The sequence below is a fragment of the Nothobranchius furzeri genome, chromosome 16 (assembly GCF_043380555.1).
Source record: "Nothobranchius furzeri strain GRZ-AD chromosome 16, NfurGRZ-RIMD1, whole genome shotgun sequence".
NCBI classification, from domain to species: Eukaryota; Metazoa; Chordata; class Actinopteri; order Cyprinodontiformes; family Nothobranchiidae; genus Nothobranchius; species Nothobranchius furzeri.
Window position 1 is genome coordinate 34079566 of NC_091756.1, and position 209968 is coordinate 34289533.

Here is a 209968-nt window from a genome sequence, read left to right on the forward strand (position 1 = left end):
GATTCAAAGTGTCACACTCTAATCAGCTGATGAATGCAGAACACCTGCAAAGGGCTCTTGAGCCTTTAGATCAGGGGTATTTAATAACCGATCCTGCAGGTCCCGTATCCAGCATGTTTTAGTGGTTTCTCTGATTCAACGCTTGATTCACCTGTGCAGCAACTCATCAGGCTCTGCAGAAGCCTGTTAATCACCTGATTGAAATCAGGTGTGTTGAAGCAGAGTTAAAACTAAAATGTGCTGGGTCCCGGCCCTCCAAGCCCAGAATTGAATACCCCTGCTTTAGATGGTCTCTCAGTCTAAGCTGGATTACTAACATAAGCGTACTTTTGCACCATTTTCTTGTTTTTCCTGTTTCACCTGTGCTCCAGTTTTCAATCAAACAACAGTATGTGTTAACTGGAATGTTTCAGCCTCTCTGTACCAGATCCAAAATCTGTTTCCAGGTTGTTTTGAGGAGTGAAAACTTAAACCACAGCTGTATGGTGTAACACCAACGTTACAGGTGAGTCCATCGGTTTGAGCTCAGACGTTCAAGGTTAATTTCTACTTTGAACAAACTGTGTCAGTAGTCTATCTTGTTTTATGATGGTAAATGAAATGGTAAATGGCCTGTATTTTATATAGCGCCTTCTAGAGTCCTGGAATCCCCCAACACAACACAATCAGTCATTCACCCATTCACACACACATTCACACACTGGTGGGGATGAGCTACAATGTAGCCACAGCTGCCCTGGGGTGCACTGACAGAGGCGAGGCTGCCGAGCACTGGTGCCACCAGTCCCTCCGACCACCACCAGCCGGCAACGTGGGTTAAATGTCTTGCCCAAGGACACAACGACAGCGACAGACTGAGCGGGTCTCAAACCTGCGACCTTCCGATTGCGAGGCGAGCACTTAACTCCTGTGCCACCGTCGCCCCTGTGATCCCGGTGTTTTATGCTCTCCTTCATTAAATAAAACAACAAGCAGCTGACTTTGTTTTCTAGGACAGGCTGTGATGGACTGATATCCTGGAAGCTGGGTCACAGCAGGTCAACGGGGTCTGCATTACCGCCAAGCCAAGCTTCTTCCTGTGAACACATCACTGTGTGTCGTCCAATCACAGTTGGATCAGGTAATCCACGGTTAATCAGAGGAGAAAAATAATCAATGGAGTGCTCGTACTGTTTTACACACACACACACACACACACACACACACACACACACACACACACACACACACACACACACGCACACACACACACACACACACACACACACACACACACACACACACACACACACACACACACACACACTGACTGCCAGATATAAATGAGGATGATCTAAAAAAGAGAAGAATTAAATAGAGAACCATCCATTGATCAGAATCTCTAAAACTTCCTTTATCGTCTTCTGACCAGCTGTAAGATCAAGGGAGCTGTGTTTTTCCCAAACAAAAGTGTGAGGGGAGGTGGATGTGAGCGGAGGGCACTTGAAGAATAAACACGGTGACTCAAGGGGAAAACGGCACAGGAAAAAATGGGGCGAGAAAGAAAAGCCTGGAGGAGAATTGAGGTTATTCTGGGCTTAGCGAGCTTCCTGCAGGTGATGGAAATGAATGAATGATTTCTGGAACAATTGCTCAGCAGCAAGTGAGGCGAGGGAGGGGAGGGATGGGAGAGAGAGGGAGAGAATAGTGGTGGTGCTGGAGCAGAAGAAGTTGCGTAAACATCACAGAAGGTCACTTAAAGTATACGCTTTTTCCTACATTAGCTTCTGCAAACAGACAATAAAACCGCCATGGTAACGGATTAATGGTCAGTGTTGGTCCAATGAGCTCCCAATGCATTGGACAACATCAGAGACACACCCCCTCACCCTGCCCTCTTATTATAAAGGACCAGAGGTGGACAAGGGACAGATTTGGACATTAACAAAACCATCAAGACTCAGCGAATGGTTTCTTCAACAAGCCACTGCTGGATTTCACATTCATTTTACATTTTCTTGGTAAGGTTCATAGTTTTCTAATGGATGACTCAACAATTATTAATTTTTAACAAATAACCACAGTTGATTTTCTTTTAGGTGACTGAGGTATGGAGATAGCTCTTGTGGTGTTCCTGGTTGTGCCTCTGACTGCTGCTTCCCCACTGACACTAACCCAAAGGTCAGACATAGGAAGAAACCAAACCAATGAATGACCCTCATTTGACATGCCTTATCAATCATAAATGAGCTCAGTTATAGAGTATTATCGCCAGGTCTGGTTGCTTTTGCAGACCAGCAGCAGACGTAGTCCTCTCAGGTGGATCTGAGCGGGCCGTGAGTGACGGGAGATCAGAGTCTGAGCAGAAGCAACACGCTCCACTGGTGAAGATCGTCCCTTTTCTTTCAGAAGACAAACCGTTTGAGCTGCATGTTCTAAAACACAGGTAGAGCATTGCTGTCATACTTGTGTCAAGCAGGTTTCAGTTATGGTTGCAAAACGGGGAACTGGAAACACGGGAATGATTGAAAACATCAGACCCAATTTCACTTGGTAGAACTCAGTTTTTCACTTTAGGATTCTCTGCACAACCACAACTTCAACATTTCTACTTTTCTATTTCCAACTGATGCTCACGATCCCAGAATCTGACTTCTTTTTTTGTCTTTACCCCCCACCAGAATGACTCCATACTTGCGTCCACGCCGTGCCATTCAGCGCGGGTGTCAGCTCGGGACATGCCAGCTTCACAACCTAGCCAGCACTTTATACCACATCAGCAAAATGAGCGGGAAAGAGGAGTCAAAGAAGGCCAACGACCCTCAGGGATACGGCAGATAGAACAGAAAGAGACATCAAAGAATGAAGAAAACATGTCCTCATTTATCTATACTAAAGTATCTCTATATATGTTCTAACTGGTACCAGACCAATGCCCATTAAGCTCCTAGAATATAGATGATTAATGTTGTAAATGTTATAAATGTTATTCACAATAAATATTTAATGAGCAGCTCAGTGGAGTCATGTCAGTTCATGCACACCTGGATTAACCTGCTAAGGAGGGGATTAAAAAAGGCTGTTTGGATTGAATATATGATGGGCTATTACCAGAATCGTCACCAGGTCAGGTGTTTTTTATGTGTCATGGAGTTCAAAGGCAGGGAGACAGTTAATTAGGGATATAATATGAATGCATGACATTTAGCTAAAAAAACTAAACTTGCAGGGAGAATTAACTGTCTCCCTGAAGTGTGTAGATTTCATGTGTAATGCTTTACATGTAACACACATGCTTACACAGAGGGGATAACATGAATGCAGTTTTTAGTAATGAAGCAAACTCACGTGTTTGTTACAAACTCCAGTTTTTCAGGAGACTTTTAGTGCATTTGTTGTGCTAAAAGGCCACACCTGTTTTCTAGAGACACTCGTGTAATCTACCTTCCTGAAATGAAACCATACACTCACCTGTTTGGTGTGGGGGCTCTGCTGTTGGAGGGCTTACTGTTGGGTAAAAAACTGATTCTCACCTGACTTTTTAATAGTATTGTTTTTTCAAACAGAGTTCATTAGCCTTATTCACATTTAACGTGGTAAATACAGTATTGGATGCATGGAAGATGATTTAGTCTGGGAACCATCTGGTGTTATTAACCGGCCCCTGCCGCAGGGAAAGTTGACCTTGTAAGTCTGCAGTTCTGTTATCACAACAAACTCCCTAGTGAAGTCCAGACGGAGTGTTTCTCTGAACCTGGGAACGTTTGCTGTCTGTGAAGGGGTGGGTGTGGTCATCTTTAATGTGCTATGTCATGTCATCTGTGAATAAAACCTTTTGAGGAGCTCCAGCTCTTTGAGAGACTAAACCGACCTCCCTCAACTGGTGTGTTTCTTTTTTCTCTCCGGTTTTGCAAAATCTGATTATTGATTATTTGTGTTTATTGGTAAATGGTATTAATAACAATAATATATCTAACCCCCCTTGTGTGTTTTGGACTTTCTTCGAGGTACACCTGGATTGAATAAATAAAAATACCTAACACTTTCTGTGACATGTTCAGATGTCCGAAGAAGTCCATAGATGGAGAGAACGTTTCCTTGGGTCAAACTTTCTCCAGAACTCAAGTAGGAAGTTAGTGATGGCACTTACAATAGGCACTGATTAAGATCGGGTGAGTATGTTTAAATACTAATACTTATAACCATACTGATGCTGGCCATCGAGCATTATTATTTGAACTTCCTGTTTGATGTCCAAACTGTTGAAGCTAAATAAACAGGAAAAAACAACACAAGTCCACTAAATATGTGATTTTGTGATTAACAGAGCCTTTCTGAAGTTTGCATGTGCCAGCCAGTGTGACAGAGAGGGTATGGTGTAAGTTACCTTGTCCCTGATGCACTTTTCTGTGCAAATTTTAGCTAAGAGGATAGTTCATGCCAAACCAAACAGGTCACATGTCCTCTGCTATTGTCAATGGACAGTTCCCTTTCAGTCGATCCACTCAGTACAACATGCCTCTAAAGCTGGTTTTCCAAAGGCACTACTCAGAGTAACTCAGATCAGTGCAGCGCAGCCTGACCACCTTTTCCATTGGTATCCCCTACTACAGTGGTTTCCAGCATGTTTTACTTTTTACTCTGCTTCAACACACCTGATTTCAGTTAGCAGGTGATTAACAGGCTCCTGCAGAGCCTGATGAGCTGCTGCACAGGTGATTCACCACTGAACCAAGTGTTGTAGCAGAGAAACAACAAAAACTTACTGAATACCAGCTCTCCAGGTCCAGGAGTGAGTACCACTGCCAAAGTACATGTGCTGTACCTCGTTCCTGTCCTGCAGAAGACAGTAGTTATATGCTAAATTTAACATTTGTTTCACTGCAGTTTTATTTTTATTATAAATAAAATATTACTCTCTATTAAAGGACACTGCTCAAGCACTAAGATCAAGTGGAAACTGGCCTGTTGAACTTTGTGCCATAAGAACATGAGAGTAGGTTACATTTGAATTTGCATTGCTCAGCTTTTTAAATCCTTTCAGTTTCAGTCCTTACTGCTCATTTTTAGTTGTGATTTCAGCTCTTACATTCAGTTTTTTGGGGTCGTACATCTGATCCATGTGGAAGCTTTAGAATGATGGAGTGTAGATTGACAGAACTGTGTTGTATAATCAGTGAATCTGCACCCTTTGGAGCTGGAAGGAAGGAAAAGCACAACAATCAAATCAAATATACATAATTATACTATATTCTGAATGAATTTTTCATGATTTCACTGTAGACATTTGAAGAAAAGCTAAAGTCACTTTCCTAATTTATCTTTTCAGGAAACACTTAAAATAAACATGCCTTTTTCATCTTCAGGCTTCAGGATAAAGATAAAATATGCTTGGTAGAACTGTCAGCCAATAACACCATTCTTACGGGCAAAATATGTTTATTCATCAACCCTTTTAATATAAAATAGAATACAAAGACACACTTTCGTTTTTTGAAAAGAGATGTACTTTTTCCAAGAGAAAATAAATACATATATTTTTTATTTAAAAATGTATTGAGAAGCGTCCTGCGATGGACTGGCTCTCTGTCCAGGGTGTACCCCGCCTGATGGCCCATTGACCGCTGGAGATGGGCACCAGCCCCCCCCCCGCGACCCTACGTGGACAAAGCAGGTTCAGACAATGGATGGATGTATTGAGAAGCTGTTCATGGTTGTGTCTCAGGGTAATGATAAGGAGGTGAATAAAAAACAGAACTAACTAAAACAAAGGAACAGATGACAGAGTGATGCCTCAGCCATTTCCATCCTGCTGAACTGGATGGCTAAGAACACCTCCTTATACTTTTACGTCCCTTCGGTTTCTGCGTATCTAGGTCTGGTTCCCCTTGAAAAGGTGGTTTTATTTCATCTCAATGGGATCTTCCTGGTTGAATAAAATTAAGTAAAATCACCATCCATCCAGTCAGTCTGGTTGAGCAACATCTTTCACATTTTAAAGAAGTCTTTACAGACAATTATAAAGATTCATTTTCTCAGACATTTAGAAAACACCCAACCCCAAACACTGCCATTATAGACTTTGTCAACATTATGTCAAATAATTAACTGTTGACAATGATTCAGCTACAGTACCCTAGCAAGCATCCTATATATATAAATATAAATTCTGGCCATGACCCATAAAGAGAGCTTAGTCTTAGTCAAAAATGGAGACTGGCGATGGAGCAAACATCTTTCTTTAGAAGAAAGGCTTTTAGCTCTTCTACTTGTTATTGTTTTAAATACGTGTTTATTTAGAACAGAGGAAAGAGCCGCAGCGAACTCCGCTTCAGTCGCCATGTTTATGACAAACTTGGCATTATGGTGTGTGACGTACTCTACTCAGCGCTGATTGGCTCGATAAGAATTCTCAGGGGGTGGGGTTATTTGAATAGGAGAGTTCCCAGACCATTTCTCTGTGCAGAATTAAACAGAGGAGGAGTCTGGCAGGCCAGGCTAACAGTAAATATACAGTCAGAATAACTTGACATATTCATAGTGAGACAAAGCACTAAATAGGGCAGCCCACCATACATTCGTCAAGGCAGAAGAAGGAAATACATCTTTTTTCAAAATAAAGGACTTAAGTTCCTCTGTCTGCTCATATCTTAAAGAAAAGCTTGAGTCTAAATTGTCCAAAGTCGATGCCAAAGCTGTTTCAAATGAGCGCCGTTCCTGATTCTGCACCATCTTTGTACTTTTTCTCTGCCACAGCTCAGGTGCTAAGCCTGCTCGTTATCCTTCTACATACATAGAGCGCTGTGATTAGTCTGACCTGAAATAGCTTGGGCCAATGGTAAACCAGCCACAGCTTTCCTTTGAGACATGAGCAGATGGGAGTAATTAGGTTATTTTTTCAAAAAAATTATGTATTTGCTTCTTCTTCTTTGACAGTGTGGTGGACTGCCCTGATGACGACTGAGTCCTTTCCATGGATCATGGTCAGACTACATATAGACAGCATGGCTCAGTGCCAATGAGAACAAGAGATTTAAATAAAACAACAGAATAAAACAGGATAAAAGACAGAAAAAATATTGAAACCCAAAGCTAAAGAAATGTCTTAAGGTTTCACCAGAGAATCCAAAAGAGTCTATGTCAAACGAGAGATGCTTGTCTGAATTCAAACAGGCTATTCCACAATTAGAGGCCAAGATCAAGAAGGCCCTGCCTCTTCTAGGCTTGAATTTCACTTGGGGGACTACTTGTAAATCACTAGTAAAAGTAAACAAACTAGTAAAACAGAAAAATGCAGATTCCAGAATAATAGGGCGCGCATGTGCTAGACATGTGATAGACATGTGATTGACCTGTGATAGGCATGTGATACACCTGTGATAGACCTGTGATTGACCTGTGATAGACATACTCTATGTGCTACTGTTGTTTAGTAGAATGTCCTGGAACAGTGAGCAAAGTTCAACACCCTGCCACAGAAATCTTTTATAAATGTAAATCTCCTTATCCTGCTGTGATTTCATGAATCTGTTGGACATGCTTTTCGAGGTTATGCTGTCCTCACAACACGTAGCAATGTGGAGCTAGACAGCAAGTGAACGATAAAAAAGAACCTTTAACCAAGACTTTCGTTGCTCAACTGAAGGTTTTTATATTGTTTTATCATCGTAACTGTAACACACAGGAACAAATATGACCAGTACATATATCCCAGAGTCACACCTAACAACTAGCTTAGCAGCATGTGTACATTGCACACATTTTATCAAACAAGTAACTAACAATTTCTAAATATAAAGACAAATGTTCTCCAAGGCACAAAACACATGAAGCACTTTCAGCATATTTGTGAGCGGTTTACTCGATCCTATCCAACCAAACACTTGAAACAAGTTTGACAGAGAAATTCAAGTTAAAGATCAGTCCGAGTCAAGAGCACTCACTCCCTTGCTCTTCACATAAACAATACAACAAATATTTTACGCAAAAACAATATCTCACTTTGAACCGCTTTCAGAATTAAAACCACTTCATCCCCCTCAACACGTTTACCTTTAATTAACTCCTTAATGCAGCTTATTCTTATCATCATGGGTCATGATCCTCAAGATATTCAAGAAGAAGAAGAAAGAAGAAAATATCATTTCTATAGCGCCTCTCAAGATAAAAATCACGAGGCGCTTCACAAAAACAAAAAATAAAAAAAATAAAAATGGAAAAATATAAAAAAGCATTTAGAATTTTTTTTAAATATATGTAAAATGAGCAAAAACAAGCAATTGCGATTTTAAAGAAAAAATGTTAAGAAAGAGAGATAGTGAATAGGAAAGAGGGAAATCAGTGGATCCTGAGGAAGGTTGAATAGGTGGGGAGAGCAGAATAAAGAAAGTGGTGAAGAAGGTCATACAAAAGCAGCTTGAATAAGTGAGTCTTCAGCTGCTTTTTAAAGGAGACCACTGAGTCCACTGATCTCAGGCTCAGGGGGAGAGAGTTCCAGAGTCTGGGGGCCACAGCAGCAAATGATCTGTCACCTTTGGTCTTTAGCCTGGTGCTGCACAACCAGTAGACTTTGATCACTGGACCTCAGGGACCTGCTGGGGGTGTAGGGACTAAGAAGATCACCAATGTAAGATGGTGCTTGTCCATGTAAGGCCCTATAGACCAGAACCAGGATCTTGAAATGAACCCTGAAGTTGACTGGCAGCCAGTGAAGCTGGAGGAGAAGCGGGGTGATGTGGGTGTGTTTGGAGGACTTGGTCAGAAGCTGAGCACAAACATTCTGAACCACCTGTAGACGGTTCAGGGAGGTTCTGCTCAGACACGTGAAAAGAGAGTTACAGTAGTCTAAGCGTGAGGAGATGAAGGTGTGGAGAACTGTCAAGTTCAGAGCAAGACAGAATGGGACTCAGCTTAGCAACGTTCCTGAGATGGAAGAAGGAAGAGCGAACAAGAGAACTGACATGAGAATCCAGGGTGAGAGCTGGGTCAAAGGTCACGCCAAGATTCCTGACGGAAGGTTCGGTGTGAGAAGCAAGCTGACCAAGAGAGTCTCTGACTTTGGGAACCAGCTTGTCTGGGGCACAGATGAGGATCTCAGTCTTATCTCCATTCAGCTGTAAGCTCCCAGCCATCCAGGTTTTAATAGAGTCTAAGCAGGTGTGTAACAGCTGCAGCTTAGACATCTCATGCGGCTTAAAGGAGATGTACAGTTGGATGTCATCTGCATAAAGATGGTAGGAGATGCCTTTGAAGGAGCTCAGGATGTGCTGATGAGGAAGCAGATAGAGGAGGAAGAGCAGGGGCCCCAGCACAGAACCTTGTGGGACACCATGGGTAAGGGAGGTGGTGGATGACCTAAACTTGGAGATGACCACAGAAAAGGAGCGCTCAGAGAGATAAGAGGAGAACCACTCCAGAGCAGATCCTGATAGGCCTACCCAGTCTCTCAGCCTCTCCAAGGAGAACGTGTGCTTAAGCGCAGCGGCTTTGAGAGCAAAACCTCACCTGTTTGTTGCGTCTGGTCTGCGCCTTGCATCTCCACTGTTAGGAAATTAGATATTAATGGTAAAAATGGACCGATAGCAGCTTTAACTTTGAATGGTTTCATTTCAGATTCTCATTGGTATTGACATCAGAGCGGAAAGCGGGAGAATCGACCATGGACGTAGAAGGCGGAACAAGCCAAAGCTCTTATAAAGACCTGGTTGGTAGTTTTAACTAACATTAATGATGATATTAGTTTATTGTACTGGAAACATATAGCAGATGCAGAAGGATGATGGAAGTAAGAAGTGGAAGATGTCCAACAATGGAGAAATGCATTGTTATTTCTAATGTCACAAGAGTAGGCAGCAATGTTGTCGCTGATGTAACTTTACAGTTGGAGGGTTTTGGAAACTTGGGACTTTGGGTTGGCCTCTCAGATCTCTGGTGCTGAGGTCATTGAGGTGGTTAAAAAGCTCCTCTGTGGCAAGGCTCCAGGGGTGGATGAGATCCGCCCGGAGTTCCTTAAGGCTCTGGATGTTGTGGGGCTGTGTTGGCTGATGCGGCTCTGCAATATCGCTTGGACGTCGGGGGCAGTCCCACTGGACTGGCAGACTGGGGTGGTGGTCCCCTTATTTAAAAAGGGGGACTATGTCTCTCACCTGGCCAGGGAACGCCTTGGGATTTCCCCAGAGGAGCTGGCCCAAGTGGCTGGGGAGAGGGAAGTCTGGGCCTCTCGACTTAGGTTACTGCCCCCGCGACCCGACTCCGGATAAGTGGATGAAAATGGATGGATGGATGGATGGATGGATGGATGGATGGATGGATGGATGGACACGAGTAAACCATAGTTTTAAGGAGGAGCCAGTTGAGGTGGCTCAGGATGCCTCGTGGACACCTGGTGAGGTTTTCTGGGCACGTCCAACTGGGAGGAAACCTAAAGGTAGACCCAGGACACAATGGAGGGACTACATTTCTCATCTGTCTTGGGAACACCTTTGGATTTCTCCAAAGGTACTGTCCTAAGTGGCTGGGGAGAGGAAAGTCTGGGCCTTTCTGTTTAGGCTGCTGCCCCTGTGACATGACCATGGATTAGGGAAGGAAAATGGATGGATGTATATTATAATATACTTTACATACCGTATATACTTTTTGTAAACCACATAACGTACTCATATAGGCTGTAGCGGGGCGAGTTAAACTGCCCCCCCCCCCCCCCCCACACACACACACACACCCCATGTATGTATAACTCTCAGGGGTCTGACTCTAATTTGGTGCTACAATGGCCATTTCCTTTTGACACTTTTACCCAGAGCAGGTGCTGCACAGGGATACTGGTCTCATGTTTTCTGAGCTCACTGGATTTTCTCAAAAGAAATCACACACCAGGCTCAGTGTGAGACAAAGGTGCACACACACCCAGCATGGTCTGATTACAGACACTTCAACTGTAGACATGTAGTTAAAACCTTTAAAGTGAAATGTTAATTGTGGAGTCAGCTGCTTGGTAGGACTGTGACCTGATGTTCAAGATTTTATTAAAATACATATTTTTTTCTTTTCTTCATCAGATTGTAGAAACAACATTTTTCTTAACACTTTTGTCCATCTTACACTGACTTTATTACTACCAGCTTTAATAATAATAATAATAATAATAATAATAATAATAATAATAATAATACATCCATTTTCTTCCGCTTATCCTAAGTCAGTATAGATCTTCGTCCCCCCTCCCCCTGCCACACATGGTGTGGGGTGTGGTGCCTTGGTCTGCCTGAGTGTTGGTGGCTCCTGGGTCAGGGAGTTTAAGATTTTTGGCGTCTGTCTGATCAATCCCGGTGGCTGCCTGATGGGGTCTGGGTCCCTGGGCTCTGCTGGGTCCCCGGCGGGGGTGGTCGCCCCTGGGTCCCGGGTCGCTGAGTCCTGGGCTCAGTCGGCTAGGGGGTGGGAGGCTGCGGGCGGGCCTGTGGGCTTGCCGCTGATATCTCCCGGGACTCTGCCGGCTGCTGGTTGTAGCCCCCCGGGGCGATCCTCTGTGCCTTTCGAGGGGAGTGGGGGCCTTTCTTGTTGCAGTCTCCCTGGGGTTCCTGTGTTCTGGGGCAGCGCCTGGATCTCTGGGACTTGGAGCTCCCCCGTCTCCTACACATCTTTGGGGGTCAGATCTGTGGTCCCTCACACTCTCTATTGGACGCTCCTATAGAGAAACCTTACATAAACAAGCGCGTGTACACACACAAGTGCTCACATGGTGCTCTCAAAAGTATGGGCTTGGGCACGTTCAACACATGTCTTAAGGCTATGGTGGCCACTTAATGCACTGTGATTTATTATCGTGTGATTGTTCAGTTAAACAAAGTTGATTATATATTTCTTCATCAAGTTGACGCAGTGATAGCTTGTTCTTGTTGTATTGTTGTTGTGTCCCATTTTTTTGTTCTTTTGCTTTTTTCTTGTCTTTTTCTGCAGGTCTAGAAGCAGACTCTTGTTCATTATTGTTTATTTTTGTGGACCCCCCCACCCCCTTCCCCCCTCTCTCCTCACCTTTTCTTTTCCTTTCTCTTTCACCTCTGTCTCCGTGTCTGGTCGGAATTACAAAGCATTCAAAAACAATAACAATACATTTTTAAGTATCAGGCGTGACATTAAAAGCAGATGCTTTGATGCTCCACCTGAGAGTAAATCTGTGAGGCTTGTTACCAGCATTCAGACATCAATTCTGTTTGCTTCACAGCCAGACAGGACATGGTTAAAAAAAACAAAAACAAAACAAACAACAACAAAAAAAAAACCAGAAGCCGCGATCAGACAGAGATGCGCCAAGCTGTGGGGAGAAACAGTCGGTATTCCGCGCAGCAAACAGAAGCCGCGAAGCCAGGGGAGAAACGGGTGGAAAACATCGGTCTCCCGAGAGCTCCACAAGCCGATAGTCGTAACCCAGCTCCACCAACATATTTCAACCCATTTTTTAAAGTGCAGTGTCATGTAAAATGCACTGGGTTTTACCCTATTAAATTTAAATTTCATGGTTTAACAGTACATGTCAAAATCTAAGCTCAGCTCGGCAGTGACCTAAAATACATAAATATAATTTTACTTACCGAAAAAAATGAAGTGGAGTTTCCTTGGACGATCTATTAGTGCAATTAATGCCACAGCAAGTCATTTTGTCCAACAATTGCACAAAAAATATCCAAAAAAGAATACACAAACACAGAGACTCAAAATGCCAGAGCAGTTTCCAAGGCCTTTCCACTGAGCTAGCTCTATGGTCACGTGGGTCTGAGGCGGCGGTCACGTGTGTCGAATGCTCATTAATTATACAGAATTTTAGGCATTTAATACGCTTAAACAGAAGAGTGAGAAAAAAATTCACCCCCCTCAGAGTTGTCATGAGTGTAAACTAGATAATTTAAACAAAAAACAAGGTTTTGGTACCAGGCTGTAAACATGTTTATTTCTGCTGTGAAATTGCCATTTTTAACATGGGAGTCAATGAGGATTTGCTCGCTTCTGACACCAGCCCCAGCGGATGAGGGTGGAACTGCAATTTATTTCATTTCCGGGTTTGACTCAATTTCAGAGCTGCATTGTGGGGGCTTGTGTTTGACTGAGGACTGAGAGCCACCATCCTGCATAGGTGTTTTTCATCAGCAATCAGTTGCCTTTTGTTGGAGCATTTTGGGAGATGTAGTTCTCAGTGGTGGTGGACCAATTAGACCTTAATTTACTCAGCTTTAACCCAACACACGCAACGCCATTATTTGCCCTTTCGAGAGCTCTCCAGCAGGCTTGCAAGGACGGATGGAGTGGAGCTCTGTTTTCTAAACATCCGTCCAACTAGACAAAGAACGCAAGCTTGTGATTGATCAGGACAGCATCGCCAAACACATAAAGAGAGACAAGGATATCTATGTCACACTATGTCACAACCTCTCTGTTTAGTCCTGTGTCTTCCCTAATTGCTCTCATCTGCCTCTCGTCTCCCAATCTCTTGTATTTAAACCCTCCCAGTTCTGTGTTCCTCGTTCTTTCGTCTCAGGTGCCAGGTTAGAGACCTGTGTATTTGTCTGTACTGTTCATTGTCATGAAAGTCTCTAAGGATGACTCGGCATACTTGGTAAAGTTTAAGCACATCTTCACTGCAGAAATGGAGAAACAGGAATAAAACATCACTTGGCTCTGGGTTGCCACAGCACTTGATCCTATAGATTTAAGGACTCAAGTGTTTGAGGGCTAAGGTGTGGCATTTGATTGTTCGTTTGCTAAAGGAGGGGCAGAGGCATGCACAGCAGCTGCAACGTCTGAGCCAATGAAGAAAACACCAGCCCTCATACATGCCCGAGTCTTCATCTGATATAGAGGAGGACTGCATGGAGCGATAAAGGGCAGAGCCAACTACAGACAGGAGTGCTAACTGTCATACAAGGAGCGTGAGATACACACATTTGACTGTCTTCACACACTCACGCCACCTCTGATTTCTCACTCTGAGAAAAAGTAGCTTATCACTACACTGTATCTACACTGTACACTGTACACTCTCCCTTTGCTATACAGCTCTACAAACTCTTTAATTAACTTTATATGAACAAGGAAGAGAATTGGTGCCCTCCAGTGGTGACAAGCTGAAACTACACTCTGGATCAGGGAAAATATTTAGAAGTCTACATTTTAGCTCATTATCTTACAGTTTTTCTCAATTGTTTACACACATTTTCTGGTACTTGAGACTCAATGACCACAACATGTAACCAATTCACCAACCCCCTTAACCAGTTCTGCTAAACTACAAGCACAATTCCTACTTTGCACTCAAATTGCAAATCTAAAACACACTTTTTTCAAAACACTACACACAATTCTCTGCTGTTGGCACAATTTTCATGCAGAAAATACCTTGTTTTCACAAGGAACACACTGCTATTCAAATATGCACACTGACTCATCACAAGAGCAGACACCCATCACACAGTAAATCCCAACATTGGAAACAGAGGCAGAGTCAGAGGAGTGAGAGCAAGAGGAGCAAGACAGGGAGGACGAGGACGAGGACAAGGAAAACCAAGGACTGTAATCTTTGATGACATCCGAGCCATTTTGGTTGATATTGTGGTCAACCATGGTCTTACAGTGAGGGAGGCTGAGCAAAGAGTACAGCCAAATTAGAGCAGGTACACTGTAGCATCCATCATCCGGACTTTCCGAAATGAGAATAGGTGAGAAATCATCTCTCACTAGAAAATGGCAGTACTGCATATCAATTCAATCAATATTCAATGAGTATAGTAGTAGTATCGCCTGTGGGCTGTTTTGTTGGACAGACAAAATACTGTAAAGTATGTTTCCAATATTTAGGAAATGTATACCTACTTTGTATTCATAGTATTTTACTACAAGATTACCAACACGAGGTGGTCGGGAACGTCTTCAGTCTTCTGAACAGGAAACTGAAATCATGAACATGGTCCTAGAAAACAATGCCATAACATTACGGCAAATACAAAGAAAAATTAAAGAAAACAATGACGTGTTTCAAAATATTGATAGGGTCAGCTTATCAACAGTGGACTGTGTCTTGCGCAGAAATCATCTCAGGATGAAGCAGGACTACAGGGTGCCATTTGAACGAAACTCAGAAAGAGTCAAAGAATTGCGATACAACTATGTGAAAGTGAGTCCCACAATTGATGCTTACACTCAACACTGTGTACAGTAAATTATACATATTTCACTATTGTAATCATAATGACTGTGCTTCACAATAGTGACCATGCCATGTTTATTTCTGATATTGTCACATGTGTTTCAGAGAGTCCTTGAGCTGCAGTGGAGCACCAGTTCATCTTCATTGATGAGGTTGGGATCAACCTCACAAAAAAGACGAAAGAGGGGAAGGAATATCATTGGCCAGCGTGCCATTGTTGACGTCCCTGGCCAGCGTGGAGGGAAAATCACAATGTGTACAGCACTTACCCACCACAGCGTAATCCATCACCATGCTACCCTTGGCCCCTACAACTCCGCCCATCTGATCACATTCCTGGACACCTTACATAACACACTCATTCCACCAGATCAGGTAGATGGCCCAGAACAGCCCAGGTACTTTGCCATTTGGGACAACGTAAGTATCTACAATCAATCAATCAATCAAAGCTTTATTTATAAAGCGCCTTCTGCAACCCTGTCAGGAAGCCCAAAGCGCTGAACACGGTACAGTTGCAAGCAAATATACTGAAAAAATCAACAATAAAAGAAATTCAAATTACAAAATACGTCGTCGTCGTCGTCTTCCTCCGCTTATCCGGGTCCGGGTCGCGGGGGCAGCATCCCAACTAGGGAGCTCCAGGCCGTCCTCTCCCCGGCCTTGTCCACCAGCTCCTCCGGCAGGACCCCAAGGCGTTCCCGGACCAGATTGGAGATGTAACCTCTCCAACGTGTCCTGGGTCGACCCGGGGGCCTTCTGCCGGCAGGACATGCCCGAAACACCTCCCCGGGGAGGCGTCCAGGAGGCATCCTGACCATATGCCCAAACCACCTCAACTGGCTCCTTTCGATCCGGAGGAGCAGCGGTTCTACTCCGAGTCCCTCCCGAATGTCCGAGCTCCTCACCCTATCTCTAAGGCTGAGCCCGGCCACCCTACGGAGGAAACTCATTTCGGCCGCTTGTATCCGCGATCTCGTTCTTTCGGTCATTACCCAAAGCTCATGACCATAGGTGAGGATTGGGACGTAGATCGACCGGTAAATCGAGAGCCTGGCTTTCTGGCTCAGCTCCCTCTTCCCCACGACAGATCGGCTCAGCGTCCGCATCACTGCAGACGCCGAACCAATCCGCCTGTCGATCTCCCGATCCCTCCTACCCTCACTCGTGAACAAGACCCCGAGATACTTAAACTCCTCCACTTGAGGTAGGACCTCTCCCCCGACCCGGAGGTGGCAAACCACCCTTTTCCGGTCGAGAACCATGGTCTCAGATTTGGAGGTGCTGATCCTCATCCCAGCCGCTTCACATTCGGCCGCGAACCTACCCAGCAAGAGCTGAAGGTCAGAGCTGGATGAAGCTAGGAGGACCACATCATCCGCAAAAAGCAGAGACGAGATTCTCCTGCCACCAAACTCGACACACTCCACACCACGGCTGCGTCTAGAAATTCTGTCCATAAAAGTGATGAACAGAACCGGTGACAAAGGGCAGCCCTGGCGGAGTCCAACCCTCACTGGGAACAGGTCCGACTTACTACCGGCTATGCGGACCAAACTCACGCTCCTCTGGTAAAGGGACTGAATGGCCCTTAACAGAAAGCCACCCACCCCATACTCCTGGAGCGTCCCCCACAGGGTGCCCCTGGGGACACGGTCATAAGCCTTCTCCAAATCCACAAAGCACATGTGGATTGGTTGGGCAAACTCCCATGCCCCCTCCATCACCCTTGCAAGGGTATAGAGCTGGTCCACAGTTCCACGGCCAGGACGAAAACCACATTGCTCCTCCTCTATCTGAGATTCAACTATCGATCGGACCCTCCTCTCCAGTACCTTGGAGTAGACCTTTCCAGGGAGGCTGAGGAGTGTGGTCCCCCTATAGTTGGAACACACCCTCAGGTCACCCTTCTTAAAGATGGGGACCACCACCCCGGTCTGCCACTCCCTAGGAACTGCCCCCGATGACCACGCAATGTTGTAGAGACGTGTCAACCATGACAGCCCTACAACATCCATAGCCTTGAGATACCCAGGACGAAACTCATCCGCCCCCGGGGCTCCGCCGCTGTGTAGTTGTTTGACTACCTCAGCAACTTCTGCCCCCGAGATCGGACAGTCCATCCCCAGGCCTCCCAGCTCTGGTTCCTCCTCGGAATGCGCATTGGTGGGATTGAGGAGCTCCTCAAAGTATTCCTTCCACCGTCCGACTATAGCCTCAGTTGACGTCAGCAGCTCCCCATCCCCACTGTAAACAGTGTGAGCGAGTTGCTGCCTTCCTCTCCTGAGGCGCCGGACAGTTTGCCAGAACCTCTTTGGAGCCGATTGATAGTCTTTCTCCATGGCCTCACCAAACTCCTCCCACGCCCGAGATTTTGCCTCAGCAACTGCCACTGCTGCACCCCGCTTGGCTATCCGGTACCTGTCTGCTGCCTCCGGAGACCCACTGACCAGCCACGCCCTGTAGGCCTCCTTCTTCAGCTTGACGGCTCCCCGAACCTCTGGTGTCCACCAGCGGGTACGGGGGTTGCCACCACGACTGGCACCGGCCACCTTACGACCACAGCTAGCAAAAGCCGCCTCGACAATCGCAGAGTGGAACAAGGCCCACTCGGACTCAATGTCCCCCACTGCTCTCGGGACGTGGTCAAAGCTCTGCCGGAGGTGGGAGTTGAAGACCGTCTTGACAGGTTCTTCTGCCAGGCGTTCCCAGCAGACCCTCACTATGCGTTTGGGTCTGCCAGGTCTACGCGGCATGTTCCCTTGCCATCTGATCCAACTCACCACCAGGTGGTGATCAGTTGACAGCTCCGCCCCTCTCTTCACTCGGGTGTCCAAAACATACGGCCGCAGGTCAGATGATACGACTACAAAATCTATCATCGACCTGTGACCTAGGCTGCCCTGGTACCAAGTGTACCGGTGGGCATCCTTATGTTCGAACATGGTGTTCGTTATGGCCAAACTGCGGCTTGCACAGAAGTCCAATAACAAAACACCGCTCGAGTTCAGATTAGGTGGGCCGTTCCTCCCAATCACACCCCTCCAGGTCAAGCTGTCATTGCCCACGTGAGCATTGAAGTCCCCCAGCAGGACAATGGAGTCCCCTGATGGAGCACTATCTAGCACTCGTCCCAGGGACTCCAAAAAGGGTGGGTACTCTGAACTGATATTTGGCCCATAAGCACAAACAACAGTCAGGACCCGTTCCCCGACCCGAAGGCGCAAGGAAGCTACCCTCTTGTCCCCCGGGGTAAACCCCAACACACAGGCAGAGAGTCTCGGGGCTAACAAAAAGCCAACCCCAGCCCTCCGCCTCTCACCCGGAGCAACTCCAGCAAAGTAGAGTGTCCAACCCCTCTCCAGGTCTCGGGTTCCAGAGCCAATGCAATGTGTCGAGGTGAGTCCGACTATATCTAGCCGGTACCGCTCAACCTCTGCCACAAGCTCCGGCTCCTTCCCCGCCAGCGAGGTGACGTTCCATGTCCAAAAAACTAGTTTTCTTGTCTGGGGATTGGACCGCCAAGGCTCCCGCCTTGGTCTGCCACCCGATTCGCATTGCACCGGACCCTTCATGTTCCTCCTGCGGGTGGTGGGTCCACAGTTGGACGAGCCCATGTATCCGGTTCGGGCTGGGCCCGGCCGGGCCCCATGGGCGAAAGCCCGGCCACCAGGCGCTCGCTCACGGGCCCCAACCCCAGGCCCGGCTCCAGGGTGGGACCCCGGTAACCCTCCGGGCCGGGTACTCCGACTCTTCATTTTAACCGCCATGAAAGATCCTTCGAACCGTTCTTTGTCTCACCCTTCACCTAAGACCAATTTGTCATGGGAGACCCTACCAGGGGCACTAAGTGCCCCAGACAACATAGCTCCTAGGATCATTAGGGCACTCAAACTCCTCCACCACGATAAGGTGACGGTTCAAGGAGGAGATTACAAAATACAAATTACAAAATACAGAATGGAAATTATAAGATAGATGAAACATTCTGGTAAAGGACAAATGTGTGAAACACATTTGAATTGAGTGGATGGATTGAGTGTACCAATGAAAACTGTGGAATGGATTCAATATAAAAGAGTGCCAAAATCAAACATGTTCTGGAAACGCCAAGCGGAGGAGTTGTGTTTTTAGGTGATTCTTAAAGACTGGCAGAGAAGGGGACAGCCTAACTGAGGGTGGCAACTGGTTCCAGAGTAACGGTGCTAGGACTGAGAAAGCCCGGTCCCCACGGGTACGACACCTAGACCGAGGGACAGCGAGCAGGCCTTGGTCAGAGGAGCGCAGAGCGCGTGATGGGGAGTGTCTTTTCAGGAGTGTGGCTAGATAGGGGGGACCACCACCCTGGAAGAAATGATAAACAAAGATGAGTATTTTGAATTGTGAGCGATAGCAAATCGGAAGCCAGTGCAGGGAGGCCAGAACTGGACTGATGTGGTCCCGTTTCCTGGTCCCAGTCAGGAACCTGGCAGCGCTGTTCTGCACAACCTGTAGGCGACGCAGTGTTGACTGACACAACCCTGCATAGAGAGAGTTGCAGTAGTCAAGCCGAGAAATTACAAAGGCATGCAGTACCCGCTCCAGGTGGGCTCTCGACAGCATATGCTTGATTTTAGCAAGGCGTCTCAGGTGAAAGAAACTGGACCGGATCACAGAATTGATGTGAGCATCAAATTTAAGTCCAGCATCAAGTTTCACCCCCAAACTGGTAACAACTGGTTTTGAGTATGGAGAAAGAGGGCCAAGATCAGCATAACGATCCACATTCCTGCTGCTGGGGTGAAAAACAATGAGCTCTGTCTTTCCCTCATTCAGATGTAGATAGTTGGACATTAGCCAAGACTTCACCTCATTAACACAGGAGACAAAGGACTGAATAGAGTGACCTTTCTCCTGACACAACGGAGAGTAAATTTGGCAATCGTCAGCATACAGATGGAATGATAGGCCATGTTTACGAAAGATTGACCCCAGAGGTAGCAGATAAATGGCAAACAAAAGTGGACCAAGGATCGACCCCTGCGGTACCCCCCAGCAGAGCCCCTCCCAAGAAGAAAAAACATCACCCAGTTTAACGCAGGTCTGCTGTGGTTCGTAACTGGTTCACTGGCCACCCACGCATTTTAGTCTCCCTCCATATTCTCCATTCCTCAATCCCATTTAGAAATTTTTTCTGCCTGGCGATGGAAGGTGTATAACCGACAGCCACAAACCCGTGTACCTCTTCTCCAAGCTATGGAGGATGCATGTGGAGATTTTGCAGCTGATTCTTTTCTTGGCTGGAATCGCCATGCTAGAAGATATTTCCCCCGCTGCTTGGCCAGGGAAACCGTTGCTTGTGATGTGGATGAGGCGCTGTGGCCAGACCGCAACAGAAGAGAGGATGCAGCATAGTTATATTGTTTTACTGTAACTGTATACAGTAAATTCTTCTGTTGTATGTAGTTTATATGAGCAACTTTGTTAGTTGGGAATGGGATATACATTGTGTACAATGTTTTGTGGGAAAAATAAAATAATTGTTACCATGTATTTGTGTGTTTACAGAGTAAAATCAATATTCTGAAATAACAACACATGCATGTATATACTGTCTGTAGCAGGTGTAACACTGAACCAAAAAGGCTTTAGTCATTATGATGAATGGAGAATACGTGTTTTCCGTTCATCATAGTGTTTAACATTGAGCACATAAGTGTTCGGCTGGTTCTTATAAATGTCTATTCATATGATGGTTTGTGTGTGTCATTTGACAACATAATCACATTGTGAGGAGAAATAACATTGTTTTGAAAGTGAAGTTTCATTTTGCAGGTTAATTGAGGGGTTTTGCCCATTGTGTGTGTTTTTTTGGATTTGTGTGTAGAGTTCTGAGAATATGAGGCATGCTTTCAGAAAATGTGTATAAACAATTGAGAAAAACTGTAATAAAGCTGGGGGAAAAATATATATATGTTTCTTTTTAGTAAATATGATATGAAGGAGGAGAGGAAATTAAATCCATGAAGTTACAAATGTTACTTAGTAGGAATACTTGTTCTTTCAAAATAAAATTCTATGGCATTCTGAAGTAAAGGAGCCTAAAATCGGAGTCACACAGAATGCATTACAGAGTCAGTTCAGTTTTCACACGGCTTCTGTACGAGCTAACATTCAAACTGATGGTTTGAGTGATAAATGTCTTCAGATATCTGCTTCCATAAAAGCAGCAGGTGAATAAAAAATGTTGACATAATACATTGAGAAAAGTATCTGTAAAAATTACGTGAACTATCAAACACTGTGAACTGATATCGCTGTCATTAATAACGACACACAGGGCAATGTAGGTTTGGATTTTATTCTCTCCCTAAATAATAAAAAACATAATTTCAAAACTACATTTTGTGTTTACTTGTGTTATCTTTGACTAATGGTTAAATGTGTTTGATGATCAGAAACATTTTGTGTGACAAACATGCAAAAGAATCAGAAATCAGGAAGGGGGCAAAGAGTTTTTCACACCACTGTATGTGAATATATTGTCTGGCCACGACCCATAGAGAAAGCTCGGTCATGGGGCGGAATCTATGGTTGTCTTTCAAATTGTTTCTGCACGCTATTGGACAACGAACAATATGACATACGTACCGCTACAGTCAACGAGACAGTCCTCCATACACTGTTGAAGAAGCACATACCGTAAATCCTCTAATGTTAGCCTGTATTTAATTAACTGCCGGGTATAATATTTTGGCCGGTGTCGGAGTCGGCGGAGGTGAATAATGGCCGGTTTTTTATTGTGGCCAGGTGGAATGTGGTAACAAGCAAGTACGGGGGGCAGTTGTGTCATCCGTCTCACTTTTGATTTGCCAGTGATAGACCGCGAGGGTAACTTTAACCGTGCGGAGACGAAGAGGAGACGAAAATTTGATATCAAGTTCAAAGAGAACGTGCTGATTATGCTGCAGAACACTCTGGGGAGCAGTAGCAGGGGTTGTATGAACTAGTCACTAGTCGACTTCACCGCTCTATAGTGACTTTTTATGCCTGTCATCGACTAGTCGCTGTCACGTGATAATGACCGGCAAGATGCAGTCCACGGAAAAGACAGCAGCCTGCTGTCAGCAGGTGACAAGCTCCTGCGCGTCGGGAGGCAACGCGCTGTGCCAGAGCATCGGTACTGACACCCGCCGTAAAACGGACATTTAACCAAATTGTGACGTTTACCCTCTTGCAATTTAACATTCCTCTCACCCCCATCCTAACCTTAACCAGCGTGCACATGCAAAGCTCTGATTGTTGACGCGCTCCAGACATCTGCGTCCTGAGCACGGCCACAGTAACATGATCAAATCAGGTGTCGCCACCTCAAAAACTAATTTAGCATGCGATCGTTCATGTTGGCTCATTTCCTTTTATGTTTTCTGTCTTTTATTCTTTTATTTGTGCCTGATGCTTTTCGCTTCTGTGGATCGGGGCACATCACCTGTTTTGTCCTCGGTGACACACCTAACTGATGTGGCCGGCGAGCAGCGTGCACTCCGCTGTTTTTGCGGTCGGTAGATCTTTTAGAACTGCAGTTCAAAGGTACTGTAACTCATGAGGTGAATATATATGAACCCAGGTAGCAGTTTTTCTTTAGGATTGAGAGGAGATGCAGGAAGATAATAAACAGGCAAGACAGAAAAAGTCAAATAAAAACAAGTTACTTTTTGTACCTGGTGGTTGCAACAAACAGACACCATTGAAGGTAATCAGAAGTGAGGAACAGAAAATGAAATAATTATTTTAATGTTTAGAGCAGCAGGAACTCCGAGAGGCTGCAGGAGCATCAGTGAGTTTGCGGCCGCTGCGCAGGGGGAGGGGGGAGAGGGCTGAAGCAGAAACTACTGTTGTTAAAAGAAATGTGTTTAACTTTGAAAATGTGGGCACAATTTTAATTGTCAAAAACTCCAGCGAACCATTAGTTCATTTTGCTCAAATAGAAATTGAGGCCTGCCTCTAATTCTGGTCCTCCTTCCAATAAAGGCCTGGAGCTTGATGAGCTTGAGTCAAATACAGGCCCAGGCCTGTATTAGAGGATTTACGGTACATACTTTTTCTAAATAAAGGACTTACGTATCGCTAGCTGCTCTTGACTGGAAGCAAAGTCCAAGTCTAAATAATCAAAAGTTGATGCCACAGCCATTTAAGTAAGCCATCACCATCTTAGTTGTTTTGCTCCATCACTTCATCCTGCCCACCAAACTAAATCTAGTTTTTATCAATAAAGAAGAATCGCCAAAGTAAAGACCTTGCTGTCAAAAAGTATTTTGAAACAGTAATTCATGCTTTTATTACATCAAGGCTTGATTTCTGTAATTCTTTGTACCTTGGTGTTTCACAATCCTACCTTCTCGCATCTTCAGTTGGTGCAGAATGCTGCTGCACGGCTGCTCACTGGGACGAAAAAGATGGAGCATGTTGCTCCTGTCATTGCCTAACTGCACTGGCTGCCTGCTGTTTTAGAATCCAGTACAAGGTGCTTTGGCGGGCTTTTAAATCTTTGCATGGCCTTGCTCCAGATTACCTCTCTAAGCTACTGTTTTTTTACTCCCCTGAACTGTCTCTGAGGTCAGCTGATGCTCCTGGAAGTCCCAAAAACAAGACTTAAGCTCAGAGGAGATGGTTGACTGGCTGCATGGTAAAGTACATTTTACGGACAGTAATTCTGTCTATGAAAACAAAGACGAAGAGGAACCACTAACTCCATGACAATGTGGAGTTTTTTGTTTCAATTTGCGATCACTTCTATTTGGTTAACGAAGGAGCAGAACATCTGAGAAAAAAATACATTGTTTCTATGGTACCCACCTTTTCAACAAGTTTGTCCGTCACACGTTCTGCAGGAAAGTATTTCTTTACTTGTTCTTTTATTTTTTCTTTCAAATCCACATTGGTACCGGCCTCACCATCACCGTTGCTAGAGGCTGAAGACAGATTGTCCAAGAGATCACTCAGGAAGTCTGCAGTGTCTTGGACACTCAAGTGAAGAGAGGGGCGGAGCTGTCAACTGACCACTAACTGGTGGTGAGTTGGCTCAGATGGTGGGGGAGGATGCCGGTCAGACCAGGAAGGCCCAAATGTTTTGTGAAGGTCTGCTGGGAATGTTTGGCAGAGTCTCCTGTCAGAAGGAGTTTCAATTCCCATCTCGGACAGAACTTACAAAATGTTCCGTGGGAGGCGGGGGACATGGAGTCCAAGTGGGCCATGTTCCTCCATTGTTGAGGTGGCACACCGGAGTTGTGGCCGCAGGGTCGACGGTGCCTGTCGTGGCGGCAACCCCTGAAGAGTCATATCAGGTCTTTTTGGCCTGTGGGACTCCAGAGCCACCTTGAATTGCTTGTTCCTGTGCTTCAGGACTTGTTTTCAGGTTGTGACAGATTAAGAAAAGATACCTTAGGTAATGGGAGCAAGTCTCCCCTCCCCCTTGGTAGCGGGACACCCTAAGGATTATATATCACAATGGTTCGTTGGTTCAAACAGGCTCTGCTTTGCAGTAAAAAAGTCTTTGTTTAGCGTGGGAAGGAACCATTTCAAAGGGAGGATTAATTAGATTAATTGATAAATCCATGTTAGCCTGATCAACTAACAGGAATCATTTTCTAGTTACCACCACCCACATTGCTGACAGAGGCGCAAATTAATCCTGATAGGACTCAAATAATAGATGCCTGGATGGTCTCCAGTATTAAACTTCCGCCCTAGTATTTAAAACCACTAAATAACGAGAGAGTTAAAAGGGAAGTGTGTTATTACAGAAGAACAAGTACGACAATTTTCATTTCACCTTAAACTAGAAAACGAGTACTAAATTAGGGAGTCCAAACCAGGGTCAGTACAATAAAACTCACCTGCGGCCCCAACCTCCCTGAAAATGCAGCGTATTCTAAGGTTCTAACGGAACCAGGTTCTAACGGAACCTATAAAAGTACACGCTCGCGACATGGCGTCCAACGGAGGGGCACTGAGTGAAGGTGAATACTAGATACCGGACTCACCGAAATAGGACTGTTTTCTAGGCTGACAAAGGCTCGCGCACCATGGACCTGGTAAGCTTATAACCTTGGAGTAAGTGAAAAACGCACAATCTCTCGGAAAGGAAAGAGATTGGGAGAACGGAAGACTAACTGAAAGAAAAGGTAGAAATAAACTACGGCATTCCGACGCGAGACACGCCCAGGATAAATTAGAAAAGTAAATAAATAAATAAATGAATTAAAAAAAACTATTAAATAAATAAAAATTATAAAAACCTTTAACCAGCCATGGCAGATAGATCTTTAACAGTAAAGCCGGAAAATATTCTCCCTAATGTGTGATTTGTAGCCGGAGAAATATCCACATATCAAGGTGGACCACAGGGCATTTTAGCAGGATCTTGTGATTGGAACTTTCAGAATGAGGCAGGAACAGCTAGAGCTGCGGCTGAGCGCTGTCCGAATGCTGAAGCCCAAGTAAGAAATGCTCATGTTTTTCCGTTAGTGGGAGATTTGGTGCTTTTGGGAGAACAACGCAGTGACCCCTCTTTCAGTCAAGTGGCATGGTGCTGTTGGGAAAACCCAGCAAGCCTCACTAGAGAAGAGCAATATGAGATCCCTTTAGGTCTGCTGGAGCAACTCCCAGCCGGACCGGAACCTTTAGGCCTGACTCCGTTCGGGGTCGGGCAGTAGCGATGTGACCCAGGAGTGATGTACTCTGCCATGGCAGAGTTCATGGCTCAATAGGCTAGCAGTAGAATAATATACTTCTTATCTAGAGGCAAAAATGAGGCAGTTCAAATGAGACAGGCATTATGCAACCGATTGGGAGTCACGGAGCTCCAAGCGGAAATGTTCCGAAGAAGGGCTGCGGTTGAACTCTCATCCTTATGGGATGAGGATCCACCGGTGCCGAGCGCGCCTCCTTTATATACAGTGCTCCGTGGGGAATTCCCTGTGAGCCCCGGCTCCGAAAACGGATTCCCCGCACCCCCACCGAACCCGCCTGATGACTCGGTTGGGCCAGAGCAGTGGAATCCATTTCCCCCTGTACACCCCCCCCCCCCCCCAGGTGCCCATAAGGGGCTCGAGGAGACCGCCCAACGAACAACATGTTTCAGTGTGGGAGAAGGAAGACATCCAGAGACCATTAGAGGCTGAAAGAACACCGAACCCAATTCCTTTCCCCCCGTTAGAACCCCATAGCCCCGCAGTTCCCCAGAACCATGTCATGATAGGTCAAGAGCCGGTGATATTTCTGTCAGGCGAGATAATAGATGAAGAACTCCGAGAGGAGGATGTGTTGATCTTTCTGAAAGATCCACAAAGCTCTGCCGGAACCACATCCTCTCTGAGCTCCCTGAGGAGACTCCTGGGAGGAAGAAGTAGAAGTTCCATGATCCCACTAGTAGATCGTAATAATGAGGGAGGAGAAATAACCACTCTCTTAGACAGGCAGCTAGGAAATCTGCAAGGACGCATACGGGCTACTTCCATAATGAATGTGGACCCGAACAGCCCTGACATCACCTTCTACCATGCTTGGGAGCGGGTAGTGTCAGAGGCCCTGGATTTAGGAGCACGACGACTAGTGTTGAAGCTCGATTACAAACCCCAGGTGTGCCGGATAAATGAGGCATTTAGTGCAGGCTAGAGGTTTGTTGCTACCTACAGCGTTTTTACAGAACAGGACTCCCGCAGGCGATGAGGAGCTAGTCACCCATGCACCTGTGACATACAGACATGTAGGAGCGCAATGCTTGCGGGAGATTTTCAAAAAGGAAAAGATTCAGGTGCCTAAATTGAGAGAACTAACAGCACAAGTGAAAGCTAAATGTGAGCAGTGTAAATTAAAAGGAGGTGCTCAGCCAGTAAAATATGACCAATTGCCCATCACGTGTGAATAACCAGGGGTGCGCTTCAGCACAGATGTAGGAGAGTGTGCCACTAGAGGAGTGAAAGGGCATAAGTTCTTTTTAGTGATCAAAGATAATGGTCCAGGAGATCAGAGTGTGACAGTGTGAGCGTCCTGTCACAGTGTCCCGATTGATCATGTGCCCTGGCTACTTGGCCAAGGGGATGTCCCTTTGGCTGACTGGTTAGAGCGTATGACTCTCACCCGGGAGTCTGGGGATCGAATCCCGACCCAGGCCCTCGTTTCTTCACCTTGCCACATTAGCAAAGTGGTGCCACTAAAACGGGTAACAGGTAATACGGTAAGCATGTCCTTATCTCTACACCTGCCTCTGACCTGTGAAACACTTCGTTCAGATGGAGGGCCTGAATTCAAAAATGACAAAGTTGCTTGTCTGCTGGAGTCGAGGGGTATTCAACACGTTTTTTTCTATCCCATATGAATCCCACACTAACGGAATAGCAGAAAAAGCTGTTAGAACGGTAAAGAATCACATACTTACCAACCTGGATTCCCAATGGGACACTCCAGAGGGGATTTCAGAACTAAATGTAGTCCTTAATAGGAGCAAATTGAAACGAGCGAAGAATGAAACTAACCCAGAACCCGTTTCTGTGTTGCAGAAGGGGCAAACGTCGTCGTCGTCGTCGTCTTCCTCCGCTTATCCGGGTCCGGGTCGCGGGGGCAGCATCCCAATTAGGGAGCTCCAGGCCGTCCTCTCCCCGGCCTTGTCCACCAGCTCCTCCGGCAGGACCCCAAGGCGTTCCCGGACCAGATTGGAGATGTAACCTCTCCAACGTGTCCTGGGTCGACCCGGGGGCCTTCTGCCGGCAGGACATGCCCGAAACACCTCCCCAGGGAGGCGTCCAGGAGGCATCCTGACCAGATGCCCAAACCACCTCAACTGGCTCCTTTCGATCCGGAGGAGCAGCGGTTCTACTCCGAGTCCCTCCCGAATGTCCGAGCTCCTCACCCTATCTCTAAGGCTGAGCCCGGCCACCCTACGGAGGAAACTCATTTCGGCCGCTTGTATCCGCGATCTCGTTCTTTCGGTCATTACCCAAAGCTCATGACCATAGGTGAGGATTGGGACGTAGATCGACTGGTAAATCGAGAGCCTGGCTTTCTGGCTCAGCTCCCTCTTCCCCACGACAGATCGGCTCAGCGTCCGCATCACTGCAGACGCCGAACCAATCCGCCTGTCGATCTCCCGATCCCTCCTACCCTCACTCGTGAACAAGACCCCGAGATACTTAAACTCCTCCACTTGAGGTAGGACCTCTCCCCCGACCCGGAGGTGGCAAGCCACCCTTTTCCGGTCGAGAACCATGGTCTCAGATTTGGAGGTGCTGATCCTCATCCCAGCCGCTTCACATTCGGCCGCGAACCTACCCAGCAAGAGCTGAAGGTCAGAGCTGGATGAAGCTAGGAGGACCACATCATCCGCAAAAAGCAGAGACGAGATTCTCCTGCCACCAAACTCGACACACTCTACACCACGGCTGCGTCTAGAAATTCTGTCCATAAAGGTTATGAACAGAACCGGTGACAAAGGGCAGCCCTGGCGGAGTCCAACCCTCACTGGGAACAGGTCCGACTTACTACCGGCTATGCGGACCAAACTCACGCTCCTCTGGTAAAGGGACTGAATGGCCCTTAACAGAAAGCCACCCACCCCATACTCCTGGAGCGTCCCCCACAGGGTGCCCCTGGGGACACGGTCATAAGCCTTCTCCAAATCCACAAAGCACATGTGGATTGGTTGGGCAAACTCCCATGCCCCCTCCATCACCCTTGCAAGGGTATAGAGCTGGTCCACAGTTCCACGGCCAGGACGAAAACCACATTGCTCCTCCTCTATCTGAGATTCAACTATCGATCGGACCCTCCTCTCCAGTACCTTGGCGTAGACCTTTCCAGGGAGGCTGAGGAGTGTGATCCCCCTATAGTTGGAACACACCCTCAGGTCACCCTTCTTAAAGATGGGGACCACCACCCCGGTCTGCCACTCCCTAGGAACTGCCCCCGATGACCACCATGAACACCATGTTCGAACATAAGGATGCCCACCGGTACACTTGGTACCAGGGCAGCCTAGGTCACAGGTCGATGATAGATTTTGTAGTCGTATCATCTGACCTGCGGCCGTATGTTTTGGACACCCGAGTGAAGAGAGGGGCGGAGCTGTCAACTGATCACCACCTGGTGGTGAGTTGGATCAGATGGCAAGGGAACATGCCGCGTAGACCTGGCAGACCCAAACGCATAGTGAGGGTCTGCTGGGAACGCCTGGCAGAAGAACCTGTCAAGACGGTCTTCAACTCCCACCTCCGGCAGAGCTTTGACCACGTCCCGAGAGCAGTGGGGGACATTGAGTCCGAGTGGGCCTTGTTCCACTCTGCGATTGTCGAGGCGGCTGTTGCTAGCTGTGGTCGTAAGGTGGCCGGTGCCAGTCGTGGTGGCAACCCCCGTACCCGCTGGTGGACACCAGAGGTTCGGGGAGCCGTCAGGCTGAAGAAGGAGGCCTACAGGGCGTGGCTGGTCTGTGGGTCTCCGGAGGCAGCAGACAGGTACCGGATAGCCAAGCGGGGTGCAGCAGTGGCAATTGCCGAGGCAAAATCTCGGGCGTGGGAGGAGTTTGGTGAGGCCATGGAGAAAGACTATCGATCAGCTCCAAAGAGGTTCTGGCAAACTGTCCGCCGCCTCAGGAGAGGAAGGCAGCAACTCGCTCACACTGTTTACAGTGGGGATGGGGAGCTGCTGACGTCAACTGAGGCTATAGTCGGACGGTGGAAGGAATAATTTGAGGAGCTCCTCAATCCCACCAATGCGCATTCCGAGGAGGAACCAGAGCTGGGAGGCCTGGGGATGGACTGTCCGATCTCGGGGGCAGAAGTTGCTGAGGTAGTCAAACAACTACACAGCGGCGGAGCCCCGGGGGCGGCTGAGGTTCGTCCTGGGTATCTCAAGGCTATGGATGTTGTAGGGCTGTCATGGTTGACACGTCTCTACAACATTGCGTGGTCATCAGGGGCAAACGATTTGGGTCAAAAGAGGACCGAACCAGAAAGGAAATTGCATTAAGCATAACGTGAGTGGACCACATCAGATACAGAACATAACTAAAAACGTGGTTTTAACTGAATCCGGTATGCACGTTCACCCTCATCAAGTGATAAGATAACTTCACGGATGAAAATACTTAGTTAAAAGTCATGGCTGGATTAAATCCTGGTACTGAAAGGATTTGTCCGAATCTGTGCAACACCGGCCTCGTTATGATGTCGGGGGGGGGGGGGGGGGTGTGTGTCTGTCACAGCCTGCAAGGTGGCCATGTTTCCTGGTTTCACAGCTTCCCCAGCTGGGTATCGCTATGGTCAATGGCGGGGGTGGAAGCCGGGAACATGTATTATGTGTGGAACTCATTGTTCCTCACTTAAGTGGTCGGGGCTCCGGGAGGATAAGCCAACTCACCTGGAAAGGAGAGCGGACTTACACTTAGGAGCAGTGGAACTCTCTGCCCCAATTAAAATTTGTTTTTGCAGGACCTGCTTGAGACATGAACCCAGCATCCGCTCCTGGCAGGTGTGTGAGTGCACCCATGGAGGCGAAAGCAAAGATGGATGCTGCTTCATAAAAGATGGTGTTTTGACTACCTGCTTACCAACATGCCAACCCAGCCTCTTTTATGTGGGAGAGTTACTCAGGGACCCTAGCCAGGTGAAAACAGTTAGGGACTTATGGGTGGAGGCTTACCCGTTTGTTATCAAGCACAAGACTAGAGAAAAGGAACTAGAAGAGCTTCAAGCTCGATCCCGCTTCGAGTCTATTAAGAGTTTGATATCAGGACAGCAATTTGGGATGCTGGCTGATGCATGGGAAGCAGGTACACAAATAGGAGTGAGCCAAGAATATAAACATGAAAGGTGGGGCACCTATCTGTCTGGGAATCTTGATTGGCATACAGGTTTGTCTGTTCAGGAGCCCCCAGGAATGTGTAAACGGGTGACCTCATGTCTGGTTGAGCTAAAGAGCCTTAGACCAGGGGCGGAGTGTAAGTTCATGCCTTATCAGCTGACATTAATAGAAGCAGTAGACCTGTCAGGTCAAGTTTGCAGCTTAGCAGATTATTAGCCAAAGACTTATGGGACTGCTTATACTAAAATGTCTCGTAGCAGGCTGGTCCCTGGTCTGACACAAATTAATTAGAGCAGGACACTTTCACTTCCTGCTGATTTTTATGCTTCTGTTTTGCAGATGTTCTCTCCTCAGAAGCATAAAGGGGATAGCTGCAGGAAGCGGAAGGTTGTCAGGTATGCATCAGCTCCGGCTGGAGTTGATCCCGAAGACACACAGAGATATGTAAAAATTCCAAAAGGGAAGAATTGGATGAAAAATTGGACCAGATGGGCCTTCTTCATTCTTTTCGAACTAAGCCTCATAACATTGAGCATAACAATAGCGTTGCTGTTGTGTTCATGTCAAATTAAACTGATCACAAAACACAGATTTACTTTCTTTATTTCGTTTTCCTCATCCAACCCCCATAAATCCCTGTGTGTTCTCCTGCAACACTCCCGAAGGACAACAGGCAATACAAGACAAAAAAGTCTGACGTGTTGAGTAAAAACGGCTATTTTTGGCATATATTTTTAGGGCCGACGTGTTGCTACCAGACGTACAGTGTGAGCAGTCAGATCACATCCGAGAACTGGGTCGTGCAGTATGAGCGCATGACTCGTGAGATCTGCCCTGCGAGGAAGTCGTACAGTTTGAGCTGAAGCTGAGTGCTACGAGTGAAAAAGTCACACAGTGTACGCCCGGCTTCAGTCATCTGAGAAGAACCAAGTTTCAGGGTCAAAGGTCATCCCTTTGATGAAAGTCTTATACCACGCACTTGAATGCAACACTTCATATTTGCATACACAGGCAACAATACACTTCCATTCCATTAAGCGCTACATAAAAATCCTTTCTTGTCCTTTGTGTGCTTCTGTGAAGTCTTTGGATGGACAAGTTCAGTTGACCACATTCAAGACTGGAGAGAGACAAGTGGGCCAGCCTGAAAGACTGACAACCCCCAACACCCAAGCACAATCCATTGGCCGTCATCTGTGGCTGGCTGCATTTACAAATGAAAGGCAGCTAACAATCAGTGATTTAGTCATTGTTATCTAACCAAGCAGTCATTTGACAAAGCTCTGGTAGAGCTGGGGGAATCAGAAAATGCTGTGCGTTTGTTGCAAATCTACTACGCCTGCCTCCAGAGGGGCTAAAAAATGTGAGGACCACAAAAATGACCTCACTCTGTTGGTTAAAACCCTCAAGATGGCCCTCAGTACTGTAGGTACCAAGTACAACAAGCTACATACTGTAGCTTTTTTGGTTTCATTTGTGCCATTTCAAATGGTTTTAATCATTCGTCGCATTATTTATATTTTTGATAGTGCTGATAACTGTTCTCTTATTGTTTTTAGTAGAAATTTTAATCCTTGATTATTTATGCTATGTTTTTATGAATTTTACCTGCTTTCATTGTGTTTTGTTGATTTGTTTGAGCATTTGGCTCTTTTATGTACAGCACTTTGGTTAGCTGCTATGCTATTTTGAAATGGTGCTTTATAAATAAATTGGTATAGTATGGTGTGGTACAAGAACACACCTACACACACACACATGCTCCACTTGAATGGAGAAAAGGTGGCTTGATGAATTAACTTAATAACTCTAATGTCATATATTTTGGTCTGACTCAGTGTTCTGAGTCTCTAGCTGGTGCAAAGTGCTGCAGCTAGACCTTTAACTGGAATGAAGAAAAGAGAAAGCGTCAGTCCTACTTTAATGTCCCTGCACTGACTCCTGGTCAGGAATTGTGTGGTTTTTAAGATTTTATTTGTTTTGAAAGCTCGTAATGTGCCCCCCCCCCCCCCCATTTTTCTTAACTATTATCTCCATACAATAGTACTCTGTATCTAACATCTGCAAAACAATTACTTTTTACTGTTCTGTTGTCTAGTGATTGGGCCTTTGCAGTAGCAGCCCCAAAGCTTCAGAATAATCTTGGTTTTGGGGAACAGACGTGTCTCCCACTGTCATTTTTAAATCTAGTTTTAAAACACATTTAATTAATTTATTTATTAGCTTTTGAGTGTTCTTAACTGTTTTTACTGTTGTTGTTGTTCTGGAACATTTTCCAGGCTTTTCTTAAAGTGCAGACCTGTGCCAGATTATTGGCTCATGCATTCAAGGTGTGCCTGCTCACAGGAAGAAGGTCCCACCCACTGGAGAGCTGCTGCAAGGGAGAGAAAACATTCCACAGCAGAAAATAATCCAGGATCATGACAGTTGCAAAAAAGTGGTTCACATGAAGCTGAAAAACAGCTTACTGTCACAGAAAGTTTACTTTACTCTTAATTTCATGCATTCATGTTATTTGCTACACATGTAAGTTATACAAAATAAGTCTTAACCAAGTAATCATTCGGCTTTAAATGTAATACTCACACACAGAATTACAAATGGGATCAATGTGGTTTTGTTGTAAAGGAGTTCACTGATGTACATACATACCTTTCCTGTTGTGCTAAAAGGCCACGCCTATTTCCCCATGCTAAACTCTTTTTATCTACCTCCCCAAAGGGAAACCAGCACTGACCTGTTTGGTAAGGCAGCTCTGCTGTTTGTTCGCTGTGGCATGTTCAGACATTTGGATTTCATCACATTTCTTTCAGTCGCATTTTCTTCAAATTTTACTGAGCACAAGTAGGAAATGAATGACCTGGGTGGCACAGACAAAGGCAAATATAAAGATCAGGTGAGTAGGTTTTAAATAGGTAAACAAGTAAATAAATAATAATGCTACAAGATGGTAGTAAGGAATGCATTACTGTCAACAGGAAGTTGTTGCCATACATACTATCTGTAATCTTTGGGAAGTTTAAATTATCTCAGGTTTCCAATCCATTCCACCATTTGGTCAGTATTTAAATTGGTCATACTAAGTAAACTTAAAGTAAAAAAAAAAACACAAGTTAACATTCTTTTTTTATTATTATTTTTGGATTGAGAAATTAATCAAATAACTCAAGGATGAGTACAGTGATCAAAGCCTACTGGTTGTGCAGCACCAGGCTAAAGACCAATCATTTGCTGCTGTGGCCCCCAGACTCTGGAACTCTCTCCCCCTGATCCTGAGGTCAGTGGACTCAGTGGTCTCCTTTAAAAAGCTGCTGAAGACTCACCTGTTCAGGCTGTTTTTGGTGTGACCTTCGGTTGAGTCTTCATCACTACCTTCTCCTCATTCAGCACTTTCTACCAATTTCACCTTTCCAGAGGTGGAAAGTAACAAATTACATTTACTTGCATTACTGTAACTGAGTAGCTTTCTTGTGTGTTTATACTTTTTAAGTAATTTTTTAAATCTGTATTTTACTTTTACTTGAGTGTGTTGTTAAAAGAATTGTACTTCGCTACATTTTCAATCATATCCATTACTGAGTAAAAAAATTATAGGCTTAATAAATTAAAAATATTGCTCTTTGCAGCGTCGGGACAGAGACACCTGCATGAGCGCCACATCTCACCCATAGGGGTTGTGGGCGTACACTTTTATAATGAGGACGTTGAACAGCTACACTTTTATCCCCTCTCTTCCTCCTTCTCCTGTTGGTTGACACCCACCTCTTTGTGTACCGGTGTTACATCGGTATTCTGCTCGGTTCGATAGCTGGACTCGGTTCTGTCTTTGAAATGTGTTTAACCAACTGTTCTGCACGGTAGCTGCAAAAGAACACTTTGTGCTAATAACAAGCTGATTCCAAGTATGGCCTGCTCAGAAAACGGGAGACCTGCAGCCTCTGTGACTTTAAACATCTTGTTTGTGTAAATCAACACTTAATTACTGGAGCTAATTTAGTTGTAAATTTGCTCCATCCCTGTGTGTGTGTGTGTGTGTGTGTGTGTGTGTGTGTGTGTGTGTGTGTGTGTGTGTGTGTGTGTGTGTGTGAACTCAGAAGTTGTTTCTTGATGCCACAGATATGTGATGATCTAGCCCAGAGGTGTCAAACTCATTTTAGCTCAGGCGCCACATTGAGGGAAATCTAGTCCCAAGTGGGCCTGACCAGTAAATTAAAAACAACTTCAGATTGTTTTCTTTGTTTTCATACAATCAATATAAAACAAGGCTGGAGCCTGAGGACAGTGTATCCAAAATAGTACAAGTACAACATCCGAAGTGTACTTGAAAATTTGAAAAAAAAAAAAAAAAATCAATAAATAAAAAAAACATTCCTTAGTGATTCAAAGAGCTTACATATCATATGGCTAGATCAGTTTCATGCAGCACTTAAAGTATATTTGACTCATTTTACTTTACATCTTTTAGCTTTCACCATCACATCAATATCAGAAGTCACATCCTGAGTGGCGGCCAACTTCAGGATGTGATTCAAGTTCTTATGTGAGCCTTGAGCGCAACTTTGTTTTATTTATACTCATTACACAGAAAACTTGCTCACAAAGATAAGTTTGTTTTCACTCTACATAAAGAAAGAAAATAAAGTTTACACAACCATCCCGCGGGCCGGATTTAACCCGCTTGCAGGCCGCATGTTTGACACCCCTGATCTTGCCTGTTCCTTTATTTTACTCAAGAATAAGAGATTAAATTATTACAAAAGCAGATCAATGTAGTTGAATTAGTCATTTAAATGATTCTAAAATAATGCTCTGTGTGTGTGTTACCAATATAAGACTGCATGAGACAGTGTGGTTTCATCAAATTCATGCATCTTATTTCTTGCTTGAATTAATAGCTCATAAACAAAAACTATCTTTAATAAATAATGACTCAATAGCGTCTACGATAATATTTTGTATAATACCTATCTTTGGTCTGGGAGGTGTACAAGCCTTTTAAAACATTAAATGTGTGTTACACAAGGAGATAAATGCATGAATAAATGTTTATTGTTCATGTTTGGAGACCAGCCTTCACAGTTTGGAGACAGTTAGTTCTAGTAACACCTGGGCGCCCAAGGCGTATTCTGATGGAATGGACGTTACGGAACGCTTAAGGAGTCCAGTTGGATGATTGGTGGATTATTTAAGAAGACTGGAATGAACAAGCTGATTTTAGTGGTGAACGGTTAAACGAGTGAGTGGACCCACAACCAAGCATTAACATGGCTAACTTTAAAAATCAGCAGCTCTAAATAAGCATGAAGGTCAGAGAGTAAAAAAAGTCATCTGAGAAGGGTATCTGTTTCATGTAACCTAACTTCCAACATGATTGAGACTTCAGACTGTTTTTGATTATTTTACTGTAAAAATGTTACTTTTTGTACCTTAAGTGCAGTTTCTGGTTGGCAGAGGGCTGCAGAGTGCTTCCCTGTGTGAAACTGGCCAAGGTTGTGGCTGAAGAACCATTCAAATTCGGTTTTGTTGGATCATCTGGGTCCTGAAAGTTTTAGAATAATCAAGCACAAAGTGGAAAAACTACTTTGTACCTCAGTGAACCATCGGTGTTTTGGGCTGGAGTGGAATGAATGAATTTGTCATTCCTTATGTCAAATGATCCACAGCCAAACTATCATCATTCTGTGGTCAAGTCAGTCCACATTTGGAAATAATCAGACAAACCAGCCAGAGTTTGGGCTTTCTGAATTATTTTTGTCTACAGTAAAAGAACAGGGGTCTCATTTATCAAACATTGCGTAGAATCCTTACTAAAACCGTACTTAAGCTCAGCAAAAAAAATGTACTCACGCCAAGTAGATTTGTAATTTATCAAACATGGAGTACGACCAGCTGCACGCAATCTCCGCTTCATAAATCAGAAACTATCTACAAATGTTCTCAGCTGCATTTTAGTCACATCCCGCCCTCACCACGCCCACTTACTGCCATAAATGGTCGATGCAAAGTGCCTTGTGGATCTCATGCATATACATAAAGCCGGCTTGTTGAAGCATTTCGATCATGACTGCAGATCAAGGAAGCGCTATTTCCCAAGCAGAAATTCAGGTACCTGTGGGTGAGGTGGAGAAATGAAAGGAAGTGCTTTTGAAAAACAAATAAGAGAAAATCCACGGAGTGGCACAGCGTTGCTGAAGCCATCAATGTTGTAAATTCTTCAGAGAGATCTGTGGCGGATATAAAAAAAATGATCTGATCAGGATTTGATCCCCAGGGTGAACGTCACGCACAGTAACCAGTCAGCCAGACAGGAATCTCCCTTGTCCAAGAAGCCAGGGCGGATGATCAATCGGGTCACAGTGACAGGACACACACTGTCACAGACGCATGACATTCTGTCTCAATCTGTCCCCCTGCTGATTTTCTGCATTCCGTATTCTGCGCTTCAGGCTGTGTGTGTGTGTGTGTGTGCACACGCGCGTGTTTGTGTGTGTGCGCGTGTGTGTGTGTGCGTGTAGGGGGTCTTGTTCTGTGTGCGTATGAAGTGATACAGGTGATAATGCTGCAGAATTTCATAATTTTATCCTTCTCAGCAGCAGCACTGCAGGTGCTCTCCATGTCCAACATGTGCGAAGCCAGGTCCTTAGTCAACTTAAAGTTGCGCACATTTTTCCGCTAAGTTTTCTTTCATAAATCCCAAAGTTTGCGTGGAAAGTTGCTTACTCAGTTTTCCGACCCCGTTTTGTGCGTAAGCAAGCTTGATAAATGAGGCCCCAGAAGTTTTGCTGTTTCAGGCTATAAAAGAAAACTAAAGAGAAGAAATGGAAAAGTTTAATCAAAATTACCTGTTACGTTCACAAATGCAGGCGGCCACCTTTTGAACATTTCAGTGAGACGGGGTCATGGGGTTGGGAGCAGACAATTCGCCGACTGTTTAGAGTGGGGGAGGGTCATTAATATTGAGACTTTTTGTGCTCTACATTTTATTTATTTATTTCTACTCTGTACGGAAGAGGATTAGAGCCACTGACAAGAAAAGAAAGAGAATTCTTACTTTTTTCTGTCTTTTAATCTCAGAATTCTGATGGAATTCTGGGGAAAAAAAATCAGAATTCTCTTTCTTTTCTTTTTTTCTTTTCTTTTCAGTGACCCTAATCCTCTTCCGTACCTCTGATTTTACAGAGGGAACTGACCTTTGGTTAATACAAATTTTCTTTTTGTGAGGAAAATTTAACATTCAACTTTCCTGAACTTCTTCACATTACCTACCTACCTACCTACCTACCTACCTGCCTGCCTGCCTGCCTGCCTGATATCTATCTATCTATCTATCTATCCATCTATCTATCTATCTATCTATCTATCTATCTATCTATCTATCTATCTATCTATCTATCTATCTATCTATCTATCTATCTATCTATCTATCTATCTATCTATCTATCTATCTATCTATCTATCTATCTATCTATCTATCTATCTATCTATCATCATCATCATCATCATCATCATCAGCAGTAAAGAGTTACAGCTACATGTCACAAATGTCACAGAGGAACTTTTAATTATAATTCATGTAAATGTTTTAAATTCCATCTAGGGGTGGGCAATATCATGTCATTCATAATATTACCAGTTATTGTTTCCTGCCAAGAAAAAAATCTGTCATGTTAAGCTAACTTCATGATGTAATTGCATCCACTAAACAGAGGGTTATGTTCATGTGGGTCATCAGCATGAAGTTATTGACGTTATCAAAGCAAACATGGCTGTAATCTCAGTTTTACCTGTAATCTGTTTCTCTAAGTGTATGTGCTGCTGTGAGTTAATGTCCCCTCTGTGGGACTAATAAAATGTACTCTATTCTATTACAGTTTTTCTCGATTGGTTTGGCTCATTTCCTGAAACCGAGATGACATTCTCAAAACCATAAGGTCATTTGGCCAAACAGTCTGACAGTGCTGCCCAACATTATAGCTCACTAGCAAAATCAAATACCTTTCCCCAAACTCTTCGTCCATGCTTCAAAAGCAGATTCCTTTCCCATATAAAAGGTCAGTACAGTCAAAATAGCACAGATCCTTCTCAATTGCCTTGGCACATGTGCATTCATTTAGTGCTTTTGTCAAAATAACCTGGATGGTTTAGCACAACACCATGGATCCCCTGCAAAAGCTCATATCTCTCCCAAAAGAGTTTATCCATGTGTCAAAACTAAATATCCTTCCCATATAAATAGTCAATGCCCCCAAAATGCATTATAGCTTTGGCATTGTTTAAGCACTGCAAGTCAAAATGCTCAGACGTTGTGCCACTGAGGCACAGGTCTAGCAACAGAATACCACTATGAATAAAACCAATAGATTTCACAGTAAAATCGGCCTCCAATTAACCACTCGTACTCAAGGAAACTGTAAACATTTTCATTCGTACAAAGAAATGTTAACATTAGAGAACATACGGTGAAAAGAAAACATATACAGGATTCTGTAAATGTGAACAGTTATAAACACAAACGAAAAACAAAACAAAAAACAAAAACAACTCTAGCCTACCATACTGTAAATAAGGTTTCAGAACTATAGTACAGTAATATTTTCAGTGGTCGCCATTGTCACCCTCTCTTTCCTGGCCACCATCCTCATCCTCCTGGCCATCGACGCGCTGCTCTCTGTCAGGCCATAAATTCTCATCCACATCGCAACAGATATTTTCTCGTGCAATGCAGCGAGGGAAGAAACGGCGTGAATGTCTCAACCATCCCCTACATTGATCCCCTGTGATGTCCTCACATGCAGCATCCATTGCATGCAGCAGGGCCCTCTGGTCTTGAGCCTGATGCTCATACACCCTCCACCTCCAAGCTGAAAAAAAAACTCCTCAATTTGATTTAGGAAAGGAGAGTAAGGTGGAAGAAACTCTATTAGCATCCGGGGATGGGTGGTGAACCAGGTTCTGATGCGTGGGCCGTGGTGGAAGTTCACATTATCCCACACAATGACATAATGTGGTAGCTGAGGTCCTTCTACACCTCTCTCATTTTCTGGGATCAGATCAGTATAAAGGTGGTCCAAAAAATTGAGGAGCTTTTGTGTATTGTAGGGCCCTAAACTGGGAATGTGTGTGGCCACACCTCTTTCTGATATAGCGGCACACATTGTTAAATTTGACCCTCGCTGGCCTGGGACATCCACAGTGGCTCGGTGGCCAATGATGTTACGGCCACGCCTTCGACCTTTGGCCAGGTTGAAGCCAGCTTCATCAACGAACACTAGGATGTGAGGGGTGTCGTTGCCTTCTAATGCCATTATTCTCTACAATAGAATAGAAATAAATCTAATCAGTCAAGTAGAGACAGATACTGCAGGGAGGATCTAAATTACTGTACAAACAGGGAGTGGGACACTGACGACAATTTCTAGGCAAAATGCTCTAGTCACACAAAGCTGCATTCTGAAGGTGAAAAGGATACCGCAAAACAAGAAAACAGTGGTAACCATGTCTTACTGTAATAGTGTTACAATGATAGACAACCAGTAGTTGACTTACATGCACATACTGGTACCGCAGCCCTTTCACTCTGTCAGAGTTTCTCTCAAATGGTACCCTGTAAATCTGTTTCATGGTCATCTGATGTTTCTTCAATACCCGGTCTATGTGGAGATGCTGATAGAGTTCGTATTTTGGAACATTACATTGTCTAGCAGGATTGTATTACGAATCTGTCTCAGTGTGATGACATTATTTGCAATGACCATGTTGCATATTTCTCGTTCTTGTTGTTCATTTAGAAGTTTTCTTCTGCCACACACTTGAGGCTGTCGTCCAATCCTAGACATACAAGTCAAAGGTCAACACTGTAAATTTGTTACAAAACGAGTTACCACTGTAATTGTACTGCTGTCCTATGGTACTAGAAGTGTGATGCACTGCACAGTGACTGGAATACTATTCACAGTATTTTCTCCATTTTTCTGTCTTTGTCATTTTTATAGTATCATATAACATCACATGACAATATTACAGTACACTAGGCCTACACACACACCAACACTGAATAATTCAATAGCATAGTTCTGTACCTGTTTTCCCTGCGAAAGGTTTGGATGATGGAGGAGACTGTAGACCGAGCCACATTAGGCTGCACTCGGCGACCTGCCTCTGCCATTGTGAGGCTATGGTTTATAACGTGGTCAATAAGGGTGGCCCGGATTTCATCTGGGCTGGGACGTAATTTTGGGGGGGGACGGGTGGGACACGTCCCCCCCACTTTTTCAAAAGGCAGTTTTGGTCCCCTGCACTTTTTTCCGTCCAAAAACAATATTACGCTCCATTAAATGGATTTGGTTGAGCACTAGGACCGAAACGGAAACCGGTTTACTATTAGACCCGCCCAAAAGCTAATCTATTGGCTCTGCTGATACTTGCTAACGTATTATTGGCTGTTGCTGCTGTCACTCAAGTTGTAAACAGTCAGAACGTGCTCACGTTGTTTTGCTAGTTTGGAGCCGCTAGGGAACACCGGTACTGAGTCACATCGTCAACTAGACGCTGTGTAATATCAGAGCTCAGCTCAGCTTCCATTACATAACATTTGAATAAGTGTTCATTTGTGAGTCTTTGGTAGTTAGGCACAGCCAGGAGGCAGCATGTCAAGAAAACGAAAAGTGGATATAAGAGACTTCTTTCAAAGTCAAAACGTAAGTTGGAACATGTGACAGACCTGCATTAAGCTCAGACTCACCTCCTCCTTCACAAACATACTCAAAACTAACTTTTACAAACTCATCTCCTCCACATAACTGACTCCTCAGACACAATTTATTCGTATTATTATAATTATTTTTTTATTATTACTATTATCATCATAATTATTATTACTAGTAGTAGTAGTAGTAGAAGTGTAACTTCAAAACTTTTATCATTCAACTTTATTGTAAACTTATCTATTGCAATGTATTTATGTTCACATTAAAAAGCTCTGAAAAATGAACAGTATCATCATCGTCAACAGATTTCAACAGATTTTTTAAGCTTAATGTCAAAGATGTACACTTTTCATTAGATTTATCTTATTTTTTCCATTTATTTTTTGTGTGTTGAAATGCAACAACTGTTTAAACACTTTTAAGGGAAAAAAAACATTTAATATGTTTTTATACACTCAAATGTTAGGGTGATGATCATGTGTAAAACATTAGTTCAGCATGTCCTCTAACACAGCAAATGAACAAATGGCCAGATCTCAGGAGGGACCGTTTATGTATAAATAATTTTTATACTTTTGACTAGGCCTGGGAAAGTAACAAATTTTGCTGGACGATATTTTGTCCAACAAATTGTTGATGATAAACGATATTGTCAACATTATCTAGACCAAAATAACCACTAATATAATGTTAATATATCATAACAATGCAAGTACACCCTTTAAAATGCAACAAATAAACCTTCATTTAACATTGAAATGTCCAGAACCAGAACTTCTAAATGAATAAAAATAACAAACAAAAATTAAATAAAAAAGGAATCTCACTCCCTGTTAGAAAATGTTGCACCAAAAACAATAAAAAAGACCCAAAACAATAAATACAATAGCCTGTCCATTGTCAACAGCCAAAACTGCACTTCAATAATGATAATAAATAAAAATAATAATAGAGTTGTACATTTTTTAACTTTTATGTATATATATATATATATATATATATATATATATATATAGAGGATGGAAAAATTATTGAGATGGGCACATGATGTGTCAAGGGGTCTTTACATAACACCCCCCACCCCAAATCCGCACAAGCCTGCTGTGTCCCCCCCACTTCTGAAATCAAAATTTCGTCCCTGCATCTGGGACATCATGGTGCCTCCATGCTCCTCGGCCTCTTCCCCCTATTCCTCCTCGCATTCTCACTCCTCCTCTTCCTCTTCTTCCTCCTCTTCCTCGAGCAGGAAGTTGCTGTTGTACTTGGCAAGGTGCTTCCATGTTCACACTGCAAATGAAACTGGCCCCGGGCCAAGCTCTGTCTATATACTTTTGGCAGCAGTCATGATCACAGACAACACCTGTCAGGTATCTGAACAACCTGTTTCATTGGTCATCTGAGATGTGGGAGGCTGCTCCTTCGTTAGTTCTAATTTCACCTGATTGATTGTCAAGTACTGTCATAACTTTATCAAATGTTCCAAGATATTCTTTCATGGTATTATACCTTTGATTAATTTTGACAGTTGAACAGACAATTGTGCATATGATGACTTACACAATGAAACCATGCTGATATGTTGTGGAGTGAGTGACCATTTCACTGACAAATCAACTAATCAGTTTAGATCGGCAAGATCTATTTATTTGGGAAATGTGCTAAATGTGGGCTCATTGTGCTAACTGTAGCTACTTGTACATAATCATTTGAAAAGAAGCACAGAGTCACTTGAGACATGTACTAAAGCATTTGCAATTTGATTAAACCAATGAAAACTGACATTCTGTTGTGAACAATTGCAAGGTGGTTTGGAGATTTGTCCATGTTATTTTGTGAATGTCATCTCGGTTTCGGGAAATGAGCCAAACCAATCGAGAAAAACTGTAAATTAATTCACATCAGCTAGTAGGAAAAAAATAACGTTTGAGGAATTTTGGCCTTGTCAGGCTTCCGTACAAGTAACCTGGATATGGAGGAGGGGTTCGTCTCACAAACAGGAAAAACACACTGGTGAAGCGGTGAATTAAAACATTAGGATTCCCAATGTTTTAATTCACCACGTCACTAACTAATGTAGGAGAGGAAACATGTGAGTGAGTCACTACGGTAGAAAGTCCAGCTTGCTGTGAGCGAGCGATCTGTGGCTGATGAGCGAAAACAAAAGAAAAACATTCGGCACTGAAGCTCCGTCAACATCGGCTGGCAATGCGGCTGCATTTCTTAAGCCTGATTCATGCTTCTGCGTCTGCGTCAGTGCGGAGACACGCAACGCCATTATCCATCCTTGTGAGCCTGCTGGAGAGCCCCGCAAGGACGGACGGAGTCGAGCTCTCATTTCTAAACATCCATCCGACGAGACGGAGAACGCAAGCTTGTGACTGGTCAGGACACTGCTGTCATCTACACCGTCGCCATTGCGTCCTCAAAAACATGAAGAGAGCTGAGGATAGCTAGCGGCAGACACGGAGAAGCTTCAAGAATACTTCGCGAAAAAACTCTAAAAATATGAACGTTTAATTCCCCCGTGACTGGAGGAGTGAAAAGATGCGCAGCAAGCGTTTTATTTGTGGACGGAAATGACAGGAAACGTGGGTTTAGAGGTGGCAAGCACATGAAGAGGTGGAGAATGAGAAACAAATTTGTCTGTGTTACAGTTTTTCTCCATTGGTTTGGCTCATTTCTTGAAACAGAAATTACGTTCTCAAAATACGTAACATGGACAAACCTCCAAACCTCTTGGCAAATGTTCACAACATAATGGCATTTCTCATTCAAATCATTTTATCAAATGGCAAATGCCTTAGTTCATCTCACAATTGTCTCAGTGCATCTTTGCAAATGATTAAGTACATGTAGCCTACAGTTACACAGTTAGCCCACATTTAGTACATTTTCCAAATGAATAGATCTTGTAGATCTGAACTGATTAGTTGATTCTCAGTCTAATGATCATTCTCTCCAAAATATGTCTGCATGATTTCAATGTATAAGTACTCGCATGCACAATTGTTCAATTGTCAGAATTGGTCAAGAACATAATACCATCAATACCATATATGAATTTATTTGAATATTTGCTACATTGATGGCAGTCATTGACAGTCAGATGAAACTAGACTAACGAACCAGAAGTGTCACACACAGGTGTTTTCCATGATCATGTGCTGCCAAACACAGCTATATAGAGCTTGACCAGCGCCAGTCCGATCTCTGAACATGGATAGACAAGGCCAAGCAAACGGACAAGAGGAAGTTCTTCCTCAAGGAAGAGGAGGAAGAAGAAGAAGAAGAAGAAGAGGACTGAGAATGCGTGGTGGAGGAATGGGGAAGAGGTAGAGGAGCGGGAAGACGCTGTGCTGTCCCGAATGAAATTCGGACCACAATGATAGACCACTGAATACGTCCTTGTTTTTTGATTTTGTGTTCACACAATTTACTGTATTACTGTAATGTACATGCTCTTTTTACATATGTATGAAACTTTCTTTGCTTGTGAATAAAAAATTGTTATAATTTCCTTGGTAGTGTGAGTGCAATCTGTGATGTCAAACCTTGGAGGCTACTCATTTCGGTTGTATATTGTTGGTCCTCTGCCATAGCGACAAAACATCTAAACATTTGTATGGCAGTGCTTACACAATGCCAAAGGGACGATGCTTTTTGGGGGCACTGACTATTCAGATTAGAAAGAAATGTAGTTTTGACACATGAGTGAACTGTTTCAGGAGAGATATGAGCTTTTGCAGGTAAACCATGTTGTTGTGATCAACAATCCAGGTTTATTTTGACAAAAGCACCAAGAATGATGAGAATGTCCGATCTGTGTCGAGAAATGAGCCAAAGCTATTGAGAAGGATCTTTGCCATTTTGGAGACACTGACTGTTTAAATGAGAAAGGGATTTAGATTGAAGCCTGAGTGAACAGTTTTGGAAGTGATATGAGCTTTTGCAGGTGAGCTATAGTGTTGTGCTAAACTGTAAGAGTGTTTTGCCAAATGACCTTACAGGTTTGAGAATGTAATTTCTGTTTCAAGAAATGAGCCAAACCAATGGAGAAAAACTATAAAAAGTCTCTTATATACAAAAAACACAACATAAACACACTATCTTGGACCGGATTCATGACAGGATACCACAGAACAGCGCTACACCCTCTGTTGTCCTGGCGAGGAATTGCTTTGGAACAATCCCCAGCAGACAGAGAAGTATGAGGGCAACGTGTTCCTGTGGTGTCTGTGAGGGCACACGAGGTTGGTTAGGGTTCCTCCTATGTCCGGGACAGCGGTGGGTGGGGTTTGAGCGGGTGCGCTTTACCGACCTCCGAGGAGGTTTGTTACTGGAAAACAAGATGAACGGCTCTACAGGGACTTGGCTCTTATCGTTCACTTTGCAAACCCGTTCGAAAGATTAGATTCGTTTGTGAACGTCCCGTCACTAGTGAAGAGGGTCAAATGTGTGTGTGTCTCATGCTCAGTGCGTGAAAGTTGGCAGTCCTGAAAATGTATTCACAATCAATGTTTTATAATTTCATTGTAGATGTTTGAAGATAGATTCAGTTAAAGTTACTCATATTCTCTTTCCAGCAAATGTTTTTCTGTCAGAGTCAGAAATTGATTCCTGCCAAATCCTGAGCAGTGTTGCAAGACTCCCTTTGGATTTTTGCCAAAACTCTATACTTTTGCCAGAATGAATGTTTCATCATTTTACTGTAGATTTTTGTCACTCATAATTTCCTCCTGGATAGCTCAATATTAAAATGCCTTTTAATCCCCAAGTTTCAGCATATAAAAAGTGTAATATTTAAAGAAAAATACATTTATTAAAATTACCAACCAATAACACAATCTTTACATATGAAACATCTTTATATTCATTAAAATTGTTGTTATAAAATAGATAAAAAAAGACATATTTTAAAACATTTAAAAAGTAAAATAATATTTTACTTTTAAAATGAGTTAAAAGCTGTTTTGGTTGTTAGAAAAACCAAGTCAGTCAGGATTTGTAGGTGTTGGACTTTAGGTGCAGGTAAATGAGCAGACGGTGATAGTAAAAACCACGAACAGAAAGTGAGTTTTACTTCTTTTTTTTTTTTACCACGATGCCACACCCATTTCTATCCTGTTGAACTGGGTGGCCAAGATCACATCCTCTTTGTTTCACATCCATCCAGTCAGTCCAGCTGAGCCATGTCTTTCACAATTATAAAAACCATGAAAGAAATCTCTTAGGCAACACCCAACAGAGAAACTGCCATTGTAGACTTGGCCACACTTTAGCTATGTATTCAAATTTAGTAATTTTGCTTAAAAAATGTAGTAAACATTTGCCTCAGTGACAAAGGAAATTAAAGGTAGAATATGAAACAATCACACCAACGCGACATCTAGTGTGTGGAGGTTGTAGTTGCAACAGTAGGACTAGGTTTCCGGCCGTGGGGACACCAGGTTTGCTGCCGATACATGAACATTTTTATTTGGGTCCATCTGTTGTAGGCTTCACCTAAACTCACTCTGGCTTTAGATCTGTTGCTCTTCTTCTGAAGATAACCACATCCCCTGGGCTTAAATGCAGCTGCTTGACTCGCAGAGTCCGCCATTTTCCACTGTACCAGCCTCGCTGTGCTGAATGGACTGTTTGGCAACCCGCAATGGTGCCCTCTGTTGACTAGTAGATGTAAACATAAACCCAATGTCATGCCCGTCAGAATAAATATTTGAAATTTTTTTTAATAACATAAAACTTTTAAAGGAAATACTCTACCTTCATCTGCTCACCTCTAAACACCCCATGGAGATCAAATTTTTTAAAATATAGTTTTTTCATTGAATTGTTCCATATTCAACCTTTAATACAAACAATTAAAAATAAACATGCCAACTTCAGCCTGCTCCACAGCGTCCTTGTTCATTTGTGCATTGATAACTGAAACACATTTTTCATGCAATACAGTGCTTTTGCTGTTGCAAGGATATGATACGCTGCAACATTTTACGTATGTCACCATATTTTTATTTCTTAGCAGAGTCTTTGGGAAGGGTGGTTTGTTCCATCAAACATTGTGAGGTATCTAACAGGTAAACAAGCCCATCTGATTCATTTCTATATTTCAGCCACGAATAAACACTAATCAACAAAAACTACAAAGCTTTGTCTAAATAATACTAATGCAATCAAAAGGAGTTAGTACCCCAAACTGTCCAATGTACATGTGCAAACTGTCCTGGGATGAGAATATGAGCAACTTTAACGGAGTGTCTCCAATTTTCTACAGTGAAATAATGAAATGTTTATTCTGGAAATAGTATACCGTAAATGTAATTTAGGCTAAGTCCACAGAAGTAGCTAACAGAAAACATTTCCTGAAAATTAGACAAAAGCATTTCACATTGAGTTACTTTAACAGAAATGTCTCCAACAATCTGCAGTAAAAACTGAAACATTTAATCTGAATGTAGTGTAGTTTGTGAATTAGGTAGCTTTTGAATTAGCATCTATTTATCATTGTTCAACATTTCCACTTGTTTCTAATTCCTTTTTATTTAACCTGAAAAGGAAAAAAAAATGGTACCATACTTTCTATGTGCAACACCAATATTTCAGAAAGCACAAACGTTGGTGGTTTGAACACTTTTTCCAAGTTATGGCTGACTTGACTGCAGTCTGATGAGCTGATCACTACCCTCTATAATCATTATGATCTGATCTGTTATCATTGGTGTGCCATAAATCCCATCATTTTCAATTTCCAGCTGTTGCTAAGAGGAGGGGGCGGTCAGTAAAGTTAAACATCCTGCTACAAAATGTTTTGTTTAGTTTTGATTTATTGAATGAGGACAACCCAAAAGACAGTAGTAGCCACGTTTACATGCGCATATTTAATCGGATTGAATGCCCATTCAGATTGAAAATTCTGCATGTAAACATGTCAATCAGAATATTCTGATCCGATTCGGCCTGATCGGATTGAAATTTCAATCCGATTGAGAGAGGTGGTTTATTCCGTTCTTCATTCCGATTGACGTGCATGTGCACAGCCATTCGGATTGTTGGGGTAAAACAATGCCCACTGCGCATGTGTGCAACAGCCAGCGGGCCTCTCCGCTGTCATTTGGACTGCCTGACTTCAAAAATGACGGTGTAATTAACAAGCGGCGGCTTTTAAATCCGACAACAAGCCGTCCCGTTTCAGTAATATTTAATTCAGAACTTGCATTTTGTGGAAGTAAAATAAAAATCTGATTATTGCACAAATCATTCGACAAAGATGTTCAAATCTTTACTGGAAATACGCAGGTTTATCGTGGGGGTTGCAGCGCACGGATCCCCGTTTCTGTCAGCTTTGAACACAGCAGCTTCTGCAGCAGGTGATGGAGACACGCTTGTAAAGAACACAGGATAATCTGGGTTTTACAGACCTGATTGGAGGCTGATGTTGGGTAGGAAAACGTCCTCGGTTAAATACTCTGGACGACAGTAAAGTCCGTGTTCGTTAAAAGCACGTAAACGCAGATGACCTGAGATGCGGTTCGTTAATGATGAACACAGGCTTCTAAACTTTCTGAACATCTTCTGTTATTTTGTTTGAACAGATTTTTCTCAACAGTTTCAGCTGATCGTCACATGTTATTAATAATAAGCCACAACAGAGCTCAGTAATAAAACATGAGGCTAACCCCCCACCCCCCCACCCCCCACCCCCGCTCTGTGCCGCAGCGCAGCGCAACAGCTGTCAATTCAGACCTGCGGACCAGCTGATCAAGAGGCAGACATAACCCTCCCTTATTTTAATCAACAATAAAATGCAGCAAAGCATATATGTGCAGTTATTCACTGAAGAAAACGTAACTTCTATGAGCTAAATAAAAATATTAAATTGAATAAATGGATCAGGAAAGCAGGAAGAATAGTTATTTCTGTTTTTACATTTTTCTTTTCGTTTCATGGCGTTTGTTTACAATTTTTCTTTCGTGAAAGGCAACTCTGCGCATGCTCAACCTATTTAATCGGATTAAATGCTTGGTGCATATGTATGCACGGCATGATCGGATCATTTCAGTTCGTGTCCATGTGAACAGAGATTCGGAAATTCCGATCAACCAAGATTTCAATCGGATTGAGGAAATTAGGCACATGAAAACGCAGCACATGCAACCATTGTTGTGTACAGGTTTTCTATCCAGAGGCTAATATCCAGACCTAGGTTGGACTCCTAGAATAAAACAGCATTGCCACACACACACACACACACACACACACACACACACACACACACACACACACACACACACACACACACACACACACACACACACACACACACACACACATACACACACTAAGGTACATCAAAGTTCACACATTTGGTTTTATTTCAGACATTTTTTCACCAGAGAGTTAAAAATTCTAAAACAGTTTTATTGCTGATGGTAGATTGTTCCAGATTTGAGGTCCTCTAAATGAGAATGAGGATTGACCAAATGATGTCTTGTATTTTGGTGGTTTAGTCTCCATTAGCTACTCCTCTGGCTGTAGCTCATGTGCTGCTAACTTCTACGACCAGTCTGCTCACCAGCTCTGGGACAAGGCCATTTAGACATGTGAATGTCAGCTTAATAACGGAGAAGTTTTTCAATTGATCAAAACTCAGGAGATTGTACTTCTCCTGTGTTTTGCAGTGATGCCACTTCATTAGCTTTTGGACACATGACAGGTTTTAAAACAGATTAGGTTGCTTGGCTCCAAACAGTTACACTGTGGGAGACAGAATCATGACATGCAGGTACAGCTGGGCAGCTTTTACTGGTAAATCAGCTGAGTTTGGTACTAACCATTCTGAACAATTTTCTAATGTGGGACTCAACTTTAAAATGAGTTAAGTCCCTTGTCATCAATCCCGCTGTAACCTCATTTTATGGATCTGTTGGAAATGTTTTCAGGGCTGGATCCCCAAGACAATCAAGAAAAGAGTGTGCTCCACCTTTGTGGAGGATTCTTTCAGGTACTCGTCTTTATGAATCTGTGCAGATGTGGAAGGTAGTAAGATGATGATCAGACTCTCACACTCCTGTTTCTCTACTTCTATCAGTAATGGAAGACTGTGTCAGTGTGGAAATAGGAGAGTCGACCACAGCTCTGTGGCTCTTGGGGACTGTTTCAGCACAGCCATAGTGAACCACTGGGACAGCGCCCAGCACTCGTCTGAATACCCGACTGATGCTTTTGGAGAGGTGCAGTTTACTGGAACCAGCAAGAGACACAGCCATGTGAGTGCCTTTCTAGTGATCTCAATAATATATTTCGAAAAAGTGAATAACTGGCTTAAGTTTTATAATAACCCTAGAGCTTATTATCAGGAGAACCTTCTGCTGTTTTCTAATATTTGTGATCTTCAATCTACCGTTGAGTTAGAGCAAATACTAATATACAGTTACTGTTTTATTTTATGAATTATTTGCTGCCTGATCTCCAATAACAGTTTTAATTTACTGTTGACATTGTGGGGCTCAGTTTCTACGTCTGTCATGGGACACATCGCCATCTATGGTTTACAATGTGATGATTATCCATTGGCGTCTCCCTCCTCCGAATCTGGTGGTTTCTGTTGTGGGAGGAGACGGCAGGTCAAAGGTGAAGACCTGGGTGCGTGAGGTCATCAGGCAGGGGCTTGTAAAAGCTTCACAAAGAGCAGGTAAGCGCAGCATGAAAGCTGACTCACTCTCAGATTGTTGTCTTTCTTCTGACCTTTTTGTTTGGACAGATGTTGGTTGATGTTTGACTGATATTAAAGGAGCAATATGTAAGAATTCTACAGTGAAATAATCACAAAACATTCAAATTTCTCAATCATATTGAAAGGAAGGTTGCATTGAAACAGATTTTATTCTTGGCCAGCTGGGGGTTGTCAGATTTTCTCATTTCAAAAAATCAAAAGAAGGATGGAGATACAGTTTACAATCAGTAAGCCTGTGAGTTTGCCATGTCACTGGCGAGCTAACGCTGCAGTGCGGGCATTTGTCATTCAACACCAGCTGGCAAAAAAGTTTTTTAAAGAGCAGTAAACAGAAGAGACCAAGAAATTATTTCTTATACCCCTAAGAAGCCACGGCATCTTTTTGTTTTACTCTAATATCAAGTGAAGCAGACTAGAGGCGAATGTTGAGCTAACAATGCTAACAATTAATTATAAACAAATTTTCGTCTCTAAAAATATCCCAAGCTACTTTTTCAGTGACCAGCAACTCATAGCACAGTGAAATGTGTGTGTGTGAAGTGAATAATGAGTCAATTGTGACGTTTTACTTCCTTTCAGCTATAATAACTGTCATGGTCTGTGTCTGTGTCCTTCCCCATGTGTCTTCTGATGTTCTCCATCCCTCTCTAGATTCCCCTTTTGTGTCTCATAGCGCCCTCATGTGTCCTTTGTCTGCATCTCATTTATGTGTCTTTTGTTTGCAGCCCTTCAGATCATTCCCCTCAGGTCTGGTGTACATTCAGTCATCCCCAACCCCTCCAGTTGTAGCTCCAGCCTCTTTGTCCCCAGCTCGGTGTGTGTGTGTGTGTGTGTGTCATTCCCCAGCTCAGTGTATGTGTGTGTGTGAGTGTATGTGTGTGTTAGTGTGCGTGTGTGTGTGTGAGTGTCCTTTCCCCAGCTCAGTGTATGTGTGTGTGAGTGTAGGTGTGTGTGTGTGTGTGTGTGTGTGTGTGTGTGTGTGAGTCCTTCCCTCAGTCTTTAGGTTTAGTTTTGTGTTTTTTAGTTTTAGGTTTATCTGCCCTCCACTTGTTCTCTTCCCCATTCAGATAATTGTTGTAACCCGCCTTCCCTCAAGCCTCACTCCACACACCTGCTTCCTGTTCCCTAATTGCTCCTCCCAGTCTATATAAGCCCTGTCTTGTCTCTGTGTTGTGTCGGTCCATTATTGTTGTCAGCGTTGTTCGTGCTCTATGTGAGCTTTATGTCTCCAGCTTTTGGTGCTCTAAGTGAGCTTACGGTGTCCTGAGTTCCAGGACTTTTGGACTTTGTGCTCTAAGTGAGCTTTTGTTCTAGTTACCAGGGTTTTTGGATTTTTGGATTTTTGGCTCGCTGCCTTGTGGATTTATTTTTGTTTCATCCTGCCAACAAAAAGATTTTTTCTTTGTATCAACTCCTGCCTCTTGTCGTCTGGGTGATCTGCATTTTGGGTCCCCTCAACGTGTCAGAATGGACCGACCACCCAGGACCCAGCGGATTACCCGGATGTACAACTTTTATCGTGACCCGGACCCCTGTCGGACTTGGTGAGATTTTATGGCTCGGACGTTTTGGACATGGACTTGATTATTTATATGGTGCTCTGCCTAAGGGGAAGAGCCCTGCAATGGGCCAGCAGTTACTTCGAGCAATATCCGTTAGAGGAGTTGGTTTTTTGGGATTTCGCAGAGGATCTGCGGGATGCTTGCAGCAGCCCACAAGCTCCCTCCTTTTCGATGGACCACAATCTGTCAGCAAGCGCCGTTGTGAGAGCTGCCCTCTTGGCATCTTCGAAGCGCCACACCACCACATCTTCGCCTGGTCCTGACAGCGCCACCTCCCAGTCTCTGACAGTCAGAACTGACGTTATCTCATTCACCCCTGTCCATGTTGGTGCCGTCTCAGCATATCTGATGGGCCAAACCGCCACACCCTCACCTGATCCTGACAGCGCCACCGCTTCATCTCCGGTGGGCTGTAACTGGTCCTCTGTACCTGCCGACGTCACCCCCGTACCTCCGAGGAGTCGTGCTCATCGCAGACGTCACCGCCATCACCCACAATCATCCAAAGCCAGAGTTGTGCCACCTATTGAGGCCCCTGCCCTGCAACCCACATCTGAGCTCCATCTGCCATCACTGCATGCTGCCCCAGCAGTGGTCTCGGAGGACGCACAGCATCCGGTCCAGCCCGTCCACGAGGCTACGGTCCAGCCTGTCCAAGAGGCTCCGCCCCCGGTCCAGCCAGTCCAAGAGGCTCTGCTCCCGGTCCAGCCAGTCCAAGAGGCTCCGACCCCGGCCCAGCCAGTCCTAGAGGCTCCGCCCAGTCCGGCGCCCCCAGGCCAGAAGTTGATGCCCCCAGGCCAGAAGTCGACACCTCCAGTCTCAGAGTCTACGCCTCCAGTCCCAGAGTCAAAGGCCCCGTCTTCTGTCGCAGAGTCGACGTCTCCTGTCGCAGAGTCGACGTCTCCTGTCGCAGAGTCGACAGCCCCATCTCCTGTCGCAGAGTCGACGGCCCCGTCTCGAGTGTTCCAGTCTCCTGAGTCCCCGTCTCGAGTGTTCCAATCTCTCGAGTTCCCGTCTCGAGTGTTTCAGACTCAAGAGTTCCCGTCTCGAGTGTTCCAGACTCAAGAGTTCCCATCTCAAGAGTTCCAGTCTCCCGAGTCCCCAGTGTTCCAGTCGCCAGTGTCTCCAGAGTCCCTGTCTCCAGAGACCCTTCCTCCTCCTCCTCCTCCAAAGCCCCTGATCCCCAGAGTTTCCTGTTTCCGCCTCCTGGTTCTCCTGGTGAACTTTTGTTCTAGTTACCAGGGTTTTTGGATTTTTGGCTCGCTGCCTTGTGGATTTATTTTGTTTCATTCTGCCAATAAAAGGATTTTTACTTTGTATCAACTCCTGCCTCTTGTCGTCTGGGTGATCTGCATTTTGGGTCCTACCATCCCCTCAACATGTCAATAACGGCAAACTAACAGCATGACTCCAAAAAACTGCACTTCCTGCTAGACATATTACCATGATTAGTGTAGTAAGTGCTCCTTACCATAAAACACCTAAGAGTGCCAACACCAGATATAACAATATATTTATTTACTTTTACTGTGTATGACTCGTCTTTATTTATCAACTACCTGCTGGTGCTGATCCGTAACTGGCAACAACCATGAAAGTGATGTATTGCTTAGGAAAATGGACCGCAGTTACCTAGTTTGACCAGAGCATTTCATTCTTACAAATTGCACCTTTAATTATTTACTTTGCTAAAATTGTCTTATGGCCATTTTCACAACATTTTATATGTGACAGCTATCACTAGCTTGTTTTAGCCTATGAAGGTAAAGCTATAATTTTCAACTCAATCTTTATTTATATAGTGCTTTACAGGTACAAAAGTTACACCTAAGCGCAGTACAAAAGTAAAGGTGGTAGAAAACAGAATTAAAAGAACTTAGTACACAATAAAATTAAAACAATTAAAATAAACTCTAGTATGTTGTTGTTTTGGCTTTTTCTTGAAAGTTTTATTATTTAGTTTCTAATTTTCTTCTTTCATGTGAAAAACACTAAGGGCTTTCATTGGGAAAATGCAGATCCCTGTTAAATTCTTCAACATTGTAAAGGTTTTTCACCCAACATAAATAAGCATTATCTTATCTTATCTTGGCAGTTGACAGCAACAGATTCCAAATGCAAATGAAATGAATTCTGGACTCTTTATCTGCTTAATGTAATTTGGATAATGAGGGAATACCACACAGCTGGCCATGGAGCAGTTGAGAAGTCATTTGGCCCATTCCTTTATGTCCCTTAACAAGTAGAAAGCACATATGCAAACTGCTGTGGATGTGACTACCCTCAAATTGAAGCACATCATGCTTGTTTTCAATTCCACTGTGGTGGTGTTAGGAGCCAAAAATGTTAGAAATGTGTCAGTGTCCCAATATTTAAGGACCTGAGTGTACATTTGTACTGACATGATCCTGTATGGGTCATAACGTTTTTTATCCTTTTAGATTGTTAGATGATTTTAGCTACACAGAGACCTTGTTGCCATTTATACTGCAGGTAAAGGTTTCAGTAGGTTAGGACTGCAGTTCACATTGTTTTAATACATCCAGAATTTATGTATGTTGTGCCCTAACATGTTGGGTAATTTGTCAAAGCTCCTCTGTTGGGCAAATCTCATTTTATCCACCAGTCAACGCCAAAGAGAGTAGTATTTGCAGCCTTTTCAAACGAAACCACAACTGGCCCCACACACCATTTTTTCCCCTAAATTTCCTGAGTTTTTCCCATCCAGGAGCGTGGATCCTGACAACAGGACTGCGTGAAGGCCTCAGTAGGTGTGTTGGAGCGGCAGTCAGAGATCATGCTGCTGCAGCCTCTTCAGACTCCAACAAGGTGGTGGCATTGGGCATCGCTTCATGGGGCCTGGTGCACAACAGAGAACAACTTGTCAACCCTAAGGTTGAAACAAATTTTACACATTCACATTTCTTTTTAGTTTTCAGATTAAATCTATTTTAGTTGCACAGAGATTACACCGTTTAAATAAATTATGCACCTTTATAGGAAAGTGTAGAAAAATATAAATACGTATTTTCATCTTAAAGATGCAGGGTGCAGGTAATGCTGCATGTTCAATGCTCGAACCCTGAGATAAACTAATCTGGATTCTTACATTTACAGGGCAGCTTTCCTGCCAAATATTATGTGCAGACATCTCAGGATTCCTGCTGTCTAGATAATAACTACCAGGCCTTCCTGCTGGTGGATGATGGAACCCTTGGCCGAAGAGGAGGAGAGATGGCCTTTAGAGCCAAACTGGAAGACTTCATTTCCCATCAACGCACAGGCATATTGGGTGAGGAATATTCCTGCACCTGATCCCAATAAATCATTGCTCATCCACCTTGTCGTGGAGTTTTTACATTCACTGGATTCTTATCTGCTGATCACCTGTTTAGCTAGGTGTGGGTCGCAGAGTCAGCTGCCCTAACAGGGAAGTCCAGATTGCCCTCTCCTCATCCGCTTTCTCAAGCTCCTGTGATGGTACACCAAGGCACTCCCAGTCCACCCTAGATTTAAACCTCCTATTCTCCTCAAATTTACTAAGAATTTGACCCCAGGGACATTTGCCTCCAGAAAATGATTTACTGAAAATTGTTGCCTCAGTTTTTATGTCAAACACTTTGTTTATTTGTTAAATACACAAATAAGCCCTCGATAGTGAATGCTGACCTGTTCTCTAGCGCCACCATCAGGACAAACTTAAATCATCAGACCAAAGTTAAAATAAATTTATTTTGAAAAGTTTCTCATATTTTCTGACAACATTAATGATCACAAGATTATGAACCTTAATGGGTTTTGGTGATGATATGACCCTTCCTGTAGTGACACCGTCAGGTCAAACTTTCAGTTTTAGAGTTAGTGTATCTTACAAATCTTTCATCCAAATCTTTTCTAATTTAGGGTACACATTCATGATTCTCACAGAATGAACCATGATGATTGATGTTGGTGACCCCCCTTTTCCCTCTTGTAAACATATTTATTTATTTTCATCTCTGTTTTTTGTCACATAGTTAGAAAGTCTAACTCTCGCCCCCTCTTTTTTTTATCCAGGCTTGGGACCGGCAGTGGCAGAGTTAAAGAGTTTTTATTTTTTATTTTTGCTTTTATTTTAGTTTATGATTTATTTAAATTTTTTTTGCTTTATATATATATATATATATATATATATATATATATATTATTATTTTTTTTTTGTGTGTTGGGGGATTACATGTTTGAAAGTTCACCCATCTCTGAAACAGAAAATCATAATGAGAACATCAGGCAGAACATGGAACAGTCTCTATCCCAACAGTCAAACTTTTAGTCTGCACTACTGTACACAGGATGTGCAGAGAGTGTGTGCATGCTCCTTGCAGACATATTTCTTGCATTTCAAACAGGTCTTGCTAGTCTTAGAATCATTGTGGGTAGGACATACCTGACACCTACCATGCTTCTTGCCACTGGAGGAATTTGCGTGTTTGTTTCTGTCTGTCTGTCCCTCACAATAGCTACAGCAGCTGTTGATGCTCTTGGAAGGCACGGTCTTCTCTCAATCTGAGGTTTTACCAGTGCATTACCAAGCTGCTCCAGGAAAATCCTCCTTCGGCTCAGTTTCTCCCGTTCCAGTCTTTGTTTATCTCACTCCATATCACGCATGCATTGTATGCACTCACATCAATGATGTGGAAGAAGATGTCAAGGGACCAACGGGCAGTCATGCGTCGACAACTGTATGTGGCTGTGACCTTGTCCAGGTTGTCCACCCCACCTTTTGTCTCATTGTAGTTCAGTACCATTTGTGTTTTTTGTCTTCTCTGCTGCTCAGGGCAGTTTCTTTGTGCATGTTGCTGAACAACAGTACATTTTCCCCCTTCTTGGGAAAATAGGAGACCACAGTTGCTTTTTCAGTGAAGGCAAACACTGAAGATGTTACCTTCCTGTTCTTGACAGCAAGAAGTTCAGAGGGAAGCTATGGTTTATTCTTTCTTATTGGTGCAAGCTTTTATACGTTTGCTCCTCCCTTATTTTGCATATCCCTGCGGAAATACCTCTCCGGGAAAACCCCTCCCTCCACAGCGTGGCAAATATGAGGTCTGAGGAAGGTGTGAGTTCATATGGACACACACACACACACACACACACACGCGCACGCACGCACGCACGCACGCACGCACGCACGCACACACACACACACACACACACACACACACACACACACACACTTCATGTATCAACAAAAAAGTATCAGCTGCACCTGCAGTTTACACAGTTAAAACAGCTTGGGGTCAAATTGACCCCCGAGGAACACCAATGCGTGCAATATGTGTTCAGGACATTGAGAAAATATTATGATGAAAATGTTATGCTGAATCTATTGCCCCCATCAAATTAAGAAAAGTCATGAAGCAAAAAAAAAAAAAAAAAAAAAAAAGGCAATTATTAATTTTTGAGTGATAAACACTGAATGGAGTCAAAATGACCCCAAGGAGGATAGGAGGGTTAAAATTGTGTTAGCATATCCTGTAGCAATGTAAGATAATATTAATACACTGAATACACCAATATTTAAAAGTAGTGTATTGTTGCTTTATTTGTGATTTACATGTAGATATTTATTTTATTTTTGGGGGCAAATGTGACAGAGAAATATGACTGGCCTATACCCGGTTGCAGGTACTCTCTTCTCTCCGTGGGCCCCAGGGCAGTGTTTGTAATTTTATAGTACTTTCTAGGGTTCATCACGCCCCCCCCCCCCCCCCCCCATGATGCTTTACAACACATCATTTCGTTCACCCACCCATGCACACACATTCACATGCTGGTGACTGAGCTACACCATTGCCACAGTTTCCCTGGGACACTCTGGTGGAAGCAGCACAGATGGTGGCAGCTTATTTGAAATAGTGTTGGCATCAACTTTGGACTATCTAGACTTGGGCTTTTCTTTTAGTCTAGAGCCGATAGAGATACTTAACTTTTTTTTTATTTAGAAAAGAATGTATTTGCATCTTCTTCATCAGTGTATGGCGGACTGCCCCATTGACAGACATGTCACGTTGAGTATGTCAAGTTGTTCGTTGTCCAATAGCATGAATAGACTGTTTGAAAGACAGCCTTAGATTGCACCCCACAACAGAGCTCTGTGTATGGGTCATGATGAGACCTTTTATTTACATATATAGGATGGCTTGTCAGGCTAGAAATGGGATCAACTTTCTACCAAAGTCAGTACCCACTACAATTTTGCTGCACCTAGAAATTCTGTTCAGAAAAAGTTATGAACAGAACCAATGATCAAAGGCAGTCCTGGCAGAGTTACAGTTTTAGTCAATTGCTTGAACACACTTTGCAAAACTTGGCTCATGGTGCCAAAACTCTACACACAAGGAAGTACAGAAGAACACTGGGAAATAAACCATTCACATCTATGCCAGATACAAACTCTGCCATCAAAACTGAACAATCCTTTGTCAAAACCTCACTTTGATGACTAAATGATGCCCACTTCCACATGTCAATACACTCTCATATCTGCGGCAACACACTAGTCTACTTTAAATAAAACACTGCAGTCTTTCACTCGTACTGTATTTATTCAGTTACAATTCCAGATGTTTCTCATAATTCCAAAAATAAAATACTGAAATCAACATTACTGCAATTACATTACAGTAGTGAAATTCATATGACAGGAAATTCAGTTACTGTAAAGCAAAAATAAAACAAACTGAACTTCACACAAAAGAAGTTACATGTTTGGATCCTGCCGTCTGTCGGGGTCGGGCCACAGGACCTCGTCCACATCGCAAGCAATATCTTCTCCGGCTAAACATCGGGGAAAAAATCCCCTTGTGTGTCTAATCCATCCCTGAATTGACCTGATTTCAATATCTCCGCAGGCCTGTTCCATTGCTTGTAAAAGTGGCATTCGGGCGTGCGGTTGGCGGTCATATACGCGCCATCTCCATGCTGAAAAGAACTCCTCTATAGGATTCAAAAATGGGGAGTAAGGGGGCAAGTACACCACTTCAAATCCTTCATGATGAGTAAACCAGTCTTGGACCAGAGCAGCCCGGTGGAAACTAACATTATCCCACACAACAACAAACCTGGGCTGCTCTGGTCTATTCTGTATGACGATGTCATGTAGACCATCAAGAAATGTGAGTATTTCCTGTGAATTGTAGGGCCCCAATTTGGCATGATGGTGCAGTAGCCCTTGAAGGCTAATGGCAGCACACAATGTAATATTTCCTCCACGTTGCCCAGGGACGTGCACAATTGCCCTTTGGCCAATAAGATTACGCCCCCGTCGTCTGTTTTTGTCAGATTGAATCCAGCCTCATCAATGTAAATACACTCATGAGGCTGAGCAGCTCCATCCATGGCGAGCATTCTCTGCAAGAAAAAGTACATATTACTGTACTGTACAGTACTGTATGGATGGCATTACTCAAAGTACACAACTACACTGATACAGAATTGAACCACCTCATCACACAGGGGCCGGTTTAGCTTTCTGAATATACAGTGTCAATGTGGTACTGATCCAATGGTACAGACTCAGCTATTTGACTGCTCCTCTTTTGTATTGTAAATGTAGAGGACTGAAACACTTACCTGTACGTATTCACGTCGAAGTTCCTTCACTCTGGCATTGTTCCTTTGAAATGGAACCCTGTACAGTTGTTTCATTGTAATATGGTGCTTTGTCAAGATGCATCTAATGGTGGTAATGCATACTGTATTTATATTGCCAAAACTCTGTCTATCTGCAATTATGTGACTCTGTAGCTGGTGGAGACGGATCGCATTATTTGCCCTGACCATGTCCACTAATGCAAGTTCTTGTTGTTCAGTAAATAGGCGTTGACGTCCACCGCCAGTAGGTCTTCTGATCATTCTGTAGAAAACAATGCAACCAGTATTTGGAATCGTTTTGTTCTATTTTTCATTACTATACAAACTGTATTTTACTGTATTTACTGTACTTGTATTACAGTACTGTAAAACATCTCAAGACATGATTATATGTGTCACAACATAAGGAGCCACCCTTCAGTACAGTACTGGTGTAACAGTACATGTACGTTACATATACATGTAAGATGAGACAGTACTGTAAATACTCAAGCTACATTACTGTAGTAGAGGAATTGAAGACATACCTGTTTTCCTGTCTGAATGTCCTTATGATGGATGCGACCGTGAAACGGCAAAGATTGGGGTGGACTCTCTGTCCAGCTTCCCTCATGGTCAGACCATGGTTTATGACATGGTCCACCACAGTTGCCCTAATGTCATCAGAAATTATGGTCCTTGCACGGCCTCTTCGTCCACGTCCTCCTCTTGCTCTGCCTCTAGCTCTCCCCCCCTCCATGCTGGCAAGTTCTCCAAAATGGCTTAGCTAAGGCCTTTTTGTAGCTGACTGATTGGTGTTCAGTTTTGTTAGTAATTGTTTTCAAGTGTGTGTCTAATTGTTTTCAATGACAGACTGTGTTTTGTATTCTGAATAGCTGTGTTTTCCCAATGGTACTGCGAGATTTACTTTTTGAACAAAGTGTCTTATGTATGAAATAGTGTGTTGTGAGCAGGAGCAAGTGTGTTGTAGAAAGGAGCTAGTGTTTTGCAGAATTGCAACCAAAGTGCAAAGCAGCACTTTTGTCTAAGGTATGGTTACACTTTGTTTAAGGCAGAGCCACAACAACTTCAAGTTGGGTTCCTTTGGTTTTAGCATCTGTCAATCGTGTTTAAGCAAATGGCTAAAACTGTAATCTCCGACCAGGAATAAGTACTTTCTGTTGGCTAAGAGGACCAGACTCATGGGCCATTCCCATCTGTACCGGGTCGGCCCGGGCCGGGTAGCGTAGGTTTACATATCTGGGTGGCCTGGTATTTTTCCGGGCCAACCAAGGCTCATTCTCAGCCCTCTTCTCGAGGGGGTCTGCTTCAGGCCGACCAGGGCCAACACACCCACTGCTGACAGCAAATTCACACCTTCCATTAGAGCAAGCCTCTGATTGGTGGGTAGAATCAGCCCACATGGGCTTAAGACAAGGATGTGTGGAATCAACCGGGCCAGGCTGGGGCCGACTGGGGCTACCCGGCCCGGGCCGACCTGGTACAGATGGGAATGGCCCATCACACTCCTTTATTTTAGGGACTCAATGGTTAGGATCAGTTATTAATGTTTCACCAAGGTCTTGCGTTGATGATGATAGACTCTGACCGCTGCACAAAGCCTTCTCTAGCTCTTCCCAAAGATTCTCGGTGGGGTTAAGGTCTGGACTCTGTGGTGGCCAATCCATGTGTGAAAACTGTCTCATGCTCCCTGAACCACTCTTTCACAGTTTTTGCCTGATGAATCAGAGAATTGTCATCTTGGAATATGCCCATGTCATCAGGGAAGATGGAATAAGCTGGTAATTCAGTATATTCAGCTGACCTCATTCTTGGAGCACATCCTGTTGCTGAACCTAGACCTGACCAACTGTAGCAACCCCAGATCATAGCATTGCCCCCACAGGCTTGTACTGTAGGCACTAGGCATGATGGGTGCATCACTTCATCTGCCTCTCTTCTTACCCTGATGCACCATCACTCTGGAACAGGGTCAATCTGGACTCATCAGACCAGTTGATATGCTCCCTAGCAAACTGAAGCCTTTTTTATTACCACTTTGCTTCACTGATTAGTGGTTTTCTTAAGGTTGGTTTATGCTTGACGTGTCCGCGAGGTCTCCACGGCTCCGCGTGGCGAAATTGCATCATTTTAAAAACCACGCCCCTCCACCGCGCCTCCGCACGGCCCAAAATTTCCGCATCGCACACCTAGGAAATTTCCTAACCACGCGGACGGTCGGACGTGGAAAAACATGGCGGACTGTTAAGAACTAGTATGGCAGAGGTTCGTAAATACAGACATTTGTATGATTCAGCTCTCAGAGAGCACCGTGATCAACATGTTGTTAATAATTCTTGGAGAGAAATAGCTCGCACTGTCGGAAAAGACGAGGACGCTGTTAGAAATGCTGGAATGCCATGTTGTAAACAGTAATTTTTACTTCTACTATGGTGTAGTGTTGGATGCATGCTGTAGAGCTCCATGCTGCCCCGTTCAGTTTGGGAGAATATTGGCTCACCGCAGAGACAAGCCGCATGAACCATAAACGCTGCAAGTTGTGAAGCGCGTTCCATCCGCGAGCCGCATCACCAAGCAGAAAGTGAATGCGTCAAGCATAAACCAAGCTTTAAGGCTACACAGCTGTTTAGTCCCAAACTTTTGAGTTTCCCCATCTTGGCTTGTATTATTTGAAAATATAACACATCAATGTTGCCTTTTTAACCCACAACAGAAGTGAAATTAAGCAGTGGGAGGTCCGATTTCTGAAAGCAAATCAGAAATGAGATTTTTGAATATAATTAATTTTAACGATTTAGACTAAAAATCCTGTTTCTACCCCCAATCATCAGATTAACTTTTACTTTCTGAAACAGGAGCACAAGTCATTTTTTTTCACAGAGAACAACGCACAAGACATTATTCATACCAGAGACAATAGATACGTTATTGAAATAACTAGGTCCACTTTAACCCCCTATAACTCATTGAGTCAGGTTCTGTGGAACCCTGGTGTTAAAGCATTTAAAATAAAAATGTGAAAAATATGTAGTAAAGAAAGCCTTAAGTGTAAAACTTGAGGTCTAGAGCTCCTTTAACACACAGTTATGAGGTGGAAAACTTTTTTCAATTAATTTCTTTGTGTAAACTCAAAACTAACAGATCCATATCTGCATCCATGGAGCTCAGTAATCATGCATTCATCATTTCATTTAAAGAGATAGTTTGCAACTTTTTCATGTTTTTAAATAACTTTCTTGAACCAGTATGTGTCAACCCTTTAAGACCAGTGGGAGCGCCGGCGCTCCCATTTGCATATCTGTGTTCAAATGCTTGTAGAACTGAAACTATATAAGATAGACCAAAATTTCTTTTTGCATATTAAACTGGAGGAGTTACACTTAAATCTCACTCACTGAACATGTCCCAGAGCGCTGCATATTTCTGCTATTGACTTTGCAAAAAACAACCAAAATGGGCAAATAAAAGTGTTTTCATTCAGACACAGACACTGTGTCGTTCTGATCTGCAGCTCGCAGGGCTTCACACGCTAGAATAAACGTCATCACATTGTCAACATGAACTGTCACATGATTATCATTCACCCAATCCCCTGCTTTGACGTCATTTTCCTGCAAATTGTTGTTCTTTGTAGTCCCAGTCTTTCAGCTTTTTTAAAACCTATTTGACCTATTGTGCTGAACTTCTAATTATGGAAAACTGGTCATTTAGCACCTACTGGATATATGCCATGCCATCCATCGACAAAAGACAGATTTTTTTTAAATACAGATTTTTTTTTGTAATAGTGATTCCACTGTGTCACATGAAGACTGTTAGATTAAGGTGTTAAAAGGCGAATGCACAGCGAGGAGAAAAGTATCAAAAAAGTATCTTTACCTTAATCTCAGTGAGTGGATTTAAGACAAGCGTTTATATTTGAAAGATGTTACATGCTTTGTTTTTGAACAGGTAGTGGCAGCATTGACATTCCTGTCCTTTGCGTGTTGATATCAGGGGAGGCAAGAGTGCTAGAGGTATACTTTTATAACAAAAATAAGCTATGTGCTATACATTTCTTTTAAAAGCCACTTTGCATAACTGATTTTCTTGTTATATTTTGCCAGAGAATGGATTTTTGTCTGAAAAACTCCATGCCATGGCTGGTGCTGGCTGGCTCAGGAGGCACAGCAGACTTCCTCAGTGACCTCTTGGACAATCTGTCTTCAACCCAAACCTTCCAGTCGGACAGTGAGGCTGGTCCCAGTGTGAACATGAAGGAGAAGGTGGCAGAGCAAGCTAAGAGATATTTTTTCACAGAACTGGTGACCGATAAACTTGTTGATCAAGTGAGTGCTGGTGAATGTTGTTTCGATTTGCATAACTAAATGAGTAAATGTTTCCTTTGTTTTGCTCAAGTGAACAGCAGTTTTATATATTGCATTTCCCACTACTTTATTTTAATTTTTACAAACTCGTTTTTACATTTTCTAGAAAAAAGGTTACGTATTCTTCTGGCTCTTTCGGCTTTCCTCTTCAGGGGGCATCTCCATTCAGTCCTATCTTCTTCCTCCCTTACCCTCTCACCAACTAACTTTGTGTCATATTTCACTTCATCCATAAATCCCCTTTTTGGTTGTCCTCTCAGTCTCCTGCCTGGTGGCTCCTAGGCATCCTTCTACCAGTGCAACCTTTGTTTCTCCTCTTGACACGTCCAAACCATCAGTAGGGCCTCAGTGACTTAACCTCCAAAACATCTTCCACGAGCTGTCTCTCTGATGTACTTATTCCTGATTCTATCCTTGTCACTTGTTGAGTTCCTTAGTCTTTTAATTTTGGGCAGTTTTAAACTTCAACTCTTGGCTAAAATTAAAAGCCCAAGCAACCCCCCATTTTCCAAATTTGTTTCCTCTTTTATGTTTAATATTTTCTTTCACATTTTTCATGAAAGAGGAACTAAATCAGGGGAAAGTAGTACCGATGCAAATGTTCCTTATTATTTTCTGAACAAGTTGACATGCAAACTTTGTGTGAGACTTTATGAACAGGAAATGTTCTGTACATTTCTGCACCATCTGTTGTTGCCTTTATCTGCTTAAGTTTGACTTTATTGCATAAAGTCTACATATGCATCACAGTAAGATTACACATAATCGGTTTTATTCAACCCGTGCTCACATGTGAAGACATGGATAAACTTGTTAAAACCCTTCCAAAACAACAATTAAACAAAATGATTATTGAAATCACATTTCCTCTGTTCTGAATGACTTGAATGTCTTTAAAAACCACAACAAGTAGAAGTGCTAAAACCATTTCTTCAACAACAAAAAAAAAAGATGTTTGTGCCATTGCCAGACGCCATTAATTTCTACAGCTAAAAAAACTACAGCATCGCGCGGTACAGTCGGCATTTCCGTTTTTTTTTCTGATTGGTTCTTTTTGACCTGCTTAGTCCCACCCCTCAAGTGCCTCTCTGCCTTTGAGTTACCAGACTCATATTGTTTTTTAATGTTTTAATTCCTGTGAAGCACTTTGGCTGGTTTTATGCTGGTTTAGAGGTGCTATACAAATAAAGCTGCCTTGCCTTAATTGCCTTGCCTAAAATTAAGTCTGAATGAATGTAAACCTTTCTTTTAATATCAGATTGATTTTTCCCTTCAAGTTTAAGCCTCTTGCAGCAGAACTCTAAAACACCAGTTGAAACTGTGATCTTGGATTCATTTTAAACCAACTGCTGAAGAGGTTTTACTTTAGTAATGGCTGCATTTCTTTAGGTGGATCAAGCAAAAAGTCGACGTTCTTCAACGAAAATGTAGATACCGTCAGTTTAGTTTTTTCAGCAAGGCTTAAGCTGAGCAATGTCTCTTCTTTCAGTCTAGTTGATCCATTTAAATTATCAACGAGTTGCTGCTGGACTGGCATTATTCATATCACCAGGCGTTTACCTGGTGGGCTTTTTTTTCTTTAAATATACATGTTGTTGTGACCAGCCCATAAAACCAGTAAGGCATATCAGTGGCCAGATAAACATTGGGTTAAACACACTTTGGTCCTGCTTTGCATTAGGAAAAAAAATAAAAATAAAACCTCAGAGGTAGTACATGAGTTTGTTTGTTTCTTGAAACCTGCCTGAAAGTAAATCCTTCACTGACACGTAGCTGGTTAAGTCATAGAAAAAGATATCTGCTCACTTTCAAATGGACCCTTTAGCTGCACCAGTGTGTTGAGCTAACTTAGCTTTGCTGCTGAGCTGAGCTAACATTTTTGCTCGGGTGTGTTGAGCTAGGTTAGCCGTTAGCTCAGCTAACTTTATCTGTTCAGATCTTCTGAGATGAAAAAAAAACACAAAGGAAGAGCGAAGAAAGTAAGAAATGGCTAAATAAACCCACTCATCACTGTTTAAAGAGACAATGTGTAATTTTTACCATTAATTTCTGGAAATGTCCATCAAAATGTCATTGAAAATTTATTTGTAGCTTAATAACACATTAGTCTCTGGGCGACGCCATATTAGATGCCTTATTTCCTTCTACGGGAGTCCGTGAGGACAAAGGGTTAAAGCTAGAAGACCATCTCCTTGGACCTTGATGTTCCAGTGACTCCGGTTCTACTGTAGCCTATTTTTTTTGCCATCAAAAGCATTTAGATACTCAGGAATGACACAACTTTCTTTGTCATATTTTTGTCATTCTGAGTAGTAGGTTTTTTTTTCTTTCTAAAACACATGAATGCATTCTGTCTTCCATCTTCTGTCTCCAGGCCTTAAGCATTTACCAAAACAGAGATTTAATTACCATCTACCACGGAGAGCAGGAGAGCCCAGCAGACTTCGACACAGTTCTGCTCAAAGCATTGGTAGGAGGTGAGTTACGGTATTTCAGCTTAAGTGGATTTTGCACATTTTTACAAAACAAGACAGTTTTGTCCTCATTTTGGTTTTTGCACGTTTTGTATTTATTTTCATTAGCAAGTAAGCAGCGTGCCTCAGATGATGCCAGCCCCTATAATGAAGAGCTGAAGCTAGCTGTCACATGGAACAGGGTGGACATAGCCAAGAGTGAACTCTTTAATGGAGACATCCAGTGGAAGGTGAGAACTGGATAGGTTCTTTATAGGAAGCGGCCTGACCAATCACTAACTTGCGGTCTCCATCAATTTTGACGGATGTTTAAAATTTTGGGCATGCCTGTCACGTCGGAAAGCCCTTGCACCGAATGGCGTTGCGTGTCTCTGCACTGACTCAGGCCATCATTAGCCCACAATTTCTTAGCCTCCTTTAACTCCCCAACACCAATATCCACTCTCGTTTTTGCTCTTTGCTTTGCAAAATCTTTGCAAAGACTTAACTCTGACTTTTACTTCCAGGCTCCACCACGATGCCTCAATCTCCTAGCCTGGCCTGCCAGACCTTCTGTCTGTTCCACACAGAGGACGAGTCAGGATACTAAGAGCCAGAGAACACCATGAGCAGCGGGACTAGCTAGCTCAAAGATCACCAGTCAGAAAAAAAAAAGGCGGAAATGATGACTGTATCACGCAATGCTGTAGTTTTTTAGCTAAAGTCAAAGATGGCGTCTGGCAGCGCAAACATCTGTCTTTAGAACAAAGGCTTTTAACACGTCCTCTTGTTGTGGTTTTAAAGACGTGTCCAAGTTATTTAGATGGAGAAAATAGCTGCAGTGAACTCCACTTCAGGTGCCATCTTCGTTGTCGCGTGTCGCAGTGTGTGACGTACGCTGCTCATCACTGATTCGCTCAGTTAGAATTCTCAAGAGATGGGGTTATTTGAATGGGAGCGTTGAAATCCCGCCTCCACTCGTGTGAATTCCACCTGTTTAATAATGTAACCTTAGATCCCCAGCAAAGCATCATGGACCATAAATAGCAGCTTCTGCAACATGCATGCCAGCGGTAAACTGGCCATCAGGAGCATTGGGACATTTTCCAGTGGCCTGGCTGCAGAACTGTCCCAGTCAGCGGTTGCTGAGTGCTCCCCCCTCAGAGACTTCTATCTGAGAATGAGCCACTCACTCACACACACACACACACACACACACACACACACACACACACACACACACACACACACACACACACACACACACACACACACACACACACGCACGCACGCACGCGCACGCACGCACACACACACCTAACCATTTGGATGGAGAAAAGGAGGCTAAAACATTACAGATTTCTGGCCTGATTAGACCCTGTGCATGACAGAAAACGCTAGTTCCTGTTGGTGAACTCCGGAGAGCCGTGGTACTTCCTGTCCCCTTCACAGCGATGCCAGCATGGACGGTGCATGCAGTGAACTGTACTTTTCTAGATCCCTTGGAAAATTTCAGTCAATGATGTTCACCATGTTGTCGACACTTTTTCATCTGCAAATGAGAAACGGGATTCAAAATGTAAACATCCCAGCATGTGCACAACTATGAAGGACATAGTTGTGCACATGCAAGTGCGAACTTGATTAAAAGGGGTATGACCATTATTAAATAGTAACTAGAGTTGTTTTTGCAACCTGGACCTTCTTTCTACTATACAATATGTTCATTTACTCACCCAGATAACTTTGGTGATATTTGGAGTCAGTTATATTCATCTATGATCGGCGTATGTTGATGATGGAGTTGTTGTGGCAGCAATACTGCCTCTAAATAAGAATTATCTGGCATAGGTCTAGCAAGTAGTCTGTGAAATCACAGTCACAGACAAACTCCTGAAGACAAAATCCAACATTCCTCCCAATTAAAATCTTTGGGATGACAAAACAAATTCCTGTACTTTCGCAGACAAAAATGCATGATCGCTTATGCGTTATCGAAAATGCAGACTAGATCAGAAAGAAATCCCCTCTTCTAAAGTGCAGAGGTGAAACCAACTGCTCACAACTCGGAGAGATTGGGCCGGTTCCAGATTCAACAATATCTGGATGGTGAGGAGCAGGGAGTGATGACACAGGTCAGCCCCATCTAGTCGTCTGCAATAGTTTTGTGTGAAGACCTGCACAGCTAAGCTCCAAAAAGTGGATTTTGCGTGACCAAGTAGTTAGGATGAAGTAGTTTAAGCAGTTTTGGTGCCAGATGAATAATAGCCTGTCAAGCCATACTAAATAAATGTATTATTTAGTCTGGCCACGATCCATTGACGGCTCTCGGTTGTGGGGCAGGTTCTACCGTTGTCTTTCAAATGATCTCCGCATTCCACTGGACAATGAATGTGACATACTCTTGTTTCACTCTGTTGCATCATCCCACCCACCAGGCACATAGAATGCCCTGATTGGCCCACAAAGCGGATAAAGCTCTGTGATTTGTTCACTAAGCAGATAGAGCACTATGATTGGCCCACAATTATGGACCAATCACAGCTCTTTATGTGTTTGAAACCCCTCTAGAGAGCTGTGATTGGCCAGCCAGAGTCCTGGTAGGAGCTGTGGAGGTTCCAATGGAGCATGCCTAGACCAAACTTTGCAAAGCAAGGATTTGGTCTAGTTCACTAGGCTAGATGTATAATCCTCTCTAACAATTTCCCCTTCCATCCAATTAAACAGCATGAAGACTTGGAAGAATCCATGACTGATGTCCTGATCAATGACAAACCCCAGTTTGTTCGTCTTTTTACTGAGAATGGCTTTAACATCCACGACTACCTGAGCTATGGTCGGCTGGAGGAGCTTTACTGTTCTGTAGCAGAAGGAACGCTGCTATACCAGCTACTTCAGCGCTACCTGGTGTTACGGCTCGGACCCACAACATCTATATCCAGATCAGCATCAGCAGCTAATTTACAAGAGTCACTCACCAAAGGGAACACAGAAAAACTTTTAGGTGAACCAATCCGACAGATCACTCTTTTTGAGGTGACTTTTTAACTGATGCGTCACACACCCCATTTCATGAACTTTGAGATAATACAAACCTAATGAAAAAAAAAGAAGAAATTTTTTCCCCTATTCTTAATGTTTTTTAGGTTTCAAAGGTCCTGGATTTATTGATGGGGGATGTTTGTCAGCCGTTCTACCAAGATGTTTTGGGCTTAGAGGGGAACTTATCCAAGAAGAAATCTCTTCTGGTATTATTTAATTTCCAGTAATTAAAGATTCATTTGAAGACAATAAATAATGTATTATTTCAGTTCTGCAAACAATCCTACTTGTGTCCTTATTCAATGTTTTACTACTTCCCACAGTGTCCAAATAAGATCCTGCATGGAGAACCTGAGTATCGAAAGGGACGCTGTCAGTCCTCCTGGGCTTCACTTTTCATCTGGGCTGTCCTTCAGAACCGTAGTGAGATGGCTGCTTTCTTTTGGGAGATGGTAATAACTGAGACAGGAAACAAGAATATGTGCTACATAAAACTTATTTGGGGAGTTTTATCATTAAAGCTGGAGTATATAGTTTAAAATATTTAAAGATACTTAAAATACTTAAATTGGACTACTCCGACCCTGTTCGATGATATAAAGTTTAGGTAATCTTCTAAAACTTATACTTATACTCAAGTTTGTCCCCTGGCCTCTAGAGCAAAACAAATCATTCATGTGAGCTTAGAGTTGTTGCAAAACCACAGGAGGGAGCTGCCAATCAATGAGTAAGTGTCCCTATTTTGCAGCCTTAGTCACACCCATCTACTTCTGGTCCATGCAATCTGGCAATCTGCTGCCACTTTCTCCTCTGGCTGACGCCCAGAACACACCAGACACGGAAGCGTAACGATTAACCTACGCACTCGGTCACATCAGCTGCGAAGCACCATGAAGGCTCGCTCTGTGCAGCGATCGTTTGAGCGTGAGCTCTAACATTTTTGTGAGCTGTGAGTGAGCCACGTCAATTCTGGCAGGAAGTCAAACCGAAGTAGAAGAGGCAGGTCGGTAAATTTAACAAAATAAAAGAACATTTTCGAAATAAAATATCGCAATTGATAAATGTGATAATTTATGTGTTTCTAAACATAGAGAAATGAAAATGAGCACACACACACACACACACACACACACACACACACACACACACACACACACACACACACACACAGCAAGGGCACAGGGATGGGGTGGGGGATTTGGAAAACAGTAGGTGTGAGCAGAAGCACTCGTTGAAAATTCTCGCCTGATGTGAACAGAGGAGAAGCGGACAGCGCACGAATTTCGTGAGCAATCCACTTCGCAGCTGGTGTGTTCCGGCGCGTACTCTACTTCCTCAAACAAACACCTGAGGTTTTATTTCCCAGAAAACGACTTACAGAGCATTCACTCCTACTAAAGATGATTGCAAATGTATTGAAAATATGAACAAAGTTGCTCCTTAAACACAATCATATAATAATGTGTAAATTTCTCTGCACCCCTGCCTTGTTTTGTATTTCTCAGCAGAGTGAATCTGTACTGACTGCTCTGAGTGGATGTAAGATGCTGCGGGAGCTATCTAGGCTAGAGTCTGAGAATGAAACCAAACTCTCCATGAAAGAGCTGGCCCAGACATTTGAGATGCGTGCACATGGTGAGACCATGAAGAGAATTTGCGATGAATGATATCACAATAGTAACAAAAAACAAATAAAGAAAACAAGAATGACTCATTTTGGTGAGCTTTCTTTGTTCCATAGTCATGATTTGGTTTTGTTTAGAAGTTTAACATTTTGAAAGCAATAAGAACTGTCCATTTCCATTTAACACTGTTGTCACAAATAGAGGATTGCACATCTGCTTTGATTGTTACATTTTGTTGTGTTTGCTTCGTTTTCCATCAGATGTCTTCAGCTCATGCTACCGCAGCGATGAAAGCCGTTCTTTTGATCTGCTGATTAGGAAATCTTCTGTTTGGGGAGGAACCACCTGCCTTCAGATGGGCATGGGAGCTGATGCACGACTTTTCTTCGGCCATGATGGAGTACAGGTTTGCCAGTGTTGTCATCTGTAGCAGCACCAGCTTCTCCGGGGTCACACACAATACACACCACAGTTAGGCAGCTCAGAACATTTGCATCATTTATTCTGGAGTGCTTCTCGTTCTCGGCGATCACATACCAATCACCAGCATTGTTTGTTGCAGCTCAGCTCAGCTCCTTCCATCTGCGCTCTCTTCTGGGGCGACGGTGGCACAGGAGTTAAGTGCTCGCCCCGTGATCGGTAGGTTGCAGGTTCGAGCCCCGCTCAGTCTGTCGCTGTCGTTATGTCTTTGGGCAAGACACTTAACCCACGTTGCCTGCTGGTGGTGGTCGGAGGGACCGGTGGCGCCTGTGCTCGACAGCCTCGCCTCTGTCAGTGCACCCCAGTTGTGGCTACATTGTAGCTCATCCCCACCAGTGTGTGAACGTGTGTGTGAATGGGTGAATGACTGATTGTGTTGTAAAACGCCTTGGGGGGTTCCAGGACTCTAGAAGGCACTATATCAAATACAGGCCATTTACCATTTTTACCATTTTCTGCCTCCTGCATAGGAAGCGCTGAGTGTGTGCTCCTCGTGTGTCCCTGCTCCCCCTGCGCAGCTCCCATTGTCCCAGAAGCCAGTGTACCACCACACACCCCACAAATATAATCTGTGTCTAGAGATCTCAGAAAGAAAAGCTAGCTTAAAACATTTTTCATGCCTCTTACCGACAGTACAACTATACATATTGTAGCGCGATGAATCGTCCATTTCTGACCTAAAGGCCCTGCTCTATTTGCTCTGCCCAAGCAAAACCATAAGTTTCTGACACAAACCTAATCTACAGGATATGGGCCAAGGTCACTCATGCTCTGTGCTCTTATCTAAACTGTTGCTTCCTCGGACAGCACAAGAAAGAAGAAAGAAGAACTCTTTTAGAATCAGAACTATTTCTCTTTTAATAATAATCAAATAACTTTGTTAGTCCAAATAATCATGTGAAGCTCAATGTGCAATCAATCTGTGAAATGAGAATATGAATTACTTGATATTATAATCCTATGATAGTATTAAATAATTAATATAACTTTAAATATTTACACTAAACTGATCACACGTAATGGTAAAAGTCACATGACACATTTCCTTTTCCTGATCCAATCAGAACCTTCCGGATCTGACGCGAGTCGTGGTTTTGTTGGTGCATGTTAAATCCCCTTTTGTGGCAAATTCTGATTCGACCATAAATCAAAACATCCAAATTATAAAACTATGCCCCACGTCATCTTAACTTGAGTTCCAAGCATTCTAGAGAAGTTGTCGGAATGGCCAATCCGTAACGTTCCTCTTGAAGCCGAAAGAACCTAACGACAAGCTGGATTAAATCTGTTGCATGTTCCACCTGCTGTAACGGTTCCTTCAGAATAAAAGCTGAACCATCACGACCCTTCAGGGTCTCGCTGATGCCAATAAACTGTCGTGACCTGGGAGTAACTCAAGACTGGAAGGGTCCGCAACCCCTGCATATCTACAGGTGTCGGTTCCAAGAGGGTCTAAAGCTGGACCCCCGACTTTCCGGATCTAAACGAGGACTTCGGTTGGGGTATGGAGACCGACAGATGGTGTCTCAATGTGTGTTATAATCTCCAAATCAAAGCTTAGAGCGAAACACCCTTTCACTCCCATCAGAAGCTGAACTAATCGTCTCTCCGGATTTGCTGGTTCTGAACATATTTCACACACACACCATCCTCAGTCTTACTCCACCTTAGTTACATCATACACATAGTGTTTAAAGTTAGTCTTGTTCAAATTGTTTAGAAATAAATCTTTTAACTTTTTAAACCTGACTCTCTCTCTTTCTTGGAGTTGATATGAAGTGTTGCTCAATCCCTGCAATAAAAAGATCAGATCTTCTGGTTAAATTTACTCAAAGATCCATTAAGGTGATATTTAATATTTTATGACATTTCACATTCTATGGTTTTAATGAAGTGTAAGAACATCTTCTCTACAATATTTTGTGCAGATTAAAAATCTGTGCTCGTCATGGATTGTGGATTGTCCATAGTGAACACCACGTTAAAGCTTAAAGGTGTCCAAATGTGCTCGTTGCACCAGGATGCCTTAGGTCGTATTTCCATGATCGACTATGTCCTATTAGATTATAGTATTTTGAAATTTATGAATAGAGTCGACAAAAATCACCTTCCAACAAATTTGATTATAAGATTTATGGAAAGAAAGAGTAGTTATGATTTGAAAGGCAAAAAATACACACGATACCAAAACATAGGATAAATATAAAGGAACGTTGTGTATCAATATATGGAGTCAAAATGTGGAATAAAATAAGTATAGAAATCAAGAATACCAAAACAATATATACCTTTAATAAACATATCAAAAATGAAAGGCTTAGCTTATATGATGCTATGAGATAGACATATTTATGAAGGAGAGAGAATGAAAGGGAAAAAACACATTGTATGTTCTACTTTGTTCCTTTTTTCATTTTTTGTTTTTGCAAACCTGTTTTGTGTTTTGTTTTTATTTTTGAATAAATGAAAATAAACTTAAAAAAAAACCAACAACAAAAAGTTACCCAAATAGCTCCAACAAACTGAATGAAGATAAGACTGAGATCCTCATCTGTGCCCCAGACAAGCTGGTCCCAAAGTCAGAGACTCTCTTGGTCAGCTTGCTTCTCACGCCAAACCCTCTGTCAGGAATCTTGGTGTGACCTTTGACCCAGCTCTCACCCTGGATTCTCATGTCAGTTCTCTTGTTCGCTCTTCCTTCTTCCATCTCAGGAACGTTGCTAAGCTGAGTCCCATTCTGTCCTGCTCTGAACTTGAGACAGTTCTCCACACCTTCATCTCCTCATGCTTAGACTACTGTAACTCTCTTTTCACGTGTCTGAGCAGAACCTCCCTGAACCGTCTACAGGTGGTTCAGAACGCCTGTCCTCAACTTCTGGCCAAGTCCTCCAAACACACCCACATCACCCCGCTTCTCCTCCAGCTTCACTGTGCACAGATTATTAAGGATGTTTGTTTCAGCTGTGAGATTAGACGATAGGATCAATGAAAAAATAAGCTGCCACACACTCCATGGAAACTTTCAGAGCTTTTACACAAATCTTGTAAATGTCTTTCTTTTAGTACAACTTGTAAAGCCATTTTTGATCTTTGACAAAAACTATACGTTCTTTTTTCCAGGCTCTGCTGTCCCAGATCTGGTGGGGGGACATGGACAGGAACACAGAGGTGTGGAAGCTCCTGCTCACTTTCTTCTGCCCCTTCCTCTGCTACACCAACTTCATCACATTTAGGTGAAACAGATGCACCCAAACATTTTTCAGATTTTCAGATTTAAAGTTTCTTCCTTTTAAAATCTTGATTGAAAATGTGACTCTGTAGGCAAGATGACCGGCAACAAGAGGAGGAGAAGCTTCATGTAGATGGACCATCTGACAGTCATTATGGGACAACTGTCAAGTCTTTCTCTGACTTAAAAAACCTGTAATACTCCTATCATTTAAAGAGCAGTATTTGTTTCTTTTTCTATTTTTTTTTTTTTGTTGCATTCTCTTTGTAGCTTTTTACTTAAAATTTAGACTTTCTGACGCAGTTTCTAATGAGGCACATTTGAGTGGAATGGTTCACAAAAAATCTCTTGTTGCAACAGTGAAGATGAAACACACAGAGGGATCGTTTTAACAGTCCCTACCTTCAGTGGTGAGTTCTGTTTGAAAAGTAAGCACTGAAACATTTTATAGATATTCGTACCAGTAACCATTTACAGTGTCTGCTTTTATTTTTATAAAGACACAGCAAAACCTTACAGACCACCACCACGCCCGTTCATCGTGTCTCGCTGGCGTCAGCTCTGGTTTGCACCAGTGACTTCATTTTTGGGAAACGTCCTGATGTACTTCCTGTTTCTGGTGTTTTATGCATTCGTGCTTTTGATTGACTTCAAGCCTCCACTACCCACTGGTCCGTCCATCTCAGAGTGTTTGCTGTACTTCTGGGTGTTCACCATTATGTGTGAAGAGATCAGACGGGTAACGTCAAACTTTATATATTTATTCTTTTTTAGTTTCTATACTAAAATAATCAGTACTGATTATGCATTTATAGTTGTTTGTTACCATAATGCTGTCGAGAAATCACCTCAACAAGGACTGAAAACACACTGCAAAAACTGATTTCTAAGAAAGTAAAAAACAAATAAACAAAATTTTTGACATTTTATCTTATTTTTAGTCGAACAAGAAAACGAACTCTTCTCTAGAAAAATTGAATTACTTAAAATAAGGTAAATATGATTCAAAGTTTGTTTTGAGGTAAAAAAAATTCTGCCATTGGGGTAAGAATCGGCTAGAATTCTTAAAACTAGTAAAATAATCTAAGGGTGTTTCTCAATGCCAAGGAATCTTGCCTTGATGGCTTAGTCCTGCTCTGGTTGCCTAGGAGATAAGTCATCAGGAACCTTCAAGGCATATAATGTTCATGTTCTACCGAGATGTGTGTTCTCCGTTTGTTAGCCGTTTAGCTAGCTGAGCAAGGATACACAGGAGGTGTCTTGTAGCCTAGCCTTGGTCAAAAATTTCCCAGAATACATCGCGGTATTTTCAAAAGGATGGCGGATCAGAAGCCGGCAGCTACTTTGGTGGCAAATTTCAAGTTTAAATGTAATTCAACTAATTAAAAAAAATTTTTTTTAGATCTAAAGAAGTTATCTATGGTTGGTTAGTTAGCTTAGTAGTTGCAGCTTCAGTGGGTGACGGGTAGTAACTCGCTTACATATTCCATTTAACCAATATATACACAATTTAAAAAGTAAAAGGCTAGTTATATATTTATATTGAAACTTTTTTGCGTAAAACTAACGTTGTCTCCCATGTCACGTGACTTTACGTGACTGCCGCGATCACGTGATGCAAGTCTGTTCCATTTGACCGTTTTCTTTGACCAAGGAAGGACAGTGTCCTCGTAAGCAAGGTGCCTGGCCTCACAAGACAGAGGCAATAAGGACAGGAGGCATAGTGAAAGGCCTCTGTCCCAACACCTCGTCCATGAGGACAAACCAGGGCCAGGTTTCAGCAGTGGGCTTTCCACTGACTCCCTCTCCTGACCCTGGATACTTGCAGTCCTAAACACAAATGGAATTAGAGTTAGAAGGCTTTATTGTTATTGTACAACAGAGAACATTGTGGCCACAATTAAATTGCAGACGCACCTTCAAGGTACGGGCTCTAGATGAGTAAGAAAATAAGAGGATAGAGATGAGTAGAACAACAAAGTCAAATTAGAAATCATAGTTGATAAAAAATGCAATAAACACAAATTAAATGTATCAACATGTGGAGATGAAAATGTCCTGTACCACACATGTACATACTTTATATTTTGTTTTGAAGTTATCCCATTTTTTCTTGGCCTGCACTGGGGTGACATTCTCCTGCAGGCCCATCTTCTGCAGGATTATCCTAAAGAGATGATACACAGAACCAGAGAAGAAAGAAAACATGTCAGCTATGTTAATAAAATAATGCCAAACTGTAGTTTTCACAGCAGAACATAAATGGAACTATTGCACTCATAATGTGTAAATGGTTTACTCTTGTACCTCCATGCCACTGTGGCAGAGTTTTTGGCTCCTGTAAAGAGCTCCTCATTTTGCCCTCTCGGCTTAATGAGGGTGCTGGTTTGTTCTGATGTCCCTAGCACAAAAAACAAAATACATTAGCGATGTCACAGTTAGAGAACAATCAATCTAGTTAACGATGGGTGTTATTTTTTTACTGCCTAAAATAAAATGAAAAACATTCAAGCTCTTTGACAGTTATATGTTTTTCTTAAAACTTCATCTATATGAACCTAGTTTTGGTTATTATTTGGCGTTCAGTCACAGGATTAAATACGATTCAAGCTAATTTACGGTGTTTTTTCCCCCCATTTTTTTCATATTAAACATTCAAGCTAGTTTACGGTGGGGTGTTTTTTAGTCTTAAAATACATGAAAAAACGATACCCGGTATTACACCTTATATAAAAAACAAACGAAAAAAGCCCAAACATGTATTTAAATTTTTTTTACCGCTATTTTGTTTTAAAACTTACATTTGAAACTGAACTGCTCTCCCGCTCCGTCAGCCATTGTTGTAAATCTGTGCAGTCTAGCGGCCGGCGCACAAAGCATGCTGGGATAGCCTTGCTCGGTGAGGATCCACAAAACCCATTCTCGAAATGTGGGCAGAGCGAGGACGCATTTGAGGACGCGAGAATGAATATTCTTGGAATTCGGACAGTACTCGTCGCTGTGCTGTGATGTCATCGACCTCAAAATGCGCTCTTACAAGCATCCTTCCCATAGATTTGGACACACCCATCGCCTTGCGAGGCCAGTTGCCTTGACATTGAGAAATTCAATTCAATTCAATTAAAAATACTTTATTAATCCCAGAGGGAAATTGATTTAAACACCCTACATTTAAATTCTTAAGTTTACGATTTCTAGCCAAGCAACTTTTACTTACCCCATTGGTACAAATTTTCACTCAAAACAAGAAACTCTGGATCATATTTAGAAATATTTACCTTATTTTCAGTAAAGGTTTTTTTTCTAGAAAAAATAATATATATTTTATTTTTAGGCTAAATTTAAGAGCGTTGAAAGATTTGGCTTTCTTCTACTTTCTTAGAAATCAGTTTTTGCAGCGTAGTCTTCAAATTGGCAGATCTTCACAAGACTTTGCTCTCTATTTGTAATGATTCAGCTACATCTCCTTTGTATTGTTTTTTATTGTCCATGTTTTCTTTTCAAAGATATTCTTTTTAGAATCAAGAACTCATCTTCAATACCTCAGAGGCTACATTCAGGATGTGTGGAATAAATGCTATGTCATTGCCATAACACTATTCATCGCAGGATCAATATGCAGGTAGAAGCATCAAATATTTTCAAGGGTTCTGAGCAGTGATAGAAGCTATCATTCATGTCAGAGCAATGCTTAATCCTCTTATTGAACAGTGCATGTGGAAAGTATTGATGGCGCTTCAATTTTTCCCCTTTTTGTTTTGTTACAGCCATATTAAAAAAATTATTTAATACATTTATTTTACCTGCATTCTAAACACATTCCGAACTGCATTCTGAAGTGAGTTCGCTGCAGCTCTTTAATCTTTTCTAAATGACTTGGACGTGTCTTCAAAACCACAACAAGAAGAAGCGCTAAAAGCTTTTCTTCTACGTTTGCTCCGTCACCAGTTGTAGGTCCTTGGTGCTGGTCTATGGGTTCACTCTGACTGTTCTCACCATTCTTCTCTTCTGTTTATCTGATATTTTTCTTGGTCTGCCACTTCCAGCCTTAACTTGAACTGTGCCTGTGGTCTTCTATTCCTCAATATGTTCCTAACTGTGGAAACAGACAGCTGAAATATCTGAGACAGCCTTCTGTATCCTTCCCATAAACCATGATAGTAAACAATATTTTCAACTCCTGTGAGAGTTGTTCTGAGATCCAATGTTGCTGCTCTTCAGAGATTATTCAAAGAGGAGGGAAATGTACAATTGCCCCCCTTGAATACTCTTCTCATATTTTGGATCATTCACCTGTGTATGGAGGTCAAGGGTCACTGAACTTACCAAACCAAATTTGAGTTTCAATAATTTGTTCTAAAGTTTTTGTAATTAATAAAATTACAGCAGTGCCTACATTTATTCACCTGCCTAATTTAGTTTAAACCATTAATGCACCCTTTCTGTAAATCCTATAAACTTTGTTTCACTTCTCGAATATCACTGTGTGTGTCTCCTATATGATATATTTATCTGAACTATTTTATCGTAACAGCCAACGATTTATACAGGAAAATCTTGAAGATTCACAAGGATGCCCAAACTTTTGCATCCCATTGGATGTGATTTTCAACTCACATGTAATATACTTGTTTTACCGTAAAAATTAAAATGATTAAAAATCAGACATTGCATATTTGACATCACCTTTAAATGTCTTCTCCCCCAGTGTTTAAGTTTATTTGTGGAGGGACAATGCATATTTATTCCAAGTTATTTTATTTGTGAATGAACAATTTGACTTTTTAAAATTTAATGTGTTTTAGGATGTTTGAGCAGTCGTATGACGCAGGACATGACATCCTATGTGTGGACTACATGGTCTTCACTCTTCGCCTCATTCACATGTTTGCCGTTCACAAACAACTGGGACCAAAAATCATCATCATTGGCAAGATGGTGAGAAAATTTTAAAAACCGAATATTTTCTTGTTGTACTTGATGTTCATACTTGAAAAACAATAAGATACCAAATTCTCTTGTCCAGATGAAGGATGCCTTCTTATTCCTCTTCTTCCTGGGAGTGTGGATCATGGCGTACGGAGTAGCCAGCCAGGCTTTAATTTACTCCTATGATCCTAACCTCAGTCGTATTCTGCGTAGAGTTTTCTACAGGCCGTACTTGCTCATGTTTGGAGAGGATTTTGTAAAGGAAATTGATGGTAGGAGGGATTCTTTTGCAACTTGTATTGTCTTTTCACAGTTGTTTTTTAACTCAGTGGGGTCTCTGCTGTGATAAATTAGATGGTGCCCAAAACTTAATGCCAACAACCTATTCTCCTGTGATGCCTAAAACCTGACTTAGATCCATATTGAATATTGAATCAACCACAAACAATAAAAACCTGAAATTTTATCTAAATGTAATTCAGCAATACATTATTTTTTTTTACTTGAAATTACAAATAAAGGGTCACTCAACAGTGTTAGTAAACTGATGGCTGCTCCCCTCCGTCCCACTGGATGTCACCTGCGCTACATGAAATATTTTATAGGGATACTTTGCAACTTTTTCAAATTTTTAAATCTTTTTCTTGAGCCAGAATCTGCTAAAAATCTGATCAGATCAGAAGAGTTTTATTGCCATATGTGCGAGAAATCACAACATTAGGAAATTGCTGCAGTACTTGGAGCAAGAAGAAAGACAAAAAATGAGAGATAAGTAAATATAGGAAATAAGAATATAACCATGACAAAACATTCATGTAAAGTGGTAATATTTTGAGAAACAGCTACTATATACAAGACAGTGTAGATACTGATCAGAGCAGACCAGTTCAGGTGCAAACACAACACCGGGTCATGTGACTGAAACAAAGCGACTGGAGGGGCCGCCCTAGGATTGTCTGTCATTCATGAGTCCAACAGCAGAAGGGAAGAAACTGTGGTGAGAGGTTCTGGTCCGAATGGATCTGAGCCTCCTAAAGACTGTGTCCAGGGTGACACGGGTCAGCTGTTACCTGACCTGCATACCTCAATGTCCTGGAGGTGTACAGGTTCAGTATGAAGGGGAGTTTGCAGCCAATGACCTTCTCAGCAGAACGTACAACACATTTGAAGCTTCTTGTTGTCCCTGGTGGTGGCTCCAGCATACGTTGATTAAAGACATGAGGATGGACTCGATGACTGCAGTGTAGAGCTGTTCATCGACTGTTCTGGCAGGTTGAATTTCTTCAGCTGCCTCAGGAAGTACATCCATCCAATGACCCTTTACAGGATCAATGAAAGGCCACCCAGCCCCAGTGAGTTTATTAGTATTTTAACTTAGATGTGTACACAGGTGTTAAATCAGAATCTTCTTGGTATTAGAGTAATCTTTATGCAATATCACTGTAAAGAGTGATTCTGTTCCACTGATCATCGTAAGCGAGCTCCAGATGGTGCATGGCCCCAAATGCAGAAATGTTCTAGTTAAAACTAACTTTCCTGAATGCAAAGGGAAGAAAACATTGCTTTTCCTTCATTTTCTTGTGTCTTTATTCATTCCAGTTGGGAGGGATTGGGTTCCGAAGTGCACAGACAACATAACGTTGATTGAGGAGGGTGCAGAGCCATGCAGACTGCTGTACAATAACTGGCTGGTGGTTATTCTGTTGGCCATTTATCTCCTCGTTACCAACATCCTGCTCATCAACCTGCTCATTGCCATGTTTAGGTAGGTCAGCCAAGACAACAGTGTGTATAAGTTGTTATGCTACATTTAAAAACTGATTTTCAGATTGTATAATCCGTCTGCATCCGCACAGCCACACCTTCAGTAAAGTGCATGGTAACAGTGACATCTACTGGAAGTTCCAGCGCTACAACCTGGTGGTCCAGTATCATTCACGGCCATCACTAGCCCCTCCTTTCATCATCCTCTCACACATCAACCTTTTCATCAGGAGGATCATCCGCAAAGTTCCCTCGGTCAAGATTAAACATTTTGGTTAGTATTTTGAATTAAGTCTTGATTTAAACTGAGGAATTAAGATTACATTTGACAGTTCTTCAGAATGTTTTTTGTTGGCTAAACTAATTAGATCAGTCACTCGATGCTGTTAATTTAACTTTCCATATTTTGGTTTTTGTGGTTTTTGCATTAAATACACAAACGACAGACTTTTACATCAGTAAACTACCTCTTTGATTAGTCTTGCAGTTGAGCCAAAAAGCATCAAACAGGTTACTGACGTGGGAAACCATCCAGAAGGAGGACGTCCTGACTGCTCAAAACAAAATCCAGAAAAGTAGTGACTCGGAGAGACTCAAACAGATATCTGCCAAGTGAGTCACGCTGTCTGTAGCACACACAAGAGCCTTTTTTCTACTGTAACCTTGTGGTATTTTTTTTTACTTCAGACTGGATGGTGTTGTGAAATATTTATCTGAAATCAGAGACATCGACCACAGACTCAGAGCTCTAGAGAATGAGGTAAAAAACACTCTAATGTTCTTTTTCTTTTGGGGTCAAGGGGTTTGACACTACAAATGCATGTAGTAATACAATGCATCTTTTTTAGGAGTTTGTGTCATTTTTTAAAATTGATCTCAATTACTGAATTCAACATTTTTGTCTTCAACACATTCTGTGTAAAACAGGATGTGTGCATAGTCAATGTAGAAGATTAGCTCAGAAAGCAAATACAAAGCAAAGATCATTCTTTGTGATATTAGATTAGAAAAGACATGAAACCATCGCACAGGGGCACATGTTGAGGTGAAAATAGAGTTTTTTTAAGGAAATTATCAAAATAATTATTTTCTTTCAAATGTTGATGACATCTCGGAGTGCCTGAATTTTATTAATGCTGACAGGTAGATTTTTTTATTTCATCATAGCAAATTTAGCAGTTTATGTTGTTTCCCCTTTTAATTAACACACATAAGCACGTATGAAGTTTTCATACACATTCAAAACAAAATCCAGAAAAGGATATGTCGTGTTTACTCACTATAACAAAACTCATACATCAGTCAACCACAACGTTAAATGTGAAATTATGAAATATGCTTGCACTACTTATTCTGATGGAAAATTATATTTAATTTATACTTATATTTAAAAACTCTGTTTATATGACCCACAAGAGCAAAAAAAACAGATTTGTTTCATGTGTATTACAGATGAACTAAACAGTTTTTGTTGATCTCCTTTTCAGATGAAATACTGTTCAAATGCACATAGATGGACTGTGGAGACTTTAGCGCAAAGCAGCACTTTCAAACCTCCCCGACCGCCACCATTGTCATGAGGAATTTTCCAGAAGCTGAAAAATCAGGGCAAACACATATTGAGTAAAAAGGCCTGTCATCCCAGTAGCTTAGCTTGTTTGGTGTGTTGGATTTATCAAGAGATGTCTAAATAAGCATTCATGAACGTTTACTCTTGAATTGTTTCTTTCCCCAGATGGCCTCCCAGATCTTCCAGTTTATCCGGACCCCGCCCGCGGGATGATTCAAGGCTGTGAAAGTTTTATAAAAATACAAAAGGGGAAAAAACAGAGCATTGTGTATCTGACAGATTCAGTAAATGACAGTATTGCTAGGTTTAAACAGAACTGATAAAAGTACAAACAAACATTACAACTCTGAATAGAACTGAGTGTATGCTATTCTATTGAAATGCCCAAAGCAGGTGTTTATTTTCCACATGTAACTGTATCAAACCACTAAATATGTCATGTGATTTACTGTTGAAGACAAATACCCCACACATCAACTACAGGCAGTATATATTTCATGTAATTCAAATGTAGGAGTAAAGTGTTACAAGCAGAAGACAAATATTGTGTAGTAGCTACACAGCTATTACAGACTTTGTAATTATTGTCTTTTCCATTAAAATCTGTAAGATGAGGGAAAAAAGGTGCGAGGAAAATAAAATCACTTTCTTGCAGCTGATGGGGAAATATTCTTACGAGGGAATCATGTGAAATTTGGATGTACTAATATTTATCAAATTTTCATAGAGATGGAGAACTTTATGTTAAATGTTTTGAGATTTTTTGGCCCCATAAAATGCCATTTTATTTTATTTTTTAACTTTTATTGGTGTTTCAGTAAATGTCAAGTACAGTTAGAAAAACAGGAGAAACAGAAAACAGCAATCCCCCCCATGCATCTGCCCAAAACAAATCAAGTAGCTAACGTTATAACAAAAATTAAAAGTTCACGGTTCTCTCCTTCCTTCCTTCGATCTGAGTCCACCATGCTTCTTGTTTTCAGTCCTCAGTGCTGGGAAATCTGACACTCAGGGCTTTTGAGATAAGTCATCAAGGTGTTCCAGTAAAATGTAAATTTAAATACAACCACCAACAATATTATCAACACATTTCAGATTTAACCAGTGTTCATTTCTCTGCTTGATGTACTCATTTTAATTCTTTTGGCTTGAATGTGTAAATAAAATGCAAAGGTGATGGGACTTTAAATGAAGTGTTCTCATTTCTATCCTAATATGACATCGAACTAATATTTCCCTGCAGATGAATGATAAAAAATACAAAGAAATGCAGAAAGATTTGCACAAACTAGCCTTGAGGTTATTTTGTTAGTCAGGTGAGGAAAATCAAAACTCATCATCTTGCTGTCAGCATCATCTCCACTATGTCACTTTTTAAATTCAGGCAGTCATTGCCTTGCAGCCCAGTGCTCTTTCATACATATAAGAGAAGGTACCATGCGTGCAGTGATGGCCAGAGGTGTGGACTTGAGTCACATGACTTGGACTCAAGTCAGACTCGAGTCATTGTTTTAATGACTTCTGACTTGACTTGATAAATGCTATAAAGACTTACGACTTGACTTAGACTTGGAACGCCAATGACTTGCAACTTGAATCAACTTGCACCTGTTGACTTGATGATGACTTGAGCATATTTGATATTTTAGCTCAAAAGGGACACGACATGGACGGAAATCATAAATCATTCTTTGTTCTGGGTTTGATCTTGTTCTGCTAAATGCAGCAGCACTTTGTTTATAATCAGTTTCATTTCCTGCTTGTTTCAGTATGTACAGTCTATGGTTTCAGCAAATAAATGGACTTGACTCGGGACTTGACAGGAAAGTCTCTACATCTGTCAGACAGACTCGGCGTGCCTCTTTTTAACAGCAGCAGCTCACGTAATGTAAAATACCAGCAGCCATGCATATTTCGGGTGAAATGCGTTGAAGTTGCACCTGTTTTATCTGCAGTCTGTCTGTTTGAAACCACGCCCTCACCTCTGGGCTGTACCTTACATCTCCACAATCAGGAAATGAGAAGTTAGTCGTGGAAAATGGACAGAAAGCAGCTTGAACCTTGATTATTGTTTCAGAATCAGGAGGAAATTAGACAATGGTGGACGCGGGAGGAGAAAAAGGCAAAGCATCTGACAAAGACCAGGTAGGTATGGTTTTTAACAACAATAATAATGATATTAGTGTATTGTGATGACATAGTAACGCTACAGCAGACAGTGAAACACGTATGGAGGAAATGGAAGATGTCCAACAGTGAAGCAATGTTGTTTCTAATGTCACCGTGCAGCTAGGCGTGTTGTCGCTGGTGTAACTTCTTACACACAGCTGGAGGCTTTTGGAAACAAACAGCTTCTAGATATCTTAAGTGCGGCTAAAAAGGTCCGTCTCGTGACGTAAGAGCGCTAAGAGGTCATCGGTGGGGTGCGTTCCATTCCTTTGTCGCTGTACAGTGTGTTCCGCGCTGCACGCACTGAGCAGACCGTCACATTCAAGTCATGCCATGCCCATGCAGAACTATGCACTGTTGTTACAGCAGGAACTCTGCAGTTTTAAACAGGAAGACTGAGAAGATAATGTAATAAATCGACGACCTACGCAGAATGAGCAGTTCTGCATTTGTGAACAACGGGCAGAAAGTTAGAAGCATCTGTGTGAGCCGAAAATGTACCCTACAGGGAGCTGCAACAAAGCTAAAGGCTATTAACGTGATCAGTGGGATATTAATCTTTCACATTTTGCAATATTATAAGAAAGAGATGATTTAAAACACAACAAAGTGTGAAAAATTCCTCTTCCTGGTTTGGGTGGGCTTCTTTGTCATGTTGGTAATCATCGGATTCATGTCATCAGTACGCCTAGTTAGAAACCTGAGCTGTATCTGTAGTCATCAGTGTCATTCTGGTGTTTGGTTTCAAGGCTTTAGAGCAGGGTTTTCTTTGAGTAAAATATATAACTTATGAGTTTTTCCACACTCTGCCTTGTGAACAAAAGGGTAAGACAGGATATTTAAACATCCATCATATGTTTCTGTTTATAAATCTGTTGGAAATGTTTCCAGAGCTGGTTTCCCAAGATATTCAAGAAGAGAGTGTGCTCCACCTTTGTAGAGGATTCTTCCAGGTACTGCTTTTCATGATTCTGTGTGAAATGGTTGTAAGAAGTTGATCAGACTCTCTCACTCTTATTTTCTCTACTTCTATCAGTAATGGAGCGCTGTGTCAGTGTGGAAATAGGAGAGTCGACCACAGCTCTGTGGCTCTTGGGGACTGCTTTAGCACAGCCATAGTGAACCACTGGGACAGCGCCCAGCACTCGTCTGAATACCCGACTGATGCTTTTGGAGAGGTGCAATTTACTGGAACCAGCAAGAGACACAGCCATGTGGGTGCTTTTCTGATGATCTCCACAATAATCTCAGAATTAGTTAATAATTGGAGTTTATTATCAAGAGAGCTTTCTGCAGAAGTCATTATTTCTAATCTGTGTAATCTCTGACCTACTGTTACACTTGAGAAAACACTCATCATAAATTTACACATTGTTTATGTTTGCTTACTTGATCTTCAATGCTAACAGATATTAGTTTACTTGTGACACTATTTATCTCTTATGTGATTCAGTTTCTGCGTCTGTCATGTGACACCCAACCATCTAGTGTCTACGATATGATGATGAACAATTGGGGTCTTCCTTCTCCAAACCTGGTGGTTTCTGTTGTGGGAGGAGATGGCAGGTCAAAGGTGAAGACCTGGGTGCGTGAGGTCATCAGGCAGGGACTTGTAAAAGCTTCACAAAGAGCAGGTAAGCACAGCATGAAAGCTGAGCCACAGGGTGTTTCTCAATGTCTAGGAACCTTGCCTTGATGCCTTGGTCCCGCCCTGGTTGCCTATAGGAGATACGTCATCAGGAACCTCCAATGTTCATGTTCTACCGAGGCTTCTCCGTTTGTTAGCCGTTTAGCTAGCTGAGCAAGGACACACGGGAGGTGTCTCGTAGCCTGGCCTTGGTCATACATTTCCCAGAATACAGCGCAGTATTTTCAAAAGGATGGCGAATCAGCAGCCAGCAGCTACTTCGGGGGCAAATTTCCAGTTTAATTGTAAGTCAGCTAACTGTAGCTATCAGGCTGATGAGCTGATATGTATTTTAGATCCAAAGCAGTTATCTATGATGGCTAGGATGGCTAGCAGGTACTAACTCGCTTACATATTTAATTCAACCAATACACACAATAGAAAAAATAAAAGGCTCATTATACATTTATTTTGAAACGTGTGTAACATAAAACTTTACCTCATGGAACATCCTAAATGTGGCTTAGTCCGAAAACAGTGAGTGCTTCTCAATGTCAAGGCGCCTGGCCCAGCAAGGCGATGTAATGCTAGGCCAGGCGCCTTGCTTACGAGGACACTGTCCTTCCTTGGTGAAAGAAAATGGTTAAATTGAACAGACTTGCCTCACATGACCGCAACTTCTGCGGTCATGTTAGGAAAGCAAGTCTGTTCAGTTTAACCCCAACCCTGTATGTCTTTAGGTTTAGCTTATCATAAAACACAGTAAGTGAATGAATCATACTAGCAATGTGAGTGAAAAGTCCTCAAAATCACTCAATAGTAATCCCAATTTTGCTTGATGACCTAAATAGTCATACTGACTGCAAGTGAAAATAATGAGTAACATAATGCTAGTTGGATCCATTCACTCAGTGTTCTATGCTAAGCTAAAGTAGTACAACCAGGTCAGGCGAATGACTAGGCTGGTTGCAAATCGTTTTTCCCCAGTTATCTAACTCTGGCAAATATGTCAACAGACAAAATTTCACCTTTGAGTGGAATATCCCTTTAAGAATGCAAAGGCATTGGAACTATTTTATTGCTTAAGTTTTAAAATTTTTCTAGAACTGATCTAATTAAGGTCCCTCTATTTGTGTGTCCCATGGGAAAATATTTAAAATTCAGAATAATCTTTAAAACCACATTTCCCTACATGGCTTGAAGACTTTAAGGGTCTGACTCTAATTTTGTGCAACAATATCCATTTCCTCTTGACAGTTTTACGCAGAGCAGGCGCCACACAGGGATACAGGTCACTGAATGTTCTCAAAACAAATCACGCTCAACACTCAATCACTCATAGGTGCACACACTAATTCGTGTTTCCACACAGCATGGTCTGATTACAGAAACTTGAACTGTAGACATTTAGTTAAAACCTTTTAAAGAGAAATATTAATTGTGGAGTTTTTCTTCATCAAGTTGCAGGAACAACATTTCTCATTGCTCTGGAGTCCATCTTACACTGACATTGTTACTAGGGGTGTAATGGTACAGCTATGAAGGGGCTCCGGGGACTGGGGTAGCCCACCCGCATGGCCAACTGGCTTCCGTGCGAGGCTGTGGGTGTTTCTCAATGCCAAGGAACCTTGCCTTGATGTCTTGGCCCCGCCCTGTTGCCTAGGAGATAAGTCATCGGGAACCGCCAAGACATGTTCCAATGTTCATGTTCTACCGAGGCGTGTGTTTTCCATTTGTTAGCCGTTTAGCTAGCTGAGCGAGGATACACGGGAGGTATCTTGTAGCCTAGCCTTGATCAAAAATTACCCAGAAGACACAGTGTTATTTTCAAATGGACGGCGGATCAGAAGCTGGCAGATATTTTGAGGACAATTTTCAAGTTTAAAAGTAAGTCAACTAATTTCAAATGTTTGTTTTAGATCCAAAGAAGTTATCTATTGTTGGTTAGTTGCTTAGTAGTTGCAGTTTCGATGGCGGGTAGTAACTCACTTAAATTTTTAATTTAATAAACATAAACACAATTTAAAAAGTAAGTCTCATTATATTTATTTAATATTGATTTAGTCCTTTATTTAAAGAGAGGGCATTGCATATTTATGAACAGCAATACAACTGTAAATATGCCAGATTGTAGGGCTAATTTCCATCTGCAGTCCTCTGTCAGGTTAATGATAAAAGAGGGCAGATAAAAGGACAAAAACAGTTAGGAACATATTTTACAAAAAAGACAAGAGTAAAAGCAAATAAAAGCATCATCTTTGATTGCATATTTGAGTTTCCTGTAGCCACAGTTTCAGTTGTCTTTTGAAAGTAACAAAACTTGAGCTCTCTCTCACTTGAGTAGGAATGCTGTTCCAAAAAGTCGAGCTCTGGAATGACAGAACATTTTGAGAAGATGCCGTTCGCCCAAGAGGGAGCTCACAGTCACCTCCAACTGTAGCTCAAGTTACTCTGGAAGAGTCCCTATGTGACTTTTGAATAATAAAATCATTCAGTGGTGGAGGGGCTAGACCATGAATGACTTTATAGACCAGGCAAGCAGATTTAAGATGTTTAAATTTTGGAAACTCTGTAGAGAATATTTATCCAGAATTGGACAGTGATGATACAACATTGGCTTTTTGTCCAGGATTTTCATTGCCCTTTTATAGCAGGACTCAACAGGTTTGATAATAGAAGAGGCAGTAAATGACCAGTTGGTGATGCAATCGCCAATGTGTGACCGTATCATTGAATGTAAAAATGTGACTGCTGCTTTATCTGTCAGGGCCGCTCTTATATGTTTAAAATTACGCAAATCATAATTTACAGTTTTGATAATATTTTGCACATTTTCTAAACGATGATTTTGAGTCCAACCATACCCCAAGGTATTTGATTTGTTCAACATTTTGTATTTCTTCTCCTTTCAGATACACCTTTGCTGGTGTCAGTCTTGGTGTTGGTTTGGAGAATAACATGCACACAGTTTTCTTGATGTTGAGACAAAGACACGAGTCCTCTAGCCATTTCTGGAGGTCATTTAAAGCAGTTGAAAGTTGTTGAGCTGCCTCTTGAGGACTTTTGGAGTGTGTAAAAATGACTGTGTCATCAGCATACATAATGGTATATACATTTCGACATACGTTTGGCAAGTCATTAACATAGAGTGAAAGCAGCAATGGTCCCAAAATTGACCCTTAGGGGACACCTGCTGGAGTATAAAGGTATGGTGAATTACTGTCACCTACCTGTACACATTGCCTTCTGTCAGATAGATATGATTGGAGCCATTTAACTGTGTGATCCATAAAATTAAATGCTGCAAGTCTTGAGATGAGTTTAAAATGGTTTACTGTGTCAAATGCTCTTTTAAAATCAACGCAAATATTTCTGTCCAAGTATGATTTAACCTTTTCAATAAAAACACAGACAGCTGTCTCTGAGTAGTGACAGAGAAAGCCAAACTGCATAGGATGAAGGGACTGATCACCACTGCTCAACTGTTGTAAAATAGATTTAGCCACCCATTTCTCTGCAACTTTTGAAATATGAGGCAACATGCTGGTCGGCCTGTAATTGTCAGGGTCTGTTTTGTCTCCTGATTTGTAGATGGTAATCACATTTGCCACTTTCCACTCTTGTGAAACAACTGTCTGTGTAATTGACAAATTAATTAAATGAATTATAGGTTGTAAAAGACCAGTTTTGTTGCGCTTCAAAAAGTTGGTATCAAAACTAAAGACATCCCTTTGAATTTCTTAAGGTGGAAATTATGTTCGAGACTTCTAATGCTGTAATACTATTGATATCAATCAGTTTACTGATGAAGATGAGATGCCAGTATTTGGATCACTGTCTAATGTTTCATTACCTGAGTTTTGCAGGGTGCCATTTGGATTTGTGAAAGTTTGTGAGATCTCATATATTACATTTAGAAAATGTTCATTTAAACCGGATGCAAGAGCAAATGGTTCAGATACCAATTTGTTATAAAATTTAAGTTCAAGTTCTTTGTTTGTTGTGTTGTCTAGGTTGTCCAGTGAGTTTACTAATATTTTCCCAAATTAGTTTCCCATTTCCGTTTGCCTTTTCAATCATCATCATAAAAAATTGGTCCTTGCCACTCAAACTTGTGTTGCCTTATTTCTAACTGACGTAAAATTTAATCTATCAGTGTTAAGGCCAGATTTTGAATTTTTAAGGAGTTTGTCTCTATGTGCCATTACATGTTATCCTAGTTGGGTCTTTAATAAGTTGTGTAAGATTAAAATGATCTATAATCTCTTTATGCTTTTTCCTATCACTTTTACTTTCCCAGTTTATGTTGAGATCCCCCATGAGGATAACTTCCTTATTGAAATCACAACATTTTAAGAGAGATTTGAGTTGGTCATAGAAATGTACTTTTGCAGAAGGTGGATAATATAGACAAATTACAGTGAAGCACATTTCTACAGAAAGTGAAATATTAACTCCAACACACTCAATTGTAATGATCTGAGTACTTTTTATAGTATCCTTAACATACAGTAAAACACTGCCCCCTTTTCCCTCCAGTCTCTCTTCTATAAACATTGTAACCCCCTAGTGTTACAACAGCTTCTGGAGATGATGGCTTAAGCTATGTTTCAGTTAATCCTATTAATTCTATGTTCAAGCTGATAAGAAGGTGTTCCAATTGCTCTGTTTTTGGGCCCATGCTACGTATATTCAAATGACCACCCAGCAACCCTTTATTTTTACATTGCGGATCCCATATTGTTCTAGCTTAATTCAGAGTCTGAAATAGCTTAAAAGTCCGGTGTTTTTTCAACACTGGGTTTCTTGGTTTACAGATTTGCATTACACTTTACTGTGGCTTACTGGTGTTGATCATATTGTAGTTCAGTTGTTGCAGAGATGATGTTGGTTCAGGCAGCAGCGGTGGGAGTCTAGCCGATAGAGATGGCAGTCTCTCCAGCAGTGGTGATTCTGGCAGCGGCTTTGTTAATCCAGGTAGCAGCAATGGCGGTCCAACCATTAGGGTGAGAGGTAGAAACCTCTCCAGCAGCGATGGTAGCCCAGGCCATGACAATGTAGGCCTTGCCAGCATGGGTGAAAGCCCAGTTGTCCGTGGCGCCAGTACCGGTAGCAGAGATGGCAGAGGTGGAGATCCAGCTGTCAGAGGTGGTGGCCCAGCTAGTAATGGTAGAGGCCCGAGCCACAGTGGTGAAGGCCCCAGAGAAGATGAGAGCTCATCCTGCGAGGGTGGAACCCCAGCTAACCATGACATCAGCCTAGGTGGTAGTGGTCGAGGTCTGGGCAGAAATGGTGGAGGCCCAAGTAATGGAGATGAATTCACAGCTAATTGTGGCATTTTCTCAGCAAGCAGAGGTAGAGGCCCAGCTAGCATTGGGAGTGGTCCAACTAGCTGAGGGGCTAATCCAGTAACTGGTAGAGGCCCAGGATTTGATTGAACATCTCCAGCCAAAATAAGTATTAGAAAATAATGAAAATAGCCCTTTAGAGGTCTATTTGTGGTCTCCTGCCTCAGCTCATCTGGGGGTAGTCTGGCGTGGCCATAGTCCAGCACTGTTGTAAACAGCAAATGCTGACTCCATTTGCTTGGGTGATGGATTTGATTTATCTTTTTCCTTGGCAGAGCAGAGCTCAGGAGAAGATAATAGGTTATCCACAATATGAAGCAGGATGCTGATGGAGTAATCCAAGGTCTTTTTCTTTCTTTTTTTGGATTGTTTTTCAAGTTTTTTTGGCAAACATGTAGGACTTGCCAAACCATGTGTCTGCACCACAGCAGCCATCTTGGTTATCTTGGTTATATTAATTTATGTTAAAATGGTGTAAAAAAACCTTAATGTCCTTCAGTAATATATATGTGTATATATGTGTGTGTGTGTATATATATATATATATATATATATATATATATATATATATATATATATTAATACGTATAAAATATAACGTTGTCTCCCGTGCGTGTCACGTGACGTTACGTGACCACCGTGGGCCGTTTTCTTTGACCAGAGAAGGACAGTGGCCGTAAGCAAGGTGCCTGGCCTCGCAAGACATCGCCTCGCAAGGCCAGGCACCTTGACATTGAGAAATACCCATGTGGTAGTGGTGCTGGTCGCCTGTGGAGATCTAATATGGACCGGGACTGTTAAATAACAAGCAGAGCCTCAGACCGCTATGATCGTAGCTGGGCGCCATGGCCTTTTACATCAGCTCATGCTCCACGGTCGGAGATCAGCAGGACATTGTCGACGGTCCCTTCTCGACACGGTCCTGAGAGCCCAGGACCATCGACAACTTCTTTAACTAATATATTTAGTCACATTTTAGATTATTTTATTGAGTAATTTTTTATGTTGCAAAGTGTGATGTAGTGCTGAACAAATTTTTCTGTTTAAGTTCTAATAATTACAACTGGGTTTTGTTGGTTAATTAAATAAAATGGTTTTTGGGTTAGAACTAGATCATTGTGCTGAACTAACTTTTTGGTTAAGTTGTAATCATTACAGTTAGGTTCTAGTTTTATATAAAATAAAATGAGTATTCTGGTTGGAATTAAATAATTTTTTCTTAATCTCAGTCTTTAACTAATATATTTAGTTACATTTTAGATGGTTTTATTTGGTGGTTCGTAGCATTCCAAAAATCTCTTTTTTCAGTGAAGGTGCATCTACAGTTGACTAGACAGATAGGGTTTGTAAAGTCATTTTTTAAATGCTTGACTGTTTAATGTGTTGTACAAACCTGCTTCGCCAATCCAAAAGGTTGACCAAAACATACTTTACTTGGCTGCTGAGAAAACATTTGAGTGGAATGGGACAACCTTTTTGAGACGTTGTCAAGGTGTAAATTTGGGCCTAAATTAATTGCTTTATTCCACTTCACTGTTTGCTGTCCACACAAATAATACTCTCAGATTATTTAGGCCTAAGCCGTGGAACCAGGCAGGGATGCCAAATGTTGCCTCATATATTTTCAGTTGCTATCGAGCCTTTAGCTATTGGTATTTGGGGTAATCCAGATATTAGACTCATCTTGGGTCTGGGATCTACACATGAAGTTTCTCTTTAATCCAAAGGGGTTCGAATGAAGGCAACATGACATCCTTGGTTCCTGGAAGACGGAGCTTTGTAAATTGTGACTGGAATATGGGAGAGTTGTGCTTATAAACTGTAGTTGTCTGTTGTTTCTTTTTTTTTCTTTTTTTTGTTGTCTGTTGTTTCTTAATCAACTGAAACTACAAATGAACTCCTCCATTCCTCCCTACACCCTGATGAGTCGTTGATGTTGTTAAAGACCTTGTATTAGAATGTTTTTTGATTAGTCGGGTGTGACCTAGACTGAAACTGTTTTGGAATTGAGTTTAAAGCTGGAAAGGTGAAACCCGAGGCCTCCTCCTTTGTTTAATGTTGGTCTTTCTCATTTGACATAGATGGCTTCCTTTACTCCCCTCTCAAACCATCTATCTTCTCTGTCCAGATTGTGTCCATTGTAATCTTCAAAGTGTATCCCTTGTCCTTCTGATAAGTGGACTGCAAAGTCTTGACCTAAAGAGGTGAGGCTCCTCTGTTTGTGTGCTTTGTTGTACACATTCTGGACGTAGAAGACAGATTTGTGTTTTTACCACCCAACCACTCCTGCATGCACACAAAGATGTCTACAAAGATCATCCTACAGCTATACCACAAAACCAGCTGACAGCACAAGTCTGAGCCAATAGCCAATAGCAATGGCTGATTCATATAAATATTGTAATTGACATTTTTATTGAACTTTTTCATTGAACAGCAAAGATCCTTTGATTTACACCTATATCTGGTCAGTAACAAGTGAGATGAGTAAAAAATAAACAAATAACAGTAACACTCACAAAAATAAAAATAACAAACATTGATCTTTGAATGGTGCATTTATCATCCCTTTAATTAATATAGTGTGGGTTCTTTAGAGCAATACTTTTTTGTCATTCATTCGTTTATACATTATTTGTTTATACATTCTCTTACATGCAAGTTTAGAAATCCTATAGTAACATCGTATCCCCCCCCCCCCCCCCAAAAAAAAAACATCACCAGATTCCAGCTTGTTCAACATATCGCAGCCACCTTTTCCAAATGAAGGTGAAATTTGGAAAATCCAGGTTAATTGCATAGGTTAGCCTTTCCATACTATAGATATCCCTTGTCACTTCAATCCATTCATCCACTTCTGGGTGTGACTGTAAAACACCACGGCTTTAGCCAGTCTTTGTGTCTATTACAGTCACAGAAAAAAACATTAATCCAACAGGAACTTCACTTTTTTCTCCTCAAACTCCTGCAAGCTTCGTCTCTTTTTCTTTTCTCCCATTTGTACACCCCTTTTTCTCATCAACAACTCCAGCAGACACACTGATTGCACACTCATTAATCCATTCATAGAGGGTTAGGGTTGACGCACAACAACCCAACAAACCATGCACCTGTTTGGTTTCCTTAACCCTCCCACTGTCCTAATGAGGAAAGTTGACCATTGAGCAGGGTTGATGGTTTATCCCTTGGGTCCATATGGCAGGGGAGAGGAGTGAGCACCACATCACCCCTGCCACGTGGACCTCAAGGGATAAACCATCAATCCTGCTCAATGGTCAACTTTCCTCGCGGGGTCACCCATCAAGACAGTGGGAGGGTTATACCAGCTTGTTCAAGTGAGAGTTAGCAGACAGGAGGGGCTGGTGGCTGGAAAATTAAATTGTGTCAGTAAATCTTTATGCTAAGCTTGAGTAGGGTTTTAGTCAGGAGGCCCCTGGTCTTGTCTCTTAAGATATATATAAAATCCAGTGTTTTCTTAAATTTGTTATTGAATCATGTCCCATCCAGGAGCATGGATCCTGACAACAGGACTGCGAGAAGGCATCAGTAGGTGTGTTGGAGAGGCAGTCAGAGATCATGCTGCGGCTGCAGCTTCTTCATATTCCAACAGGGTGGTGGCATTGGGCATCGCTTCATGGGGCCTGGTGCACAAGAGAAGACAACTCGTCAACTCTAAGGTTGGACAGAAACTTGCACATTTATTTTTTTTTACTTTTGTAATGGAATAGCTTCTTAACAAAGAGACCACCTTTTCCAAGAGCACAGTTTGATTTCCCAATTTTTAGTCCCTGCTCCATTGAGGTTCCTGGCAAGGCTGGGTTGAGCCAGCATCTCGACTATGGCTGCTGATTGGCTAGGGGGCAAAGTCACTGGTTGCTCCAAAGTTTCCTTCCTGCTGCTTCACCCACCTGCCTATGAGGGGTGCCCCTACTTTCTGCCACGAAGCTGGCGGGGAACTCAACTACACTCAGATGAGCTGAGCCATCCCATCCCAGCCACTTCACACTCATTAAAATGAATACAAATTATTTTTATATAAAAGAAGAAAAGTGTAGATTATGCTGCATATTCAATGCAAAACCCTGGAATAAACTAACCCTGATTCTGCCTTTTACAGGGCAGCTTTCCTGCTAAATACAATGTGCAGAACTCATCTCAGGATTCCTCCTGTTGCCTGGACAACAACTACAGGGCCTTCCTGCTGGTGGATGATGGGACCGTGGGCCGCAGAGGAAGAGAGACTGCATTCAAAGCTAAACTGGAGAACTACATCTCCCATCAGCGCACGGGTGAGGAATATTCACACAGTTGTGCCCAATAATCTCATTGCTCATGCATGTAACCTTGGAGTCCAACCAAGAGTGTGACATATTTATAGAGACAGATCAGTCAATGGAGCATATAAGAAGTAAAGCCCAAATAAATACCCAAGTCTAAATTGTTCAAAGTTGATGCCAAAGCCGTTTCCAACAACCGCCTTTATGCCGTCGTAGCTCAGCTGTCATCGTAAAGAAAAAAAAACACTCTGCTTTAATGGTGCTAAGCTCCCCTAACATCTGTCAGCAAACAGTGTTGTGATTGTCCCAGCCTACACTTAGCCCAGCCAATGGTAGACCTGCTGAGGTCGCAGTGGGGTAGGGTTGGGCATCGAGCATAGATTGGAACCGGGATCAACCGTTAGTTTTTCCCAGAATCATTCAAAGTTTTTTATTTCGATTCCTAGTTTTGATTCCTAGTATGCTTATGTAAGAGGAATCCAGGGCCGATCTCCGTGAAAAATAAACGTGATCTGCAAATTGTGATCCACGCTTTTCAGAGCTGACCACACCAGCTGTCTGTGTGCAGCACTGAGTCCCCCCCCCCACCCCCCACCCAGATGTAAAGAAACGTGTCTGCCGAACTTTTACTCCATAATGTTAACTTTAACTCCTGCAGCGTAGAGGAAACTTGTTAAAATACGTCACACGGTTGATTTAAATGAAGCTTTAAAGAACAAACTCTGGATGGTGTGAGGTGAGTTTGCCTCACTGCAGAAATAAAAACACACACACAGAGCATCAGCAGTCAGACGCAGCCACTCACCAACACTCGTGTGTGTGTGTGTGTGTGTGTGTGTGTGTGTGTGTGTGTGTGTGTGAGCGTGTGTGTGTGAGCGTGAGCGTCAGAAGGCTGAACAATAGAATAATTAAAGTCATCATGCTAGAGCAGCTTTCTCTGGTGGACCACACCAGCTTCTGCCACAATAAATAGATAATAATAATAATAATAATAATAATAATAATAATAATAATAATAATAATAAATCACACACAAAGTTGTGAACATTTTAATTTCCTTTCTGAACTATTTCTGTTGAGAGTTTTAATGTTTAAAATCTGTTAGATTGTTACTGACAGCAGCTACATTTAAGTTTCATTTTCTGTTCTGACTGAAGCTGCTGCAGCATGGAGGTGTAGTTCTCAGTCATCCTGGACATGATCATCCTGAGAGTTTTAGCTGAAAACAGCTGGACGTTTCTGGATATGTTAGAGACATTTCGCCTCTCATCCCAAAGGCTTCTTCCAGACTTTGGTTGTGGTCAGAAACAAACACACTGGTTGTGCTGCAAGTCTTTTTCTTTTTTTCTCCAAAACATGTTTTGTCTAATTGAAGGTGATATTATTGTTCATAGAATTTAAATTCATGTTGAAGTTAAGATTATTTCATCAAGTAGGACCTGTGGTTAGCTGGCTCATGTAAAACATGGAATGTCTTGAAAGAATTGGAATCGGGAATCGATAGAAACCGGAATCGAAACGAGAAATTGGAATCCGAATCGTTCAAAATCAAACAATGTCCAACCCTACAGTGGGGCGTGGCTAGACTAAGCTCCAGCAAAATCTTTTCTACTTCCACGGTTTGTCTGTATTTCTAGGCTAGAGGTTTACCCCAAAGATGGGAGAAAGCACTGAGTGTGTTTTCCCTTAAATAGTTGACCTACTGTGCCACATGTAACTATATTCCTTTGGTCCAAGAAAGTGAACATAAAAATAATGCTTTGGGTGTCATTTTAAACAGGCAGTGGCAGCATCGATGTTCCTGTCATTTGCATGCTGATATCAGGAGAGGCAAGCAGACTTGAGGTAGAGTTACAGACAGAAAGAAAATTGTGTGATTTGGGTTTTAGAATAAACTTTTTGATTTACCACTGAATTATTGATGTCCTGACTTTTCCCAGAGAGTGGATCTTTCTCTGAAGAAATCCATTCCCTGGCTGGTGCTGGCTGGTTCAGGTGGCACTGCAGACTTCCTGAGTGATCTCTTGAACAACCTGTCTTCAGCCTCTACCAAGGGTGATGGTGAGGCCAGTACCAATGTGGATTTGAAAGAGAAAGTGACAGAACAAGTGAAGAAATACTTTCCTGCCGAACAGGCGACGGACAAACTCGTTGAAAAGGTGGGTACTGCAGAAACCGTGTATTTTTCTGAGATGTTCTTCTAAACAAGAAGTGACTACAAATTGAAATTAAAAACTAGTGCTTCCTCTTTGTCTTCCATTTATGGACAAATTTACTGTCCATAAAATGTTAATAGTGGTCTTAGAGTTATAAGTGGGCACACACTCATTATTTCACTCAACTTGCCAGATAGATCCTTAGCTTGTCCATCCACACTATCACTATATAAAATACTGGCGCTATATACATACAGGCCATTTGCTATTTCTGCTGAGTGGCGGGACTCAACTTCAGGGATAGAGTAAGAAGATTTGTAGTTTGGGAGGTCAATAAATGCAAGCCGGTAGTTTGAGGATTTTTTTATGGATACCCTCATGATGTGAGACGTTTCAGACGTCTTACTGGGAGGAGATTTTAGGGCAGACCCACGTCTTGCTGAAAGAATTAGATCTCACTAAAAAACCTGGGAACACCTCCAGAGGAACTGGAGGAGGTATCAGAGTAGAAGGAGGTCTGGGTAACTCTGCTCAAGGTAGTGCCATTATGACCTAATTCTGGAAAACCTCAGGGGTGACTTAAGTAGGATGGGATAAATAAATGAAAATGGGGATGAAAAGATTTAAGTATTAAAACTGAAAATGGGTTTGGCGTGTGCATGCATTATGTTTTTTTAACCTGAATGTACCGGATTAAACAAAGGCTCAATTAGAGTTGAGTGCTATGTAAGTTGGGTGGTAGCCAAAGGCGGGGGCCTTGGTGGTCTCACCCTCAGCTACAGAAAATCAATCATCAGGACTCCTCGCCCTCGGGCTGAGATAATTTCCAGAAAGACTGAAGGAAGACAAATGCAAGAGAAGCACATCAAGAAAGCTCTCCAAAACTGCAAATACCCTGACTGGGCTTTTGGGAAATCGACAAAGAATTCTGGAAAAGCATCCACAGCAGCAACCAGCAAAGAAAAGGACAAAAGGCGCAAAGGCACCACCATCCCATTCGTGGCAGGAGTCTCAGAGAAACTTAGAAGAATCTTCTCCAAACACAACATCTCAGTAAATGTCAAACCCAACAACATCCTCAGACAGAAACTGGTCCATCCAAAAGACAAAACGCCCACAGAAGCTCAGTGGCGTCGTTTATGCAGTCCAGTGTAGTGAGGACTGTCCAGATCTTTACATTTACAGTTTTAATGTCATTCAAAAGAAGATAGGTATTTATACACCTCTCATCAGTTTTTATAGTCTAACTGTCCGTAACATCGAGTTTTGTGCTCTTATCTCTAAAGATTTCAGTTTTTCCTGTGTTCTATCTTCTGTCTCTAGGCTCTAAGCATCTACGAGAACAGAGATTTGATCACAGTCTACCACGGCGAGCAGGAAAGCCCAACGGATTTTGACACAGTGTTACTCAAAGCATTGGTAGGAGGTGAGTTAAAGTTTTAGCTTAAATAGATTAGAACAGTAAATCCCTTTATTGTCCCACAGTGCGAAAACTTTAGTGTCACAGCAACAATCCAGCTTCCAGTCACCTACAGCAGGGGCATTCAATTCTGGTCCCGGAGGGCCAGTATCCAGCACATTTAATGGTTCCTCTGCTCCAATAGGCTTGATTCAATGGTTGAATCACCTGTGCAGCAGCTCATCAGGCTCTGCAGAAGCCCGTTAATCACCTGCTGATTGAAATCAGGTGTGTTTTTGGCCTGTGGGATGAAGCCGGAGTACCCGGAGAGAACCCATGCAGGGATAACATGCCAACGCCTTGCAGAAAGACCCCAGGATCTTTTTGCTGCAAGGCAGCAGCGCTAACCACTGCACTGCTGTGCAGCCCAGTTAGGAAAACAAATTGGCTTAAAACATTTTTTCAAGCCTGTTAAAGTTCTAATTTAGTATAGCTATAATTACTGTATGTTGATTAAAACAAAGAACAAACCAAAATATTAAAGTGTTTCTCAAGTAAAAAAAACCTCCACCAATAACATGTTTCGGACCGAAAGCAACTATTGACCCACCACACTTCCCTGGGTCCTCCATTCATACGCACTTGTGTACTTAACAACAGAACACCACTGGTTTGAGAGGTTCACTGCTCAATAATATCAGAGAAAGAGAAACAATCGGCTATACCACGTCAACTTTAGTATATCCCCAAAAGTAAAACACCACTTGAAGTCATGGGCAACAAAAGACTTTTGGACGTAGAAAATGGCGACTAGTGTTTAGCGCTCCCTCATGTCCTCTGGCAATGTGGGTTACCAGTTCTGATGGAAGCGGATCCCGGGAAGATACCCGAGGAGAGGAGTGAGTGTTCCGTGACCGTGTTTGCATTAAAAACTAGCTTGTTTGCGGATTTGCTATAACAGCTTTAAATGGTCTCTCAGTCAAAGTTGAATTGCTCAAAAAATGGACATTTGCATCATATTCGAATTGTCTGAGTTTTACCTTGTAAAGCATATGCACATTTTATATATACCAAAGTAGTCCTTTCTCATTTTGGTTTTTTAGCAAGTAAGCACCGTGGATCAGTCGATTCCAGCCCCTACTATGAACAGCTGAAGCTAGCTGTCACATGGAACAGGGTGGACATAGCAAAGAGTGAACTCTTTAATGGAGACATCCAGTGGAAGGTGAGGACATGCAGACAATCTAAAGTAGACACGTAATGTAGATTTGGTTATCAGTTAAAGTGGCAGGGATGCAGTAGTTTATACCCCTGAACAACAGCAGAACTGGTGTTAAATAAATAATCCTGTCTAACAATTACCCCGTCTTCTAATTAAACAGCATGAAGATTTGGAAGAATCCATGACTGATGTCCTGATCAATGACAAGCCCCAGTTTGTCCGTCTTTTTACTGAAAATGGCTTTAACATCCACGACTATCTGAGCTATGGTCGGCTGGAGGAGCTTTACTGTTCTGTAGCTAAAGGAACGCTGCTATACCAGCTACTTCAGGACCATCTGGTGTTACGGCTTGGACCTACAACATCTATATCTATGTCAGCATCAGCTACTAATGTGCAAGAGTCACTCTCCAAAAGGACAACAGAGAAACCATCAAGTGAACCAAAGAGAAAGATCACTCTTTTTGAGGTGACATTTCCCCCTTATGTATAAAACTTTCTGTTGGCCGTTTTTGCTCATTTGAAATGATGTAAAACAAAAGGAACAACTCCTGATGGCTAAACTTTTAGTTTTTTTTAAATACATTTTTTAGGTTTCAGAAGTCCTGGAATCATTAACGGGTGACGTCTGTCAGCCCTTCTACTATGATGTTTTGAACTTAAAGGATATTGTATCCCAGAGGAAAGCGCTTAAGGTATTATACTGTAAAATGACAACAATCATATTTTTGTTCTTTTAATTTTTAACTTATGACCATAATCACTTCACTCTTTACGTTTTTCTCTGCTCCTCTCAGCGTGCAAGTAAACTGCTGCTTGGAGACTGTGCATATAGAAATGAAAGCTGCCAGTCCCCCTGGGCTTCACTCTTCATCTGGGCTGTCCTGCAGAACCGTTGTGAGATGGCGACTTTCTTCTGGGAGATGGTAAAAACTCTGAGACAGAAAACATGGAGTTGTTTTGATTAAATAATTTATTGAATTACTTTTTGTTTATAAAACAGAACAAAACATGTAGTTTAACAATTACAGAGTAAAAACATCAAATGGAACAAGGTACATCCAAAAATAATACTAAAGAACACAAGAGACATGAAGCAAACTTTGTCAAAAACAGCTTGTTGATTATTGGCATGAATGTGACACATCATGTGGACTAAAGGTGTCTTCAGTCAGATCACGAAGGGGTGTGAAATTCCATACTATGTGATAGTTAATAGTAGGTACTTTTCCTGATCATGCTGATACACAGAGGTGTGACCAAGTCACTGCTTTTCAAGTCACAAGTCTTTCCAGTCAAGTCTCAAGTAAAGTCCAAGTCCAATTCGAGTCCAAAGTCAATGATGTGGAAGTCCAAGTCCTTGACTTTGAATTTTTAAGTCATAATCAAGTCATCTGTCCAACTTCAATTTAATGATAATGATAATAAATAAATTCCAGAAATAAAGCTTCTTTAAGCCTAATTTATTTGCTCAAACAACAAGAAGAAGAAAAGATCTTTTCTGTAGCGCCTCTCGAGATAAAAATCACGAGGCGCTTCACAAAAACAAAAAATTTTAAAATATAAAAAATAATTTAGAAAATGATTAAAAATATGTTTTAAATGAGCAAAAATAGACAATTGTGATTCAAAAATGTAAAGAAAGAGAGAGACTAAATAGGAAAGAGGGAAATCAGTGGATCCTGAGGAAGGTGCATTGTGTGGCGCAGTTGTTTTAACACTGTTGCCTCGCAGCATGAAGGTTGCAGGTTTGAAACTCGGCTGCTGCCTTTCTGCGTGGAGTTGCGTGTTCTCCCCATGCATGCGTGGGTTTCCTCTGGGTACTCCGGTTTCCCCCACAGATCACAACATGCCCTATAGGTTATAAATTGTAAGTCGCTTTGGATAAAAGCGTCTGCCAAATAAATAAACAAACATAAACATAAGGTGGAATAGGTGGGGAGAGCAGAGTAAGGAGAGGGTGATGAAGGTCACATAAAACCAGCCTGAACAAGTGAGTTTTCAGCTGCTTTTTAAAGGAGTCCACTGATCTCAGGCTGAGGGGGAGAGAGTTCCAGAGTCTGGGAGCCACAGCAGCAAATGATCTGTCACCTTTGGTCTTTAGCCTGGTGCTGCACAACCAGTAGGCTTTGATCACTGGACCTCAGGGACCTGCTGGGGGTGTAGGGACTGAGAAGATCAAGCAGGAAGTGCAACTGAAATTGATTTTAAACAAAGTGCGGCTCCATTTAGCTGTACAAGATCAAACCCAAAACGAAGAATGATTTATGATTTTTGTCCATGTCGAGCCACTTTTGTGCTAAAATATCAAACGTGCTCAAGTCAACAGATACGAGTCGTTTTGTCGCAAGTCATTGGCGTTCAAGTCCGAGTCAAGTTGTAAGTCTTTATAGATTTTATCAAGTCAAGTCAGAAGTCATTAAAATAATGACTCGAGTCCAAGTCATGTGACTCGAGTCCACACCTCTGTTGATAAAACAACTAAAACAATATAATGACAACTCCAGCTAAGAATAAATACCTTTTAAATGTGAGTTTGTATGTAAGGAAACATGCACACATCAACTACTCTTAAGAAGAGAATATACCAAATGCATAAATTGTTTAACCTAATTTATCAGTTTGCCTTACTCTTCTGTTGTGTTTGCCAGGCAGGTAAATGGTGTGGCTGCAGACTACTGGTTGTAGACGTAATACACGTTTTATGAACTGATACGATTAGAGGAACAAAAGGCTATCTACTTCCCTCTTAAACATGGTCCTATGATAATATTTAAATTTCTCTTTGAGTTGTCACCCCTGCCTTGTTTGTTTGTTCTTAGAGAAGTGAATCTGTGCTGACTGCTCTGAGTGGATGTAAGATGCTGAGGGAGCTGTCCAGGCTGGAGACTGAGAATGAAACCAAACTCTCCATGAAAGAGCTGGCCCAGAAGTTTGAGAATCTGGCACACGGTGAGAAGAGTAACTAGATTTTCAACTCTTGGGATGACGATAATCATAAAAATGTGGAAAAATAAAGATTTTATTTTAAAGATCTGTAAAACAACATTGTTATGAGTTGAATAAAAACTAGTGTTTTCATTTTCTTTTGATTCTTTAGGTAAACATTTATCATGCTCTGAATAAACTCTACTTGGCTTTACAATAAAAAAAACTCAAAGTTAGCATGTAGTTTAATAGAGATTAGTCCTGATCATGGGAAGGTTTATATGCACTAAAACTGGCGTCCTAAGTAGACGTCTGTAGTAATGTATGCAAAAGAACTAAAAGTTTCTAACAGATTTATCTTGTTTGCTTTGTTTCCCTTCAGATGTCTTCAGCTCTTGCTACAGCAGCGATGAAAATCGCTCGTTTGATCTGCTGATTAGAAAATCATCTTTCTGGGGAGGAACCACCTGCCTTCAGATGGGCGTGGGAGCTGATGCACGGCTTTTCTTCAGCCATGATGGAGTACAGGTGTGTTGCACAGCAGCATATGCTGCCAGATACAAAATAAATACTTTCATGATCTTTAGTCCACTCAAGTGTACACATTTGATTTATTTAATGTCCTGAATGTATGTGTTAACTTTGTAAATGCAATTTTTGCAAATGTGCTAAATTTGAACCCGATTATTTCGGTAATCATTCCTGCCTACTTCAAACAGACTAAGTTGATGACTTTTATACACTTTTTTTTCCTTTAAGTTATCTTACATGGTAGCAAAGTCAGCCTTAAAGAATGGAGTTAGCATGTTCTCTCCACACATGTGTGGATTTTCTCTGGGCACTGCAAACCAAAATCATGCATTTCTGGTTAATTTGTATGTTGCGTTGAATAAAAGCATCTGAAATGTGCCTAAACACAAGTAGTATGGTCTAGGCGAGCTAATAAATATGTCCTAGAGAGCAAAGTGTGTGCCTGTATCTATTAAAGGGAACAGAAGGTTAACTGCTTTTTGAAAGTTATGAAGATAAAGATGAGCCAAGACTCATGATGATCTCTTTGTCCTCCAGGCTCTGCTGTCCCAGATCTGGTGGGGGGACATGGACAGGAACACACATGTGTGGAAGCTCCTGCTCACTTTCTTCTGTCCGTTCCTTTGCTACACCAGCCTCATCTCCTTCAGGTCAAACCTACAGAATCATTAGGTTCTAAATGTTTTCTAAATGTTTTACAGTTTGCAGAAATAATTATGTAAAATGTGTCATACAGATTGCCAAATGACCAGCTTGAAGAGGAGGAGACGTCTCAAGAAGACGGTCCATCTGACAGTCATTATGGGACGACTGTCTTCTCTTTCTCGGCCATCAAGCAAATGTAAATCTATAAGGCTTTTTCTGCTGTGTTCTGCATGGAGTTAGCATGTTCTCTCTGTGCATGTGTGGGTTTTCTCAGGGTACTTGTGATTTTTGTACAGTGCAGTTTGACCGATGCTTTTGTCTAAAGTGAGTCACACATGAGGATGTAAAAATGCAGTTAGTACTAAGGCTGATAAAAAAAAAACTACCTCTAGAAAAGAACATTATTCAGGCTATGACAGAAGTGACAGCCCTTGGTTTGGCTGGTACAAGTAATAGGATACATACTGTAATAGTTTTGAATTACTCTAATAACTAAAATTCTCTTGTTGCTCTAGTGAAGATGAAGCAGATGAAGTTTGTACTCCCACTTCTGCTACCATCAAAGGTCAGTTCTGTTTAAGAGGTCTGCTCTGAAGCATAATAAGAGTAAACATCATTTATTGTTACAACATCTGTTTTTACTTTTACTTTTGTACAGGCTTCCCTGAACTTTACAGAACTCCACCACGTCCGTTCATCATCTCCCGTTGGCGCCAGTTCTGGTTTGCACCAGTCACTTCATTTTTGGGCAACGTCCTGATGTACTTCCTTTTTCTGGTGTTTTATGCGTACGTGCTGTTGATGGACTTCAAGCCTCCGCCACCCTCTGGTCCGTCCATCTCAGAGTACGTGCTGTACTTCTGGGTGTTCACCTTTGTGTGCGAGGAGATCAGAGAGGTGAATCAACTTTTAATCTTGCGCTTAAAGAAATACGGAAAGTTAGTTTACTGAAGAACCATGAAATTGAAACCAAGGCATGTACTAAACAGGGGTTTCAGGGTTAATGCTACAGCCGTAATTGCCCATGAACACACCCAGCATGAAGTATAGAGCTTTATTACATTTATAACAATCACATACAGTGGGATGCGAAAGTTTAGACAGCCTGGATAAGCTTCATAATTTTTGTGTATGAATAATGGGTTGTTACAATAAAAAAAATTCTGAATATATCATATAGGAGACACACACAGCAATGTTTGAGAAGTGAAACAAAGTTTATAGGATTTATAGAAAGCGTGCATTAATGGTTTAAACTAAATTAGGCAGGTGTATACATTTGGGCACTGCTGTTATTTTATAGATTCCAACACCTTTGGAACTATTTATTGGAACTTTAAATTGGTTTGGTAAGCTCAGTGACCCTTGACCTCCATACACGGGTGAATCCAATTATGGGTATTTAAGCAGGGCAATTGTACGTTTCCCTCCTCTTTGAATAATCTCTGAAGAGCAGCAACATGAGGGTCTCAGAAAAACTCTCACATGAGGTGAAAACAAAGATTGTTCGCTATCATGGTTTAGGCGAAGGATACAGAAAGCTGTCTCAGATATTTCAGCTGTCTGTTTCCACAGTTAGGAGCATATTGGGGAATAGAAGACCACAGGCACAGTTCAAGTTGAGGCTGGAAGTGGCAGACCAAGAAAAATATCAGATAAACAGAAGAGAAGAATGGTGAGAACAGTCAGTGAACCCACAGACCAGCACTAAAGACCTACATCATCTTGCTTCAGATGGACCTACTCTGCATCGTTCAACTATTACACTTTACACAAGGAGATGCTGTATGTGAGAGTGATGCAGAGAAAGCTTTTTCTCCACCCACAGCACAAGCAGAGCTGCTTGACGTATGCTGAAGCACATTTGGACAAGCCAGCTTCATTGGGGCTGTGGTCAGTGCAGGGACTGGGAATCTTGTTAAAGTTGAGGGGAGCATGGATTCCTCTCAATACCAGCAGATTCTGGAGACCAATGTCCAGGAATCCGTGACAAAGCTGAAGCTTCACAGGGGTGGATCTGTCACCAAGACAACGACCCTAAACACTACTCCACATCTAAGCCCTTCATGCAGAGGAACAAGTAGAAAGCTCTGGAATGGCCATCTTAGTCCCCAGACCTGAATATTATTGATCTGTGGTGTGAGTTAGAGCTGTCCATGCTCAGAAGTCATCAAACCTGAATGAAGTAGAGATGTTTAGTAAAGAAGAATGGTCCAAAATACCTTCAACCAGAATCCAGACTCTCAGTGGAAGCTATAGGAAACATTTAGAGGCTGTTATTTCCGCAAAAGGAGGATCCACTAAATATTAAGTTATTTCTTTTTTGTGGTGCCCAAATTTATGCACCTGCTTAATTTTGTTTAAACAATTATTGCACATTTTCTGTAAATCCTATAAACTTTATTTTCACTTCTCAAATATCACTGTGTGTGTCCTATAACTGAATTTTTTATCATAACAACCAACAATTAATTTATATATATATATATATATATATATATATATATATATATATATATATATATATATATATATATATATATATATAATATAACTTTTTTTCTGTTGAAGATTTTCTTTATAGAAGGATCATCTTGGCGTCAAAACATCAGAGTCTATTTTCAGGATGTGTGGAATAAATTTGACCTCATCGCCATCATATTATTCATCACAGGATTGATCAGCAGGTATGAACATTAAATATCTCAAAGATAATCAGTGTTTTCTTTTTTCTAATATCTTAACAAAAAATACTCTTTGAATCTATGCCTATTTATAGATAGGACATATTAAAACAAATAATACAAAACAAACAACATTTTTTAAAACTGGTGGAATGAAAATGAAACGAGGGCTTTCACTCAATTTCTCTGTTTTGTTTTTGTCTAATTTGAAGCATTTGAAAAGCTGCACATCTTGTCAGGAAATGCTCACACTGTTCTCCCCAGCCACTCTTTTCTTCCCCTCCTGAGAAATTCAGAGACTGATTCTTGGACAGGATTCGTATTCAGCAAGTCCCTTGCTGGACTTGCCTGGAGAACATCCAGAGGGATGAAATCAGAGGGAATCCATAAAAGATTTTTGTCAATGCTCAACCAGCTGCTTTTTTGGTTGTGGCTTGATTTTGCCAACAACCTCAACATCAGCTAAAAAAAGACAAGATGCAGTCCTAAAGCACCAGATAAACAATGGTCTTTGAGCACTACTAACAAAATGACAGCCAAAGGGTAACCCTAACACTAGACACACAACATGTGTTAATGCAAACATGGATCAAATGGGGGCCAAATCACCTGCAGCACCTCCCACAAATTCCCCTTCTGTGGAAGAACACTAAAGCTTGTTCTCTCCTTGACATAACACAGGGTCATGATTAGGACCGCAGGTTTATAATTCTGACAAAAAGCAGATTGTTTCTTTGACAGTCTATGAAAGCTTTCTTTTGACACCCTCAACACCCTCCTAGGAGGCTAAGCATTGTTTCCATTTAAATCTTAAGCAAATGTTCTAGTTTCCCTTTTTAAAATTGGGAAGCAGCCACTCTGTAGGAAGTATCTTGAATTTTCTCCATGAAACATGGAAGAGGTGTCGACCAAGACTCGCATTATCCAGAGCTGTCAGCTTTATGATTTTTGTGTTTGACCACTAGGTGGTAGTCTCACCATGTTGTTATACTTTCACATTTAATGGGGTTTTAGGATGTTTGAGCAGACCTATGAATATGGACGGGACGCCCTGTGTGTGGACTACATGGTCTTCACCCTTCGCCTCATTCACATTTTTGCCATTCACAAACAGCTGGGACCAAAAATTATCATTGTTGGCAAGATGGTGAGAAATGTCAAATACTTTTATGTTTCTACATCTTCTTGATGTCCAAGTTGTAATGATACAATACTGAATTCACCTGTTTAGGTTAAGGACATCTTCTTCTTCCTCTTCTTCCTGGGAGTGTGGCTCATGGCGTACGGAGTAGCCAATCAGGCTTTACTTTACTCCTATGACCCGAGCCTGAGTCGCATTTTTCGCAGAGTTTTCTACAGGCCGTACTTACACATCTATGGCCAGATTCCTGTGGAGGAGGTTGATGGTACAAGGGATTTTTAATGGCATTTTATTGAATTATTATTTTACATTCAATGCATTTTAAGGTTTACATCAGTGACATTAAAGGTTTTCTCTTCAGTTGGGAAGGACTGGGATCGGGAGTGCACAGACAACACAACATTGATTGATGAGGGTGCAGAGCCATGCAGGTCTCTGTACAATAACTGGCTGGTGGTTATTCTGCTGGTCATTTATCTGATAGTTACCAACATCCTGCTCATCAACCTGCTCATTGCCATGTTTAGGTAGGTCAACCCCAACCCTGGCTACACTGACTTGCTAAACCTTAAAAATGTAAATTTTGTTTAATTATGAAATTTCCACACAGCTACACCTTCAGTGAAGTGCAGGGTAACAGCGACATCTACTGGAAGTTCCAGCGCTACAACGTGATAGTCCAGTATCATACTCGTCCATCGCTGGCTCCTCCCTTCATCATCCTCTCACACATCAACTTGTTTATCAAGAGGAAAATCCGAAAAGTTCCTTCTGTCAAGATCTACCACTTTGGTCAGCATCTGTACTTGAGCTTTATTTTTTCTGAAGGATTCTAATCGGTCCATTACTGCTTTTCCTTCCAAATAATTTTGAGCAAAACATTAGATTTCTCCTTACTGGTTGGGTTTCTGTCATTAAATAAACACCTCAGATATGAACGTTAATATTAATAAAATACACTATTTCTACCAGTCTTGCACTTAGACCAAAAAGAATCAAACAGGTTAACGACGTGGGAAACCATCCAGAAAGAGGACGTCCTGGCTGCACAAAACAAAATCCAGAAAAGTAGTGACTCAGAGAGACTCAAACGGATATCTGACAAGTGAGTCACACTGTCCATAGCACAAGACTTTGATGTACTATTACTTCAACTCTGATGTTATATTTGTTTTCTCAGAATGGATGGAGTTGTGAAACATTTCACTGAAAGCAGAGATATTGATCTCAGACTTGGGGCTCTGGAAACGGAGGTAAACACTTGAAGGTCAACTGGTAAATGTGTATTTGTTTAAATTTTAGTTTTGTGTATCTACCAATTTCAAGCTAATATCACAGAAATCATGCTCCACTCACAAAATATGTAAATTAACAAACTTTAAAGTGACTTTTTTGCATTGAGTAAAGGATAATTCTAGCAGGTTCTGAAAGAAAGAAAATGTTCAGTATTTACATTTAGAAATATAAAACCCCCCAGTTTTCACTCAGCTTGATTAAAAAAGCAACAAATCCACAATAAATTACACTTCTTTTAGCTTACCTTACCTGAAGACTTCTTTATGACAGGTCCCCTTTCATCTGATTTGCCAGTTCGATGCTCAGATATGGTGCATTGTGGGATTTGTGCTTTACACAACCCCAATTCCAGTTAGGTGGGACGTAAAAAACGTAAACAAGAACAGAATTCAAGGATTGTCAATTACTTCTCAACTTATACTTCACTGAATAAACTACAAAGACTATATATCTAATGCCCAGATAGGTTAACTTTATTGTTCTTTTTAACAACATCTTCACTTATTTTGAATTTGATGCCTGAAACATGTTCCAGAAAAGCTGGGACTGGGGCATGTTTACCACTGTGACTTTGGGAACTGAGGTTACAAGCTGTTGAAGATGTCTAAGTAGATTTCTTTCCCATTCTTGCTTAATGTACAACTTCAGTTGCTCAACAGTCTGTTGTCTCCATAATCCACCACACAATTTCAATGGGAAACAGGTCTGGACTGCAGGCAGGCCAGTCTGGTACCCACACTCTAACTACAAAAGCTGTTGTCAGTGTTCAGCATCTTACATTCAAAAGTAATTATAGTTACTAATTACGTTTTCCAAATGTTAATAAAGATAGTAACTCAGTTATCACATTGTAAAAGTAATTAGTTATCTCGCAAAGTAACTTTGATGTTATTTTTATCTTATGCAGTTACATTCTATAATATCTATGATGTCATAGATTTTTATCACAGAATGATTGTTAATATGAACATTTCAGATATCTGAAATGTTCATTCAGTAAGAATGTTCTTGGCAAGGATTAAACATATGGGCAACTGGGCAATTGCCCAGGGGCCCACAAACTCTAAAGGGCCCAGGCCCAGGGCAGCAAGGGCACGAGAAAAATACTGTATCTGTAATCTCCCTCTTTATAATAAACTAGGGTGACCATAGGTCCTCTTTTCCCCGGATATGTCCACTTTTCACTCTCTGTCTGGGGCGTCGGGGGTGGGGTGGGGGGGTTCTTGTATTGATGAAAATGTCCGGTTTTTCATCCAGGAGCAGGGATCCAATTATGGGGGAGCTGGATATCCTACACATCCAGGGGAGCCGGAAAAAAGTTTTCTACCGATATTACATCATTTATGGACTCTTGAGCAGAGAGCACAGAGAGCGGCAGAGCGATGATCGTTGGTGCACTGCGCTCCAGGCTGCTGCGCCCAGCGCACGGTCCATTCTCAAAGTGGTGCAACCAAAAAACTATAATTAACACACGATCGTTCATGTCCGCACATGTTCTCTATTTTCTGTCTTATTTGTGCCTGAAGCGCTCTGCTGCTGCGGAGCTCATCGCATGCGCTGCAGTGATTTCACCTCACTGGCGCAGCATCGAAACGCGCACTCCGCTTTGCGGTCAGGAGATCCCTTTGATCTACTCAAAAGTAACTGATGAGGTGAAAAAGTAAGAATCCAGGCAGCAGCTTTTCTGAAGAGTTTAGAGGAGGTGCAGGAAGATGAGAGACACACAGGACAGGAAAACCGTTAAATAAAAACAAGAAAGCAAAACAAAGTGTTGAAAAGTAAAATGTAGGTAGATTTATCTCCACTACACGTTTTTACCAGTATAAAGCAAGTTATACACATGTAATATGTATACATCTGAGACAAGACCCTCTCCTCACTGGTCAGTCCACACGAGGTGGGTCAAAGGTTACCCTGAGCGGGTTACGTGATGTCAGGCATTCAAGTATTGAGTATATTTACTGCATATTACAGTAAAATATTCTGTATGTGACCATATTATGGTGATCCTCGGGTCGTGATGATGGGGCCCTTTAATATTGTTGCCCAGGGTACAACAAAGTGTTAATCTGGCCCTGGTTCTTGGATATCTGAAGTGCTATTTACCACTAGGAATAGAATTAGAGATTAAAAAGTTATAGGTTAATTAGTTATCACTGATGTGTGTGTGTGAAATTTGTTCTCCACATTTGACCCATCCCCTGGGATAGTTTAACTCCCAATCCAACCCCTTAATGCTGAGTGTCAAGCAGGGAAGCATTGGGTCTTTGGTAAGACCCGACTGGGATTTGAACCCTGATCTCACAGTCTCAGGGTGGACACTATACCACTAGGCCATTGTTCTCCACATGTGACCCATCCCCTGGGATTGTTTAACTCCCAATCCAACCCCTTAATGCTGAGTGTCAAGCAGGGAAGCATTGGGTCTTTGGTAAGACCCGACTGGGATTTGAACCCTGATCTCACAGTCTCAGGGTGGACACTATACCACTAGGCCATTGAGCTGGTGGAGGTGGACTGAAAATAGGGCTGGTTGAGCAAGGAAAAAAATTAGGCTACCCACATGTAATTACAACATAACATATCTGGGCGGGACTGATCTGGTCCAGATGAGAAAGCAGTAAATGTAGCCACAGCTGCCCTGGGGTGCGTTGACGAAAGCGAACACAACCACAGTCACGGAATGCTCACCCCTTCCATTGGGTATTTCCCTTCTGGAGGAACCGGAAATTTGAGATCGTCGTCGTCGTCGTCGTCTTCCTCCGCTTATCCGGGTCCGGGTCGCGGGGGCAGCATCCCAACTAGGGAGCTCCAGGCCGTCCTCTCCCCGGCCTTGTCCACCAGCTCCTCCGGCAGGACCCCAAGGCGTTCCCGGACCAGATTGGAGATATAACCTCTCCAACGTGTCCTGGGTCGCCCCGGGGGCCTTCTGCCGGCAGGACATGCCCGAAACACCTCCCCGGGGAGGCGTCCAGGAGGCATCCTGACCAGATGCCCAAACCACCTCAACTGGCTCCTTTCGATCCGGAGGAGCAGCGGTTCTACTCCGAGTCCCTCCCGAATGTCCGAGCTCCTCACCCTGTCTCTAAGGCTGAGCCCGGCCACCCTACGGAGGAAACTCATTTCGGCCGCTTGTATCCGCGATCTCGTTCTTTCGGTCATTACCCAAAGCTCATGACCATTGGTGAGGATTGGGACATAGATCGACCGGTAAATCGAGAGCCTGGCTTTCTGGCTCAGCTCCCTCTTCCCCACGACAGATCGGCTCAGCGTCCGCATCACTGCAGACGCCGAACCAATCCGCCTGTCGATCTCCCGATCCCTCCTACCCTCACTCGTGAACAAGACCCCGAGATACTTAAACTCCTCCACTTGAGGTAGGACCACTCCCCCGACCCGGAGTTGGCAAGCCACCCTTTCCCGGTCGAGAACCATGGTCTCAGATTTGGAGGTGCTGATCCTCATCCCAGCCGCTTCACACTCGGCCGTGAACCTACCCAGCAAGAGCTGAAGGTCAGAGCTGGATGAAGCTAGGAGGACCACATCATCCGCAAAAAGCAGAGACGAGATTCTCCTGCCACCAAACTCGACACACTCCACACCACGGCTGCGTCTAGAAATTCTGTCCATAAAAGTGATGAACAGAACCGGTGACAAAGGGCAGCCCTGGCGGAGTCCAACCCTCACTGGGAACAGGTCCGACTTACTACCGGCTATGCGGACCAAACTCACGCTCCTCTGGTAAAGGGACTGAATGGCCCTTAACAGAAAGCCACCCACCCCATACTCCTGGAGCGTCCCCCACAGGGTGCCCCTGGGGACACGGTCATAAGCCTTCTCCAAATCCACAAAACACATGTGGATTGGTTGGGCAAACTCCCATGCCCCCTCCATCACCCTTGCAAGGGTATAGAGCTGGTCCACAGTTCCACGGCCAGGACGAAAACCACATTGCTCCTCCTCTATCTGAGATTCAACTATCGATCGGACCCTCCTCTCCAGTACCTTGGAGTAGACCTTTCCAGGGAGGCTGAGGAGTGTGATCCCCCTATAGTTGGAACACACCCTCAGGTCACCCTTCTTAAAGATGGGGACCACCACCCCGGTCTGCCACTCCCTAGGAACTGCCCCTGATGACCACGCAATGTTGTAGAGACGTGTCAACCATGACAGCCCTACAACATCCATAGCCTTGAGATACCCAGGACGAACCTCATCCGCCCCCGGGGCTCCGCCGCTGTGTAGTTGTTTGACTACCTCAGCAACTTCTGCCCCCGAGATCGGACAGTCCATCCCCAGGCCTCCCAGCTCTGGTTCCTCCTCGGAATGCGCATTGGTGGGATTGAGGAGCTCCTCAAAGTATTCCTTCCACCGTCCGACTATAGCCTCAGTTGACGTCAGCAGCTCCCCATCCCCACTGTAAACAGTGTGAGCGAGTTGCTGCCTTCCTCTCCTGAGGCGCCGGACAGTTTGCCAGAACCTCTTTGGAGCCGATCGATAGTCATTCTCCATGGCCTCACCAAACTCCTCCCACGCCCGAGATTTTGCCTCGGCAACTGCCACTGCTGCACCCCGCTTGGCTATCCGGTACCTGTCTGCTGCCTCCGGAGACCCACAGACCAGCCACGCCCTGTAGGCCTCCTTCTTCAGCCTGATGGCTCCCCAAACCTCTGGTGTCCACCAGCGGGTACGGGGGTTGCCACCACGACTGGCACCGGCCACCTTACGACCACAGCTAGCAACAGCCGCCTCGACAATCGCAGAGTGGAACAAGGCCCACTCGGACTCAATGTCCCCCACTGCTCTCGGGACGTGGTCAAAGCTCTGCCGGAGGTGGGAGTTGAAGACCGTCTTGACAGGTTCTTCTGCCAGGCGTTCCCAGCAGACCCTCACTATGCGTTTGGGTCTGCCAGGTCTACGCGGCATGTTCCCTTGCCATCTGATCCAACTCACCACCAGGTGGTGATCAGTTGACAGCTCCGCCCCTCTCTTCACTCGGGTGTCCAAAACATACGGCCGCAGGTCAGATGATACGACTACAAAATCTATCATCGACCTGTGACCTAGGCTGCCCTGGTACCAAGTGTACCGGTGGGCCTCCTTATGTTCGAACATGGTGTTCGTTATGGCCAAACTGCGGCTTGCACAGAAGTCCAATAACAAAACACCGCTCGAGTTCAGATTAGGTGGGCCGTTCCTCCCAATCACACCCCTCCAGGTCAAGCTGTCATTGCCCACGTGAGCATTGAAGTTCCCCAGCAGGACAATGGAGTCCCCTGATGGAGCACTATCTAGCACTCGTCCCAGGGACTCCAAAAAGGGTGGGTACTCTGAACTGATATTTGGCCCATAAGCACAAACAACAGTCAGGACCCGTTCCCCGACCCGAAGGCGCAAGGAAGCTACCCTCTTGTCCCCCGGGGTAAACCCCAACACACAGGCAGAGAGTCTCGGGGCTAACAAAAAGCCAACCCCAGGCCTCCGCCTCTCACCCGGAGCAACTCCAGCAAAGTAGAGTGTCCAACCCCTCTCCAGGTCTCGGGTTCCAGAGCCAATGCAATGTGTCGAGGTGAGTCCGACTATATCTAGCCGGTACCGCTCAACCTCTGCCACAAGCTCCGGCTCCTTCCCCGCCAGCGAGGTGACGTTCCATGTCCCAAAAACTAGTTTTCTTGTCCGGGGATTGGACCGCCAAGGCTCCCGCCTTGGTCTGCCACCCGATTCGCATTGCACCGGACCCTTCATGTTCCTCCTGCGGGTGGTGGGTCCACAGTTGGACAAGCCCATGTATCCGGTTCGGGCTGGGCCCGGCCGGGCCCCATGGGCGAAAGCCCGGCCACCAGGCGCTCGCTCACGGGCCCCAACCCCAGGCCTGGCTCCAGGGTGGGACCCCGGTAACCCTCCGGGCCGGGTACTCCGACTCTTCGTTTTAACCTCCATGAAAGATCCTTCGAACCGTTCTTTGTCTCACCCTTCACCTAAGACCAATTTGTCATGGGAGACCCTACCAGGGGCACTAAGTGCCCCAGACAACATAGCTCCTAGGATCATTAGGGCACTCAAACTCCTCCACCACGATAAGGTGACGGTTCAAGGAGGAGGGAAAAAATTTGAGATTTTGAGAAGAAAATTTGAGATGCTGCACAAAAATGATATAGTGCTAAATACCTGTAGTCATTTTCCAGGTCCAAATGTCTTTTGTTGTCTTTGACTTTAAATTGTCTTTCTTTATGGGACTCTGGTAATTTGTCAGATGGTCCAGTAGTTGCTTTTGGTCTTAAATGTGGTGCCAGTGGTGGTGCCGGTGCCCGGTAACCGAGTCACTTCCAGTATAATTAATGTCTCACTGCTGTTTTTCTGTTGGACCTGTTTCCCTTGCTTGGGCTGCTCACATGAGCCCTTAGTGGGTGTGGGCCTGTGCCCATAATGCCCATTGGATCTGGCCTTGCTCAAAGTGTCACAATCTAATCAGCTAATTAATCAGAAACACCAACAAAGGGTTCCTGAGCTATTGGATGGTCTCTCAGTCTGACATGAATTACTGAAATAAATGGACTTTTTGTACCATATTCTAATTTTGCTAGTTTTACCTGCATAGCTTTCTCTTTGCATGGTAGAGTTTTTCACTTGTAGTAACTTAATTTGTAGATGTAGCAATTAACTGTGTTAACTGAAAATGGCTTTATGAAGTATTGGCGAGCACAGGGTAACACCCTTTATAGAATTATGTCTGTTCTGGCTGGAGGATCGACTGTTATGGCCATGGAGAGATTTCTCCACATTCTCTGAATCTTTTCATGATACGTTTCATTTCACACAACGTGCCAACTTCATTGGAATTGGGGTTGTTTTTAGAAATCATACCTTTCTGGTAGGGATGGATAACATATCAGCATCAGTATCGGTATCGACCAATGTTAGTCAGTTTTTAACATATCTCTATCGGTCCGATAAATAAAATTGGGCCGATATCAACAACCGATATTTTTTCCATCTTATCTCCATTTGTTTATCTGTTTCAGAGGGTGAGGGGGGTGATGTGTATTTGTTTAGTCATGTGACAGTGATTGTAATCATCTCAGAAGCGTAAATGTGTGTGTTGTGTATACATAATAATGTAAATTCAGCTTTAATAATTTTCATTCTATACAAAATCTGCTGATTTTAGAAGCATTAATGTCAGTATATTGATGTCGGCAAATATCAGTTATTCGCCATAACAGTGATATTAATATTGGATATCTATATGGGCCCAAATAATTTCATATTGGTGTGTCACTACTTTCTGATATTAACATTAAGCAAAGAAAACCTTGAGCTACAGAATGTTTCAATATGTTCAGGTAGTTCCTCCAAAATCAAGTTGTTTTTGCTCCCAATTTTTTCAGGTGGAGTTCTGCTCAAAGGCACTCAAATGGATCATGAAAACATTGGAAGAAAGCAGCAAATTCGAACCTTCCCAACCGCCACCTACATAATGAGGTACCTTCCAACAGCTGTAAACCCATTAACATCTGAAATTCAACACAACGCAGTCATCAAGCTTGTTTGGCTAGGGACTTACGGATGAAGGCGAGGCAGGAAGCAGCATAATTTACTGGCTCCCATGTGGCCTAACTACCCCATGATATTGACAAGTTAAAACATAATTGACGATAATTATAATGGTATGCCAGGGGGTAATAAGAGGAGGACAAGAGGAACTCAGCTAAAATACACGGAGGAGTTTTTTTCACCAAAAGAAGCTGACGGCGCTAGCAAGCTAAAACCACACGGAGCTATGGAGGCCATTGAAGCTAACATTCTCACGGAGCTGAAAAGAGTTCAAGCTAACTTGAAAAAAGAAATAACTGAGCGGACTGGGCTGGTGAAATCAGAAATGACAAGAGTTTAGAAAAGACATGGGAAGACGACTTGACGAGATTGTTGCGGACATGATGGAGGCCACAAACAGGATCGAGGAAGTCGAGCAGAGGGTGGCTGACAAGGAGGAGTTTGCCGCAGATGCCAAGGACGTCCTCGGCTATACTCTCCAGCTGCAAGAGGACCTCCAGTCACGTATATCCGACCTGGAAGCCCGCTCGCTCAGGAACAACATATGTATTCATGGCATAGCAGAGGGAGAGGAAGGGGACAACATGTCTGAGTTCATCGAGACCTTCATGAAGAAAGAACTCTCCCTAACGGACAGTAATTTGGGCATACAGCGCTGTCACCGTTCCCTGGGCCCCAAACCACCACCGGGAGCCAACCCTAGATCTCGTGATATGGAGTATAAGATAAAAGACAAGATCCTCTGCTCGGCGTGGGCTTAAAAAGAAATCCAGCTAATAGGAAGACGTGTGTATTTTGACCAAGATTACCCTAGTGATATTTTAGCTAAACTGGGGGATTTTAAAAGAGAAGGGACTCTGCTTCCAAACCCTGTACCCATCCAGACTATGAGTGTTTTATGACAACGGGCCTGTGGTTTATATCAATGCGCAAGACTCATCTCAGTACCTAAAGAAAAGGAAGATGATGGAAGGGAGAGCAGACGACCCGGCAACACACACCTCTGCACCCAGGTCGAAGACACTCTCCTGGGAAAGTGCGAGTGGGACACGCGGCAGAACCGAGAGGCACGGGTGAAAAACATCCAGGAAAAACTCCAGGGATTTAAAAGGAATGATGGCAACACTGAGCTTTTTCCGTAGCAAGAATGCAGCTTTCCTCAGCAAGACATGGAGTAATATGTTCAGCCGCAGATAAGGGACATTTCTCGCTTTCTCCAAGTGGGCTGCTGCAATGAGTGAGGATTGTTGTGCAGCAACACGAGGGGCACCCTGGACACCCAAGGGCTTTCCTCTCTACTTTGAAGTTGGACATACACTGGAAGTCACTTATGTTATGTGTTCAGGTATGTTGGTTATTTGTTCGGCAATCCAATGTTTGTTTTTCACCTAGAGGTTCACAGGTTTAGGGTATTTTATTTTGAAGATGGAAATAGAGCAACATTATGTCAATGGGTTACAAAATCCTATTAAGAGAAGTAAAGCTTTGGCAAAAATGAAACGAGAAGAACAAGATATTGTTTTCTGGCAAGAAACACATCTCTCTAACATTGAGCACGAGAAATTACAAAAAAGGGGGTTTTAAAAATGTGTACTATTCTTCACACATTAAACAACAATCTAGAGGAATAGCTATCTTACTATCTAACAAAGTGAATTTCCAGTTCTCTTCACAAATCCGGGATAAAAAAGGGTGCTATATATTGGTTAAAGGGTACATCGATCATAAGGAAGTTATACACTTTGAATGTGTATAGATCACCGGGGAACGATAAACAGTTGAATAAGGGTCTTTTTGATCTGATTGCAACAGAAATATCAGGGGTGCTAATTTGCGGGGGAGATTGGAACATTCATTTAAATCCCTATGAGGACACCACTAGTAAAGTTAAAAATCTCAATCAGAAGCAATTTGTTAATTTTTTTTAAAGGAAATTTAGCTAATGGATGTATGGAGGGATCTGCATTCACGAGATAAATAATACACTTTTTTTCTCAAATGCCCACCGTACACATTCAAGATTAGACTACTTTTTAATGTCTAAACCTGATAGGCATAGAATCACAAATGGTAGTATGGGGTAAGAGACATTTCGGACCATGCAGGGGTATATTTGACACTTACTCTGGGTTCAGATCGGAAGGAGACTTTATGGAGGCTTAATATCGGTTTATTAAACGATACCAAATTTGGCAACTTTGTAGAAAAGAATTTTAGGAATACATGGAGCATAATAACAATGGTAATGTTTCACTCAGTATCTTATGGGACGCAACAAAAACTGTCCTCAGGGGGAAGCTAGTCATGTGGTCTACACATACGAAAAAAGAAAAAGAGAAATATTTAAAAGACCTTTTAATAAGACTAAAGTCTCTAGAAACAGAACATATGAAAAATAATAATAATGACACGTTACTACAGATTAAAGAGACACGACATAAATTAAACAAACTGTATGATGATCAAATAGAAAAAAAGACTAGACTTATAAAGCAGAATTATTACAAAAATGGTCCTAAATCTAAGAAATTCCTCGCGTGGAAGATACGTAAACAGCAGACTGACAGATTTATACAGAAAATTAAAAACCCAGCAGATGACAAAGTATATCACGATAGGAAAGACAAAACATTCCTTTGTGACTTAATACACTAGGTTGTATGCAGAGCCTCATATGACGGATGTACCCTCGGCCAATGCATTTCTTTCATCACTTGATTTACCATCAATAGGAACAGAGCAAAATAAAAGATTCACACAAACAATAACAGTGGAGGAGATTAATGAAGCCATTTCGAGGCTGAAGAGTAATAAGATGGCAGGTGAGGATGACTATCCGGCAGAGTGGTATAAACATTTTTGAGAGCTAGTAACCCCTCTGCTTAGGGACTGTTTTAACCACGTGCTTACAGGGTGGGAGACACCACCATCCTGGAAACGTGCAGTCTCCGTAATTCCTAAACCCAGTAAAAACAAGCTGAAGTGTGGCTCCTATAGACCAATATCGGTTTTGAATATTGACTACAGGATTTTCACAACAATACTGGCTAAACGGTTGGAATTCATAATCCCAGAATTAACATACAGATCAAACTGGTTTTGTTCGAAACAGGCAAACACATGATAATGTAAGACGGGCTCCTCACCTAATAAACCAAATGAAAAACACAGAATCAATTGCGGTAATTCTAGATGCGGACAAAGCGTTCAATTCGGTATGCTGGAATTATCTATATTTGGTCTTAGAGAGGTTTGGTTTCAATAACCAAATTATCAGGTGCTTACAGTTGTTATATAAGTTGCCCACAGCCAGAATTAAAATCAACGTGGACTTAACAGATACGCTACACCTAGAGAGAGGCTGTCGCCAGGGATGCCCCCTCAGCCCAGCCCTATTCGCGCTCTACATTGAGCCTTTGGCGAAAGCTGTCAGGGAATCAAATGACATCACAGGCATAAAGATTAAAGATTTAGTGTATAAAATAGGTCTGTATGCTGATGACATTCTCATAACATTATCTAACCCAGAAGTCAGTCTTCCTACCCTTCTCTCCTTACTTAAAAAATTTGGTACATATTCCGGATACAAGTTAAACCTACAGAAGAGGCAGACCCTTTTATTCAATTATCAACCATGACAAAGCACTCAGAAAATAACCAAATTTAATGGAGCAACACACCTATAAAATATTTAGGGATTCACATACCTACAGACCTATCCAAGCTTTTTGAATACAACTATATTCCTTTAACGTCAGAAGTAAAGGCGGATCTACAGCGCTGGAGGTTACTACCTATGAATATGCACAATCGGATAGACATAATAAAAAATAATTTATTGCTAAAATATCTTTATTTATTCCAGACACTTCCGATACATATACCCTCTAGGCAATTCAGTGAGTGGAACAGGATGATGTCTAACTTCATTCGGGCTAAGCAAAAACTGAGAGTAAAATTTTCATTATTACAACTTATAAAAAAGACAAGGGTAGATTTGCTGTACCGTGTCTGGAGGATTACTACAGGGCAGCACAGCTGCGAGTGTTGATCGGGTGGTGTGACCCAACATATGAGGCAAAATGGAAGGAGATAGATCAGTCCTATAGTGTAACACCCCTGCAATCACTGCTTGGAGATCGGACCCTAATTAAAAGACAAATAGACGGAGACCTGCTTCCTACATCAATGATAGTGCCTTTAAGGATATGGGATAAGATACTCAAAAACTAGAAAACTGAAAGGTCTGCCTGGCGTTTGAGATGGCCTGCACATGATTCCGATTTTACACCTGCAAGTATGGATAAAAGATTCACCCAGTAGTCCCAGAATGGGAAAACAGGTTACTGGACTATATCAGATAGAGGATTAAAAAAATACCAACAACACCAGAGAGCTTTTGATCTGGAAAGACAATTTTTTTTTAGATATCTCCAGTTAAGGCACTATTGCAGAAATGTAAAATGCCTGGAGGAGGAGGACACAGGCCTGGTTAAACTCCTATTTGATTCATGTAGAGGAAAGGCTCCAAAGAAACAGGTATCAACATTATATTCATGTTTAGAATCCTGTAGGAATAATGACACAAATTACATTAAAACAAGATGGGAAAAAGAGGCCAAATTAACAATAACCGAAGACAGCTGGGACAATATATGCAAAGCTGCGTTAATGACTTCTAGCTCAGGTCTTTGGAAGGAATTTATGTGGAAAAACATGGTTCGATATTTTGTTACTCCTGAGATTAGAAGTAAGCAAAGTAAATATACTGACAAGGCTCAGAGCTGGAGGAACTGTGGATGTGTACAAGCTTTCACTTTCATGTTTTTTGGAACTGCACAAAGATCACACCTTACTGGTTGGAACTGAGAAAAGAAATCAATGCCATTATGGACTTGAATTTATCCTGCAATTTCACTGTGTTTTATCTATGTGATTTACCGCAAGGACTGTGAATAGTGGACAGGTACCTTCTACTAATACTGCTCGCAGGGGCAAAGAAGGCTATAACTCGCAAATGGTTGAAGGAGGAGCCTCCAACATTGCTGGACTGGATTGACATCATTAATAACATATATGTGATGGAGAGACTGACTTTCTCACAAAGACTTGCAGCTGATGAATGTCAGAAATACTGGAAAAGATGGAACCTGTATCTGACTCAGACGGCACTGTAATGTCAAAGCAAATGCATAAAGATTTCCACCCTCTCCCATATGTAAATGCACCTTAAGTGGCTGTGAGGCCCTAACAACATTTTGTGACTTGTTTTAGATGCCCTGTACACTGGTTGAGTGAGGTCTGTATGTTCTATGTTTTTTTCCCCTTTTTCTTGCTTCTTTCTAACATAAAACTATCAATAAAAAGAAAGTATGAAAAATAAAGCTCGTTTGGCTAGTAAGATTACATTAAGGCGTTTCTTGTGAAAGGAGTACAGTAATTATGTCACTTAAGTATCTTTCTTTCTGTCTGTATTTTTGTTCCCTGCAGACATCTGCCCTGCTTCTAGTTCCTTTTGATTTTGGTGGAGGCAAGGGTCAGACAAAAAGGCCAACAGGACCAGGATACCGACAGTGGCTTTAGTAGAATATTAAATATCCTGACTCTGAGATTCTTGCTTTATTCAAATGAAGTATATTCTGATGTTGCTGCTGTTGTTTTTTTTTTTATACCAGATTGCATTAGGCCAAATGTTAAAGCAAACACATATGTGTCATTATCTGCTCAACAAAATGTATTTTTAAAAGAATAAGTGTATTTGATGTTATATTAAAATATAAATATGTGATTTTGTTTTTGTGATGCTTACAAAAATGTAAGAATACAATAGTTTGATGTTTTGAATTTTTTTTTGGTTTCATGAAACAATTGAATCAGTCACATAACTAAACTCTAATGTCTTATTGTGGGCTATTTTAAATGTTAAGAATGACGGTGGCTCATCAGTCAGTTGCAGATCGTCGTCGTCTTCCTCCGCTTATCCGGGTCCGGGTCGCGGGGGCAGCATCCCAACTAGGGAGCTTCAGGCCGTCCTCTCCCCGGCCTTGTCCACCAGCTCCTCCGGCAGGACCCCAAGGCGTTCCCGGACCAGATTGGAGATGTAACCTCTCCAACGTGTCCTGGGTCGACCCGGGGGCCTTCTGCCGGCAGGACATGCCCGAAACACCTCCCCGGGGAGGTGTCCAGGAGGCATCCTGACCAGATGCCCAAACCACCTCAACTGGCTCCTTTCGATCCGGAGGAGCAGCGGTTCTACTCCGAGTCCCTCCCGAATGTCCGAGCTCCTCACCCTATCTCTAAGGCTGAGCCCGGCCACCCTACGGAGGAAACTCATTTCGGCCGCTTGTATCCGCGATCTCGTTCTTTCGGTCATTACCCAAAGCTCATGACCATAGGTGAGGATTGGGACGTAGATCGACCGGTAAATCGAGAGCCTGGCTTTCTGGCTCAGCTCCCTCTTCCCCACGACAGATCGGCTCAGCGTCCGCATCACTGCAGACGCCGAACCAATCCGCTTGTCGATCTCCCGATCCCTCCTACCCTCACTCGTGAACAAGACCCCGAGATACTTAAACTCCTCCACTTGAGGTAGGACCTCTCCCCCGACCCGGAGGTGGCAAGCCACCCTTTTCCGGTCGAGAACCATGGTCTCAGATTTGGAGGTGCTGATCCTCATCCCAGCCGCTTCAGTTGCAGATAATTAGTAAAATTTAAACTGCATTATAGCCTTTAAAAAAATCATGTATTCAGGGCAATAAATATATCCTTCAGCTCTAAAAGGTTGAAATCACTTGGAAATTTTGTTTATTTTTCATTTCAGTATAAATCTGCAACTATAAAAGCAGAGACGAGCTGCTTTAAATATCAGTATAGGAAGCAAGTCGAGCAAAAGCAATTTTTAGGTAAAAAAAAATAGAACCACAAGAATGCATTATTTCTGGACACAGCCCCACAGAGAGATTATGGATCACGCTGTAGATGATAGACGCACACCTTCATTTTGTTTTGCCCTCATTCTGCCATACATGCTATGGCTTTTAAAAACCTCACAACCAGTGTTGGGAGTAACGCCGTTTAAGTATAACAGCGTTTCTAACGGCGTTCTTTTATAGGTAACGGAATAATCTAATTAATTACTTTTCCCGCCGTTGCAACGCCGTTACCGTTACTGGGGACGGAACGCTGTGCGTTACTATGTGCTTGTCGAACGTTGAGCAGCAGTGTGAGGCTTTCCGACCGCCACACTTCAGCTGCAGCCAGGGAGAGAGAGGTGTCGGTAACGCTCTTACAAACACGATGATGATTGGCCGGGTGGGCGGAGACCCTCACCGTCTCAGTCGCTGCATTCTGTAGACACAACGGGAATAACTCCGTTTAAAATAACCGCGTTAATAAAAAATATGTCTTTCTGTAACAAGCAAACTAATTAATTACGTCTTCTTTTATCAAAACGTTGTTCCTGTTACTGGTAAGGAAATGCGTGCGTTAAGCAGCGCGGTGTGTTGAAGCTGTCGTCAGCTGATCAGGAGCTAAAGAGGCAGATGTTTAAGAGCATCACGGCCCGTGAAGAACGAGGAAGACGTGATGAATATCTACGGCTGCAGACCCGCAGATTTGTTGCTGCAGCAGCGAATCTGCGGGTCTGCAGCCGTGCCCTTAGCGTGACAGCGGGACGTCCCGAAGGTCCGCTCACCTGTTCACCGCTCAGACGTCCTGATCTTCTACCTTCCTAGATCATCCAGCTGTAACCTGTTCCTGATCGTGTCTCTAGTCCCGCTGTAACACTGATGCATCAGTCTCAGACGTCATGGAGCTCAGGTGTTATTAGAACGACCTGTGTGTGTTTACCACCCAGCTTCAGCTCCTCTGTGTTTGGGTCTGACCCAAGTTAGTACATTTAAGTCCTCCATCAGGCTTGTGCCTCTTCTAGTGTCATTTTAAAGGATATTTATTTATTTATTTAACAGTTACTAGTAGCAACAGAAATGCTACTAAAAAGACACAATTTTGTGAAGCTGTAGAAATGGAATGCTGTGCAAAATTACATTTATTTCTGTAATTTAACTAGACTGAGAGACCATTTAAAGGCTCGGGAACCTTTACAGGTGTTTCTATTTGCAATTTTAAATTTTAGCTGATTGGGTTTTTGTTAAATATCACACAGTGACCTTTTAATAGTCTAGATTAGTGTAATGTTCCTATTAGTAGTTCCTCCTGTTAAGTGCTTATTTGTTTAAAATTTTCAGGTTTATATAAAACATTTGGCATACATTTTATTATGTTCAGTCATTAGTCATTTATATTTTACTATTGTAGTAATTCTTGCATGCTTTAATGAAAAAAGTAACTAAGTAGTTACTTTTGTTGGTAATTAGTTACTTTTATGATCTTGTAACTCAGTTAGTAACTGAGTTACTTTTTTGACAAAGTAATCAGTAACTATAACTAATTACTTTTTTAAAGTAACGTTCCCAACACTGCTCACAACATACTGGTACAGGGGACAAAATGATGGACCTTGTTTTTCTTGTGAGACCTGACCCAGAAAGTATTGGAAAAAGAGAAGAGGGCCACCGTTCTACAAAAGCTACTTCAGTCAAGTGTTGGACAGAGGATGACATTACCACACATCAGGCATGCTTTGATTGTACAGAGTGGGGTGTCTTTTATGAATCTTGTAGAGATTTAAAATTAACTGTCACCATTTATGTGTACATATCTTTTATTCCCAGTGAAATTATTTTAAAAAAATTACCCAAACAACAAACCATGGGTGTTATGATCTGGCTCATGGGACCACAGTATAAGGAGGAGGGCTGGACACATGGTGTAAATTAAAGAGGATTTTTATTAGAGATTGGCCTCACCAAAATGCTACACAAACAGCAGCTCCCAAAGGTGCTCCCTCTGACCAGTCTTATCTTTTAAAGTTCCACTTGGCAGATTTTTTTGCTGCAGCCACTCAGGAGCGATTATAGGCTGCACACATCTGAAGCAGCCAGTCAGCTGGATGCACTGGCACAGCAACATTTGTCAGATGGGCGCATTGTTTCTCCCATTGCAGGGACCCCAACAATGGCTCATTAAGGATTAAAAACAAGTGATAATCAAGAAAGTTACATTTTTTACACTGGCAAAAGACAGGAAATAAAGAACATACATAAAGAACTAAGGCACGAAATAAGAAAAGGATGTCTAAATACAAGGTGGAATATCAGCACAGTGGTCATAACTTGCATGCCGCGTGTAAAGCCTCAGTTTCACAAATGCAAAGGCGGTTCAGGAAGCATGAAAAAGAGAAAGTGACACTCCCAGATGCACTCAATAATTTATTTTTCTTTAGAAATTTTTGATTTGATTTTACCAGTAATCTCTTCTCTTAGAGGAAGCATGTATCCTTACCCAACTGCTGTTAGTGCCTAAGGGGTTAGGAACCTAATGAAATATGTGAGCACTAGGAAGGCTCCCGAGTTTCAGACTGGGTCACTGTATCAAGAGTCTTGGTTAGACATAGAATAGACACTTTGCAATACGATAGAGATTTCAGACTTACCATTTATTAGCTCAAGCATAAGAAAACATGAAGGCTTCAAAAGTATTAGTATCAGCACCTCTCTGACAGCATGGTGGGAGTATCTTAAAATGACAGAGTCTTCACTAGTACCATGCAGACGCACACCTATCTGGAATAATCCTGATATTTTGCAAAATAATAAAATGATGAACCTTCCGGACTGGAAAAATAAAGGAATTCTATACCTGAAACACATATATGAAGGATTGGACTTCATTCCATTTAATAGAATAGTATCCCAATTTGGAATGGATAAGAATAGCTTTTTAGAATATCACCAAATTAAATCTGTAGTAAAACAAAAATTTAAGCTCAATAAAATAGAATTACAAACACCACCAACGGTATTAGACTTCTATAATCTCAAACCCCCCAAACTACTGTCTTAAGTATATAAGACACTGTCCAAAATAGACGATAGAATAGCAATCCCTATTGAAAAATGGGAGATGGATCTATCAGTCAGCTTTGACCAGAACATCTGGTCCCAAACTTGTTTAAAAACTTTTAAAATGATCAGATACTCGAATTTACAATTAATTCAGTACAAAATTCTACACAGAGTGCACTATACAGGTCATCGGATGTTCAAGATGGGGTTTGTGTCGTTTGACACCTGTACACACTGCACAAACAACATTCCTGAAAATTACATTCATGCACTGTGGTCCTGTCCACCTGTCCAGGAATTTTGGGGTAGAGTATGTGAAGAGCTGTCAAAGTCTCTGAAATGTCATATCCCAACCACCCCTCCTCTTTGTTTACTGGGAAACCTGGATGATGTCCCGATTGAAAAATCTTTGGTTCACGTGGTTCTGATTGCCATATGCATCGCTAAGAAAACTCTCCTCTTGAATTGTAAAAATAGAGAAACTCTCTGCATTAACCAGTATAGAAATCTTTTGTTAGATCATATTACACTTGATATAGCCTCTGCTTCCACTTCAGATCAATCTCTCTGGGCTCCTTTGATCGGTTCCATCACATAGCGATGACATGTATGCTGCCGGGAAGAAGGCAGGAACATGCAGCAGTGCCTGGCCCGGGTTCAGGGGCCTCGGGTAGACCTTGGCTCCGCTGCTGTCCCATCACAGGGGAGGGGGAGGTCCAGGAGGGGGAGGACCCAACCTTACCTGGATGTCCTATGTCTTATATATTCTGGAAGTGTTGCAAATGCAGGGATGGGCATAGACATTCTGCTGGGTTGGTGTCTGCGGACTCCTTGAGGCTCTGTAATGCTGCTGCTTTGGGCCCTGGCAGGATGGGCTGGGGTCTCCATGTCCTAGGTGGCAGTTTGACAACAGAGGTGCCTATTGGGGCCAGTGGGGGAGCTGGCTCCCTGGAGGGCTAAGCCCAGCCAGCCATTCCTCCCCATCCCCGCATATTTCTTTCCTCCTGCTCCCTCACATCATCACACAGACATGCACATAGGACCTTGGGGGGTGGACAAGTCAGGGTGTGTGGGTATGGACCCCATTTCCGCATTCCTGTGGCAGCCTGCCCCCCAATTTTATTTGCACCTTATACACTTCCACTGACAACATTCAACGCAAACACACACTTAGGGCCTTGGGAGTGAGCACATTCAACGGCACTTGGCAGGGGGATTTCTCAGCCTCCTCCCGAGTGCCGGTGCCCACTTCCAATTTTAAACTGCACTTAGACACCGAGAGCTGTGGGTGCAAGTGGGGTGGTGTGGTGGCATCAGCTGGAATAGGCCAGACGATGCCCGCACTGCCCGCTCACCACAGCCATGGAATACACCTCATCAACACACAACACTATATTGGAGCAGGTGGAGGGAGACAAGGGGTCTTATCACACCTCTGTTGTTGCTTGGCTTCCTGGGGCTGGAGGCTAAGAGGCAGATCTGGCCATCTGGTTGGGCGGGGGAGCCTGCTCATCAGCACCCCCAGCAGAAAGGGTCAAACTCTGGTAACCGGTGATGGTTGTACCCCATGTGCAGCAGTACCGGGAGCATGTATGGGGAGCATGAGTGGGTGTCTGGCGTGCATTTTTGTAAGTCTTTGGTTGTATGTGTATGTGTGAGCATGAGGGAGGGAGTGTGTGACTGTGTTTGTGTATGACTGTATATGTCAGGTGGGGCCTTTGACTCCTCCCCTCTCCTGGGACTTCTTTTGATGATATAGATCTTCGTCTCCCCTCCCTCTGCCACACCTGGTGTGGAGTGCGGTGCCTTGGTCTGCCTGAGTGTTTCTGGCTCCCGGGTCAGGGGGTTTAAGATTTTTGGCGTCTGCCTGATCAATCCCGGTGGCGGCCTGGTGGGGTCTGGGTCCCTGGGCTCTGCTGGGTCCCCGGCGGGGGTGGTCGCCTCTGGGTCCCGGGTCGCTGGGTCCCGGGCTCGGCCGGCTAGGGGGTGGGAGGCTGCGGGCGGGCCTGTGGGCTTGCCGCTGATATATCCCGAGACTCTGCCGGCTGCTGGTTGTGGCCCCCAGGGGCGATCCTCTGTGCCTCTCGAGGGGAGTGGGGGCCTTTCTGGCTGCAGTCTCCTTGGGGTTCCTGTGTTCTGGGGCAGCGCCTGGATCTCTGGGACTTGGAGCTCCCCCCGTCTCCTACGCATCTTTGGGGGGCAGATCTGTGGTCCCTCACACTCTCTATTGGATGCTCCTCTAGAGAAACCTTACATAAACAACTGCGTGTACACACACAGGTGCTCACATGGTGCTCTCAAAAGTATGGGCTTGGGTACGTTCAACACAGGTCTTAAGACTATGGTGGGCGCTTAATGCACTGTGATTTATTATCGTGTGATTGTTCAGTTAAACAATGTTGATTATATATTTCTTCATCAAGTTGATGCAGTTATAGCTTGATCTTGTTGTATTGTTTTTGTGTCCCATTTTTTTCTTTTTTTTCTTGTCTCTTTCTGCAGGTCTAGAAGCAGACTCTAGTTCATTATTGTTTATTTTTGTGGAATCCCCCCACCCCCTTCCCCCCTCTCTCCCCACCTTTTGTCTTTTCCTTTGTCTTTCACCTCTGACTCCGTGTCTGGTCGGAGTTACAAAGCATTCAAAAACAATAACAATACAGTTTTAAGTATCAGGCTTGACATTAGAAGCAGACGCTTTGATGCTCCACCTGAGAGTAAATCTGTAAGGCTTGTTACCAGCATCCAGACATCAATTCTGTTTGCTTCACAGCCAGACAGGACACCGTAAAAAAAATAAAAAATAAAAAAAATAAAAAAGAGGCTTGAATGAAGGCTGTGTTTTACTGCCTGTTATTTCTGCATACCAATGAATCTTAAAGCATATTTGAACACAGCTACTTGCTTTGTTCTCAGATACCAGACTGTTGTTATTTCTTAGTGTGACTGATTTTTTAGAGCCGGATCTTGCAAAAACAAAGGAATATTTTTGTTTGTTTTGGATGTAAAATAGACACAGCAGCAGAGAGCATTAATCATTTATGAAGGGTTTTAATTTGTTTCATCCTACAAGTATCTCAGTGATTTCTTTGACAACCAACTTAAGTTTGATATTAGTACTGCTGCTGTCATGAAATGTGAGTGAATGAGTAAACAGAACCACCAGGCCTTTATTGAGAATCTCTTGGGTTTCTCTGTTGTCTGCTTTTGCTTCACTCTGAAAGACAACAACATATAACAGGAATGCATAAGAGGGGCCTGGCTTTCTTTTTGCAATAAACAAAGAAAGCTATAAAAAAAGATGTAACGGTTCCATATCATGCTATTTTCAATCTTTGAGAGCAAGGGTAGGCACAGTATATGATAAATATTACTAATGGCACTGCTGAGATATCATTTATTGTAAATACGAGTTATTTTCATCAGTCTGAATTCATAACCAGAAATGAAACAGTTTGTTTGAGTGAAGCTTCACCCACGCATGCTCCATCAGCATCTTAGGCCAGCCTGCTGTTTTTGGCCTTGGTAGTCCAGTGGTTAAAGGTGTGGTTGACTGAAAATCGTTTTTTAATTATTATTTCTGATTATCATCTGTCACTCTGAGGTTTTCGACAGGCTGAGAACAGTCTTCCACACCAACCTCCTGCATTAATTTCTGATAAGGAAAATAAATAGTGAAGTGCTAGGATTTGAAAATCCTCACACTGTGATGTCACACTGTGAATTAGCATTAATTGCTTCACCCATCCTGGCTCCACAGGGAGGTTTTTAATGTTTTTGCAGTGAGGAGAGAGAGCGAAGAGTGTCTTGGTGATGGTTTGAAGGGTAGGATAAAGACTTTTTTATTTGATCTGGCCTTTACCTCTGGCCATTTGTCTGTTTTAGTGTTGTTGTTTTTTTCAGTTTGTATACTGTTTTAATTTTCTTTTAAATCATTTTTCTAATTCTTATCTTGTTATTTTTAATTATTTCCTGTTCAACACTTTGTTGTCACTCTTGTGCCTGAAAGGCGCTTTAGAAATAAAGTTTGAGTTGAGCTGAGTTGATTGTGACTTTTGCAACATTACTGAACATGTTCTGTTAGCCAATCAAAAGTGAGGTGTGTGCATATCATCAATAATAATGAGTAATCCTGCTATTTTCAGCCCACTGTAACGTGATGAAGGAGCTATTCCACCAAGGATTTAACCTCTTTCCACAGATGCCTCTGACACAGTGCTCGAGTGCATGAGACAGCCTCAAGGTCATGCATTTGCTTCTAAAACTGTTTACTTTCCAGCAAGAGAAGAAAGAAGATAATGAACTCTTTTCTTTTATTAAATCAAAGAACTCTATTTTTTAATAAAGCTAATCAAAACAAGTGTTAGTTAATAATACAATGTTGACCAATCTGTGAAATCACAATGTTATGATTAATATGTTTTAGTAAGTAAATGACTTAATCTAGTTCACTAGACACACTGACACACATAAGGTAAACAACACATGACACATTGCTGTTACTGATCCAATCAGAACCTTCCTAGTCTGAAGCATGGCATAGTCTCTATGGTGTTTACAAATCTGTCAGCTTTGATTCGACCAGAATTCAAAACACCCAGATTGATAAAACCAGTTCCAATGCCATCTTAGTTCAGTTCTCAACATCTCACTGGAGTTCACCGCATGCTAAGCGGAGTATCGGACCGGCCATCCGGACTTCCCTTTTTAAGCTGAGAACCAACAAGCTGGGAAAATCTGTTGCATTTTACCAACCACGCAACGGTTCCTTTCACAATAAAAGCTGAACTCACTGACCCAAGGAGGGTCCCCTTTTGACGCTGTGAACCACCTGTCGCTTTTTACCTGGAGACAATCCAAGGACTAGTTTGTCATGCTGTGACGCTGTACCACTGGCTCCAGTACCGAAAGGAGGGTCCGTGGACCTGACATTCTGGATCCGTACAGGAGGTCTCCCTGAGGGTATGTGTGGATACGACAAATATGGCGTCTCATGTGTTTATGAAACTACTCCTTTCAAACTCTGATCGTAGTTAGGAGCAAAACATCATCTCCCACTCAGACTTGCCTCTCCAGATACGAGAGTTCTGATTAACACGACTCACACACACCATCCATCTCACATCTCATTCAAACAGATACATTCATCATTAGAGAGTTAGTATTGTTTAAATTGTTTAAAATTAGTTAGTAATAAATCATCTTAAACATTTGAAGAACTCTTTCTCTTGTCTCTCAGTTAATACAAAGTGCTACAAATCCCTACATTAAAAAGTTCCAATCTTCTGGTTTAATAACTCAGTGGTCCGTAAGACTGATCCCATACTCCAGGGGTGTTAAACTCAAACTCACACGGGGCCGAAATGAAACTCTGAGATGAAGTCGAGGGCCAAACTTAATATTTTTGAAAAAGTGATGGCAAATTTGCACATTCTCTTTATCAACATATATGCAATTTTGAACCTTTAAATTTGGAAACAAACTTATTTCTGCAATAACACTGAATGTGGAATAACCTAATTACACACGAGCAAGTCAGTTTTAAATAAAAGGCATCAGTGGTATTCATTACTTGTGGTATATTCAGCATTTTTAAAATCTATTCAGGATTTATATTTTCTTGTTGTTTATTCATTTTTCTTATTTTTTATTCTCTTTTTTTCTCCTGTAATACGTGTCATCACTGCTGTGACGTCTAGCTTTCGCCACTGAGGAAAAATAAAGGGATTTTCTATTCTATTCATCTATCTGCAGCCTTTCCACTTCCTGTTTACTGTAGGTTAAATCTTTGCTCACGGGCCAACAACAAAATAAAAATATAATTTTATCTTAAATGAAAATGCAGCATCTCACCTGTTAACTTTCATGTTTTGGAGCAGAAAAAGAGCATAAAACCAGCATATTTAAAGCTCAGTTTGCTCCACTGGTTTACTGTGATGCTCACCTGTTCCAGCCAGATACCTGCATCATGGGGTTGATCTGAGCTGAGGAGGAGACTCCTGTTGTTTTGTTCATCTTCATCATAATAATGACAACATTAGATGACAACAGGTGTTCACATAGGTTTGTGCTGATGAACATGTCTGAGCAGCTTGACCACGTTGTGTGTCGGGGAGGAAAAACTACAGCAGGCACAGAGTCGTGCTGGTTTGAGCGTGTCACTGCTCGCTGGAGTTATATCAGCTCTGTCTGGACGTTAGTTGGAAAACTTTCTCTTTCAGTCGCGAACACATTACTGAGCGGCTAGAATCTCCGTTTCTGGGCTTCAACGTCAGAAAATAGCTGAGTGAACTCGGCGCTGAGTGAGAGGAGTGTAGTTTGTCCGAGACAGCGGAGCTGCAGACACCGGCAGCAGGCGCTGAAAAAACGCAAAGGAGGGGGCGCGTCGGCTCCGCGCTGATGCCGCAAAGCATCATGGGAGTTGAAGTCTTTGCAGTAAAATCGGCCAGCGGGCCAGTTTTAATATATTTTTTATATTTATCTCGCAGGCCACATAAAAATGCTCTGCGGGCCGCATCTGGCCCGCGGGCCTTGACTCTGACATATGTGCCATACTCGATATGGAATCTTAACGTCTCGGTCCTTAATTAGATGTAAATTAACTTTATTACACCACCTCTGCACCAGAAAATGTCTGCATCTCAAAACAGCAGCGTCATAGTTTTCTTTTTTTATTTATTGACTCATAAGGCATTGATTTACACTAGAGAACACTGCAAATGTATTAAATAAATGAGTAAACCACACATTTAAAGTGCGTACCTTGGCACTCTAACAACTGGACTACCACGTCTGTTACAAATTCAATTTTCAATTCAAGGTTATTTATATAGCGCTAAATCACGACAACAGTCGTCTCAAGGCACTGCACATAGTCAACATTCCAATACAGGTCAGTTCATTAAGCCGAGCTTAAGCCTTAAAGTTAGGAGCTTTTTAGTCGAATAAGGAACTAATGAGTGAGATCCATTTGTAGAGAGGAGAGAAGTTTCACGGATAGTTCAAAAGAAGCAGGGTGCTGGGTTTCACTGTGATGTGGATCCACTGAAGGTCACATAGTGGAGCAAACCATTGAAGGAGCCTTTACTCTAAATAGTTTGCTGGGCCACCTGTCAGCAGCAGCTCACAACAACAGTGTCATCACTGTTACTGAGGTCTCTCTACATGTTGGATGTTGGGGAAAGCAAAACGGCCATGTGAATAATTGAGAGGCTAAAAAATGTCACTGACTTTCTAGAAAAAAGAAATAAATCTAAGTAAAAAGCGAACAGTGAAAAGTGCAGACTATGAACTTTTCTATTTACAACTTCATCCATCATCCTGACGAGCTCCCGTCTGCTCCTGGACTAGAGGAGAATTTACTACAAATAGAAGATTTTCCACTTTTCTTTGTCTCACAAGCACCTCATAAAGATTTGTGTAACATTTATGATCACTGAGGCTTTCATTCTTATATACAATTAGTTTCAGTGTTGAATCAAGATCCGGTTTGTTCACTTTATTCAACAGTTGATTTAGACTCAGGACTGATATACAGCAATGTAAGAAATGTGTGGCTATGGCTGGTTTTCTGTTTTTAATGTGAAAGATGTCTTTTATTCACATTATGAGGTTGAATTTAAAAGTTGAACAGAGGATGTTCTTCCCGCTGGATCATCTGAACCATTGGTCCGCATAACTGTCAGTTATTCTTGTTACGCTTTCACACAAGGCTGTCATCGTAAGTGCTCGTTTCTGGGTTAGTTTTCACTTCCTGCGCATGCAGATTCTGTTTATGTGTAGAGTGATGCGTCTTCATTACTCGCCGTTCTCACTGGCTCTCATTTCAGATTACTGCTAGAAGAAGTGCTGCAAGGCCGGCAGCTACAACCAGAGCGTGTACGAAGATTAGCAGACATTCTCTCTCCTGCGCTTTTTCAAAACGTGGAGAAGCCGGTTATTTCCTGAAACATCCTAAGCTCTTACCTTTAATTTGATATTTTGAATCATTTATCTTTACAAGCAAGTGGATTAATTTGTAAAGATGCATCAAACAGTCTTCTGAAAGTTGGAATTGGCTGATGCTGTGTTTGATGAGTGGTTGGCCAATCTGAAACTCAAAGATCAGACCTTGGCTCTATTTGATTTTTTACTCATCAAAAGTGCATTTTCTCAGTCTGTGACCTCAATTGACCTTTGCTTATTATTAGTTTGCGCTTCCATGTAGAAAATCATATTTGTCATATATATAAATAAAAATGTAATGTTATTTATAATCCTAGGAGATAAATCAGTGTCAGCAGTGCTAAAAACCAAAATCAGTGCTTTTCGGAATTTTCTAGTTTGGATAATGAGGTAGTCTTGAAAATGCGTCAAAATCAAGCTTGTTTTATGAATTTTTACGGAAACATTACATTTGAAACACATGTAAAACAATAAATACCCAAATTACTTTAAAGGTAGACCCTGAGTTTATCATTCAAACTGGTTAAACTTTCCCCACCCTCTTATTTCCATGTGACCTTTTTTACCCGACCTTCTGCAGACCAGAACAGCCACCTCGGTGATCCACACACTCACCCCCATCCCTCTAATACTCTGTGTTAAGGACCTCAGGAGCATTCTTCCCAGGCATGTGCCTCTGTCACTCATGTGCATGCAACTGCAGCGCACACACTTCTGTGTCCTCTGTCCTCAACACAAGCCCAGCTCAGTGCTCTCAGGCTCATGAACCCAGCCCTCCTCTCAGTCTGGACGTGAACAATATCCCTCGCTAAGCTGCCACGTTGCATTTTTTTAAGGGATTTTATGGACTTTAGACGTTAAGAACACATCTGTGGTGACGGAACTAAAATAGAAAGTCCTCCAGAGATCCATGATGGCGCCTGTGAGAAGCTTGGTGATCCCACTCCTACTGGTGCTCCTCTGCTCACCACTGGTCCCACTCCTCAATGCCCAAGATGCAAGCAAAGAGGAGGACGACCTCCATAACAGACATGCTGAGGAAGACAAAGCTGCTGATGATGGTGAAGACACTGAACAAGATGAAGAGGCAGCAGAAGAGGAAGATAATGAAGCAAGTGAAGAAGATGATGAAGAGGCTTCTGATGAGGAAGAGGAGAATGCAGAAGAAGAGGAAAGAGATGAAACCTCTGAGGAGGAGGAAAACGCTAAAGATGAAGAAGGGGCTGGTGATGATGATGATGAGGAGGAGGAAGAAGAGGCAGCTGATGACAAAGATGATGATATTGAGGAAGAGGATGATGAGACTGATGAGGATACTATAGAAGAGGAGGAACAGGAACAGCAGCAGGAGGCCGTAACTGAAAAGGAGAGGGAAGAGGAGGCAGGTACTGAGGAAGAAGATGATGAAGCTGATGTGAATGCTGTGGAGGAAGAGAACGAAGGGGAGGAGTCTTTTGAGGAAGAAGAATCAGAGGATCATACTGCTGCTGAGGATGACTCTGAAGATGAAGGTAACAAAAACCTTCTGCATTCTGATGTATGAACCTACAACAGACTGCTTTAGCTATCTAATGTAAATAATGAGCTAAAACTCATTTGTGTTAAATAAATTCTTCATCGCCCCTCTGACTCACACTCACCGCAGCTTCTTTAGAAATGCTGTCACACAGATCAGTCCAGAAATAGAGCAGCTTATCAGTGTAGCTGACACCGATCAGATCTGAAGCACTATGAAACTTTAAGAGGGCTGACAGGTGTTTCCGTGTTAGAGCTCCCAAAAGTTCATATAGTGGTGATTACACATGGGTGTTGAATTAGCAAGCAGTAAAATAAAAGCAGAAAAAATAACACACACACACACACACACACTTGTATTTATGTGCTTGTGTGGACCCTCCATTGACTTCCATTCATGTAATTTTTTTCATTTTTGTGACTGTATAATGCCTAACCTATACCCCAGTCCTAACCATAACCAATGCTGTTCTATTCCTAACCCTAACATAAAAAAAGTTAATTCACACCATATCTCTAAAACCACATTTTAGGGTATTTTCACATTGTGTGGACCAACCAAATGTCCCCACAATGTGAAAAGGTCCTCACACTACAGGTTAAAAGTAAAAGTTTGTCCACATAAACCAATAAATACAAGTATACACACACACACATATGTGTTTTTATGGGTTTGTGTGGACTACGCCTTCTGAGTTTTTTGAGAGGAACCTGACTTCCACTATAGCCAGAATGGTGCAAAAATTATGTTTGCCTCTAGGTGGGAGTAGAGATTCAGAATGTCACCTAAAATATGGGAAAACTCAAACTAAAAGCTTGTATTTATTTACAGTGATTGTGTGGACATACTCCTGTTGCCGGGCAGATTTGCGCTTTTCCTTAACATCAGAATTTCTATTCAAACCAAACTATCTCATGTAAAATTTATATAAATAAACATAGATACATACACATAAACATTCACACACATACATACACATAGATATATTGTTTTTTTTTTACAGTTTGATAGATACAAATGAATTTTTTATTAGATAGTTATATAGATAAATAGATAATGTATTTGACAGATAGATAAAAATGAATTTATTAGACAGACAGACAGATAGACAGATAGATAGACAGATAGATATAGATTCTAGCAAGTCTAGCAGCTATAGTGCTGGGATTTTTACATTTATCTATTACATTGTATTTGTCAAGTACAAAAATTAAATCAGTCTTCCCGATTTTTACGTTTGGTTTATATATAAATTTTAGACTAATGCATGCAGTTTCATTAAAAGGAAACAATTTCTTTGCAAAGCATTCTTTTATTAAATTAAACAGAAAAACAAGGATTTTTAAAAAATCCTATAAATAGCTGGACATTTTAAATGACAGCTTTCGTTATTTTAACTTTAATTGCTTTTGAAAAAGAAACTGGGGGAAAAGTGCCTTTTAAAATGTAGTTTTTATAATTGTAGCCAGAGTATGAACAAACATCTGTTACAAATGAAAAAAACACACACACACACACACACACACACATATATATATATATATATATATAAGCTTAGAAACATGCCTAACATCAACACAACTAGGCCTCATTGTGTCACACCAAAAGAAATCCACCTCACAACACTGAGGCAGGTGAACCACGAACAATCATGCGAACACAACAGTTTACAGCCGTTTCCTCTTCTGTGCTGTGATAGAGTTGTAGACTTGGTTTTTAATATCTTTCCAGGTTCTACTCTTGAGCTCTGGCTTTGTCTTAAGTGCATTAAGGCATGGTACTTTACCAGGAACTGTCTCTAAGGACATGTACTTTCCAAGCTGTCGCCATACTGCTGCTTTCTCAGCTGAACTCCAAGGCCTTTTTTTCACCCCTTGTTTGGTGAGAAGAAGCTGATCCAGTTCTGCAACAGAAATAACAAGTAGGAAATATTTAAGAATGATTGATGGTTAGGGATATTTATTATTATTTTTCAATTAGTTTTAATTAAATGAAGCAACTGAAACTGTTTTAATGCATTATATTCTAATTCTCAAAATATATATTATTTTGCTTGCTAATAAATTTGGTAATACTAATACATGGTTCCAGAACTGCGCTGCTCAGGGTGGCTGCATGTTGGAGTAGCTCTGTTGACTATGTGTAAGTTTTGCCTTTTTTTGGATTTTTTTCTTCTGGTTTCTCAAGAAAAGTGGTGTTTCTTGGACGTTTTGCTTTTCTGTTTCTGGTGCTGTGAAGCAAAGAGGATTTTTAGTGCAATTTTTTTCACTTTTTTCACTTTCTGAGCATTTGTTATGATGGGTAACCAAGACAACAAGCTGGTTTACAATCGGGAGCAGCTGATTAACATTGGAAAGGCTGAAATGAGACCTCAACTGAGGCCACAAATCCCAAATGAGCTAAAACACAAGAAGCGTGGGTGCAGAGCGGGAGCAAAACGGAGACAGAGAAAGAGGAAATTCAAACCATCTCTTCCATCAATCATAATGGGCAATATGAGATCACTGGCCAACAAGATGGATGAACTCCAAGCCCTTTCAAGGACTCAGCCAGAGTATCGGCAGTGCAGTGTTATGTGTTTTACTGAGACGTGGCTGCAGGACCATATACCCAATTCCAGCGTCTCTCTGCTAGGATTTCTGACTGTACGAGCAGACAGAGATCTTAAGAGGAGTGGGAAAAGAAAAGGAGGTGGAGTGGCAGTGCTTGTCAACAACAAATGGTGCAATCCAGGTCATGTTTCAGTGAAATATCGTCTCTGCAGCCCAGATGTTGAACTCTTGGCAGTAAGTTGGTGCCCATATTATTTGCCAAGAGATTTCACCAGTGTTGTCTTGGCAACTGTTTACATTCCACCTTCAGCCATTGTTGAAAGTGTATGTGATGCCATCAGTTCTGTTGTCGCTAAGCTAGAAACCCAGCACCCCAATGCATTTGTGGCTATGTCTGGTGTTTTTAATCATGCCTCGCTCTCTGCTACACTTCCAACATTTCAACAGTTTGTCAGCTGCTCCACCAGAAAAAACAAGACATTCGATTTGTGTTATGCAAATGTAAAGAATGCATACATGTCCAAAACAAGACCTCCTCTGGGACAATCAGATCACAATCTTGTCTTTCTCTGCTCAGCATACAAACCACTTGTTCAGAGGCAACCTGTGACAAGAAGAACTGTGAGAAAATGGTCACAGGACGCTGAAGAAGCCCTGCAGAGTTGTTTTGAGACCACGGATTGGATGACTCTCTGCCAAGGATATGAAGAGGACATCAATGCCATGACTGGATGTGTCACTGACTATATAAACTTCTGTGTGGACAACATCATACCCACCAGAACAGTGAGATGCTTCACTAATAACAAACCCTGGATCACCAGTGAACTGAAGAATCTGCTAAATGAGGAAAAAAAAGAGCCTTCAAGGAGGGAGACAGGGAATTATTGAGGAGTATAGAGAAGCAACTGAAGATCAAGATCAGAGACAGCAAGAAGGCATACAGGAAGAAGCTGGAGAACAACCTACAGAGGAACAATATCAGAGATGTCTGGTCAGGGATGAAGAAGATCACAGGCTTCAACCAGAGAAAGGATTGCACAGATGGCAGCCTGGACACAGCCAATGAACTGAACAAGTTCTTCAATAGGTTCAGTTCAGGAACAAACCCAGCATCCTCCGTGCCTGTCCCCAGCCAATCAGACATCCCATCCTCCTCTGATCCAACATTTTCCTGTCACACGCCAGCTCTTTTGTCCTCTAACACAGTCATGGACTCTTCTGGTTCTATAAATCTGTCTTCAACCAAGTCAGGAGATGCTGCTGCCCCATTTACTTCCCCCTCCCACCTGTCTGTCTCTAGAAGCCAGGTGAAGAGGCAGCTGGAGAGACTGAACAGGAACAAGGCTGCATGTCCAGATGGGTTCAGCCCCAGAGTACTGGAGGGCTGTGCAGAGCAGTCCTGTGGAAGACATCCTGCCTTGTTCCAGTCCCCAAAAAAAAAAAAAAATAATAATAATAACTCGCTCATCAGTCAATGATGACTACAGACCGGTTGCCCTCACATCCCACATCATGAAGGTCCTGGAGAGACTCCTGTTGGTCCTCCTGAACAGGGACGAAATTTTGATTTCAGAAGTGGGGGGGACACAGCAGGCTTGTGCGGATTTGGGGTGGGGGGTGTTATGTAAAGACCCCTTGACACGTCACGTGCCCATCTCAATAATTTTTCCATCCTATATATATATATATATATATATATATATATATATATATATATATATATATATATATATATATATATATATATCAAAGTTAAAAAATGTACAACTCTATTATTATTTTTATTTATTATCATTATTGAAGTGCAGTTTTGGCTGTTGACAATGGATAGGCCATTGTATTTATTGTTTTGGGTCTTTTTTATTGTTTTTGGTGCAACATTTTCTAACAGGGAGTGAGATTCCTTTTTTATTCAATTTTTGTTTGTTATTTTTATTCATTTAGAAGTTCTGGTTCTGGACATTTCAATGTTAAATTAAGGTTTATTTGTTGCATTTTAAAGGGTGTACTTGCATTATTATGATATATTAACATTATATCAGTGGTTATTTTGGTCTAGATAATGTTGACAATATCGTTTATCATCAACAATTTGTTGGACAAAATATCGTCCAGCAAAATTTGTTACATTCCCAGGCCTAGTCAAAAGTATAAAAATTATTTATACATAAACGGTCCCTCCTGAGATCTGGCCGTTTGTTCATTTGCTGTGTTAGAGGACATGCTGAACTAATGTTTTACACATGATCATCACCCTAACATTTGAGTGTATAAAAACATATTAAATATGTTTTTTCCCTTAAAAGTGTTTAAACAGTTGTTGCATTTCAACACACACAAAAAAAATGGAAAAAATAAGATAAATCTAATGAAAAGTGTACATCTTTGACATTAAGCTTAAAAAAATCTGTTGACGATGATGATACTGTTCATTTTTCAGAGCTTTTTAATGTGAAAATATACATTGCAATAGATAAGTTTACAATAAAGTTAAATGATAAAAGTTTTGAAGTTACACTTCTACTACTACTAGTAATAATAATTATGATGATAATAGTAATAATAAAAAAATAATTATTATAATAATACGAACAAATTGTGTCTGAGGAGTCAGTTATGTGGAGGAGATGAGTTTGTAAAAGTTAGTTTTGAGTTTGTGTGTGAAGGAGGAGGTGAGTCTGAGCTTAATGCAGGGGTGTCACATGTCCAACTTACGTTTTGACTTTGAAAGAAGTCTCTTATATCCACTTTTCGTTTTCTTGACATGCTGCCTCCTGGCTGTGCCTAACTACCAAAGACTCACAAATGAACACTTATTCAAATGTTATGTAATGGAAGCTGAGCTGAGCTCTGATATTACACAGCGTCTAGTTGACGATGTGACTCAGTACCGGTGTTCCCTAGCGGCTCCAAACTAGCAAAACAACGTGAGCACGTTCTGACTGTTTACAACTTGAGTGACAGCAGCAACAGCCAATAATACGTTAGCAAGTATCAGCAGAGCCAATAGATTAGCTTTTGGGCGGGTCTAATAGTAAACCGGTTTCCGTTTCGGTCCTAGTGCTCAACCAAATCCATTTAATGGAGCGTAACATTGTTTTTGGACGGGAAAAAGTGCAGGGGACCAAAACTGTCTTTTGAAAAAGTGGGGGGGACATGTCCCACCCGTCCCCCCCCAAAATTACGTCCCAGCTCCTGAATAAGCAAACTAGAACATATCAGGACCCGCTACAGTTTGCTTATTGCCATGGAGTTGGAGTTGAGTTATTGCCATGGAGTTGGAGTTGAAGATGCCATCATCCAGCTGCTTCAACCAACCCACTGTCATCTAGATAAAGCAGGCAGCACTGTGAGGGTCATGTTCTTTGATTTCTCCAGTGCATTTAACACAATCCAGCCTGATGTACTTTGCCAGAAACTCCAGAAGACACAGGTGGGGGCCTCAACTATCACCTGGATTAAAGACTACCTGACAAACAGACCACAGTTTGTGAGGCTGAAGAACTGCACATCAAGCCAGGTGATCAGTAACATTGGAGCACCACAGGGGACTGTACTCTTACCATTTCTTTTCACCCTGACTTTCAGTACAAGAAGAGACCTGTCATCTACAGAAATACTCAGATGACTCTGCAGTTGTCAGGTGTATCAGAGATGGACAGGAAGCTGAGTACAGAGAGCTGGTGGAGCGCTTTGTGGCATGATGTGGAAACAATCATCTGACCTTAAACGTGAACAAAACAAAGGAGATGATTTTAGACTTCAGAAGAAACTGGGTGGAGTCAAACACTGTTTCCATCATGGGAGAAGAAGTGGAGGGGGTTAAGGAATACAAGTACCTTGGAGTTCACCTGGACAACAGACTGGACTAGAGAAAGAACAGCGAAGCCGTTTACAAGAAGGGACACAGCAGACTGCACTTCTTGAGGACGCTTAGGTCCTTCAATGTCTGTAGCAAGTTGCTGCAGATCTTCTACAAGTCTGTTGTTGAGAGTGTAATCTCTTCAGCCATCATCTATTGGGGTAGTAGCATCAGAAGCAGGGACCTGAAAAGGCTCAACAGCCTAATAACAAAGGCTGGTTCTGTTCTGGGGACAACTGTGGAACCACTAGAGGAGATAATGCAAAGAAGGATGCTCCAGAAAATCAAGAAAATTATGGACAACCCTGAGCATTCTCTTCACAAGACTGTCCGACAACGGAAGAGTGTCTTCAGTCAGAGGCTTCTTCAGTTTCGCTGCAATACTGACCGCTCCTGGAGAACCTTCCTGCCAACAGCCATTGTAATATACAATAACTCTTTGACGACTTGATTATTAATTTTATTCTGAGCTACTACAGCAATCAATGTCCCTCTGGGATTAATAAAGTATTTTTGAATTTGAATTTGAATTGAATGACTTGGATCTTATGATACAACAAAGTATATTGCAACAAAATAAAGTGTCATACACTTATTTTAACTGCAATTTATCTTGATTGTGTTTTATATATATATATATATATATATATATATATATATATATATATATATATATATATATATATATATATATATATATATGATATGGCTATTGGAGCTGCCACAGTGGCCGTTTGCCATTTTAGATGGGTCTCCATTTGCACCAGTGCATTCATGTCTACTGAGGAGGAGGAAGAAGAAAAGATCTTTTCTATAGCGCCTCTCAAGATAAAAATCATGAGGTGCTTCACAAAAAAAAAAATTAAAAAATATAAAAAGAATTTAGAAAATGATCAAAAATATATTTAAAATGAGCAAAAAAATAGACAATTTTGATTAAAAATGTAAAGAAAGAGAGTGAATACGAAAGAGGGAAATCAGTGGATCCTGAGGAAGGTGGAACAGGTGGGGAAAGCAGAACAAGGAGATGGTGATGAAGGTCACACAAAAGCCAGCTTGAACAGGTGAGTTTCCAGCTGCTTTTTAAAGGAAGGTGCTTACCAAACTAAAACACACATTTATTCAGCTTTTTCACAAAATCAGACACAAGGTATGGCATGATAATTAAAATATAAATATAATTAAACAAAAATAAATAAGGAAGGCTAGAAAAGTCACTATTAATCCCATGTGATCTGTTTTCAGTTGTACACTGGTTGTTGTAATCTGCACAGAAACGGGAATAGTTGCTCCCTCTGCATTGACTTTGGAGAGTGAGGAGACCCATAACATGGTAACAATGCTGTTACGCTCTCCAGCGATCAATGGGACGTCTGCGTATTCATGTCCATGATTTGCGCAGCTATGAGTGTCACGCAGACAAATGTTGTGTTTGACTGCTGATGCTCAGTGTTTTTATTTCTGCAGTGAGCCTTAAGAACTCACCTCACACCGCCACGAGTTTCTTCTTTAAAACTCGTATTAAATAACGAGCTTCCTCCGCGCCATATTTTTCATAGTAGGATAAAAACTTTACATTAATTGTCACGGGGGAAAGATCAGCAGCCGTGTTTGTTTACATGTTTGCCGCTGCGTGCCTGCTTAGTGTAATAAACGAGGGGGAGGACTGACACAATGCACCGTTCAGGGTGTCTACAGGCAGCAACAGCGGCAGCAACAGCGGCAGCCAGCTGGTAAGATTCGCTCTGAAAGATGATCAGAATTTGCAGATTAAACTTTTTAAATGGAGATCAGGTGTGTTCAGCCATCATGCGTCACTCAATACAGTGCTCGTGCGGAAACCCGCTGAGGAACTTTTATCTGCTGCACTTAAATCATGCAAATGTATGAAAATTTAATTATTTAACGGAAAAAATAAACCGAAACGGTACGCAAGTGGACCGAACTGAAAAGCCCGAACCGAAACCGTTCTAATACACCCCATGAACCGTTACACCCCAACTAAACATGCTATATAAATACTTTTGACCTTGACCATACTAGCATAAGCTACAGCTTTATGTATTTCCAGCAGCTAAGATCTGCTTACAGATTTCATATTGCAGTCAGTAATAAAAATCAAATACCCATAACTGCTCATTTACAATGAAGTCATATTAGCACATTTGCACAAATACTGAATACATTTCAAAACCCAATCATAATTAAGATAATTTTGAGTGGAGTCTTCTTTAGATGAGCAAATATTAAAGAGCAAATTGCAAGTTAGGAACTCCCTTGAACCATTGTTTAAAGAAACATAATGGGAACTTGGGCTGCGCAGTGGCGCCGTGGTTAGCACTGTTGCCTTGCAGCAAGGAGGTCCTGGGTTCACATCCCGGCCTGGGGTCTCTCTGCAAGGAGTTTGCATGTTCTTTCTGTGCATGCGTGGGTTCTCTTTGGGTACTCCGGCTTCCACCCACAGTCCAAAAACATGACTGTCAGGTTGATTGGTCTGTCTAAATTGTCCTTAGGTGTGAGTGTGTGGGTGTGTGTGTGTGTGTGTGTGTGCTTGATTGTTTGTCCTGTGTGTCTCTGTGTTGCCCTGCGATGGACTAGCAACCTGTCCAGGGTGTGCCCCACCTGCTTGCCCGGAGACAGCTGGAGATAAGCACCAGCTCCCCTGCGACCCTACAAGGAGAAGTGGTTTAAGAAAATAGATGGAATGGATAATGGGAACTCGTTCCGAACAAAAATGTACACATACCGGTACTTAAATTTAGGCTTTTGGAGTCATTTTTGTGAGAAAAATGTTTTTTTTTTCTGCCTAACCGGAAGTGACATCAGCAGAGGGAGTCCTGTTAGCTTAATCCAGAGAAAAATATGGATTATAATGTGGCTCTGACACAGAGGAAAACTTAACTGTTTATAATTATACTTATGATGGACAAAAACCATAAAGTTATTAATCTGCTGCATGCCTCAGAGAGCAGAGACAAGCCAGAGGGAAAAACGATTGGCCAAAGGAGAGAAATTGAGCTGTGATGTGAGAAGAAGCAGCGGAGGAGCAGCAGGTGTCTTGGTGAGTTAACAATGTTAACTTAAACCCATGTGCTAACATCACAATATTGTACAGATTACTATCATAAACCAGATAATTAAAAATAAAAGTATTGCTCATTTAATATAGTATTGATACTTGACAGTATTAAACTTGGGTGTCCAAAACATACGGCCGCAGGTCAGATGATACGACTACAAAGTCTATCATCGACCTGCAACCTAGGCTGCCCTGGTACCAAGTGTACCGATGGGCATCCTTATTTTCAAACATGGTGTTCGTTATGGCCAAACTGTGGCTTGCACAGAAGTCCAATAACGAAACACCACTCAAGTTCAGATCAGGCGGGCCATTCCTCCCAATCACACCCCTCCAGGTCAAGCTGTCATTGCCCACGTGAGCATTGAAGTCCCCCAGCAGGACAATGGAGTCCCCTGATGGAGCACTATCTACCACTTGTTCCAGGGACTCCAAAAAGGGTTGGTACTCTGAACTGATATTTGGCCCATAAGCACAAACAACAGTCAGGACCCGTTCCCCGACCCGAAGGCGCAGGCAAGCTACCCTCTCATCCCCCGGGGTAAACCCCAACACACAGGCAGAGAGTCTTGGGGCTAACAAAAAGCCAACCCCAGCCCTCCGCCTCACCCAGAGCAACTCCAGCAAAGGAGAGTGTCCACCCCCTCTCAAGGACTTGGGTTCCAGAGCCAATGCTGTGTCGAGGTGAGTCCGACTATATCTAGCCGGTACCGCTCAACCTCTGCCACAAGCTCCTTCCCCGCCAGCGAGGTGATGTTCCATGTCCCAAAAACCAGTTTCGTTGTCCGAGGATCGGACCGCCAAGGCTCCCACTTCGGTCTGCCACCTGGTCCACACTGCACCGGACCCTTCGTGTTTCTCCTGCAGGTGGTGGGTCCACAATTGGATGAGCCCATGTATCCGGTTCGGGCTGGGCCTGGCTGGGCCCCATGGGCGAAAGCCCGGCCAACAGGCACTTGCTCACGGGCCCCAACCCCAGGCCTGGCTCCAGGGTGGGACCCCGGTAACCCTCCGAGCCGGGTACTCCGACTCTTTGAATTTACATCCATGAAAGATCCTCTGAACTGTTCTTTGTCTCACCCTTCACCTAAGACCATTTTGTCATGGGAGACCCTACCAGGCGCACAAAATGCCCCAGACAACATAGCTTCTAGGATCATTGGGGCACTCAAACTCCTCCATCACGATAAGGTGACAGTTCAAGGAGGAGCTGTATGTTTTGGACACCCGAGTGAAGAGAGGAGTGGAGGTGTCAACTGATCACCACCTGGTGGTGAGCTGGATCAGATGGCAGAGGAAGATTCCGCGTAGACCTGGCAGACCCAAATGCATAGTGAGGGGCTGCTGGGAACGCCTGGCAGAAGAACCTGTCAAGACGGTCTTCAATTCCCACCTTCGGCAGAGCTTTGACCACGTCCCGAGAGCAGTGGGGGACATTGACTTCGAGTTCGGATGGACTGTCCAATCTCGGGGGCAGAAGTTGCTGAGGTAGTCAAACAACTACACAGCGGCGGAGCCCCGGGGGCGGATGAGATTCTTCCTGGGTATCTCAAGGCTATGGATGTTGTAAGGCTGTCGTGGTTGACACGTCTCTGCAACATTGCGTGGTCATCGGGGGCAGTTCCTGTGGAGTGACAGACTGGGGTGGTGGTCCCCATCTTTAAGAAGGGTGACCTGAGGGTGTGTTCCAACTACAGGGGGATCATACTCCTCAGCCTCCCTGGAAAGGTCTACTCCAAGGTACTGGAGAGGAGGGTCCGATCAATAGTTGAATCTCAGATTGAGGAGGAGCAATGTGGTTTTTGCCCTGGCTGTGGAACTGTGGACCAGCTCTATACCCTTGCAAGGGTGATAGAGGGGGCATGGGAGTTTGTCCAACCAATCCACATGTGTTTTGTGGATTTGGAGAAGGCTTATGACCGTGTCCCCAGGGGCACCCTGTGGGGGACGCTCCAGAAGTATGGGGTGGGTGGCTTTCTGTTAAGGGCCATTCAGTCCCTTTACCAGAGGAGCGTGAGTTTGGTCCGCATAGCCGGTAGAAAGTCGGACCTGTTCCCGGTGAGGGTTGGACTCCGCCAGGGCTGCCCTTTGTCACCGGTTCTGTTCATAACCTTTATGGACATAATTTCTAGGCGCAGCCGTGGTGTGGAGTGTGTCGAGTTTGGTGGCAGGAGAATCTCGTCTCTGCTTTTTGCAAATGATGTGGTCCTCCTTGTTTCATCCAGTTCTGACCTTCAGCTCCTGCTGGGTAGGTTCGCGGTCGAGTGTGAAGCGGCTGGGATGAGGATCAGCACCTCCAAATCTGAGACCATGGTTCTTGACCGGAAAAGAGTGGCTTGCCAACTCCGGGTCGGGAGAGAGGTCCTACCTCAAGTGGAGGAGTTTAAGTATCTCGGGGTCTTGTTCACGAGTGAGGGTAGGAGGGATCGGGAGATCGACAGGTGGATTGGTTTGGCGTCTGCAGTGATGCAGACGCTGAGCCGATTTGTCGTGGTGGAGAAGGAGCTGAGCCAGAAAGCCAGGCTCTCGATTTACCAGTCGATCTACGTCCCAATCCTCACCTATGGTCATGAGCTTTGGGTAATGACCGAAAGAACGAGATCGCGGATACAAGCAGCCGGAATGAGTTTCCTCCGTAGGGTGGCTGGGCTCAGCCTTAGAGATAGGGTGAGGAGCTCGGACATTCGGGAGGGACTCGGAGTAGAACCGCTACTCCTCCGGATCGAAAGGAGTCAGTTGAGGTGGTTTGGGCATCTGGTCAGGATGCCTCCTGGACGCCTCCCTGGGGAGGTGTTTCGGGCATGTCCTTCCGGCAGGAGGCCCCCGGGTCGACCCAGGACACGTTGGAGAGGTTACATCTCCAATCTGGTCCGGGAACACCTTGGGGTCCTGCCAGAGGAGCTGGTGGAGGTGGCCGGGGAGAGGACGGTCTGGAGCTCCCTAGTTGGGATGCTGCCCCTGCGACCCGGACCCGGATAAGCGGAGGAAGACGACGACGACGACGAGGGCCTATGGTTAAAATGTGATGTTAGCCCAGATCTGGAAAAGTGGGGGAGTGGAGGGAGGTGGAGTGTACAGTCGGTAAAGACGGCTCTACCTGGTCCTGCCTCTAACATGCCTCCATCTAAAAGGCTAGGTTATCCAGAGTTATCTCTGTAGTTATGCTGCTATAGGCTTAGACTGCTGGAGGACACACTGACCACTTTCCACACTCGACTACTTTCTTCTACAAGTTTTTATTTTATTTTTTTTATCAAACACATTTTTTTATACAACAAACAGGGCAAACATTCTATCAGTATCTAAACGTGTTGAATCAGCTTTTACCACAGAAATATAACAAACACAAAGAAAAAGCAACTAACATAAAAAAAACATCAAAGTGTGAGGGCCTTATTCTAGAAGTTTGCAAATATCCAACAAAGATAGTCTCTGGGCATCTTTCTGGTTGATAAAACAAACATTTCTTAAACAGTTCCAAGTCCTTTTTCCATCCGCTTAAATGCGGCTTAACCTTGATGAATTTACATCTGTGTATAAAATGTTTTCCCAGCGAAATCAAAGCATTTACCAAGAATTCTTGATTTTGTCCTTCAAAAACAACCCCACTTTTATAGCAGACCAGTTAAACTGACTTACTGTTATATGCTGAGACAACAACCAAGTGTGAACAGAACACCAGAAATCTTTGACACACTCACATAAAAAAAAGATGTTCAACATTTTCAATATTACTTTCACAAAAACCACATGAATTATTTGTCCAGTTAAATCTAACATGTAGAAAGTAATTGGATGGATACATTTCATTTAAAATTTTGAATGTTACCTCCTTTGCTTTATGTGGGATTGGATAAGGCAAATATCTCTTCCTTATTTTCCTTCTCTCAGTTTCATTAAAGTCACGTACAATATTTTTCCTCTTTAGCTGGTATGGGTAATATTGGGTTGTTAAAATCTTATGGGCAAAATTGTTAGAAAATTCCTTACTATTTAATCCAATTCCTTCTACAAATAGAGATCTCATCCCTGACCCCTTTGCATGTCCTTATTTGCTGAGTCATCGTTTTGACAGGAACTGGAATGGCTTTAAAGACTTTCTTGTATTCACTTGGTGAGCATATCAGACCAAATTTATTACACAAATCTTCATATTTCAAAAATATTGCCATGCTCATCCAATAAATCAGATATCGCCTAAATTCCTTTATCCAACCAACTTTCAATAAATAACGACTTCTTATTTGATAGAAAACATCTATTATTCCACAAGGGTGAAATGTGTGGGGTGAAATTATGTTTGAATATTAGGTTCCAGTAAAGGAGAACTTGCTTATGACAGTCAGACAGTTTTAAAGGTAATTTTCTTATATCATAGTCACAACGCAACAAAAATTCTATCCCTCCAACTTTATGAAATATTGCCTTGGGAATGTTGAACCAAAGGGGATCTTTAAACTGTACAAATGCACTAAGCCATCTCAACTTAAGCACACCATTCATAACCACAAAATCGATAGCATTTAAACCGCCCTCTCCTTGACCACATCAGCTTTCCTAATATACTGACATTTATTTTTCCAAATGAAAGTATAATTCATACCATTGATAAGTTTAATAATTTTGTCTGAGATTTTGAGCGAATAAGCAGGATATATACTTCTTGACAGATTTTCCATTTTTGTTAGGACCCTTCCAAATACAGTGATGTCTCTCTGTAACTACAAGTCCAAAATAGTTCTACACTTGTTCACATTCTTGCTAATATTTTCTCTCTCTCATTTCTTTTTCCTTAGTAATCACTATGCCTAAATATTTTGTCTGTTTTTTTAACTGCCACATCTGAAATAGAGTTTTCAGATTGTAATGTAAAGCAAAAATTTCCCATTTATTAATATTTAATCTTAGGCCAGCTGCTTTAGAGAATTGACTAATTAAGTTTAACTCCTTAGATATTTGATTTATCTTTTTAAAAAATAATGTTGTGTCATCCGCAAATTGATTAATTAATATATGGTTATCTAAAATGTGCAAGCCTTCAATATTATTCTTTTTTAACATAACTGATAGTAATTCTGTTACCAAAATGAAGAGTAAGGGAGAGCTACTACAACCCTGTCTAAAACCTCTTTTGATTTCAAATCTTGAGCAGGTGCCATGTTCTAATGCAACACTGCTATTAATGTCCCTGTATAACATACCGATTACACTGATGAATTTCAGGCCAAATCCAAAATGACCTAAAGTATTTATTATAAAAGTGTGTTCTACTGAATCAAAAGCTTTAAAAATCCAGAAACAGAATAAATCCTTCCACTGACAACTCCTGACTGTAATCAATCAAATCCAAAGCCAGCCGTATATTGTTGTGAATAGAACACCCCCTTAGAAAGCCAGATTGTGTTTCATGAACAATTTGAGACAGACCAGTTTTGATTCTAGCTGCTATACATCCAGAAAATATTTTGTAATCAGTATTCAGAAGTGTAATGGGCCTCAAGTTATCCAACATTCTTTTATCTTTATTTTCTGTAGGAATTCATGTTATAATGCCTTGTTTCATGCTGGTTGTTAGTTCTTGCTTCTCTTAACATTCCTGTATTGCTTTGAACAGTAGATTTCTGATGTCTCTCCAAAAGAATTGATAAAAATTGGCCGTGAGTCCATCAGTACCCGGAGCTTTGTTTGCTGCCAGCTTCAGAACGATTGCATCCAGCTCTTCTATTTTAAAATCAGATTCACATGTTTCCTTAAATGTGTTATCAATGAGGGGTATTTGTTTTTGCAATACGTTAAACAATGTAGTTGTGTCCCTCGCAGAAAAGGCTGAGGAATAAAACTCACTATAAAATTTAAAGACTTCTTTCTCTATCGTTTTATTATCCTTGCATTCTGCACCATTAATCAGCAAGCTTGAGATGGCTTTATTTTCCTGTCTTCTTTTCTCCAGTTTGCTAAAATATGTTGGGGTTTTCTCTCCCTCCTCCATCCATTTTGCTCTTGAACGTACAAAAGCTCCTTGGGCTCTCTTCCTATAAAAATCATCCAATTTGGCTTGCAGATATAATAAGTTTTTCTTATCCTCACTACCCATTTCTATTTTGTTGCAGCACCAACTAATCTCCTGCAGAAGCTCACATTCCTGTTTTGTTCTTTCTTTGTTCAAGTCTTTATTATTTTTAATCGAATATTCTCTAATCTTAAATTTTACATATTCCCATTTGCTGCAGAAGGTCTCTATTTTGTCATCCTTCACAATTGCTGATATTATTCCTTTTATTTTCCCACAGCATTCTTTATCATTTAGCAGAATAGCATTGAATTTCCAATAGCCCTTACTTTTATAATTCCTATTCTTTGAATTCAATGCTATTTCAATTACACAGTGATCTGTTAATGGAGCTTTGGAAATTACAGTATCAAAGACAAATCTTTCCAATGACTGCGTAACCAGCCAGTAGTCAATTCTCGATTTTGCGGTTCCGTTACGTTCATACCAAGAGAACATTTTCTTCCCTGGGTTCTTATTCCTCCAAATATCCATCAGGTAATTATCCCTGATACATTTGACCATAAGAGAATTAAATAGGTGACTTTGAAACCTTGAAGGTGATCTATCTACCCAATCATCCAAAGTCATCGCGCCCCCCCCCCCCTCCTCCCATTACGATGGAATCTGTGGGATACATTGTTTTTAGCTCACGTATGCCTTCGCCACTATTCCTTAACATCTGTTTATTTTGCGTAACAGTTCTATAACCATAAACATTGACCAATATCAAAAAACAACTATCAATCAACAAGACTGCCATTAACCATTGCCCGTCTTCATCTTTTCTCTAAGTAACAACCTCCCCCTGAAACTTGTTAAAACAAATAGTTACCCCTGCTGACTTAGTGCTTCCATGACTAAACAATGTTTTATCTCCCTACATGTTTGTCCAAAACTTTACATCCACATCAGAAGAATGAGTTTCTTGCAATAACAGACATTGAGCTGTACGCCCTTTTCCAAAGAAAAATAAAGCTTTCCTTTAAAACATCTTTAAGACCTCTCACATTTAAAGAAGCAAAGGAAACCATGCGATTAAACATGAGAACAATGGATTTGCAAACTCACAATTATCACAAACTGAAGGTTTTCTCCTTATGAACTACATTTAGCGAGTAACTGTCTCATTCAAATTTTCACTCAAATACATTTTTCTGTTTTATTTTTCTTATTTTTTGTTCCCTTAACGCATCCAAACCTGATCACTGCTAGCCAGTCATTTTACCTTCAATGTAACCATGAGGCCCACGGTAATAGGCTCGTTTCCCTTCAGCTCGAGCCTTCTCTATCTGTGGCCACAACTTATTTCTTGCTTCTCTGTCCTCCAGCGACATCAACTCCAGGAAGTGAACGCCTCTTTCCCCGCACACTGACAAGTTCTCGCTTTCGCGCCATATCTCTTCGTTCGTCAATCTCTGAACAAAAGTTGCCACAGTTGTTCTGCTCCTATTATCCCCATTCTTCCCCACTCTGTGCACAACATCTACATTCCTCTCCAGCTGTTGTAAATCAGGGGCAATGCATGTGAAGAGTTGGACAGTGTCCACTCTGACATTTTCATCGCTTTTTTCCGGAAGGCCTTTCATCTTCAAACTCCATCTCATCCTGTACCTTTCCCGATCCTTTATTTTCTCCTTCAGCATCATATTCTCATCCAAGAGGACTTTTTGTTGAACTTCTAAGTTGTTTACTCTTCGCCTGCATTCTTTAACTTCTTCAGCGTTGAACTGCACCACTTTGATCAAAGCAGCTAGCATGCAGCTTGTTTGCTATGCTTTCTCTTTAAGCTCTTCTACATCCTTCGCCATATTTTGTATGGCTTTCAAAATGGTATGATTAGACACTTCTTCTTCATTTTCCTCCAAACCTTTACTTTTTTGTCGACCGGAGGCTTGTGCAGCATATTAGGACCGGAGCCAGCATCTTTTCTTTTAGCATTAGCTTCTTTAGCATAAGCATGGTCGCTAACCAGCTCTAGTGGTTTCCCTTCATCTCTCATAGCTTCCACTTGTTTTTCTCCTTTTCCACCGGTCATTTTTAGTTTTGCCAGTTTCAATATGCTTTTAGGATTCATTTCAAAAGTTGTGAGTGATCCTTAATCTTGTTAAGTAAAAAGTTTGAGAGAAGTTACCACCGCAACCGTATTCGACTGCTGTTCAGCACACCATCTTGCCCGGAACCCGTCACTTTCTTCCACAAGTTGCTCTTTAACTGTATTATTTCCTGCTATTTCAGCTGTTAACTTATATTTCCCCTTAGTGTTTTTCTCCCCAGAAGAAGCTACAGTGATGTTCTGCTGAGCTGTGGTGGCCTCACGGAGGGGCCATCGGCTTGAACACTAACTATTGCTAACACTTAAACATTCTCCCTCTCCTGTTAATAACATTTTACTTTCTTTGACATTGAATGTGCTACTACTAGTTTACCCATTTAATTATAGATTAACTAGGATAAATGCAATAAAGTTTATCTCTCACCAAATAGAATATTTACTTTGAAATCACAATGTAACCACAGAAACATTACTTGGTATTTATGTTGTGTGTGTGTGTGTGTGTGTGTGTGTGTGTGTGTGTGTGTGTGTGTATGTGTGTGTGTGTGCTCTGTCTTCTTGATCTCCAGTGAGTCGTGGCAGATTGCTGTTTATACTGAGCCAGGATCCTCTGGAGGTTTCTTCCTGTTAAAAGGGAGTGTCCCTCTCCACTGTTTCTAAATGTTTGCTTAGTATGAGGATTGCTGTAAAGTCACTGACACTAGTCAGTGACTTGATGCAATTTGCTGGGTTCCTTATATCGTCGTCGTCGTCGTCTTCCTCCGCTTATCTGGGTCCGGGTTGCGGGGGCAGCATCCCAACTAGGGAGCTCCAGACCATCCTCTCCCAAGCCACCTCCTCCAGTTCCTCCGACAGGACCCCAAGGTGTTCCCGGACCAGATTGGAGATGTAACCTCTCCAACGTGTCCTGGGTCGACCCGGGGGCCTCCTGCTGCCAGGACATGCCCGAAACACCTCCCCAGGGAGGCGTCCAGGAGGCATCCTGACCAGATGCCCAAATCACCTCAACTGACTCCTTTCGATCCGGAGGAGCAGCGGTTCTACTCCAAGTCCCTCTCGAATGTCTGAGCTCCTCACCCTATCTCTAAGGCTGAGCCCAGCCACCCTACGGAGAAAACTCGTTTTGGCCGCATGTATCCGCAATCTCATTCTTTCGGTCATCATTTCCCAAAGCTCATGACCATAGGTGAGGATTGGGACGTAGATTGACCAGTAGATCGAGAACCTGGCTTTCTGGCTCAGCTCCCTCTTCACCACGACAGATCGGCTCAGCGTCCGCATCACTGCAGACACCGAACCAATCCGCCTGTCGATCTCTCGATCCCTCCTACCCTCACTCGTGAACAAGACCCAGAGATACTTAAACTCCTCCATTTGAGGTAGGACCTCTCTCCCGACCCGCAGTTGGCAAGCCACCCTTTCCCGGTCGAGAACCATGGTCTCAGATTTGGAGGTGCTGATCCTCATCCCAGCCGCTTCACACTCGGCCGCGAACCTACCCAGCAGGAGCTGAAGGTCAGAACTGGATGAAGGTAGGAGGACTACATCATCCGCAAAAAGCAGAGACGAGATTCTCCTGCCACCAAACTCGACACACTCCACACCACGGCTGCGCCTAGAAATTCTGTCCATAAAGGTTATGGACAGAACCTGTGACAAAGGGCTGCCCTGGCAAAGTCCAACCCTCACCTGGAACAGGTCTGACTTACTACCAGCTATGCGGACCAAACTCACGCTCCTCTGGTAAAGGGACTGAATGGCCCTTTACTAAAGGCCACCCACTCCATACTCCTGGAGCGTCCCCCACAGGGTGCCCCTTGTCCGGGGATCGGACCACCAAGGCTCCCGCCTCAGTCTCCCACCCGATCCACATTGCACCGGACCCTTCATGTTCCTCCTGCTGATGGTGGGTCCACAGTTGGATGAGCCCATGAATCCGGTTCGGGCTGGGCCTGACCGGGCCCCATGGGCGAAAGCCCGGCCACCAGGCACTCGCTCACGGGCCCCAACCCTAGGCCTGGCTCCAGGGTGGGACCCCGGTAACACTCTGGGCTGGGTACTCTGACTCTTTGTTTTTACGTCCATGAAAGATCTTCTGAACCGTTCTTTGTCTCACCCTTCACCTAAGACCCATATGATATAACAACTATTTTGTACTTAAATAACTTGTACTTGTATCTTTATCTTTAATGTGACACAACACGACATCAGGCCAGATTTAATTCAATTTAGGTGTAACCTAACACATCCCATTGTGATATCATCTACATGTTATACTGTGTGTGTGTGTGTGTGTGTGTGTGTGTGTGTGTGTGTGTTGTTTTAGATGAAGTTGACAAAACAACTGAGAACCTCAGAGGTGCAGCCGAAGAGGAGGTGGTGTCAGACTACCAGCAGTTCCACTCTGGCTCTCTGTGTAGCGTTTGCTCCATTTGTCGGGTAAAATGACGACGACTTAAAGGTGCTCTCTAACAAAAACTTCTAATCATTAAGCACAGTGTTGTTTTAATCTCCTCAGCGTTGCTCTGAAAGCTGTGACAAATGTCCCTGCGAGGAGGGAGATGAGTCAGATTACTGTGAACACTGTGAGGTGAGCTTCTCCGTCTAGAAACATGGAGTGTTTGGACCTTCTCAACCCTTCTATGTGTTTTCTCTCCAGAGCTGCTCATCGTGCTACATTTGTCCCATTCTGTGTGATACAGTTTGCACACCAGGTATGAGGGGGACAGTGTTTACTGCCCTTACAATAATTATTTTATCTAACGTTTTTTTTAATTCAGGTGGTCTTGTTGATGAGCTGACTGGATCCCTCTTTCAGTAAGGCTTCAACTTATAGTATTATTAAACAGCTCAAATAATATTATCTATTGGCTGTTTAATGGTGTGGTTTTTGTTTTGCAGGACTGTTGCATCGTTACTCTAAATCCTGCACACACACATACACATTGTATATATACATATATATATATATATATATATATATATATATATATATATATATATATATATATATATATATATATATATACCATGCTCACAAGAATTAAAGGAACACTTTTTTAATTGGGCCTGGCATGAAATCAATTAAACCTGTCTGAGAATTTCCTGGTTGATCAAGCAGCTGAGGGCATTGTTGATCACTTTCAGCTGTATTGGTGTTCATGGACTTAACAACGGGTGCACTAAAGTGGCCACAATGACAAAACCCTCAAAACAGGACTGGTTTAACATGTAGAGGTCATTTCAAGTTTCTCCCTCTTGATCTTTTTCGGCCGGTTTTCCACTCGTGCTAGTTTTGGCTTGAATAATTATCTCTACTGGCAGTATGAGGCGATTCCTTAACCCTACAGAAGTTGCACAGGTTGTCCAACTTCTCCAGGATGGCACATCCACATGTGCTGCAGCAAGAAGGTTTAATGTGTCTCCCAGCACAATCTCCAAAACATGGAGGAGATTTCAGGAGACTGGCGGTTATTTTCGGAGAGCTGGACAGGGCCGTAGAAGTTCCACAACCCATCAGCAGGACCGATACCTGCTCCTTCGTGCAAGGCGGAACAGGTTGAGCACTGCTCGTGCCCTACAGAATGACCTCCAGAGGGCCACTGGTGTGAATGTCTCTACCCAAACAATCAGGAACAGACTTCATGAAGATGGCCTGAGGGCCTGACGTCCTGTAGTGGGCCCTGTGCTCACTGCCCAGCACCGTAGAGCTTGACTGGCTTTTGCTCAAGAACACCAGAATTGGCAAGTCCGCCACTTGCACCCTGTACTTTCTACAGACGAGAGCAGGTTCACCCTGAGCACCCGTGATAGACGTGAAAGAGTCTGGAGAAGACAAGGAGAACGTTATGCTGCCTGCAACGCCGTTCATCATGACAGGTTTGGTGGTGGGTTAGTGATGGTCTGGGGAAGCATATCCATGGAGGGACGCACAGACCTCTACTGCCTAGGAAATGGTGCTCTGACTGCCATAAGGTATTGGGATGAAATCCTTGAACCCTTTGCCAGACCCTACTCTGATGCAGTAGGTCCTGGTTTTCTCCTGATGCATGACAATGCCCGGCCTCATGTGGCAAGAGTATGCAGGCAGTACCTGGAGGATGAAGGAATTGAAACAATTGAATGGCCTTCATGATCTCCTGATTTAAACCCAACAGAACATTTGTGGGACATTATGTTTCGTCCATTAGGCGGCACCTGGTTGCTCCTCAGACTGTACAAAAGCTCAGGGATGCCCTCACACAGATCTGGGAGGAAATGCCACAAGTCACCATCCGTTGTCTCATTAGGAGCATGCCCCGACGTTGTCAAGCATGCACACAAGCTCGTGGGGGCCACACAAGATACTGAAAAGCAATTAGAGTTGCAGAAATTAAGTTTTTGAAATAATGGACTAGCCTGCCACATCTTCATTTCACTCCAATTTTAGGGTGTCTACACAATCGAGCCCTCTGTAGGCTGATAACTTTTATTTCCATTAAAAGACTTGGCATCCTTTTGTTCGTTATTTGTATAGATATCCAACTTCATATTGAGACCTGATATATCTAATGTGTTTCTTTAAAGTGTCCCTTTAATTTTTGTGAGCAGTGTGTGTGTGTATATATATATATATATATATATATATATATATATATATATATATATATATATATATACATATATATATATATATATATATACACATATACACATGCTATATATATATATATATATATATATATATATATATATATATATATATATAGCATGATGCTGCATAACAAGGACTCTACATCTATCTGGAATCATGATCACTAAGAATGGCTTCACTGATGCTTTACTAGGAACAACAGCTGAGATTATGGAAGTTAACATGTTTTATGTGGTAATTTTCATCCTGTTGCAATTTTCCGAATGACTATGTAAAAGATTATAAGAAAATGTCTCTAAAGTAAATGTTATGCAATATTATCTGAATGAGAAAGCTTTTATTTCAAACACTTCTATTTGGAATCTCAGGTTATAATTCTGGAGAAATGTGTAATAAATAGCATACCTGCAGTTCAGAAACAGTTTAAAACAGTGATATGTGATGTTTATTTCCCCCCTCAGGGATTTATAGTTTTTACATGAAAATGCTCGATCAGACAAACCAAGAGTTTAATGTTATGCCATCTTGGGTGTGATGGAGAACCTGTGAGAAAAAATATTTATAGAAGCTTTTGCAATAAAGATGTGTTTTGACTTTCAAACCATCTTGTACAAAACACAATACCTGTCCAGAAAAAGCAACATTTTCAGGTCACTGCCCAGGTGAACTCCCAAGTTTCCACCGTCCTCCACTCATTCCATTCTTGGTATTCTAAAATCAGTTTTTAATTGATATTTCTTCTAAATGATATCTAAAGTATCTTTTATAAATGAATTACTTGTAATCTGCCTGCAATCATTTCCTCATAAATCCCTTTACCTGTTTTGTTGTTGAACAGGACGTGTTTAGTGCCACTGCTCCGTAATTACCAAACTTTAGCGTTTTCCACTTCTCACCTAAGAAAGCTGGCCTCACCGTCCTGTCAGTTCTGTCTGTAACAATTAATGTTCTTAAACTTGAAAATGCATAAAAATATACTTTTATAAAAAATAAATTCATTGGCCAGTGTTGTCCAAACGTACTGAGCCAGAACACACACACATGCCCAGATATAATTGAATCAGTGATTAAAATATGTAATACAGGGATTCCCAAAGTGTGGTGCGCGCACCCCTGGGGGTGCGCGAGGTGAAAAGTGTAATGGCTGCGGAGCTCAGAGAAGTCTGTCATATGTCACCATTAGCATAGAAACTCATTTGTGGGTGGGCCAAAGAAAAAGTAAGTGGGCCCAATAAATGTAATTGAAAACAAGTATATTTTTGCGCGCGCGCGTTTGTGTCATCCACATGTGCCCTAGCTTCATAATAACAATGCGCCGAGCTTCAGCACTCTGGCCTGCGCACGCCGATATGTTCCGTATTTGATCATTTTAACGGTGTTGGAGGAATCTGAAGGTGGTGAGTCATTCTGGCAGATTGTAATTAACACCATGTCTCATGCAGGTGTTCTGACATTGTAAACCTCACACACAGAACATTGTGGATGTAACAAAATAACAAGAATATTAACAGCGCGCCGAAGATCTGAAGTTCAGAGCGCGTCTGTCAGAGGTCAGACGTGTTCCAGCGGAACCACGGCTCACGGGTGCACATGTGAGCACATCTGGGCTGGGCAGAAGTAATTTTACAACATTGGTTTAAATAGTGCCAAATAACGAGACGCGGTGACTTGAGCGGCTGTGCCGCGTGGGCGTGCACGCGCACACACACAGATTCAATAAGCGCGTACGCTGCTTTAACTCCGGCGCGCCGTCAGACTGAAGGCAGAAATGAACACTGCCTCCACCGTGATAAAAACTTTTAAGAGGTTATTTTTCATTCAAGGTCAAATTAAGATATTAGCTTCTGGGATGAGTCGGGTCCGCTCCAGCCAGTGACTCCTCATGAACCTGACCACAACGCCTGTTACTGCAGCATTTGTTATTCCAGTCCGCATGACAGCGGATCGCAGATTCAGCCACACCATAAAACAGCAATAAGTCGGTCTGAGGTAAAAGTGAACATCATGGCTATATCTTGTCCCCTATTGGCATTTGATTACGCACAAGTAGGTGATCAGCTCAGGTTTACGCAGAGCAGAAGGAAGGAGAGAGCTCTGGTCGCACAGGTTAAACGTTCCTACTTTAAGAAAACCGTTAAATTGCATTTTTTATGTGCTACCTGGGCACTCTAAATATTTATTTAAAATGAAATCAAAGGAAATTATAATGGTATCGAATGTTTATTAATTACCATTTAAAAAATGAAAGTGATGGGGAATTTTTTTAACCCTGTCTGTTTAGCTTGACATCTGATATATATATATATATATATATATATATATATATATATATATATATATGCCATGCCCTGATGAACCCCCCCCCCCCCCCCCCCCCCCCCAGCCATGCCCTGATGTGGGGGCTGGGGGGGGTGCGTCGACATGGTCGGGACATAGAAGGGGGTGCGCGGCTAAATAAGTTTGGGAACCACTGATGTAATAGATGCATCTTTCCAGGCAGATTTAATAAAGTCTCTTTTATTTTGACTTAAAAGAGTAAGAAATGCACAGGTGTGTAAATGGAGACCTATCTTAATCACATGACCTTCTTGTTAGAGATGCTACAGCTCTATTGTGCACAGCTGCAGGAGTGCAGCCCTGGTTAATCCACCTTTGCCTCTTTCACGGGAAACCGGCCTAACAAGGCTAATGACTGGAATAGATTTCCTGCTAGAATTAGTCACACAAGTCGAACTTTCAAGGAAGTAGCTGCTGTTCAGGTAAAAACGAGTGACTTTTAGTTGCTATATCTGTTCTGTTTAAAACCACAACTCTGAGTTTGTCCCATCCAGGTCTAGAACAAGTCGTGTGTTACCTTTGATTGAGCTCTACAGCAAAGAGGCGTTAAAATACTTCCAAGAGAAACCTCACAATGTTTCTAACAGCAGGTAAAACTTTTTAGCTGGAACCTCCATCAGAGCATGACTCATGGAAATCACTGTCCTGTGTTAGGGAGAAAAACATTTTTGTTTATGGTCTGGTCCAGCAGAAGAAAAATCCCATAGTGGTGATGAATCAACACAAACAGATCATGAACAGTATTTTAAAGCAGCTTCTGTACTTTGTCAAACTTTTCATGTATTCTACAAATCTGTTTATCTGCACTTAATTTTTAAAGGAAGGACAAACAGAACGAGGACTTGGGGAACTAATGAGGTGCGAGGTTATGAAAAAAAAGAGACGCCTGAAGGTGAAGGGCAGGAACACTGCTCATTAAGCACAGTGATGAACATACAAACAAAGGAACTGTTGCACAGTGACAAATAGTTCTCTGGCTGGAGAAAGTGATTGTTTTCCATCAATATTTCCACGTACAACATGTTAATGGATAACCCAGCATGAACCTTTAGGAGTTATTGTGAACACAATATGCTGAGTTTCTGCTCAGGGCCACTGTCAATACAAGAGTCACCATGTGCACACAATCAGAATTAAGATGCATTATTAACTGATAGAACAAATAAATGAATATACACAGGTTATAGCACAAGATGAGCTCAAATACACAAGCCAGTTTCGCTGGTGCAACCTGATTCAGAGGTTGAATTACCCTCATTGTTCTGTAGGTCCTCCAGAAAGACATGCTGGATTTTGACTGATCAAACCTCTTTATTTGCAAACATTACTTTTATATCCCGAAATCTAAATGAATAATAAATCCTCAGGCAGGTTTTTTCTGCAAGGTTAAGCATTTCCTAAACCCCCAAATGATCTGTCATCTTTGGTCTTTAGCCTGGTGTGCTGCACAACCAGTAGGCTTTGATCACTGGACCTCAGGGACCTGCTGGGGGTGTAGGGACTGAGAAGATCACCAATACATGGTGGTGCTTGTCCATATAAGGCCCTAAAGACCAGAACGTTTGGGCAGCCTTGCTTCATGATTTTCCTTTTTAAATTGTTGGTTGTTATGATAGAATTTCAGTTACATATATCACATAGGAGACACACACATAGTGATAGAGAAGTGAAACAATGTTTGTAGGATTAACAGAAAGTGTGCAATCATTGTTTAAACAAAATTAGGCAGGAGCACAAAGGCTCTGAGATGAGGCATGCAAATATAAAATATTGCCATAATCTAACACTGACAAAAAAGTGGCTTCTGCAAGACTCTTCCTGGACGTGAAGGATTTTATTCTGAAGTAAAACCTCAGCTTTTTTTTCTACCAGCTGCTGAATGTGATATTGTGGCAGAACTCGGGTGGTCTTATAACCTGCCGATGCCAAAAATGGCAATTGTATACAATTACTGCCAACAACGCCACCATGGGAATTTCGCCCATGGAAATAGTTAAATAGCAAGGCACTTAGATCAGTTTCCCTTTAGTGAGACAGGAGACACAATCACAATCCATTTATTGTTTAAACAAAGAAAAGGTCAGTAATAAAATCACTCCTTTATTAGTTAAACCAGCCATAAAAAAATGTCTGTTATTAAAATCACTCAGTTCTATATAAGAAAACACTAAAATTAGACGATCAAATTTGTTAAAACCAGCAAATCAAGGGAACGATAACAGGAATCAATTTAACCTTCAAATTACTCACTTCCCCCTCCCCTCAGTTCCAGGGTAAGTAATGCAAAAAGGTTAAACAACAAGAAAAATAGTGGACAGTCATGGAGGCAGAGAAATCCCAACAAAATATAAAAAAATAAACATAAAGAAAATATACAGACTTCACCCAAAGTAGGGGGGTGTAAACATGACATCTATTTGGAACAAACATTAAAGCTGTACTATGCAACTTTTTCATATTTTTAAATAATTTGCTTGTGGTTTCTACTGTGTGCTAAAATTACCCTTTACAGGTTAATGTCACTCAGACCCAATGCCCTCTGTGGCCAGAATACTGCACTTGCAAGTTTCTAAAGTGCTGGTCCGGACCCTGTTGGACTTAATAAAGTGGAGCTGACCTGCCGTTGTGCTGGAGTCTGCTTCCAGCATGTTTCCTGCAAACCGCTTTTATAGACAGAAGGTGTGTCTGAGCCCAGCACAGAAGCATTCTGGCTACCCACAGAAGCATGGCAGAGTGAACCCCGCCTTAGCGGTTCACATTTGTGACTTGGTTGTCCGAGTGACCAACAACATTGTAGATTGGAGCAGAGATGCAAAGTGGAGAATCGCTTTGTGGATCATCAGGACTTCTAACACATTTAGGCGTACATGAATTCATGGAGGCCAGCTGTCGCCCACTGAATGGGACAAACATGTAGTCCCACCCATCCTGACAGAATGAGACTGTAAATATTGAGACATGGGAGACCACGCAGCCAGGCGGGACTCCTCAGGGTCTGGGGACTACCTGATGTTGCAGATCCCTCCTCACCGAGGAAGGAGTGGACAAGATGTAACGCTTATGGTGGATCAGGCGAACCGTGAGACGTCTGAGCCAACGTTGAATGCGTCTCATCATGCTCATCAGTTTAATGAATGTCAGTGCTGTCACAGAGTGACATGTGCACATGTGCCTGAGCATCACAGTTAAGTCCATAATACCAGACTGTGACAAGTGCTCTTCCTTGATCCCGGAGTTCAGCTCCACTCCCAAGAATAACCTGAGGAGTCATCAAACTCCCCTCCCCATGTATGGAAAACCCAAACCTGAAGTTCTGCCATCGTCCGCGAGTCTGCATTGGACTTGGAGCAGGTCAGACGCAGCAGATCTTCTAGAAAGAGGATTTTCATGCCCTTGGTGCATATTGGTTGGAGCGCCACCTTGAGGCACACGATGCAAGGGAGTACCCAAAAGGAAGTATGTTGCACTGAAACTGAGCTCCGATGAAGGAAAAACGCAGGAATCTCCTGTGTATTGGGATCACTGGCATGTGAAAATCGGCACCTCTCAGGTTGATGCAGGCGAAATGATTGCCTGGATACAAATAACTCAGAACCTGTCAAATGGTCAACAGGCAGAAGTGTCTTACTGCCTCTAAGCGGAAAGATCGAGAATAGGCTTAATTTCTCCCGACTTCCCAGTGGTTCCAGCAGTTCTGAACTGAGGGCGAAACTGATCTGATGTCAGTTTGGTCTCCACAGTCCCAGCAAATGGAGAAAGGCAATACAGATACTGGAGCCTGACCATGTAGATATTGTGTTTCCATGTGCCAATGTGACAAGCACATGCCCATGCCTGGGCATGATGAGAGAGGAGCCGTGTGTGCAGAGGCTGGGTAACAGCACCTGATATTCCCAAGCAGTCTCCCATCCAGGTACTGACCAAGCCCTACCAGACGAGATCTGTTTTTTTCAGGATGGTAAGGCTGTAAGCTCTGACACACGCGTACGAGACATCCTCAGCCCTTACTGCAGACTGCCATCTCCGCAGAAGGGAGGGGCGACCCAAGGGGTTGTCCGTGGAGGGCGGGAGGCCCATGTCATCCGCAGATGATGGATGGGCCATAAGCTCGGGTGGCTGATTGGCGTGCTCAGCTGTAGCACGCTAGCGCAAGAACCAGAGATGCAGAAAGGAACATAGCAGCCTTCTTAGTCAGTGTGGGAGCATGAGAGGTCGCCTCTCTGGCGAATGATCGCTGCCTCATCAGCCGACCGCATTGCTCGCCACAGAGCTCCTGTTTAATATCACGTTCACCATAAGATTTGTGTGTGGAGGGTTTGACAGCTATGCAAAGGAAGTGTGTTCCTTGTTAGCGCGTTCGTCCCTTAGCCTTAAAGCAGTTAGCAGCTGTAGCTAACCCATCGTGAACCTCAGCTGAATGGTCACCAGAAATGGGTGCTTTAGGTGTGGGAAACATGTGGGAAAACCCTGACAGAGTGCTCAACAAAACCATCTGATGAAACACTGTTTCAAAATCCTGCACTTATGATTTGAACATGAAGACAACAACGCACACCTCCCCCAAAGAGCCATGTTGGTGGGCAAGGTGTGCGAGACAGCACAATCGTGCAGGCTGCAACACATCCCGCAGAGAAAAACCTTGTTAGGAGTAGAGCACGCGCATGAGCGATGGGGTGCGCAGCCGCGACCTGAAAGCTCAAAAATGGCGGCGAAGTGAAATGAACATTCCCACTGCTCATCTCAACCATGGGGTGGGGGCGAGGTAGGCAGAGCCGCAGCCGGCGGGTAACCGGGCTGTGGTACCCAAGCAAACCCATAATCATGCAGACCAGACCCAGCGCCAGAGGACTTCACCTGGAGGGGCAGTGGGTTTTTCTGGGGGGGTCCAGTAAACCGTGTTTTTTTCAACCCCTTTGCATGTTTATAATCTGTCTGGTGGACGTTACATACATATACTTCCGGGTCAAATCTGTCGTTTTGCGTCACCAACTTGTTCTACATAACTAACTGAAAAGCTAAGATTCTTCATTGTTTTATTCCGATTATGTATGCCAATTAAAGATGCAATCAAAACTTAAGACAAAGTAACCAATTTTACTGAACCAATACTTGCAACAGTTTCAACTTTAATATGCGTTTTAAAACATTTGAATCAAAAGGACAGCAGACACCCCTGAATTCAAAATGGTAACAAAGAGTTTGATGAGGAATGAGAACTAAACTCTCTGCAGGAGAAACAGTATGCTGCATCTGTTTTCACTGAATACTCCAACCATGTTCTATTTTGGTACCACGATGAAGAAAAACTGTGTTTTTTCCCCAGAGAAAAGTCGAACTGGATAATTTTCCAGGCGCACCTGATTAGGCTTATCCACCCCGAGGTCATCTGAACAGCGATTTATGTTGGTGCTGCTGCCACTCGGTGGAGCAATTGCCTGCTGAGACTGTGCTGGAGGCACGGAGAGGGGAGGAACAGAAGCGCTTGTAGCTGCAACTTCTGGCTGCACTGGCCTTTTTGATGATGCGTCATCCCTGCTTGTGCTAGCATTGTTTTTCTGTTAGCTAAACCAAGCTCTGATATCCATTTTTAGCAAGCTACTGTACCAAAGCATCTGCTTCTACTGCATCTAAAACTGTCGATTAGTAACCTAGAGCGCCCTCTTTTGATCGTCTCGAGCCAATACATTTGCATGTGGTGCTGTAATCTGCCCTGGGCGGGCCAGATCGACAAATGGGCGGGCCGGGGCCGCCCAGGCTCAGCCTTGACGCCGGGCCTGATGCAGACTCACATCACATCCCGTCGGGAAAAAACTCCGTCAAGAGCACAGCCCTTAGGACCAAAATGGTGGCCCGGTGAGATGTGTATTCCCGCTGTGCAGGAGGGATGGTTGTGCTTGGTGAGGGAAAACGTGTCAGAGGACAGCAGAAGGCTCGTACGAACCATCTGTAGCTGTGGACCGTAACAGTTGTTTGTTGTCAGGGAACGTTTATTTTAAATAACATTCATAAGCAGTCGTAGTCACACACATTTCCTGCATCGAGTCGCCATGCTTGAGCTGGATGAATGGATGCAGTGGGTGAGTGCTGGTTCTGAGCAGAACTCGGGCCAGCTAGACACCTGAATGGTGGTTAGCCCTGCTGGTTGCTGCGGTCTCGATAGCGCTGCAATATTGCGGTTCACACAGCACGTCTGAGCTGATTGAACCGGTGTCGTCTAGCCAGGGGTCCGGGAAGCATAGGCAAAGCAGTAGAGCACAGATTCGAGTCACACACGTCAGCAGCCCTGCTGTCAGCGGAGACAGCTGCATAAAACACTGGGCACAGTGAAAAGCTGCGTCACAGTCCGTGTTTGGAGTTGGGAGTAGCACACCAAACAACCAGCTTTAGTAAAAGGCGAAGTTAAGTAAAACTCCTGACTTCGTTCCAATAAGCCAGAGCTGCTGGGAGCCGAGTAATAGCTGGATAGGAGCAGCGAAACTGGACGGCGCTGTGCTTGCCAATAAGCCATTCAACTTATGCAGCACGGGTGCAGGAACAGAAAGCCTCAGCAACTAGCTAACAAAGTAGCACTCTCGTGGCCGGAAACAGCATAGGAGAAGAGCACGGGAGTCCCTGCATCGAATCGCCAGGCTTGAGCTGGAGCAATGGAGACAGCAGTCAAGTGTTGGTTCTGAGCACAACTCGGGCCAGCTAGACACCTGAATGATGGATAGCCGGTTGCTGTAGTCTAGAAAGCGCTGCAATATTGAGATTCACACAGCACGTCCGAGCAGATTGAACCGGTGTCTGCTAGCTGGGTGTCCGGGAAGCATAGACAAAGCAGCAGAGCACAGATTCGAGTCACACGCTTCAGCAGTCCTTCTGTCAGCGGAGACCGCTGCAGAACACTGGGCCCAGCGAAGAGCTGCATCACAATTCGTGTTTGGAGGTAGAAAAAGTACACCAAACACCCAGTTTCAGTAAAAGGTAAAGCCAAGTAAGGCTCCTGATGGTGTTCCAGTAAGCCAGAGCTGCTTGGAGCCGAGTAATAACTGGATAGGAGCAGCGAAACTGGGCAGCACCGTGTTGGCCAATAAGCCGTTCGACTTATGCAGCACGGGCGTGGGAACATAAAGCCTAGCAACTAGCTAATGAAGCAGCACTCTAATGGCCAGAACGGCATAGGAGAAGAGTGCGGGAGTCCAGGCCTCGGTCCCGCCAGGGAGCGTGGAGACCTCCTTCCACAATAAAGTAAATAAACAGTACCGGTGGAGAAGATGAAGGGCTCCACTGAACATGACACTTTTCAGTAGGTTGTTCTTGTCATGTAAATCCTGGGGAGCACAAACTGACCAGATTGCCGGACATGTGCTTGAGAATAGGATAGTTTAAGCTCATTCAAACGATTCAGTTGTTTGAAGATGGAAAAGGAGCCCTATGCTCACTGGGCTCTTTTATGGGGCCAGGACCCGCCTAGGAGGCGGGCATACATAAAAGCTCTTCAATGACTGGTTAAGGGGGATGGGATTAATCCAATAGGCAATGGCTTAAAGGGCAGCGCTATTCGTAATAGAACACACAGTTCAGCAGTAGTGAAAATCATCTAGCCCAGGGGTGTCAAACTCAAACTCACAAGGGGCCGAAATGAAACTCTGGGACGGAGTAGAGGGCCAAACTTAATATTTTTGAAAAAGTGACAGCAAATTTGCACATTTTCTTTATCAACATGTATGCAATTTTGAACCTTTAAATTTGGAAACAAACTTATTTCTGCATTAACACTGAATGTGGAATAACCAAATTACACACGAGCAAGTCAGTTTTAAATAAAAGGCATCAGTGGTATTCATTACTTGTGGTATAATCAGCACTTTTAAAATCTATTCAGGATTTATGTTTTCTTGTTTATTAATTTTTCTTATTTTTTATTCTCCTTTTTTCTCCTGTAATACGTGTCATCGCTGCTGTGACATCTAGCTTTCCCCACTGATGAACAATAAAGGGATTTTCTATTCTATTCATCTATCTGCAGCCTTTCCACTTCCTGTTTACTGTAGGTTAAATCTTTTCTCACGGGCCAACAACAAAATAAAAATGTAATTTTATCTTAAATGAAAATGCAACATCTCACCTGTTAACTTTCACGTTTTGGAGCAGAAAAAGAGCAGAAAACCAGCATATTTAAAGCTGTTTGTTCCACTGGTTTACTGTGATGCTCACCTGTTCCAGCCAGATACCTGCATCATGGGGTTGATCTGAGCTGAGGAGGAGACTCCTGTTGTTTTGTTTATCTTCATCATAATAATGACAACATTAGATGACAACAGCTGCTCACATAGGTTTGTGCTGATGAACATGTCTGAGCAGCTTGACCACGTTGTTGTGTGTCGAGGGGGAAACACGACAACAGCCACAGAGTCGTGCTGGTTAGGGCTGCAACAACGAATCGATAAATTCGATGAAAATCGATTACTAAAAGCGTTGGCAACGAATTGCGTCATCGATTCGTTGTGTCGCACAACTCTTCCAAAAGCGCCCCCCCCCCCCTCCCGCCCGCCGTTGCGCGCAGACCAGAGCAAGTCAGATCAGCGCGAGGGAGAGCCGCAGATCAGCGCGAGGGAGAGCCGGCAGATCAGCGCGAGGGAGAGCCGCAGATCAGCGTGAGGGAGAGCCAGTACCGGCAGATCAGCGCGAGGGAGAGCCGGCAGACTTGCGCTGCTGCGAACCGGTTCCGCATTGTCGCGCAGCGATCCAGGCAGCTGCTTCCAGCGCACGGTCCATTCTCAAAGTGGCGCAACCAAAAAACTATAATTAGCACACGATCGTTCATGTCCGCACATGTTCTCTATTTTCTGTCTTATTTGTGCCTGAAGCTCGCTACTGCGGAGCTCATCACCTGTGCTGTGGTGATGTCACCTCACGCAGCATCGAAAACGCGCTCTGCGCTTTTCAGTCAGGAGATCCCTTTGATCTGCTCAAAAGTAACTGATGAGGTGAAAAGGTAAGAATCCAGGCAACAGATTTTCTGGAGAATTATGAGGAGATGCAGGAAGATGAGAGACAGACAGGACAGGAAAATAGTTAAATAAAAACAAGAAAACAAAACAAAGTGTTGAAAAGTCAAATGTAGGTAGATTTATCTCCACGACACGTTTTTACCAGTAAAAAACAATAAGTTATACACATGTCATATTTATACATCTGATACAATTCAGATCACCTTCAAAACTCAGTCACACACCCAGGGCCGTTTCAAGACATTTTGGGGGCCAAGGCAAAATGCCCCCCCCCCCATAGCTGGGCTCCCCAGAAGCCTCTGTGTAATCCATGCCCTCTCCAGGAGTGTTAGTTATACAGTGTTTATAAAAGCCCCTCAGACATTACTGACATGTTCTAATATTATCAGATGAAAAACTAAATTATCAGACATGCTGTCTCATCTGCTTCTTTTAAAAACTTGCAAAAAGTAACAAAACCATTTGAAAGCCACTATTTGTGGATTCTCTGAAAGTTTCCATGGAGTGTGTGACAACTTATTTTTTCATTGATCCTATCGTCTAATCTCACAGCTGAAACAAGCATCCTTAATAATCTGTGCACAGGAAGCTTACCGATGCTGTAGTAAAACAAAAGGTATAATAATTTATTATTAATAAAACCTTGTTGCAGCACTAAAGCAGAAAAATTAGATTTTGCATTAAATATGCAAAATATTTACATATGAATAGTTTTAGAGCCCTTTAATTGGCAGAATCTGATATTAATTTAGTTCTTACAAAAAATGGGTCCCAACATGGTTTGTTTGGCGTTGCCATAGTGTGACGTCATAGGCACAGATCCCCTGTCCTCTTGTTTGGAAATGGAAATATGGTCACCCTATATTAAACAAACTGTCCACCCGGGCTTTTGCGCTGCACAGAGACGCTTCGCTGCCTACGACTGAATGTCAGTTGAGAGTCAGTCTCATGCAGACTGACCAATGAAGAGAGGGCCTCAAGTTAAGACCCTCTCCTCATTGGTCAGTCCACACGAGGTGGGTCAAAGGTTACTCTGGGCGGGTTACGTGTTGTCAAGCATTCAAGTATTGAGTATATTTACTGCATATTACAGTAAAATATTCTGTATGTGACCACATTATGGTGATCCTTGGGTCGTGATGATGGAGCCCTTGAATATTGTTGCCCAGGGTACAACAAAGTGTTAATCTGGCCCTGGTTCCGCCGTCACATTCCCGCAGAAACTGGTTGATCACACCGGGGCCAGACTACTAGCATGTGGTTTTACAACCACAATGTCCTCAGAAGCAAAAACGCTTTTAAAAGGGAGGGAGGAGTCCTAACTGTTGCTGCAGGCGTGTTGTGTGAGAGTGCAGTTATATACTGGTTAATATATTTTTGGGTTCAGTTGCTTTCATGTGGCCTAATGTGAGTCTATTTGGGATCATTGGAATGATCAGCAGCATTTCTTGATGTGACTTTATGGCAGTTGCCCAGGGCATCATCGCAAGGAGGATGGCATTCATTTACTTTTGTTTTATTTGGTATTTTTTCAGTCAGTTTTGGAAATAGTGATCAATTTTGAGCCTATGTTTAATTACATTTAAAATAAATATTAACAGATGAGATCAAACAAAACAGATGAGAATTGCCCTTAAGCTGTTTAACTTGGACCAAGCATTTTAGGTCACAGATAGATGTAGCTTAGGGTCTCTGTCTATACACCTTATAAGACAATTTAGGTGATGGCATGTTGTTTTTCTGCTATTGAACTGTTTTCTAATAATGTTGTGTTAAATAAAGTGAAGGAAGGAGAGAAATAACGTTTCCCTAGCAGTTTTAAAAAATTTCCCCATGCAATCCGATTAATCGATTAATCGTGTCGAGACCCCATCCGATTAATCGATTATCCAAATAATCGTTTGTTGCAGCCCTAGTGCTGGTTTGAGCGTGTCGCTGCTCGCTGGAGTTATATCGGCTCTGTCTGGAAGTTAGTTTGAAAACTTTCTCTTTAAGTCGTGAACACATTACTGAGTGGCTAGAATCTCCGTTTCTGGGCTTCAACGTCAGAAAATAGCTGAGTGAACTCGGCGCTGAGTGAGGAGTGTAGTTTGTCCGAGACAGCGGAGCTGCAGACACCCAACTACCGCTCTGACTGCCTCGGGCTCAGTGTTGCCAGATCCAAAATCCCACAATATCGTACAGAGAGGCCTAAATTATCGTTTTTCAGTACAAATTATCGTACATTATAAATTTGATAATAACTCCCACGCAGGACGATAAAATTGTGTCCGGTGTTGCTTTGCTTTAACTTCATCCGTCCCTTCTCTGGTTTTTCTTTTAAGATTAGAAGCCATTGTCTCGTCACTCTGTCCTCCTAGCTTAGACTTAACTCGGCGCGCTCGCGGGCAAACAGCAAAAACTGGCAGGCCACTGCCACACTATATAACCTTACAGTGTCTCGCGAGAATAGGCCCCATCGATGTGATTGGGCTATTTATTGTACAGAGACCCAGAGTCAGTTTTTGTAATAGACACAATAGCATAAACCTGTAAGCACTGAGGTGAAATCTGACTTCAGAACAGTTTAACATTATGTAACTGACTTGGGAAAGCCACAGCAAAAGACGGTGTTACTAGATGCAATGTGAAATTATCGTACATTTGAGGATTTTTGAAACTATTGATCGTACATCGTACAGAGCCCAAAATTATGGTACAAATACGATAATTATCGTACATCTGGCAACACTGCTCGGGCTGGAAAAACACAAAGGAGGGGGCGCGTCTGCTCCGCGCTGGCGCCGCAAAGCATCATGGGAGTTGTAGTCTTTGCGGTAAAATCGGCCAGCGGGCCAGTTTTAATATATTTTTGATATTTATCTCGCGGGCCACATAAAAATGCTCCACGGGCCGCATCTGGCCCGCGGGCCTTGACTCTGACATATGTGATCTAGCCCATCTCAGCTCATCTCCCTCCATTACAGCTCCAAACAGACTGGAGTGGGAGCAACAATCTACATAAATGATAAAATAAATAAATAAATAAAACAAACCTGTACAGAATGAGATAACACACAGTTCAGCAACAGTGAAAATCATCTAGCTGATCTCAGCTCATTTGTCAACGATAAAAGAATCACATGAAAGGCCGCCGCGTAGTGCGGGAAAAGAGTCAGCTCGTTCACAGGTATGCTGCGACTGTGAGGACATAACCTTGATGAAACTGTTCCATTCGCCATCAAACTGTGCAACAGTAGTTAAACATCTGACAAATATGTTAGCTAAAAGGTTATACGACATCCTGTCCTTTTGTGCAATTTTCAAACAGTAAATAAGCAGGAACTCCGTGAAAAACTTACCTCTCTCCATTACAGCTCTGAACAGACTGGAGCGGGAGGAAGTGACATCACAGACTGAGGCTATTCAAAATAAAAGACCTGTTGTATGGAGTATAATCAAACTTGTTAATGTATGGAATTAAGTCTGGATTATGGCTCTCATTATGTGAAATCAATTCTAGGCTCTACAAGATGTATCCATGTGTGTGTGAAACCAAGCTAAAGGCCTGTTACCTTCTCATATCATGTTTGTGTGTGTGTGTGTGTGTGTGTGTGTGTGTGTGTGTGTGTGTGTGTGTGTGTGTGTCCAGGCAGCCTTCTAGCCGCCTGAACTGTGATGTCGTAAATTAGAGATGTGCCTTTACTCTGCTGATATGGTAAAATGATCCCTGTTGTGGATATAACCTGTTTTGGCCTGAACAGATGTTGGGAGGAAGCATGTATGTTATCTTTTATCCTCTGTGGAGTTGGTCAAGATGCTATAAACATATAAATAAGACATCTTGTCCAGCTAATACTGGAGATGACCATTTGATCCTGGGTAGAAGAAAAGGGAGGAGTAACCACACGTCTCCCTCTGCTGACCAGCTGGAGATGACCATTAAGACTGGGAGAAGAAAATGTGACATCATGACATCCAAGATTTATGGTCTCTTCGGTGCCATAGCCTTTTTCAATCCGGCTTTTGAGAGTTTTTAGGAGAGTTGGCCTTTGATGGGAAGAGTGTGTGAGGTACAGAGAAGGAAGCTTTTGATTTGAGCTTTTTGTCTATGATAATCTGACCTAGTGTCATTTTTGGAGAGCTTATTCAGCTCAACTCTGCTATAACTTGGTTTATTGGCAAAGAGTTGTTTCACTTTTTAACCCACTTTGTCTGTGTCACGGTCTGCCTCCATCTGCTGTGAGTTTGGTCAGCGCTGTGTTCACAGGTGGGCGTGGGACTCATCACAGCTGTGTGGAGTTCCACTAATCGGAGCTTCAAGGATTTAAGGAGCGGTGTGACTCAACTCCAGCGCCGGTTGATACTCTCATATGGGTAGCATCTAGCCTCGTAATCTGTCCTGGTTCCGTGTCCTGAGCTAATGAGTTTTCGTTCCTGTTCCAGTTTCCTGTCCTGTACCACCTACCTTGTCTGGAGTTGTCTCTCGTGTCACCGCTTAAGGATCCTCTGGTCTTCGCTCTCCTCGCCTGCCTGCCTGTCCACACTCAGCACCGTCCTCACCGCTCCAGCCTCTCCCAGTTCGCCTCCGCACAACTCCTGGTCTCAGACCGTAAGAACTCTCAGACACACAGTCAGATTCTCCTGGTTCTCTGGTTCTGGTCTCGCTTACCTCTCCTCTTACCCTTATAGATTCTGGTCCCGTCCCGTTCCTGTGTTTCAGACGCAGCGCCTTAAGTTCTAGTTTTTGTTCCTTTATTCCTGTTTTAAAATAAAACACTTATATTTTACTTACCGTTCTCTGTTGTGATTCTTCATGTCCTGGGTGAAACACATTACCCACAACATGACAGTCGGGGTTTCGTTTGGATTATTATTCTTTTTTATCTGTGTGAAATAAAACCTAGTTCCTCGGATTCGTGGAACGAAAAAAGGATTTACGAGTGGGGTCTCCTCCTGTCGGTAACCGAGCAAAGGTGAGATGCTGGTTGTAAATACCATCCCTAGGTGTAATTGATATAAGTGTTTCCTCCATCCTAGGCTACAGGTAAAGTCAGTTGTCTCCTCAGCATAAAACAAACAGCTGGCAAGATTCTTAACCTGAAGTGTACATAAGCTTCATGGACATGGATTGTTAGTAAACTGAGTCTCCCTTGAGCTGCAAAAAGTTGGTTTTGCCAGAATCAGAGTCTAGGTTACCGGTGATTGCTAATCAGCTCCTACAAGAGTGAGGGCATTTTAAAGAGTGGCTGGTGTCACGCTCACGCAAATAGAAATACAAGTCAACCCCGAGATGTAACATCTGTTGAAGAGTCAGGCTAGCTTAGGAGGATGGCTTGTAACAAGACCCAAAGAAACTTTTCTCAAAATGTCTAAAAATATACATTTAAATGAGAATCTTGAATGTTAAACAATAGTTTAGGGTAAGTAAAATAAATATATGTAATTAATAAGTAAATTAAATTAAATTAGGGATTTTTGGTGGAATGAATTGCACATTTTTCTTTCCATGCTACACAAGACTGACAGATTGGTCAGTACAGGTTTCAGAAATGGGGCTAGTGGACCAAGGTCAGCTGAACTGGACACACTGGGACTAAAAAAGAAAAACATTTGCAGACATCCAGGTTTTGACCTCATCAAGACAGTTTAGGAGAAGATTTAATGAATAAGGTAGGCCACATTTAATTGGAATATAAACCTGGGGGTCATCTGAGTGAGGGAAAGATGGAGTGTGAGATCAATGGGTGGATTGGTACTGTGTCTGCATTAATGCAGGTGTTCAACTGGTCTGTAGTGGTGAAGAGAGATTTGAGCCAGAAGGCAAAGCTCTTGATTTACCGGTCGATCTACATTCCAACCCTCATCTATGGTCATGAGCTTTGGGTAGTGACCGAAAGAACGAGATTGTGGATACAAGCGGCTGAGTTTTCTCCGCAGGGTGGCTGGGTTCTCCCTTAAGTCACTTTTAGAAAGTAATGATGCCAATTTGCCACAACGCTATTGTGGCATCAGGGAGCCTTAGGTTGTTTATAAGAGGTCAGACCATGGCGGTAATATAGTGCATTCGTGTCCCCTTTTACAAAATATTGGGTGATAGCAGTATAAAGAATAGAATAGAATTGAATAGGAGGATCTTTGTGCGCATGCACGAGTAGCTGGGTGGCAAAAACAAACACAAAATGGCCTGCTATCAATATGCAACATAAAATTTTAAGAGTGTTTGTGGGCGAAATCCCCGATATTTAACCACTTTACCATCTAAAGAAAGGATGAGGTTTAGAGAGAAGCTTAAAATCTATTTTGAAGACAAAATTAAAGTTATTAAAAGCCTGTATGAGCTCTGTGATGATGGAAAATTTTGGTCTCATTTGCCTGTTTTTTTCACAAATCTGCTGAGGAGAAATGTATTCTTATATAATAGAAACCCCTTTGCTCTTGACTCTTAAAAAGGGTTAGGGTTAGGGTTTGCCAACCCTAACCCTAACACAGAGGCAGATTTACCTTCCACCACAACTCAATATTTCTATGCACAACATGGTAATAGATGACCCTAAAATATGAGCCCAAGGGCTTATTGTGAACACAATATGCTGTGTTTCTGCTCAGGGCCACTGTCAACATAAAATATAATTAATGATGGACACATAATCAGTAATAACAAGCATTATTGACTGAAAAAACATGGGGGGGGGGGGGGGGGATTACTTGATACAAAAACATGACAAATGTCCAGGTACAATGTTCACATATAAGGAAATGAACATACAACACAGGTTATAGCACATGAACACCACATGGTTTCAGGGCAAAGAAGGTCAGAGAGACATCTGCTGACAGTGACAGCGGTTTAATTAGGTGTAGAAGCATTTACCAGCGTAGTAAGGAGCAAAGTTAGAAACTGCACAAGTGTGACAAGGTTTCAGCAAAGTTAAAGGGAGCTGTCAGATTTTTCAGATCATGCACTGATTTATTTTAACTGGATGATTTGTTGTCTGTCCAGTCATTGGATGACTATCAGTCCTTGCGTGATGCAACACTTCGGCCTGTGGGGCTTTAAACATCCAGAAGCAAAGAACTGCTGTAGGTTGACATTTGCGATGATTTCACTTCCTCTAACAATGATCCAGAGCTGTGTGCTGCTTCTTGCTGTTAACAAGTAAATCAAAATAGAATCTGAAGACTCCCAGTTGCTCCATTTTGAATCTGAGCAAAACCAGATGATTGGGATTGCATTTTCTTACCTTGTATTTATAGATAACCTTCATCTTGGTTTTGTGTTGTATACACAGAGGCACTCCTTCCAGAGCAGAACTCTAGGAGCCTATAAAACTACCCTTGTCAAACAGCAATACCTCACTGGTGCAGTTTTTCACCCATTCCTCTCCAATTGACTCGTTTGGAAATGTACTCTTGTTCCTGAATTGGATCAGGAATTTAACGTTTCATTCTTGAAGCCTTTGAGATTTTAGACATAGGCAGTAAGGTCAGTTGTTTCATATTTTTTAATTGGTTTCTTCACATGTCCTACAAAGCTGAATTATGATTTCATGTAAGATTTATTTGAAAAGATCCACTTTAAACTTTTTAATTTGTCATTATTGATCATTTTCTCTTCAAGATGTATCTCCCTTCATTGGTGCTGAGTTTGGTGGCTTTGGTGAACTGCTGTGAGTAATTACTCTTATTTTAACATCTATTGGCTCTAACTGTAAAACTTTCTTTCCATCAGAATTGTAAGATTGCAATAAAATAACCAATTTGACTAACTACATGTTGACTCGTTAAGAACCCAAAATATTTTTTTGGGATCTAAATAAACTGTTAAATGTTTTTCTTCTCTTATAGCTGACTGGTGCTACAATGGGTGTGGTGAGTAATGATCAGAGGACCAATTGAACTACTGTGAGTTTGCATTAAGAGCGTCTACATTCTTTACAGCTAACACCCCATCCTCATGGAAGAACTTGCCGGAATCCAGCTGTGGAAAAAAACACCAGTCTCCTATTAATATTGTCACTAGGAGCGTCGTAACGGACCATCTGCTGCCCAATTTCACCTTTGTCAACTTCTCCTCTGAAAACACCATCAAGTCCATCACAAACAATGGACACACAGGTACACAGAAGACAGGTGTTCAGGCAATAACAAACAACATAAAACATGTCAACATGCTTGGTTTTGTAACTGTTTTGTGTAGTGCAATGCACACTGGTGGAAAATGAAGTTGAAGTGAGTGGAGGAGGACTAAATGGAACGTATTCTGTAGTTCAGTTTCATTTTCACTGGGGTGATAAAGATTATCATCAAGGTTCAGAGCACTCAATTGATGGCTACAGATATCAGATGGAGGTAAGGTGTGGTACTCAAATTCTCAGTTTAAGTCTTGCTGGAGTTAGCTTAATCCCTGTGCTGTCCTGTTTTATAGATGCACATTGTCTCTGTGAAGAAAGGTCTTTCTGTAGACGAAGCCACAACACAAGCCGACGGATTTGCTGTTTTTGGGTTTTTCATTAATGTATGTCACACACTTTCTGCAACTTGCTCCTGTTAAGTGTTTAAGTCTCATGTTAATGGTGCTCTGAAAAACAATGAAGGATCATTTCTAATTTAGCTTTTTATCATTTACTAAAGGGACAACTCTGAACCCTGGTTCTACATGATAAAGTAGTTTAAAATAAGTTAATGCTTGTAAGACTCTGTTTAACCTGCACAGCTGCATGCAGGTCCTGCTTTATGAGTCATACCCTTCTTTGAAATATGCTCAGGTGTTTTGCTCATATCTCGCTTCCTACACACCCACTTTTGTTAACAGTCAATGCAAACCACTTTTGCATAAGTTCGCTGAGCCATGGCACGGTGGCAAGGTGAGGTGCTTGTGAGCGTGATGTAAGCACAGAAAACACTTAGCCTTCCAACAGCAGCGTATTGTTGCAGCGGTGGGCTGTTGAGCCGTTGAGTGATCACAGCGGATTGAAAAATTAAACATTAAGTGGTTAGATGGAGGCAAAGAGGAAGATAGCAATAATCATGCATTATGGTGCTCGGGAATTACTGAGGTATTTCAAATGTAAGGGAAACACCTAATGAAAATGTTTAATTTGACCCAAAGAGGCCTTGGGTAGGAAATGCCATTCATTGCATCCTTACAAATATCATACCTGTCTGGAAATTCCCACTGAAACGGGCTGAATCCCAACAAAGTTTCAAGTTTTCAATTGTAAAATGTGTTCTTGAACCTCTGTGTACAAAAAAGCAAAAACAGTAGCAAGCCCATAGGTTTGCTCTGTAAGAGTCTTTATATGATCACATTTTTATGATCCAGTTTGAACACTTTAAAAGTGGTTCTTCACTTAATTCATTCACTGCCAGCCATTTCCTGATCAGTAAAGCCCTTCGCTGCCAGTGTTTCTCAGTGTTTTTACTGTTTTTTTAAGAGTCACAGAACGTTGCGTGCTAGAATGATGTCAACGCCAAACTACCAAAACAAAAAGTACATCATGAAGAGTCTGTGCATTTCCAGCTTTATCCTTTCTTTCATAATCCGTTGTCGAATTGTGATCAGCAGAAGCTTTTCCGGTTCGCGCCTCACTTATTTTACAGCAGCGGCCCAATATGATCTCCTAACACATGGATTTTCTGCTTCCTGATCATGTGACGTGTGACGTACACAGATGGAGATCGGCGTTAGAGCTGAGATGTTTGTTCTCACGGTACGGGGGCTCGTTCCGATGCCCACACAGTAAAAAAAAATACACCTGACAACTTTAGTTGTCATTGGCAGTGAATGAGTTAAAAAACATTTTTGATTATTTCTGATTATAATTGGTCACTGAGTTTTTCATGCAGGCTCAAAATAAAAATATTCTCCTACACCTATCTCCTGCATCAGCTTCTGATAGAAAATAGACAGTGAAAATCTAGGATTTGAAAAGCCTGACAGATCTGCGTCACACTGTCACTTAACATTCAGATGGGGAAGGCTGTTGTTGGTTTAGTTAAACAGCAGAGAACGTCTAGTAGAAGCTAACCATTAGCATTAGCAATTCTACCATGCGGCAAACCTCCTTCTTATTTGTGTATTTGTGAAGGTAAAACATCAATGTTAAAAAGCAAACAGAGTCAGTGGTAGAGCTGTTTTGCTGTTGGCCATTCCAAGGTAAGATGTCGAAATATCAGGAAATAGGACTCTAAATCCTGCCGTTGTTCTGTCACTTTCAACTTTGACTGAATTCTCTGTCCTGAAACAGGCACATTCATTCCTACTAAACACCACTGTATAGAGGAACAAAAATTAATAAAGAAAATGTGCAGGATGTAAAACCGACTGCTCAGTCAAAATAAAGAATAAAATCGTCTTTTCTATCAACACACAATTCCTTCTTCTAAATGTCTGTGCAGTGATCTTTCAATGCATCTAATGAACTGTATTTGACAGCAAGATTAATTTTTTTGTTGGTGAAGGCAACAGAAGATGGAGTTCTTTCTGGACCATGGTATACACTCACAGCTAACCTGACAAACATCACAGGTAAGATCTGGTTTGCTGATGCATCGAAAATCTATAATTTTCTTGTTTTAATTACAGTGGGAAACATAAGTACTTGACACGTCAGCATTTTAATCAGTAAGGGTATTTCTAAAGCCCTTTTAAGAAGACACACCATAATGACAAATATGCATAAATCTGCCGCCACGATGTGTCTTATAAAGTCGCCGTGTCAGTGGCATTCGTAATATAATGAATAATGGGTATCCTTAATACTGGTTCCGTTCACTGGTTCACAAGTCCTTTTATTAAACACAACACAATGCCTCGGGGGGTAGACTACTGACGGTTGTGAGTGGGGCCCCTTGGAGGTCTTGGCGGTAGCCATGGGTCACTGCCCGGCAGGTGCATTGCCCCTGGGCGGGACTGGGTGGGGGCCTGGGGGCTCGGGGTGTATGGGTGGCCGGCCCCGTGGGGGAAGTCCAGGAGGGGGAGGACCCAACCTTCCCTGGATGTCCTATGTCTTTTATAACCCGGAAGTTGTGCAAATGCAGGGATGGGCGTAGATATTCTGCTGGGGTGGGGCTGGGTTGGTGCCCTCGGACTCTGTGAGGCTCTGTGATGCTGCTGCTTTGGGCCCTGGCAGGATGGGCTGGGATCTCCATGCTCTGGGTGGCATTTTGACAACAGAGGTGCCTATTGGGGCCAGTGGGGGAGCTGGCTCCCTGGAGGGCTAAGCCCAACCAGCCATTCCTCCCCATCCCCACACATTTCTCTCCTCCTGCTCCCTCACATCATCACACAAACATGCACATAGGACCTTGAGGGGTGGACAAGTCAGGGAGTGCGGGTATGGACCCCATTTCCGCATTCCTGTGGCAACCTGCTCCCCAATTTTATTTGCACCTTAAACACTTCCACCAATGACATTCCACGCAAACACACACTTAGGGCCTTGGGAGTGAGCACATCCAACGGCATTTGGCAGGGAGATTTCTCAGCCTCATCCCAAGTGCCAGTGCCCACTTCCAATTTTAAACTGCACTTAGACACTGAGGGCTGTGGGTGCAAGTGGGGTGGTGTGGTGGCAGCTGACATAGGCCAGACGATGCCCGCACTGCCCGCTCACCACAGCCATGGAATACACCTCATCAACACTCACTAACACCATATTGGAGCAGGCGGAGGGAGACTAGGGGTCCTAGCACACCTCTGTTGTCTCTTGGCTTCCTGGGGCTGGAGGCTAGGAGGGAGATCTGGCCGTCCGGTTGGGGTCAGGGGTGGTGGGTTGCTGTGCTCAGCGTTGGGCGGGAGAGCCTGCCCATCAGCGCCCCAGCAGAAAGGGTCGAACTCTGGGAACCAGTAATGGTTGTACCCCATGTGCAGCAGTATCGGGACCAGAGTGAATAGGGTGTGTATGGGGAGCATGAGTGGGTGTCCGGCGTGCATTTTTTTAAGTCTTTGGTTGTATGTGTATGTGTGAGCATGAGGGAGGGAGTGTGTGACTGTGTTTGTGTATGACTGTATATGACTCCTCCCTTCTCCTGGGACTTCTTTTGATGATATAGATCTTCATCTCCCCTCTCCCTGCCACACCTGGTGTGGAGTGCGGTGCCTTGGTCTGCCTGGGTCGTGGCTCCCGGGTCAGGGAGTTTAAGATTTTTGGCATCTGCCTGACCAATCCCAGTGGCTGCCTGGTGGGGTCTGGGTCCCTGGGCTCTGCTAGGTCCCCGGCGGGGGGTGGTCGCCCCTGGGTCTCGGGTCATTGGGTCCCGGGCTTGGCCGGCTAGGGGGTGGGAGGCTGCGGGCGGGCCTGTGAGCTTGCCGCCGATATCTCCCGGGACTCTGCCGGCTGCTGGTTTTGGCCCCATGGGACGATCCTCTGCGCCTCTTGAGGGGGGCGGGAGCTTTTCTGGTCGCAGTCTCCCTGGGGTTCCTGTGCTCCGGGGCAGCTCCTGGATCTCTGGGACTTGGAGCTCCCTTCGTCTCCTGCACATCTTTAGGGGGCAGATCTGTGCCCCCTCACACTCTCTATTGGATGCTCCTATAGAGAAACCTTACATAAACAAGCGCGTGTACACACACAGGTGCTCACATGGTGCTCTCATAAGTATGGACTTGGGCACGTTCAACATATGTCTTAAGGCTATGGTGGGCACTTAATGCACTGTGATTTATTATTGTGTGATTGTTCAGTTAAACAACGTTGATTATATATTTCTTCATCAAGTTGACGCAGTGATAGCTTGATCTTGTTGTATTGTTTTTGTGTCCCATTTTTTCTCTCTTTCTGCAGATGTAGAAGCAGACTCTTGTTCATTATTGTTTATTTTTGTGGAACACCCCCCCCCCCCCCCCCCCCCATGTCCCCTGTTGCCAGAATATTCCACTTGCAACATCACAGCTACCTGTCCAGACTGCTGGGACTTAGAAAAAAACCTGAGCTGACCTACCTGGTTGCTGCTGTCTGTCATCAGCATGTTTCCTGCATGTTTTAGATCATGGACACAGCTGATTTGTTTAATTTAGTGATCGGTCACTTCTCTAGACACTCAGGAATGCTGGGAGATGTTTCAGCTGTTGGATTAAGGTGTTAAAAAGATGAACGCACAGCAAGGATATGTTTTGGTTTTGCTTGTACGAGGGCACTAAAAGCAAGCAAAACTGCCTTTAATCCCTTTAAGCAATGCACTGAACCACCATGGCATCTATGCACACTCGCCACGCAAGGCTCTATCGCTGAGCAAAATCGTGTTGAGGCTTGCTTAAAATTTGCCAAACAGCATTTGGAGAGGCCTGTGGATTGTTGTATGGTCAGACGATACCAAAATTTAACTTTTTGGCTGTCATTCTACACAGAAGAAGTGGCACTGCCCCTACCCCAAGAACACCATAACAATATTTAAGTTTACGGGTGGAAGCATCATGGTTTGGACTGCTTTTCAGCACGGAGTACTGACAGACTTCATTTTAATGAAGGCAGGATGAATGGAGAAATGTACCAGGACATTCTGGATTAAGATCTGCTGCCATCTACCAGAAAGCTGAAAATCAAAAGACATTTCAGCAAACACAAGGCCAAGGAATCAATGAATTGGTTTCAAAGAAAGAAATTCAAGTTGCTTGAAAGGCCCAGTCAATCACCTGACCTAAATCCCAAGAAAATCTAAGGATAGAACTAAAGATCAAAGTTCATAAGAGACCCAAAGAACCATCAGGGTTTAAAGAGCACTTGAGTGGCCAGAACCACTCCTGAGCAATGCAGACGACTGGTCTCTCCCTACTAGAGGCATCCAGAAGCTGTAATTCCCAACAAAAACTTTTCTACAAAGTATTAACTAAAGCGTGTTCAATACTTATTCCCTGTGTCATTTCACTTTAATATGTGTATGTAAATGTTCTGATTTCATTCAATATGGCAACATCCGGTGCAAATTATGTGTCAATAGCCCACTTAGAAAACCCCTTATTGATGAAAATACTGATGTCAAATTCTAATTTTCCTCACTGTTGGACAGCCTGGAAACTGCTATTTTTGAAGTCAAAGGTCTGATATATTCTCACAACCATGTAGGATGCACTGTTGATGAAAGCTGGAACATTTTGCCTGCAATCTCACACAGTTTCAGCAGTTTTCTTATGAATCCGAAAAGTTTTGTTTAATTCCTGTAGCTTTTGGGAGTGTCTTCCATTTTATGGGCAGCTCACATTTTTTGTAGATGTTGAACAAATTGGAAGAAAGTGAGACAACACAAATCTTTAAAGTGCAGAACAATGAAAAAACATTTTTTTAATGATCATTTCTGATTATCATCGGTCACTCTGAGTTTTTCATGCAGGCAGAAAAATAGTCTCCTACACCCATAGAAAATGGTGAACTTTAGGGATTTAAAAAACCTGACAGATCTACGTGACACTGTCATTGTTCATGGGCTCAGCCACCATGACTCACAACGGAGAAGGCTGTTGTTGGTTTAGCGTTCAGGAAACAGCAGAGACCGTCTTGAATGGTTGAAGCTAACCATTAGCATTAGCAACTCCACCACAGAACAGAACTCCTCCAGGCTTGAGTTGTTTGTGGAGGTTAAACATCAATGCTGCAGAGCAAATGGAGCCAGTGGTAGAGTAGCGTTGCTGTTATCCAATCCAAGACGTCTAAATATCAGGAAATAAACTCCGAATCCTGCCATGTTAAGCTCTCCTCTGATGTGGCATTCTGCTAGTTCCTGAAACAAACACACACCCCATCCACCCCTACGTTTAAATTTTTTTTTTCAGTGTTCCATGTCTTTAAATGAGTGATCCACACCTTTAATGTTTTTGAATGCTTGTTTTTTTCATGTAGGGCTAAAGTATTTTCTTTTCACATGACTGTCATTTGATATGTTTAAACCTTTTCCAGGCAGTGTCTTTGATTTTGAACAAAACAACACCTTCTCCATTGATGACCTGATTGGAAACGTAGACCGGACAAGGTTCTATCGATACTACGGCTCCCTGACGACACCCAACTGCAGTGAAGCAGTCGTGTGGACAATCTTTCAAGAGCCGATTCAAGTCCCCAAAGAGCTGGTGAGAAGGAGAAAGGCCACGCTGGGTCAAAACAGAATTAAAACATCATCATTAGACTCGCCCATCCAATTATTGCACAGAAAACCCCTGTTTAAGTGTTGCTTAGTTCATGCCAGGTAAACCAGCATGTTATCTGTTGTGAGATGAATCTCCCTCAGTATGTTGCACAAGCAGCCAGTGATGCATTCAGCTGAGTGTCATCAGTTACAGCATACAAAGTGATACATCTGCTGCTGTAGAAATGTCATACCTGCTGGTGTCTGCTTTGATATTTATGTTTCAGTGTTTTATTTTCTGTTGACCGTATCTACTATCAGACTTGCTGCACACGTCACTAGTGACCCTTAACAGGAAAATGGAGATGTTCCAGTGTTGCAGAGTGACAACTCTCCTCTCTATCTTATCTACCTGTCAGAAAACAAAAACCCCAACTCGTGAGGAGCACAAGACTGCGTGTGGCATTTTTCATGACTAACCTGTTGCGTCATAAGTGCATACTGAAGTGCATGTTGGAGTGCAAATGTTCAGGGTAACAGGTTCTCATCATGTTGCCAATCAGCTCAGGGGAAGGGATGAAGGATCATTTCCTCAGATTAGTGTCATGGTTTATACTTTATCTCTGTGCTGACAGAGAAGTTCATGCTTTCAACTCTTGTTGAAAGGATTCAATGGCAAATATGTCCTTAATTAAATGCATTGGAATGTGTAAGCAATCTTTTTAAGCTGATTAATGAAACCTGTTTTGTTTTGTTCTGTTCTCAGACTCACTTGTTTAGCACAAAGGTAGAACTTATAAATACCTACAGACCAACTGAAGACCTAAATGGACGTCAGGTCACTGCCTCCCCTGCTACTCCACTACCTCCAGGTCAGTCAGAAAGTCACAAAATAAATTTAAGTCAATTTCACAGAAAAATAAAAAAATACTTATTTCTGATTATAATCTGTCACTTTCATGCAGAGTTTTTCATGCAGGCTGAACATGAAAATAGTCTCCTACACTTATCTCCTGCATTAGCTTCTGATAGAAAATAGATGGTGAAACTCAAGGATTTAAAAAGCCTGACAGATCTATGTCACACTGCCACTTAAAGAGACAATGTGTAGTTTTTATCATTCTGAAATTTCCATCAAAATGTTGTTGAAAAAGAATTAAATGATACCCAGTATTGAAAAATATTGGTGGCTTTGTATCATATAACCATAAAAAGCAGGTCTAAATTACATGGGAGTGGGTCTAAGTCTCTGGGTGACGCCATATTCGATGCCTTGTTTCCTTCTACGGGAGCCTTTGAGGACAAAATGCATTTACTGATTTGTAACAAGCGGTTACAAAACTTTCATCATTCTTAAATGTTGTTGTTTTACACATTTGCCTCTTCACTTCTTGCCAGTGATGAAAGGGAGTCCTATGTGCACTCCCCAGGACTTTTTGACCCTGATGGGCATCCATTAGTAAGGTCTTACTCGACTCAAAAATACTGCTTGCTTGCAACGACTTAGGTATCTACATCCCCCATTGCCAGGAAAAGTACACACTGTCACTTTAACATTCATTGCCTTACCTGTGACATGTGATGGAATAGGCTGTTGGTTTAGTTTCCAGGATAGAGTGGACACCACAGACATATACGTAAGTGCCCCATGGACTGGAGCTGGCGTAGCAGCGGGCTGCCATCTTGGATGGGTCTCCATTTGTCCTCAGTGCATTTATTGCTTCTGAGGGAGGTGTTTACCCAACAAAATGTACATTTTATTATGCTTTTTACACAAATCAGACATATGGTATGGCATGGTGGTTAAAATATAAACATAATTCAATAAAATAAATAAAATTTAATTAACTCTTTCACTGCCAGCCGTTTTCTGAACAAAAAGCCCTTGGCTGTCAGCTTTTTTGAGCATTTTTAGTGTTTTTTGAAGAATTACAGAATATTGTGCTCTATCACCATGTAAACATCAAAACTACAAAAAGAAAGAGTGGACTCATCTCTTACATCAGGAAAAATCAACTCGTTTCTAGCTTTTTCTGTTCTTTCACAATCTGTTGTCGAAGTGTGAGCTGCAAAAGCTTTTTCTGATTTGTGCCTCTCTTTAGGCATAGCGGCTTCTCAAAATGATCTAATACATGGATAGTCTGCTTCATGATCCCGTGAAGTGTGACACATGGATGGAAATCCACTTTAAAGCCATGATGTTTACTCAATGACTTTAGTCATCAATGGTGAATGAGTGAAAATATAAATCCCAACAGGTGGGCTTGAAAAGTCACGTGATCTGCTTTGCTTTCACTGGTGCACTAGTTGCTGCAGCCATAGGCTGCACAAAAAAACCGGCCTAGGGGCTAACTCACTCCAGTTGAGTTTGGAGAGTGAGGAATCCAATATGGTGGCGACGCTGTTCTGCTCTCCAGTTCCCATGTATTCATGCCTATGGTCTCGACTAGTAGAAGCTAACTGTTAGCATTGGAAACTCCACAACAGGACATAACTCCTTCAGAATTGTTATTTGTGGAGATGAAACATCAACGTTGCACAGCAAGCAAATTCAGAGGTGGAGTGGCATTGCTGTTATCCAATCTGAGGGGAGATGTTCAAATGTCAGGAAATAAGACTCCAAATCCCACCATGTTCAGCTCAACTCCAGTTTGGCCCACTTATAGTTCCTGAAACCAGCACACCGGAGTTTATTTTCCTCTGGGTACGATCTACAAGGCATTCATGTCTGCTACCTGAGCAAATGTATTAAAAATATGAGCATATATGACTTTTAATGTTGACAGGGAAAGATCTGATGGAACGATCATTGTCATTCTGACCACAAGCTTAAAAAAAGGTAATTGTAATGTAATTAAAGCTCAATGTAAATTTAAGAGAGAAGATTTCCCTAAATCTTCAAAAATCATTAATTCATGCAAATGGCTATAGGAAAAAGTTGTTCGACAGAGAAGCCAGCTTCACCTCAATAACCTAGTCAGTCTTCTTTAGCTAATGGCAAACTGGTTCCAAGGAAACTAGAGAGGATCAAGATCAGTTTCACATTGGTTTATGAGCTGTCATTCAAAATAAACTTCATATTGTATGACTGGCTGCTTGGACAAAAGCTTTTTGGCTTCCTTTGATCAGAGAAAAATGTTGATGGTCTTTTCAGAATGATCATAGATATGTTTGAAGGCTTTTTTTTTAGACAAAACTAACATGCCTCCAGTAAATCACCAAGGTAGTAGCATCGTATGAACTATGCTCCTTTACTATAAAATCACCAGTTATCTACAGTAAACTCTTGCTTTCCTTAAGGATCTTTATCTGAGTAAACACAAACAAATGAGGCAACTTTGAGATTTCTTTTTCTTTTGCTGTGCGTTCAAATATCCACTAACCATGCGTGTGTGGGTGTGTGTGAACATAAAGTGTTAAAATATTTATTTTGTTTTTCCACAGCTCATTCGTGGTGCTACAATTATCACTGTGGTATGTAACTTCTAAACTTAGAGATGATCAACTTAAGTGTTTTATTGTGAAAATCCATTAAAATTTAAAGGATTTTAATGATTTATTTCTTCAGACCATGATCCATCTCAATGGTTCCTTCTTCCTGAATCTCACTGTGATGGCAAAAGTCAGTCTCCTATCAACATCAACACACGCAGTGTGATGCCGGACAACAGTTTAAACTCATTCACTTTTACAAACTTCGACAACAAGCAAGCTATAAAATACATCGCCAACACGGGCCACTCAGGTTGATTCATATCGGTTTTAACACGAGAAGTCTTATATTAGCTGCAGCTCACTGTGCTTTCCTTGTCTGGTGAACTCTCAGTGGAGTGTGTGTTGAAGGACGATTTGGTAGAGGTATCCGGAGGTGGTCTGAAACACATCTATTCAACTGTTCAGTTCCACTTTCATTGGGGCACCGAAGTGCAGAACTCTCCGGGATCAGAGCACACAGTGGATTCAAACAGATACCCCATGGAGGTGGGTACACAAACTGCTCATAACCACCTAAAACTCAGTTCCTCTAACTCATCCTAAACATAATCCATGCTCTGTTTTATCTAGATGCACATAGTGAGCAAAAGGAAGAATCTCACTTTGGATGAGGCTCTGAAGACTTCTGATGGCCTGGCAGTGCTGGGATTCTTTATTGAGGTATAACATTTTAAACATTAGTCCTTCATTTATATGGCAAATGAAATTGGGCAAAAGAATACAGGGTAAAAATAATGAAGGGAAAACATCAATAATCTCAGGCTGACAACCTGACACCCATCAGGTGATGACGGTAATGTATCAGGATATCACTTTAGTCAGAGCCAAAGGCTGTGAACTTGATCTACAAATGTCCACAAGCAGAATTTTTCTTTCTGTGCAAAGTTATGCATATAATTCAGACTGTAAGCCTCACCTCACGCTACACACATTTTTGTTTCGGATATCTGATCTCTGATGAGCTTCAAGTCACACAAAGTCTAATTCACTTCACATTTTCTTAGTTTGATGCATTCATGATTTTCAAATTAAAATAAAGACATGTGGACACAATGTGTTTTGACATGCAAATTAATAATGTAGTAGTTTAATAATAACTAACATTATCATATATGAAAGAACTCTACAGTGAAATAATTACAAAACAGTAATGTCTCAATCATGCTGGAAGAAAGGTTGTATTGAAACAGATTTGATTGTCAGCTCATTGTGGGGTTGTCAGTTTTTCTTCTTTAAATAAACAAAAGAGGGACTGTTAATCAGTGAGACATACATACATACATTCAGACACAATTTTTTTATACGCTGTATTTGTTATTTGACAACATATGGCAAAAAGCTCCAGAGTTGTTTAAACAACTAAACCAGTTAAATAAGCAGCCCAGAAATTATTTCTTGTACCTCTTAGAAGCCACGGCATCTTTTTACTTTTCTCTATTGGGTTAGAAGGCTAGAGGCTAACGTTGAGCTAGCAATGCTAATGGTGAATCAAAAACGACCAGCAAATAGCTCAAGTTACTTTTTAAATTACCAACAACTCTGATTTTTACAGTGAAATTTTCTAATCTGCTTGTCAACTTTCTGTGTACGACTCATCTTTACTCATCATCTAGAATCTTATAGAACTGATCCGTAACCGGCAGCAGCATGAAACTCATCAGATGGGAGAAGGGGAGTCACTCGTTTGTTGTGAAACGTGGACTGCTGTACACAAATTTGACCACATGGTGTTTTCTTACATCATGCACCTCAGTTAGTCAGACTGTGATTCTTTTTTTTTTAAACCTCTCACCGTTTTCATGTGATTCTTTTTTTATCTAATGCTCTGAACCTCTCACCGTTTATATGATTCTTTTTTATCTAATTTTCTAAACCTTTCACCGTTTTCATGTCCGTAGACTCAGCCCACATCAAGTCCGTCTGACCAGACGGCTTGGAAAAAATTAACCCAGTACTTCTCAGCTATCCGAAACATCCGTAAGCGCACACTTGCTTGTTAAAGGATGTAAAAGAAAAATCATAATGATCTACAGCATGATTATTAAGTTTTGCTCTCATGTAGGCTCACAAGTAGAAGTCAAAGAGGATATCTCCATCAACGACTTGCTGGGCAAAGTGAACCGTAACTCGTACTACCGCTACAGCGGCTCTCTCACTACTCCTCTATGTAAGGAGGCAGTGGTCTGGACCATCTTTCAAGAGACTATTAAAGTGGATGGAAACCTGGTACGTATCAGTCATAACTGTGTTTTCCAGTACAACACAGAAAATCACAGTTCTTACATAATCAGGGGCCAAACTACCATGATACGTTTTGTTTGACATTTGTGTTGTGCACACATGGATGCACATCATTTGTGAATGTTGAGTGTGAAATGAAACGGTAACCAATATTTACGATTTTGATCTTCATAATGGTGTTGATGTGTTTGTACAACAAATACAGGAGCATCAGCAGCAGCTAAAGTAACAAAAAGAGCACACGGGTGACCATCTCTGTGTTTGAAGCTATTTAATGTCTAAAAAAACTATTCACAGAGCAACATAAAACCAAAAAGGTCGTCTTAAAATATTTTTTTTAATGTTCTGCGGGTGTACAATAGCTGATGAAACTTTCAACAAGTAGGGAATTATACAGCAGGAACTAGAAATGAAAGGTTGATGCCAAACTGCTTGTAAGGAATGTGAGAATGAGGAAATTCACTTATACGATTGACAAAAGTTGAGGTATTCAGGCAGACTTTCGGCATCAGGCGCTACATTTCATCTGCTTAATGGACCCTGCAGTAAAGCATGGCAGAGGCATTGTCATGTTGGACAGCACTGAAGTTTCAGGGCAACCAAATGTGTAAATTAAGGAAAACTAACTTCAGAGTGGAAGAGTTTGAAACTTAGGAGTAGCAATCAATAAGCTTTAGATGTTGCACTTTACATTCTTCTTGCCTTCTGATAAAATTTCTAAGAATTTGTCAGGAAAAAAAAAAGGTTTGAACAGCTTAAATTTACATGTTGAAAAGTGATGAGTTTAAGCTAAATGTGCAATTTCATGTGCAAGGTATTGGGAAACCTCTTAGAACTTGGATTTATGCACTGAGGATGACTTTTAACTTCTGAAACAACTGATTTTAACTGTTAAAATGGACAAAATCTGATAAGCTGTGACGGCTGTCTACTTACTGACGTCATTGGTTATATAAGTGGGGGTGGAGGTCCAGTCTTGCTTGCTGCTTTAATTGAAATAGCAGAAACAGTGATATCTTTAATCAGTATGACTTTTATCAGTTTAGAAAAGAACCATGTGACTGAAGACAGTACAGTCACGTGAAATCTACTCATCTCTGTTTTACCTCATTTAAACTTTTCATGACTTAGTTCACATAACCATGTCAGTTTTCATCCTTCTAGACTTGCAACACACTATGTAAGGAGGCAGTGGTCTGGACCGTCTTTCAAGACAGAAACATTTTGGGAGGGAAACTCGACTCCTAACCTAATGTTCTCTTTTCTTTCTACCAGATGACGATGTTTCCTAAATACACAGGATTTCATAATGTCTATCGGCCCATTCAGCCCCTTAATGCCCGAACTGTCTACACCACTAGATCTGCATCCTGCATCTCAGCACCTGTCTTACTTTATCCTTTACTTGTGTGTTTCTGTGCACATTTCTGGTGATTTGGATCAACCATGGAAAACTGTATTTTTTGGTGATCATTTTTTATTTGATGTAAGATAGTGACTTTCATAATGTAATTATTTTAAATATGTAATCTTTTATTTGTCTAACCAGGAGTGGTGTTGATGAAACAGCTATTTTGCTTTTGTGCAAACTAAACTGGATTTATTGTTCAAGAGTTCAATCAAACCAGAATAATCAGATGGTTGCTGTCAAACTTCAGTCCAAAACAGAAAATCCAGAATTGTAGAGAGAACTAGATACTTAGGCAAGAAGGATTTAATGTTAATGGAGCAGGCTTTTAAAAGAGCCATGCTGACTGAGTTGAAGGAATTAGATCCACGGTCTTTGTAAAATCCACTCATGGAGGGAACAGGAAGAGAAACCACTGAAGAATGAGAATAAACAGACCATGTAAAACTTGGACAAAAAATTAACGTGCTGCATCTCAGCCTACTAGGAATGCGGAAGTGGTGCTCAGGTCGCCAAAGAACAGGACGCTAAAAGATCACGTCAATGTTTACTAGATAAACTATGCTTTAAGAGAAGCCTTATTCTCGCCTGGATACCTGCTCGTTTACCATTTTGCACCTATGTTTTCCCGGGATTGGAGAAACATTGGATCATGAATGAGTGTTTGGCTCAGGGCCAGCCTGCTGCACATGTAAGCATAACAAAAGGTATTGTTGGTGTGTCTTGGGCGATCATGAACAAATGGAAGGACAGAAGAGTCTGGCGATCATAGGAGATGGGAACTACTGAAGAAGATCGCAGACAGAAGTGTAGCCTCTGGAAATGGTCTGTTTTTCAATCTACAGGTCACCTCTTCCGTATTGGGTCATTTGGAGACATAAGTCTTAACTGGTGCTTTAATCTGCAAGAAGATACTGTTGCTTCAAGGTCCCTCCAAGCTCACTCTTATCTAAGACTGGTTTTTATTCACAGCACAAGACGGATGAACTTTCTAAATTAAGTCATATAATGAACAATAATAGTTGAAGGATAATAATGTTTTGATTAATCTGTACTTAAATTACTGTGGTTGAAATGAATATTATTATGTTATGGTCAGTCATTTTAAATTTAACAAGTAAATCACTATCTCTGACAGCTCACACACTCAGACACGTAACAATGACAAGGTTAAGCTAATATCCTGACACATTGCTTTCTGTTCCACCAATCAGAACTCCTGTATCTGACGCAAGGCATGTTTTCTGAGGTTTGTTGGTAAAAACCCTTCTACATGTCTAATTCTTATTTGTTAGTCAATCAAAATATGACGATTATTAAAACAGGACTCACTTCACCGTGAGTCAGTTCTAGTTCTTGTCAGTTCTTGAGAAAGTTCCGGACCAGCCATCCGAAGCAAAACCTCTTTAACCCAGAGCATTTTTGACAAGCTGTCAAAAGCCTATTGCAAGATACAGCTGACCGCAAACGATTCCTTCAGAATAAACCTGAACCAACTTCAACTCCTTAAGAGTTATCCCTAACTGTGGTTGCTTCTACGGACTTCGGTACCTCTGGGGTCCCCGGACCTCAACATTCCGGATCTACCACAGGGGTCTTTTATCAGGGTACGTAGACTCAACAGATTGCGTCTTATGTGCTTTTGATGAGAACCAACTTTGTTAGTTTATAACAGTCCAAATCCACTCCCACTCAGAACTCAGTTTCTTCAGATACGAGAGGTTCTGATAACATCACATTCACACACCATCACACCTCACATTCCATCCACTCAGATCCATTCATCACAAAGTGTCCTAGTTGTCATGTTTTAATTGTTTAGAAAAAAATTTCTTGCTTTTTATAAACTTGACTCTCTTCTTGAATAAACAAAGAATTCTAAATCTTCTGGTTAAATATTCAAAGAACAATCAGATTGGATTTCCATATTTATATGGAAATTCACATCATATTGGTCAAAGTGTATGGTAGTATATCAAACTTTAAAAGCACCCAAATACATACATAATTACCCCATTACAGAAGCAAGGTGGAAAGAAGAAGTTTAGTAGAGAAAAGTTTGAAAAAGTGGCTTGTAACTGCAGCTAGTCCAAACACAGGTGCCATCTTGTTACCGACCCGGAAGCGGATGAGTACAACGCTGGATAAAAGTGTAACTGGTGGGAAGTTGGTGAACTCTGATAAAAGCACATAGGACCACCTTTCTTCTGATGAAATTTTAGATAAATTCTGTCTTCAAGTTAAAGTGGTGCCAGTGACTACAAAGGTTCATAGAATACACACGCACGCACCCACACACACTAATGATACTGAGTTCTGTTAAGGGTGGGGCTGTGAGAAAAAAAATACATGCACCATTGCGTAATGTGAAAGAATGAAAAAGATCTAGCTTTAATAATGCATGAAAAAATTGGTCTATGTAACAATTAACAAACACAATTAACATGTAATGTGTTTCAGGGCTGAATCTGCTGAGTAATGTTGTGACGCCTGAAAGAGAAACAACTCTGATGCAGGAGACACTAGACCTGTTCTGGAAAAATACATGAAGAGGCAGATGAAACACAAAAATAGTTTAAAAAAAATAGGCTCAAAAGGTGAGAGGAAAAGTTAGCCATTGTTTTCATTGTAATTTGAGACTATATAAATAAAAAGGTATTTAAATCAGTCTGTTTAAGCTGCAAATTCTAACATTTTTTTTACAATAAAATACACAGTTTGTAATAAAGATGCATAAACTAAGTTAAGTTACAGTTAGAAAAAAATACTGAAATTGGTTTCAGGATAGTGGAAAATCAATTCCCCTCAGTGTTGATGGATTCTTTAAGTACAAATCACGTTTTCTTAGTTTGTTCTCTTTGTGCAGTTAAACGCATCTTATTTTCTAACTTTACAAACTTTCTGTGCTTATTAAAATAACCTTTGTTGACATGAGTAAATTAAATGCTTAAAAAAGTTTTATTTATTTTAAACAGAAAAGAGGTCAAATGAGAATACAGAAACCTGTGGGTGTTTACTATATCAGACCATGACCTAAGATTAGAAACTTAAAACAACTAAAAAAACGTTAATTTTGATGCAAGTATTTATTTATTTTTTGTCCTGGAAAAAACTTATTCTAAAGTAATGTATTATCACACGCAGGTTAAGGGGATGTGGCGAGAGTCCCTGTGCATTGTTAACATATTGTTTTGAAACCAGAATGAAAAAGAAAGCAGTTTTTACATTTCTCAACAGGATAAACAAGATCACGCAAAACATTCCGACTCAGTTTAACTAAGAAAGCAAAAATTTTGGAAACTTGGAGAAAAAAAAAAAAGGTTTCCTCGCAGATTCCATCAGAATGGGCTGAGCTGGTATAAAACCAGGGAGAAGGGGACCTACTGGTGATGTTAGATGCAGAAGAGGAGGAGGCACCTGAGCAGCAAAGGTAGGACTCATGAACAGCAGAAAAACCTGCTTTTACTCAGTGAAACAGGCTTTTTATTTGATGTCAACTCAACAAGCTGGCCTTTCCAAAAAAATAATTAATATATTTTAAAATCTTTAAAATTTAATTGACTTTTTCTGAATGTACTGATTTGCATTGTTTATGTGTATATTTCAGATGAACTCTCATGCAGTAATTTTAGTTGCTGTGTGTGTCCTTGTACCGGGCTCCTACTGTGAAACAGACACGATCTGTAAGACTTTCATTATTTTGGCACTTTTTTTTTTATTAAAGTGAGTATTCTTTGTGAGAATTATTTATGTGCAGGACTAATTGTGCTGCTCGTTTTACAGCATGGTGTTACAATGATGCAAACTGCAGTGAGTAGAACAATCTTGATCTTGGATCTTTTTGTTTTCTCTTACTAGTGACTCATATCTTATCTCTCCTATCTTAAGGTGCCGCTCACTGGGCCACCCTCGCTCCTCAGTACTGTAATGGGACCCGCCAGTCACCCATCAACATTGTCTCAGCAAATGCCACAGGGAACGCCAACCTGACTGCCTTCACCTTTGAGGGCTATGGCAACACCAGTGCCTTAGGTGTCATGAAAAACACTGGAAAGACAGGTATGTTGAAGGTTGATGGATCAGATTATTTCCTTACAGCTGTTCTGTATTAATAAAAATTCCAGGTCACTGGAAAGTAATGTGTTTTGTCACATAGGCAGGATGTTGGAATGCTAATTATTAACTTTCATTCTTCAGTCCTGGTTTTCACATCCTTGTGACACCTGAACAGGTGTTGCCTGGAAGGTTTGAAGCTTGTTGTAAAACGTTTTATTTCTTGTCACTCCTTCAGTCCAAGTCACCTTGAAACCAGGGATTAAAATCTCTAGTGGCAACCTACCTTCAATTTACGACACCCTTCATGTTCATTTGCACTGGGGAAACGGTACCGCTGTCCCTGGTTCTGAACACACCGTGGATGGGAAGCGTTATCCTATGGAGGTAGCTACACTTTGTTTTCTCTGACATCTAATGATCATTAACTGCCAAGAGTTGATAGGCAGGTGAAGGTTTCTCTCTCTCTCTGTGTGTGTGTGTGTGTGTGTGTGTGTGTGTGTGTGTGTGTGTGTGTGTGTGTGTGTGTGTGTGTGTGTGTGCGTGTGTGTGTGTGTAGGTGTGTGTGTGTGTGTGTGTGTGTGTGTGTGTGTGTGTGTGTGTGGCGCACACGCACATGCATGCATGAGTGTGTGTGTGTGTGTGTGTGTGTTATTTTTCTTGAACAATAGATGTTTTAATAAAAACTTAAAGAAAGTAATCATGACATGTTTATCCACCTTAGATTTGGACCCGAGTCGAGATAGTTACCACAGCTGATGCTCACTAGTCTTAGCCAAAACTAAAGCGACTAAAACTTCATGAAAACTGGACTTAACTTTGTTGTTGAGCTCAGAGTCTTTCCCATCACATAGTCATTGCATTAGCTGAAGACTTTGTGATGTTACAGGGAGACTGTGCTTAACATTTGTTTATAAAATGTTAAGAGTTCATTAACATATGATGATTCTAAAAATGTGCAAGAAAGGATGTGTTCATATTTTTTTACTGAATTGAGATGATCACGGTTACAGTTGCACATCGTAAACAGCAAGTCAACCTACAACCAAAACGTAACTCTTGCTCAGGAAGATTCTACAGGAATTGCTGTTCTAGGTTTCTTAATTGAGGTAAATAAGAAATCAGTTTAAGTTTAAATCATTCATATTTTTCACTCATTCTATCTACCATTCTTGTTTGTTTTAAAATTGTATCTTTTCATTTATTTTTTAAGGAACTCACAGGTACAACTGGCCAGCCGGCAAGCTGGAAAATCTTAACCTCACTGTTGGCTAACATCTCAGTGGCTGGTAAGATGACTTCAGCTAGTGAAACTTGATCACTGAAAGCTCCAGACAGACTCTTACATCTGTCATGACTGTCCTCAGGACAATCAGTGGAGGTGCCAGCTGGGATTTCTCTGGACGATCTCCTGGTTGGAGTGGATCGTACCAAGTATTACCGCTACCTCGGCTCCTTGACCACCCCCAACTGTAATGAGGCTGTTATTTGGACTGTCTTCAAGGACACAATTAAAGTCAGCAAAGACCTGGTGAGTGTTTCGTTTTAAATTTAAACTCTTTTTTTTAATATTATTTTTTGCATTTTGTGTCATTAATCTGTCTTCGTCCCCTCTCAGATTGACCTTTTCAGCACGTCGCTGCACATCAACGACGGCTCCTCTCCTCTGATGGTTAATATCTATAGAAGCATCCAGCCTGCACAGCCAGTCTCCACACAACCCAAGTCCTCTTCCACCAGAACAGGCTTCTCCTTGGGTCTGATGGTTCTAGGCCTTGTTCTCAGGTGGATCTAAAGCACGAATCAGAGCTGAAATCAAAATGTTGCCAACACTGCTGCTCCTGTTTTGATGGCATCTGCACAGAAGGAGGATAAGTCCTCTAAACGTTGAGCCTTTATAAAACAACTCTTTAGTTTCCAGCATTATACAGTTAAAATTTGCTATTGATATGTAACTTATCCATTATCACTCAAATCAGAGGCAGTGACTAATTCACAGATTTGTGTTGTCTTATATAAAAAAAAATAAATAATGAAATAAAAATGGGAACTTCAGATGGAAACACAAACTATGAAGGTTTTTCTGCGTTTAATCTGAATAATGTAACTGAGGCCTTTTTGTGTTTATTAGTTTGTGTAATGAAGGTTAAATGCATTACTTGCAAAAAGTTGTTTGTTATAATTTATCTATTTATCTCTTGTTTTGATGTTGTGAATTATTGCACATTAAATTATATCACACCTGACAATAATCTGTGAATTTCTTTATATATGTACATGTGCATATGTATATATGCAACGCCGTATTAAACATATGGGCAACTGGGCAATTGCCCAGGGGCCCACAAACTCTAAAGGGCCCAGGCCCAGGGCAGCAAGGGCACGAGAAAAATACTGTATCTGTAATCTCCCGCTTTATATTAAACTAGGGTGACCATACCTCCTCTTTTCCCCGGATATGTCCACTTTTCACTCTCAGTCCGGGGCGTCCGGGGGGGTTCTTGTATTGATGAAAATGTCCGCAGGGATCGAATTATGGGGGAGCTGGATATCCTACACATCCAGGGGAGCCGTAAAAAAAGTTTTCTACCGATATTACATCATTTATGGACTCTTGAGCAGAGAGCACAGAGAGCGGCAGAGCGATGATCGTTGGTGCGCAGCGCTGCAGGCATCTGCGTCCAGCTCACAGTCTATTCTCAAAGTGGTGCAACCAAAAAACTATAATTAACACACGATCGTTCATGTCTGCACATGTTCTCTACTTTCTGTCTTTTTGTGCCTGAAGCGCTCTGCTGCTGCGGAGCTCATCGCATGCGCTGCGGTGATTTCACCTCACTGACGCAGCATCGAAACGCGCACTCCGCTTTGCGGTCAGGAGATCCCTTTGATCTGCTCAAAAGTAAATGATGAGGTGAAAAAGTAAGAATCCAGGCAGCAGCTTTTCTGAAGAGTTTATAGGAGATGCAGGAAGATGAGAGACACACAGAACAGGAAAACAGTTAAATAAAAACAAGAAAGCAAAACAAAGTGTTGAAAAGTAAAATGTAGGTAGATTTATCTCCACTACACGTTTTTACCAGTATAAAGCAAGTTATACACATGTAATATTTATACATCTGACACAAGACCCTCTCCTCATTGGTCAGTCCACACGAGGTGGGTCAAAGGTTACCCTGAGCGGGTTACGTGATGTCAGGCATTCAAGTATTGAGTATATTTACTGCATATTACAGTAAAATATTCTGTATGTGACCATATTATGGTGATCCTTGGGTCGTGATGATGGGGCCCTTTAATATTGTTGCCCAGGGTACAACAAAGTGTTAATTTGGCCCTGTATATATGTGTGCATATATATGTGTATATGTGTATATATATGTATGTATGTGTGTGTGTGTGTGTGTGTGTGTGTATATATATATATATATATATATATATATATATATATATATATATATATATATATATATAGTGTGTGTGTGTGTGTGTGTGTGTGTGTGTGCGCAGCTACCCAGTCAGTTTTCTTGTCTGGCTCCTGGTCCTGGCCCAACAGTGCATCAATGGGAAAACAAGGATGGACGCCAAAGAACAAATAATTTGGGGAGTAGCCTGTAGTTGCATGTGGTGTAACATATGCATAGGGTGACCCTTACTTTCATTTCTTTTCATGCATTATTGACAGGCTCTCATTTTGAGTTTTAATCTAGCATAAAATGTGTGACAAAAGCTGCCTGTTGCTGTCCAACAAAAAAAAAAAAAAAAAAAATGTGTTTCTGTATTAAGAAGAAAAAACTGCAAAAAAAAAGTATGGATATACTTTTTCATTAGGATGCTGAATTTTATGAAAAATTAATTAAAAACAAACATTTATTTAAAATTGTGGGTCTATCTATATCATTATAATGAGCTGATTTTAGCTAAAGTTATTCAGAGCTTCTGTAGAAGGTTCAAAGAGCCTGAGTTAAGTTATGGCAACTTTTGAACTGTGAAATATTAAAGCTTTTGCTGTTTGCTTGTTTAAAGGTATTGCAGAGGATCTTTTTCTTCTCGGTGGATTATCAATGAGCATGCTCATTGCTAGGTAGTTTTCGCTTCCTGCGTTTGCGCAAAATGAAGGCTGGGCTCCCAACATGCCTCTGTCGCCAGTTTTCTGCTCGACACATAAGCTAAAGTTCAGCATGCTATTTGAAGAAATTTATTGGAAATTACTGCTAGAAAAAGAGCTGCAAGACCAGCAGCTACTTGTAGTCAGAGCATGCACAAGGATAACAGGGCATTCTCTCCCATGCACATTTTTAAAAAACGTGGAGGGAGCGGTTCTTCCCTGAAAATCAGAAACATTCTCCGCTGTACCTGAATACTTAAATTAAAATCGTATATATAGTAATGAATATTTTTATGTATATTTAGCAGTGATGTTATAGCTAAAAGCCAGAATTGAAGTAGTTTTGTCAAGCTTTTTTACTTTATCATGTTGCATTGAAATTTTACATTGTCCAACATTGTATAGTCTCTGTCCAACATTTGGTGAGTTGGGATCTGGTCACTCTACACTCTACCAGCTCAGTGGCCTAGTGGTAGAGTGTCTGTCCTGGGACCAGGAGATCAGGATTTGAGTTGGGTCATACCAAAGACTTTAAAAATGGGACCCAATGACTCCTGCTTGACACTCAGCTTTAAGGGGGTTGGATTGGGGGGTTAAACCATCAAATAGTTCCCGAGCACAGCCACTGCCGCAGCTCACTGGGAATGGGTCAAATGCAGAGATGAATTTCACCAGTGTGTGATGATGACTTTGGGACTTTGACTTGTCCTTTATGCCTACACCGGTTCTGGAAAATGTTCAGTCCAGCGTTGTTTCTTTTCAGGTGACAAGGGTCACAGGAGGTCATGGGGTGTTCAGTGAAAGCATACACATTGTGCATTCCCCTGAGGATTATGAGGAGTGGTGTGGGTCTTCTTCACTTGCACAACTCTGAGATCACTTAAAGCCTGATTCATGCTTCTGCGTCTGCGTCAGTGTTGAGACACGCAACGCCATTATCCGTCCTTGCGGGCCTGCTGGAGAGCCCCGCAAGGACGTACGGAGTCGAGCTCTCTTTTCTAAACATCCGTTGAGACGGAGAACGCAAGCTTGTGATTGGTCAGGGCACCGCTGTCGTCTACACTGCCACCATTGCGCCCTCAAAAACAAAGAGAGCTGAGAATAACTAGTGGCAGACACGGAGAAGCTTGAAGAATACTGTAGAGAACTAAAATACACACTGGAATCAACTCTGTTGCTATTCAGTTGGAGATTCTGAAAAATGACCAATCAGATTAACCTATGAGGCTTAGATCATGTATAAGTATCCCGGATACTTATATCGATCTAAGTTCATACACCAACCTGTTTGGTCTAATATTAATCCAAGGATTAATGTTTAATTTAGATAATTAAATTTAATAGCAAAAGTTAGTTTGAATCAGAAGCTAGGATCTTTGCTTTTCAAATAACCAGAAATATTATACCTGTTCTGTGTTTCGTTTCAATAATGAGGCAAGTTTAAAAATGAAGAGATTTATTACTAACAATTTTAAACTTAAATATTTGAAATGACAATTATAAAACGACAATTCATGGATGACAATTTAATGACGATTTTTAACAGCTTTGATATTAAACTTGTTTTAAAAACAAACCTGTGGCTGGATGGAAACTAAATTGAGAATACAAGTTTGGATGCGTGGATGGAATTAGGTTTCTTTCAGAGATTTGGAAGCGTTCTGGATGGAAATGATGGTTTGCAGCTAAATGAGTTATTCACTTAGAGAAAACAGCATCAAACACATTCCCGTGTTCTACCTCACCCAAACAGGAGACCCTCTTGTGGATCCGGAGATCAGGAGGATTTGTTCATCCAAGATGACACTCGGTCCAGCAGTGGAGACGCGAGTGTCCGATCATCTGGTCCAGAAATGTCCCGGGTACACAGTTGTCAAGCGTTTGGCAGATGGACATTCTCGTCTTAACTTAACTCAGAAATTAATGACTCTGGGTAGAGTCTTCGTTAGCTGGTTACAGTTGTGTTTATTCTTAGCTATTCTGGTCGGCGTGACTGGAGCAGCAGGTGGAGGTTTTAGGGACGGCCGTTCCCTTCCTCCGTGGTGTTGGTTGAAGAACTGGCTTGAAGCTGGTGATGGTTATAGTTTTACCAAGCTCTCAGGACACTCCCACTCTCTCAGGAAGAAAGCTTTGATCATGCGTCAAAAACATGTGTTGCAGTTATAGTTTATCTGGACTCTGTGTTAGCTGGATAAGGTGAACTGACCTTCTTTGCTGAACACATCTTTTACTGTCATCAACCATAATCATAATTAATCATTATTATCCCAAAGCATAATTATTCATTTCATGTAATTAAAATACCATTATATTGAACCAAGTGATCATTTATGATGGTATTATATTAAACAGTAATAAAATCAATGAGTTTTATTAATTATTATTATGTAATTATTATCATCGTGACTTGAAGTGTCCTCCTCCTGGGATGGAACAGCAGCAGCTATGGATATGATATTGAGCAGACATCGTGGCTCCTTGGGTTAATCTGTGGATTTAAAAGTACTGTTTGACCCAGCTTGACCCAGCTGGGTAGATGTGCCCTTTGCCACAAGTTAGAGGGCCTTTGGTGATGCTACAGACCCCACTTTTGTCAATGGCAGGTGGACGCAGAAAACCACCTGTCGTTGGCAACCAAAGACTTGAAGGGACTCTATCTGAAGAAGCTGTTGCAGTCCAGGCGAAGGCTGGAGAGAGGAAAGCGTTCCCTCTTTCAGTGAAGACAGGAGCACATCCTGAGAAGTTGGTTAAGTCAAAATTGCAGATCATTGTAAAGCAATCCTCGATAAGATGGCTATTTCAATAGCAGTTAATTATCATAAGTAGTAATGCCAAAGCGTATGCAAAGGATAAAGCAGTCCATGTTTCCACACAGAGCCGAGCAGGATGCAGACAGATAACCAGCCGTCAGCGGTAGGTCCCCGGATGGCCTCCAGTCGACCCCTCAGGGCAGGCACTCAGGACGTCTCGAACCACGACCGAAGCGAAGCTCCATGCGACAGGAACACCAGGCGGGCAGGAACAGCGTAGAGGACCCTCGGATGGCGAAGTCCCCCATGGATGGAGATCCCTCAGACAGCAAAGACCAATGGTGAAGCTCATGAGTAGAAGAGCAGAGCAGCAGATATGGATATGATCTTGACCAGACATTGTGGCTCCTTGTTTAATCTGTGGATTTAAAAGAACTGTTTGACCCAGCTTGACCCAGCTGGGTAGATGTGCCCTTTGCCACAAATTGGAGGACCTTCGGTGACGCTACAATACCTCGCGAAAAAACTCTAAAAATTTGAACGTTTAATTCCCCCGTGACTGGAGGAGTGAAAAGATGCGCAGCAGGCGTTTTATTTATGGACGGAAATGACAGGAAAAGTGGGTTTAGAGGTGGTGAGCGCATGAAGAGGTGGAGGAGAATGAGAGACAAATTTGTCTGTGTTAAAAAGTCTCGTATATACAAAAAACACAATACAAACACCTTATCTTGGACCGGATACATGACAGGATACCACAGAACAGCGCTACGCCCTCTGTTGTCCTGGTGGGGAATTGCTTTGAAACACTCCCCAGGAGACGGCAAAATATCTCCGTCCGTGCGTGCGTGTCTCTCCCTGTTGGAGCTGACGGAGGGGCATGAATCAGGCTTTACTCTCAAAGTTTCTGCCCTGCTCTGCATGCAACTTCTCAGGCACCCCATATTTCATGAACCAATCACAAAGGACAATTGTGGCCATTGTGTCTGCTTTCTGGTTGGGAGTGGGGTGTGCTTTAGTGAACTTAGTGAACATGTCTGTCACTATCAATAAATTCTTGTGGCCATCAGAAGCCAGTTCAAAGAAGGAAAAATCCACCACAATTACCTCCAGTAGTCACGTAGCTAAAAATGACTTAACAGGAGCATGAATTTTTTGGCTGGGGTATCTTTGTGAAAACACACCTCTGACACCTTTTAATCAATTATTTTACCTCTTCATACTTTCCATGCACCCATCACTCTGGAACAGGGTCCATCTGGACCAGTTTTTAATAATATGTTGGACAGTCTTAACCCAGTTTTAGTCATTTCTACAATCTACTTAGATGTTTTCTCTTCTTGATGCCAATGATCTGATCTTTCTCAAACAGACCGACATCTTTTCCACAACCACCAGATGTGTCTTTCTACTTGGTTGTTTAAGAAACGAGAAAAGCAGGAAGTCATTCCAGTGCTTTTTTACTTTACTCACAAACTTGCTGTGTTTGATTCACATCTTCTGCCTGCTGGTGGGGGGTTTGAGTATGACACTTTGGTTGGTGCTTTTTGACTACAGTAGTTGTTGCATACGTACATAAAAATGTGTGATTATCAATTGAGATGAAACTTGGGGCTACTAGTTCATGCATTATTGGACTTCAAAGTTTAGAATCATTTTTAATGCATGTAAAATCTAATAATTTGCAGAAGGAAATTGTATTAAATTAATTTTGCCCCTCTGAAGATAAAAAGTTAAATAGAAATTTAGGAGTGTCAATATGAAATATCAGAGGCAAATCTATAGCTCAGGTTTTTGGAAATTGTTTATTTAACAAAAAAATCTGAAATTGCACTTTGTTCCCATTAAAATGATTTGCGTCTGTTTCTCTATAAAAGGTTGAATCAAAATATTCCCCAGCCTCATAATGCCAAAAATTTAAATTAGGCTTTTAAAATCTCAACTTGTACCATTTAATTTCACTTTCCTTTCTTTTCTTGAAATGCTTATTTAGTACTAATAATCTTTCTTCCAGTCGTTCTGTTTTAGAAATGAAAATGAAGATTCACACCTTTCTGTTTCACAAATAAACACATGAACATCGTTTTTGCTGTTTTATTTCTCACCAACAAAGATATGATTCTGCTCTAGTTCTTACTCTAATAAATATTTGCATATCTTATTGATATTTCTTTTATGCAAGCCTTTCCTTTTACCTATAAAATAAAGACTTGCCTCACAACTCTCAGTGAATTCAACTCACTGAACAAAAAAGTAGGTTTAGTCAGATTTAAGGTTTTTAATGAATACAGTTTCATCAATTCTCCACTAGAGGTCGCAAAAAGACCAAACACAACCACAAAGTGCTGTCAGAACATCAATTATGAGTGTATTTATAAAAACAAACAGTCTGTGACTGTCTGCTGTCAGTAGATCAGCTTCTGGTTCTAATTACGTCCTTGTTGGTCTTGGTGGAGGTGGGCTTGGTAGGCATGGGGAGTCAGGATCAGAACCACCTGGCGGTCTATCACCCTTCATGTCTGAAACCAATATGTGAAAACAAATACCGGAAAGGGAAATGAAAGCTGATGACAGCATGAAAAGTGTTGGTGGATCCTGCGTTGTTCTGAGAAACTGGAGGTGTCTGACTGACAGGATGTGACCTGCTTGTGTTTCTGACCCAGAGGAGTTTTATTTATAATATTCTGTCTATGACATTACCTCCACACACACTAGGCTATGAACTAATCCTACCAGTAGATGGCTGTAGCCTCATCAAATGTTATTAAATATCGCTACAATTAGCAGCATCTAATTCAAACTACACGCTAATAGTTCAATGAGTGTCCCTGTCTTTTTCCCAACAGGTGTAGTTCTTTTTAAACTGAATTGGTCAAACTTTTTCATCTAGAATGAAACGATTAGAAAATTGCTCCAAATATAAATCCAGAACCAAAGGATCAGTGAACTGTTGTGGATGTATTTTCTCCATCCTTGTTCTCTCGGCTGCACCGGTGCTAGAAGTTCAGACTATATCATAGTTTTAACCCTAGTTTGTGCTGGCGCATTAACTTCTAGTATGCCAAATGGAACTGTGGAAAGTAGGACTAATAAACAGTCTGATAATTACGCACTGGTCTAGGAATGCTACAGATTTGACACAGTTGGGGTGATGTATTATTTGAAATGACTACAATAAATAGGTCCCTTTGTGTCAAACCAAATAATGAATTATCAAAATATTTTCCATTTGAGAACAAATTCAATCAGATGCAGCGTAGAAGAAACTCTGCAGAAATTCCAAGTCACTCTGAAGCCTGACACATCGACTGGCGTCGGGTTCCCATTTATTATTGACTCAGTTTTAAACTCTACTCTTATTTTGAAGGTTGTGGTACTTTACTTTATGCCATTCTTTAATTCTTTCTCTGTATATACATATATATATATATACATATATATATATATATATATATATATATATATATATATATATATATTATGCCCTTTATCAACCATTCTCTCTTTGTGTTTTGTCAACAGCGATAGGGTTGATCTATGAGTGAATCATAATGATGTGGTTCAGGATGTTTGTCTGAGCTGTTTGAAGACCAGAATATATGAAATTGAGAAGATCTCATTTCCAGCATCACTGGGGATATAAACAGGGTTTGACAACACAAAGGCTTTTGGGAGATACAGTTAATGCATTGTGCTGTCAATAGTGAAAATAATAATGCAACAGCAGATCCACATGCCTGACAGGCATTCAAGAACAACAAGTCATCATCATCATTATCAGAGAGGTGTTTGGAAAATGTAATGTGACAAATGTAACACGCAAACATAAAAAATTGCATCATGGTACTGTGGAGGAGTCATGGACCACAGAGACAGGGCCGTGCAGAGACCTTTGACGGGGCGGGTGCTCAAAGTAAAAAAAAAGGGGGCACTTATAGAGCAATCCAATAAGTTAGAAAATTCAGATAATGAGACCCTTGGGTTCAAACAACATAATAAAAATATATAAATTAGTGTCATTAGTGTTAATGTTAGTTCATAAATAATAGGTTTAGTTTTTAAAGCTGACTTATATCTAGAGATGTTACAACCACATTTTTGCCCCTGATCCGAGTCCAAGTTGTTTGATTTTTGATTATCTTCCAACACTGAGTCCTGTTCTTATACCAGGTGGTGATTCAACGCATTATAAAAGAAGAAAGAAGTCGTCCTTCTGTCTGCATTTGTCATTTTGTTATTTTAGCCTGAAAAGGTCACTCATTCAGGAAGTACATTTAACAGAAATCAAGATACTTTATTGCTATTGCACAGGTGTACAACCAAAGATATTTTGTGCTTACTAAAGACAGCTTTAGTAAGAGGTAGTAAAATAAATGCACCACAGAGACTTATCCATGTGATCTTCAGCCATGTTAGCTGAGATCTTTTCCTGTCAGTAGAAAATTCTTGATCCCATTCCATGATCTCACTGAACTTACCACTAAACATGAGAGCTCTGCTACCAACCTAACAACAACACCCTTTACACAAAGGCACCATCATCACATTCGTGGCAGGAGTCGCAGAGAAACTTAGAAGAATCTTCTCCAAACACAACATCCCGGTAAACTTTAAACCCAACAACACCCTCAGACAGAAACTGGTCCATCCAGAAGACAAAACACCCAAACAGACGCTCAGTGGGGTCGTTTATGCAGTCCAGTGTAGGAGCACTGTCCAGATGTTTACATTAGAGAAACTAAACAACAATTACACACGAACATAACACAACACAGGAGAGCCACCTCTTCAGGTCAAAACTCTGCAGTCCACCTTC

The 209968-nt window shown here is 42.2% G+C and overlaps 7 protein-coding genes across 9 annotated transcripts; 6 read left to right on the plus strand and 1 right to left on the minus strand.

Annotated features, from left to right (window-relative positions):
* Positions 1-33750: 33750 nt before the first annotated feature.
* On the plus strand, positions 33751-85280 carry LOC107387989 (transient receptor potential cation channel subfamily M member 4). Of its 3 annotated transcripts, none has more exons than XR_001573257.3 (28): positions 33751-33902; positions 50652-50713; positions 50801-50978; positions 51223-51403; positions 55736-55902; positions 56125-56299; positions 64591-64655; positions 64746-64967; positions 67381-67483; positions 67589-67710; positions 70187-70495; positions 70606-70707; positions 70825-70953; positions 72007-72136; positions 72387-72532; positions 75727-75839; positions 75928-76029; positions 76196-76245; positions 76336-76574; positions 79342-79457; positions 80641-80773; positions 80862-81036; positions 82364-82529; positions 82621-82802; positions 83008-83140; positions 83216-83288; positions 84016-84189; positions 84264-85280. XR_001573257.3 is itself a non-coding variant. In XM_054749179.2 (28 exons), the coding sequence occupies exons 1-27, from the start codon at positions 33858-33860 to the stop codon at positions 84106-84108; spliced, it is 3711 nt and encodes a 1236-aa protein (XP_054605154.1). In that variant the 5' UTR covers positions 33751-33857; the 3' UTR covers positions 84109-84151; positions 84264-85280. The 3 variants fall into 3 exon arrangements, 2 of the variants coding, with proteins under 2 accessions (XP_054605154.1, XP_015818777.1); XM_054749179.2 differs by having other exon boundaries at positions 84016-84151; XM_015963291.3 differs by having other exon boundaries at positions 84016-85280.
* Positions 59471-61711, minus strand: LOC129166557 (uncharacterized). The gene is made up of 2 exons (XM_054749180.2): positions 60619-61711; positions 59471-60396 (listed from the first exon to the last, which is right to left on the minus strand). The coding sequence occupies exons 1-2, from the start codon at positions 60898-60900 to the stop codon at positions 59992-59994; spliced, it is 687 nt and encodes a 228-aa protein (XP_054605155.2). The 5' UTR covers positions 60901-61711; the 3' UTR covers positions 59471-59991.
* A 438-nt stretch (positions 85281-85718) lies between the features above and the next one.
* On the plus strand, positions 85719-124902 carry LOC107387988 (transient receptor potential cation channel subfamily M member 4). Its single transcript, XM_015963290.3, has 28 exons — positions 85719-86243; positions 87159-87220; positions 87304-87481; positions 87721-87901; positions 96750-96919; positions 97360-97531; positions 99300-99364; positions 99460-99678; positions 100999-101101; positions 102178-102299; positions 102457-102765; positions 102890-102991; positions 103094-103222; positions 105119-105248; positions 105607-105752; positions 106293-106405; positions 106492-106596; positions 106916-106965; positions 107059-107297; positions 108972-109087; positions 110099-110231; positions 110316-110490; positions 110587-110752; positions 110836-111017; positions 111198-111330; positions 111406-111478; positions 118910-119003; positions 124566-124902. Exons 1-27 carry the CDS (start codon positions 86196-86198, stop codon positions 118997-118999), a joined length of 3711 nt encoding a protein of 1236 aa, XP_015818776.3. The 5' UTR covers positions 85719-86195; the 3' UTR covers positions 119000-119003; positions 124566-124902.
* A 485-nt stretch (positions 124903-125387) lies between these two features.
* On the plus strand, positions 125388-159569 carry hrc (histidine rich calcium binding protein). Its single transcript, XM_015963289.3, has 6 exons — positions 125388-138492; positions 158425-158537; positions 158617-158688; positions 158758-158812; positions 158879-158915; positions 159000-159569. The coding sequence occupies exons 1-6, from the start codon at positions 137892-137894 to the stop codon at positions 159019-159021; spliced, it is 900 nt and encodes a 299-aa protein (XP_015818775.3). The 5' UTR covers positions 125388-137891; the 3' UTR covers positions 159022-159569.
* A 16168-nt stretch (positions 159570-175737) lies between these two features.
* On the plus strand, positions 175738-176833 carry LOC107387987 (uncharacterized). Its single transcript, XM_070545310.1, has 5 exons — positions 175738-175761; positions 175808-176075; positions 176300-176420; positions 176490-176655; positions 176736-176833. Exons 1-5 carry the CDS (start codon positions 175738-175740, stop codon positions 176778-176780), a joined length of 624 nt encoding a protein of 207 aa, XP_070401411.1. The 3' UTR covers positions 176781-176833.
* Positions 176834-178742: 1909 nt separating this feature from the next.
* Positions 178743-196127, plus strand: LOC107387984 (uncharacterized). Its single transcript, XM_054749181.2, has 16 exons — positions 178743-179529; positions 179665-179713; positions 179892-179915; positions 179985-180161; positions 180244-180395; positions 180472-180561; positions 182508-182574; positions 186935-187104; positions 187867-187972; positions 190545-190574; positions 190669-190845; positions 190927-191081; positions 191166-191255; positions 192494-192572; positions 192658-192821; positions 194112-196127. Exons 2-16 carry the CDS (start codon positions 179665-179667, stop codon positions 194268-194270), a joined length of 1689 nt encoding a protein of 562 aa, XP_054605156.2. The 5' UTR covers positions 178743-179529; the 3' UTR covers positions 194271-196127.
* A 104-nt stretch (positions 196128-196231) lies between these two features.
* On the plus strand, positions 196232-200541 carry LOC107387983 (carbonic anhydrase 4). Its single transcript, XM_015963287.3, has 9 exons — positions 196232-197674; positions 197852-197927; positions 198028-198054; positions 198133-198303; positions 198536-198684; positions 199311-199406; positions 199511-199586; positions 199665-199828; positions 199916-200541. The coding sequence occupies exons 2-9, from the start codon at positions 197852-197854 to the stop codon at positions 200090-200092; spliced, it is 936 nt and encodes a 311-aa protein (XP_015818773.3). The 5' UTR covers positions 196232-197674; the 3' UTR covers positions 200093-200541.
* Positions 200542-209968: the final 9427 nt, after the last annotated feature.

What these genes read in the sequence shown, in the direction of transcription:
- LOC107387989 (XM_015963291.3), top strand. Translation starts at nt 33,858, where the DNA reads ATGAATGACCTGGGTGGCACAGACAAAGGCAAATATAAAGATCAG. An exon ending in ATTTGAGATGCGTGCACATG is followed by an intron (nt 72,137 to 72,386) that starts GTGAGACCATGA and finishes GTTTTCCATCAG; the next exon opens with ATGTCTTCAGCTCATGCTAC. An exon ending in TCAGAGCTCTAGAGAATGAG is followed by an intron (nt 83,289 to 84,015) that starts GTAAAAAACACT and finishes TCTCCTTTTCAG; the next exon opens with ATGAAATACTGTTCAAATGC.
- LOC129166557 (XM_054749180.2), bottom strand. Translation starts at nt 60,900, where the DNA reads ATGATCAGAAGACCTACTGGCGGTGGACGTCAACGCCTATTTACTGAA. An exon ending in TTCGACGTGAATACGTACAG is followed by an intron (nt 60,397 to 60,618) that starts GTAAGTGTTTCA and finishes TTTTTCTTGCAG; the next exon opens with AGAATGCTCGCCATGGATGG.
- LOC107387988 (XM_015963290.3), top strand. Translation starts at nt 86,196, where the DNA reads ATGGTGGACGCGGGAGGAGAAAAAGGCAAAGCATCTGACAAAGACCAG. An exon ending in GTTTGAGAATCTGGCACACG is followed by an intron (nt 105,249 to 105,606) that starts GTGAGAAGAGTA and finishes GTTTCCCTTCAG; the next exon opens with ATGTCTTCAGCTCTTGCTAC. An exon ending in CTGCTCATTGCCATGTTTAG is followed by an intron (nt 110,753 to 110,835) that starts GTAGGTCAACCC and finishes ATTTCCACACAG; the next exon opens with CTACACCTTCAGTGAAGTGC.
- hrc (XM_015963289.3), top strand. Translation starts at nt 137,892, where the DNA reads ATGATGGCGCCTGTGAGAAGCTTGGTGATCCCACTCCTACTGGTGCTC. An exon ending in GGATGACTCTGAAGATGAAG is followed by an intron (nt 138,493 to 158,424) that starts GTAACAAAAACC and finishes GTGTTGTTTTAG; the next exon opens with ATGAAGTTGACAAAACAACT. An exon ending in CTGACTGGATCCCTCTTTCA is followed by an intron (nt 158,916 to 158,999) that starts GTAAGGCTTCAA and finishes TTTGTTTTGCAG; the next exon opens with GACTGTTGCATCGTTACTCT.
- LOC107387987 (XM_070545310.1), top strand. Translation starts at nt 175,738, where the DNA reads ATGTGCCTTTACTCTGCTGATATG. An exon ending in TTTCAATCCGGCTTTTGAGA is followed by an intron (nt 176,076 to 176,299) that starts GTTTTTAGGAGA and finishes GAGTTTGGTCAG; the next exon opens with CGCTGTGTTCACAGGTGGGC. An exon ending in ACAACTCCTGGTCTCAGACC is followed by an intron (nt 176,656 to 176,735) that starts GTAAGAACTCTC and finishes TTACCCTTATAG; the next exon opens with ATTCTGGTCCCGTCCCGTTC.
- LOC107387984 (XM_054749181.2), top strand. Translation starts at nt 179,665, where the DNA reads ATGTATCTCCCTTCATTGGTGCTGAGTTTGGTGGCTTTGGTGAACTGC. An exon ending in TTCAAGTCCCCAAAGAGCTG is followed by an intron (nt 187,105 to 187,866) that starts GTGAGAAGGAGA and finishes TTCTGTTCTCAG; the next exon opens with ACTCACTTGTTTAGCACAAA. An exon ending in CGCCAACACGGGCCACTCAG is followed by an intron (nt 190,846 to 190,926) that starts GTTGATTCATAT and finishes GTGAACTCTCAG; the next exon opens with TGGAGTGTGTGTTGAAGGAC.
- LOC107387983 (XM_015963287.3), top strand. Translation starts at nt 197,852, where the DNA reads ATGAACTCTCATGCAGTAATTTTAGTTGCTGTGTGTGTCCTTGTACCG. An exon ending in GAAAAACACTGGAAAGACAG is followed by an intron (nt 198,304 to 198,535) that starts GTATGTTGAAGG and finishes TCACTCCTTCAG; the next exon opens with TCCAAGTCACCTTGAAACCA. An exon ending in TTCTAGGTTTCTTAATTGAG is followed by an intron (nt 199,407 to 199,510) that starts GTAAATAAGAAA and finishes TTATTTTTTAAG; the next exon opens with GAACTCACAGGTACAACTGG.